The sequence below is a fragment of the Colias eurytheme genome, chromosome 15 (genome assembly GCF_061535395.1).
Source record: "Colias eurytheme isolate Ceu_HAF_F1 chromosome 15, ilColEury1 Martin Lab GWU primary, whole genome shotgun sequence".
NCBI classification, from domain to species: domain Eukaryota; kingdom Metazoa; phylum Arthropoda; class Insecta; order Lepidoptera; family Pieridae; genus Colias; species Colias eurytheme.
In genome coordinates, this window is record NC_142994.1 from 9,793,719 (window position 1) to 10,012,937 (window position 219,219).

Consider the following 219,219-nt stretch of genomic DNA (forward strand, 5'->3'; position numbering starts at 1 on the left):
AAATAGTACGTATACTGTTCGAGCAGGCCGTAGTGCGGGGGTCACGGAGGAATTCTACCAATATGCGTCTTGACGGAACACAGTAGGGTTTTGGTCGGTAGGAATCCGAGATAACCCACGGCCCCTCCCCTGGAGGCCGTCGTGGGTATCTATGAAAGATTTCCCCACTAAAACAAAAAAAAGGCCGTAGTGCGGGACGGGGTAAAGGTGATTTTCATGTGATTAAAAATTAAACCTATAGTCCGACCTATAGTAGACTTTTCACTGTAACGAATAACGATATCGCTATCTATGCGGGTGAAACCGCAGGGCATTGCTAGTAAATAAATAAATAAAATCTTTATTTTAATTTATACATTATTATATACTAGCTTTCCACCCGCGGCTTTGCCCGCGCAGTCAAAAAAAAACCCGCATAATTCCCGTTCCCGTGGAATTTCCGGGATAAAACCCATCCTATGTCCCGGGGTAAAAAGTAGCCTATGTCTTTTCTCGGGTATCAGAATATCTCTATACAAAATTTCATGCAAATTGGTTCAGTAGTTTAGGCGTGATTGAGTAACAGACAGACAGACAGAGTTACTTTCACATTTATAATATTATAGTATGGATGTATATAGCACAATATTTTTTATTATAACTATCAGATATGCTATATACTATTCAGAGCATATCCATAAGCTGCGAAACCAGCTGTTAAGGTTGTATGAATGCAGGATATTTACGAATACCCTAAGATGTAAACAAGTACCTATCAATGACATGAAACGTTTCAGGAAGCAATACCAACATATGTATTGGCGCGGACGGTTAACGTTAAAAATTCAACGATTACGATGAAAAAAGTTGAATTGTCCTAAAGGGTCAAGGTGCTACAATTAATAAGATCTTGAACCAAAGTGGAGCCATTTAAAGTTTACTAATAGGACTGGATTTTTGTTTAATACCAAGGAAATTTGCAGTATAGCTGTAGGTGAGTGGAAAATATTTCTTACTTGTTTATGATACAGGCTACATATTAATAAAAAAAATTAATAAAAAGCAAACAAAACCAAAACTTAAAAAAAAGGTAAAATTTTTCGATCAACACGTTTAAGAATATTCAATAAAGCTCCTAACTACACAACATTGACAAATTTAGAAATAATAGGTAAGTAGTATACTTTTAAAATAAACCTCGCCTTAAAATGTGCTGGGAATAGATAGATTTTGAAAAAGGTTGTTGTTTTTGTTACAGTCTCAATCACAATGTTTGTTGTTTTAGAAGATAAACAATCATTAAAATTTATGGCATCCTATTGATAACAATCAAACACGAGGTAATCTGAAGGTACCATACCATATAATTATGTTTAATTTTTTTTTTATTCCGAAAGATATAGCTTGTAATTTAAAAAAAATGTGTGCGTGTACTAGTGTACACGCGTAAGAAGTGAAACTTCTTTATGACTTTATTTTTCAAAAAATAATTTACTATACCTATGCAACTTTACAGAAATACGTCGAAATCACGCGTGGTAGGGATAAGAAAAAGATGGCGCGTAACGGAAAAATGTCACGCGTAACGAAAAAATGTTACACAAATTTTTTTTCCAACCCCGATAAAGAAGTTTCACTTCAAAAAAGTATTTAATAACTTAAAATTTTCAGTGTGTCCGTATAGTCATCGTTATTGTTAAGGCCATAAACTATTCTACTACAAAAGGATTAATAGACACTTTTTAACATATCTGAGCTTATTCAAAGTCCAATGTTAATAAAAAATATCCAAGTCACCATTATACAAAAAAAGTTTGGAAAATCCAAAAGTGCACGCCTAATAATTTTTTTTTAATAATTATTTATTAATTATTATTTTTGTTCATTTAATAACAATTAAACCACATCGAATCAGATCCTGAAAAATGAAAGGGTTCTTTTCCTGAGCATACTCAAGCGTAAGAGAAAAAAAAAGACTCGATTAGTAAAGTATTTCGGTCGCTATCGTGTTAACAAGAAAATGCTCCGCACATACAGACACACGGACGTCCAAGACAGAACTTTTTTAAACTGTTTTTTAACTAGTTTAAATAACAAAAATGACATCAAAAATATCATGAACGTTAAAAATAGTGTTTTTTCTTAATATGTGTGTGTATGTATTATCTTACAAGTGCAATGTATGATACATAAAGACATTTTAAGTTTGAAAAATCAGATGTTTTGCGCGAAGTGACTGAGGCGTGCAATACGAAACACTTTTATGTATTGCGAGATATAGTAACAAATATACAAACATAATAAATTTTATTATTAGTACACCGTACGGAATTACGTTATGATTCTAATTGATTCGATGTAGTTGTAAACGTTTACATTTTAAAGTGAAACTTTTATTACATCGTCTCAAACTTTTTGGTCTGTGTAGCGCATGTCGCGTGACGGTCGAACCGTACGATAATTATCGTACAAATACGATAATTTTGTGCCTAAGTTTCACTTTTACCGTGGTTTCATAAAACCACACAACATTTTTTTTAGATCTCAATTACAAGATTGCACTATTAATTATTGTGCAACGAATTTAGAATGCATTTAATAAGCGCTTGAACTATTAGCCTGTGACTCATTGTAAGCAATTTGAGGCTTATTAAAAACTAGCTTTCCGCCCGCGGCTTCGCCCGCTTCGTCTAAAACATAATAAATTATATAAGTACTAAAACCTTCCTCTTGAATCACTCTATCTATTAAAAAATCGCATCAAAATCCGTTGCGTAGTTTTAAAGATTTAAGCATAGGTACATAGGGACATAGGGACAGAGAAAGCGACTTTGTTTTATACTATGTAGTGATGATAATGCTTAAAGTATTATTCAGTGCATTTATAGACCCTTTCGATATTTCAAGTGAGAAATTGTATTCAATTTTATCTAATGAAATTTGATCAACAAACTTACCATGATAATAAATGTTGGCTAGAGAACAAAAAATAAAATTATTTTCATGAACACAGATTATTTACACCACAACAGACGTATGAAGCAATTATTAAAAAATATTTTGATACTCAAACTTGAATGACGTAGTTATGAAATGTTCATCGCGCGCCAAATTTGAAAATGGAACATTTTTCATCTTTATTCTTAAATTATGTTGCCAGTTAATATAAAATAGAAATTGTTATAATACATCTGAACATGACATTTATATAAAAAATAAGTGTATTTTTAATGATCTTTATCTTTAATCAAACTTAATAATAAAACAATTGATGTAATAAACAAAACAAAGAAGCAATACCAAATACGTTTTATGTTATTATCCCGGTAGTAAGTAACTCCTCAACTCCAGCCTACGTACATATTACTCATTTGGGATTACCTAAAGTTTTATTAAATCATTATTTTTTATATATTGACGTGATGATCAACATTAATAATTCATAAAGAGCACTATGGAGCTATCAGACGAACGTGATGAGTTATCATTAGTGGACAATATTGCAATTTAATGATGTAATGGCCAAGTAGGTACTTATTGGAATATATAACAAATTATGCACTTCGATCACAATGCTTTTATTTATTGAAATGACAATAGTATCAAGTATTGACTATTTGATGGCAATTCATTATCTGTATGTACGTATTTAAAAATAATAATATCATGACAGCTTAAACACATAAATTAAAAAAAAACAATTACCCATTTTTAATTTATATTACAGTTTATTATTATATTTGAACAACTGATTATTTAATATGATATGATTATTTAATACTTGACACTTTATATGAGCCCGGTCAAGGTTTCTTGTTAAAGAGATCCAGTTTGTGCAAAATATACACATGTGTGACATTTAGTACTGTGGCATTCATTACAAGTTCGGTATTTTGAGTTGTTGCTTTTTTTATTTTTATAATATAAAAAAAGTAAAAAAGGAACCTCTATATACATAATTTACCTATTGTCAATTTTTTTTTATTTAATAGACATTATATTATCTTCGTGCTATGAAAAAAGAAAAAAAAAAACACTTTTTCTTTTCAAAAACACATCTTCACTAATAATGGCGCCAAAATTAAGAATATGATTATTTTATTATATACTTTGTGTTTGCGGAATTATAAGTATTATAACAACTAAAAGTGATCCCATATTATTCGGTATGTAACCATAACATAATATATATTATACGATACGAGGTTTTAGGCTATGATGATTAATCATTTAAAATAAAATATAACAAGTTTAAGTTTATTTGAGTAAGATTCTCATAACAGCTATATATTATAATATGTAATTGAATCAAAATAATACAAATAATAAACTGATTAATTTTCACTCGTATAAAAGTTTCGTCACTGCGAGGTCGAGATTGCGACCCGTAGTCCTTTTACTAATTACAAGGTGTTAAAATTTGATTCATATTCACTAACGGTGCGGTATCAAGGCTTGCCCGTGCCAGCGTTGGGCAATTTGAGGACTAGGTATATTAATTATTACTTAGTATCCAAGGATGTGGATTGGTAGCCCTAGATTCTACCTACAACGTAGGTAGGAGGTTATAATGCCGTCTTAAAGCAGTATTATTCCCAGTATGGGAAAGTGATGCGGCGATCAATATAGCTGTTTGCTTTCATTTTTCCACGCGGGATATAATACTGCTTTAAGATATCATAGTAACCCGCGGTAAGTAAACGGTGTGTACAGTGGCAATTCATAATAATTAATTATTCAAGAGGTAAAAAACAATATTTATTTGAATTTCCTATGTGATTATATGAAACAAGTGCGGATAGCAACATTGTCACAACTCACAATGAATTAACCTGTTGTACATAAATACTCAATACAAAAAGTAAGAAAAAAACAGCACAATAAAATATTACATAAAAATTTAAATTTTTCTATATAGTCGTTCGTCTTCGTTCTAAATTATGTGGTTTTCTTAGTCCATTGAATATAATATTATAAATATAGCGTTCTATGCGTAAACCATGAATAATTTTAAAAGCAAAATTTGACGTTTAAATTTTTTAAAAACAGGAACTATATTGCGCTGTTTTTTAATCTTTTTATCGATAACTAGGTTTCCGCCCGCGGCTTCGCCCGCGCAGTCAAAGAAAAACCCGTATAGTTCCCGTTCCCGTGGGATTCCCGGGATTGCGTCATTTTCCCAGGATAAAAAAGTAGCCTATGTCCTTTCTCGGGTATCAAAATATCTCCATACCAAATTTCATGAAAATTGGTTCAGTAGTTTAGAAGTGATTGAGTAACAGACAGACAGACAGAGTTACTTTCGCATTTATAATATTAGTATGGATATACATATAATGCCATGAATGTAATTGTATTAATATATGTACAATAATTAAGTATTAATGTCATCGAAATTAATAATAGTTAAACACAATTAAATTAAATTTATATGTGAAAAAGTTTTAAAATATTTACATTTTAATTAATCTATTTTAATGTATAAGTAAAAAAAAATACTTTCATTAAAAATATATAATAACTTAGAGGTCACGATCATATTATTTACGTAAGAAACAGGGCATTAACCGTCTTCTATGAGAACTCATTACATAATATTTTATTTGAATTGTATGTCTTAGGAAAATATCAGCTCGTTTTTCGGTATTTACTTAACAATCTACACTAAATTATGAATAACTCAATATTGTATTCTTATCCTTTCTACCACCTCCCAATAAGTATTACTAAAAATAGTACTAATAGTTGAAAGAAGTATCGAAGAATTTCAGAAATTTAAAATTTCTACGAAGAAAACCCAAGTGAATAAACTGTATATTGATTTTAATATGAAAATAATCCGATTCTGAGTAGAAGAACATTTGGCACCTCATAAGTCTTGCTTACTTAACAATACAGTATTTAAGTTACATATTTTATGGCACACTAACATAGCTTGGTAAGCATAACTTAAAATGCCTTTGTAATTTCGACGATGACTTCATTTTTATAATCTGATTACATCATTTTTGTCTTTGTCTTATGCAAATGCAATCAAAACCTATGAATAACCTTATGAATTTGTAGGTAAGTTTTTCGAAGTTTTGATGATACGTATTGTAAGCGAAGTCTAGAAAAATCTATTTGTTTTAGGATATTATGTACTAGCTGATAGCCTATCAACTAGTTAACAACTACTTATAACTAGTTAAATTTATCTCCTAACATATTAATAAATAGTATAAACATAATCAAAAATAGTGGTAGAATATTATGACCCAAAATAGAGTAACAAGATTCTTTAGAGTAACAAGATTGTAATGAAATCCTCGCAGCTGTCACCAGCGCCTTCACCTTAATTTAAAATTCGATATAAACAAAGAAATATTTCAAGGGAATGTGTTTCAAGTGAGTGATACTTATATCTTTTGAAATTATGGACGTAATTATAAAGCCGAAAAGTTGGTTTGATTGAACGAGCTTATCTAAAGGAATAACGCATTTGAATTTAATCTTTATCTTTTGACTAGCGGTCCGCCCCGGTACATATTATTTCGCAATAAAAGGTAGCCTGTGTCCTTTCTCGGGTATCAAAATATCTCCATACCAAATTTCATGCAAATTGGTTCAGTAGTTTAGGCGTGATTGAGTAACAGACAGACAGATAGAGTTACTTTCGCATTTATAATATTAGTATGGATTTATACCTATAGGCCAGGAGATACTGACACAAAATTTCCGGTCATTTGTAACAGGATGGCGGTTCTAGAGGGGTCTTAGTACCCAACGACAAAAAGAAAAATGATGGTCAGAACGCTAGTACCGGCGGACTAGTGGCATGACACTACCGCCTACATCTTTTTATGGGCTATCGGTAAATTCTAAAATTTTTGTGTTACAAATCGTTTGACTTTCGCTTTTTATCCAACGAGTTCGACTAACGCCCACACGACTAGTCCTCCGGTACCAGCGTTCTGATCATCATTTTTCTTTTTGTTATTGCGTACTAAGACCCCTCTAGAACCGCCATCCTGTTACAAATGACCCGAAATTTTGTGTCAGTATCTCCCGGCCTACTAGTAAAGAGGCAGGAAGGCTTTTACCACACTTTATTCAACACACTTTTTATAATATGAATATGAATATTTATTACATGCATTGAACGAATTTCTGTATTTTAGTGGATCATTCTAAACAGTTTATAAGTTACATATTTCAAATCAACAAGTCAGCATGAATAGACAAACTAAACATTTTGGAAAAAATACAAACTAAAAAAACTGCTCAATGTTTGTGTGGTTTTTAAGATGATGTTAAATAATGGTTAAGCCTATAATAGGAGCTTTATTAAGAACTTGAATACTTTAAACTGCGTTACAAAAAGATATGAGTTTTGTTCTATAAATAGTACTCATATTCAGTACAAGTTCTTTTTTTTAATCTTACTGATAATGATCATAGGATAATACGGAAACCCTTGACTTTAATCAACATTCAAATTTCAATTATAATCAATAATTATAATTTGGAAACGTAATAATAATGATATTAAATAAACTTAGCAAGTCACGCTGATATCTTGAATTTTTGTAAAATAACGACAGATTTATTAACAAAAAATTATTATGAATTGTTAAAAAATAAAACTAAGACTCATCATTACTATTTCTGGGCGATTTAATATTTTGAAAATAATTAATTTTTCAAGACACACAATATGCTTATCCACAAATCACTTTCGCAATCTAATGCTACTTACCACACTTACTAATACATATTATCTACTAGCTTACGCCCGCTTTGTCTAAAACCTAATTACTAAAACTTCCTCCTGAATCACTCTATCTATTTAAAAACCCGCATCAAAATCCGTTGTGTAGTTTTAAAGATTTAAGCATACAAAGGGACATAGAGACAGAGAAAGCGACTTTGTTTTATACTATGCTGTGATATTTGTAATAAGGAAATGCCGTTTATTGCTAATATACCATAATTTTCGTGTGATTTTATTTAATTTTCACTCGAAATGTTAATTAATCGTATATGGGCTTGTACTATTTACAATCATAACATAGTTAGTTTGTATAATATCTACTAAATAGGCTGTCTGAGATGGTGGATGTTTGTATGAGTAGGGTTGTCACAAAGGACTTAAGTTGTTTCGTGTTTAAGTATTGTCACAGTATTGTTTTCTAATTGTTATTATTTACTAATTTAGTTTTTTCTTAAACATATATTCAATAAATAGCTGAGTCGATTTTGTACTATTGTGAATCTTTTCTCTCTTCTTAATTTTCTTTCTGCTATGAAAAAAGAACGTTTTCATCCATTTTTTTTTTTAATTTTAACTACGAAATGCATAATTTGGTGAACGGTAACAGATGTATCTAAAAATAAATTTTACTCAGTGGGGCAAAAATATTGAGTAAAAAAAAAGCGTATAATATAATAGATAGGGATGTAACGATACCGATACCGATACCGATATATCGGCCGATATATCGGCAAGCCGATATATCGGTATCGCCGATAATAAATCAACCGATACCGATATTTTTTTATTAAATTCTTTCTTTTCTTTTATGTTTTTGCATTGTATTCATTCATATTGTTTTATTTCTGTTTCTGTAATAGTGTTAAGGAAGAGCGGAACCTCCTGACACAAGCATTTTATTTGCTTACTAGGAGTGTTCCAATCACAAATTTCTTTATGTAAAGGAAAGAAATAAATAATTTTGAATTTTTTTAATTTTTAACGTGATAACGTTTTTAAAATCGTTTAAGTCGGGTGACATGTTCATAAACTTGTGTCACACCAAAACCTCACGAGCGCGATCGCAGGTATAACGAGAGAGAGATGAACCGATCACCCGTTTCATCTCGAGCGCTGCCACTGCATTATGTTATCACGTAAACATCTCGATCGTAAACCTACTTTACAAACAACCAATTTTTTTGATATCAAATAATTCAAAAATCCGCGCCCAATGAACGATGCGGGAGGCCGCCCGCGCGTGCGCACTTTGTTTTCTGAAAAAACTCTACCAATACTGCCGTCCTTTAACTAAAAGCCGTTAACCCTCAAATGGTCAATTTTCAGTTTTAAATATAGGGTGATAGAGTTCAGAATTCTCTATCTTTCTGTCTAAGAATCATTTCTCTAGCATTAATAGTTATAAATATATGAAAATATTGTAAGCCGTTAAGTAACACAATTTTCAGCGATTCCATAACTTGAAAGCGTCTAACCAACACTACTTCGGTAAATTTCCTTTAAAGTACCTTAACCGCCAGATTTAATAATTATTTTTTAGCTTTTTACTTGACTAAAAGTACGTTATCAGATTATACTTGACTATAGGGACGCAAAAGGACTATAACTGCTTTATGATATGCTTTCATATCACGATTCCAATGGAAATCCTTACCTTATTTGCAGTTACTCGCCCTTAACGCTTTTTTAGTTAAGTAATTTTATTTAGGAAAAATTCTAATAACACTTTTTTGCTTAGCTACAAAGCAGCTAACTCTCATTTTTTAGCTAAAAGGCAGTTATCCGATTCTGGTGATGCATCAGTTTTGGGGATGAGAGTGATGATGAAATAATGTCGCTCCCAAGCAGAGTACCGATTGTTTTTGATTTTCTTTTACAAGACGTATTGTTTCTGATCAGGTTTACTAAGTTTTAAACAATCTAGCAGCTAAACTACGGAAAATATAACAAGTCAAAGTTACGAAAATTTGGTAGGTAATGGTTACGACAATGCGAACTTTCAATCGTACTTCTCTGTTTAGACTCTGATTTGTCTCTGTAACCGAGAAAGAGAAGAAAGACAGTCTGTACTATTTAATTTTTAAAACTATTTATTAATTATGTAATTTACCGCTTGGGTGGAATTAGTAATCGACTGTCAAGCAATGTACTAGAGATGGTGATACAAAAATTGTTAGGAGTACACTACCTTTGACCCGCTGACGGGGAGTCCATTTTGCAACTATTGCTATTTTTTCTTATCTTTATATGTATTAGATTATTAAGATTTGTATTTTTTACATTGTAGCAAATAAAAAGTTTTCTACCTCCTGCTATTTTCCACATATTCTGGTATATTATATTTTCTGAATGTGGATGAAAGAGTCTTCTAATCATTTGATAAGCGGTTCTACATTATTTATTAAGAGCATCCCACATGTAAGAGCTTGAAGCCCTATTGAAACCAGGGTGTATTTTTTCAAAAACCTTGTGCACAAGTCTTAATTTTTTTTTCAGGAAACGATTTATGTTTACATTGTTTGTGGTTCTATATGTACTCACATATCCGTGACTCGTATGATGGCTTCGCAGAAGAATATTTATAAAATAACGTTAAAATTGCAATTCTAAATGAATATACGGTTCCAAAAAAGAAAAGCGAGAAGATTTATCTCAATCTTAACCCCTTAATGAGCCACTGTAATGAAATAAACGTGAACATGACGAGAAATAAAGGTTAATTTTATCGAAAACTTAAAAGAGTAATTTAGTAAAAGAGTTTAAAATACTTGTTACTCACAATAAGACGCTAAAACCATTAATTTAGATAGTGTTTAAATCCTTAATACTAAAACCTAAAAGCTTTTGATCCTTTTCCTTTCCATTGGTTGACCTAGAGGATGTAATTCCCGAGAGCAAAGCCTCAGACAGCAGCAAATTTTTAACATTAGTAAGATTAAAATTTAGTACAACTATATAGAATCATAGTACAAAAGCATCCAAAAGCCCTTAAACGCTGATTATAAAGTTTTTGAAATTTAAATTAAAACGAAAGTCATAGCTTAAAAGTAGTTATAGTAGCTTAACGACGTTTTAGGTAAGCATTTTATTACTAAATAAAAAAAAATCACAAAATTAAAATAAAAATACTAAATTACTTAGCTAAAAAGTCGCTATGGTATGTGAACGGCCGTCTTGTCCAGTAAATAGTTAAAATTTTCAGATTATATGCTGAACTAAACGAGAAAAAGTGAATTTAAAAATAAATTATAACAGTTTCTGGGTAAAAACTAATATTTATATATTATAATTAAATGTCGATCGATGTATCTCACAATAATTATTGTAAGTGTCATAATTTTTAAGAAATAACGATTTCCGTGTTTTTTGCCATTTACTCGAAACTCACTTCGTACGCTTAACGGCTTTCTAGTTAAAGGACGGCAGAATAGTAAACTTTTATTAGGTACTGATTGTATGTGTATTACTTAAAGTTTAACTGACTTCGTAAAATAATAATACTAAAATAAATGGTTTTGTTGTTTTTTGATTTGGCATTTTTATTTAAAAGAATACGATTAACAGTTGTCTCTGTTAAATGTTGGTAACTTTTTATGCATAATTCACTATTTATTTTTGTACCAAGCCATCGATATCGGTATCGGTATCGGTATCGCCGATACATTACTACAAATATCGGTATCGGTATCGTATCGGCAAAATCATGTATCGTTACATCCCTAATAATAGACATCTATTTTTGTAAGTTATTAATCCAACTCAGTCACGATGCTATGCTATTATTCAGTTTTGTATAAAAAAAACAACAACAACAATCAAAACATAAAACAACCATAGAAAAAATACAATAGAGTAATTATAAGTAGGAAATAGCGCTACCGTCATCATATAGCCGGAAATATATGTCAATAATCAAGAGGCATAAAACATCTATTGGTGTTAATACTATAATTACTGTTTTTTTTTTTTTAATAAATTATTCATGGGCCTCTGCTAGCAAATTTATGAATACTAAATTGTCTTCTGGAAATACAAATCCTTCCATATTTTTATGTTAAGAATTTTAAAGAAAGCAATATGACAAATCTTTTGAAAACTTTATTAGATACAATACTAATATTGTATTCAGATCTTTCTATATATTTATTTTAACCATCGGCAACAACAGCTTAATTCCCTTTTCCCACAAAATTTTCCTGGACACACAATCGCCGCCGACCAAAATGTTTAATATGATAATAGCTTTTATCGACGCTTGCTTGTCATATTTATTCATATCAATATTTACATATGACTAAAACGTTCGCCGGTGATTAGAAGGTAAATAGTCGTAAAATTGAGACAAATCTCTATATTACTAAAACTTCATTTTTTTCATTTCAAAAATTCTGGTAATTGTTTGTCACGGTGAAAAATGTGATGATTCAAAACTAATACTTGGAAAAACAAAGCGATTACGTGACCTTAATGATTACCTCATTGAGTTTATAGGAAGCAATTTTGAAAAAAATCACAATTGTTACAATTACTTTCATTCAAAAGCACATGAAATATTAACCGCTTCGATCTTGACCTTTCTAAACCTCTTTTACTTTCCACCTTGACTGCCAATAACATTAATACTCATTACATGTATACCTCTTGTGACCATTGTATCTCTCGAAAACAATGGTCACAACAAATAGTATACAGAGAAGAATATCAGTGGACAACGAAAATCTGAAATATACAGAAAATTACATCTACCTTGGAAAACAAATAGGCTTCAACAGAAAACAAAATGAACTAGAAATAGATCGAAGGGTAAAAAGCACTTGGAATAAGTACTGGTCATTGAAAGAGATTTTTAAAAGTAACATGCCAACAAGTATCAAAACGAAAGTCATGACGTCATGCCTCCTACCTTGTCTAACCTATGCATGTCAAACGTGGAAATATTCAACAAAAACAAAAAACAAAATCACTACCTGTCAACGTGGTATAGAAAGAAGTATGCTCAATATTAAAAAGATATACAAAATACGTCATACAAAAATTAGAGAAACCACCAAAGCGAAGGATGCTCTAACCCACGCTAAGAGACTAAAATGGAAATGGGCTGGGCACGTAGCGAGGCTAAAGGACGAGAGATGGACCAGCAGGGTAACAACGTGGAAAGGCCCTATCGGCAAACGTCTCAAAGGCAGACCCTACACAAGGTGGGCAGACGATTTGATAAAAACAGCTGGCACCTGCTGGCCACAAATAGCTCAAGACAGAGATACATGGAATTCTTTAGAGGAGACCTTCACCCTCACTTGAGGAGGGGTTCATGTAAACAACCTTTGCACAAATTTATATACTTACATTATTTAATATTTTTTTTTCCATTACTTTACATGAAATAAAAGGTTTTTTATTTTATTTTTATTTTATTTATTTTATACATGTATACCATGTGCATACAATGCTAATCTTATCAACGTATGTAGTTGCATACGTAAAAATATCTGTTAAATACTCGATTGTTTAATCTTTTTCCAAAAAGTTACATACATACCTACATGTTAAGACTTAAGCATACCATGTTAGAAGCCAATAGAGTCTAGACTCTAGACTTTTTGAAATATATTCTATTATAATAAATCTATACTTTCTTAATACTTATTATAAAGCTGAATTGTTTGTTTGTTTGTTTACACTTTCACTTCACTTTCGGTGTTAGCCTATTTATCCAGGAAGGCGATAGGCGATAGCCCATTTATCTAGGAGCGAAGCACTGCGGGTAAAACCGCGGAGTACAGATAGTAGTTTAATAAAACTATTAAGCTAGAAATAAGAACTACTGATAACTTTGTACTTTGAATATGGTTTATAGTCCCAAATGAAGCTTAACATATACCAATATTTAATGTTTATTCTTGTTACATATTGTACAAGAATAATAAGCTACGAATATGTACCGGACATATTTTGCATATATGACAGTCTAAAGCGCGTCACACACGGTGAAGATACTATGATATTTTATCTTAAGATACTGTTATATTTTATATTACAGTATCTTAACGCATCCGGTATCAGCGTTCGGACCATCATTTTTCTTTTTGTCATTGCGTACTAAGACTCCTGTAGAACCGCCATCCTGTTACAAATGACCCACAAAATTTCGCGTCATTTGTAACAGTATGGCGGTTCTACAGGGGTCTTAGTATGCAATGATAAAAAGAAAAATGATGGTCCGAACGCTGATACCGGATGCGTTAAGATACTGTAATATAAAATATAACAGTATCTTAAGATAAAATATTATAGTATCTTCACCGTGTGTGACGCGCTTAATTCGTTTATTTATTTATCATACATATTTCTATCTCTATTTATATTTCATTAATTATTATAACACATTGACATACAATGAGACATTGAATTAAAATCTTGCTTCAGACTATTAGAAATCAGTATTATAAAAGTATTGTTGGGTCGTCCATTTAACTTTATTGAGATTATTTCTTTAGTTTGGGTGTGAGTTAAAATATTGTGTTAAACAATTATTATTTTTATATCGTTCGAAATCAATTATACCGAATTACAATGTATCTTTTGAGTCTTATTACAGAAGGCGTGGATCAAGCTGGTGTGAACGCACTAATCTAGTACCTAGTTCAATTTGACAAAAATAACTTTAGGGTTGTGGTCAGATAATAAACAAACCATTATGAAACGGATACGTTGTTTACGTTGTGATTATACTTTATTTTGTTTACATTATTTTAAAATAAATTAATGACAATAATCATCATTATAAATTAATTATTAAACAATTGACCAAATCTACAGTAAAATTACGTGACTCAATGCCCGCTTTTCATTGGCTTTATTGGATCTTAATGATGAATTAAAATGCAGTTACTATTGTATCGGGATTACCTACGCATTAATTAATTACAAAATGGTTTCTTCATATATGCTATTAATAAAAGTGGGTCATAATTTTATATCAAATTGTATAGGTATGATAAGGATTCAAATACTGTGGCGCTTGTCACGTATATAATATAATAATATGTGTTTTGCTTTTCACTAAATCGAAGGTAAAATAGTAGATCAAGCTACTAGTTATTATTCTGTGGTACGACAAGAGTATTTTAATGGTTTCTAAATTATTAACTGCTTTTTGCTTTTGATTAAATAAAAAGCTTTACATAAAGCTCCATAATGAAAGGAAAAACTGAATATTGTATGCATACATTTTTAGTTGAAATTAAGAAAGCAGAGCGGATATCTGAAATATGCATTTAAGTTTTTTCCTTTTCTAATAAATATAGACGTGCAAAACACTAGAGTCCGTAATTCGCAGCGAATCCTTTGATTATTATCACTACATAGTATAAAACAAAGTCGCTTTCCCTGTCCCTATGTCCCTATGTCCCTATGTCCCTTTGTACGCTTAAATCTTTGAAACTACGCAACGGATTTTGATGCGGTTTTTTTTAATAGAATGAGTGATTCAAGAGGAAGGTTTATATGTATAATAACATCCATTAAATAGTGGAAAAGTACTGTTATTTTTGAGGTTTCTAATGTGATGTCGTAAAAAATTACATTTTTTCCGCCTAAATTGCAAACGCAGGCTGAACCCTACGAGTTTTATCAAAATAATGTACTAAGTATTATACACATTGAAAAGGTCTACAGAAAAGTCCGCGATGGTATATGTCTATCTCTTATGGATAACCCACAATAATTTTTTTTTGTCATTTACTTTTTACGACAAATAATGGCTAATTTTCGATGCGATTTTAACCAATACAGCATTAATCCTTAACCAATTAAATACCTTGAATACATTGTTCATTTAATATAGATCTATATGGCCCTTTACACCGTATGATTTAAGTGAATATTTTCGAAGATATTACAGATTTAAAAATTGCGGGACGTAGCGTTTGCAGCGCTACAGGCCGGCCGCCCGGCTATCTATTTTATACCCGTGCGAAGCCGGAGCGGGACGCTATGTTTTTATATACAACGTTCACAGTTTTTCTGTAGTGTATTTAGTATCAGCATTGCACCCGTGCGAAGCCGGGGCGGGTCGCTAGTCTTCATAATATTATCTGGCTTGTATTTCATGTAATTTGATATTTCATTCATCAACTTACTGTAAGTTGTGTATTTATTATTATAATGTCTTTCGATATCCATTTTAAGTTTCACTTATAAGACGTATAATAATTAAACTATTGTGGGTATCGAAATAAAACGTAGATAAAATTCGACAAATATGTATTGGCACTATAAAAGGTTGCGTGCATCATAACATGTTATGTAGGAAACACTAAAATATGTAAAAGACGGCCTACTGCGTAGTAATACTTATCACTACATAGTATAAAACAAAGTCGCTTTCCCTGTCCCTATGTCCCTATGTCCCTATGTCCCTTTGTACGCTTAAATCTTTGAAACTACGCAACGGATTTTGATGCGGTTTTTTTTAATAGAATGAGTGATTCAAGAGGAAGGTTTATATGTATAATAACATCCATTAAATAGTGGAAAAGTACTGTTATTTTTGAGGTTTCTAATGTGATGTCGTAAAAAATTACATTTTTTCCGCCTAAATTGCAAACGCAGGCTGAACCCTACGAGTTTTATCAAAATAATGTACTAAGTATTATACACATTGAAAAGGTCTACAGAAAAGTCCGCGATGGTATATGTCTATCTCTTATGGATAACCCACAATAATTTTTTTTTGTCATTTACTTTTTACGACAAATAATGGCTAATTTTCGATGCGATTTTAACCAATACAGCATTAATCCTTAACCAATTAAATACCTTGAATACATTGTTCGTTTAATATAGATCTATATGGCCCTTTACACCGTATGATTTAAGTGAATATTTTCGAAGATATTACAGATTTAAAAATTGCGGGACGTAGCGTTTGCAGCGCTACAGGCCGGCCGCCCGGCTATCTATTTTATACCCGTGCGAAGCCGGAGCGGGACGCTATGTTTTTATATACAACGTTCACAGTTTTTCTGTAGTGTATTTAGTATCAGCATTGCACCCGTGCGAAGCCGGGGCGGGTCGCTAGTATAAATATATCACAAAATATTGAATGCTAATATTCGTAATAAATTACAATACAGATAAATGATACAGCGTTTAAAAATACGTTTTATATTTTTTTCTCGTTTTGTAGTAGTTTCCAGAAATTATTTACATCAGAGAGTCGTTTTAGCGGTAAATTTCGATTGTTTATACGCTACAGGCGTTTGACTAAGATTATCTCATAATCATTCCTTTATTTCTAGAAATCTTTCAACATTTTTAAGTCCATGCAGAACATACCATGTGATAACTATTCTCTGCGATCGGTGGACAGGTTGATGCTATCTATGCCTCCGCACCGCACACAGTTCTACGGTGGCTCTTTTTCCGTAAGGGCTACCAGATTATGGAACTCCCTGCTAGTTAACATCCAACAAGCTCAAACGCTATCCACCTTTGCCAAACAAGTCCGAAACCACTACTTGAACTTAGCATTTAACTCGGATTAGTAAGATTAATTAATTAATTTATTTGTGTTTTACTTTATTTTTCTATCTAAACTACGGTAAGAGTTTATGTATGTATATATAATATAATTATTATTTGAATGTGTATTATATTGTATTATATTATATGTAATATACATATATAATATTTTATATGTATGTATTTATTATAGAACATATATGGCTATGTATATATTATATATATATTTTGTACTTCCTACCTACCTCCCTATCATAATATTACTCCACACAGTAGGTTGCCTGGAAGAGATCACTCTTAAGTGATAAGGCCGCCTTCTGTGCTGGACTAGTTATAGGTTTTAATTTTAAGGATTTGTTTGTATGCCAGCACAATAAAGTGTTAATAAATAATAGATAAATAAATACCATAATATTATGTAGAACCTAAAAACCTGTAGCAAATCAAGGACTTCTACTTTGGTCTTATTTAATTTAGGCTATTGTAACCCCCAGAGGTGTGGTTGTAGGCGGCGTGGGCTCTATCCTATGGCGTAAAAACAAGGACACAGAAGTCTGATCACCAACTTGTTCTTAAAGAATTGAATCGAGCAATGAAAAGGATGCATAATGCCCCATACCACTATAAAAATCGGTAAACAATTTCTTTATCAAATTCCTAGGTAATATGTATTAAGTATTATAAATGCGAAATTTTGCGAGGATGGATGTATGCTACTCCTTCACGAAAAAAATATCTACTGAACCGATTTGGACGATATTTACAGTAATATAGGTTATATATCAGAATAAACATGAGTTAGAAATACTTGATTTGCCCGCGGGTTCTTCCGTACAGCTATTTGATTATAATATTTTGAAAAGGTTAACTTATATAGATTGATTTATTAAATATCTAGTCTAGACAGTGGCCTTGACTGTACAGTTCACATATCTTAAACGTGAACACAAACATTATTAAAATTCGAAAGTAATTTTGTTTGTTCTTGATTTCATGTTTTTTTTTTATGGAAATGTTCCAATGATTTTAAAGTGAGTCATGACAAAATGCATAAATATCTGCATTCGTGTAATATATTATTTATTTCTTATTATGTTAACACTTTATGCAGTTTATAGTAAAAAGCTCTAGAAACCCTCAAAAATATGCACCTGAATTAAATGTGTTTAAATTCACATTTACACTTAAAAACCATTCAAGGCTAATCAATTGAAATCAAATCCGAATATCGTAAATAAAACAAACAATTAAATCTCATATTCAAATAAGGGTCGAGTTGATCTGAACAATGATCGCGGCGATTACTCAAACGTTACCCAAGCTATTGTCCATCCGATAGGTGTCATTGTCAAAGGGTAAGATACATACAGCAGTAATGCTTAAGCCGAGAGCGTTTTGCCAGGCACCATTGTATCTAGCAACATGACCGCGCGCGCCTGCGTGCTGCTGTTATTATGCGCGAACGCATTCGCCCGCGAGTGTATAGAGCTCACTTTATCCGACCGAAATTTACTATCCGATAGCATATTCAATGGGACGATACAAAAGTTGGGGGCGAGGAATGAAAGTAATGACGATAGTGCAAGGGTGGACCTCTTGGGGTTGTGGGAGAGGTTCCCCAAAGTGGTGGTGCCTTTGAACGGGACGAGCGAGCAGTGTCGACGGGATGGACAGATGTTTTTGGACGCTCTGGACCGCTTGGAGCTGTGGGCTTTGAAAAGTAAATATTTCGATCTATTTATCTTGTTTAGAAGCTATTTAAATATTCCGCTATCACGTTGGTATGATGAGATTGGGTAAAGTTATAAGAAATGCACTAATTAAAAATTAAAATTCAGGTATAAAAAAATACATAGTAATAAATACATAATAATATTTTCTAGAAAATGTAATCAATAAATTACGACGATATTTATACATTTAAATTTTACACACACACACTCACATACAAGGCTTAAACACCAAAACATACACAGGCATGTCGAAGAAACAATTTCTACTTTTATTTTTGTTTGTTATATATTTCTTTTTTCTTATTGGCATTTCTTGGAAGAGGTCGCTGAATCCTGACATACAGGTTTTTACCAGGGAGTCAGAGACTTCAATAATTCAAAATGTAAAATCTTTTGTCAATAAAGTCTCAAATAAGCAAAGCGATTACTATCTACTTAATAAAATAATATACATAAAATAATTTTCTATTATTGTTCCATTATCGATCTCCAATTCGACCTCATACGCTTTCGGTCACATTTACTCTTATAAACGTAAAATATAACTCAAATCAAAATAAAATAATTAGTTAAGTATATATACCTATATAATATAAACAGTAACTGCAGAAAATGGTCTCAAAATATGATTTACATAAATAGAAGATTACTATGTCTAAAGAAAAAGTTTTTGTGAAACTTTGAAGTAACTATTTTCATAATTTTTTATTTTAAATGAAATTAACGTCAATTTGACGATAGTATTAATATTTAATGTACAATTAAATTCACGACGAAGTTATTTGAAGAAAAGTTAAATAAAAATTTGTTCTTATAAAGTTAAAAAAAACCTTCTAGATTAATTTTAATATTTAAATTATGTCTTAGAATAAGTAAGCATTTTAATATTGTATTGGCTTAGGTAATATAATTTATAAAAATTGTTGATATAAGAAATTAATAATTAAATCGTAAACAATTTCATAATAGCATGTTGTTTGTTATTTGACTTTATACAAACATTGCTGATTATAGAATTTTGCAATAAATTACATATTCAGGCTTTATTTTTGAACACAATTTAAACTCATAATATAACTTTTGACATATTTTAATAACTTTAATATTCATAGATAGTATATAATAAAAATGTATTTATTTACTTCTATAAAGAACTTAGGACTTGTACACTATAATTAACACAATACATAATATATAAAATCGCATAAAACTAAAAATCAGTCCAAATCTAAAATAATATTATAAAGCTGAAGAGTTTGTTTATTTCTTTGAACGCGCTAATCTCAGGAACTACTGATCCGATTTGAAAAATTCTTTCGGAGTTGGATATTTATTGAGGAAGGCTATAGGCTATATATCATCGCGCTAAGACGAACAGGAGCCGAGCAACGCGGGTGAATCCGCGGGGCGCAGCTAGTCAGAGAATAAGTATGATAAAAAACACTTTTATCGATATATTACATACATACGTTGTACTTGTTGTTTTACATTGAACAAAGTCAACTTCGCGAATCTATTTCGACAATTTACCGGTTTTAATGTAGTTAAGGAACTTAAATACGGAAGGAGAAGAAATTTCGATGACATATTTGTTTTTAAGATATTTTTAAGTTCCAATACTGCATTCTGCGATACAACACGAAGAATGTATAAAAATTTAACAATTTCAATATTTAAAAAGTTATAATGTATTCAAAACCGGATGATTATATTAGTATATTTCTTGTAAAAAATGCTTATTGAAAAAATGCCTACATACAGATTCGTCATATTTCAAAGTTAGGCAATAGGCAATCTACACAAAATATTTGTATGGACAAGCATAAATCGTGAAACTAGGCTAAGAAATAGTAAAATTCTAGAAAAAGCACTATTTGAACAAATAATACAGATAAATTGTAATTAATTTATATGTATTTGAATGAATGAATAAATAAAAATGCTTTATTGCTTCTAAAATAGAAACAAGACTTAACAGAAACAGCAAAGGGCAGACTTATCGCTAGGTAGCGATCTCTACTAGGCAACCCTAACAATGACTCTGATTATCTTATCTTCTATTATAATATTTAATATAGAAAAAATATCAAATAAGTGTTTGTTAGCGGTCGAGGTATTTTTACAATATGGGTCCTAAATTGCTTAAAATAAATAATAATTTTTTTTTTTATATCAAAAGAAAAACATCTCGATCACCGTACATTATATGAAAAGTAAAGTAAATTAATCATAACACACATTATGTAGTCGCGAAAATTAAATTATATAATACAATGTGTGAACTATCGCAATACTATAATACCGGGAAATGGTTTTTACTGCAACTGAAACATGTGACATAACGTATTCCATTGATCTTGATTACAAGAGTTAATCATGACTGTATAAATCACTACATAGTGTAAAAAAAAGTCGCTTTCTCTGTCCCTATATTGTCCCTATGTATGCTTAAATATTTAAAACTACGCAACGGATTTTGATGCGGTTTTTTTAATAGATAGAGCGATTCAAGAGGAAGGTTTTAGTATATAATTTATTGGGTTTTAGACAAAGCGGGCGAAGCCGCCGGCGGTAAGCTAATAAGTTATAAGTACTTATAGACTGGGGTAGAAGCCTTTAAAAATAATGAAAAGATAAAAAAAATCGCAGTCGGATGAAACCCATTAGAAAAGGAGGGGAATATGATAAAAATGTAAGGAAAAATAAATTACGGTCAATCCGAGTTCGGGAAGCGGGAGGGGGGAGCTATTAAGAGAAAAAAATGGTTTCTCTCGATTTCCGACAAAACTACAAGTCCTATAGAAAAAAGTTCAATGGCAAAGTTGTAGGTATTTAAAAGTTCTACAACTTTTGTATTCACAATTTTTTCATATAACCTCAAAATTACGGTGAAAAATTGAAAAAACCAAGTTTTTGGTCTTTTATTTTTATCTACTTCAAAATTTATTTTTTTTCTACGAAATTTGGTGGAAACTTACTTTCCTCCTTTAGTCGAAATCCTCACTGCTGAGGGTCGTGATCATTTTGGAGTTGTGATTTCCTAGCTATTTTACGCCATTTGTCTCGATCTTCTGCGATGTGGATAGCTTCAGGTACGCTAGTTTCTACGGTCGTTTTAATTTGGTCTGACCAGCGCATTGGGCTGCGGCCTCGGGGCCTTTTTCCTTCTACCCTGCCAGTTAGAAGGACTTTCTCCAGGTTGTCTCCCCTCTTTCTTGCAATATGACCGAAGAATTCCAAAATTCTTCGCAAGCATGTGGAGGACAGTCTTTTGGTAATGCCAAGCTCCTTGAGAATTGATTTATTCGTTCTACGTGCCGTCCATGGGATGCGAAGCATGCGTCGCCAACACCACATTTCAAAAGCATTTATCCGAGAGTAGTCTGCCTTACGCAATGTCCAGGTTTCGGAGCCATATAGAAAGATGGAGAAGATTAAAGAATTGACAAGTTTCCGTTTGGTTACAAGAGAAATATTTCTATCTGCCCACACTCTGTGCAGTTGAGACATTGCGTTTTTGGCGATTCCTATTCTTCTTCGGATATCGGGTTCACATGAGCCATTGTTAGTAATAATGGAGCCTAAGTAGACAAAACTATCGACGGTATCCAAGTTGGTCGTGTTTGTCGCATCCATCTTATTTGTACGATCGACAACCATTAGTTTGGTCTTTGCTTTATTAATCGTTAGCCCCAATTCATTGCTGATGCTTTCCAATCTGTCTAGGAATGAAGCCATTTCGACTTTATCATTTGCTATAAGCGTGGTGTCATCAGCATAACGCAGATTGGTGATTTTGGTGCCGCCGATATTAACTCCACCATCCCAATCTTCACAAACTCTTCTCATGATGTATTCACCATAAATGTTAAATAAAATGGGTGAAAGAATGCATCCCTGCCTCACTCCCTTTTCAAATTTAAATGGCTTGGACAAAGTATGGTCAACTCTTACAACTCCCTGGCTATTGTAATATAGTGATTGAAGTAGGAAGATTAAGTGCTGGGGTACACCGAGTTCAGCAAGCACCTTCCAGAGACAGCTCCAGTCAACACAATCGAAAGCTTTGCTATAGTCGATAAAGCACAAAACTAGTGGGATATCGAATTCATAAGCTTTTTCGACTAACTGTCTTACGTTTAGGATTTGTTCGCGTGTGCCTTTGCCCTTCACGAAACCTGCCTGTTCTTGAGGAATTTGCCAATCGAGATAATATCGAATTCGATTATTTATAATATGTAGTAATATTTTGCTACTATGTGAAACGAGGGACAAGGTACGGTAGTTTTCGCAGTTTCTGGTGGAGCCTTTTTTGTGGAGAGGTAAAATAATCGATTTACACCAATCAGTTGGCCAATCACCATGTTGCCATATGTGATTACAGATGGAATGAATATAGTCTATACCTTTGTCCCCGAGGGATTTAAGAACTTCAGCGGTGATATGGTCAGAACCAGGTGCTTTTTTAATCTTAAGTGCCGCGATAGCTGCAGTAACTTCCGATCGTAATATTGTGGGTTCCAGGTCAATGTCATTCCATGGGGTGGATGCTTTATTTGAGTTGTTCGTGCAGCAGTATAAAGCCGAGCAGTATTCACGCCAACGATCAGCAACATCATCTAAATCATTAATAGGATTTCCGTCTTTATCGTTGATAATCCATGACTTAGGTTTAAAGTTCTTAGAGAGTAGGTGTACTTTTTTGAAAAGGTCGGATGTCTGATACTTCAAAGCATGGGATTCAATGTCGGTGCATATACTTTCTATAAAGATGTTTTTGTCCTTCCGGCATTCTTTCTTTATAAGCTTACCTAGTCTGGAGTATTCAAAGCGTGTGTTATCATCCAGCAGGCCTTCCGCCTTAAGCTCTTTTCGTTTCAGTATCAATTCCCAAGTAGAATCTGTCACCCATGTCTTTATCTTCTTTGGAGGATTTACGCAATTTCTGTTCTGGATAATAGTATCGAGGCCGTCTAAAATTACAGTTTTAAAATATTCCCAACATTCATTAGCTCTTAACTCAACAGGCAGACCTGCGGTTGCATTTTCTACAGCTCGACTGAATTGCAGTTTCTCACTAGGATCAAGGTCTCGAGGTTTGGATGGTTGAAATTTTCTGGCTGCCTTCAGGCGAAGATTAAATCTGGCAACAAGTAGATTGTGATCAGTGCCACAGTCAGCACCAGGAAATGTCTTTACATTTCTCACAGATGATCGCCAGCGTGAGTTCACAATAATGTAGTCGATCTGGTTTCGATACCGAGCACCTGGAGATGTCCATGTATAAAGACGGCGTGGGTGATGTTGAAAACAAGTATTGGTGATACATAGGTTTCTTTCTACGCAAAATTCTATGAGCCGTTGACCACGTTCGTTTCTTGTTCCTAAGCCATACAATCCGACAGCAGATCTGATATGATCGTCATTTTTAGTGTCTCCCACCTTGGCATTCCAGTCACCTAAGATGATTGTTATTTCACGATTCGGAATTGCAGAGAGGGAAGAGTTGAGTAGGTTATAAAAATCGTCAATGTCCTCTTCCTTGGCTTTTTCTGTGGGGGCATATATTTGTAAGATATTAAGAATGTGAGGTTTAGCATTGATCTTCAGGGAGATGATTCTATCCGAAATAGGATTATAGCCCATTACGTATTTTGTCATATGTGAGGGAAGAAGAAAGCCCACGCCATTTGCGCTTTTGTTTTCGGAGCCAGAGAAGTACAAGGTGTTACCAGAAACGGTTTTAAAATGTCCTTGGCCCCGCATATGTGTTTCGCTAAGACCGAGTATGGAGATGTGATGGTCGGATGCTTCTCTATCCACGATTGTCAGTTTTCCAGCCTGAAGTAAACCACGAACGTTCCAAGTTGCGAAGCGGTGTTCTTTACGTAGAGGTATCCTTTCTCCGGAGTTACTCTTACAATTAGCTTTAGTTCTTCTATCGGATTCTTCACAAAACTCAATAGAAGCTTCGGTAGCATATTTCACATCACTCAGCCCGGTTACTGAGTGACGCCGATGGTCAGTCGGATCGCATGACATTGGCACATCTGTAGTTACACTTATTTCCATAATGATTCTCATAGGATTTACTCATGGTGGGTTCCCACGTCCTTCCATGGCAGGATTTTAGAGGGGTATTTAGTCCCTCAGGGTTACTGCAGCCCAGCTTTTAGTCAGGTTAATTAACCGCCGCCTGACACTCGGCGTTGTTGATTTTACAGCTGGGTGGGTGGAATCCAGCCAACCCTCCTCTTTTCTCATCCGGGCTTGGGACCGGCAACGGCAGAGTTAACTTACTTTATTATGTCCCAAATACACTGTAATTTATTTGATTGAAAATATTTATTTTTTCGCCTTATTTTGAATTAATACCAAAAAAACAACCTAATTTTCAATCGAAAAGTCACCCGTCAAAATATCAGCTTTTTTCAAAAACTTGGGGTGGCTTTTATTCATTGAAATCTCTACTTTCATATGGTGTAAAAAAAATAAACACCACCATAGTAAATGTTCTCAGGAAATACATAAAAACAGTGTAATAATGAACTTTTACTAAATCAGGCACACTTCTTGAACTCTATATCTTCTCTTGTATCGGCTTTTCGGTAATATTTCAAAAGAAAAATAATTATCTGTTCTAAGTTTAATATTTTACAGCATATTCAAAAGCAAAATGATGTCGATGAAAACATTTCAGGTAGTTCGAGAAGTGTGCCTGATTTAGTAAAAGTTCATTATTACACTGTTTGTATGCATTTCCTGAGAACATTTACTATGGTGGTGTTTATTTTTTTTACACCATATGAAAGTAGAGATTTCAATGAATAAAAGCCATCCCAAGTTTTTGAAAAAAGCTGATATTTTGACGGGTGACTTTTCGATTGAAAATTAGGTTGTTTTTTTGGTATTAATTCAAAATAAGGCGAAAAAATAAATATTTTCAATCAAATAAATTACAGTGTATTTGGGACATAATAAAGTAAGTTTCCACCAAATTTCGTAGAAAAAAAATAAATTTTGAAGTAGATAAAAATAAAAGACCAAAAACTTGGTTTTTTGAATTTTTCACCTAAATTTTTAGGTTATGTGAAAAAATTGTGAATACAAAAGTTGTAGAACTTTTAATTACCTACAACTTTGCCATTGAACTTTTTTCTATAGGACTTGTAGTTTTGTCGGAAATCGAGAGAAACCATTTTTTTCTCTTAAAAGCTCCCCCCTCCCGCTTCCCGAACTCGGATTGACCGTAATTTATTTTTCCTTACATTTTTATCATATTCCCCTCCTTTTCTAATGGGTTTCATCCGACTGCGATTTTTTTTTGTTTCAAAAATTATCTACTCTAGTCTATTAATGTACATACCGAATAATTATTACTTTCGATAGTAATAATCATGTAATAATATATGTACCGACGCTATTATAATTTTAACAACGCGAAATCTATACTAAATATTATAAAACTGAAGAGTTTGTTTGTTTGTTTGAATGCGCTAATCTCAGAAACTACTGGTCTGATTTGAAAAATTCTTTCGGTGTTAGATAGACCATTTATCGAGGAAGATTATAGGCTATATTATATTTATATCATCACACCAATAGCAGCGGAGAAATGCGAGTATAACCGCGGGGCACAGGTAGTTAGAAATATTATCAATCGTGATTTATCTCGCGATTTTGCAAAGTAAAGTTATTTTAAATAATATTATGCTGCTTACATTTTAACGCATCATTTTTCCATAGTTCTACAATATTATGTGAAAATCTATTGAAATTGTCAAATTGTATTATATCATGCAAACACAGCCTTCGGGGTTCAATATTTTACACACAACATTACTATTATTTGGTATAACGGAATTTAAAATTTAACAGTAAAATAAATGAATATCATCTATTCTGTTTATGTAGAGCCTACGTTCATTTTTATATTCGGCATTTTCTTTGTGTTTATCAGTTTATCTCCTGTATGGAGCCTAGAGTCACGTTGTATCATCTTATTACCTGACTACTATGCTTTCAGCATAACTTTAAATCTACTTATCCTTATTTGAAAATAGTCTTTTTCATCTTGACCCGACACATAAATCAATTAATGTATTTGACCGTTAAGGACTTGTTTTCATTCTGTTATAAATTTTTCGTTGTTGTTTTCGAATATTTGGATCTTTTTTACACGCTTTATATTAGCTTCACCTGTTTGTTTGTAACCGACTGTATGTTTGTAACCGACTTCTTTGGGCGCGATTTTGACCCACTTTAAACGGCCAGATTTCGTTCAAACTTTGTAGATTTATTGAGGACCGATGACAATACAATAATATGATAAAATTTTCTATTTTTTAGTTCGGTTTTCTATGAAAAGCGTGTTTTTTAGTTTTTTTAAACTACATATAGATATACTACTTTCACATAAACTACATACTACTTTTTTGCGGATATTTATCATCCAAAACATGCATTATTCACAAATGCAGCTTTATTAAACAGGAAAATTGTATTTTAGAATTGTCTTTTTTTAATCCTTCATAATTTTAAAGTTTTATAGTATTTGAATGCCTGTATATTTGCAATAACATTTCGATCAAATACCACATTATTTATTTATCTAGTAAAGCTCGTCAACTGCGTTTTGCGAACTATGTCGTCGTAAATACGGAACCAATTAATTCCGTTGTACCTATTCAATATAATATAACATATAATATCCAAATGAAACCGTAAAAATGACATCGCATTTGTAAGAAATATAAAAAAAACTTGTTTTCAAACAACAATCACCGAAATAGTCTGGATATTTACATATTTTATATCAAAATAGAACATTATACAAACATGATCGTATTATATTTTTATATGTTACTTGTTTTGCATTTTCAACGTCACGTGAAATTGTAGAGCACCTTATAAAAGCAACTTTTTTTTTTTCTTTCTTTAGTATAGGTACCTAATGTTAAACGCGAGAATGTAAAAAAAGTCCTGAGTTTGACAGATGGTAAATGTACTTCAGACTAACAGGAGAGCTGTAGATTAACAAAAAAAACACTGTTTTGTGAGCAAAGCAGGCTGATCTTATTTAAGACGCTAATTTACCAGTACCTACCTATACAAAAAAAAATATTTCGCAATATTTTCCTTTTAAAAATCTGTGTTACTCGGTCATGGAATCATATTAATTTGAATGAAAATTTCCTTAACAATCTCTTTATTGATGAATTTTATTCATACTTAATTGTAAACAGTGACCTAATTAGTACAACCTTAGTCCTAAACGCAAACAGATCGAATGCATAGAAAATTGAGTATTGAGATTAAATAGGATACTAGCTTCCACCCACGACTTTGTACGTGCATCCCCGTTTTTCCCCGTTCCCGTAAGAATTTCGGGAAATCCTTTCTTAGCGGATGCCTTCGTCCTAACATCTACCTGCATGCCAAATTTCAGCCCGATACGTCCAGTGGTTTGGGCTGTGCGTTGATAGATCACTATATCAGTCACCTTTGAGTTTTATATATAAGTATAGATATAGATATAGATAGATTTTTTACCTTGGTACGTAAGTAAAGCGCCGAAATCCAGTCATCATAGAACTGATATTTTATTTAATTATTTCCTTCACGGCAACATTTTCAAGTAATATACACAAGAAAGCTTATTAACGAACATAAGGCTACTCGCTTACCACCGCCCGCTAAGAGTAAGAGAGTGAGGTAAAGAATATGCAGATACACTGATATCTATTTAAATAATAAAATCAATAAATCAATCGAATCTTTAATGTCAGCGTCGTAACTCATCCAGTTAAACCCCATCGATTTTCAATTATCTCTATCCCATCTACAGGTCCATTTTGTAACGAGATAAAAAGGGACGGCTACAATAAAAAACAACACATTTAAAATTCTACGCTTGTCTGTATGTGAGTGTACGTGTCTAGCTTTAGGAATGTTCGAGGCTAAATCGTCAAAAAACCTATATAAATGACGATTTTCCTTAAACCATGTGGATTAAACGGCGTAATTTACTTTTCCCTTTATCAAAAATCAATTGTCTTTTTTGCGGATAAAACACTGTCTAATTTATTTACAAAGCAACGATAAAGATAAAAATAATCCGCATGGCTAAATTTAACAATCTGTATTCTGTCTGTCTGATTTTCTTAGATTATGCTGCTACTATACTGCTACATCTATTTTGATACGAAAATTAATAGAAGTAAAATTACTAATTCTATAAAAAGTTGTTTTTTATCATTTAGTTTTGACAGTAACGTTATTATTTAAGTAATGGTGCTATAAAGCTACAGAAAATTATATGTAGTGAAATTATTAACATTATTTTATCTTATTACATGATGCTACAGGCCTTAAACATTCCCAAGAACTAGAAATATTTTCCAGTTTATATCAAAACAGGTTATCTATTTTTAAAACTCATCCCCAGGGGCTGGTTACATACTAAGCCTTCAGCTAGGGTTGCCACCCAAACATATTTATTTATTACTTACTTACATACATTTATTATCCACGAACAAAGCTCTCAAAGAAGGTACAATTTGTATAATAATTTTACCTTATAATAATCAATTATTATCTCATAATGTCTTCAATTCCTCTATATGTAATTGTTAAAATATTCTCTTTATATTCAAAGTTCACTGAACTCATTGTACAGGTACCATGAGAGCGATGTTGCGGGCCGAAGCTAGTTGTAATATTTCTAGTACAAAATATTAAATAAAAAGCTAGTTTCAATCCGATAGATATGTTTGTTGCAAAAACGAATCTAAAATGCATAAGTACCAAATATATAACTGTAAGTCTGTTATTTATTTATTTATTTATTGTACAAATAATACTTAAATAACTTAAAAACAAAAGATTGCTTTAATTTTCTTTTCTAAAAATAAATAGCTAAATAAAAAGCTTTGGCAGCCCTAGACACCGTAAAAAATCATATAATTTTATCATCATCTGTGACCTTATTTGTAGGTGTGGCTCTTTCATTCGCTATAAGAAGAAATATTTTAAACGGTATAAATTTTATTTGTATGCATTTTTTATCGATGTTAGCATAACATTCTAATTCTTCAATATTCAAAATTACATAGATTGCAAACCATTCAACATCCACAAACCTTTATTATTCTTTAATATTTCAAATAATTATATGAATGTGTTTTTAATACATGCATTAAGCGCGTCACACACGGTGAAGATACTATAATATTTTATCTTAAGATACTGTTATATTCTAGATACTCCTGTAAAACCGCCATCCTGTTACAAATGACCCACAAAATTTCGCGTCATTTGTAACAGGATGGCGGTTCTACAGGGGTCTTAGTACGCAATGACAAAAAGAAATAATTTGGAAAATCCAAAAGTGCACGCCTCATAATTTTTTTTTAATAAATATTTATTAATTATTATTTTTGTTTATTTAATAACAATTAAACCACATCGAATCAGACCCTGAAAAATGAAAGGGTTCTATTCCTGAGCATACTCAAGCGTAAGAGAAAAAAAAAGACTCGATTAGTAAAGTATTTCGGTCGCTATCGTGTTAACAAGAAAAAGGATCCGCACATACAGACACACGGACGTCCAAGACAGAACTTTTTTAAACTGTTTTTTAACTAGTTTAAATAACAAAAATGACATCAAAAATATCATGAACGTTAAAAATAGTGTTTTTTCTTAATATGTGTGTGTATGTATTATCTTACAAGTGCAATGTATGATACATAAAGACATTTTAAGTTTGAAAAATCAGATGTTTTGCGCGAAGTGACAGTAGTACCCACCTCAACGCTTCGCTTATGAGGCGTGCAAAATGATGGTCCGAACGCTGATACCGGATGCGTTAAGATACTGTAATATAAAATATAACAGTATCTTAAGATAAAATATTATAGCATCTTCACCGTGTGTGACGCGCTTTATATAAATACGTCATATTACAATTAGTCCGAATTAGCATGCCTTTAAATTACAGTACAAAATAACAAAAGATTACCTAATATTTTTTTAACACAAGTAAGCCATTCACATATACATTTTCTTTAAAATAATATAATAACAAATGCATAAATTCATGTATCATGCATAAGTCATGCATCTCTATCCCATTTAATTTGTATAAGCGAAATTTGCTGTTAAAAACATTAAATTTAAATCCAACATTTATAATAATTAAATAAAATATTGGCATAAACCAAATCAAATACTGTTATTTGCCTAATTCTATCCTATTACAATCAAATTGTCCATAATTGTAGGTATCCTATGTCCAGTCTATTAACTGCTAGCTGTTCTCTAATGGAACAAGGCTTTGTGGCCAATTTGACCTCCAAACTCCCATTCTAAACGTCTAGTATCTAGATGATTCTCCAAATTATTTTAATCACTTTAAAATGTTAAATAGTTTATTATTGTCTTCAATCGTTCACGATAAAAGTTGGTCAAAATAAAGTTTACAAAATTTACGAAGTACATACTTATATTGAAATGTTATCTTCATCTTTATATAGAGTGTAATATTAGCAATTCAATTTTAATAAGTCGGTAGTTAATAACTTTTAACATGTAAGTATTACTTGCACTCATCGTTTATATTGATTTGAAAACCAATATAATATAACATCCATACTAATATTATAAATGCGAAAGTAACTCTGTCTGTCTGTCTGTTACTCAATCACGCCTTACTACTGAACCAATTTGCATGAAATTTGGTATAGAGATATTTTGATACCCGAGAAAGGACATAGGATAGGTTTTATCCCGGAAATCCTACGGGAACAGGTTTTTCTTTGAAAACGCGAGCGAAGCCGCGGGCGGAAAGCTAGTAATAAATAAAATGAAGACTTTATTGTAGAGATTAAAAATAGTAATTACCTATTAACACTTAAAATTAAATTTAACTATCGCTTTAAAACCATAATAAAGTTGTAAAATATCATGTTAAATATGTGGGTTAGCTGGGTTTACTAGCGATTACATATCCATTTTCAAAATACAAATTAAATTCTTATCGTGTCTAATTTGATCTGTAATTATAAAATCCCTTATGTCAACGTACCCAAATAGCGCACGTTTTTCTATCAAAGGAAGTATTAATTAAGGTTTCAGTGCTACACGTAATTAATTAAAAACAAAATGATTTCGGAAAATGTATTAATAACATGAATTTTATCTAACACTTATTAATTAACTCGTGGCCTCTTCGACCTGGTAAGCCCCCACAGTTTACCTATTGAGAGGGTGGATTCCCGAAAAATCTTCGTAATCAGTTGCTAAGTTACAATTAACTCTTTAAAAATTTAATCGCCTTTATTATTGGCAATTATTAATTCAGAAGAATGCTAGAATAAATATATCCTATAAAATAATTCTTATTTATGTAATCTACCATTTCGTATCTGTTGAAGGTAAAATATCAAAAATTGAAATCATTTTATCAATTAGTCTGAAGAAAAAGCTTATGTTTAGATATTTACGATGATTTGCCTGGTGATCATTGAACGAAACCTTCATGCTTTACTAATTAAATATGTAAGTAATTATTATTCTTACATCAAGTAGGAATGATGTGATTTTTGATGTGACAACGATGTTGCAACAATACAAATCACAACTTATGTAATGGATTCTGTACACATTTATTCTGAATTTTGCTTTAGCCCATCTACTTACCTCTTTTTAAAATAAATAAATTCTGTAACAGCTTAATCACAGTTCTAATCAAATTCCAAGTAGGTATCCTCTTAATTCCGATCACGCCAATGTCACCGCATTTTGCATTCACCGCCTGCAATCATTTCACCAGCTGTGACGTCACGAGGTTCAATGGTACTCGATGACATTCGGCTTTTCGGATGCACATCCTTTAAACTGGGACGTGGAAGATGTGGAATATTCCTAGATAATCGGTAGTTTTTATTATTTGTATTTGTTTATATAAGTAGTTTATTTATTCGTACTTGACTAGAATTTAATATTAATGTTATACAGGACTATGTTAAAGTAGCTGTGTCACGCGGTTTCACGCAGGGACGCACCCGCGTGCAAAATCAAGTACTATATCTGTAGCATATACATTATTCTGGTACATAATCTACATCACTGCCAAGTATCATCAAAATCTATTCAGCGGTTTTTGCGTGTAAGTGTATCAAACATACATTTATCCTCAGAAACTTTCGCATTCATAATATTAGTAGGATAGGCATTTAAAAGATAAAAATTTCGTATGCAGTTCAAAAGAAGCTGTTTGTACATCATATCATGAGCAATTGATGAACATAACAGCAAGCGACCCTGACCGTCTGAAGTTTAATGTTTTTGCGCGAAATCTTAATTCACTTTCTAAAATTAAACATTGTTAACCCCGTTGAGTTCATGAAACCGTTTTGGTTAACAGCTAAAACATGCAATTATGAAAAAAAATCTTTGCAAATAGGTAGGTACTTGAAATTCATTCATTTATACCGTACAGAATCGAGACTTCATCGACGTGATACTCGAATGAAGAAATTAACCTAGAATTTAGGTTAGTTTTATTAATTTCATACAATAACCTATATCTGAATCAAATTTCATCCAGACCAGATCAAACCTGAAAAAATCCATCTTTATATACCTCCAAAATTAGATCATTATCAAATCCCTCTTATTCCCGTGCCAATAATGCCATTTACTTATCTGCGAAAGAATTATCTCTGAGTATATCAGTTTATTTACGATACTGGTACCAACTTTTCCTGTTACAATAAAAACATTGTATACATAAATCAAAGTAAAGCCTTAAATTCACTAGGGGCAAATGTCCCCAGATACGTTATTTCTGTCAAAGTTCCCGATATTTTGCCGCCTAATCTGACACAGATGGATCATGCAAAGTGCAGTTGTTTTGTTGGAGATTGTTTAATTCATACATTGCATTTTTTATCTGTCAAATTATGTATGACACTAACAATATTTTCATGTATCGTTCACTGCTGTGCACAGCTTTATACCCTGATATATTCCTTGATCTATTTAAACATTGTTTGTGTAAAGAAGATATGTAAATAATATAAATAACAACCTACTGCATTAGGATAATCTTGCTTTTTATTACTACTTAAATATTTTTGGTTTCCGCGTTCGATAACACCAATAAAGCTTTTAAACATTCCTTAATGCAAAATGGTATTTAATTAATTCACAAAAATACCATCTGCGCTGTGCTAATAACTAAGATTGACAGACAGACTGAAAGCGAAAAGAAAAGTCGGTCATATTACAAATCCTTCAGACAAATATTATGTACTTATCGGCGCCCCAAAAGGGCCCTGCACACATAACTTCCACTAGCGTTATAACGAAACCCATTTTCCAGAACGTTTAACTCCTAATGAATACGAGACTTAACTCAGTGTCGCAAAACAAAGTTGACCTGTAATCAGCTAAAAGCGTTTTGTTGAAGCGGAACACCAGAACAACTACACACAATAAAGTGGACCCGAAGTTTGTGCAAACGGTCGGTTGGCGCGCGCGGCGGGCGGAATTCCAAATAGTTTTGCGAATCAAGCATATTCATGGAGACTGATTAAAGATTATCTAGACCCCTTTGCATGTTGTACAAACTATGCAAATTAACCTAGATTCATTTTGTTACTAATGTTAAGATTTAATACGTCATATCTGGAGTTTTCTTATCGGTTTTGTTTTCAAATAATTTGAGTATCCGAGCTCATTGTACATTTCATGTTTATTTTTCAGTTTCCCTACCAAACCAAAGGGTTTCAATCGCGGTTACAAATCTCCCCATAATTTTCATCTAATCCTATAACACTAAAGATTTATTATTTCTTCCAGTGTTAGACGCCACCGCGAAGCTGCCCTCCGGTATTCTAAGCGGTAACGCGAACCAGTACGGTGACTTCGACGAATGCCTCAGCATCGACAGCGCGGTGCGAGGAAAGTACTGCCTCGCCTCGCTGCAAGTGAACCTTGCTGCTATGGGCCATGACCGTCTGGACTACATGGTACACAGCGGCCATTATATACGGAGCAATGTTACTGATGTATGTATTTTTTGTTATTTTAAATATGTTTTTATAATAATACTCTCATAATATGAATAAATAAGAGTAAAATTTCGTTGAATATGAAATTGAAAAAATGTCACATTTTCACAAATTAGAAAAAGCGAATTTCACACAAAAACTACCTACAACTTCTAATTAGTGAAAACCTGGGTATGTTAAGACAAAAATGTAGAAAAATTGTCGATTATTTTTATTCATTTAAAATTTTCGAACCATGTGTGTATGTTTATCTATTAGATACTTATGATTTTTTTTAAATTAAGTACTACACTTTAAAGTTATATTAGATTGCGATGTTTTTGCGGAATAACTTCTAAATAAAATCATTTCATACCCAGTTGTAAACGACTTCTTCTATTGACGCAATCACAACATACAAACCTTGATACAAACAGATGGGCAAGTCCGATGACGAACCACTAAACTACTCATAAATTCAAAAATATTTTTTATCATAAAAAAAATTGAAAATTACAGTTTCTTATGTGCGGAAACAGATTATTTACAATTTTTCCATTCACTGTTTTGCTGTCATATGACGTCAAATTCTTGTTTACAAACAAACGAACGATCAATAAATCTGACACACCCATTCCAAAATTAGATTTTAAAGTTGTTAATTTTCCATAAAAATATTAATAACACCTCATCTATTTTTTTTTTTGTTTAAAAAATATATGTTAATATGGTAAACAAATTATGTCGTTTTCCGCGTTAATATTTTTATTACTTTTTTTTACGTATTTGTTTTCAATTTTTACTTTCGCAAATAGGTACTACAGCACCTTCAGATAAGAACAGCATCGTAATGTAAAAAAATGATCCAGTATTTACTCCTTAATTCAAATATAGTGTTCCAGCTTTTACACTTAAACTCTCGAAATTATTGTATTTTCAACGATCTAACGGTATAAATGAACAAAGTTTGAATTAAATTTATCCGTTTAACCCATTGAGCCCCGATCGGCCAGATCCGACCGCGACACAATAGATTTTCTATTGTGTCTGTGATTCCGGGGCCTGATGGATTAAGGGGGATCAAAGTCATCTAAGGAATCGATTGATATATATATTTACATACAAGTATTAAGTGCTTAAAGTTAAAGCTATTAAAAAAGCGTGTTAAAACCCATTTAAATTGGTCGCATTATACTTATAAAATATAGCACCTTAAGGTGAGCGAGAGATAAGGGATGACCCCAATCCCGTAAGTCTTCTAATCGAGGCCGGCTATTCATGCGAGTGTAACCTAGATTCGATGCCTTTACTTCGCAAACTTCCCATTATAGGATAGAACATTTTAGTACCTATGTAACTTTCAATTTTGTGTAGATAACACGTGGTTTCGGTGTCGTTCTTGTATCATATAACAAGTTATATTTTTTTAATAACTTCTGAAACAATAAATTTCTTGAACAGGATAATTGAAATAAATGTAAAACAAACCCACTCTATAGTGCTATAAAATCTTAAAACATTACTTACGTACGTACGGTCTTTACGTTGCTCTTACAGAGCGTTTCCAACTATTCAATTATTACTTAAAAAAATGTAGGTACACCATCGCCTACACTCCAAGTCCATCGCCTTCAATCCCCTCAGTTATCAGCACTATCTCAAAACTTACTCAAAGAACATACAATCACTATAGTTATTCAACAATCCCTACAAGTACGTATGTATGATTATGTATGATTCATCTCAAATGAAGCTCAGGGTGCTGTTTCAACACACGTTTTGCAATGTAAATGCAGTTTGTAAATCAACTCGCTCACCCTTGAACCCACTCCCTTGGGCCTTGTGTCCCGAATTTTATTGTTATTGTCACCGATTGTCTTTATGACTTTGTAATGAATACGATTTCGTAACAAAATGCTCACATTATGCCGCGGTTTGATGTTTATCGAGTAATTTTCAATGTAACGCATAATTAGGCGTATAAATGTTTTAGCAGATTTAAACTCGGTAGATTAATATCTGGAACTCTAAGGACCATATCTTAAATAATCGATCTTACTTACAGGCTAATTATTATTGATTGCAGCGTAAGTTTGTACCCAAGTCTTAACCATTTTACATATACCATTTTACATTGTACATAACTCATGCATTTACGATGATCATTGTAACTATCGAACTAATTATGTAAATAAGATATTTCTGTACATAATTGGTTAAGACTGCAGCTCATAATAAAATTCGTAGAACCAGGATGAAATTAAAACATGACAACTATTTATGAAGCGCTAAAAACGTGTTTACCTCCTAAGCGAATTTCAACGACCATAATAGTAGAACAAAGGACGTCAATTTCTTTATTAATTTTTAATTTACTGGTAATTATTAATGTTCTTAAAAAAGCAAAAGTAATTTCTGCAAAGACAGGAATCGGCATCCATTGTTTAAAATAGTCCTCCCCAGACCAGTTTATCGTCAAGGAGTCAATCGATGTAATTTATATTGTTATACACAATGACCATAAGAATAATTAGGATTTGCAGAATTAAACTCAAAAAGTGCGCTTCGTTATAAATATAAACATAATTTCTATTCTAAGAAAAATAGAAAATAAGATCCATTGCCATTACATTGGTAGTATGAAGGTTAAATATGAGACTAATTTCTTTTAACTTTATTAACGTTTGATAATAATTAAAAACAAACACCAACTTGATTTAAAGAAACACAAAGATTCATTATTACACAAATATTTATTATTCAATATGTAAGTAGTCATTCTCATCTTCATATTATGATTACATAACTTAACACTACGTATGTGCAGTTATCTCATAATATGCCGATATTTGATTTTTAATTTTAAAACGTTTCACGATTACTTAGACACAGATTTAATGCAATAATTTAATTTCTAATTCATAATTGATTTTGAAAAATATTGCACTGAAAGAATTATGCACGTTTTTTAGAGATGACAGTTTCAACAACTAATTACTTAAATGAGATAGGGATAAAAACAAAATTAACATTCTATAATCCTTCATATTCTGCTATCAGATAAATACCAAGAAAAAACTTTACTTTTCCTCATAAATTCATTTATTACATAATCATAATATCTTACGAATATTTCCCAATTGTAGAAAATTGCATTCGATGCAAGTATGAGCAAAAAGTGTCACGAACCGCGCATAATTCATTATATTCGCATTCATCATTCACTAAAAACTTGCCAACAGAGAAATTCTATAAATCAAAAATGGCATATATTATTTGCATTTCCATGTTTTTGAATGCTGAATGTAACCATAAACGAAAGTTATTTCGCAATTTGAAGACTCCATTATTCATTGCTTCCTAATTTTTTATTGTTCTCATTGATTCAGTACGAATTGGTGAAATAAATTTTAAATATAAACAATATTTCACATGATGAAAATACAAAGGATGTTTTAAACAAGATAATTACCTATTATTATGTATATTTAAGATCACAAAAATTTATGCAAGAGATTTTTGCACGCTCTACTTATCTGAAAATAATGTGCAAAAAATTTAAATGGAATTCGTTGTGCCATTTTATTACAAAAAAACACATAAAGTTTCAAAAATTAAGATGTAAATCTAAAAATAATCTGTTTTAAAAATATGTAGAGCCTAAAAACCAGGAGTCCAGTAAGATACAGCTACATGAATTTTAGGAAATACTGCTGCTGTAAAGGTCACGGACCTCCTACAACCTGATTTAATTATGCATAATAATATGCTGTATATAATTTGTATAATGTTATATCTGGATTCTATCATAAAAAAGTCTAATCTAAGCCCCTCCATTTTATATCTATTTTAGTAAAGTATAATCAACTTTATTTTTAATCCTAAAACTTTATGTATATGTTGCGTACTATAATAATATGTAAAGTAAATACTATTAGTAAACTCGCATCTATAAAAACATAGGTGGCTATATTGTTTCTCACAAAAAGAGCGCTTCTTTTACAAGAAAAAAATTGCAACAAAATGTCGAAACTTGCAATTTAATAACATAAATTAACCACAACGTCTTAATAAGACGTTTAATAATTATGGACACAAAATGCATCTCCGAATGACCTTGGCACGGTGTATAGGCAATTGTTATATCATACTTATTCACTGCAGTGTGAGAACTATCTGTCAGGAAGCCTAATTGTATGGTTGATTCGTTAGATAATAACCGCAAAGGCGCAAATGATGCACAATTTTAAATGGTTATAGGGTACACTTACCTATCGCTAGTTAGCACATTCTTAAGAATATGCTCGATTTTTGACTTGCAAGAATTGTGATATAATATAAATAATGTCTCTCTATTAGGTCCATTGTATTAAATGAAAATGAATATTACTTATGGGGAAGATAGGAACATGAAGATCTCATACCTCTAATTTATGTAATTACATTTCCACTGCGCAATGCGCATATTGCATAAACTTTTAAAATGACAGAATGTAGAGAAAAAAATAATCTAGAATTATTAATGCTAGATATGTGTAACCAATAATAATCTAATATTTCCTAAATATTTGAATGTATGGCCCCATATTCCACAAAATATGTATATTGACGTTTACGAGCCATACGCAAGTCTATTGAAATAAAATAATTTTAAGGATTATGTTCTGGTACCGTGGCATACTAGCTTTGTATACAATCACGTCAATCATTATTAATTATACAGTGTGTCCGGACATGACATACCGATATTTGAAGGGGCTATTCTCCAGGTATTTTTATCGACAATTCAACCCCTCTACAGTCCCCTACCTCACCCCCCTCAAAATGGTTTTCGAATTTTTTAAAGTATGTTTCATCACTCTTATCAATTAAATTTGTTTAGTGGTCCCTAGAATAACTTGTTATTGTTCAAATAAAACCAAATTTAGTATTTTGTGACACTCACTTTCGAAGTTATTACAATTTTTATAAATTCACTATCCGAATTGATAGGTTTGCCATTTTGAGGGGGGTGAGGTAGGGGACTGTAGAGGGGTTGAATTGTCGATAAAAATACCTGGAGAATAGCCCCTTCAAATATCGGTATGTCATGTCCGGACACACTGTATAATGGACACAGAGCCCGGAATTGCATCCAATTTGGTATAAACACACATTAATCATGCAAACAGCTGTCCATACACTAATGTTATGTCCTACGAACGAATGGCCCGCGCGTTTACATTATATCGCTACATCGCTACATAGCCACGATAAATCGATATAATCTCATGCACTTAGACAGCAATCTACATCAAATTAAACACTGCGAGTGGGCTTCCACACAAAGCATTGGTTTAAGCTGGAAACATACTATCGGACGAGGTTTTTAAGGACATGACTTACAGCCGCGACTTATAGGTATGCACAGTATAAAAACATCCAGTGCGTCAGATTCGCGTCGGACGTCCAAACACTCGGTCAAGGACTCGTCCACGATTTACTTCTTATAGTTTGCACACTTAAAAAAATAAAATAAATAAACAACTTCAATGTACATTTTTTTTGTGTGTTGTTTCTCAATATTAGCCAGAAGGGCTTCTACATTTTAACGCGGACGCGTGGGTGAACTGAAGGATCACCCTGGTAGCGACATGCGCAAGGGCGTCCCCCCTTGACGGGGATCTCGAACCTCGGCTTGGGCTGTCGCTTGAGTGGAGGAGTCCGGAAGGGACCTAGTCGGACGGGACAATGTACAATTATTACCTACCTATAAGTTGCGGCTATAAGTCGCGTCCGTAAGCCGCATCCGATAGTTCGTTTCCAGCTTTATCGTCGGTCGATGACATAACATAATGTTTCTAATGTCATAAGATTATACGTATTTAATGAATTTTATATCGCTCACCAAGGTTATGCAGGCGATAAATTCGGTGTATTTTGTTTCCGTAACAATGTGTCACACCCAAAAGTTAAATTTATAGTCTAGTTTGGAGAGACGTGTCTCGATGCGGGAGTGCCAAATCCGCTAAACAGGTTTTGATATTATATAAATGCATATTTGCTCGTATTTGATTAAACGCAATATGTTAATCATCAAAAAAAGTCCTATCTAATATTATTTAGATATTGAAAAATTTAAATCGGAGCAATATTATATTTATTATCTACATTCTCTACATTTTATAGAGAGCTTTATCGAGATCAATATTGTTCTTTATCCACACATATCGAAACATTTTAGACCATGTTCTAAATACCTGTAATATACCTGATACCTGTAACAAAAACAATTTATAAATGTTAAATATTGTAAATTATTAATAATTTATTATGACCATACCAACGAAAAGGAAAATGATATTACGCCCATTACAAAGAGACCAATATAAAATTCCGAATATTAAAACATTTGTGCACTTTGTGTTTGTATTGAAACCATTTGTATGCAAATTTATAATAATAATAAACGTTATTTATGATAGATGGATAAAATATGAAATAACAAAAGAAAATCAATTTGGATGTTGTTAAAGGTTATAACATTATGTCACGCTATGTCTTCCTTATTATATTAGTGAATCATTCAATATAATAATATTAACCTTGTCTTAGAAAATAAAAAGGGAAATTAATTGTAAAAATAATAAATAATAACTATTTATTAAAAATTTATCTAACTTTTGATAGTTTTGCTCGGAAAAACTTTAATTGTTGAAAATCGATTTGATTTATGACCAACTAAGTCGAGGAAAATTGTACTTAGACCAAGGATTAAAAACAATAAGTAATTAAAATGGAGTTTGAAACAGACATATAGGTAGTTAAAATCTAACTCATGACAGATAATTTTGTGATTGTACAATAATTTGCAATTGTTTTACTTGAACGTGCTTAAAGCCATACTGAAAATACATAATTTTAATATGGACAGTGGATTTATAGTTTTTATTTTATTTTTTGTACTTATTAATATATTTCATACATATAAAGAACTAGCTTTCCGCCCGCGGCTTCGCCCGCGTTTTCAAAGAAAACCCCGCATAGTTCCCGCTCCCGTGGGATTTCCGGGACAAAACTATCCTATCCTATATGTTAATCCAAGTTACCCTCTATATGTGTGCTAAATTTCCTTGTAATCGGATCAGTAGTATTTGCGTGAAAGAGTAACAAACACACACACATCCTCACAAACTTTCGCATTTATAATATTATCTAGTAGGATGTCTATCAAAATCATCTTACAATTACGTTTCAACCAATTATCAACACACGAACGAACCTTATGTTTTCAACCAATTACATGTCCCTACGCACAGCCAAAACCTTTGGGTACATCCAGAGATGTAATCAGCTACGTGAGTCGAGTAGGAATGGGTGCAAATTGGCGGGCCACTGACATCTGACATGGCCGGGTAATCGGATGTATGCAGCTACAGTTTAGCGCAGAGTATACGCTCGTACATTGGGGCTTCGATTCAGTAATGTGTTAGGATTTTGTTTGGAATCTGTAAGGTATACCGTGGGTAAATCTTCTTAAAGTGTGTCTTGGAACTGTGTTTGAAAAAAATAGTCAAACGAGGTTCAAGTTCCATGTTTCTTCGTGGTCAAAATAAATACAGAAACGTGATGAAAATTAGAATTCTATGTATGGGCGCTATTTAAAATTCGGAATGCCTTGTGATTTTTTATTGAATTAAAATATTAAAAAATTGTTGTGAGATGATACTATGCGTAAAGTTTTTACATCGTTAATATATTGTGTGGAAACATCTAGAACAAAATAAATAAATATTTCATTTAACTTTTTAAATATGATAAACATGTATTAACTTTTTTTACAGAAACGTAAATGATATGATACTCGTGCTAGATATCATTTTATATTGAACGTGACGGTAAGGGCGCTTGTGCACTACAAGGAATTTTACTGTCCGGCATTCCGATTTTTTACGGTCCGGTTTGGCATGAAAAAACCGATGAATTGCTTGTGCACCTGTCCGTCTTTACTCGGATCAGCGCGGTACAGTTCAAGGAAGTATGGCGGTATAATGCTATCATAAATGATTGTTTTCGCATTTTACAAGAAACGATTAAAAATATAGAAGGTGAAATATTATATTACTTCGTTATAATAAAAAGTAAAGTTCCGTAAGAGATTTAAAATGCGTGTTTCACTTATTTATTTTAATCGGTGACGAGGAGCTAAATCTATTCCCACTGGAACTTTAACTTACCAACACTTACTTAGATAATAATTATAGGTCAATGCTTGGTCAATGTATATAAAATAACAATACCGACTTCTCAAATCTCATTGCCAGCTAAAAGAAAGTAAAACAAGAGCTTGCTTTCAATTGGCATATGCAATAAAAAGAGTAAAATCCAAGCAAGTGGGCAATCGAAAACAATTATACCTACAGCGACCCGTAAACTCAAAAAACCATCCGGAATAGGGAAAAGTAAAATGTCGGACAGTAAAATTACGTATAGTGCACAAGCTAGTATTTAGATTAATTGCGTGCCATACCGGACCGTAAAAAATCGGAATGCCGGACCGTAAAATTCCTTGTAGTGGACAAACGCCCTAAAGCTTTGTTTTTTCAAACTTCATAATCTAAGCAAACTTTAAGAATTTATTTAAATCATGAGTCATAACTTAAAATAAAAATTAATTTTTAAATGAAAAATAACGAATATAAATCAACCAAAATAAAATTTAATTATGGAAATAAACATATGGATATAAATATAAATAAAAATCCGTGTATTATTTTGTATATTCAAATTACATGTAGGTATATTGTATTAGAGTAAGTATAATAATTATTATGTTATGTAATTCAGTAGTATTATTATAAAATTGAAAGATTGAGTCGTAGCAAAGTCTGTAGACCCGATAATATCATTTCGTCGTTTATTTTCAATATACGAGTTATGGTTCATATTTAATTATTATTGCATTCAATTATACTTATTACATTTAATAAATATTTGTTACTAAATCCCTAACCTAGGCACCAAGATGTATAATCTTATTCACGTATCTGGTGCCTTCCGCGTCATAGCTTGGGGTTTTTCAACGGAAGCTCTCTCAATGAATAACAACCTTGACAATAGATCAGCCCCCCTAGTCAAGTGACTTTCTGTTAGCGTAGCGTTCAATAGATTAGACTACGAATGTATGAGATTGACGTAGGCTGTAGATAAACGTCTATTCTATTGAACGCTACGCTAACAGAAAGCCACTTGACTAGGGGGGCTGATTCGCAAACTAATGAACGTTAAAACGATGCAAAAATAAGAGAAGAGAAACATAAACCACCATCTTTACAGTAACTTCATTATTTACCACTGAATAAAATGCAAAATTTATATTTATGAAACGTGTTATGATTACATCTAATCAAAACCATATTTCAAGTTAATGGACTTTAAAAAACAATATAAACTTCCGTTGAAAACTACGACGCGATAATCAGATTGCGATAGCAATTCCAAGATGTGCTTTTATTATTCATAAGTCCACTGCTTATTATTCTATTATTTTTGAAGCAAACTACATATTATGTTATACCTATTTAACTATTATTTCGGATGTTAAATAGTATATTATTAAATAGTAAATACATTACACTTATAATTTCAAATTCCGTCCTATTTTTAACTGTTAATTGTTAAGCCATTTGCAACTAAATTATAATTTTGCAACTTAGCATCATAATTGGAAAACTGTCAAAATATGTTGGGTTGTCAGACATATTTTAAACGATATTAAACAGCGACATACCCGTATCACGCACGATCAGGCAAATAGCAAGGTCAATCTTTTTAATATTCCACAAGAATATCACCGTCCACTTTGTCAGCATATTTGGCGTCGAGCTGATTGAATTACAATTGTTATTGTGCAATACAATGGCCCTTGGACATATTGGACAAATATTCTCGAAACAAAGTCACCCTTAAACAATACTATTTAAATACAATTTAGTCGCGCAACTGTTGGGCAACACAATGTGTATCAATAGTAGGTAAAGCAGAAATCAGAAACAGTTGACTTCTTTGATATACTAATATGGCTGTCACATATTGTTGTTTTAAAAACAATTGTCAACGAAAGAATTAGCATTGAAGGCTCCGGAAGCATAACCATATTCAATGCCTGTGTCAATAATGTTAAAGGTGGTAGAAGCATTCCTAATCTCATATATCTGAGCTGCACTGCTGCTGTAAAAGAACCGGAATAATTTCCGGGTACTAAATAAGATAAAAGTATTAAAGGTATTCCCGGGAATACCCGGGATCAAAAAAATAAGCTTTATTGTATTCATCTAAAATTACAATCCAGACAGACGAAATTACAATAAAAGCAAGTATCGTAATATCTAAGAACCATCTCCGCAAACGAAAAAACTCTTCAATGAATCGATCACACTAAACTTCTACACATAAAAATCTTCGAGAACCGTCTAGAACACCAACACAATAAACCTGCATCAATCACTAAATAGTTATTTTCCTCCTAGATGGGTCACCGAGTGCCAAGATACTCCAGTCTCCTATGGGGCGTGTGTATACCGAGTTCCTGCAGCAGCTTCGACTTGGAAGAAGAGCTCTCTCAGAAGCTAGCTGACCTCGGGATATCTGTGAAGGTCCAAAACACCATGTGCACTGTGAAAGACTTCAAACGACCGTATTCCTTTGGAAAATCTTTGGCTATGTAAGTATTTTAGGATGGAATATTTGTTAAAGAAAATCATGGAATCATAATATGATATATTATGTTTGTTTAGTCGTGTTAAAGTTTGTTCTACATTTCAGTATCTTGATTATTCTAGTTTTATTAATTTAAATAGAAAACAGTAATTAACAATTATCAAGTAATACGCAGATTGTCAGCTACAATTCATTACACAATAATAATGTTGCGGAAACGATTATAAAATTTCTTAAGCAACAGTCCCTTACAATTTACACTAATTATGATATTTCCCCATTTTGCATATATTTCCGGAATGATGTTTCATTGATAAAATAAACTCCATATAAAGGCTCAAAGAGATATTGTTAACGCTCGCCCAGGGAATATCTGAGCATATTAACAATTTATCTTTGAGAGAACATAATTATGTCATTTAACGATTGAAATGATCTTTTTGTTTCGTTTCCGATATTAGAATTCTTACTTGCAATTTACACCTATCAACAATATAGAATATTTAATGCATAAAATTAAATTACTAATTACCATACATAATATATTATAATTAATTGTTTTGTTTTTCATGAAATAAATTGTCCTTGCGCCTTGAAGTAAATAATTGGTATTTTATTCGTACATTCTTTTTTCCACACACATTAAAAATAACCTTAAAATTTTCCAGAGCATTCTTCCTAGCCATATTGATCCTGCTCGGTCTGGGCACGATCCTGGACGACGGGAAGGAAGGTGCCACGAATTTCGAGAAGTTACTGAACGCATTCTCCCTTAAACGGAATCTGAAGAAAGTTTTCGACTTAAGCGACTCACCTACAAGGGTGAAGGGGGTGGATGCGTTTCGGGGGATGAATGCTTTCGCTCTGCTGCTCGCGCACAAGTCCATGGCTATGGCACACAGCCCTTATGTTAATAAGACTAGCTACTCTGAGGTATGTAAGACATATTAAATTAAATAAAAATAGCCTGTATTGTAACACAAAATCTACCATTACTTATTTTTACGTTTACATGAAACTTTCAATATTGTAAAAGTTAAATTGTAGTTTTATTATCTTTATTTATTCCATTATATAAAAACAAATTAAATAAACATCGAATGTTCTTCATGCTCGTAATACGTAAAAGCTAAAAGCACGCATAAAAAATAATAAGTAAATGGTGACAAAATACTTGTAATAACACAACCTCCTTGCACGCTAAACGCTTCAATTTAATAGATCTGCAATTCTTGAAACAATCACGAATCATCGAGGACTTTCGAATCAATCCTTTCATTTCTATTTCAGAAATTATGTCACGCTATTGATTTCATTCTGACTGTTTCGCTGGAAAATATTGCGTGTACAAAGGTCCCGTAAACAATGAAAATTACTTAAGTTTTGTGTAATATCCTTTACGAGTACACGACGTTATTTTCAAGGTGACAACAAAATAAGGAAATAAAGAATCGTAATTGTAGTTAAGAAGATCTTTGCCAATATTTGCTATACTTTTACACCGCGTAATGTGATATCTTGTAATGCTTATTTCAGGTTCACTGCACTCATTAAATAATTATTACGCAGTAATTTGAGAAGCGTAATTTTTAATTAAACATTGAACCACATCTTTCTTGAAGCCAACGATGTTTTTTAAGCAAATATAAATAGAACGTTCTATTTGTATATTTATTCAAGGAATTATTATTACATTACTATTTATTTATCTATTAGAGAATATTTTACACGTGTTATAATTATATTACTTTTCGCACGTGTAACAATTTATCAAATAACGCCTGCTGACAAGGCTTAATAGCTCTTATTGTGCGATTCCTGATAATTGATTTGATCGACGAAATGAAATCTATTTTACTACACTTTCTAGGAACAAAAATAATGATTTAAACAACAATCAACCGATCATACTTGAATTTGATATTTTTGGTTTTATTGCATTCAAATGCTTTATAAATATAAATTTATAAGGGACTAGCTGCTCCCCGCGGTTTCACCCCCGTGGCTCCGCTCCTGTTGGTCGTAGCGTGATGATTATAGCCTATAAACCTTCCTCGATAAATGAGCTTTCTAACACCGAAAGAATTTTTTAAATCGGACCAGTAGTTCCCGAGATTAGCGCTTTCAAACAAACAAACAAACAAACTCTTCAGCTTTATTAGTATAGATAGAAAAAATTCGATCACGAGGCGGGACTCGAACCCGCATCCTTTCACGCCAATCCGGGTCGGATTCTTGAACAATTCAGCCACTCATGACCCGCCAGAGCGATCATATTTCTCAATACACAAATTCGAACCCTGTCTAAAAGCTATGTTTCACCCTGACTATCGTAATACACTGACAATAATTATCTACATAAGTTATGACTTACGTAACCTTCATGAGTACTATTCGGATAATAAAAAATCTTTAAGTAACAGAAAACCACTATTCAGAATTTAAAATAAGGTAATTTCTTTATCCCAAACCATCTAGGGCCAAGCCGGGTCAAGCAGCTAGTTTTAGTATAAAAGTTTAATCTATACTTAATATTATAAATCTGAAGTGTTTGTTTGTTTGTTTGTTTGAACGCGCTAATCTCAGGAATTACTGGTCCGATTTGAAAAATTTCCCCTGTGTTAGATAGCCCATTTATCGATGAAAGCTATTGGCTATAATCATAACGCTAAGACCAACAGGAGCGGAGCAATGCGGGTAAAACCGCGTGGCACAGCTAGTACTTACTATTTTGTTTGTAGGTATTCGGTATGCCCTGGGCGGTGATTGGTCGATCAGCGATTGTATACACTGACAGTTTCTTGTATCTCAGCGGTTTCCTCAACGCACACAACCTTCTTCAGGACTTGGAGAAGAAAGGAACTATTGACTTGAAGAATAGGCTTCTAGCGAGATGGTTCAGGTAAGGATGGTATAGAGCCGAGCTTTTAAAAAATATTGTTGTCTTCGTTAAGTTACACAATTCGTATTTAGAAAAATTGTTTATAATTCAGTAAATATGTAAAACATAAATGTATTAACTCCAAAAAGACAATCCAAAAATCGTTTATGGATTGCTTGATTGGATAAGCATTTTAAAAATGAGCTCTAAGTATATAGAGCCTTTACACAGAACTTGATGGAGGACCTAAAAAAATATGTTTTAGGCACGTATATAAAATTACTTATTTCATCGACCAATTTCAACTACTTTATTAACAATACCAATTAAGTTGAAACCATTCTTTGTAATATACAAGATATAAAAATGTAATCATATAATAGAGACGTATAATAAATCGTATATAAATTGATCTATCTTCATAATTATCTCCCAGTATAATAATAACTACGTGACCGTATTTTACGTGCTCATCTAAAAATAATTATTTCTTAATTATGCTATTCAAATTGGTTATTCCAACGATATTGGAACTATATCCTCTGCATTATAAATCATAATAACCAACGTTGCATTCTGAAACCTTATTATTACGGTACTAATACGCTTACACATTGAAATACGATTAAATCTAAATAATCTGTTGAATCATTAATAGACATTACATACGCGTGTTCAAAAACATTTCTACATGCATAATTAATCTAGTTATTTAGATGTATCAGCGTATTAGTTGTGTTCGATTATTATTGTAAACTAGCGGTCCGCCTCGGCTTCCCCCGTGGTACATGTTTACGTTTTCTCTCCATAAGGACCATCCTCGTACTTCAAGGAATGTTATAAGAAAATAATTAACGAAATTGGTTCAGACGTTCTCGAGTTATGCGCAACACATTTTGCAGTTCATTTTTATATTGTAGTTGAGTAAAAATAACCATTTGATTATAAGAATTTTTAAATTTTAGTAGGATTACTAGGTACATTGACTTTGTTCAAAGCAGTTTTTAGAATGTTTAATTCTACGTAAACACGTTTTATAAGCTGTTTATTGCGAAAACAGAATGGCCATTTCCAAAAAAAAATCATGTTGAAAATGTTATTTTCGACTAAACATTTGAATGAATCCGAATTCATTCTGAAGTTGATATGTAGAAAATATATCAGACAGACATAGTTACTCTTGCATTTATTTGGATGCACAATAGCAGGTTTTATTTTATTTTTAAACAAGAAAAGTATTTAATTAAGATTTCAATAATGTATTTTTAAAAACTTGTCATATTATGTACTTTACTACATAACGCATGTCGCTAAATAGGGGACAATTCATTATTTCAATATAAATTGGTTGATTAGATAAGAATCAACGGATAGTGTAGCCTATAAAACTATGACAGCGATTACGCATCTGTAGTAAATGCTTATTTTAAATTGTATAATAATTTTCTAATATCCTTATTTCAGGCTTTTCCCGCTCTTCCTGAGTCTAATGTTATTCTGTACATACGTCCTCCCGGACCTCAACAACGGTCCTCAATGGAACCTAGTGGTGGAGGAACATAGCCGAGTCTGTGAAAAGAATATGTGGAAGAGCTTCCTGTTTATTCACAATTACTTTGGCTTTGAAGAAATGGTAAGATTTTTGTGATTTAGTAACTTAAAAAATATAGTCTAAATGTAGAGAATATTTAGGCAATAATTTTCGATATAGATATAGCAGTTAGTGAAAAATGTTGGGTTAAGAATAATAAAATGTGCGTGAGTAACATTAGAAAACTACGCATAACTAACCAAAAACTATAAGTAGTAGTATAAATATATTGACTCAATTTTTAATAATGTTTAAAACAACTGTATATTCGATCATTACGAAGAGCCTACCATTAAATTTAAGCACAATTCAGTTTCCGCAATATAAATTGCCTAATTGCAAGTGCTAATATGCATTACTTGCTCAGTAATTATCCCCTTTTGTTTACAAACAAGATGGCTATTATTATACTACAGCTCAATTATCTGCTATTCATGTAGAAAGCCGATTAAAACAAAATTATTCAATGCAAATCATATTTTTTAATATCGAAGAAAATTCGGGATATTGTGAACCTTGTTCTTGTCTCGATCATTTACTTTTTCATTTTGATTTTCAATACGGAAAGAGATGAGCAAACAGTAAACGATAAGGAAAACAAATCCCGTTAATATCAAGATTGTTCTGACGGAAAAAGGACGCTAAATAAACTTCCATCGGGAATTATTGTTACGAATAGAAATATCAATTAATATTTGCTGTTTTGCTAACAATACTTTACAATCTGCACCAGTTCCCAGGTTCTTATATAACCTATTGGTGTCACTTTTAATATCTATTGCAAAGTGCAATCCTCGCTTTGAACCTTACTTTTTCTACATTGTCTAAGACTTGAGGTATAATTATCAATCTTTCTTTATTTTGTTTTCAAAATAATTATTTGCCCGTAATAGGTCAGGTTTCTTCACAAGTTTTAACAGATTGAACTGTAGCTTGACTACTGTTAAAAACAAAAACTTTGCACAAAAGCTATGCTTAATTTATTCCCTGTGAACGCTACACGAATTTTGAATACTATGGAAAGATCTATAAAAGATTAGTCTCAACGTTATCTATCTTTTTATACATTTAATGACAAAAAATACCGAGCATCAATTACATACAAGCGTTTAAATGCCATTAGCTCGTTTTGTGTACGGTGCACGATCTCTAAATTTTCCTGTAAATAACTGCCCTACTTTAGTGAAACTGTTTCAATTTAAAACCGGGAAAGAAATTACCATTTCAACTAGAGCTGCGGCATTTAACATTAATCCCTCGATTGTTTCTCGTAAACCTAGAACCTAGAACCTAGTATTTGGAGCTAGTCTAGAACTCCTAAGTATAAACGAATTACCTGGGTATTATTCGGTACAATTTGGCTAAACTTTAGCTAAGTGACAAATTATATTTTCCTTGTTTCGATTTAATTTGTTAAATTTCTGATTATAAACAAATTGTGTGTATCGCATTTTCAATGAAACATTACACTTCAATATAATTTATTTATAGACTTGGTTTCATATTTCTTATTAAACCGTGTAACTCAATATTTGGAATCTCTCTATTGCAGATTAAATTAAAACTAAACTCTATATTACCCTGGGTTGATCGGGATAAAAATAGCCTATGTTATTGGATAATGAAGGCTATCTTGCGGTAAAAGCGTTTTCAAAATCAGTTCAAAAGATAGATATTAAATAGAAGAGAATACTCCCTTTAACCTCACAAACGTTGTCTCCTTATAAGTTAGAATCTCTATGTCTCATTTTTCTAAAATGTTAGTTACCGCGGTAGCCGTAGCTGTTTCAGAGGATTATCCTTTAAAACGACTGCACCGATTCTCACGAAATTTTGCGTTCCTATTGGGTAGATCTAAGAATCGGCCAACATCTTATTTTCATAACCCTGAATGTTAAGAATAAGCCAGAACAACGTTTGTCGAGAGAGCTAGTATTAGTATAGAAATATATTGTACTTACCACCCTTATTATTATTAACCCTTATATTATTATAAACAAGTACTTAAGAAAGTCTTATTTATATTATTATGTATTTCCAGTGTTTAACCCACACTCACCAACTGGGTATCGACATGCAACTGTACGTGGGCACATTCCCCTTGATGCTAATACTCTGGAAGTTCAAAAGATTGGGTCTAGCTCTTATACTGGGTATAGCTGTATCTTCCACTATACTGCGGTACTTGGCTACACATTGGTATGACATCAGTATGTTCGTGTACTATGGGATCTCGTAAGTATTTCATTTATTTTTTTAGAATAAATTTCTATAATATTCTATCTTAGTTTTTTGTATATTGACCACTTTTTATGATGTACGCTTTTATTAGCTTTAAATTATGTTGTGTCATTGGTACTTTAAAGTACCTATTTGATGTCATGAATTTGGACTGAATATTGAACATATCAGTCGAGTTTTCTTAGGCGTACGTTGTTCTTACCTACATAATTACATATATTGTAAATTGAAGTACTTGCAAAATTTAAATATTCCATAAATCCTAAGAAAAGTCGAAGACTGATATCTATTTCTCTTACTCATATCACAGCAAATTTCGCATACATAGTAATTACTAACATATTATGGTATATTAATTATCTTTTCAGGGTATCGAAGCTTTTAGACGCAGCAAGATATTCCTACATCCTACCAACACATCGCGCTACTATATACCTCATTGGAGTGTTGATGGCGTACTTCATTAAAAACAACAAATCAAACGTTAAACTCAGTGATGTAAGTCCTTATTTTTGTATTAATAATTAATAGATTAATTGCCAAAAAATATTTAAAAGTTTGATCCTGGAAAACAATTTTGTACGAAAATAGCTAAAAAATATTTTGATTAATTTTCTCCAAATTGGTTTCTGTATAGTTTAGTACGCTGATTACGTAAAAAATACTCTTAAAATTACTGCCAAGTATCATCAAAATTTGTTCAGTGGCTTTCGCGTGATATATGTAGTAACAAACATACAACTATACTACAAGAAATTCATACTTACAAATTTTTAGATTTATTGGTACTATAAGCACTATAGATAAGATTTAAATACTTTTTAAGCTATTGCATAGCTTCTATCGCGGGCCTTGAGCGCGGGGTCCCAGAAATTGCGTAACGAAAAACCTCACGCTCCCCACGGGGACGGGCGCGGAGGTGTGGCTTGAAGGCATAGCATGCAATAGCTTTACCGCGGCAGTCCCCGAGTGACACACGTCTTTTTTTTAACGTAAATTTTCCTTTCCAGAACCAAGCCAGACTAGTCTGGTGCGTAAGTTTCGGTATAGCCGCGTTCACGATAGCCAGCCCGTACAGGATGGGTCTCGAAGGCTACAAGTACGAGCACTTCCCGGCGGCCATGTTTGCGGCGTTCGCGCCTATTCTGTGGGGACTGTTCATGAGCATTGCGCATTGGGCTATTTGTAATGATTATGCAGGTGAGGAATATTTGTAAGAAAATAATATAAATGTGATAAACATAAATTAATTATTATGGAAAATATTTTAGTTTAAAATATTGAATTTCATAACATTGGCACATTGGTGAAGCGAATGTTAAGATTTTCCAAAATGTGTTGAACTTGGCTAAGGATAAATTTCCACCTCAATAAAAATACAAATAATGGTTTGTGTGAATAGATGCTACTGGTGTACCTACTGGTATCAAGACTGGTATATAACAATTTATTATTTAAGTCAATATATCCTTCTGGTATACTGATAAATAACAATTTAATAATTCTACTTCTAAAATTTATCTTCCATTCCAAAAAAATGTATTTTAAATTTTATTAACTTATTTTCGCAGGAATCGGAACAGCATTTGTAGAGTCGCGAGTGTTCAAGTTCTTCAACAAGATCGCATACGGCGTGTATCTCACGCAGTTCCCGATATTCTTCTATAACGTTGGTGTGCAGAGACATGCCGAGTATTATACGCCTTTCTTACTTGTGAGTTCATTTTTTAGAAGGACTCTTTTATGTATGAGTTATTTTTTGTCATAGGCAAAGTGAAAAACATCATGCTATAAGTTCTTTTATTTTAAGAAAGCTCCGTCACATAACAATTTTTTTATCCCGGTATCAACGAGAACGCGAAGAATGGATGAATTATTATTTCTATATTTAAAAAAAACTATCAATCAAATACATTAAATGGCGGGATAATTTACTCATATTGCGTCATTCTTTATTAAATTATCGAATTCGTTCTCTCTCTGTACTTTAAATTAATTACGCCATTTATCAAAATAAAAATATTGCTCAACCTTACTTTACCTTATTTATTTGTTACTAATTATTATCATGTCCTCATTCTTATATTTTAAAAAACGACAGTCAATAATATAAAAGATAGACCATAGAAATAGATAATAACATTGCTATAATACTTTCAGATCCACGTCCCAGAGATGGCGGTAGTGCTGATTATTTCCATTCTCGCCACAGTCGCTATTGAGATGCCTTTCAACCAAGTCTATAGGATATATTTCGGTTAATATCTGTTTTATTAGTACATATTTATAACCATTGGCCTCACATAGACCTATCCTATGATAAGAAACTAATTTAACATCAGTGATTTGATTACTAATTTAACATTGATATTAAGAAACGAATTTAACATCTATATATGTATCTCATCTTACTCGTGGATTTAAGCAAGAAGTATAATTTAATGAATTAAAATTATTGAGAGCTTATATTTAAATGCCAACATCGCCGTTTGGTAACATAATACTTATAACAAATTCTATTTTAATAAAATATTGAATTTACTTCTTTTACAGGCAAATCACAGACGAAATTAAAAGAAAAGTGAAGTATTAAAAGTGGCAAGAGAGTGAACTGACTGTATTATATTTAGCTTAAGCCAAAACATCACGTACTTAGATTGTATTTTTGTCTATTTTTATACTGTTAATGTAAGTTATTGTAAGTTAATAAATGAGTGAGTTTTATTTAAGGATTTTCATTTTAAACCTTTATAAATAATTCTAAAATTAAAATAAACATTGTATACCAGCTACATACCATTTACAACTTGTTACAGCTTTTTTCAAAATTTAAAATGGACAGTGCTAGTCGTCCACTAAACGGATGAATAAAATAAATTAGTCGTCCGATTACCGGATGAATAAAATAATTTAATCGTCCGATAACATCTATTTATCTATATAGTTAGGTTATCGGGGTTTCTTTAGAGAACTGCCGCACGTATTATAGGTTTTTTGTGGGGGGAGGAGGGCACACGTAGGTATTTGATTTTTTTTTTGCGCGTCGACGGAGCCCCGCTTGGTGGGGCTCCTATTTCTGTGTAGTTTTTTTTTTTAAGAAACCTAACCTAACCTAACCTAACGGCTAACCTAACCTAAACTTGATTTTTTTTTTGCGCGTCGACGGAGCCCCGCTTCGCGGGGCTCCTATTTCTGTGTAGTTTTTTTTTTAAGAAACCTAAGCTAACCTAACCTAACCTAAACTTGATTTTTTTTTGCGCGTCGACGGAGCCCCGCTTCGCAGGGTTCCTATTTCTGTGTAGTTTTTTTTTAAGAAACCTAACCTAACCTAACCTAACGGCTAACCTAACCTAAACTTGATTTTTTTTTTGCGCGTCGACGGAGCCCCGCTTGGCGGGGCTACTATTTCTGTGTAGTTTTTTTTTTTAAGAAACCTAACCTAACCTAACCTAACGGCTAACCTAACCTAAACTTGATTTTTTTTTGCGCGTCGACGGAGCCCCGCTTTGCGGGGCTCCTATTTCTGTGTAGTTTTTTTTTAAGAAACCTAACCTAACCTAACCTAATGGCTAACCTAACCTAAACTTGATTTTTTTTGCGCGTCGACGGAGCCCCGCTTCGCGGGGCTCCTATTTCTGTGTAGTTTTTTTTTAAGAAACCTAACCTAACCTAACCTAAAGGCTAACCTAACCTAAACCTAACCTAACGAATTGAGGGCGAATATCTCGGCCATTTTTGATTTTAGAGAAAAGTTGTTCCTATAAAACATGCTTATATTAGCGTAATCTTTACGATAAAACAATAATAAATAGGTGTTATAATGACACCAACTCCATCAAAAATTTTCTAAGTCCTGCGCCCCCTTTGCTTTAGTCCAACCCAACTAGCTTTAGTGTTAAAAGGTTATCTAGTAATCCGAATAATCGGACGATTAAATTATTTTATTCATCCGGTAATCGGACGATTAAATTATTTTATTCATCCGGTAATCGGACGACTAATTTATTTTATTCATCCGTTTAGCGGACGACTAGACACTTCGATTTAAAATTATTACATACAACATGATACAACTTAAATAGTTTAATAAGTAAATGAAACACATTAAAATTTTTAAAAATATTTATTTCAAAATTTCTTACTTAAATACAATTAAAATACTGTAAATGTCTCAAAAATAATATGCACAACACTATATTATAAATACATTCATCATTCAAACTAACATTAAAAGTTTATTAAAACAAATAATTAATTAATGATATGTTCACACTTTCATCTCTAAACATAACACCCTATAATATTATCTACTGAGATTCTCATGGCACTGTCTTTAATTAAATTCATATTTTTCACAATTTCACTCAATTACATCATATTAGTATACATTTATTTATTATTATTGTTTAACATTCGTTGCCTTCTGTATAATCCATATACGAGCTTTTATTGAATAAGAAAATGACATCTTTTCTTTGAATGGCAGGTTTTTTGCAATTCAGCCCATTATCATCATTTTTTTCGATTGGGCAATATCTTCCAAGCTAGAGTCTGTCAAACTTTTAGCAAGAATAGTAAAATCAATACAATTCTTAAACACTGGCAATACTTTGAACAGAATTGTTTTATTTTCTTAAAATGGCAATATTTTTTAATCTATCAAGGCCATTATTAATCATTCATAAAAGTTCACAATTTAAAAAATGTCCAAGTGTCAGAGTCAACTGTTACACTTAAAGTCAGTTTGGCATTGGAACTTCTTATTTTTCTTTTTCTTGAATCTTCTTCTTCAGCTTTGCCAAGCGTGTGTCTAATTTATAAAGTGTCAACTGTCACACTTAGTGTCAGGTCGACACTGACACTTGGACTTGCCAAGTGCATCTCTAACGAGCCAAGATCCGGTGGGACAAGGGCCTTGTGTGTGGAGAATGTGACAAGTGTTCGCGAATATAACGGCCCCGGGACGTGAGAGACATGTTATCACCTGGAATTGAGAAAATAAAGTATTAATAAAAATTTATTAGAAAGTAAAGAGGATTGTTTTCAGGAAATATGGTACTTGGTAATAATTTTAATCAGCAAAGTCCGATTTGAATTTCTTTTTGTCGGTTACGCTTACGAATTACGATGGATATATCGAAGGATATAATACTTTTGGATATTTTCGAGCAGCAACATCAACATGAAGTGATAGCGCAAATATTTTAAAAGGCTTTTGACCAATTAAAACACAATTTATGTTGATTACGAGACTAGTCAACAGCCTATATGAGATTTCATCCACAATCGCACCTGGTGCTGCGGTAGTTACGTATAGTATATTACTCCGCAGAAAGGTGCGTCCTTAGTAGAGCCGCAGCCCTGGTAGGAATAAAAGGCAAATGACTGCGTCTATACTAACCTTCTTCCTAACATGTTCCTAACACATAAGCACAGACCCCATTATGGCTGATCCCATCCACAGCGGGTCTAGCTTGAAAGTCAAAATTAATATAGCCACAGTCTTAGTAGAGCCACAACGTTAATAGAACCGCAATTTTAGTAGAGCTCTATTGTAGAGCCGTAGCTTTTAGTAGAGCCGCAATTTTGGTAGAGCTGCATTTTTAGTAGACCTCTATGGTAGTGCCGTAGCTTTTAGTAGAGTCGCAGTTTAAGTAGAGCCTCATCTTTAGTAGAGCCACAACCTCAGTAGATCTGCTGCCTTGGTAGAGCCATATCTTTAGTAGAGCCGCATTTAACTTTCTCGCCAAATACTAACCTTCTTCCTCACACACAGTCCTCCCGGACCACAAGCACAGACTCCATTATGGCTGATCCCATCCACAGCGGATCTAGCTTGATAGTTAATATTAATATAGCCACAGTCTTAGCCACAACATTAATAGAACCGCAATTTTAGTAGAGCTCTGTTGTAGAGCTGTAGCTTTTAAAAAGCCGCAGCTTTCGTAGAGCTCTGTGGTAGAGCCGTAGCTTTAGTAGAGCTTCCACTTTTGACGTGACAACGTCTTATAATTCGACAGAGCCGGCTGCACGCACGAAAAAACATGACTCATGCGGCGTTACCTCGCTCTGAGGCGTTCCATGTAGGCTTGAAGTGCGAGCGAGAGCGCGGAACGAGCGACAAAGAAGCACATTCGGACATTGTCACGTTCTATCGTCAGTAAACCGACTTTACAGACAACCATTTTTTTTTTTATATTTGGAAACCTTTCATAAAATTTAATGTCTTCTCACTATACTGACCTTCTTCCTCACACACAGCCCTCCCGGTCCACAAGCACAGACTCCATTATGGCTAATCCCATCCACAGCAGGTCGAGCTTCGAAGTCAAAAGACAACACTTCTCCCACGGGACAGGGTTCAGCTGCTCCGGGGCGGTAGCAGCGACGCCGGGTGGGGTAGTATAGTCTACCACGACCACACGGCACCTGGAAAGTTGGTCAAATTATTAGGACATTACATTTTAAGGAAAGAAAGGATAAACCATATTCTTATAGGCTCTGCTAGGCTTACTGACTGAATATACGCGTTATAAAAAATTTGCGTTCAACCCGTTATGATCACAGGAACGATCCACAACGCGAAATTCATGTTATAGCTGTTATGAAAAAAGCTCACGAAAGCTCTTATCTTTGATTTCGGTCTTCAATCGTAAATATTATATTTAAGTCGTTGTGGAAAAAGATTACTTGCCATACTACTAGACTATGCAATTCTAAATATTTGTGTACAGCATGCCTGAGTAGGTCTCTATTTTTATCGACTCTATACTACTTCCCTAAACTATCTAGCTTCACACCAACCTTAGTACACCTCCCATCTCTCGCTAGCATCTCATCATGCGCACATGGACCACGCGTGTACAGTCTATAGCACGCGCCGTCCGCGGCTCGTGCATGGAACGCGCGGCACGTGCACTGCGCGCGGCGGCTCGCGCCCGACTGAGCTAGCGAGAACGTGTGGCCCTTGGGACACGGCCCGCTGGTATCTGGAATGTTCCGTGTTTAAATTTGTATGTAGGTAGTTTCTAGTAGGTAGCACAATATACAGATGCAACCAGTAGGGAAACTTCATACAACGTAGTAGTTTAGATAGTCTCTTTCCACAGACTTGTTGCTAGCAATGATACTATTGTAGAAAGGTATAGATAGGCTAAAAGTGAATTAAAAGGACTTAATAGTCAGATTTGACTTCAGTTGTCTCTTTTTCACAATTTCTTCGCTGCTTTGACGTCTAATCCCTTTTACTTATTGGTCGCTAGCATACGATATAGCATAATTTGCAACGATCCTTAAGTCAACACATACTCTCCCCTCACTTTTGCTTTTGCAGTCCTTGCAGTTCCATCTGCCCTTTTGAGTGTCAAATTTATATTGTGAATTATTATTACGCTCAAGCGTTACCATTCTTCCAAAGAAGTGGTCTGAGAAGAAGTAAGAACAGTAACAAAACTATTATTGAGAACATTTTTTTTTAACTTAAAAATCCTTACCTAATTCATAACATCCTTCAGTCTCATTATGATAATGCGGTAGATGCGGTTCACAGCCACACTTGGCTCCAGGCAGGAACAACTGACCCCTTTCACACGGCCCTCTCGTATAGTGGGAGTAGCAGTTACCGTCTACTGGCCAGTAGTTTGGACCATTCTTTTCACACTGAAAGTTTTAGATTTACTTTTTAATTGGGATAGTTAAAAGGCTATAAAAATCGATAATAAAAAATGTTATTTTCACAATTGCACTTGGCCAGCGTGGTGGATTATGGCCTGTACCCTCATAGGAGGCCCGTGTCCCAGCAGTGGGAACGTATGCTTATGATGATAATCACGTAAATTGACACTTAACTACAGTGGTATAATAACTCAATCGAGACGTTAACCATAAAAAATTTAATGTAGCATAATGGTTATAATAACTTAATTGAGACCATATTGATTAGTTTGACTAATTTTTTTTTTATATTTTGCTGCAATATGCCACTAAGACAACCAGAATTTGAGAAATTATTATCACTTATTATCAATATTGAAACTTCTGCTCTCCTGCTGAACAGGGAAAGGCTGTTTTTTGTGGCTAAACTCAATTTTATGACCTACTATAATAAAATAAAGTTAACCTACCGTACAATTAGCCAGCCCATCTTTCCCAACATCCAATATGGCGCCCGGGAAGCACGGGCCCTGTGACATCCGGTAGTAACAGCGGTCATCTGAAGGCCAGTAGAGCAAGGTCTCATCAGCACATTGCTTCGGCCTCACGCATATACCTTGGCGTTCACTGGAATACGAATAAACGGATTAGTCATTGGAAAACCATCGGTTGCGCAAATTTAGCGAAGGTTATACATGTTTTAGCGTGTTCTAGTAAAAGGGGTTTCACAATAGTGCTATAGGTGAGGACGTCAATCAATCACGAAAAAATTGGACAGTAATTGATGTTTTACCAACTTTATATTTAATTACGTTTTAAGTATTCTTATCCTTCGTATTAGTAACTATTACACCACTACTAGCAACTTACTTTTTTCATTACAACTTAAAAGAAAATCATTGCTCACTAATATTCCTTTAATATTGCGGTAGCCGATCAACCTGATTATAATACACTTCAAGTAATGATGCTTACCTACCCTCTCTTTTTGAATGACTCCTCGACTGGTGCGAAGTACTCGCCTTTCCTACAAGGGCCTCTCTCGAAGAGCTTGTGGCACGTCGTCGTGTGCGGCAGCTGGGCGGTGCCGGGAGGGCACTTGCATTCTGCCACCGTCATCGAACCTCGACGACCTGGACTCAGCTCTTGAGTGTCTGGGCATGGATGACCTTTCTGGAATTGATAAAGTAGAATGTATAGTGACTTGCAATTTTTGTAGAACATGGATGGCTAAGCGATCGTGAGCTTCAGGTGCATCATAATAAGTACCTTGAGAGTCTGGACCCTGACTATTTTAGAAGTGGATAAAAGTTTTAGTGTGGTTCCATGTGCAGATTGTGCAACATGTATATCGCCCCTACTCAAATTGTTGACGGAAAGCATTGTGATGACAACATTTGCTCATATCGAAATATTTCTTATAATGTAGAAACAGACTTTGCATCACTAAAAACTAAAAAGTTAAAAATGAAGTTTTGGTGATTTGAATATACTCATAGAAGGTGTTAATTGACTATAAGATTTGATAATTTCTTAAAAAATAAAATTGCTTGTTACCACCGACACAAAAAATGTCCAATAAAGATGTTACTAAGACAGATATCAAAAAAATAGCACAATTGCGAGTAGCTCTCACCAAAAAATATTGTTGTGCAAAACGTCCTTTCAATTTAATTTGCCGATAAGGCGTTAGATAACTTAAACTATTTTTTATTTGCAATAAATCTGCTCGAGTCAACTTTTATATAATTCGAACGCATTTCGACACCATTTTGATTAAAATTCATTAAAATAATGGTTTTAAGATGTTTTATGTAATTGATTTGAAATTAATATTTTAGCTAGTATATACCTATATGAAAACAGCACAAGTTTCTGATTGCTCTCCGGAAATCACATCCGAAGCATAATTAAATAAGAATCCAAAAGAAATTGAGCCATTTTGACCCTTAACTTCTTATACTTAAAAACCATGCTATTTTTGGCAGCAGATCTTATCTACGTGAGTGTAACCGCGTGTGATGCATAAAAATAATTGTACTGTTAACCTGCTTTTACGTGTGATGAATACTGTCCTAATGCTATATAATATGGGGAAATGAAAGTCTACCTGCGTCCACGGTCCAACACAATGTTATTAAGCGTTTCGTTAATTCATAAACCCTCTTATATCCTGCATGCTCCAATGTTCCGAAGAATACACAAGTATGTACCTATCTACACATTTTTTTAAATTTAAATATGTATTATGTAGTATTTTTTGTGATATCTATCAAATCCATACTAATATTATAAATGCGAAAGTAACTCTGTCTGTCTGTCTGTTACTCAATCACGCCTAAACTACTGAACCAATTTTCATGAAATTTGGTATGGAGATATTTTGATACCCGAAAAAGGACATAGGCTACTTTTTATCCCGGGAAAATGATGTAATCCCGGAAACCTAGTTTCTTATAAGTTTTGACGCTAGAATTGAATTATACTTACCTACTACTAATTATTAGTACCTATATCATCTTAAGATTATAGCTTTAAAAGTGCTCTTTTGTTACATTACATTATTTATAGGATGTTTTTATTTCATTAAACGCTTTCCTTGTGTAATATATTAACTATGTATTCATAAGTCATGAACTGTCTGTACCCCCGACCTTTGAAATTATCTGAAGGTTCTGGTATTTGGAAAGCATAACTATTTCAATATTAGTAGACGTATTATATTACAGTTGGTAGTAATGCAGATTTGTAGATTTTCACTCTGCTCATATTATAAGACGTTTTAATGTGTTTATAATAATTATTTATGATAAATACGAATACATTACTTTTCAGAGCATTTTAATACGCTTACATACATATCTACATGTCTATCTACGTCTGTCATTACGATTTTGGTTAGCCTTTTCTATGAAATAACAAAATATGAATAAAAGTTGCGCCACTTGTATGTAAACTGTTCTTTATTTAATGAAATTTAAAGATTCTATAAAAAAATATTATTTGGCCATATTTTCCAATTATAAGATGACTTACTAAAAGTTATTGTCATGCACATTATTTATCCACGTAAACCCGCGGGCTAGTAGTTGTCAATTTTGCCATCTATCCGTTACATCACACGGAAACCGCTGAATGTATTTCAATGGGACTTTCACTTGAGCTTAGATATCTAGCAACACAAAACCTATACCTGCGTTTATGCCTGTGTCATCTATATCTTAGGACATTAATCATTATAGTTCATATTAAAATAATAGACAGTTTATGGAAACTGCAAGGCAAACGTAGATTATGTTAATGTAGATTATGGTTACCTCTAATTATTATATTAAACACGCATTTACCTATTATACTCATATGTGAATATTTTCTCTGTCTCACACAACTTTTCGACAGAAATGGTCTCCACTAAATTTTGGCTACCAGAATCGGACGCTTGAATTTTTGTATAGATACATACTACATAGATGCATAGGATATAAAAATAAGACAATTGAGCATAATTTATTTCATCGCAATTAAAATTTTACAAGTACAAACATTTTTCATGAATTTTTCGTCACAAATCCCGGTATCGTCTCTAATCAACGATGTGAATCTAATAATTAAAAAAAATTGCTATTACTCATGTTAGTTGACCAGCACGGAAACTTTAATTGAGGAAATTGTAGACCTACTGTAGTTAAAACAATATTAAATAAATCATAGTAAAACACGGTAAGATAAGCTGCATTGCATTAGCTTAATTGTTTTATATTATTATAAATTCTAGCAGGCTTACATGCGATGATGTTATCATGAATGGAATGAAACGCCAGTAAGTATCCTCTCTCAAAAAAAATACAATTAGGTTCCAATTTGATATACTCTTAGTAGTCTATGGCATCTTTAAAAAATGGTAGAGCCGAAAGTCGAAACTTATAGGCGAAATTTCAAATTAGTTCTGAAATAGGTATATGAATGATGCACGTACATATTTTTTTAGATTTATTGCACTATAAACAATGCACATTAAATAAAATAACGTAAAAATAATAATAAGATTATTAAACTATATTCGTATTATGCTCTTCAAAATGAAAAAAGAATCACACACCAAACGTCTAAAAGCTATCAATTATCACAAACCCACGAAAGTGAGTGCAGTGGGTCACAGTGTGTCATAACAGATTCAATCGGTCACGGTCTTTCATAAACGAAAGGAACCGGTTTTGTGTTGATGTGTGATGTATTTGCGAAAATAATATGAATAAGTGCAAATTGCGTGCTATTGTGATATGAACAGTTACTGCAATATATTTTGTTCGTATGTTACTTAAATCTATAATAGATAGTCGAACGTTATATTGAGTTAATTTATGCATGTGAACTAGAAACGATAAAATACAGAAGTGTTTTAAACGTATTTCTGACGGCAAAATTGCTCCGATATTTCAAAACAAGTTTTTACAGATTGTAAGAGCTTTAATAGAAAAGAGCTTAATTATAATTTAATCGTAAGGGAATAAAAATTATAAACTAAACTGACCTTGTAAATAGTGTAACATTTCCCATCATTCGGCCAATAGAGCATCAACCAACCGCGAGGATGCGTTGCACAAGGATTCCTCTGCACATCTGCCCATGGAGGTGGCAGCACTGCAGCTTTGCTCCCGTAAAACATAACCACCATCCATACCCATATCTCCATATTGAATGTCCAATTAGATTTAAAAAACTACATCACTTTTTAAACACACGTCACTGTTCTTTTTTCAAATCTGTCCATAGAGTTCAAATTCACTTTTACGCGCGCTTTATCTTTTTTTTATTAATGTGTTGCACTAATTGTTACAAGACATTAATGCTTTTAAAAATACATACATTAAATATTAATCGTCTCTGTTACACATTTATTTCATTCTTAAATTTATGCAGTAGTTCCGCTTCTTACGTTTCCTTGTTAATTTTTTTTTTAATAATCGATGATAAGTATCTATGTTTGTAGAACAAATTTTAAATAATAATGTTACATCGGTGTTTTAGACTTTCAGTTTCAATATGTAATCTAAAGACATTTCAAAATATCTGCATAATAAGTAGGTAAAGTGGATCACATTTTTAAATCCTAAATTGAATATTAATTCATACGAACTCATTTTATATTTTGTTTATTTTCGTGAATAATCCGGAAGAAAATTTTTAGTTTTTTCAAAATTTATTTAGGTAGTTGACTTGTTTGTAAGCCTATACCTAATTATAAGAAGACATCAATCTGGATTACAGAACAATTGAAAAGATCGTAACGAGCTTGATTGTTTTGAATAAATAACAGTAATTAAATCAAATTACATAAAAACCGGCCAAGTGCGAGTCGGACTCGCATACGAAGGGTTCCGTACTATCATCTATTAGATATACACGAATTATTTCCGCTAATTTTCGGCTTTATGTTTTCGAGGTAATAATGCATAATTTTAAATACGCATACTATTTGGTAATGCACGCATTCATTGTTACAAGATTGTACAACATAAGACAATACACATAATGGTGATTTAAATGGTAGCAATAAGCCCACGCCAAAATGTCGAAACTGAATTTAATTATTAACCTACTTACTTTTTACTGAGATTACGTGTTGCCTTAGATACGGTTAGAATATAGATATAGCAATAAATCTTTGGTCTATAGTTACCCACCTAACACTCATTTTAACATCAAAAATTATATTTTAAACTGTTTATTAAAATATGTTGGAGAACGCTTTTAAAGCTACCTATCCATTTATTATATTTTAAGAAATCCATTCCTTAAAATATTTGTCAAAATGGAAGAAAACACGATTGTTCAATTTAATGACAACTTTAAAAGCTGAAACGTATCTAAATCAATTCTAAAAAAAAAGAATAATTTATAATACCTATTATAAACCTAGATTTCCACCCGCGGCATTGCCCGCGTTTTCAAAGAAAAACCCGCATAGATGCCAGTCTTGTGGGATTTCCGTGATAAAAAGTAGCCTGTCTTATTCTGGGTCTTCAGCTACCTTATTTTTTATTATCTACTATCCAAATTTTATTGTATTCAATTCCGTAGTTTATTATGTGTGAAAATGTTACAAACATCCATTTTCACAAACTATCGTATTTAAATACCTAATAATATGATGTGCAATTGAACTCTTCAATTACTAAAAATCTAATACTGTTTAAGAATATACTACGACTATTATTTAAGTTCATGCAATCCAAGTCACATTTAACTTTTTACGCGAAAACATTCCGAAAGAACGCAGCCGTCGTCGATGTTAATATTGCGAATAAATCTCAACTCACCCGCATCAATCTTTAATTTTTTCTCAATGTGCTAAGTAACCTCAATGTATATAATTATAATTAATTTATCATATAATTTATGTAAAATTCTTCGAATTATTTATCTTAATTTAATATCAACCAATAATTCTAAAATTTTAAACGTATTTACAAAATACGCGTGAAATTTACACGAGGACTAAAAATATTTTTAATAAGCAAGAAAAAAATCACAACACAATTTATTTTTAAAATTCAACCTAATAATTGCTCGTGTATTTTTATTGGTAGATTTATATAACTAATTAAGATCTTTATCATCTATAAAAAAAATATTCTTTATTAATTTACACAGCCATGCAACGTCAAAATTTAACATCGAATTAAGTATTAAAAAAAATCATCAAGGACTACGAAAATAATATTTCATTACAAAACGACTGCACATAGGAACTTACACGAAATCAGTCTTTAGTATACACGTGCTACACGCAACCACGTGCATATAGCACCGCGTCTGATCGTCTACTGAAGAGAGGTTTTGGTGTGGGTTTGGAGCTTTTGGTCGCAAGCTTCTTACAGCATTATGTGTTGTCATGGCAACATGGGAAAGCGGATGCAAAAGTCTGCTTACTGTCTGTATGTCAAGGATTAATGATAGTTATTAAAAATGGAGCAATTTTTAAGTTTTAAATATCGTTCATCACCAGGAAATAAAAATAATATGGGTAACAATAGGTAACAATTCAATCTTGGTTTGCTGAATTGTTTGATGGTAATAAATAAATATTAGCTTTGCATTTTTTTCAATTTTGACCCAAAATTAATGATCTTCATCATCCGTAGAGACGTAGACTATTATCATCCGTAAACTCATACGAATTTTGTTTATTAATTAATTTTGTTGATTAAGTATCTATTATTTTCATTTAATAAAAATATTACGTAAAACGTATCATTAAAATTTAAAACCCAAGTCATATTTCACCATACAATGGCATGCATGTGAAATGTGACATACTTCTTCACCATTAAAATAGAACAGATTTCATAAGAGTTAAAACCATGAAATAAATCAAGTTCCCACTTTTTGTAGTTGTAACTATCAAGTCTATAACATTTATGTCCACGATACCATAAAATTGTGATAGCTACACAGCTACACTTAAAAGCAAAACAAATAAGGGATGCGTCTGCTCGGGACATGTTTATTTTGCTCATTAACTGGTTTTAATTTTTTCCCAAGCGACTTCACGTCAGATGCTTACCTGCTTGTTGACATTGCGATGCTGCCTTGCTGGTAACGACCTTTAATAGTTTGAAGAGGGTTAACGCCTTACGCTTAACTTGTAAATGATATTTAGTTGCTCTTGTATGTTAACGGTGTAAATATTTTAACGGGTACATAATAAAGATTTTTAAACTTCCTATATTTATATTATTGATCCAAATATCTCAATCAAAAAGCTACTGTAAGCTCGTAAAAATTGACGATACTTTTCCCGCCAAAAATCATGACACTTATTTTTTTCGTACAAATCACAGATTAAAAATAATGATTAGATTCGGCTTGGCTTGTGCACTTATAAGATTTTGTCATAGTTTATTAACGTTATTAAAGCCGGAATTACTCTGTATACATTGCGGTGAACATGTTTAATTAGGCAATAAGTGGTCCAGACCGCCATAAAGTTATCAGCTTGACGCGGACGGAGACAAGCATAATCGAATTAACGCAATGTCGGAAGATGCTATAAATTATTATTGATGTTTATTAAAATATATTATGAATATATCATCGAAACGGAGATCTTTATAGAATAACTGTGAGGTTACAATGAAACGTGTAGGTAGAAAGCATGATTTGAAATGTGAGCTTTTTTGAAAAAAGGTTTTTGGAAGGTAGGTTTAGAAGTAGCACGAAAATAACATTTTAAATTGACCTGATTTCACGTGTATTTACTTCAAACTTCTTATTTTGTAACTATATGCATTCTATGTATGAAATTAAATCCGAATGATCAATAATATGTTCCAGATGTATATAATGTTAGTGGATTGTTTTCTTCCAAACTGTTTTCGCCTTGTATAAATGGCAAATTCTACTAAAGAGAATATAAATTATTTTATTACAATTTGTTGGTTACCTATGTTTGGGTTTGGTTATTGTTTGAATAGAGAACAGAGACGGTATCCATCCCTTCTGAAAAAATATAAAAAAGATAATATCTCGGGCTGTCAGGTAGCAAAAATCATCTTGTTACCTACAAATAACCCAAATCGAAATCGATCTATGAAACAGGTATTAAAATTATCACACCTGTATCCCACAATGTTACAACTTTACACATTTATTTCAATATCATGCTAAAACAAACAGTTAGTAACACAATAGCCGCCGCAAATAATGTACCGTCGGCAATAAATCCAACAAGTACCGTTAGACAAAATCATTATAGATTGTTCCCAATATCAAACACTTCGGACTCTAATGGGTTGACCGTTGTAAAGGCTTGTCTACACTGTTCTCACTTATTACATTACACGGTGATGTAACCACGCTTTACCGTTAAACCAGGTTGATCGACCCTGATCGCGATAAAAACACCATAGACTAGATATTCGAACACTATTATCGTTCCCCTTCATGCGTTCAAGTACGCTAGAATGGGATTATTAAAAGCGTCAATTAGCCACGGTACAAATTGATAAAAACGAGAAACACCGTTGTCGTACAAGTTCTCTTTTTGTTACAAATTAACTTACAATATCAAGTTGGATAAAGCCTGTGTTACAGGCATGTAAGATTAAGACCTTACGAGTTTTTTCAGTCATTTCGCCTTATATAAATGATAATTATTGAAAGATATAATTATACAAAAAACATAATATTTAATTGCATTTTCTAAATTTTAATAAAGAACAACTAACATTTTTTATCTGTATACTCTGAAATAATACAATATGGCGACACTTACAGCGATAATGAACTTGATAATTAGCGCGATTGCGTGAATGAAATAAATTAAAGTGAATTGCTTTGAATTATCATGTGTTTGTGAATTTTATCAGAGAGAACAAATATTTAATGACGTAATTATTATCCAATTATGCTTAAGTAGAGAGAATTTTCTTAATATTTAAGTCGAGAAAATGCGTTTAAAGATCACTAATTGTATTCAACGGACATATTACTCTTTTTTAAACGATGTGATGGATCTTTACAATATCTACCTAATTTAATCTATGTATTAAGATCATAAGAAAAAGTATTTCTAAACAGTAAATAAAAAGTATATATATATGTGACGAAATAAGACTTTATAAAAAAAGCTCCACAGAAAGATACATTTATCTACATAATTTTTATATGTATACTAACACAACCAGTTCTTAACTTAAAAACCCATCAAAAGAGAAGGACTAGTCCTTTCTAAGCGGACCTACGTCTATCCTTAATAAGAATCTATTACTTGAAAATGCTATGAGAGTATCTTAGAACCATCCCCTTTGAATCTGATTAGAAATAACGAGCTTTCTGCCAAGATAAGCTGTATGGTATTATCATATTTATGAGAATCACACAATATTGCTTATAAATAAGGAACTGTTGAATTTTGATGCAACGGTTGTATGCAGTATATTTTTTAACAATAGATATAAAATTAAAATTAGTTAACATGGCTGCTGTATATTTATAAAAGCATGTAAAGCTTTGGTCCAGTCTGATGTCTCCAACCTTATATCTTCTAAAGAATATCAGAATGATAAAAGGCAGTGCAGTTGGTAATTGTAATTTCTTCCGTATAATATCTTCGTCACCTACTCAAGTTAGAAGCCTCCAAAAATCTTTTTTTTTATATCCTCTGGCGAAGTATACACACATAACACAAAAAATGTTATGATGGTTAATCTTATACTGGCCTTCTACAAAAAGCCGAATGTTACATAAAACTAACTTTTATGAGCACTTAGTTTTGACCTTTGTCTTATAAAATACCATATCACACGAAATCTTTACGCGCAACAGTTGCTTCCCTGTTTATTACAATTTACAACCCAATTAAAAAGATCGTCATAAAATTACGTAATACGAAAGCTCATCGGAATTACAAATTCAGTGAATAAAAATGTACCCACAATGTAAATCTCAAACAAAATGAACACAAATTTGGAGTAGATATAAAAAATATAAAATTTGCATGATTGGGATTATGAAAGCGAATTTTTTGTAATTCAGAGTTAAGCCTTCGTGACTCAAAAATTTTTGAACAAAAGATGATAAACGATATAAAAATAGCAGAAAGGTTACCCGTGGGCCGTCTATTATTATTAGGTACTAAAATATAATTGTTCCTTTATTTAGTAGATACTTTAATATAATTTGAAATTCAATTAGGAAATCGATAACAAAATATGTTTAAAATTTTTCAATATTCATATAACTTTTGCTTAACTTCAAGCAAAGAAGAACGAACTCAATAAGAATTTTCCCTTCTTTAAGTTTATAATTTTAAGATATTGATATCCCATACTAAGTCCCATACATATAAAAAAAATTAATATTCAGTGTCACTATGTCAGTGGCTGCGCAATAATTTCTCCACATTCTATGAATATTGAGTAACACATTATTTATCTTTTACATAATTTTATATATATCTTGTTGTCTATTGACTTTACTTAATGTGTACCGCTACCAAGAGTATGTTCCTGATAACCCAAATTTGAAAAATACCTTTTAAATATTACATATTAATATTCGTAGGTAGGTAGAGTTTTTTGTAAGTTTTTCCACATTTTGTATAGGATCAGGATTATCTAAACCTGATAGTCTGAAAAATGTGGTCTAAACCAAGTTACGACTTACGAGGATCTAAATATAGGTTAGTGAGCTTTTCGGCATTTTAATATTTGTCCCTAATATTCTTTTCTCTCATATTTTTATGAATGAATAAATGCTTGTATGAATTTTGTAAGTATAACATTCTTTTCGGTATAACCATTTGTATTCCAACGCATAAGCTCGAGTATGTATTTAAAGCTGCAATTTATACTACGGTATTTAAACACCTAACTGTGATAGCGTTTATCATTCTTAGCGTAACTCAAGGATATCGTTATGAATCAACGTTGACACAATTCGCCGGCATGGCTTGAATCGTTGAAATTTTAAAACACCTTTTATGTAACTTACAATCTACATTAATTTATTTATTTATTTATTTTATTTTATTTATAAAAAGGTACCTTACAGCTTATAATACAATAAAGAATAATTAATAATTAAGTACGCCAATAACAAGGTACACCATTATCCGATCAACGTAAGTGACAAACATAAAGAATTATAGAAACGGTGTTTAAAGAACTTAAAACAATACAAAATGAGAATTGATTATTATAATTAAATAGCAAATTTTAACCCGAAACAAGTATGTGTAAATGTGTATGTATGTGAGTTTTTGAAAATGAAAGTGTGTGTGTATGTGTGCGTGTGTGTGTGTGTGCGTGTGAGAGAGAGTGTGTTATATGTAGGAATTAGTGTAAATAAGTGTGCAAATTATTTTTTATATTCTAAATTAATCAAATCAAGGATCGCAGTTTTAAATTTAGCACGAGATAAGTGGAAAATGTCAACAGATGAAAATTTTTTATTGAAAACGTTGGGAAGTCTTAGAAATGGTGTGTTTTTAAGATAATTTGTTGATACAGCCGGTACATGGAAAAGGGGTGTGTGGCGAGTTCTCTGAGTAGGTGTACAAAAGTTGATATTTGAGAGCGCTGATAAAAAATCAAACTTGTTACTTACAATATCATGCAATAGCATCATATCAATAAGATTTCTTCTATCTTCTAAGGTATTAATATTGAAGTGTAAACAAGCCTCTGGGTAATTCGATGGGTTATATTTAGTTTTAAAACTTAATTTTTTAATAAAAATTTTTTGAAGCCTTTCTATTTTCTCGATGTGGCATTTATATATTGGACGCCAAATGACACTAGCAAATTCAAGGATGCTGCGAACATAAGCAAAATAAATTACTTTAAGACAGAGAATATCATCAAACGGATCTGCCTGGCGAAGAATAAAACCTAGATTTTTATATGCCTTTTGGGTTATTGTATCAATGTGTATGTTAAAAGAAAGTTTTTCATCAAGGATCACACCCAGGTCCCTTACAGTTGTAGCAGCCGGAATAATTTCATCGCAGATTTTGTAGTTGAAAGATATAATAGATTTATTACGAGAGAATGATATTTTTTGACATTTTTGGATATTAACGGATATTTTATTAATTTCATAATAATTCGAGAGTCTATTTAGGTCTTCCTGAAGTAAAAAGCAGTCTTCCAATGTGTTTATTTTCCTAAAAATTTTTTTATCATCAGCGTACAACAAGAATTTTGAATTTAAAAAGCAGTTAACGATATCGAACAGATATAAATTGTATAATAAGGGACCGAGATGTGAGCCCTGAGGAACTCCTGAGGTTACATCGACGAAGTCGGATTTAAACCCTCCCAGTACGACTGATTGACACCTGTTTCGGATATATGATTCTGTCCACCTAAGAAGATTTCCCCGTATTCCGGCTGCAAAAAGTTTACGCATTAAGACATTGTAACTAACCCTGTCGAAAGCTTTCTCAAAATCTGTGTATATTACGTCAATCTGAACACGGTTATTCATATTATTATTTATGTAATGTGTTAATTCAAGTAAATTAGTTACGACATTGCGCGATTTAATAAATCCATGTTGCTCGGAAGGAATACAGCTTATAGTGTGGTTATAAATCTGTCGGTATACTAATTTTTCTAGCATTTTTGCGAATATATTCAGTAGTGATATCCCTCTATAGTTCGTTATACATTTTTTGGAATTTTTTTTATGAATAGGTATTATTAATGCTTCTTTCCAGCAATTTGGAAAGATGCCTTCGTCTATAGATCGTTTGAAAAGAATACGTAAAGGAGCGATAAGACTACTATGACAGCGTTTTATAAAAATTGCTGGTATACCGTCAGAACCAGCTCCTTTCCGACCATCTAATTGTTTGAAAAGCATATTAAGATCCTTATCTTCTATGGCGATTGTAAATAAATTGCTAGTAAAAGGAGACTCACATACCGAGGGCAAAGAATCCGAAGGATTATCAGATTGAAAAACAGACTGAAAGTATTCGCTAAACGCTGAACAGATGTCATGTCCATTCGTTAAGTTACGATCCCGGTAAACCATACTACAAGGATAGGTACAGTTACTTCGTTTGTTGTTTATGTATTTCCAAAATTCCTTAGGCGTGGATTTAATTGAATTTTGACAACGCTGAATGTATCTCGTATATGATTCTTTTTGTATATTTTTAACTCTAGTTCTAAGTAACGAAAAAGCCGCATAGTCGTTAGGATTTTTATGAGATTTCCATCGCGAATGAAATTTATATTTTTCTTTAATCATGTTAATTAAGGCTGGAGTGTACCATTTAGGATATCTATGGCGTGATGAAATTTTTATTGTTGGTACAAACCTCTCAATCACACTATTTAAAACGCTATAAAAACAAGCAGTAGCTTCATCGACCGAACCCGAATTTAGAAGTGAGCCCCAATCCACTTTGCTTATTTCAATATTTATTGCATCATAATTCGCACTAAAGAATTTTTTTAATTTAATAAATTGAGGTCTAAATGGTTTAATATAAATATCATTTATGGTTATAACTAGGGGCCAGTGATAGCGGTCTATATTAACAAGTGAATCGGAGCACACAATGTTATTACATTCTATTAATAAATTCGAAAATATAAGATCTAGAATATTTCCACAACAGTTTGTCGAGAAATTATACTGTCGCGCCCCCATTAAATTTATAATATTTAGAAGTTCCAATGCAGCTTCCGAACATTGGGAGTTATTGTTACCAGTTAAATTGTAGGTGAAATTATCACTCCATGAAATAAAAGGTAGGTTAAAATCTCCAGCGACGAAGTACGTATTATTAGGGTAATTTTCATAAAGTGTTAATAGGGAGTGGTTAAACTTTTTTAACGTATTCGGTAAATCAGAGTTGGGAGGAATATATACGGCTATTATTTGAAAATCACCTTCGTTTTTAGAAAAATGATTATTAAAAACCTCCGCAGGAATTGTGATCCAAACACTTTCTACGTCGTCGCACCGTATATTTTTATTATAATATGCCATTAACGATTTTTTAACGCACAATAAGACACCACCACCTTTATTTTTGTTTTTTCTATCGAACCGAAAAACATCGTAGCGAGCGTCACAAACTTCAGAGTCCAAAACACTGTCACATAACCAACTTTCCGTTATAATTATAATGTCATAATTACTTGATGCTATGTTTTTATGCAATTCTGGTAACTTAGTTCGTAAACCGCGAGTATTCTGATAATAAATATTTAAACAACTACTTTTCGAGGCCATTGAAAGATATAGGTAAAAACTTTAATCAATATATTAATGTACCTATTATTATTTAGTATGTAAGTTAACTTTGCAGGCGTAAGTAAATATACAAAACAACGATAGAATACATTAATAACACAATTCACCGTAAGTAATATTATTTTATACAACAGAATTGCATAATAATCTTTAAAATATAAAAATAAACTAATGCGACGAAAAATATTGCGAGAAATGCGGGTAGTTGAGAAACAATTATTCAAAGTTGTGGAATGTTGCGATCGTATGATGAATATTAGGGGTGCGAAACCTTTTATTTTAACGCGGATTAGAAAAAATTTAATGCAGAGAATAAAATGTACGTTTATTTTTAGGGAGGTGAATAAAGTTGTGTTCTGTTTTCGATAAGAGTATAATATGTGAAGAGTGTGAGTATGCGTGTTAAAAAGTGTTAAAATTTGCTTTACAATCGGGATAATGTATGTATAACATATTATTAAGGATGAGTAATAATAAAAAAGGCACACTAAAAAGATGATTCTAAAAAAGTTTTTAAGTCTTCTTCTGACGAAATAGCTTTGGCCGGGGATTTTTCACTCACACGTAAATATATTGTACAGTTCTTCACCCAGACAAATTTAATATTCCTCTCCTTGGCGCGTTGCTTACAGGAGTTTAGTAAAATTTTATTAGCTATGGTCAGATGCTCATTTAAAAATATTTTCATTGAGTTACCTTCAAAGCCAAGGTCATTCGATGTAAGTCCCTTTGCTTTATTATACTTTCTGAAGTTATTAATTAGGCTATCTTTAATGATCTTGTTCCTCAGTTTCACTACAATTTTTCGTGGAAAACCGCTTTTATCTTTGAATGATTGCACCCTGGTGATGAACTCAATATCGTCCTTATTAATGCAACAATTAATGGCAGTGCCTAGACGAATAAATTCATTTAATAAGTTTTCATTCGGTTTTTCGGGTAATCCAACAACCTCAACATTTAAAAACCTATTTTTTTGCTCAACTCGTTTTTGTTCGAGCTCAAGATTTGCAACGGTGGTTTGAAGATTGGTTATAATATTGCGACTTTTTTCTGCCTCTGAATCGAATACGTGGAGTCTGTCTTGAAACAGTTTCATTTGGGATTTAATTTTTTTTACCTCATTATTTATTGTGTCGACTAACGACAATTTAATATCAATATCTTGAAGTCTTGAATATATGTCTTCGATAACGGTCATGTTTATTTTAGAAGTTAGATCGTTCAAATCGCTCCTAAGACTTTCCACCTGAGTAGGCAATGCAGAAAGAGATAAAAGCATATCTTCTATTCTATTTAAAGAAGACTGATGAGAAGAACATTCATCAGGGACTTTTGCCGTATCACTGGTCGTCGCCGAATTTTTGCAATCTTGACAGCACCACGAATTTTGCCTTTCGTTTCCGCGTCTGCGCCAACCAATTTCGGATAAACTAGCACAGTGGAAGTGGAACGTGTGACGACAAATAGAGCAAAGTGCTCCATCCGATACCTTTTCATTACAGCGTTTACACGACGAACTCATGCCGAAGGTTGAAGACTCAGGGAGGGCTTGTATGCGCGTACTCAGTTAACTGATCGCGTAATTCGCACGGTGACTCTTAGCTTAGATAGCTCCGTGCGCAGCGAGCGAGGACGATCGATCGCAGAGAACCAAGTTCAAATCCACACGGGAACAAAAATTAAACTTTTTCAAATTTTGATACAATTCCAAACAATGAGAGAACGTCTTGTCACTTACAAATAAAGATTCTAACTGTGATTAAGTTTGTTATTCAATTCAGTTTTAGATCTTTCGTCTTCCCAAACAAAGTAACGACCGATGTGTCTTGTTAAATAAGTTAAAAATTTATTCGTTCACAGAACTTACTCTGTATACACACAACAACAAAATCTAGGGATATTTTGTGTGGAAGATTGGGATTCATGTTATGTTAAGACGATACACAAAAAAAAATCTACTGCTTGGCGGGCGGAGTCTAATAGCTCGCTATCGCGAACGCGGGTGTGCGCGAAGTCATTCTTGCAAACTCGCCGCGCTGCCGCTGGCCGACTCGGGACAAACATGTATGGAGTCGTCATACAGTTATAATATTCTTATACATATATTTAATTGTTGATTTATTGGTTTTATTTTCTTGCTTATAAACAAATAATCTTCTTTTTAACAACTACTTAGACATTATTAATAATTATTATTATTTCGTAATGTTTAATTTATTACAAAATAATACAGGTTATAAATAATCTTTAAAATAACAAAAAATATTGTTACTCTGAAAAAATGAAATGGTACTCAATAACGCGGACTACTGAATGGATTTAGATAGAATTTGATGCTGACGTAGATATTACGTCATGCCCAGAAAAGAAAGGTAATATTTCTGAAAGAAGTTATAAACCCTAATTCTTCTCAGTCAAAGTCAAGAGTGGAAGATATCACTAATACCGTAAAACTGATGTGAAACTTTGGATGTTAATTTGTATATTTTTTTGTTAGTTGTTACTTAATCACGTCAAGACTACATTACCAATTTTGATAAAATATAGCTAATTGCCTGGATTTACACATAGGATACTTTTTATCCGAACTGAACACTTCTGTGGGATAAGACAGGATTCACGATATAATCTAATTCCACGCGGGCAAAGCCGCGGTCGGAATGATATTTTTTTAAATAAAAAAAATGTTTAAAAAAAACACAAAATATATTGACGCATGTATTTATTTTTTGCACTGTATTATAATTGTAATTATTCATTACAAATAATCAAAATAAAATAGCCAGAACAAAGTTAGGCCCTGGTAGGGTAGGTAGGCAGGTACAGCAATGTGAGACGAACACTGGCTTATTTATACCAATAATAATGTATTATAAACATTAAATTAAGTTTACAACAAAAATACATAATATTAGCTAATGTGAAAACGAATCAACCAATCATCCCACAACAATGAAATGTGCACACAAATATTCACCCAAATCGGTTCATGTGATTAGGAGGAGTGACTGCAGCGCCATCTTCCGGGCCCAATTGTGTTTCCAGATCACCCAGGAACTCAATTTAATATACTTACACAAAATTATTCGAAATGAAAACTCACATTACTATGTAAATATGAATATAAACCTGTTTTAGTACTAAGCAATTTCCCGCACAGGTGTAGTAAGTATAAATGAAATAAATATCAACATCAAATTCTTTATACAACATACTTATCTACCACCTACTAAGAAATGTAATTCTTGAAATTTTTTCGTATTTTTTTTAAATATAATACTACTCCAATGAGCTCCTGTTCCATATTACGTCCACCATTCTTGCACTAAGTTCACCATGATTTTTTATTTCTTTGCACTTTGTTGCTTTTTGCTAAAAATGGAATCATGCGATAAAACCAGTAGAACGTTGATAACATACATTTTTGACTGAATAAAGGTACTTACGAAGGAGTGGGTTCACATTGTGAACAATCAGTGGGTTTATTTTCCTTCTGGATTCCGGATTTCTGAAAAGATTATCTATGCTATAAATGAAAAAATCTTACACATTCGTTATGTACTTAAAACAGGGGTACATATCAAACATCGTCTATAATACAATTATCATCAAATTTAAAATAAAACCAACTTACTTCATTAATTTGTTCCAATTGTAAGCATTCTTTTTCCTCCAACCTTTATGTTTCTTCTTCTTATTTTCTTTATTGTCCCCATTTGTCTCATTTTGTCTTATCGTGTTGTCACCCTTTTTTACGATTGCGCGAGCGACACAAGTTCCCCGTGTGACGGCCGTAGCGGGAATGACTCGTGCAGCGATCGGGGTAGGAAGGTACAGGGCGGCTCTCGCTATATTGGCTGGTCGCGCGCTAATTTCAAGTATTTCTTGTTTATTTCAAAACCATCGCATATTTCAAAATTCTAAATCGGTAGACGTATAGGTTGTATATTTTATAGTTAATATCCAAAAAGTCGTAACTTTACGTTTGTTATTTTGAAGATGCCAGAGATTATAAAAAAATAACAATGAGAACTTTGTATTTTTTTTCTATCGAGAAAATATCATGGAATCATGTTTCTAAAACGGTAGACGTATTGTGTTACTATTGAACTTTCTTGTCAAGAATTTTCATCACGACAACTTTAATAATATAAAAATTACGAAGGTTTAAAAAGGGCCGTAAATGTTAGAAAAATTAATTCATCACCAGCTAATTTTTTTTCTAAAATTGCTCTGATGTAAATGAAGCAAATATAGAGTTAGGTACTTTTTAGCTCTACTCTTTACATAATACTTATCGAACCGACAGTGAATATTAAAAAAATATACATCAGCATCTAATATTCATCATCGCCAACATAATGTTGCCACTGCAGGGACACGGGTCTCTTAGGAGCAGGCCATGAATCATAATTCACAAATTGGCCGATGCAGCTGAAGTGCGGGTTGGAAGACAAAACCTTGACAAAACACTCACGATGTTTTCCATTTCATCGTTTTTAGCAACGGTGATATTATCCAGATAAATTGAAAAATTATTTATTTTTCAATGCACGCCTGATCTCGAACCTCAGACTTATTGATATGAAGTCCGAGGTCCTCACCACTGGCCCTCCAAATCCCTACTAATATTTGTATTATAAATGCGAAAGTAACTCTGTCTGTCTGTCTGTTACGCTTTCCCGCTTAAACCTCTCAACCGATTTTGATGAAATTTGGCACAGACAATCTTTAGACCCTGAGAAAGAACATAGGCTACCTTTTATTGCGAAATATGTACCACGTTCGAAGCCGGGGCGGACCGCTAGTAAAGAATAATTTAATAATTAATTAATCTGTAGTTATTGATATGTCAATGTCACTCTTTGTCACGTTTTATGACAGCTGACGCCTGACGAAGCCTTGACAGTTGACAGCTCACTACTTGTTTTTGGGTGTTGGACAATATATTTTATACTTTTTTATTTATATTGCTTAATAAAGTAATGAAATGGACCATAATAAAACAAAGAATGCATCAGAAGGCATAGCGGTAAGTGCACAATTCACATTTAGTTTCAACTCTTCCACTAACTTTAAAACATTTTTTTACCACAAGAGACCTTTACCTGAATCATTTGTATGCAAATCAGCCTACTTCCTTCGTTCCGTTAAATTTTCATTGTATTTGACAGATTTTCCGTTGTATAAATATTTTGAAAATTTTCTTATATAATATTTTACAATGTATTCAATCAATCATTATAATGTATTCATTAATTTTAATGTTCAACAACATATTTAAACTTGAAATACGCTCGCATAGCTTGTATTAATACATACATTTTCAATTCCAGCCTATGGGTATAACAGCCTTAAATGAAACAGTGCTGAGTGATCAGCCAGAGTCAAGATATGAATGCCCAGTGTGTCTCAACTGGCTGCGAGACCCTGTTATCACAACATGTGGCCATAAGTTTTGTAAGGGCTGCATTACTTCGTGGTTACAGTAAGATATATTACTTGGTCCTAAAACAATTTTATCCTCATTACTCTGTTCTTATTATAGTATGATTTATTTATTTATTTATAAATAAATATGATGATATAATATAGCCTTCTCAAGAGCCTTGAGAAGTCTATATTATATCATCCACAATTACGATGGACTGTGTAATTGTGAAATAATTTCCCAAATTGGACCCATGGTTCCCAAGATTAGCGTGTGCAAACAAACAAACTTTTCTACTTAATAATATTAATATAGATAAATTATTCTTAGCTATTTATACGTAGCTTAGTAAATCTTATATAAATTCACATACATATTGCAGATGATACATCTGTTTTGATAGTCTATAACATGTTCATTGAATGATCATTTAGAGCGAGCGCCCACGAGCAACTTAGTTGCCCGGCAACTATTTTGTCTCTGTCGCTGTCTCCTCGCAAAGTTTTGAACGATGCGCTCACGAAAGCGACAGCAACGCAACTTTTTCTTTAAAATTTTCTTCATTTATCAACATGGTTTTCGAAGAGACGGTTGTGGTCTGTGCTCTTGTCCCGCATAGTTCCCATTCCCGTGAGATTTCCGGGATAAAACTTATCCTATGTGTTAATCCAAGTTACTCTCTATATGTGTGCTAAATAGGGATGTAACGATACCGATACCGATACCGATATATCGGTATCGCCGATAATAAATCAACCGATACCGATATTTTTTTTATTAAATTCTTTCTTTTCTTTTATGTTTTTGCATTGTATTCATTCCACAGATTCATTCATATTGTTTTATTTCTGTTTCTGTAATAGTGTTAAGGAAGAGCGGAACCTCCTGACACAAGCATTTTATTTGCTTACTAGGAGTGTTCCAATCACAAATTTGTTTATGTAAAGGAAAGAAATAAATAATTTTGAATTTTTTAAATTTTTAACGTGATAACGTTTTTAAAATCGTTTTAGTCGGGTGACATGTTCATAAACTTGTGTCACACCAAAACCTCACGAGCGCGATCGCAGGTATGTATAACGAGAGAGAGACGGACCGATCTCCCGTTTCATCTCGAGCGCTGCCACTGGTTATTTATCTTAATCTCGAATTTTAATATTCCGAATATCATAATCCAGAAAACGTTTGGACATTTTTTCATAACCCCGAATTTTAAAATTTCGAAGTTTTGTTTGCCATATAATCGCAACTCCGAATTTCATTTGCCCATTTCTTTATTTGTACGACGTTTTACAATCCAGACGAATGAGTTCCAGACATACGAAATCTAAATGCACAAAATCCAGATGACCGTAATCCATATGCACGAAAGCCAGATTTTTAAAACACAAATTTTTGAAATACAGTTAATTGATATCCAGACAAACAATGTCCAGATTTTTGAAATTCAAATAAACGATATCCAGCAAAACGAAATCCTTCTAGGGGGTCGCAGCACGAACCTAACCTAAACTACTGAATAGATTTTAACACTTTAACCTTTTTGTAATGGGCAAGTAAAACAATAGCGAGTCGGTTCTGGCACTCGCCGGTCGCTGCCGCGGCACGCTCGCTTCGCTCGCTCGGCTCGTGCATGGGGGGTCACACTTCGAACCTAAACTAACCTACTGAGTCGAATTTGACACTTAAACCTTTCTGAAATGGGCAAGTAAAACAATAGCGAGTCGGTTCTGGCACTCGCCGGCCGCTGCCGCGGCACGCTCGCTTCGCTCGCTCGGCTCGTGCATGGGGGGTCACACTTCAAACCTAACCTAACCTATTGAGTTGAATTTGACACTTTAACCTTTCTGTAATGGGCAAGTAAAACAATAAATTTACTTACTGGCAATGTTTATTTTCAGTCGATAGTAAAGGTGTAATCACGATTGTATGGAAATCAAATAAAAAGATTATGAAAATCTGGCAATAGTTTATCTGTTATACGATTATATGGGAACCAAATAAAAAGATTATGAAAATTTGGCAATAGTTTATTTGGAAAATGGTACGATGGGAAACAAAAAAAGTATTCTGAGAATCTGGTATAATGAGATCTGTATTATGAGAATACGGGAAACAAAAAAATACTTTTTAAAAATCTGGTTTTGGTGCATCTGGAAATTGATTCATCTGGGAAATTAAAAAAGGAATTTTAAAAATTTGTCATTCATTACATCTGTCTTTTAAAAGTTCTAACAATCGTTTTCGGGGTTTTAAGATTCGGGTAATAGAAATTCGAGTTTTTAATAGGTTACCCTGCCACTGCATTATGTTATCACGTAAACATCTCGATCGTAAACCTACTTTACAAACAACCAATTTTTTTGATATCAAATAATTCAAAAATCCGCGCCCAATGAACGATGCGGGAGGCCGCCCGCGCGTGCGCACTTTTTTTTTCTGAAAAAACTACCAATATTATAGTAAACTTTTATTAGGTACTGATTGTATGTGTATTACTTAAAGTTTAACTGACTTCGTAAAATAATAATACTAAAATAAATGGTTTTGTTGTTTTTTGATTTGGCATTTTTATTTAAAAGAATAGGTACGATTAACAGTTGTCTCTGTTAAATGTTGGTAACTTTTTATGCATAATTCACTATTTATTTTTCTACCAAGCCATCGATATCGGTATCGGTATCGGTATCGCCGATACATTACTACAAATATCGGTATCGGTATCGTATCGGCAAAATCATGTATCGTTACATCCCTAGTGCTAAATTTCATTGTAATCGGTTCAGTAGTTTATGCGTGAAAACTGAAAACCATACATATGTACCTACAAACCTTTCCTCTTTATAATATTAGTATAGATATGTAATCGTAATTGTAAAAAGTAAAGTAGTTTTTATTTAATAGATACTTTTTAGTGTATTTTTCAACACGAATCAAACGAGCCCAAACTCGATAAAGTTGAGTCAATATATTACTAAGTTCCTATGACCACCTTCCGACTCCATCATCAAATCAGCTCTATGTCATAATAATGTTTCATCGTTATCCAATTTACATGCGTATACAAAATTTCAGCTCAATCGGTTACCTGGAAATGAATCAAAGTTACTTGCTACATTTCAATTAAGTCATCGAGACCAGACAAAAATGCTCATAAAATAAAAACTACTGGGCTTATCCGAATAAAATTTATGGGACCAATTCCACACCATTCCGCATCAAAAAAAAAAAAAGAATCACGTAAACCGGTTCAGAAACCTTGGAGTAATTGGTATACATACATACAAAAAATATACCGGCCGAATTGATAACCTCCTCCTTTTTTTTGAAGTCGGTTAAAACTACTGTGTACGAGAATAAATACGTTGACATAAATACGTATTATCGCTACGCCGGTTACGCGGCAACTGGCCGGCGGCCGCCGACAGGCAACATTTTTGTCGCCGTGCGCGCACTTGCATTGAAACCAATAGATAGGGCGACAGTTGCGTCGCGGGTTTGTCTCCGAACCTGCGGACAAAAAAGTCTCCCGGGAGTTGCGTCGCTACGTACGCGCACTTTCATACTAGCCCATGGCTGGAGAGACAAAATAGTTGCGGAGACAAAGTTGCTCGTGGGCGCTCGCTCTTATATTTGATTCTACCTACATACATGAGATGATTCATTTCGAACTAAGTGCAATGTCATAATTATTAGCAATATCTTTTGAAGTTTGTTTTTCGAAAGCAATCTAGCATATACATTCATTTATATTTCAGAAATAGTGGTCATTGCCCCATAGATAATATAAACCTTAGTATGAAGGTTGATATATTTCCCGACAATTATACAAAGAGGGAGATTCTAGAACAAAGGATGTCTTGTCCATTTGCTTCAAAAGGTGAGTTTCAGTTATATACTAATTTATAAGAAAATACATCTGAAAATATAAATAATTTCATTATTTTTTCAACTCTTCTTGTCTCATTAGAAATCAATTAAAAACAATGTAAAGAAAGGGGATTATTTACTATATTAAAAATTACCTTATTATTATGTACTATATTATATTGATTATTTACTATATTAAAAATTACATTCATTGTTTTACCTATCGTACAATAAAAAATAAAAAAAAATTACAATACTGGACTTTACAACTGTAACAAATCAACTTCTCTTAAAAATTGTTCACAAAATATATTTCGGTATCTATATTAGAAATTGGGATATACTGTATAATAAAATATTATGTATTTATAATTCCAGGATGTACAGTAAAAGTGACACCCTTAGACCTAGACACACATATATCCACATGTGAATTCAACCAGCCTGAGGCATCAACGCAACACAATGTTAAAATACCCTGCTCATTCAAAGCTGTTGGTTGCAGTGAAATCTTTGATAGTCAGGAAGATGCCAACACACACTTACATAATGATGTCTTGAGCCATATGAGTGTGAGTAATAATAACTATTTAAATAATACGGAAGTTACTGTATGTATAACATTGTTTTGCAAATTGCTGATCTATATAGAACAATTTTTATACGAGGAAACATTGCCATGACATATTGCTATAGATTTATAGACAATTCAATCGCAAAATTTGTGAAAAAATGTCGGAGCGGTATTGTTCATTGAAATTAACACGTTATTTTGGGCAGTAATGTTCATAGTCAATTGTTCTAAAACTCTGCCTAATACACGCGTAGGCATAGTTTTGCTTCGGACAATTTTTGAGCGTGTTTGTATTGACAACATGACAATATGTCATGACACTGTAAACAAATATTAAATTTAACAAATCTTAATATATTTTTCAAACAAATATAATTTTTTACAGTTACTAATGAATGCTTATTCGAAAATCAAAATCGACAACGACATGTCTAACGCTAGCATGGACGGAAAAGCGCAAGAGGCTCTCTTGTGGGACCCGCCGGAAAAGGGAAGCGAGGGGACACCGTCCACACCTATTAATGATACAAGTGCGCTTATAAGGTAATTCTCACTAAAATTGTGAGCCAGAAAAAGGTGTAATGGACATGGACATTGATCATCAAAAAATGTTCTTACTTTGTGGTAGCAATGATCTATTAATGTAATCTTTTACATTGCCCATTGCAATGTGTACGAAGATAATTTTTTTAATAGACTTTTTACAGACCCCTGTTTTATCAGAAAATTGTAAATATGACTAATAATATTAAACATAGATTTTCCAACTTCTTCTTTCTTATTCCAGAGCCCTCTACGAAAGAGTAGTAGTTTTGGAACAAAGGAACCGTGAACAAGATATAGTAATTGCTAATATTTCCAAGCAATTATCAGCATTTGCTGTAGCAAAAATGAAACAGAACAATGATATGCTCTTGCGCTACTGTATGGGGCATTATATATGGAAGGTTGATAACTTTAAAGCAAGATTGGATGCTATGCTCAAGGATCATAACAAAATGTTATATAGCCCTGGGTTTTATACTTCTCCAAATGGATATAGGTAAATATTTTTATTTTTTATCAGTTTATTGGTTTTCACTTTTACACATTATTGGCAGCCTATATTAATACTAACTGTAAATGTTAAAAATACTCATGTAATGACGATTCGAAAGTGCTACTAAATAGTAGTCTAATTGAATAAATGAATGTTTGAGTTTGAGTTTGAACTCAAGTTAGGTTTTTAGGGTTCCGTAGCCAAAATGGCAAAAACGGAACCCTTATAGTTTCGTCATGTCCGTCTGTCCGTCTGTCCGTCTGTCACAGCCGATTTACTCGGAAACTATAAGTACTACAGTGATGAAATTTGATGGGAATATGTGTTGTATGAACCGCTACAAAAATATGACACTAAATAGTAAAAAAAAGAATTGGGGGTGGGGCCCCCCATACATGTAACTGAGGGATGAAATTTTTTTTTTCGATGTACATACCCGTGTGGGGTATCAATGGAAAGGTCTTTTAAAATGATATAAAGTTTTCTAAAAAACATTTTTCTTAAAGTGAACGGTTTTTGAGATATCAGCTCTCAAAGTCGTAAAAAGTATGTCCCCCCCCCTCTATTTTTATAACTACGGGGTATAAAATTCTAAAAAAAATAGAGGTGATGCATGCTAATTAACTCTTTCAACGATTTTTGGTTTGATCAAAGTATCTCTTATAGTTTTTGAGATAGGTTGATTTAACTGTAATTTATTATATTTGCTGCTACGGAACCCTTTGTGCGCGAGCCCGACTCGCACTTGGCCGGTTTTTTGTTGTAGCAACACATCATTTTTAAAGTTAACTTCTCTATAATAACTTTGATTGCATAATGTGTTGACCAGAATTTCGCTATTTCTCAAAGCACATCTTAAGAATCATAAAAATTTTTAAAAAGAAATAACTAATATAAAAGAAATTCTGCTATGCAGTTGAATAAACTAAACTCAAACGGTAATCATATCTATATATATTATTTGTACATTATTATTTGTACATTATGTATTAATTGTACACATTTTGTTGGGTTGCGATCTGCTCCCGAAATTGATATGTCGTCTATGGGCCCGGCAAGATTGTAACCTGTTATGTGTATTTAATTTAAATAAATAAATAAAAAATGTTTGCGTGTACTAGAGTACACACGTAAGAAGTGAAACTTCTTTATGACCTTAAAAATGTCACGAGTATGGCGTAACGCAAAAATGTCACGCGTACGGCGTAACGCAAAAATGTCACGCGTACGGCGTAACGCAAAAATGTTATACAAAATTTTTGTCCAACCCCGATAAAGAAGTTTCACTTCAATAAATATATAATTTCAGATTCTGCGTCCGCCTCAACATATCCCCCCTCAACCCGCTGTGCTTCGCCCTCCACGTGCACTTAATGAAGACAGAAAACGACGACTATCTAGACTGGCCTTTCAACGGTCGGATTTCCTTTGCTATGATCAACCAATATGACCACGAATACACTCAACGAGACACAATGATGTCTAATTCTTCATTAGTGGCCTTTAGGAAACCAAATACTGAGATTTGTGTCCGAGGCTTTGGATACACGGAATATGCTGTGGTCAGTGATGTAGTGAGAAACGGCTTTGTGAAGGACGATGTGCTGATCATAAAAGTGCATATTAAGTGTGTATGACATGAGGAGTGATGTTTTTGTTCTATTTATTCGTTTTGTGATGGGGTTTTATACATTTTATAGATGTAATTGTAATGTAGATTATTAAGTAAAAAAGTAATAATGATTCAAATTTCTTATCAAAATGCAATTTTACTAGCCTGTTTTTACAAACACTTACTTATTTCTTAGTGCCCTGAATAATTGGTGCAGTGATACAAATTTGGTGCATACAAAAACGCATATATGAGCAGTATATTAAAGTGAAACTTTTATTACATCGTCTCAAACTTTTTGGTCTGTGTAGCGCATGTCGCGTGTATCGCGGCTGCCGAGTAGGTATACCTACTCGGCAGCCGACCGTCACGCGACATGCGCTACACAAAGCAGTGTTCGGAACCGTTCGAACAGTTTCACTTTTACCGTGGTTTCATAAAACCACACAACATTTTTTAATAATACAAATATTAGAGTCTAGAGACCTCAGTTGCATTTGTCATGTAGTATATTTTTACGTGAGTACTTAATTTCCAAATAAGTACAATTCACAATTAGCTTATTGGAGGTATAGCTATCCGTTATGCAAACCAATTTAAAAATGTGTGTAAATGAATATATCTTTTATATATTTTGAGTTACCTTAAACATTCCAATATTTTATAGCATATAATAAAACGAAAGATGTGATGAAGAATGTGTCATTTTAGAATATTGTGAGACCAATTTATCTTTATATGAAGTAATTTACATTTTACTATTACTTACTTAATTATTTAATTGAAACTAAGTTAAAAAATAATTTTATATATTTCCAAGTCTATAGACTTCTATAAAATGTTATGAAATTCAATTGTTTAATTAGAGCTTAATATTATTACCGTCCATTGTGTAACATGATCAGTATTTAAATAATCTCATTGTATTTAAGATTATTATTGTTAGTTATTTTAAATGAGTTAAACAACAGCTGTATATTATTAAATGCAATTACTATGAATCTGTTATTTTGTTGTTTATGTATCAATAAATCTTTTTAAAGAAACAAGGATTTTATTTAAAGAAAACACCAACATTCCATGTATATTGTATTAAACACTTAAAAATTATATATCAATTACAAATGATTAAAATATAGGAATTATACATAATTATATTGAACCTTATTCTAATGACATAAGTTCCTATCACATCCATCCATCACAATCATTTTCGTACGATAATAATTTACCCCGTCAATTTTTTTAAATATTTTATTTTTCTCTTATGTAGTTAAACTACGCGTCAATTTGTACGCTAATATGGCAACCCCTTTGCAAATGGCAATACCATAGACAATATTCCGAATACTTTAAAAAAATACGTTTTTTTTTATATATAAAATACAATTTCAACACCGCACGCCAATTTAAGGAAGACAACTAAAAGCAAACTATCCAAAGAGAGACACAATTAATATCGGACATTAATTTCATATTGTTTCCATTCAACATTAAACTTATAATTATTGGGTCCATGTTTTGCATCTGGAATGTTCGAATCAATCGGATTGGACTCAAATTATTATTTTCTACTTCATACTAATTATCACAGTCACAGTAAACAAAATGCGTGGGTTTAGTTGATAATATAAATAAATAAACAATTCACACAATGCCACCCATACAATTATAACTTAACTTACACAGATCTTTAAAGTAGGCCGCATACAAAAGCAACCGCTTAACATTTAAAGAGTTTTTATCAAATATATCATGATGATATTATACCATACTTTTCTATGAAAACTACATTCATTTCGTATAAAAATACAACACTACATCTTATACGTATACGTATATAATATACTTGGTTAATTAATTATATTCACATGATACGATTAAGTAGACTAATAACTGTACTTAGAATGGTGAAATTTTATAATTAGGTAAAAATACCTAACACTGGTAGAGCACATGAATTCGCTATGAAATTAGCATTATACTCCCGCTAGAAACACGTTGTTTTTGAGAGATATAAAGTCATTGCTTGCAATGTTTTACAGATTTAGGAACTTAAAAGTTATGTATAAAGTCAGTACATATAATTATTGAACGATATGAATGCTATCTTAAAGTATTGAATACTAAATCATATTACGACCGTTACAATTAAGCTTAGACAGTACCTATAAGTCGGCGTTACATGTAATTTGTGAATAAATCTTTAATAAGAAAATTTGTAGACCCTTAAAATATACTAAATACATTAACCATGAAATCGACAAGCCAAAAATGCACATAATTTGTAAGTTTGCTTTAAAAATTAAGCCTTATATTACACATTACCACTATTGTCACCAAATGTACAGTTCTTTTGTATAACATTGTAAATACAAGTTACAACCTGATACAAATGTCTAAACATATTAGTATTGTACGAGAACTTGTATCATTAACCATACCCACTGAATATAAGAAACCAGACAGAATAAACACGGTATACCGTTGAATTCAAAGAAACCCGACAGTGTAGCTCAAGAGTCAAGACAGTAGACTTTGTTATTCCGCTTTTGTCTATACTTTTGCACAAATTAAACTAGTTCCACAAACGTATCTATTCTTCTAAATTAACTTTTATCACCAACCCTTTCTTGTATAGCTAATCTTACTTCTTCTTGTCTAAGATATTTCTTATGACCAAGTGCAGATGTTACCGTCTAAAATTTTTCGGACATGCAGGTTTACCATTTCCTTCATAAATTAGAGCCAGAAGTGTACAATGTCACGTAAGACTACTCCAATACTTTAGCTGGAGACCATAAAAACCACCTATCCCTACAACTTTGCAATTCTTTTAGCCGCACCTACTCTCCTACCATTTTTGAAGTGAAACTTCTTTAAGCGCGTTGAGAGTTAAATTTCAAGGACGCATCATGTCAATATCGTCACGTCATGGAGTCAGGTGACGATGTTTGTATCTTTGAATCTTTCAGAAGTTTCACTTCTGACACGTGTGCTCACACGCTCTTTTTTAGTCTTAGACCACACAATCCTACCCCCTCCTAACCGCGAACCGTCTAACCCGTGCAAAATGATGTACTGGTCGCCTATATCCAGCGCGTACAGCACAACCCTCAGAGGGAGCTACTGGAGTCCCCCGGGAAGTGCAGCAGGTTGTCTCCGCTGCAGCTGGGCGTGGGGGACGAGGGGGGGTCCAGTGACGCGCGGGACGTCGAGCTGAAACTACTAGAACTGAGCTCCTCTTGTTCAGCTTCGAAGCGATTAATCGCTGGAATTGAGAAATGGTACGTGAAATATAGGATGTAAAACTGATATTTGTGTGGATGGGATTTCATGATGCATGTTTTGGTGTGTAAGTTTATGATTATGGTCTTTTGGTATGTTTTCTGATGTAGTGGTAAATGTTACTTTAATTTCTTAATTTTACACTGTTCATATGAAGTTAAAATATCTTCACAATATCAAATTAAATAAAATTATTGATTTAAGAACCATATTTGTTGAATGAAATAATAAATGACTTTCAAGTTACCCATAGAGATTTTTTGATCCTTATAATTTCGTTTATCATCGAAATCATCAGAATATGAAAACAATTTAATTAAACTGGTCTAATAAATCTTCTGAATTACTTACAATTAACAATAATTAACAATTATGAAGGATGTTCTTTATATCAAATATAAAACTATTATAAGTGAACATGTGCAACAACTTAAATTTAAATTGTGTTAAAAAAGGGATATAAAATAAAATGCAGTAATGGTTTTTGAATTGTCATTTTATTTCTATATAATTTTAACACTCCACGTCAATAACAAAGTCACACGGTTAAAATTTTGCCAAATTTAAAAAATCGCGCCAAATCGATCAAAATTATAACAGTAAAGAAGCTTATTTCATTAATTTTAGTCTATTTTTTAAGTCCAAAGTGCAACAATACGTGGGTTACTGTACTTTAAAAAAAGCTGTACTTGATCATAGAGTTAATTTTTACTGAGCTTAAAACAGGTGTTATGCTTATCACTGCAATTGTTAAGTTTCAAAAACATGTTATAATTAAATATCTCATTAATTTTTTTTTTTAACAGGAATTCTGAATTATTTTTATTGAAATTCCAAACGTGAACTACAAGGCAAAAATTGTATAATTCGTTTTAACAAGTCCAAATTTGCACGTCTCAATTATAAATACTAACGGTCTTACTAATAAAATGTTGCCCATTCGCTTTGCAATGGATTAGCTATTGCAATAACCTGTCTTGTTTTTATGATTGACGTTTCATGTGAGCAAGAGCAGGACACAGCTATGGTAGAAAATGGTAGCAATTTATCCATTGTTTAACTTCTTATTAGTAAGACCGTTAAACTTTCCACTATAAGCAGCGCTGACTCATCAGGCACTAAATTTAGATTCTTAAGTGTAAAACTAATATTCAAAGTGTAAAATGGATACATTTCAGTAATAATTTCATTCATCAGTTGAGAATGAGGCGACAATATATTTTCTCATTAAACTAACCGACTGAATAAAATCTCATAAATTGTTATTTAAAAATAAATATAAAACAGTATACCTAATACAGGTACGCAGAAAATTACTTCTACTTAAAATTAGCCAAATTATCCGATATTATTTTTTGGTCTTTTACATTCCATAAAATGAGTTCTCGCATATTGTTATCTTAAAATTATTTTCTAGTATTAGTTCTATAGCTTGTCATGAGGGAACACTTAGATAAATCATTAAGGTACATAACGTTACCGCGGCCTTCATACAATGAGTTATATAGACGATTATTATAGGGAGACAACCCAACGTTATGGGGTTTTTAACTACTACCTACTATTAAATAAAATTATCAAATAAAAAATTGTTACAAGTACATAAAAAATATGGTGTCAATACTTTATAAACTGATACTTCTACTTATAAAATAATAAAAATAGGCATAGAAAATTGACTTGAGATTTGATAATGCAAATAATAACTTAAAAATATCTTGTATAAAATTCTGTATATAGAAAATATAATGTAAGATCCATAACATCAGGCTATCTCATATGAGGAAGATATATCAATGTGCACACAACGGTATTTGATACCTCCGACTATGTCATATTAAGCAACGCAAGTAATTTTCACTAATACTGAGGTATTATTGCGTAATTATACAAATAATTATATTATGCAATAAATAACATACTTTTGTAAACATTATACAAAATAACATTGAGAAAAATAAATAAACATATAAAAATAATATTAATTATTATGCACTAAAACAGCACGTGATTAAAAATAAATATAATTTCATCACAATTTTATTCGAATCAATTTACCAACTAAAGCCGTTACGAATTAATAATGGAATCTTTTTTTTTTTATGATTTACTAAAATTTTTGGATCATTGCATCGCAACTTATACTGGCCCTGGCGGCAACCACTTAATTGCAAAATAAAATGAAATATTACAACTAAAATAATAATCTAATAAAATAAAATACAAAAATAATTGAAGAGGATCTCGTCAAAAAAGAAATAATATCTACAACTTTGTACAACACAAGCGCGTTTTAAGTTTTGATTATTTCTTGAATCAGAAATCACTGTTTTTAGTTTTTTTTAATTTTTACTACTTTTTCGCATTTTTATTCTATTTTTAAAACGATATGATTCTATGAGTACTACTAGATTTTATACGATAGTGAAGTAAATTTAACTACTTAAAACGAGAAACTGACGTACCAGCACTGTTATCCGCTTCTGCTTACAATAAAACGAATCTGTTTCACTAACAACTATTATTATTTGCAACTAAAGAAGCTCAAATTTTATTGAAAGATCATGTTTATGTTACTTTTTCTTCTTGCGCGATTTCTTCGCCTTGGATTGTTTCGGCGACGGTATCGTAACATTAGTAGCACCTGCTTTCTTATCTTCCTTATCGCTATCAGTCGATACAACCGGCGAAGTACCGTCTTCATCTGATGACTTCTCCATATCATTATATTTTTCCGGTTTCACTTCGTCGTCTGCTTGCACCTCTTGCGTTGTTATTTTATCGGTTTCCAGAACACTAAAGCCTTTTTCCTTTCTAGCTGGCATTTGTTGCACATCAATGAGGTTAAATGATGTCGATTCATCCGGCTTTGAAATGTCTTTTATAGACGACAGTATATCGTCTATGTTGATTTTGCATATAGGACTTGTTATTTTAGTGTCGCCAGCATCGAGAAGACTATCTTTCATTACTTCGAGCTTGAAATCATCCAAAGCGAAATCTAATCCGTCCAATGGCGGGAAGTCATGTGAGACTGAGTGATGTTCATCTACAAAATTGAGCTCGGAAGGCGTGTCACATTGTGCGACCATGATGTCGGTTCTTTTGCAAAGTTCCGCCAATTTTTCTTGTAATGAAGCACCTGACGACTTTGTATCCTCCTCTTGACGTTCACATGATTTAACGATCTCTGTCTTAACAATTTTTTCTTCCTTCTCATCAATTTGTTTGGCGGTTTTCGTGACAATTGAACTCCAAGATTTAATAGAACTCACGTTAGCTTCTTCATACCGATTGGACACGGCCAATTCTTTTGGTTTCTCAAAATTTTCAACGGGCTGCGGGGATTTCTTGCGTGTTTTATTCGCCGTGGTGATTTGGATTTCCGGAAATTCCTCCTCCGCTGTATTGATAACGTAAACCTCCTTTTCAGTATCTTCATGTTTTTCAGAAACAGATGATTTTCTTCTTTCAAAGTTAGGTGATGGCGATTTGCTTTTTGGGGATTTTGATTTTTCTTTTACTTTTAGAGACGCAGTAGCGATCGTTTCCTTATAGGTGTCGAAATATGTATCTTTGTTATTTTGTTTCGTAGAACTAAAGACATTTGTAGATGGCTTTGTCTGTTCCAAATCCAACAAAGTATCAGTTCTTTCATCTTTGAACGACTTCTTAGATTTCCCCATATTATTTATCGGTTCGATGGTCTTGGGTGACTCTTCAATTTTTCTCTCTGGAGTGAAACTCTTTGATGCACGTTGCTTTCTAGATTTTGTTGAACTCGATGTTGATGTTTCGAAATCTTCAAAATTTGTCGAAATCGATACCAATTCACCACTAGAAGGCTGTTGCTTCTCTTCGATAGCGTGTATTTCAACAAAGCTGTCGTCGTCCTCCTTCGACTGCTGATCCTCTGGCATCTTTTTTGCCTTGCGAGCTTTCTTAGTTTTCGATTTTGTTTCATCAACTTTTTCAACAACATTAGTAGGAATTACGGCGTCTACGGTTTGCTTGTTGGGCTCGTTCAAGAGTAAGTCCCACGCTTGTTCCTCAGTTTTAATTTCATTGTCAAAAGCTTTTTCTACAGCTTTTTCCGGCTCCTTAGGAGGAATATCATCAGATGAATTCTTATCAGCGTTAACGTTAACATCTTTCGGGAAAACGGGCGGAGGGGTCGCCTCCTTAGAAATTTTTTCAATAGTTTTCTGGACACTCTTAGAGGGCTTCGACGGTTTACGCGCGAGATCATCTTTGGGTGCTCTCTCGACGTTCAATCCGAAGACATCAGATTTGTCCGATTTGGCCGGCTTCGAATCCGGCATTCGTCTATCTCTATCCTTACAACTAGCACTAGCCGCTACTCTATCACTAGTAAACTTGGTGGGGGGAGATCTCTTAACTCTAGGCCGGGCCGCCGGCTGAATATCATCCGGCGCCCGGTTCGATATTGGCAGTGATACGTTGGCGTCGTCGACCGGCGGGGCGGGGCAGGGGGCGGGCGCGGGGGAGGGGCTGCGGGCGGGCGCGTGCAGCTGCGCCGGGATGACGACGTCGGTGGGCAGCGCTCGGGGCGGCGCGGCGGCGGGCTCGGCGGCGGGCTCGCCCAGCGCCTGCGCCGGGATGGTGGTGCCGAGCGGCAGCGCGCGCGCCGGCAGGTCGGGCGGCGGCGCGGCGGGCGCGCGCACCACGGGCCGGAAGGCCGCCTCGTCGGCGTTGGGCCGCGAGTGCGCGTCCGCGTCCGCGTCGGCGTCGGCATTGGGCGCGGCGGGCGGCGGCGCCGACACGCAGCCCAGCGGGTCCACGGCGCGCACCACGGCGGCGCCCGCCGACCGCGCCGCCCCACGCGCCACCGCCAGCCCTACGCGAAACCGAAGGCAACCAGTTAGAGCCGGCCGCTCGCCGCGACCGCTACGGGCGCGCCGAGCGGCCGGCTCGATTTAGACAAGCGTGGGATCGGTTAATAGAAAGCCAAGAGAGGGTGTTACGGGTGCCTTTGGCTTCGGTGTAGGTCCCAGAGAGGCCGCGTGCGACGCCGTCGATCCGACGTGGACGCGCCCTCTCCGTTAACGGTGTTACGATCTTCAGTAACCCCTCCACTTGATTCGCTTCACTCTTGTGCACTTTCACCATTTAGTATCGAATGGTTGAATGATGGGTGTTAAATACGGTGTTTAGATGCGAAATGTTCGAATATTAAAACGTTGTCCCGTCGAAACGTGAGTAGAAAAACAAGCACGTAACGAGTGTTACGAATTAGATGTGATGTAAAATCGAGACCGCAAAATACTGATTTCGCGAATAAAATGTTAAATGTTTCTTTCCGCAAATGAAACGAGAAATCTACGAATTGTTGATAAGCAAAAAAATAAGAAACTGAACTACTTCACTATAACAACTCCTAACAAAACAGCTAAATACGCAAAACGCACCCCACTTCCACCGGGTAAAATAGCGAAACAACTTCATCGTCGTCATCGTGTATATTACGCAAATCATGCAAATAAATCAATATTCTGATATAGTATTTATTTGTCTTTAGATTTTAACCGTTTAGTTATTAAAACAACACCAAGAGGTATATAAAAGCCTTTAGCTGTGAAAATTTGAGAAAAGTTGTAAAGCTAAAAAATATCACCAGGACTACTTCTATGTTATTAAAAAAATATTTGTTTATTAATTTCATAAATTAAATTTAAGCTTAACAAAATTTCCCAAATTTTCCGTCAATTCCTGGAATAGTATTCCAGTTGCCAATACAAACTACACATAAATACTATGTACTCAAAAGAAAATAAGGAACACTGAATTAAAATACAATTTTCAAAAATTATTTCTTCCAATCAGAACACGTAATTATTAAAAACACGGTGTCCCATATGTCCTTTTGACCAGTTTAAAAAATATCTCTATTGAGATACAACAAACAAATAGACACACAATAAGGCTCTAAAATTGTCCGAAGCAATACCCAGCCTGTGCGTCTATTAGGCAGAGTTTTTTTGCGCATATACAATAGACTGAACACCAAGAAATAATTTGAATGTTTTACTGTTATCTACACAATGCCGCTCGGACATTTTTACAACCTTTTAACCGTGTAGCTGTTCGAATACTTTTTTATTCTTTTAATAGGCGATTGTTCATTGGAATGGATGTTTTAAGTTTTAACACAAGCCGCTCGAACATTTTTAGGCATTTTAAAGTCTACTTGTTTATCGTAGATCAATTTTTTACAGGATGGAAATTTTCATTGGGCCCTGAAGGGAAAGTACTCCAAGTACTGGAGATAGCAAATTTTACTGAAAAGACACATTCCTGAAATTTTACTAAGAAGTAGAACTGCGAAAATTAAACTAGTTAAAAATTTCCATCCTGTATATATAATAATATTATTTAGTACAGTATCATGCGACATACCATGGTCCTCCTTCATGGCCTCCGCAAGGTCCTCCTTGAGCTGCACATCACACACGGACGCACGCCCACCGTCCGCTAACAGCGACTTACGGCGGAAGCTGTCCGATGGGGAGTGTTCCAGGGAACCTGGGGAATGACGTCATTGAGTTTAGTTTAAATTTGGAATAGGGGAATGTTCTAGAGATATCCTGAGGTCATTGATTTTAGTTTTAAATATGGAATATAGGGGCATGTTCGAGAACTTACGGAATGGATATGACGTCAAATACGTGGATCAAATGGTTGTAGTTATTTGACATTGGTAGAAAATCGCACACGAATGATTCGATTTAGAATGTTCTAGAGAATCTGTAATTAATTTTAATGTAAATACAGGTTTTTTAAAATTGGTAGCGCATTACGCCAGGCCTGCCTGATGGAAAATGTTCTAGAAAATGTGTGTGACGTCACTGATTTTTTTCCATTTTTTTTTTTCACTTAAAATATTTTTCTGAACTGTCTAAACTCGACTCACTGGCCGAGCCGGAGGATATGAGCACGGGCACTACGGGCCGCACGCCGGGCATGTTGACGGGGTTGGAGCGCGCCGCGCCGCCGCCCGCGCAAGTGTCCACCTCCACCGCCTCCGCCTCCGAGAGCGACGAGTTAGAACTAACGACAAAAACATTATAAAATAAAAATTCACAATTTTTGTCCTCAATGGACTCCTAAATCACTTAACCGATTATAATAAAATTCGCACACCATGTGCAGTTCGATCCAACTTGAGAGATAGGATAGTTTAAACATGTAGGTACCACGGGCGAAGCCGGAGCGGACCGCTAGTTAAATTATAAATAGCGTGTGCCACTTTTTTGGCAAGATCCAAAGATGCCAAAACCGTCGCTTTACTCCATGACGTGACGGTATTGCCATGACGCGACCTTAAAATTATACTCTCAAAGCGCCTAAAGACGTTTTACTTCAAAAATAAAAAAAGACGTGTGGCACTCGGGGACTGCCGCGGTAAAGCTATTGCATAGCATGCCTTCAAGCCACACCTCCGCGCCCGTCGGAGTGGGGAGCGTGAGGTTTTTTCGTTACGGAATTTCTGGATTCGGTCCCCGCGCTCAAGGCCCGCGATAGAAGCTATGCAATAGCTTAATAAAAATAAAAAAAAAGATGCCAAGCACACGTGTCAGAAGTGAAACTTCTTTGGCAAGATTCAAAGATACTAAAATCGTCGCCCTACTCCATGACGTGACGGTATTGCCATGACGCGACCTTAAAATTATACTCTCAAAGCGCCTAAAGAAGTTTCACTTCCAAAATTAAAATAATTGCTGTAAGTTTTTATAAATTTATTTTATAATAGCTGTTCACCCCTATGCCCGGGTTAGTATTAGCAAATATTATGTTGTAACCTTTTCAAATTCTTGATACAACCCAGGCGGATACAAATCCAACAAAGCAATAGGTGGTCATTTAAATTCGTTCATGTTTTAGTCATTCTTATAATATATGTTTTAAGAAGATTTTATTCATAAAAAGTTGGCAAAAAAATTCACAAAAATTAACTTATTTAAAACGTTCAAAAATCATTATCACATTAACTCTTTTTTAAAATGACACCCCAGTACCACACACCAACTCACCCGCAATTATAAGTCTTGAACACGAACTGCGGCCCCATCCACAAGCGGCGGTGCGGGCCCGCGTGCGTCACTATCTCCACTTGAGACAACCAACGTTCCTCTTCACTCACGCACATGTCGGCGCATCTCTGTAACATAAGTTCATGATAATCAAAAACATCACATTTTTTTGACGTGACGTCTTATAATTCGATAGCCTGCTGCACGCACGAAAAAACATGACTCATACGGTGTTACCTCGCTTTGAGGCGTTACGTAAGGCTTGAAGTGCAAGCGAGAGCGCGGAACGAGCGACAAAGAAGCTTAATCGGACGTTGTCACGTTCAACTATCGTCAGTAAACCGACTTTACAGACAACCAGTTTTTTTTTTGGACTGTACGTTGCGCAGCACACGTGTCAGAAGTGAAACTTCTTTGGCAAGATTCAAAGATGCCAAAAAGAAGTTTCACTTCTGACACGTGTGCTCGGCACATACTTTTTTTTTTACTGCAAACGAAAAAGATAATCGAAAATTCCAAGAAATTCATGATTGGCTGAAAAAGTATACGAATAAGAATGCAAATATCCAAGAACTCACATCCAGAAGGCTCTCAAATTTATAGCAATACCTAGAATTTTTAAGTTTTTATTATTAGTGAAACCTAGAATTATTTATTTTTTATTATCCAAGCAATTATTTTATTCTCATCCTATTTCTCCTTTGTTATAACATACCCGACAGCTCAGCGGTTGCAGCAGCGGGTTGGACGGTGGGAGGGGCGCCAGTAAATCCGCAGCCGCTGCAGGTCGCTGCAGCATCCATTGAGCCACTGCTTCTACTTCCACTTCTATAGGCGACTCGTCGCATAACTTCTCTTTTGCTACGCCTTTTGACAAATTTCTCAATAAATATTTTGAACTATACTCTATTTACTAAAAAGAGTTGGTAGAGCACTATCCCTCTTGCACAAAACTTAACTGTGATTGGTAGGCGATAAACTCTATAAGGCAGTGTACACTGTACACTGTGCGAACATTTTTTAGTCTGTGCTGTGCAGACGGAGTATAGCTGTGCCCCGCGGTTGTACCCACATTGCTCCGCGTCTTAATGTGACAATATATAGCGTATAGCCTTCTTCGATAAAGAAATTAGCGTGTTCAAGCAAATAAACAAATAAACAAATTCTTATCTAGATACGTTTTTATTCTACTTCGTGTAGGTTATAGTTAACCATTTTAACGTGATAACGTTTTTAAAATCGTTTTAGTCGGGTGACATGAAACTTGTGTCACACCAAAACCTCACGAGCGCGATCGCAGGTATAACGAGAGAGAGACGGACCGATCTCCCGTCTCATCTCGAGCGCTGCCACCAATAAGACGTTATCACGTAAACATCTCGATCGTAAACCTACTTTACAAACAACCAATTTTTGTTTCTACTTTTCGTAGATACCAGTTTGCCATTAATGGATGACTTCCACTCCCTACTTATTATTTTTGTAAGAAGTGACATCTATGCAAATATGCTTATAGAAGCTATTTCTATATGTGTGTGTTGACACTATTTCCCCATCATTTATTTTATATTATTAGCCACTAGTTACCTAGTACTTGTAATTCAGCACTATACATATAAAAAAATTGACAATACACTTTCGCCAATCAACCATACCCTACTTTACAGGAACGGTTCAGCAATGTTCTATAAATTTCAATTATTGACGTGACAACGTCTTATAATTCGATAGCCGGCTGCACGCACGAAAAAACATGACTCAGGCGGCGTTACCTCGCTCTGAGGCGTTCCATGTAAGGCTTGAAGTGCGAGCGAGAACGCGGAACGAGCGACAAAGAAGTATAATCGGACGTTGTCACGTTCAACTATCGTCAGTAAATCGACTTTACAGACAACCAATTTTTATATTCCTACTCACATCTCGCCGGTCTCGGGTGTAGCAGCAGATGCAGCAGCGAGCCGTTGGCCGCCATCAAGTACAGGGGTACGGCACACCCGCGCCCGCTGGCGGAGGGTAGCGCGCACCCGAACCACGAGCGTGCTAGTAGTGGTGCTGCACCGTTATCTTCTGATAGCGACGATAGGCGCTGACGACCTGGGAAATACGTTATAGTTGTAGGAAATAAGATTATACTAAAAAAAAAACATTATTGTAACTCAAACATTTATTTATTCAAGTAGACTTCGTTTAGAAGCGCTTTTGAATCGTCAAATTGCATAAAACCTAACATAGATACAGGAATACGATCAAAATAAAAGAATTAAAAAAGTGTAATCTATAAAGCATTTGACTGAGTAGAACCTAGTCTATTAGACATATTTATGTGTAATTTTGCTACACTCTTTTCAATATACATATCATAATCTGGCAAAAACATACTTCCATCGATATTAAATTAAAAATGAAATTAAGAAACATACAAATTTAAGCACAGTATGAAATTAGGGAGGTTGGTGTTCCACAGGGACCTGTATTAGATCCAGTTATATTTTTATTCTTTCTAAATGACTTTTTCTATTAATAACGTAACTCACCCGAACTTGTGCGTGTGATAGTATGCGTGGGCAGATTATGCGTCGGTCTCAATTGTGCTAGCGGCGTGGAGGTGGTGGGCAGGGGGTAGGGAGGCAACCGGGGGTTGGGGTACCACGCACCAGCCACTGATCCTTCTAAACCCTGTGAAACAATTGTTTAAAATTAACTTTAAATAACATTAAAAACTGATACAGTCTTGACATTGCAATTTGAACTGAAATATTATCTAAACAAAATGTTTTAAAACATCAAAAAGTACAAATAACTTCGATCGTTACTTTTATACCACAAATAATACAATTTATATATATTTGAAAATTTTCAAATTCTTTCAAACAACTAACTATACCTTATTTTTTTTTTTAAGTGGGGAAATCTTGCATAGATACCCACGGCCTCCGGGGAGGGGCCGTGGGTTATGTCGGATTCCTACCGTCCAAAACCCCACTGTGTTCCGTCAAGCCGCATCAACGAGAGGGCCACGGGTATTGGTAGAATTCCTCCGTGATCCCATCACTTCAGCCCCTAGGTATCTTAATATACTATTATAAAGGCGAAAGTTTGTATGGATGTATGGATGTTTGTTACTCTTTCACGTAAAAACTACTGAACCGATTACAATGAAATTTAGCACACATATAGAGGGTAACTTGGATTAACATATAGGATAGGTTTTATCCCGGAAATCCCACGGGAACAGGAACTATGCGGGTCTTTGCAAACGCGGGAGAAGCCGCGGGCGGAAATCTAGTTGACTATATTTTTATCAAGTTACCGGCGTGTGCGTGTGAGCATGTGCAGCTGCGTGTATCGGCAGGCCAGCGGATCTATGGAACCGCGAGAGCCGGTTGACGACGCGCGGCTGCGTGTGCGTGCGCACACCGCACGCGCCGCCGTACGGGCTCAGCGCGAACACGTGCGTGGTGCCGCGGAGCGTGGATATGGCCGCCCAGCGACTGTCACCCGATATTGCTATGTCCTGTGTGGAAAATTTAATTCGAATTTATATGACGTGAAAAATTGTATAAATTTTTGACGTGACAACGTCTTATAATTCGATAGAGCCGGCTGTACGCACGAAAAAACATGACTCATGCGGCGTTAGCTCGCTCTGAGGTGTTCCATGTAAGGCTTGAAGTGCAAGCGAGAGCGCGGAACGAGCGACAAAGAAGCACAATCGGACGTTGTCACGTACAACTATCGTCAGTAAACCGACTTTACAGACAACCAATTTTTTTTTTGTTTTACATTAATGTGAAAAAACCGCTGGTATTTAAAATAATTTCTGTCACTGTTTTCAAAATGGATGAGTAAATTTTGTTAATTGACTTTTGCAAGCGATTGATATAATTATCAAAATATTTGAATGATTATAATATCATTTATTTATTAAAAAATAGCACCTGCGAATTTTAATACCCTGGCCTTTACTATTTACCAGAAAATAGTTACAAAAAAAATAATATTATTCAATAATTATAATAATATCATCAACGATCTGTCATCGTTGATGTTAACGTATTTGATCACTCCGTAAATAAAATTTCTTATTATTCAGAAGCACTTGTCAATAGAATTGGAAACTGCACCAAGTGATTAGTTGAAGCTTACGTTTGCAAACAAAAACAATATTTCCACAAATATCAAGTAAGTTCACTTAAAATAATAACCACTTGGACGAAAAAACATACATTTGGATGTCAACATTATTTTTCGACCTACCCTAGAAAATTTTAAGAATATTTTTCTTGCAAGTTGTCACTACTGCCAAGAGAGCATTTATTGATGTGCAAATTTTTGATGTACTGACAAACCATAGATTAAAGAGGAGCATTTACTGCTGTGCTGTTTACAAATATATTTATTTTGATAATTTATTATAAACCGCTCAAGATTAAGATAGTTCATACTTCTTGTTTAAAATGAGTTCCTGTAATGCTTGTCACCGTGTTATTAGTATTACCGAGAGATTATCATGTTCACTTTGCTCACAATGTTACCATTTCGCTTGTGTGAATTTCACGAAAGAAAACTTTACGAAAATGTCTAGCAAAAATAAAGCGACTTGGAAATGTCCGGAGTGCAAGGTGACTAAGAGGAAAGGAGATATCAGTGACACCCCGGTCAAAGATTCGGGTGATACGATTACAAATTTCGGGAATAAAGATGATGTAATTTCTATGGATACCTTTAATGAGCGTATTTTATTGTTCGAGTCTACAATTTTGACTAGAATGGAGTCATTGCTTACAGAATCTTTTGAAACAAGGTTAAAGACTGAATTTGAATCAATTCGCAATGATGTCAAGTTAATTCCAGAACTAGCAAAATCGGTCGAGTTCTTTTCATCAAAATATGACGAAGTTTATAAAGAACTACAAGAAGCCAAATCTGAATTAACGGAACTTCGTCATGAGAATGTTCAGCTTCGTGAAAACATGAAGCATTTAACTTATAAAGTTGATCAAGTGGAACTCCGAGCACGGGAGAACAATATCGAAATTCAGTGCTTACCAGAACACGCCAATGAAAACTTGGTTAATACTGTAATGCAGCTGGCGAAGATTACTTCGTGTCCTTTAATAGAAAAGGACATAATCTCCTGTACACGCGTGCAAAAAGTAAACCCCAAATCGAACAGGCCGAAGTCTGTTATTGTTAAGCTCTCCTCGACACGTCTACGTGATTCTATTCTGGCTTCATATTTTACATTCAACAAGACAAATTCAAGCGACAAACTGAATAGCGCACATCTTGGAATTGGAGGAGAAAAGCAGTCAGTTTATGTGATGGAGCACCTGTCTTCTTGCGTCCGAGAACTTCACGCTCAAGCTCGTATCCTCAAGAAAGAAGGAGTGTGTAAATACGTCTGGGTTCGCAATGGCCGTGTTATGGTTAGAAGGAACGATTCTTCGCCTGCTGTGTGGGTTAAAAATGCGGACGTTTTAAGTAAGTTCAAAGTGCTTGGTTAAAATATTATGTATATTGTATATCCCTTTTTTAAATGTCTCTTATAATAATCACAATGAATTCGTTGAATATTTATTACCAGAACTCTAGAAGTATTCGTGGTAAACTGCTCGAGTTAAAACTGTCGAGTTCCGCCTGTACATATGATTTGATAATACTTACGGAAACATGGCTCAACAATAGTGTTTCGATGCTGAAATTCTTAATGATAGGTACCAAATCTTCAGACGGGACCGATCCACTACTAGTAGTCGCAAAAATGACGGTGGTGGAGTGCTTATTGCTGTTTCTAAACAAATTAAAGCTTCACGCATCTGTTCCTTTGAAAGTGAGAGCGAAGATTTGTGGATAAAGATATCTACTAATCACAATAATTCCAGTAAAACTCTTTTTATATGCGCCGTTTATTTACCACCACCATTGACACTCCCTCAACTGGAATCCGAATTGATTTCAATGAGTAAAGCTTTCACGAACATAGGGGACAGTAATGTCTTAATCGTCGGTGATTTTAATACGAGTAAACTTCTATGGGACATACCCTCCACCCAACCTGAACGTCACTCAACGACCTCACTTATGGTGGATTCTAATTTGATGTCTAGTTGCTTGAACGATTTTTTGGCATTACATAATTTGCGGCAGTACAATACAGTTTTAAACTCTGATGATAAAATTTTGGATTTAGTCCTCAGTAATATTGATTATGTTAAGACAGAACTAGCTTTATCAGCACTGACTAGGGTCGATTGCTATCATCCGGCTATTAATATTTTAGTAGACTTTCCCGTGCACAAATTTTTAAAAAGGAATAGAGTGGTGAAACTTAATTTCATGAAAGCTGATTATGAAGTTATCAAAAGCAAACTTTATGAAATTGACTGGAATGCGGAATTAGCCACCATAAATAAGGTAGACGATATGGTAGAAAAGTTTTACTCCATTATTAATCATATTATTGAGGACAATGTTCCCAAAAAACATATGCACAAAAATTATTTGTATCCTGTTTGGTATGGTAAAAATTTAATAAAACTTTTAAAAGAAAAAGAAAAAATAAGAAAAAAATTTATGAAATATAAAAATCCTTTAGATAAACTGGAGTTTAACTTAGCGAGAACTCGATGTCATAACGAGATTAAGCTAAGCTACCAAAAATATCTTAAAAACGTCGAAGTTTCTTTAAGTAATAATAATATAAAAGCTTTTTGGTCGTATATTTCCGCCAAAAGAAATTCTAAAGGTATAATTCTAAAGGTATAATACCGGAGGAAATGCTTCTTAATAATGTTGTTTATTCCTCTCCTGCAGATATATGTAGTGCCTTTGTTGAACACTTTTCTTCCGTGTATACCAAAAGTAATTGGATTAATTTAGTACAGCTTATAGATGAAACTTCTCCTCGAAATAATATTTTGGATAGAATTGTATTGGATAACGCCTCAGTGATAAAATCCTTTAGAAAATTGAATATCAATAAGAGCGCTGGACCCGATGGTATCCCTCCTGTTTTCGTTTCTCGTTGTGCTGATTGCCTTTCAGTGCCATTAAACATAATATATAATAAATCTTTAAATAGCGGTTATTTTCCCTCACAGTGGAGGACATCTAATATAGTTCCTATTCCTAAAAGCGGCGAAGCTAGAGATATTCAAAACTACAGACCCATTTCACTGTTATCTGTGTTTGCAAAATGCTTTGAATCGCTGATATACCCATACTTAACATACCACTTAAAGGCCGAATTAATACCTGAACAACATGGTTTTCGTAGTGGGATGTCTACCTTAACTAATCTGGTCACTTACACTGATGATTTGTGTGATGTTATTGATAGAGGTCAAGAAATAGATGCAATATATATGGATTTTAGTAAGGCATTCGATAAGGTGGATCATTCGCTGCTGCTTAAAAAGTTGTCAAGGGTTGGTATTCATGGTCTAATGTTAAAGTGGTTTGCAACTTACTTAGGCAATAGAACGTCAAAAGTTACGGTTAATGGTTATGAATCGCAGCCATTTGTAGCTACTTCGGGTGTTCCCCAGGGCTCGCACTTGGGGCCTATTCTGTTTTTAATTTTTATTAATGATTTGTCCTATGAAATTAATCACTCAAAATTTATACTATTCGCGGATGACCTTAAAATATTCAAAAATATACATAATACAGAGGATGCTAAATTTCTTCAAGACGATCTAAATCGAATCTCAGAATGGACAGTATCTAATAAGCTACCGTTAAATATAAATAAATGCAAATTTATAAAATTTTCCAAAAAGTTACGACCTCAATCATCTTCGTATTCCATTAATAATATAATCCTTGAGGAGATAACCCAAGTGCGAGACTTAGGAGTAACATTTGATAAAAAATTAGGTTTTATTCATCATATTAATAATATAGTAACGAAATCTCTAAAACTTCTTGGGTTTGTGTGGAGAAATTGCAAAATGTTCAAAAGTGTGCTACCTATAAAAATTGTATATTGTTCATTAGTAAGATCTCTCTTGGAATATTGCTCACCAGTCTGGAATCCATCTTATCGATGTCACATAAAAAGACTTGAGTCTGTACAGAAAAAGTTTCTTTATCTACTTACTTTTCATCAGCAAAAACTTAAATCTTTAAAATCATACGACCTCAGATTAAACTTTTTTAAAATGGAAAGTCTTAAACATAGGAGATGGATGGCAGATCAAATGTTGTTATATAAAATTGTTACAAATTCGTATATTTGTCCTAATCTTCTATCAAAAATTAATATAGCTGTTCCAAGGAGATACTCTAGGAAAACCAATGTATTTTTTGTCAAAAGATATAGAACCAATTTAGGCTTCAACAGCGTCATTGCTAGAGTTTGTCGGGAACATAATAGATTATTTAATAGCACAAAAGTTGACATCAACTTTCTTAGTTTGTTTGCATATAAAAGCGTTTTACATAAAAATTATACTGATGAGAATAATGTTTTCTGATTAGAATTTATACTACGATTAGAAGCTATAATTTGATACAACTCAAAAATGCATGTTGTATTTGCCTGTAATTGGATCTACATCTTGCTATGCATGCTAATTTATGTCACATACTCAAAATATATTATAAATATAAGATGTACATCTGTTGGCAAATCAAATAAATAAATAAATAAATAAATAAATAAATATCATGTAATTAAAAAAAAACACTCACTTGCACTCTAGCCGTCGTGTCGCCACGGTGCAAAACATACAGGTGGTGAACAGACGCAAGACTGGGTCCGCAGGGATGGGGGTTAATTCTAAACACGTGGAAGTCGTGTCCTCTACGGTCAGCTGTTATCAGCAACATGCCGCTCGGATCGAACTTAAGGGCTATTATCGCCTCTGAGTGTGCTATGAAGTGAGCTACTATGGGGTCGCATGGCTCTTCGCAATCTTGGCTGTCTTCATCCTCATTACCCTAAGAATATAAATAAAGTTAACTTAGTTACATACATAATTTAAAGCGATACATAATGTGCATTGAATCTTTAGTGTTAGAATAGATTTAATTTGGAAAGGTGCATTGAATAACAACATCTTTTGCATGTTTATGGCTGGCGTCCACTAGGCGGATCGGGCCGGGCCGCATCGCAACGCAAAAATACGCCGGCCTATGTTTTGTATGAAACATCGTCCATTAGCGACGGATCGGGCCGGGGCGGGCCGCAACGCATTGGCGGATATCGCTTCGCAGGCGAATTTCTGCCGGCGGTGCGCTGCGGCCCGGCCCGCCCCGACCCGTCTAGTGGACGCAGGCAGGCGGATGTGAGCGGCGAGCGTCTGTTAGATAAAATCCGCCTAGGCGGTCCGCCGCGCCCCGTACAGGTGGACGCAGGAGCAAACAGCGCGTCCATTAGAGACGGCCCGTTGCGATGCGGCCCGGCCCGATCCGCCTCTAATGGACGCCTAGCATTAGAATGTTGGGCAGCTGCCATTTACTAAAAGAATTTAAATCAATTGACGAATAATCCGCCTTATAGCCATTCAGATATGCATTTAAATAAGCTTCAACAACAACAATAGTTAAAATTAGAAACTTTATTAAAATTATCTAAAAGTAGTCTCATTAAGTAATACCAAAATAAATGTAGTGTTCTACTTTAGATACAAATCATATACTGATAATTCTACACAAAAACATGATACTTGAATTTAAAAGTGAAACTTCTCTGAGAAAAATTTTGGTGTCTATGAATCTTGCATAAGAAGTTTCACTTCTGACACGTGCGCGGCACATACATTTTTATTTTATTAAGTCATAAAAATACCTCAATGTCCAATATAGTGACAATCCCCGGTTGCTGTATATCAGTGTGCGGTGGGGATGGTGATTGAGAAGTGCTCCTACCCCCAGCAAGGCTATGAGCCACACTTTCACCGAGTCCACGCAACCCCTTACTGAGAGACTTTGCAGCGTGTAACACTGTTGCTGTGTAGCTGGTCACGCCTTCACCTGAAAGTTGGTTTTATTTACTTTATATTGAACTAACTTTCCGGACTGCGGCTTCGCCCATGTTGTCATAGAAAATCCCGTGTAAAGGATAAAACCTATCCTAACCTATATCCTTTCTCAGGTCTCAAGCTAATACTGTACCAAATTTCATCCAAATCGATTCAATGGTTTAGATTAAGTAAAATAATATTGTTTTTTTACATAGACTAGGTAAACTCAATTTTGTGTAATCATTTAATTGGTTATACATATATGTTTATCATTTAATTGGTTATATATTATGTAAAACCTAAAAACCTTGTTATTACACCTGTTATTATTACTGAACATGCCTTTATTTGATAACAAATTCTAATTCCTGCATTAAAACATCTGCATGAATAATTTTATTTCAAGGTCTCAATATTATTTTGTTAACTGATTCAATCATCGTAAAACATAATATTATTTTTGATTACATATTTATTTCTTCATACAAATATAAATAGAAACAAGATTATTCATTTTACTCCAAAAATAAATTTGTTAAAAATATTCTTAGAGAAAAAAAATAGATTAAAGAGTTAATTTCTACAAAATATAAAATATAAAAAAATACATACATTTTGTATTCACATAAAAATGTTTATCGTATTAAACTCATTATCAAGGCTATAAGAAAAACTTATTACTGGAAGTAATATTTCCCCTACTTAATAAACAAAGCTTTAAATAGTTTTATTATCTTTGTACATATTACATTTCTATAAGATGTTATAAAACAATATTTTACTTCACATTGATAGCATTAATTCTTACAATGATTTATGTAATGTATGTAACAACATTTTGTTTAAAAACAATTTTTTTTTTTAATAAATTAAATTTGAATTAAGTTTGAAAACACTTACTTTCACAACCTCCACTGCTGCGTTTCGAGGGATTCAACTTCTTATCAGCGTAAGCTAACCAGCGATCACCAAGAGCCAAAGGGTTGATCGGTGATGTACCACCCAGAGGACAAGGGCAGGGGTAGCAAGTGGTGATAGCGAGTCTATCTTCCAATGTGGCCGCGTCGAATACCGCGAAACGCTCAGAAAACGATACAACCACAGATCTTTTATTGGCCAATACATCAAGAATGGGATTCTTGAATTTTATGCTTTTCACCTGTGAATGTAAATTATTTCTTATAATTATACAATAAAATACTTTAAAGTATGAAATAAAGCATTCCTTCAATTAATAAATTCATATCTCAAACAATATTCAAAGCAATATTCAATTCACTCTGGCGGGTCACGAGTGGCTGAGTTGGTCAAGCGTCTGCCCCGGATTGGCGTGATAGGATGCGGGTTCGCGGTCCGCCTCGTGATCGAATTTTTTCTATTCTTTATAAATTTTTATTTATTAAGCATTTGAATGCTATAATACCAAAAATATCAAATTCAATATTCAAAGACTATAATAAATGAAGAATATATTTTTGAAGTGAAAACTTCTTTAGCGGCGTTGGGTATAAAATCTTAAACTCGCGTCAGGACACGTGGCCTGATCGAAAAAGCGTAAGACGGATGTTTTTTTTTTAGCCCTTATATTCCATGCGTAAGAGGGATACCATTCCAAAATATCAAACATGCTGAACGTTAATAATCAAGTTTTCACTTCTGCCGGCACTCCCGGAGTGCAACCCGTCTTTTTTTTTTATCTGCTACATATTTTGAATACATATTTTTTTAATAACCCAACTAAATATAAAATACTTTACCTGTTCACCACCCCTAATGGAAATAAAGCTCAGAGAACAAAATGCTGGTCCAGGGCTTGCAGAGTCGCATAATGCTATGAGAGGCCTTTTCGATGCAAAGCAATCGCCGTGCTGCGGAGTTGGCAGTATACGGAGCACTCTCACTGTCCCCTGGCGCCATGATAGCACCTCTTGGGCCTCACCGTTTGGTGAAATCAGCCACACTTGAACCCCAGCTCCATAACCCAGGATTAAGAGTAATGGAGAGACATCATTGTCACTATCTCCTTCTGGCGCGGGTTCGTTGATGTCAGCTGTTTCAAATCTATAAACGAATTGCTATTATTTTCATTTATTAATTGTATATTATTTTATTGTTAGAATTTTTTGACGCAATGCATTTCATAATTAATCTTATATTAAATTTTTCGTTGTACATTTTATTGATATTAAGCCAGCTTTTCTACTGTTTGCACTGTACTTGTCACAGTACTAAAATGATGTTAATACTCATACTATTAATTTAAAACATTTGGTAAGGACAATGTAACCTTGCACAAGTAAGAGGTATTGTGTAATATAATTAAAATTCAACATACCTAGCCCACTGTATCACATCTTTGGGATCAACAGCGGAAGATGATGATAATGTGACATCATTTATAAAGCCGGAGACAGCATCAATGATGCTTCGGTCACTAGGTGGCTGTGATGGCACGGTGAGTGGCCCTCCCGAGCGGACATGTCGCGGGGACTCCGCCGACATGGTGAATGGTTGCCTTTATGGTGATTTAAGACATATTACATATATCACTCACACAAACCCACCAAACATTTAAAGAAATATTGCAAGATCCTAGTATTAAGTACCTACAATATTGTGAATATAAAAATAAACAAGTAAAACAAGTAGCACTGACTGCACAAGGCTTTTTATATAAATTATATGCTAAATAAACAACCCATTATATATCTTATTTCTTAATGATTAAATACTATTTTACATTATGCTAAAATTAGTACACAAATTTAATAATTTTAAAAATAAAAAAAGAATTTTTGGGTAAAAAATGATCCCGAGTGATAAAGAATAATTTTACATTTTTCATAATATAAATAGTCATGTTTCTCAGATTACATAATTATTTATCTATACAATCAATATTACATATTTATCGTAAATGGATTCGATATGATGGATTGGCGTGAAGAAAACTTCAAAATATATAGAATAGAAATATAACTTTACTACTTACTAGTAGATATTCATTTGTATACAAAGCAGAGAACAAGGACAAAGAAATCGATGCAACCTGATTCCATTGCATTGAACAGAACCGAATGCAAACTTAAAGAAAATAGATAACCAAATTATATCCGAATCATTAAGGGGTTAAGCAATATATTTACCTTTTTCAGAATAATATATTTTTAATTTCAATCCATATTCGAAGAGCGTAATTGCGTCGTTTAACTGGCAGTCAATAAAAGTGACGTCACAACAAAACAAAAAAACAACTACAAACACTCCAACACACTTTTTCACTTTTAAATCATTGATACACACACAATAAATAAATAAATTATATTAATATAAATTTATACTAAAAATAACAATGGGATACAACAGATGTTTTGAACAATGAATGTCAGTGATGGTCGAGTTTTGACGCCCGTCGTATTATCGTATAGTGTTCACACTGTTGCAAGGTATATATGTGTGTGTGAGTTTACTTAAGTAGTTGTGTACACAGCATATAGGCATAATAATATTTGTTTGTAGTTGTGATAACACTACGTTCGTAAAAACCACAGAGCAAAGTAAAAACCACGCACAGGTAAAAACATTTGTTCAGATAAGAGCGCAAAAAAAACTATTGAATTAACAAGTGTTATGTACTAGTTTCTATATTTTTAATGATATTTACATAATATTTATTAATAGAAAATTAAATTATAATGTATGAATAGTAAGTAAAACTACTTAAAAAATGAAATGTCTAATTAAAAAGTGCGCACTGACAAATTAACATAAAATTATTCTATATTTTTAAGTGTTGGTAGGTATATCGCCGATGTACATTGTGTAGGTATTTTACTTTGCAAAGTAGCATGTTGTTTTATTTTAACTGAGCATTTTGCTGAGCATTGACTTGGAATTTGGATACCTTGGTGCGCTCATAAATCCAAGTATCTACTTGTGGTATCTGCGACACAATAAAAAATACTTCGCTTGACTTCACAAAAAGAGTGAGTAGGTAAGAAGTAGAAAATATGATGATTTTGGAATGTGACAGATTTAAAGGTGTATTAACTATATTTTTTATTTATCTCGTTCAAATTTCGAACTTTTGCAAGGGCAATCATATTTCTAAGAATATTTTATTTATCATAATTGATGACCTGCGGCTCATTACCATTTCGGAAGTTTATTTACCGAACATTCATAAATTGGCGGGAAACGGAGTAATTTTTCAAAATGCATTTGCTCAAGTAAGTGACAAATTAATATTTTTCATTTATGTACTTGCATAAAACTTGCGAATGAAAGATGTATATTGTGCTGTGATATTGTGGATTTATCTTGAAAAGCTGTCTTATTCTTAAAATATAAAACCTAAATAATCTATTCATTCAATGCGATATTTTTTGTTCATTTTTCAGCAGGCGCTATGCGCTCCAAGCAGAAATTCAATATTGACCGGACGGAGACCCGATTCATTACGCTTGTATGATTTTTACAGTTACTGGCGTGATAACGTTGCGAATTTCTCAACGCTTCCACAAGTATTTAAGGAATCTGGATATGATACTTATTCCTTTGGTAAAATCTTTCACCCAGGAAAGAGTTCTAATTTTACTGATGATTACCCTTATAGCTGGTCTGTTCCTCCATATCATGCCCCTAGTGAGATTTACAAAGATTCAAAAGTTTGCAACGATTATAAGACTGGAAAATTGCAAAGGAATCTTATATGCCCTATAAATGTAACAACGCAACCAGGAAAAACATTACCGGATCTAGAAATTTTAAATAATGCTATTAATATCTTTAAAGAAAGGAATGCAACAAAGCCCATTTTTGTAGCCGTTGGATTTCACAAACCACATATACCATTGAGGTTTCCTTCACAGTATTTAGGTATGTTCCGGTTTAACTACGAAAAAATTCTCGTATTTGTTGAAAAGTATGAAAATAAATTTCAACTGCTTTTAATTTGTTACTAAAATATTATTTAAAGACTTTCTTATAGCTTGTTAAATTTTAAAAATATAGTTGATAGGTAAATCTTAATATTTTAACCTTACAGAAGATGTTCCAATAGAAAATGTAAGACCACCGTCTTACCCATGGAAACCACAAGCTCTTCCAACAGTGTCTTGGCATCCTTGGCTAGACGTCCGTCGTAGGGACGACATAAAACGGCTTAATATATCCTTTCCTTTTGGAACCATGCCCTCTGAGTGGACCTTGAGGATCAAACAGAGCTACTATGCCGCATCTTCTTATGTAGATGATTTGATTGGAAACTTATTGGCTAATGTCGATATGAGGAAAACTATCGTTGTATTGACGAGCGATCACGGTCAGTATAGCGCACAGAACATAATACGTATATATACTCAGGGGAGGTATAGCGCCCGCCCGGAAAACTTCTTGGCCAAAAAGTAGCGTGGTGGGGGAAGTTTGCGCATCAAGTTTTAGTACATTTTTAATTTTTATATGCGCAAGCTGGGGGGGACCACCACGCTACTTTTTGGCCAAGAAGTTTGCCGGGCGCTATAGTTGAATTTTCGTATGTTTTATACATTAGATGAACGTATTGGAAACATAAACAATGTGAATAAAACTTATTTTCAGGTTGGTCCTTGGGAGAAAATGGACTATGGGCAAAATACAGTAATTTCGATGTCGCGTTAAAAGTACCCCTTATATTCCATGTACCCGGCTTAAATCCAAAACAAGTAGACAGCCCTGTGGAATTATTAGACATATTTCCAACTTTGATAGAATTGGCTGGTTTAAAAACTAGCATACCAAAGTGTGAAAATAGTAAAGAAACACAATGTTTCGAAGGCAAAAGTTTAATGCCGCATATGCGTGCTAAAGTAGAAGGAGATATGAAAAGAACAGCCTTTGCTTTAAGTCAATATCCTCGCCCATCAGTACAACCTCAAACAAATTCTGACAAACCGCGCCTAAGAGATATAAAAATAATGGGGTATAGTATACGAACAAAAAGATACAGATACACAGAATGGATAGCGTTTAATAGTATTTTATTTACAAAAGATTGGAATACAACACTGGGTATAGAACTGTATGATCATGTCCTGGATCCTGAGGAATCTAATAACATTCACATGAAACATAAATATAAAGATATAAAATCTAAGCTATCGAAATTGCTTAGGGCACAAAATAATAGGTAAACATAACTTACATAAATATATAGGAATAAATTCAAGTAAAACTTTTAAATGCTTGACTTATGCTAAAAAATACTCATTATTGTATGTAGGTATGTATATCTTAAATATTTACAATAAAATTTAAATATCGTAATATATTATAGTCATAATTTACATAGCTAATGGCAGGAAGTAAAGAACTTTTTAGTATATTGCACTAGTTTAACTATATTAAAGTCTTCACCCAAAAAATAATATTATTTCAAAACTCGGAATGTCGCATCCGTTATGCCCAATTATATACGGAAAAAAGAAGCTGATGCTGCGTCTACACACTAATCTCTGCAACTGATTATTTAAGATATTTTCGGAGTCTACTGTATCGCTAATTTGAAAACTCTGCCCAATGGGAGGCAGAGTTCAGAGTTTGCTTCGGACACTTTTTGAGTGTAATTTTGAGTCTAGTTGATTATTGTACGTCAATTACGATAGCAGAAGTTTTATTAGAAATTATCACATTTATTATTCTGGATGTGTTTAAAGAACATTCAGGAAGCTCTCTCTCTCTTAATTTTATCACTTCAATCTAGAAAATTTTGTATACTTCTGACGTAGAAGCTTTAGATTGTGTTTCAAATTAGGATACTATAGCTAGGCCGGTTTTTCAATTGAGAATTGATTTGATTAAGGTTTGTGAAAGCTTATGTCACATACAAATACAAGAAAATGTTTAAGCAGCATTTAAGTATGGTTACAAACATTCTTTACATTCAGAAACTGGCTTTATATGTATAAGCTCATGAGAATAACTTCCTTGAATTCTACATTGTATACTCTTTGGTGTAAAAATACATACAGATTACAGTAATTGTAATAAAATGTGGACAATAAGAAAGCATGTCGAGTGGAAATATAGGTAATATTTTTCACTCTATGTACTAGACATGTTTGAAGCATTCCAAAATCATAAAATAAGCATTTCATAAAAATTCCTTATAACTTTCTGTTGTCAATTAATAATGCAATGTTGCAATCACATTAATACTATCTCCTGATATGATTCTAACTACATTTACATCTAAATCTAATCATCAATAATAAATTTTGTGCTACATATATCCGAAATACTCAACATTCTAAACAGTCTTGTTTACACTAAACTTCTCTTTTCTTCGGGAATAATTTTTCTGGAGTTTTCTTCCATTTCAACTTGTTTAAACCTTGCATATAATGCAGTACTGGCTAATACAATTATATTTGACGCCCACCAGAGAGAATTCTTTGTCTCATTGTACCATTGTGTTGCCATAACTGTTTGAGCACAAGCCTTTGCTGTGCCTGAGATGTTATGTGTTAATGGTGATGTTACCTGTAAATATAATTAATAATTTTAAAGTAAGTCTGGTTAAATTCAATCAATACTTAACCCATTTTATTACGTATTCAAAAAATTTACTTTTTGTAAAAAATAATGTCAATATTTGTACAAAATTAATTTACCTTAATTTGAAGAGATGTGAAATATCCTATTGCGAATCCACAAAAGCCACCAATGACCATTTGCATCCAAAAGTAGGAGCTGTGGTAATTTGGATAATTCCAAAGCACACTTAACTCCCCATTCAATACCATTAAGGGGCAGAACAATATAATGGAGTAGGCATTATTGTAATATGACAGCAGCCAAATTTCTTGATTTACACTTGGCAACACTGACTTTGTAAATATGGAATAGAGGGAAAGCATTAAGGAGCCTACAACTCCATAAATTGTCCCAATTAATGAGAATGATCCTGTAACAAATATTATAATTTTAAATACACACAACATTATTCATTTTGTGTTTAGTAAAGAAACAACAATAAACAAGGATAAGAGCATGAATGCACAGTTTTTTAAATACTAGCTTACCGCCTGCGGCTTCGCCCACTTTGTAAACTAAAACCTTCCTCTTGAATCACTCTATCTATTAAAAAATAAAAAAACCACATCAAAATCCATTGCGTAGTTTTAAAGATTTAAGCATACAAAGGGACATAGGGACAGAGAAAGCGACTTTGCTTTATACTATGTAGTGATAATCTATACCTAATAGCTCCTCCTGATCAACTCCAATATAAAATCCAAAGACAATAAATGCACAACACATTATACACCTTAAAGATGTTTTTTGTCTTAACAGCACCCAGCTGAATATAACATTAAATACTGTAGTCAAAGATCTTCCAATATAGTAGAAAGAAACACCAACATATTTTAAACATAAATTGTTGGTTGCTATCATCAGTGTGAACATTATTGATAGTGGTATTACCTGGAAAAATATAAAAACACATCAAATTGTAAACATAAGGATTTGTGGCATAAAGATTTGTGGCAATAAGATTTGTGGCATAAAGATTTGTGGCAAAAGCATTTTATTAAATCCTTACTTTCCAAACATTTTAATTATTGCGTTTTGTATCAATATACAATGATACAAAACGCAATAATTAAAATGTTTGCGCAAAGATACAAATAACCTTTAAAACTTTTTTGTACCAATGTACAAATAACTTTTAAAATATAAATACTTCCATAACAGTATTATTTATATCATACTATTATGTATTTTAAAACATTTTTTGTTCATTCAAAATACAATAAACAAAGGTAAAACCAATTGATTACAATTACAAATTGGTCATCAAGATAAGATTTCCAACAATTTAGAGATAACATGTGTAACAAATTGCTCAAATACCTTCCACATTATTTCAACGTTCCATGGTGTTCCTTTAGGGAATTTAAAAACACCTGGTATGCCACCAGTTTTACTGAGAGTAAAACATATTGTAAATGAAACTATGCATTGAAACCATGTTATAAATAAGGGTGCTTCTAGTGCCACGTCCTGACCACTGAGTAAACTTTTATTCACAAATACTGTGGCTATTGAAACAATCCTACAACCGAAAAAAAGGTATAACTTTTAGTAATGTAAAGTAAAACTGATGATCACTAATAAATTATCTAATAATCAATGAAACATAAAAAATATAATAATTATCTTACCAATAGCATGCAACAACTATAAATATTTTTATATATCTTGAACATAGATCTGTTTGGTCTTCCATATTTCTATGCTTATACATCTATGTTTTTTATTATAATTTCTATGTATTATCCCTTCGCTTCACTTGAATCTAATTTTAATTTAATACGGTACACCTATATCAACCATACACACATTACGAATTTTCAATTTCTTTTTTGACATGTCTTTATCTACTAAATTTGCAATGACATTTTTCAAAATCATTTTGATTGACGTATTATTGACGTATTGTAAGGTTTGACAGTGCTTGACTGTGACATTAATAACGTTTTCCCAAAGCAATGCGTCTAACGGAATGTACACCGACAAAAACAAAAAAATATTATTTAGTGCAGAAAAACATGTCACTTATTTATACAATTTAGATTTCGTTGTATATATTATTATTTTTTTTTTCACTTTTTACACCACGTATAAGATGGCATTCCCAAATTTATCCTTATAAGCGCAAAGATTCGTTTATTAGGGTTCCGTACTGAAACGGTAAAACGGGACCATATCACTGAGACTTCGTTGTCTGTCTGTCCAGGCTGTATCTCGTAAACCGTGATAGCTAGAAAGTTGAAATTTTCACAAATTATGTATTTCCGTTGCCGCTTTAACAACAAATCCTAAAAATTAAAATATATTTATATTAAGGGGGTTCCCCATAGTACGGAACCCTTCGTGTTCGAATCCGACGCGCACTTGGCCGGTTTTTTTATTGTGTACGAATGTTTGCAAAAAAACAATATTTTTTTTATTTTTTAAAAAGTAACATCCTAACTTTCAGTAATGTTAAAAGTATAACTAGCGGCAAATTTCTTTAGAGCGTGCCCGAATCTGCGCAAAAGAAAAAAATATGATAAATATATTAGAATTAAATTCTCTACAACTTTTCTATTTCATATTTTTTTTATAACTTGAACTGTTTTCGAGATTATCAATATTGAAGAGAAGTAAATTCACAATGTTAGTTATACAACTCCTCCGAAAAGGCTGAACCAAGTCTCATAATATTTTTGTATGTCTATTGGGTTGGGTAGATCTGAAAATCGGCCAACATCTATTTTTCATTTAGGTGACAAGAGTACGGCATAACAACGTTTGCCCAACGTTTTGTTGGTTTGTTTGTCTTTCTTGCACATCGCGTCGTCTCGTAACACGGTCTAGCTCACAGACATGTATCAAGATAGACTAAGCGAGTGTATGTACTCCCGGGTCCAAACTAAGTTTATGAAACTTACTTGACGCTGGCCTACACTCGGTCCGCGCTTGCAGTTCGCCAAGGAAAGACGTGAAGCTGAATAAAGTAAAATGCCGAATTGCGCCGTTATAAACTGTAGAAACTCCACAGCTGTGAGTGGTCGAGTTAGCAGAGATGTTTCCTTCCACCGGTAAGTAATTTTCTAATCAGAATATGCACTATTTATTTTAAAATGAAATAAAGAATATCTGTGGAAAACGATCGTGACAAACACGGATACCAAATCATACGAAATGATTCGGAATACATTGCGGCTTTTACTTGGCACGGTAAAGATCGCGTCGTATGATAACAAGCAATGAATAGCGTCTTCTCATTTTTCTGTTCTCATTTTTCTGTCCAATTTTGTGGTTAGTGATGTTCATTTGATGCAACAGTTCTCGATTCTAATCGATTTTATAATCGAACAGAAAAATGATAATTTGAAGGAGCAATTTTTCAGAAAAAAAGGCATAGATTTTTTTTGTCATTTAATACGACTTGACCTAAAACTTTTAAGTATTTTAATACAAAGGTACTAAAAGTAAATATTATGACATGGACGCCATTAGTTAAAGTGTCATCTTGGGAGTTTTTTAAGAAAACTCCTTATTGCTTAGACTATGTTTGTTTTTTTCAGTTTTCCAAGTAACCCGAACATAAAAGAAAAATGGATCGATGCAACGGGACATAAAGATTGATTGATTGACAGTTTCATTACTTTCTTTCGATGGCCTCTCTAGTACGTAGTACATGGTAACTCAATGGGCATATGTAAGAAAAAGCTAAAACACATTAGTTTACTTGTTAGAATATTAAAAGGTTTATAACTTTATTTTATCATTCCTCTGTCTGTGGTAATTATCATTTTTCTGTCTTGAATCGATTTAGTAATCGATTACGATTCATTTATTTAACTACCTCTTAGACATAGATCTAGTTTGATCTGATTTCTTTCGATTTACTTCGATGGGATAGGACGATACTAGAATCGCCGCGCGAGTGGCGTCCTAATCGATTTAGCGTAAAATGAAATTACCATCACTAAAAAGCGCTCGTGACGTCATAACGCGTCAAGGTCAGTACAAAAAATATGACACGCTTGGTTTTCATACAGATCGCGGTACTTGCGTTGTCTACTTAATATACATGTCTGTGGTCTAGCTCTATGTTATGATTTTTATGTCTGTATTCATACGTCTACGTAAAATCTCTATAATCCCATGGAAATTTCCTTGGACGGAACGAACAAGGCTGGCGACGTTAAATTTCAATAGCTATAGGTCTTCTACCACATGTCTACCAGAATCTGATGGCATATTTATATTTAAGAAATAAAAGATTTTCATGTGGCAACTTATTTGACAACAGCTATCAAATTAGTTGTCAAATTATTTGTCTTTTTTGCAGTTGATGAATAATTTTTAGGATTTTGTCTAAAAAATCTTCGAAAATGTCGAAAAAGCCGCTGCGATCACAAGCAAGAGGTGTTGTTTATAATGTGTATAGAAAAACATTCGATGAATAAGGGTCAAACACATCACAATTTTCAATTTTGAAGATTTTATTGGTAAATTGGACTTACCCGTTTTGATACTTAAAATTAAAAAAAAGATTATATGTAGGTAACTATAATATTGTTTGTTGATTAGAATATAATTTTATGAAAACTTATTACAGGAGTTTCCAATTCGTCAAGTCCAAGCTGTCCAAGTCAATTTTATAATGTGTGTACTGTTAATACTTACGAAAATAAACATAGTTTTAATTTATTTTTATTTTATTTTATAAAAAATTATAAGCAGTTTTGATCTACATTATCATTATATCGATATTTTCACATGGCATACTGGTAATGAATATACAAATATAGGTATGTGTAAATAAAAGACCGTGTGTGGCACTCGGGGACTGCCGCGATAAAGCTATAGGCTATTGCATGCTATGCCTTCAAGCCACACCTCCGTGTCCGTCGGAGTGGGGAGCGTGAGGTTTTTTCGTTACGGAATTTCTGGATTCGGTCCCCGCGCTCAAGGCCCGCGATAGAAGCTATGCAATAGCTTAATAATATGTATTACCTGTATAAAAGTAATATGTATAATTGTATATTATACATGTAAGTATGTACCTACCTACATAATATTAAGTGGATATCCATTATTAAGTACAGTATTGTCCACTTATGTAATGTGACTTTATTATCGCGTAAAAACCACAGGACAGTTCTCTGGCATATTATAATATACAGTTACATATTTTGTAAAATTAAATTGTAATACTGATATGATTTAAAAGAGCAACTATGGAGTTTCTTGCCGGTTCTTCTCCATAGATACTGCTTTCCGAATCGGTGGTAAATGTAAAAAATATGTATTGACGTTTCAAAAGTGCTTCTCCAAGAAGTCTAATTGAATAAATAAATGTTTGAGTTTGAGTTTGAGTTTGACTAATGATATTGAGGACAAAATAAAAAATAAGCAGTATCAAGATCGTTCAGTCCATTTTCCTCAGGGTTGCACACTCAAAATTTTGATTTCCCTAATTGCCATCAGATTCTGGTTTAGAAGATAAACTACGATAACATGGCGCGCCCCTCCAAAATTCAAAACGTTTGAAAGTATTTGTGAAAGTATTTACAATGCACCACCAAGATTCACAACGCATGTGTGCGTAATGAGACGGCCGTCAAACAAAAACAAATCCACGGATTTGTTGCTCGACTAGTCACGCTCTAATCGCTCATTATTATTAGTAATGGCGCTGCACTGACGTATTCTATGAAAACGACACGTGCGTTGTCTTGGGCGCTCGGCAACTTATGATTAGTTGACCAACAAATCTGGACGTAAAGTACTAAAGACGAATACGTACAACTACATACAAACTCCTTCGTAAGGATGTCACTACACACATTGAAACAGTAATTTGGAGGGGCGCGCCATGTTATCGTAGTTTATCTCTACCTATAAATTAATGAATTTCTTGAAATTTTTTTTAATAAAAAATGAATAGAATTAAATGTGCTTTTTTACAGATGGAAACATTATTTAAATTTGTCTCCGCGACGGAACGAAGGCTGACGTCAGTAACTTGATTATTTTTTGTATGATTGAACAGTGATATCGTAATTTTTAAAATTTGTACACAAACAAAGTTGTGCTAGAGGCTGTGTGATAGACACGCGTAAATTAAAAATGTCGTCGTCTCCCGAAATTAAAAATGCGGAAAGCGAAAATACCGAAGTTTCTTCCAGTTTTTTAAGTGAATTACTAAGTCCGGTGAACTTGCTCTTGACTGTTATCATTATTGTATTAGTGTATAAAATATTTAGGAGCAAGTTTGGTAAATTATCTGCAGAGGAGCCGATGCCCGAGTTGCCTAAAATTCGAAAAGACATGACTGTTGCCGAATTACGTCAATATGATGGGACTCAACCCGATGGTAGAGTTTTAGTAGCAGTAAATGGATGGATTTTTGATGCCACGCGGGGACGCCGCTTCTATGGACCCGGTGAGTGCATCAGTTTTATTAATAGCTTGTCTTTTATGAGTCAGTGATTATGCATTCATGCGCGACCTGCATTAAATATCATCGTGTTATAGATGTACCTGATTATAGAGTGCCGGAGTGTGATCGGGAGTTGAAAATAAATATGCAAATAATTATACAATTATGTATGTCATTCCATAATTCATTAAAAAAGTCGCATTTAAATTATTTTTATTTTTTTGTTCCAGGTGGTCCTTATGCAGCATTTGGTGGTAAAGATGCATCTCGAGGCCTGGCCACATTTTCCGTCACATCATCAGATAAGGAATATGACGACTTAAGTGATCTCAACTCAATGGAAATGGAATCTGTCAAAGAATGGGAGGCGCAGTTCAGAGGTAGGTTTGATAGTGAATAAAAGCTTGTTATAATGAAGGGTAGAAAATGTAATCTATTTATTCTTTTATATTCATAAATTATTCACTAATGATAATAATAATCAAATTAAAACTTGTATCAATCAATTACCACAAATATAATTGAAAAATTAAAATAAAAAAAAACTGAAGAAAAAATTTATTGATAATCCATACTCTATAATAAAATAAGTCAAAGAAATTATGTAATTATTGTTAATCTTATTCAGGCCAAATAAGTAATGCATAGAATTTTGTTATCACTGCAAACAGTTTATCATGAATACCAACAATTTTTATTTATATTTTTATCACAATCAGAGTATATAAGATAAATATATTTATTATCATAACCTATACTTATCCTTAACCATCACTAAATATTTGAATGTGTATATTATAATGTGAGTTTTGTTTACGTTTTGTTATTTTTAGTGTATATGACAAAGATGTTGTTGTTAAGGATATTTATAAGCGTGTTTAAAAGTTAATAATAGTTACATATTAATTCATAGAATGGTATAATTGTTTGAATCGTAAAAAAAAATGTATTTCTAAAGTTTAAATAGCTCCAACAATCACATTCTATACATTTCTTAACATTTAATTAACTATCACTTTTTTAAATAAACAAAACAATTTATTTTTAACAAAGCGGTTAAAAACAATCCATTAAAAGTTAAAAACACTATAAAAACATTGAACCCTTATTGATTAAAATACTAAGTTTCGAAATAAATTTCAAATGACAGTAAAAGCCAGTGATACTTAGTATGTATTTAGTGCAGCTATCAGCACTGGTTTATTTACATTGCACTATTAACCCAACCTATTAAAGCATATAAATTATATTTCTGTAACACTTGTGTGATTGTATTGAGTTCCTGAAAGATTTCCATAATATGTGGCTACTTTAGTGTTTAACATTAGTAGTTTAACATTAATTGTAACAGCATTCATGTTATATATTTTATATCAAACATATCTATATTTCATTTTCTTTGATGTAATTAGTGTTACTAATATGTTATGCAAACATATTCAGGTTTAATTTATATTTTATAGGCAATATAAATTCCCAATCCCTTGTGAATACATAAGAAAAGTTTATGTAGGTACTCAAAATTAGGCTCTGACACAATAAGGAGTAGACTATTTTTATTTTTAATATTATATCTAGCTGCAGCAATAATTTTTTTTAATATCTTCATGCTATTACATCATAACAAAAAGAGCAATTTTACACAAGAAGAAGGAAGTAATAACACCACTTTATGCAACAATAAACGCGTTTTTACAATTTAATTTTATTAGGTATCATATTTATTATGCAACTGCAAAAAATATTCGACACCTCACCTTGAAAATATTCATGTTATCAGGATATTGTAAGAGTTAATATTTATGTATGCATGTTTGTTACAATATCTTGACACTGCATTATTGTTGCACATAATATATGATGGTACGGGAGCCAGGAAAAGATTTTATGACCAAGTTCCTCTCAAGCGGTAATTAGTAAAATGCATCAAAGTATAATTCATAATTCTTTATTTACGTTAAACATGGTATTTTTAGATGTTACATTAGTGCTACAACCGCTCACCCCCCCAACCGAGTGCCAGCTGACGTTCACGAGGCTTTATAATACTATACTCTGAGGCGTCTGACGAATTATCTCTTGAGAGGAAATAATTAACCAAATTTGCACCTGGCTCCCTTACCAGAATGATTATTTTATTTGGTTTGATAATGACTATGGATCATGATTCGTCCCACTTATAGCTTACAGTGTCAAATTGTAAGTTTAACAGGTGTATTAAAAGGATAGACAGGCTACACTACACTGATAATATTCTATTTCAAAACGGCAACGGCCCTTTAAAGACCACGCTCTTGCACTCTCATGCAAATAATACTCTCATGCAGTAGTAGTTCTCGCTTAGTCTTGAGTCAGGCAATTACCTGACATTTGCATTGCGTCTTTGAAGAACCTATAACTTGAAAACATCTCAGCATCATATTATTTAAATTTTTTATTTAAAAAATATACGCATTTGCGTTTATATCAAAACGATATTTTTTGCAGTTGAATGTGTTCATTATTATCCATTCCCTTAAGATCACAGACCTAAATTATGTTAATTGACATCTAGAATTGTTGACGCCCGCTATTTTTTCTTACTTATTGGATATATATTCAAATTATGTAGAGAGACTGTGTTTTCGCCAAAGTGACCATTTTATAATTTTTCTAAATGGGAAATTAAAGATACTTAACAATAAAATAAAACCACGAGAACTATACTTAATAACCTTTATTTTTACGAAGCACATATTATTGTCGTTGAATATAATTATAATGTTGACACCTAAGACCCAATTTCACCAATATTTTCTAAATCAGACATTTATTAATCGAGCTTCAAATTAAACATGTATTTTAACATCGTTGTCAACTCTACAGGTCCCAAGAAGGAAATCTAACAGCCGATTATCAAATCGACCATTAACTGAGCGACTCACGAATCATTCATTCGTATTTTAAACCGCCCGAAACAAAATGTCATAGTTGATAATGCCATAGTTTCGCGCGTTGGGGATATTTGTTCTAGTTGTATAATAACTGTCATGTTTGGTAATTCGACTAAATTGAAATGTTCTAACACAGTATACAATTTAATAATCATGTAGAAACTTTTACGTTTGCTGGTTTATATGTCAAACGATTTGGTCGTTACCATGGTTACAAATGTTTGATGTTATTTGGAGATTGTTTTGTTGTGATTTTTCTTGTGTTATTTTAATTTTATTTTGAGTTGAATAAATACAATAATGTTGAAGAAAAATCGCGGTTCAATTTCACTTGGTCGAAGGTAAACTGGATCTGGTTGAAATTACGAAAAAAAATTCGGAGTCCGAAGGAAAGTGCGAGAGATCTCATACTAGAAGAGCAATTAAAACAAGAAAAATAAAGACAAAGCAGCAAGATACATTTAAAGTAAATTAATAGTAAATTCTTGTTTGTAATAACCTAGTATCTAGTTGTTATAACCTATTTATTGAATGATGTTGATAGGTACAATCTAAGGGTACAATAAAAATGTTTTATAAAAACACAAGTTTTATTTATTTAGGTAACATGAAAAATTACATATTTCTATAACAATGTCACATTTAAATTAAATTACGATCATCATCATCGTCAGCCCATATACTTTATCACTGCTGGGACATGGGATTGGTAGTGCTAACTTCAGGTCATTATCCACCACGCTATCTTATGATATGTCGGTTTCCTCACAATGTTTTTCACCACTGAGCCATCACTGCACTGCACTACAATAAGCAGTTGGTCTGTAGGTGAAACTGATAGATTCCTAAAACAGAATTTAAAATTAAGATAAGTACATTTCATAATCATGAGGAGGCCTGAGCCTTACCTGAGTAGTGGTGAAGTTTACATTTTTAAGTACCTATATTGGTATTCAATACTAGATTTGACATGACTCACAGGATTATTATGGTTTAATTGAAAATAATACAGTATGTAGGAAGGAACCTTTTATGCACATAAATATAAATATTACCTCACGAGATAGTTTTACTTACAGATCCGACGGTTATTCGAGTTTATCTTCAATTAATTGCAATACTTCCAAAACCGATTGTTTTGATAAACGAAATCTTGTACTAAAATCAACATCATCATATTCTTCGAAACAATGACGACGTCTTTATAAATTCTGGGCCGTCGCGGTCGCACTATATAATCCAAATTATACAAATCATCCAACACATCTTCATTTACAAAAATAAAATAGTATGCAGAGTCCATCTTGACAGCAAGAAAACTTCAAATCATTTTTTCTAATCGCTTGTTAAAAATTTAAAGAGCCTCTATGCCACGGGTTAAATATAATGCCGTGTTAAGGAAACTAATCCTCGATTAGGTCATGGTGGGACACTCCCTTACATTGATGTCCCGTTAAAAGAGTTAACAGCGTGTTAAACTAACTAACAGAGCTTGATGAAACTGGGCTAAGACCCAATTTCACCAATATTTTCTAAATCAGACATTTATTAATCGAGCTTCAAATTAAACATGTATTTTAACATCGTTGTCAACTCTACAGGTCCCAAGAAGGAAATCTAACAGCCGATTATCAAATGGACCATTAACTGAGCGACTCACGAATCATTCATTCGTATTTTAAACCGCCCGAAACAAAATGTCATAGTTGACAATGCCATAGTTTCGCACGTTGGGGCTATTTGTTCTAGTTGTATAATAACTGTCATGTTTGGTAATTCGACTAAATTGAAATGTTCTAACACAGTATACAATTTAATAATCATGTAGAAACTTTTACGTTTGCTGGTTTATATGTCAAACGATTTGGTCGTTACCATGGTTACAAATGTTTGATGTTATTTGGAGATTGTTTTGTTGTAATTTTTCTTGTGTTATTTTAATTTTATTTTGAGTTGAATAAATACAATAATGTTGAAGAAAAATCGCGGTTCAATTTCACTTGGTCGAAGGTAAACTGGATCTGGTTGAAATTACGAAAACAAATTCGGAGTCCGAAGGAAAGTGCGAGAGATCTCATACTAGAAGAGCAATTAAAACAAGAAAAATAAAGACGAAGCAGCAAGATACATTTAAAGTAAATTAATAGTAAATTCTTGTTTGTAACCTAGTATCCTAGCCTAGTATCTAGTTGTTATAACCTATTTATTGAATGATGTTGATAGGTACAATCTAAGGGTACAATAAAAATGTTTTATAAAAACACAAGTTTTATTTATTTAGGTAACATGAAAAATTACATATTTCTATAACAATGTCACATTTAAATTAAATAAGGATCATCATCATCGTCAGCCCATATACTTTCTCACTGCTGGAACATGGGATTGGTAGTGCTAACTTAAACTTAAACACGGTAAGGGATCAGGTCATTATCCACCACGCTATCTTATGATATGTCGGTTTCCTCACAATGTTTTTCACCACTGAGCCATCACTGCACTGCACTACAATAAGCAGTTGGTCTGTAGGTGAAACTGATAGATTCCTAAAACAGAATTTAAAATTAAGATAAGTACATTAATTCATAATCATGAGGAGGCCTGAGCCTTACCTGAGTAGTGGTGAAGTTTACATTTTAAGTACCTATATTGGTATTCAATACTAGATTTGACATGACTCACAGGATTATTATGGTTTAATTGAAAATAATACAGTATGTAGGAAGGAACCTTTATGCACATCAATATAAATATTACCTCACGAGATAGTTTTACTTACAGATCCGACGGTTATTCGAGTTTATCTTCAATTAATTGCAATACTTCCAAAACCGTTTGTTTTGATAAACGAAATCTTGTACTAAAATCAACATCATCATATTCTTCGAAACAATGACGACGTCTTTATAAATTCTGGGCCGTCGCGGTCGCACTATATAATCCAAATTATACAAATCATCCGATACATCTTCATTTTCAAAAATAAAATAGTATGCAGAGTCCATCTTGACAGCAAGAAAACTTCAAATCATTTTTTCTAATCGCTTGTTAAAAATTTAAAGAGCCTCTATGCCACGGGTTAAATATAATGCCGTGTTAAGGAAACTAATCCTCGATTAGGTCATGGTGGGACACTCCCTTACATTGATGTCCCGTTAAAAGAGTTAACAGCGTGTTAAACTAACTAACAGAGCTTGATGAAACTGGGCCTAAGACCCAATTTCACCAATATTTTCTAAATCAGACATTTATTAATCGAGCTTCAAATTAAACATGTATTTTAACATCGTTGTCAACTCTACAGGTCCCAAGAAGGAAATCTAACAGCCGATTATCAAATGGACCATTAACTGAGCGACTCACGAATCATTCATTCGTATTTTAAACCGCCCGAAACAAAATGTCATAGTTGACAATGCCATAGTTTCGCACGTTGGGGCTATTTGTTCTAGTTGTATAATAACTGTCATGTTTGGTAATTCGACTAAATTGAAATGTTCTAACACAGTATACAATTTAATAATCATGTAGAAACTTTTACGTTTGCTGGTTTATATGTCAAACGATTTGGTCGTTACCATGGTTACAAATGTTTGATGTTATTTGGAGATTGTTTTGTTGTAATTTTTCTTGTGTTATTTTAATTTTATTTTGAGTTGAATAAATACAATAATGTTGAAGAAAAATCGCGGTTCAATTTCACTTGGTCGAAGGTAAACTGGATCTGGTTGAAATTACGAAAACAAATTCGGAGTCCGAAGGAAAGTGCGAGAGATCTCATACTAGAAGAGCAATTAAAACAAGAAAAATAAAGACGAAGCAGCAAGATACATTTAAAGTAAATTAATAGTAAATTCTTGTTTGTAACCTAGTATCCTAGCCTAGTATCTAGTTGTTATAACCTATTTATTGAATGATGTTGATAGGTACAATCTAAGGGTACAATAAAAATGTTTTATAAAAACACAAGTTTTATTTATTTAGGTAACATGAAAAATTACATATTTCTATAACAATGTCACATTTAAATTAAATAAGGATCATCATCATCGTCAGCCCATATACTTTCTCACTGCTGGAACATGGGATTGGTAGTGCTAACTTAAACTTAAACACGGTAAGGGATCAGGTCATTATCCACCACGCTATCTTATGATATGTCGGTTTCCTCACAATGTTTTTCACCACTGAGCCATCACTGCACTGCACTACAATAAGCAGTTGGTCTGTAGGTGAAACTGATAGATTCCTAAAACAGAATTTAAAATTAAGATAAGTACATTAATTCATAATCATGAGGAGGCCTGAGCCTTACCTGAGTAGTGGTGAAGTTTACATTTTAAGTACCTATATTGGTATTCAATACTAGATTTGACATGACTCACAGGATTATTATGGTTTAATTGAAAATAATACAGTATGTAGGAAGGAACCTTTATGCACATCAATATAAATATTACCTCACGAGATAGTTTTACTTACAGATCCGACGGTTATTCGAGTTTATCTTCAATTAATTGCAATACTTCCAAAACCGTTTGTTTTGATAAACGAAATCTTGTACTAAAATCAACATCATCATATTCTTCGAAACAATGACGACGTCTTTATAAATTCTGGGCCGTCGCGGTCGCACTATATAATCCAAATTATACAAATCATCCGATACATCTTCATTTTCAAAAATAAAATAGTATGCAGAGTCCATCTTGACAGCAAGAAAACTTCAAATCATTTTTTCTAATCGCTTGTTAAAAATTTAAAGAGCCTCTATGCCACGGGTTAAATATAATGCCGTGTTAAGGAAACTAATCCTCTAAACTAATTAGTTTCTATCTAAACTAATTAGTTTCCTTAACACGGCATTATATTTAACCCGTGGCATAGAGGCTCTTTAAATTTTTAACAAGCGATTAGAAAAAATGATTTGAAGTTTTCTTGCTGTCAAGATGGACTCTGCATACTATTTTATTTTTGTAAATGAAGATGTGTTGGATGATTTGTATAATTTGGATTATATAGTGCGACCGCGACGGCCCAGAATTTATAAAGACGTCGTCATTGTTTCGAAGAATATGATGATGTTGATTTTAGTACAAGATTTCGTTTATCAAAACAATCGGTTTTGGAAGTATTGCAATTAATTGAAGATAAACTCGAATAACCGTCGGATCTGTAAGTAAAACTATCTCGTGAGGTAATATTTATATTTATGTGCATAAAAGGTTCCTTCCTACATACTGTATTATTTTCAATTAAACCATAATAATCCTGTGAGTCATGTCAAATCTAGTATTGAATACCAATATAGGTACTTAAAATGTAAACTTCACCACTACTCAGGTAAGGCTCAGGCCTCCTCATGATTATGAAATGTACTTATCTTAATTTTAAATTCTGTTTTAGGAATCTATCAGTTTCACCTACAGACCAACTGCTTCTTGTAGTGCAGTGCAGTGATGGCTCAGTGGTGAAAAACATTGTGAGGAAACCGACATATCATAAGATAGCGTTGTGGATAATGACCTGATCCCTTACCGTGTTTAAGTTTAAGTTAGCACTACCAATCCCATGTCCCAGCAGTGAGAAAGTATATGGGCTGACGATGATGATGATCCTAATTTAATTTAAATGTGACATTGTTATAGAAATATGTAATTTTTCATGTTACCTAAATAAATAAAACTTGTGTTTTTATAAAACATTTTTATTGTACCCTTAGATTGTACCTATCAACATCATTCAATAAATAGGTTATACCAACTAGATACTAGGTTATTACAAACAAGAATTTACTATTAATTTACTTTGTATTTATTTTTCTTGTTTTAATTGCTCTTCTAGTATGAGATCTCTCGCACTTTCCTTCGGACTCCGAATTTTTTTTCGTAATTTCAACCAGATCCAGTTTACCTTCGACCAAGTGAAATTGAACCGCGATTTTTCTTCAACATTATTGTATTTATTCAACTCAAAATAAAATTAAAATAACACAAGAAAAATCACAACAAAACAATCTCCAAATAACATCAAACATTTGTAACCATGGTAACGACCAAATCGTTTGACATATAAACCAGCAAACGTAAAAGTTTCTACATGATTATTAAATTGTATACTGTGTTAGAACATTTCAATTTAGTCGAATTACCAAACATGACAGTTATTATACAACTAGAACAAATAGCCCCAACGTGCGAAACTACGGCATTGTCAACTATGACATTTTGTTTCGGGCGGTTTAAAATACGAATGAATGATTCGTGAGTCGCTCAGTTAATGGTCGATTTGATAATCGGCTGTTAGATTTCCTTCTTGGGACCTGTAGAGTTGACAACGATGTTAAAATACATGTTTAATTTGAAGCTTGATTAATAAATGTCTGATTTAGAAAATATTGGTGAAATTGGGTCTAAAGGTCGTACCAATTTATATAAATTAAACAGCCACTGTTCTATATATGACACAATGGCACGTATTGAACAATTAATGTTCTTTTCCTTTTTAAATAAGTTTTTATTTTATTTTTCCTTTTTTTACTTTACTAGAAAGTACACATTTTAAAAGTAAAATGTGAGAGAATTAATTTTACACACAAAATTACAATTATTTTTTATAATAGGAATACCGTATGTTTATTCTGGCTATTATCTGTTTATTTATACTGGGACCACGTAATGCACATAAAAATGATACAGAATATGATATTTAATATTTTATCTTTGGGCTAGTATAATATTTAGTGAGCATTGAGTGAAGAATGTCTCTCAAACGTTCGATAAATTATTTTCTTATAGCATGTTGGTAAATCCTTATTAGATTAAACCACCACCTCCTACGGCTTCGCTTTCGTGGATTATAAATAAGTTTGGAATATCAAAAAGAATATTGAATGTACAGAAATGATCTGGTAAGGGCGCGTTCCCACCGTGTCGTGACGACAGATAATCGTGTAGTTTTAAGTGTCGTGGCTTATATGTTTAAATGGAGGTGTTCACATTTAGAACGACACAATTTACTGTCGTCTACGACAGTTTTTGCAGTGACGACACTTTGTCGTGACAGTGGGAACGGCAAGCACGACAGTTGTAAAACGATAAAAAATCGTGGACGGCAACTCTATGACGTCCATTTAACTCAGGAGAGTAAACGCACTAGTAATCACCAAGCGAACGCAGAGGCGACTAGATTTGTAGCTTGCTGATGATGTGTAAACGACAAAGCGACTGCCAGGAAACGATAAAATGTCGTCGCGATCCAATGGGAACAGCTAGATATGACAGTCGCTAAACGATAAAAAATGTTGACGACAAACAATCGTTATAATGGGAACAGGTAGAGACGACAGTCGTCGAACGATAAATTAGTCGTTACGACATAGTGGGAACGCGCCCTATCTGTTTTATTAAATGCGTAGATGATCATTAAAATTTTTGTCATTTCAGAAAAGTACGACCTCGTCGGGCGGTTGCTGAAGCCGGGCGAGGAACCCGCGAACTATTCAGACGAAGAAACGGAAGAAACCGAAGTATCGACAAACAACCCCGAACAGAAAAAGGAACAATAAACTGCATACTTGACGAAAATCATTCATCACATTGACCGATGTGTCAAAAAGTTAGGTCGATCGATATGTAAATCGCTTTTTTTATCATTTTTGAGCACAATAATCCTTTTGTCCCGCTTTATCATTGTTTAACAAACTATATTTATTAAATCTTACTTCAATATCCGTGCTCATAGATTCTAAAATATCCTAACTTTTTGATTTATCGTTCAAATAACAGAACGCTTAATAATTCTACTAATGGTTACTGAGGACTCAAGTTGCGCACAAATTTTTTGTTCATCATAAACTGAAATTTTAGCAAAACAATTTACTTGGCTACCAAGTAAAAAAATCGCAAACTGTCGACATTTCTCACCGAGACTTCATTCAGTTCAAAACAACTATAATTAGTAATCATTAAGTCGGTTACGAATATCGTGTGATTGCTAACTGCCACTAATTATAAGTGTGGGAGATTTTTTCACAATGATTTTTTCTCTAGGTTTATATATTAAAAAATATATGTATTCATGACGCATAAGTAACATATTATGATAAATGCGAAACAATATAAATCTGTAGTGTTATGTAACCTCAGGCCTCAGTGACCAACGCAGGCTCGTCGGCTTCGCGCTACATAACTCGAGACCTACTTATCTTATTCTGAAACTGTTGCTTTTTACATATTTTTGAAGGTTATATGTAGTTTATATTGTTGTATATTTACAGTTTTGTGAATCGAAAGACTGAGTGATGGCGAAATAAAGTTGATAACGTTAAGGGACATTAGCCTAACACATTCCCCTGATCCCTTGTTATGAAATTGCGTTTCAACTTTTATTGTTCTGGATCGAGAAGTGGGATTTGGATTGTTTTGATGAAGTGAATAGAAACTAAAATCGCTAGCTTATAATTTCTAGCTTCTAATATTAAAAATATATAGAATATCAAATGTGTATTTCTATGTTTTCAATGTCCAAAGCAAACCGATTTCTCGATCTAGAACATAGCCACAATGTTTTGTTATATTATTATGTGCATTTATTGCGAATTTTAGGTTTATTTATTGGATCAAAATTGTCTTTATTTCGAAATTCATACATTTGACTTTACCTTATTCGTTTCTCCTTGACCTTTGGTACTTAAACATGGTAACATTGAAATCAAGTGTTGCAAACTTAAAAATGAAATGTGCATAATAAAGTTTAATGTCTAATGTTTGTAATTATAATAAATTTTGAATAAAGCGTGTTGCCAGTTGTGTGTTATGTTGTTTTGATATTGTTTTAACAGTCAATATGTTTATGGCTATTAATTTTATATGTGAACATTATATGAACGGAAAAAATATATTTAGACACATGAAAAAACAGATATATTATCCTATCTATTTTTGGCTAGTGTGTCTGTGTGTATTTTTTTTACTAATCAACATTATTTATCCAACAATAGGACGCCGCTCTTTTCACTTTTTTAACTATGGAGACAATGAAATTAGGCTAAATCATTTAAGTTCACTGTAGCACTCTATTAATTGTTATATTTATTAATTTGCCTTTTTTGTGACTAAATTAGTTTAAAGTGCGTTAAGTTATTAATTGGTTGAGGTTTGTAATCGTAAGTGTGGAATAAGCTTTGGAAGATTAGGCGCTATTCATCATAATGCTTTAATTTATTTGTGACTTTCCATTTCGCCTATTTTATTGTAAAATTATATAAAAAAATCACTATCAAATTACATAAACGTTGCCTAAACATCGCTTATTGTTGAGATGTTAAATGGTGTGAATGATATGCTATTGAAATGTTAACAGATGAATTAAATATATTATGTAATGTTTATTTTAACATTGTCACAAAAATATGGTGTCTTTTTCACATAATGTGTTTTATTTTTGTGTCATCATTAATAGTTAATACCTTTACCACACGATCCATTTTCCTATTATGGTAATCTTCTATACCAATTCAATTGCTTCCTGTAAAAGAAAATTCTTGAAAATGAGTAGGTACCTATTTACAATTTTGGGGTTTTGGTTATCCACCAAAGTTGATAAGACTACAATATCAGTGTATTATAATATTATTTAGCTCATTTCCATCTTTTGGTCATCTTACTATTTATATAACTGCCACACTCGGATCAATAAAAACTTTATAGGTTTGTGGCACCAATTATTTTTTCTTCTTTCCGAGTGGCACATCACGAATAGGCATTAATATAAATAGAAATGTGTTCGGTTTGTCCTTGCTTCGCTATGCAATCTGTATATGAGCAACAGATTCACTCGATTTTATTGCGCATGAGAAAATTTTCTATCAATGTTAATGAAATCTAAATAATATTTACTATTATTACACAGGAAAGCTTCTATTATTACTATCATGTGCAAGGGAACACTTTATATTTATGAAAGAGTAAAATCAGATACTACTGGATTTTTAGATATTATTTCTCTTAACTCTTTGAATCTTTTGAATTTACCCGAATTGCTCCGCTCATTAGCGTGATGATGTAGCCCTCCTTGATAAATGTTCTATCTAAACAGTAAAATAATCGGATCAATTGGATCCGTAGTTCCTAAGATTAGCGCATTCAACTAAACAAACTCTTCAGCTATTATTATTGGTATACATATAGTTTTTATTAGTATACATGTAGTGATGATGTCTTTACGCTGCACTGCGACATCGCGCCTTTGTAATAAGTAATAACATCACGCACGTGCGCGTGCAAGCTCGGTCGGTTGTTTTATTGTATTTTAACTTATAGCAGCATTAGTGTCTAAAAATTTTTAGACGTTACCTAGTATAAGATATAACTAACTGTTCTACTTTGTAGGTAATATGGTAAAGATCCATACATTTTTTTTGTCAGACAGATTTGATGGTAGCTGCTTGTATTCAAAACATGTTATATTTTCCATAATTGAAAGTGATGAGAGTAGTCAGTAAAAATAATGCCGAATTCACGCTTTGTCTTTTAATCTTTATTATTTAATATCGCAACATTAACTAACACATGGTAAGGAATAAAACTACTCACAAGTTTTCATACAACTTATTTAAACTATTGGTGTCTGAATTTATTTATTTTATTTTGGTTTGTTATTAAAACCTTGAGTATATTTGTCTATGTTAAAACTCAACATGATAAAGTAGGTATATAATATATTTCAACATCACAGTTTAGACATTAGCTTGCAGTAATACGGTATTTTTTCGGCGTTTGTTCCGAACTTCGCCACCTGTGCTGTTGTCGCACCTTGTGATATTTTTCGAATCGTGTATTTTTACTAGATTTCCACCCGCGTTTTCAAAGAATAACCGCATAGTTCCGGTTGCTGTGGGATTTCTGGGATAATAATAATAGTTTAAAAAAACTAAAAAACACGCTTTTAGGTCGGTTTTCTATAAAAAGCGTGTTTTTTATTTTTTTTTAACTATTATTTATTTTATCAAATTAGTGTTGTAGCGACGACAAGCCAATTTATGAGTTATCGAATTTCAAGTGTAACGCTAAGAAAGTTCACACGGTAACTCATATATAAACAGTTCGTGCGCTATGCACAGATAGTCACGGGCTTGTCGGGACGCGGGTGGGACGCATAGGTCGAATATTAATTACATACGAATAAATATATGTAGTTAACGAAATATAACCTTTGCGTAGTTATTACATCTTTTATTACACCCGCACATAACAAGCCCCCTACATTGGTGACCCCCGACGAAAAGTGAACATTATTATAGTGAATTGCATAGATTTCGTTTGTGTGATTATTTAATTTATTGATTAAATAAAAATTTAATTCAAAATGAATCCGGCAGTTCCAGTTAGAGCAATTTCGTCAGTGCAGTTTAACCTTCTCGAGCAGTTAGCACAATTAAAGCAGCGGGTAAACCAGCTGGAATGTGCAGGCTCGAGAGGCAGATCGTTTAGCGGTCGAAAGTACGGAAATCGCACGCATCGCTCCGCATCCCGAAGTCGCGATCGTGCAGGGATATCAAAACAGAAAAATCCCAATTGGCTATGTTTTTTCATTACTGCTTTAAGCATATCGCCAGATTGTACTATCGTCAACCTTGTGCGTGGCAGAAGCAGCAGGAGAGCCGACTTTTAATAATTTTACCAGTGTCGAAAAATAACCAATCCGCGAGTGAGTGTACTGTGTAGTGATTATAAAGTGTAGTTTAGTGTAATTAAGACATTTGGTACTAAGTTAATGACTTTAGATCTTAGTTTACGGCGACCGTATAAATGGTTATTTATTATCGCCAATGTTTTTGTTTATAAAGTGCAGATTTTTTTAGCACCCTAGGGCCGATGCATCGCTCGCACTTATGACGGACGCATCGGATACTCATGTAGGTTATTTTTCTAAGAATCTATCTAAGATTGAACGCAAGTATAGTACGTATATAGGGAGTTATTAGCAATTTACTTAGCTATTCGTCATTTTCGGAATATGGTCGAAGGACGACAGTTAACGGTGTATACGGATCACAAACCGTTAATTTATGCATTTTCTAAAGTAAATAGCGAGAAAGAGTTACCCAGACGTACACGACACTTGATATTCATTAGTGAGTTCACTACGGATTTGAAACACGTTAGTGGGCAAGATAATGTCGTTGCAGATTTGTTATCACGAGTCGCAACAATAAGTTGTCCCACTGTAATAGATTACGCAGAACTTGCTTAGAATCAACAACAAGATTCTTATATGTTACAATTATCTAATTCGAAAGACGCTAATAATAGGTCAAAGAAAATAATGTTACTTGAAAGCGGTACATTTATTTATTGTAATTTAGATAATGTTAAAATTAGACCCTATTTGACTGATAAATCTCGACGTATTGCTTTTGATAGTGTACATAATTTATGTCATCCCGGAATAAGGACTACACGCAAATTGATTCAAAATCGTTTTTATTGGCCAAATATGATTCGTCACGTTGGCCAATGGGTTAAAAGTTAAAACATGCATTGAATGTCAACGATCGAAGTTTAATCGACATACAATGTCAGGTTTAGGATCGTTTCTGCAGTGCGATAGGTTTGAACATATTCATGTTGATTTAATTGGACCTTTACCCACTTCACCCGAAGGTTTTAGGACGTATTGCCTAACCATAGTGACAGGGGGACGCGATGGCCAGAATGTTTTCCTACGAGATATATAACTGCTGAAACGATTTCGCGTGTAATATATGAAGGATGGATCTCTCGTTTCGGTTGTCCGAAAAAGCTAACAAGCGATCAAGGACGCCAATTCGAAAGTCAATTATTTGCTACACTAATGAAGTTATTAGGTATTAATAAGTTGCGTACGACACCTTACCACCCACAGAGTAACGGGGCGGTAGAGCGTTGGCATAGGTCGCTTAAAGCGGCATTAACGGCTCGCTTATGCAATATATCATCATCTTGGGTTACGGAATTACCAACTGTGTTGCTAGGACTTAGAACAGCAGTAAGAAGTGATACCGGCATAAGCGCAGCAGAAATAACGTACGGAACAACTTTACGATTACCAGGTGATTATTACGATAAAAAATCGAGTTTAGAAATAGATAGCAGTCTTGAGTATGTAAGTAAATTACGAGACTCTATTAGAAAATATCAGTCAGTAGCTATTAGGCAGAATGAAAGACGGAACATATTTATTCACCCCGATTTAGAAAAGTGCGATTATGTTTTTGTAAGAAACGACGCAGTACGTAAGCCTTTACAACCAACATACGACGGTCCTTATCGTGTGTTGAGTCGAGAGGAAAAGGTATTTTATATTCAAATGACTGGCAGGAAAGTTAGAATATCTGTAGACCGTCTAAAACCTGCATATTATTTGAATGATGATAGTGATACGACATCTGGGGCAGATACTGAGGTTCCGTTACTAATTCCAAGTAGCGAATTGCCTAATACACACACCACGCGTAGTGGAAGAGCTATACGATTACCAGTACGATTTAGGTAATAGTATTGTATTTGTAATTTTTTCCACTATTTTATATTTATTAGAATTACGATGATTATAAGTATTCTTAAGTCTTCTTAGAAATGTATAATAAATACTTACTAATCAACACATCGTATTTAATAAATAATAAACTTAAGAAATTTTGAAACGAGTTCATTATAAATTGTTTACATTTTAAGTATGGTATTTCAAATTTATGTTTGTGTTAAGTATTGATTGAAATGTTTACTACTTAGAAATTTAAGTACTTTTGATTTATGGCTTTTGAGTGTTTAGTAGTAGCCTTTGTAATATTAAACGATACAAGTGTAAAGAACGTATTGGGATTTGAAATGTTAATGTTACTAAGTGTTAGATGACGTGTAACAATTATCGCACGCCACTTAGAAGAACCAACGCAAGTTTTTGTAATAACATTAATAGTTTAACGAAATTAGGTGTTAACTGTTAACCACTTGTATACGATACGTATTGATTGATTTATATTGTGAAAATTTTTTATACTTTATATTGTAAACATTTTGTAACCTTATATAGCGACACTTTTATATACACCCATCTGTTTATTGTTTAGTTTAATTGTAAGTTTTATTACTTGTATACCCTTTTTATTTTTTAAGGGGGGAATGATGTAGCGACGACAAGCCAATTTATGAGTTATCGAATTTCAAGTGTAACGCTAAGAAAGTTCACACGGTAACTCATATATAAACAGTTCGTGCGCTATGCACAGATAGTCACGGGCTTGTCGGGACGCGGGTGGGACGCATAGGTCGAATATTAATTACATACGAATAAATATATGTAGTTAACGAAATATAACCTTTGCGTAGTTATTACATCTTTTATTACACCCGCACATAACAAGCCCCCTACAGTGTATTGTCATCGGTCCTCAATAAATCTACAAAGTTTGAACGAAATCTGGCCGTTTAAAGTGGGTCAAAATCGCGCCCAAAGAAGTCGGTTACAAACATACAGGTGAAGCTAATATAAAGCGTGTAAAAAGTAGCCTGTCTTATTCTGTGTCTTCAGCTACAGACCAAATTTCATTGTATTCGGTTCAGTAGTTTTTACGTGAAAGAATAATAAACATCCATCCATCCATCCTCACAAACTTTCGCCAGTAGGATGTAATTTTTAAAATTTATTGCTTTAAACTATAGGTATATAAAGTATAACACATGCGTCCAGTGTTTTTTGCAAATTCTATTTTATATTCAATTTTCTCAGATAATTTGTTCAGTTGAACAATTTACAGTAAATACGGAGATTTTTTAGCCCCTCTGACAGTATAATCCAACGACCAAAAAATCGCCGCATTTCTGTTCTTTTTATGCCATTGGTGAAATGATAATTTAAGTACTAAGTACAAGTTAAAGTGATGTTAAGTATTTAAGAACCAAGTTTTATTACTTTTTTGAGACTCAGCAATTAGTGCAATAATTTTGTTTAGTGTGATTTTTGTAATTGAAAAATATGCAGTAATTATCGTAAAGAATTCAAACAGTTTCAATGAATTAAGGCTTTATGGAAAGTAACTTGATGTTGGTGTCAAATCAAATCAGATATGTTTATTTGCTTGTATATGGTTAAGGTTTTACAAAATATTTTTTCTCATATATACTGCCATTTTAAATGGCGTACAATTTTTTTTACAAATTTGGATGCAGTAGATGTCTATAATATTATTTTGGATACAGCTACTCTCATTGTCGTTAATTATTTAAAAAATGATAGAATATAATAATTTCCATAATTTGATAGCTGTTATTATCACTTTTCATCGGAGTAGACAGGGGTAAAAACTAAAACAACCGTGTATAATATCACATAATTATATTATAAAATGATTTAATTACAATAAACAGAATAAGTATCATAATGTACTTACAGTACGAACAACTTACAATTACGTAAAAGCGGACAGGATGTACTCGTTTCATATTTACATTTTGTACATTGAGCGCTCGATTCGTTCATCGTAATACTAACACGTCCTTCGCGACGATATCAATAAATAAGGGGGATGGGGGGTAGGGGGGGTAGGGGGTGGGCGGGTCGGCGGGGCGCTAGGCTATATGGTACAGCCCGCCGGCCGCGGCGCTATGTACACTACAACTGCTCCACGAACTTGGTGAGCTGGTCCTGCGGCGTCATGGGCGGCAGCTGGTCGTCGGGCGGGTGCGGGGCGGGCGGCGCGGGCGACTGGCGCAGCAGCAGCAGCTCGGAGGGCGTGGGCGGGCGCGGCGCCGGCGTGGCGGGCGGCGAGCGCTGCACCGCGCCCGGGAAGTAGCGCGCCGCCAGCCGCGGCGCCGCGCCCGCGTACGCGCCGCGCATGCCCATGGCGCCGCCCGCCGCGCCCACGCCCACGCCGCCCACCGCGCCCTGCGGCTTGAACCACGCGTTGCCGCCGCCCGCCATGCCGCCCAGCCCCACGGACGACACGCCGCCCACGCCTCCCACGCCGCCGACGTTCGACACTCCGCCGACCTGACGATACAATTTTTTATTACTCATCATTTGAACAAAATACATGTAAAATAAAATGTCATACAAAATTTTGACACTTGAAATATGACAGACAGCACTTATGTGACAACATTTACTATGGACATTAAAGTTATACTGTTTAGTCCTCTCTGAAGTTGCTTAAAACACTGCGATATAGAAAAAAAATTGTTATGTCAACATTCAATTTTGCCTGTGATAGCCATACTAAACATGATTTCGTACATTGTTAATGTATAACTACATTTAAAATAATGAAGTCTTTGTCTATATTTTGATCTTTAGTGACATATCACACTAGCGGATTGCGAGCGGTTTCAAAGCGGAGCGGGTGCGCAACGAATACGTTGCGGGCGCGCAGCGAATTCGTTTCGGACGCGTGGCAGATGCGCAACGTTTACGTCGCAGTCATGTACACTCATTAACAAAATGGAATCCGTGCTGGTTGTTACTTAAAACTTGTGATAGTATAATGATTATGAGATCATTATTTTTTACGAGTTTCATAACATGTTAATGTTTAGGGTATTTTTTTATCCATTAAATCTTGGTCGAAATGCAATCAGATAACTTAATTGCTCATAAAGAAAGTTCATTAGTGAAATAAATGTTAAAGCTCCTTAACTAAAACAGGTCTATCTTATTATTAGGTAAATAGGTAGCAGTGAGTAGAAAATTTTATCAAGCAACCAGCAACTCACTAGTCCTAGTAATTCAATTTTATAGCACCTTTTTTAACAACTCCAGTTGTTACTATTACATCTTTAGTTAAGTAAGTGCATTTCCACAGTACGGTTAAAAAATTGAGTGCTACAGAAACGATGGAAATATTGAATGGAAGTTAGGCAAGGCGGAAGAGCTGGCTTTTGTGCGAGAGTATACAAAATGGCGTCGACGCTTCTATTCCGCGACGTGTTCGCTGCGCATCCGCGGCGTGTTCGTTGCGCGCCCGCAACGTATTCGTTGCGCACCCGCTCCGCTTTGAAACCGCTCGCAATCCGCTAGTGTGATATGTCACTTAATCCCACTCGCATCTCACTTCAGAACGGACTAGCAGTTTGAAAAATACTGTAACATTATTCAAAGCACGAATATAAATTATTGCGACTAATACTCACTTGTCCCTGTTGTGGGATCATCTGGTGCATCTGCTGCAGCCGCTGCTGCTGCGGCTGCATCATGTGCTGCAGCTGCTGCGGCTGCTGCACGCCGCCCAGCGCCACGTGCCCGCCCACGCCGCCCACGCCGCTCACGGAGCTCACACCTCCGCTTGCTTGTTGTTGGTTCTGGGCGTTCTACAAGACAAACGCATAACATTTTATAACACATCAGATAAATCGACAGTAAAAAGTTATTTTATGAATTTGCTAGACATCAATATACAAAAAATACATGTGGATGATCTTGTTTTACAATTTCTTTGTATTTGATCATTAAAAACTACAAGATACACAATCCTATACACATCATCCAAACAGTCATATATATAGTCTGAACGTGTTAAAGTAAAATCAATATTTTTAGCATTACTTTCGAATGCAGAGTTAATACCGAAGTCAATAAATTGTATCAGTGTAAGCTAAATTTAACCTTATTCGAATGAATTAAGATTAGATTTATTTGATGTGGATGGTTTATCTAGCTTTTTTATAAATATTGACCTTTTCAACGTTATATTTAATTAACAATAAACATATAAAGAAAATTCTAATAGAATTAGAAAAACGCTATATTTCCTATAGAAATATGTAACCACTAGCTTTTCGCCCGCGGCTTCGCCCGCGTTTTCAAAGAAAAACCCGCACAGTTCCCGTTCCCGTGGGATTTCCGGGATAAAAACTATCCTATGTGTTAATCCAAGTTACCCTCTATATGTGTGCTAAATTTCATTGTAATCGGTTCAGTAGTATTCGCTCGAAAGAGTAACAAACACACACATCCTCATAAACTTTCGCATTTATAATATTAGTAGGATTTACGTACCTGCGCGCGCTGCTTGATGAAGGCGGCCATGAGCGGCGGGTTGGACTTCAGTACGAGAGCGCCTTCTGCACATTGTGCGGCAGCGCGTGCGCGGCGGGCTTGGCGGGCGGCGGCGAGCTGGGCCCCGCGGCGCCGCCCCGCGTGTTCATGGCCGCCATGCGCCGCCGCAGCAGTTGTTGCTGCTGCACGCGCTGCTGCACCTGCTGCTGCTTCAACTTCTGCTTGATGCTGCTGCAGAACGGCACCGAGCACTTGCTCTTCTGGCACTGCTTCGCGTGGTAGCAGCACAGCGCGATGAGCTGCTTGCAGATCAGGCAGTCGCCCTTCGTCTTCCGCTTGCAGATCTTGGTGTGCGTGACGACGCGATTCATCTTCTGGCAGGACGGCAGGCGGCAGTTCGCGTCGCGGCACTGGCACGCGTGCACCAGCGACTGGATGCACCGCTGGATGCATCCAGTCGCTGGATGGATGGACAGCTTGCGCGCCTCCTGCGGGTTGGCCTGCTTCATGTCGCCCGGCGACGAGCCCACGTCGAGGTCTAAGCCGAGCTTCTCCATCTTGTGCGGGTGGCCCTCCTTGTCGTAGCAGGGCACGCACAGGTCGAAGTCGTCGCACACGGTGCAGTGGTAGCGGGTCTCCACGTGCGACTTGCAGCTGTTGCACGTGTACACGAACCTGTCCTGGCTTTGGTGTAGTTCGTACAACATGCATAACGTTGAGAAGAAAGCTCGTCTCGTCGAGGAGAATTCGTAGTGTCGGTCGCGCGCCATAGTGAGGAAGGCGTCGCGACCGTCCATCAGATCACAGTTTATTAATGGGTCGGGGTCTTGAATAGGCTGTAAAGAAAAACATTTGTTCAGTAAACTCTTACTACACTTAATTTATATTGAAATTACATATTAATTCAAGATAATATAGTACTGTCGTGTTTGTTTTTAGTTTTTTTTTTTTTTGAAGTGAAACTTCTTTATCGGGGGTGGACAAAAATTTTGTGTAACATTTTTGCGTTACGTTACGCCGCGCGCGTGACATTTTTGCGTTACGCCGTACTCGTGACTATATACATGTTATATTAAAGTGATCAGCAAAATCAAAGGGTTTGTTTTAATTCTAATTCCAGTGAATTTATAAAAAAGTAAATAAGTAATTTGACTATATACATGTTATATTAAAGTGATCAGCAAAATCAAAGGGTTTGTTTTAATTCTAATTCCAGTGAATTTATAAAAATTAAATAAGTAATTACATCTATTTTTCTAATACTTAGGTGTAATAATGGTATTTATTTTTCTAAGTTATTTATGATTAACCTCACTTTTTGATTGTATTTTTCAATACACTAACACGTGGGTGGAATTATGGTATCTATTTAATTTAATAATTTATATAATATAATATATATAATTATATTATTTATATATTATATATATATTTATAAATTATTTATATAATTATAATATAATATATAATTTATAATTTAATTGTGGTATTTATTTTTCTAAAATTGTATTTAAAGTTAACCTCAGTTTTTGATTGAATTTTTTAAAACATTAATAAATCTATGACTCACGTTAACACGTGTTTGCTTGATTGGTGTTCATATATGATTTTGTGAATTCAATATTTATAAGAATAAACCTCAAACTCTTTATGTCCAATCAAAATATGCATGTGCTTTGTTTCTAAGAATTACAAAAGACCCTAAACTTTGATTACTTTTACGATAATAGCCATTGACTATTATACTGTGCCAGATGTGGATACAGTTACCTATTCAAATTGTTTACAATACAGCTGAGCCGGTCGTTCTACAGATATAATTCTCCAAAAATATTAACCAAATGTGGTCGCTTAGTGCGGTACCTATGTCGTAGTAAACAATGCCGTAAAAACCAATGTTTTCGATAAGGCGGTCATATAACATTCAGCAAGGACCTTTCATTTTGGTCAATTTAACCGGTATGTTGTTATAAACGATGTCGCCATAAACGGTTTTGACTGTATTTAAATAGGTAGCGAGGAGCGAAGCGACGAGCGTGTTAGACTAACGTATTTCTGTAATATTGTATACAAGCTGTGCCGCGCGGTTTCACCCGCGTGGCTATGCTCCTGTTGGTCTTAGTTACGAAGTAACTATTCTCTAATCTGTGGTCTTAGCGTGATAATATATAGCCTATAATACTCGTGGATAATGTAGCTTTCGAATGGTGAAAGAATTTTTAAAATCGGTCCAGTAGTTTATGAGCCTATTCATTACAATCAATCAAACAAACAAACAAACAAAGTTTTCCTCTTTATAATATTAGTGTAGATAGTAAATTATTTTTTGAAAAATAAGGTCATAAAGAAGTTTCACTTCTTACGTGTGTACTCTAGTACACGCACACATTTTTTTTTTTTTACACGCTTTATATTAGCTTCACCTGTATGTTTGTATGTTTGTAACCGACTTCTTTGGGCGCGATTTTGACCCACTTTAAACGGCCAGATTTCGTTCAAACTTTGTAGATTTATTGAGGACCGATGACAATACACTAATTTGATAAAATTTTCTATTTTTGAAGTGAAACTTCTTTATCGGGGGTGGACAAAAATTTTGTGTAACATTTTTGCGTTACGCCGCGCGCGTGACATTTTTGCGTTACGCCGTACTCGTGACATTTTTGCGTTACGCCGTACTCGTGACTATATACATTATACATGTTATATTAAAGTGATCAGCAAAATCAAAGGGTTTGTTTTAATTCTAATTCCAGTGAATTTCTAAAAAAAGTAAATAAGTAATTACATCTATTTTTCTAATACTTAGGTGTAATAATGGTATTTATTTTTCTAAGTTATTTATGATTAACCTCACTTTTTGATTGTATTTTTCAATACACTAACACGTGGGTGGAATTATGGTATCAATTTTTTCTAATACTTGAATGTTGATTGTGGTATTTATTTTTCTAAAATTGTATTTAAAGTTAACCTCAGTTTTTGATTGAATTTTTTAAAACACCAACACGTGGGCGAGATCATGTTATTTATTTTTCAAGTTATTTAAGCTTAACCTCTGTCATAATATGTATATACTATGTGCGTCATTAATTTCTGACTGTTTCGAGATTTCGACATTAGGAATTTATATTTATTACCTCTATTGTTCGAACAAAAATAAGTTACCGCCTTTAAGAACTTGCCGACAATGTAAGTACAGTATTGTTTCTTAGAAAACATTTTAGGAGTATACGATAATAAATCTATGACTCACGTTAACACGTGTTTGCTTGATTGGTGTTCAATTATGATTTTGTGAATTCAATATAATTTATAAGAATAAACCTCAAACTCTTTATGTCCAATCAAAATCCGCCTAAGTCGAAATCCTTTATAAGTTGAAAACTCTATATAACTCGAATTTTTTGGCGTCTCCCTTGGTCTTTTGAACTACCGCACGAGCTGAGCGAGCGAAGCGAGCGAGTCGCGGCAGTGGCCGGCGTAAATATTCAAATAGGTAGCGAGGAGCGAAGCGACGAGCATCTTAGGTTAACTTTTGAACTACCGCACGAGCCGAGCGAGCGAAGCGAGCGTGTTGCAGTAGCGGCCGGTGTAAATATTTAAATAGGTAGCGAGGAGCAAAGCGACGAGCATCTTAGGTTAACTTTTGATTTTTGAACTACCGCACGAGCCGAGCGAGCGAAGCGAGCGAGTTGCAGCAGCGGCTGGTGTAAATATTTAAATAGGTAGCAAGGAGCGAAACGACGAGCGTGTTAGACTAACGTATTTCTGTAATATTGTATACAAGCTGTGCCGCGCGGTTTCACCCGCGTGGCTATGCTCCTGTTGGTCTTAGCGTGATAATATATAGCCTATATTACTCGTGGATAATGTAGCTTTCGAATGGTGAAAGAATTTTTAAAATCGGTCCAGTAGTTTATGAGCCTATTCATTACAATCAATCAAACAAACAAACAAACAAAGTTTTCCTCTTTATAATATTACTGTAGATAGTAAATTATTTTTTGAAAAATAAGGTCATAAAGAAGTTTCACTTCTTACGTGTGTACTCTAGTACACGCACACATTTTTTTTTAGTTCGGTTTACTATAAAAAGCGTGTTTTTTTAGTTTTATTAAACTATTATTATTTTTCTTTTACTGCTTCATGGCAATCTGTTGATCACAACAATAAGCCACTAATTTGTGTGATATTTATATCTGTTAGTTTTTTTTTTTGAAGTGAAACTTCTTTATCGGGGGTGGACAAAAATTTTGTGTAACATTTTTGCGTTACGCCGCGCGCGTGACATTTTTGCGTTACGCCGCGCGCGTGACATTTTTGCGTTACGCCGTACTCGTGACATTTTTGCGTTACGCCGTACTCGTGACATTTTTGCGTTACACCGTACTCGTGACTATATACATGTTATATTAAAGTGATCAGCAAAATCAAAGGGTTTGTTTTAATTCTAATTCCAGTGAATTTCTAAAAAAAGTAAATAAGTAATTACATCTATTTTTCTAATACTTAGGTGTAATAATGGTATTTATTTTTCTAAGTTATTTATGATTAACCTCACTTTTTGATTGTATTTTGCAATACACTAACACGTGGGTGGAATTATGGTATCAATTTTTTCTGATACTTGAATGTTGATTGTGGTATTTATTTTTCTAAAATTGTATTTAAAGTTAACCTCAGTTTTTGATTGAATTTTTTAAAACACCAACACGTGGGCGAGATCATGTTATTTATTGAAGTGAAACTTCTTTATCGGGGGTGGACAAAAATTTTGTGTAACATTTTTGCGTTACGTTACGCCGCGCGCGTGACATTTTTGCGTTACGCCGTACTCGTGACTATATACATGTTATATTAAAGTGATCAGCAAAATCAAAGGGTTTGTTTTAATTCTAATTCCAGTGAATTTATAAAAAAGTAAATAAGTAATTTGACTATATACATGTTATACAAAATCAAAGGGTTTGTTTTAATTCTAATTCCAGTGAATTTATAAAAATTAAATAAGTAATTACATCTATTTTTTTAATACTTAGGTGTAATAATGGTATTTATTTTTCTAAGTTATTTATGATTAACCTCACTTTTTGATTGTATTTTTCAATACACTAACACGTGGGTGGAATTATGGTATCTATTTAATTTAATAATTTATATAATATAATATATATAATTATATTATTTATATATTATATATATATTTATAAATTATTTATATAATTATAATATAATATATAATTTATAATTTAATTGTGGTATTTATTTTTCTAAAATTGTATTTAAAGTTAACCTCAGTTTTTGATTGAATTTTTTAAAACATTAATAAATCTATGACTCACGTTAACACGTGTTTGCTTGATTGGTGTTCATATATGATTTTGTGAATTCAATATTTATAAGAATAAACCTCAAACTCTTTATGTCCAATCAAAATATGCATGTGCTTTGTTTCTAAGAATTACAAAAGACCCTAAACTTTGATTACTTTTACGATAATAGCCATTGACTATTATACTGTGCCAGATGTGGATACAGAAAATATTAAATATTTAAATAGGTAGCGAGGAGCAAAGCGACGAGCATCTTAGGTTAACTTTTGATTTTTGAACTACCGCACGAGCCGAGCGAGCGAAGCGAGCGAGTTGCAGCAGCGGCTGGTGTAAATATTTAAATAGGTAGCAAGGAGCGAAACGACGAGCGTGTTAGACTAACGTATTTCTGTAATATTGTATACAAGCTGTGCCGCGCGGTTTCACCCGCGTGGCTATGCTCCTGTTGGTCTTAGCGTGATAATATATAGCCTATATTACTCGTGGATAATGTAGCTTTCGAATGGTGAAAGAATTTTTAAAATCGGTCCAGTAGTTTATGAGCCTATTCATTACAATCAATCAAACAAACAAACAAACAAAGTTTTCCTCTTTATAATATTAGTGTAGATAGTAAATTATTTTTTGAAAAATAAGGTCATAAAGAAGTTTCACTTCTTACGTGTGTACTCTAGTACACGCACACATTTTTTTTATTTTTGCTTAGAAGGACACATCTCAAATGGATGTATCATTCCGTCCTTACAAATCTGCCCTGTAGTGTTGGCACACTATGTCTTTTTAGTCTTCTGTATTGAAGGCCTTGATCTCCGCTTAATTTAAAGGCTAGCTCATTTTTATGATTTAAAAGTCTTTTCTGGTAGGCGTCACTAAATTTACTTATCTCCTGTTTGACAGTTGGTAGCTTTAAGTCTAAGTATATGATCCTATTACTGATGTATGATGGGATGTTAAATATAGTCCTTAAAGTTTTTGTTTGGAAGCGCTCCAGTATCTCTATATTACTATTACTAGCTGTACCCCATAGTTGGATGCCATAGGTCCATATGGGTTTCAAGATGGCTTAATATACTGCTAATTTGCTTTCTGTCCTCATTTGTGAATGGCGTCCAATTAACCAGTAAAGACTACGAAGTTTCAAGTCCAGCTGCTTCCGTTTTGTCCAAATATGTTTTCGCCATGTTAGCCTTCTATCCAAGTGCATGCCTAAGTATTTAGCATTATCCTCTTGAGGAATGTAATCATTGTTCAATTTAACTGGTGGACATGTGTCTCTCCTGAGAGTGAATGTAACATGTTTTGATTTACTCTGATTTGCATTTATTCTCCAGTTTTTAAGCCATTCCTCTATTTTATAAATGTGATTTTGCAGGTGATCTGACGCTATTATTGGATTTGAGTGAGTGGATAACAAGGCTGTGTCGTCCGCGTATGTTGCGACTATGGTGTTGTCTGAAGTTGGAAGGTCGGCTGTGTAAATAATGTAGAGAATCGGTCCCAGCATGCTTCCCTGTGGAACTCCTGATTTGATCTCATACAGTTCTGATGTCACTTCATGAAACTTTACTTCAAAACAACGTTTGTAGAGATAAGATTTGATAATGTGTAAGAATGAGTGAGGGAGCATCTTTTTAACTTTGAATAATAAACCGTCATGCCACACTTTATCAAAGGCCTGGCTAATATCTAGAAATACTGCTGAACAGTATTTCTTTTCCTCCAAAGATCTGCTTATAACGTCTACAATACGATGAATTTGCTCAATTGTTCCATGATTTTCCCTGAATCCAAATTGGTGATCCGGGGTGATGTCGTTTAGATGTACTTTCAACCTGTTTAGTATGATCTTTTCGAAAAGTTTACCCATTAACGGTAGAAGACTTATGGGCCGATATGATGCAACTTCATTTGGTGTCTTATCAGGTTTGAGTAACATTATTATTTGTGCTATCTTCCAGTGACCTGGAAAGTAATTCAATCTTAAGCAGGCATTAAAGATGTTGACGATTGCTACTATACCCTTTTTGGGTAAGTTTTTCAAGAGGACGCTATCTATGCTATCGTATCCTAGTGATTTTCCATCCTTAAGGTTTCGTATTTCATCCGCTACTTCGGAAGGGCTAGTGTATTTTAATGGAGGACACATTTGATCTGCGCTTTCTAAATAACTACGTATCTCAGAGCTATGCTCCGGTCTCAATTCTGGAAATGGTTGAAAAACGTTGCACAAGTGTTCACCAAATATTGTAGCCTTTTCCTGGTCTGATCCCCACATCCCATTGGCTTTTCTGATGGGAGGGATCTGTTTTCTAGGACGATTTAGTTTTTGTGTTGCTTTCCACAACGAATAGTCTTGTGTCCGGACTCGGGGTTAGGTTAGATAAAAATTCTTGTAAATTATCGTTGGTATAACTTTTTATTAGTTCCTTGAGTTCGTTTGATGATTTATTGAACACAGTTTTGTCTGAGGGATATCTGGTTCTATGCCATATTTTACGTAAATTACGGCGTTCGAGTATTTTGTCTCTAATGGCTTTTGGGTATTCATTGTTCATTAGAGGTAACCTTTTTCGTTGTTTCGTGGATATCGCTGCTGCCTCATGAATTGTTTTATTGAGGTTTTCAATGGCTTCTTCTATGCTTTCAATAGTTTTGAACGGGTGTATGAGCTGAATTCTGCTAGTAATTGCGTCCTGGTACATCTTCCAGTTAGTTTTTTTGTTGTACAATCGTTCTGCTGGCTTCACCATCACTATTGTTGTATTAAAATTCAATATGACTGGCGTATGGTCTGAAGATAGATCCGTGCAAGTTTCAACAGTCATGTAATTGCGGCTTACACTTTTGGCTATATAAAAGTCGAGGAGATCAGGAATTCGATTGTAATCTGTTGGCCAATACGTCGGCTCCTGAGGGGCGATGCACGCTAGTTTTAAATCCTGTATAGTACTGTATAGTTGCCTTCCACGGTGTGTGATTAATCGAGAACCCCAGTGGGTATGTTTTGCGTTCCAATCCCCACCGCAAATAAATCTGGAGCCGAGAATGGCGAAATACTCTATGTAGTCATTCTTGGTTATCGTGTGTCTTGGTGGGCAATACACTGCAGAAAAAGTTGTTTCAGCTTTTTCACTGATCATAACATTTATTATTTTTATAGTTTTTACTAACCATAAAAAGTTGTATGCATTGCATATTATTCTTGGATACTGCAATAATAGCGATTTGTCTATTAAAATTAAAATATCTTATATTCCTTAAAAAATGGGTTTATATTGAAACATTGCGAAGCACTTTTCCAAGGGCCTTGTTTTATACACTATAAAATAATTATCTCACGAAGCTTACCACGCCAATAAACAAAATTGACAAAATTGAAAATCTCTAAGATATTGTGGTGGAAAAAAAGGGACCTTTTCAATGGATCAGACTGACAGATTTATTAAAAGCTATTTGGTGTAGAATGCTACCTATCAAAATGCTAAATGATAAGACAAAAACTTGGCATTTGTAAAATACATAAAACTGCATGACATTGGAAAATGTATGTGTATCTTGTTATCTATGAATGGTAAAGAATACTCACAGCTAAACTAGCGGCAGACTGCGCAGAGTGCAACCGTATCACAAAGAACACCTCCTTATGCTTCTCCATGGTCGCAAATATCTTCGCGCTGAGATCGCTGCCCTGCTGCTGGTCGCTCTGCTTCTTGCTGTTCTTCCGCTGCGCCGCTTTCGATTTGTTCGACTTCTTCGCTTTCTTCTGCCCCTTCTTCTTGCCGTCCGGCCCTTGTTCGCTCTCTTCTGACGACTGAAATACCTAAAATAATGTTAGATTTCGGTACAATGTTGGTGTCCCTTCGTCCAGCATACTCACCACAACTCACCATGGAATCCTGATATTTCATGAATGTCAAAAAACTGTTCTGAAATAGTGCTAAATAGTGCCCAAAGGAAAAAAATAGTGCTCTTGTACTTGCGAAGTTATAGCCATAGTTCGATGAGTATGCTGGACGAAGGTTTCGCCCAGCATACTCACCTCCGTCCGGAGAATCTGTATACGCTTCAAACATAATTCATACTTCAAAAAATAGTTCCCAAATAGTGCCAAACGGTGCCCAAAAAGAAAAAACAGTGCTCGAATAACTTCGGAGTTACAGGCTTCGTTCAGTGAGTATGCTGGGCGTAGGTTCTACGCCCAGCATACTCACCTCAGTGCGCGAATATCGAACGAGCTATAGGAACAATTTACGTCTCAAAAAATTGTGCTTGAAATAGTGCCCAATATCAGTCCAATTTTTGCTTGACTTTTGACCTAGAAAACCATTAAATTTGATTGTAAACTTCTACATACATTACATTGAGTACAGTCGAATACAATATTATTAACTTTCTTTCTAACAATTTTTGTCTTGTGTAAATTATTTGTTTTGTTATATTGTCTATGTAAGGGAGTATTTACTTTAGAATCGCAATATTATTAATTACACATTATTTTAATAATACTTTATAATAATATGATTAAGCCTTCGCGCGTCGCATGGGACCCCGGTAGCTAGGAACAATGATTTTATATATTTGTCTAGATCACGGCGCTTGAAGGATTAAGATATCAAATGAAGTAAATCATGCATGAAAAATAAAGTTGCTGTTATTAATGCTTACATTACAACTGACAAAATTATTCAAAATAATCATTTTCCGGATCAAGGACGGTACCACAACGTTTACGGAATTGACCTGTATTCCTCATGTGATAAAGTTCAATATAGTGTGGCAGTAATGGATGCACGTACGGTCAATAGGTATGGGGCTTACGACGCGCGGCGCCCGCGACGCTAAACATTTTTTTATATGTATATTATATACAATATTAAAACTACAATTTTTTCTATTTACATTGATTATATTATGAATGTTAACAAAAGCTGTGAACTAGTTAACTAGAATTCTGATTACTTTGGCCCTTTAAATAGTAATAAATAACGTAAGTAATTAAAAATGTTTTTTATTGCTAAACCTTTCATTGATGAAACTATTGGAAAGAGTTTTAAAAATTTGTATAACTATGTCACAGTACTAGTTTTGACTGGTTATAAGTTTTGCCTGCAACATATATACAAAAAGAAACTGTATAATTTCCTTTTTACAATTTTTCAAGATATTAATTTTATTGGCTGCAAATGACTGTTTTTATTCAGACAAACACACAATGCAATGAAGTAATAGACTTCATTTACGCTTAAAGTTTCATTCATTTATTATTATTTATAAAATATATAATAATGCATTTAATCGAAAGTTTTTGACATGTGAGAAAATACCATAATTATTTCCAATAACATGAAGTCTACAATTAGAAAGTTTAATATTTTTGTCCAAAAACATGTGTCGACGACTGTACCCCATTTTACGTTAGTATGTAGAAGTTTACATTAAAATTTAATGGTTTTCTAAGTCAAAAGTCAAGCAAAAATTGGACTGATATTGGGCACTATTTCAAGTACAATTTTTTGAGACGTAAATTATACCTATAGCTCGTTCGATATTCGCGCACTGAGGTGAGTATGCTGGGCGTAGAACCTACGCCCAGCATACTCACTGAACGAAGCCTATAACTCCGAAGTTATTCGAGCACTGTTTTTTCTTTTTGGGCACCGTTTGGCACTATTTGGGAACTATTTTTTGAAGTATGAATTATGTTTGAAGCGTATACAGATTCTCCGGACGGAGGTGAGTATGCTGGGCGAAACCTTCGTCCAGCATACTCATCGAACTATGGCTATAACTTCGCAAGTACAAGAGCACTATTTTTTTCCTTTGGGCACTATTTAGCACTATTTCAGAACAGTTTTTTGACATTCATGAAATATCAGGATTCCATGGTGAGTTGTGGTGAGTATGCTGGACGAAGGGACACCAATGTTGCAGTACCCAGTTACACATTGGTAACCTAATGATCTCTAAACGCAAGATAATATGTGAAAAACAAAATGAAACAGTAATATATAATGTTTTTTTTTAGTATGGTTGCGTAAGTAACTAACTAAAATGATGGATACTGACCACTGCCTCAGCGGCTTCAGCCTGCTTCCTCTTCTCCTCCTCCTCCTGGTCCAACTCCTTGATAGACTCTTCTAAAACATTCGGCCAAAAGTCCCCCTCAAAGTACGGCAACTCCGCCGCCGACGAGATATTGTCCTCCATGGCTTGCTTTAGAATATCTTTATAATCTAATATTATCCTTTCTATAACTCCTTTATCTAACATTTTCTTATACCACTCCTGCAATCGCTTCGGTTTCGGTATTTTTTGGTCGGGCGGATGGCAGTGAAAGATATAATCGTCGCCTTCTGAAGGCGGATAGGCCCAGATGTGGGCCATAGTGTAGCCTAATTGTTTGGCGTAGTCCAAATAACCTAATAGTATTTCGTGATACACGGCAGTACGGTACTGCTTCGGTTGGAAGAAATGTACAGAATCTAGATATGCTATATATACACGCCTCGTATTTGGCGACGGACTTTCGCTCCCGTATTCCTGTAACAGAATGAGATTCATATCATATTTGTAAAAATGTTAGTTAAATAGATAAAAAAGTATTTTGCTGTAGTTGAGAGTTATTAAGTTCTCATGATTAAAGAATGTAATATTTACCTGTACGTGCATTCCGAAAAAACATACATCATTACCGTCTACTTCTTCAAATGCAAATAACGCTTTCGCTCTATAGGGGAATTCTGACGCTAATTCCCCGGATTCTACAAATCGCGATCTCATTCCTGGCTTCACTTCTACAAGCTAAAATGGAAGAAAAAACATAAAAAAATTTCGTATATTTTAAATGATTATCGAAATAGGAATATTATGGAATAGAATTGTTACAGAGTTACAATTTGAATATTGAGCTTTAAAAATCCAAATAGACTAAAGCCATAAACACATGGTTTACAAATTGTTTCTTTTTCGATCCCAAACTAATACCACATTATAACAATAACTATCAGTTGTGCATACGCATTCCTTCTGATTGGTTGTGTTTGTACTAGTTTTGTCTTATCTTCGTACCTACTTCTTTGCACGGCTCGACCTGCGGCCGGGTCGAGTCAGCGCACTATGGAAAACGAGCCGTATGACTTAGACAATACGGGCGAAGTTGGTGGAGTTGATATTGCGGAGAATAATGTAAGCGGATCGGAGGAACGTATTATTGAAAGCGGTGATGTATTAGATATGGGAACGGAGGATGTGAATAGGAAGAGGTCGAGGATACGGGAGGAAAATTCGTCGGAGGAGGATTGGAATATTGTTTCTAGAAAGCGTAAAGTTGTGCGTGCAGGCAGTATAAACGAGTTGGAGGAAAAAATTGAAATAATTGTAACAAGCAGTTCTGTGTTACCTAAACAGTTCACATTAGCTCGTTTATTCAGCGAAAATAAGATTGGCGGTATATGTCGTATTAAATATTTATTACAATATAAAATGAGCATTACATTCGAGGAGGAGAGGTTTGCAAAGCGTTTTGTCGAGTGCAAGACTTTTGAAGATTTGGGATGGAAATGTCAAAGGTCATCCGAGGTGGGGATGTCGTATGGAGTAATTAAAAATATTGAATTGGATGTTTCTGAGGAGGAATTATTGCGTAATATATCAAGCAACATCGAATTAATTTCTGTAAAGAGATTAAATCAGAGAAATTTTAATGACAAAGGTGTGAGTTCTTGGGAGAAGTGCGAAGCTATCCGACTGTGTTTTAAAGGGTCAGCTCTTCCCAGTCATGTATCCATTTATGGCTTACGTATCAATGTGGATCCTTATGTTTTTCCTGTCACGCAGTGCTCTCGATGTTGGAAGTTTGGCCATAGGCGCTTGGTGTGCCCTTCTAAGAAAATTGTTTGCCCCAAGTGTGCTAAAAACCACGAAAACTGTACAGTTACATCATTCTGTTGTGTTAACTGGGTGACCACATGGCACTACAAAAAATTTGCCCGGTGTTTAAAAAAGAAAGGAGATTACGAGAGATAATGTCAGAGTTTAACTGCACCTATAAAAAAGCGCTTACTATTTACGTACCCCCTAGCCCAATACCTGTAGAATTACCGGAACCTACCCCCCTTATTTTACCTGACACTATGGAGAATCAAGATGTTGTGGGAGAAAAAAATGAACATCTAATGTCTCATCTGTTTGTTACCCCCCAGCCAGCTGCATCGAGTAATATTGGTATCCGCCGGAAGCAAAGGAGACAGAAAAATGCCATGTCTGGACGGGATACGCCATTTCCCTCGATGGAGGATATATCTTCGGCACAAATGGATATCCAAGACCACACACCTCAAAGACAACAACAGCCACAGCCTTCAAGACTAAGTGAGGAAGGTAGAAAGGAACTGGTGGAAGGATTAAGTTTCTTTCGCCTCTTGGCCAAGTTGTGTAATGTCGCATTTAGTAAACAATCACTTGACGAGAAAATTCATCATATATACACACCGGCACAATTAGCGGAACAGAAAAAAAGTGAGACTATGAGATAATAACGCATATATTTGACGAAAATGTAATTAGATACAAAATAACAAGTTGATTAACATCTTTTAACAACGACTTTGAAAAGTCTTCGTTATTTTTTATTGAAAAATAAAGAAATTTGAAATAAGTGAAATTTTTAGATGATTATGAACCATCACAAAAAAATAAAAAAAGTAAGCATTAAATGATTTGACAATAAAATTAAAGCAAAATTAATAACGAGTGTTTCCCCCTCTTGCTCTGATTACGGTTTCCATTCGTCTGGGCTTGCTACAGATTATGTTATCGATGATTTCTTGAGGCAACCACTCCCACTTCTCAAGTAATGCGTTTCCAAGTTCATTCAGATTGTTGGGGGGTGGCATTCTGGATTTAACCCTTCTTTTTAGCAAGTCCCAGACATGCTTTATCGGATTCATATCGGGGGAATTTGCTGGCCACTGCATCACCGGTATACCTACGTGGCTCAGATATGCCTGTAACGATTGTGCACTATGAGCACGAGCATTATCTTCCATTAGAATAAAGTCGTCACCAATAAATGGGGCAAATGGTACAAAATGTTCTTCTTAAATGTCTCTGATGTATCTATCTGCTGTCATGGTCCCTCCTGTGACTATCGCTAACTCCGTGCGAGCTCTCAAACATATCCCTCCCCAAACCATAATCGAGCCGCCACCATAAGCCACTGTGTGTTCAAAATAAGACTATATTTGGCGTTCTCCTCTGTGTCTCCATATTCGCTGTCTCCCATTGATCTGTTTTAAAAGAACTCTGCACTCATCAGTAAAGAGAACCTGCTGCCATTCGTTCAAATCCCAGACGATGTTCTCGCGTATCGGTTTCTGTTCCGCTAATTGTGCTGGTGTGTGTAGTTACAATGTGCACGCAGTGGATTATATCTAAGGTAGTGAGTAGTTTTTCAATTGAAGATCTATTTGAGTCATTAAAAAATAATGGATGATGACGATCGAGTTAGCATTAATAATATTATACAATGGAATTGCCAAAGTTTACGCCCTAAGCTCATTAGTTTGGAATCTTTACTTAATCATGAAAAAATACATGTTGCTGTGTTAAACGAGACATGGCTTATGCGTGAGTCTGATTTGAGAATAAGCGATTATAACATTTTTCGTTCCGATAGAATAGATGGTTATGGTGGAGTAGCTATTCTCACGCATAAGTCTGTTAAGTGTATCTATAGTAGTCATCAAAGTTCGAATGTTGGTTTTGAATTGTTGCATATAAAAATTCTTAATTGTCGGCATATTGAGCATATTTTGAGTGTTTATTGCCCATCTACTGTCCCGACTTCTCAAAATGATTGGGATTATGTGTTTTCTGGTTTCGGTGGTAAAACTTTAATTTTGGGTGATTTTAATGCACACCATGTTGGTTGGTCTTATAAATCTGATCAAAGAGGGGCACAGGTTCTGAACGCATCGATAGATAATAATTTTATTTACTTAAACAATGGAAATTTCACAAGATTGCGGCTCGTTGATGGTGTTCTACAACAATCCACTCCTGATACATCTTTTGTCTCTACAGATTTGGCAACTTTGTTTTCTTGGAAAGTCACTAACGAGTCATTGGGAAGTGACCATTTAATTATAAAGCTGTCATCGTCCACATATGATAGGAGATCATTTATTAAACGTAGAAATTTCAATAATTGTGGTTGGGATGCCTATACTTTATTTTTAGAACAATCATTTAATAACTTTAATATTCCCTCAAATTTACAAGACTTTTATGATTTATTTGAACACACTTTGGTATCTGCTGCTGATAGACTAATTCCGTATAAGAAAATACCCCAATTCTTTTGTGATAAGTTTAAACCCAAACCCTACTGGAATGCAGAAGTTTCAAAGGCGGTTGCTGAACGTCGTTTAGCCCTGTCAATTTTTAGAAGCTGTCCTTCTCCTGCAAATCTAGACGTACTCAAAGAAAAGATTTCTAATGCTCAAAGAATTATTCGGGTCGCAAAGAATAAATCTTGGCAGCGCTTTTGTACTTCTATTCATCACTCCACCTCATCTTCGGACATGTGGCGTAAAATGAAGTGGCTTAAAGGGCATCATGTTATATCGACTGGATGCATGGTAAGCAAAGATAGGGCGGAGGCTTTACTTTCAAATCTAGCGCCTATGTACGTGTGCCCTGCACAACCTACCTTTTCGTCCAGGAATACTAAATTAGAATCAGCAATAACTGTTCAAGAACTAGATAATTCTATTAAAAAATCGGATACTGCTCCGGGGTGTGATGACATTTCATTTTCAATGATGCGACACTTACCGCTGGTGGGGAAGCTCTTATTACTTCAATTATACAATGCATTTTTATTAAATGGTTTTGTGCCCTCCCAATGGCGTACAGCTAAGAAAGAAAGAAAGAAAAAACGTTTATTTAATGGCACATAGCCTCACACGTACATAATGAAAAACAATTTATACAATACTTATATGCTACAATACTACTACAATAGGTACTTAAAAATACACATTGAAGTGTGTAGTCTGTGAAGCATGATGCCATTAAAAGGGGAAATCACTCGGTGAACATCTGTGACGTAAAAGAAACGTCACAGCACCGATTTTCAGTGAGCCCCGAGAGCAATAATTCGTCATAATATATTTTTAATTGAAGAAAAGAAAATAAATACAATATTAATAGTATAATGTAAAATATAGACATAATAATATACTATAATATATATACACACATACACGTATTATAATATATTACATATAAATGAATTTAATGCAAGTAATACATTAAGTAGAACCACTAAACAGGATTAGGTAAATTGTTAAATAAATATATAAATAAAAATAAAACAAAGCAATGAAAGTTATAAAGGATTCTGCTACAATAGTCTACTTGATAAGTTGAAAATGGCGTAAACTAGAGATAAGGCTCTTAAAAATACGTGCGATAGCTCATTTGATTCGGAATGACGTCTAGAAAAATGTATCGGAAATGTTTATTAGCACACAAAAAATTGCAAAAGTTATAGGCAAATTAAGTTTAAAAAAAATAGGTATTTCGTTTATTGTTAATAACTCCGAAATTATTAACATTTCTGAAATTTTGAAAAAAGATTCTTAAAGAGGAGTAAATTTCCAACGAAAATCTCCCGACTCCCGGAATTCTATCTCCATTATTTATAATTTTAATTTAACGCTGAAAATAGGCTTCCGCGCGGAATTTTTAGTTAGCGCGCGCGGCTTCAAAACCGAGCACGTCACACTAATTATTTTTTTAAGGTATTATTAAATATTAATTTAAAAATTTAAAAAAATTATGGTGTATTCCGAACACTTCAAAGAATTTGCTCCCGTTGGAAATTTTACTTAAAGTTAATTTTTCAACAAATGAGACAAATGTTAACTAACGAAATTTTTTCGAACTTCCGTCCTTATTGCTTAACTTGAACAAAAAACTAGAAATTTCTAGTTTTTTGTTAACTTGAAAAAATTATTATAAACAAAGTATTAACATTTTTTAAACTTTTATGGCGCGATCTTGTTAAGTATATTTATATGAAGGGCTCCACGAAGTGAAAAATTTTACCGACAATTATTTAAACATTTTTTTTAATGTGCAATAAGGACGGAAGTTCGAAAAAAATTCGTTAGTTAACATTTGTCTCATTTGTTGAAAAATTAACTTTAAGTAAAATTTCCAACGGAAGCAAATTCTTTGAAGTGTTCGGAATACACCATAATTTTTTAAAATTTTTAAATTAATATTTAATACCTTAAAAAAAATAATTAGTGTGACGTGCTCGGTTTTGAAGCCGCGCGCGCTAACTAAAAATGCCGCGCGGAGGCCTATTTTAAGCGTTAAATTAAAATTATAAATAATGGAGATAGAATTCCGGGAGTCGGGAGATTTTCGTTGGAAATTTACTCCTCTTTAAGAATCTTTTTTCAAAATTTCTGAAATGTTAATAATTTCGGAGTTATTAACAATAAACGAAATACCTATTTTTTTAAACTTAATTTGCCTATAACTTTTGCAATTTTTGTGTGCTAATAAACATTTCCGATACATTTTTCTAGACGTCATTCCGAATCAAATGAGCTATCGCACGTATTTTTAAGAGCCTTATCTCTAGTTTACGCCATTTTCAACTTATCAAGTAGACTACAATCACTACATAGTATAAAACAAAGTCGCTTTCTCTGTCCCTTTGTATGTTTAAATCTTTAAAACTACGCAACGGATTTTGATGCAGTTTTTTTAATAGATAGAGTGATTCAAGAGGAAGGTTTTAGTATATAATTTATTAGGTTTTAGACAAAGCGGGCGAAGCCGCGGGCGGTAAGCTAGTAGGTATATAAACTTACAACCATGGACGTGAACCCAAGGAAAGCATGTTTCGACGAGTGAAGGCCATCCTAGCTTAAAATTGATTAGTTGGTAGAAGAGGTTACAGTGCAACTAATGCTGATCTAACTGCGTCTGAATAAGATAGTTTTTGTACTTTAATCTAAACGTTGACAACGATTGAATAGGTATTGTGAAACGGAGGCGGCAAGTTATTCCAGCATTTAGTTGCATTGTACTTAAAGCTCCCCCTGAACGCCTCAGTTCGAAACTTATGTAGATACAAGATATACGAAGATGCCCTTGTTTTATATCTTTTTTGTTTTATATCTTTTGTTTGTATCACGTCCCCACGATAATTTATCATGGAGATACTGCGGTGTAGCTGTTTTCACTATTCCAAACAGTAAGGAGGCAAAATGCATGCGACGTCGATTTTCCATATTCAAAGTCTTTGCTTTGTTTAAATAAGGTGAAATATGACTTCTAGGTGGTATTTGCCAGCAAAATCGAGCACATGCATTCTGCACCCGCTGCACTGAATAGCTTGCTTCGTTCTAGCAAATAGACGGTGACCATACACAGTATCTCCATAATTAAACTTGGAGAGAATCAAAGTATCACACAGACGCATCTTAATGTCCGAACTTAAATACCTTTTCAGGCGATAGTACCTTCAGACGATAGAAACAGTTTGAAACTATTTTACTGATATGCCTTTCAAATCTTAAACCCTCGTCAAAGATGATTCCAAGGTTTCGAACCTCCTTAACGCGCTGTAAGACCGTCCCATTTATAGATACCTCAATACGCTGTTGTTTGTCAAGCTTTTCGATCTGTTGCGGTGTTCCCATGATTATATATTTTGTTTTGGCTGGATTAAGAACTAAAGAATTGTTTTCTGACCATTTATTTATTCGATCCAGGTCAGCACTCAAGTTTTCTAATGCCGATTGTGTTTCACTTGGTGAGAAAGAAATATAAAGTTGAAAGCTAAGATAATTCCTATTCCTAAACCTAACTACGAAGTCAATACTCCGCCTGCATTTCGTCCTATCGCTTTGTTATCGTGCATTTGTAAAATTTTCCATTCAATTTTAAATAAAAGGCTAGTGGCATTTTGAATCGAATGATCTTTTCTCCCATAGTGTTGTTGGTTTCCGTCGTTCTCGCGGTTGTTTTGACAGTCTTACATTTCTTGTGTCTCATATTCAATCAAGTTTTTCAACAGGCGCTGCAACTGTAGCCTGTTTCTTTGATATCAAAAGTGCCTATGATAACTTGGATATAAGTGCTGTGTTAAAAACTTTAGATGAGGTAGAAGCCGGGTCAAAAATTTGTAATTATCTTTGGTCGTATTTAAGTGAAAGGCGTCTCAGGATTGAAGCTGAGGGTGGAGTTGTGACGAGATCTACTGGACGGGGCTTAGCTCAAGGTGACCCAATTTCACCATTGCTTTTTAATGTTGCCACGTATAAAATTTGTAAAAATATTCAGAGTGTTAAAATGTCTCAATATGCCGATGATTTTGTTCTGTTTGCGTCAAATAAAAATTTGTTTAGTGCTGTAGAGGATGTGCAATCTGCGGGAAACATTTTTATTAATTTTCTAAATGGTTTGGGTCTTACAATTTCAACTTCAACAAGTAAAGTGTGTGTTTTCAAAAGGGGAACTAATAGAACGTTAGTAGATTTAAGTTTTGATAACGATTTGTTACCTGTAGTGAATGACGTCAAATATTTGGGCATGTGGTTGGATTGTTCTTTAAGATGGAAGAAACACATAGAGGAGATGGTCATTAAAGTGTCTAGGCATATTAATATTCTGAAAGTATTGGCTGGCCCCGGTTGGGGGATTCATCAAAAACATATAAGACGGCTTTATATTTCTCTCATTCGTAGCCGAATAGATTTCGCTTGTTTTTTATATGATAATTCAGCTAAAAGTTCATTACTCAAATTGGATAAAATTCAAAACCAGGCTTTGCGTGTAATAGGTGGCTATATACGTAGTACCCCTATTCATGTTATGGAGAATGACCTTTGTCTTCCTCCTCTGTTTATTCGAAGAAGGTATCTAGCGGGGAAGTTTTGGTTAAAGTGTAGGTCGTGTAAAAACAGTTTAGCAACTACGGCTCTAAATGAACTGTTTTCACTGAGTTGATCAAGGTATTGGAATAATAAAAAGCTTCCCCTTCTTGTTCGATCGCAAGCCGGATTATCTTCATTGAGATTACAGAGTTGTGTTCGACTTGAGATGTTCTCGATGGACACTTGGGTTAGTAATGTTAATGTCCAGGATTTTATTTCAGATACCATCCCGTCAGTAGATCGTGCCAAACGCACTTACCATCATCGTACTCTTGAGTCTATTTGTTCCCAATTCATCCTTACTAAATATGGAGCACACCACAAAATTTACACTGATGGCTCTAAATGCGCAAGTAGTGGTGGTGCGGCCGTGTTGGATTCATTTCTTGGATGCAGCCTTAAGTTCAAAGTTGATTCAGAGATATCCATTATGCATATGGAATTGATTGCTATCGCGGAAGCGTTGGCTTATATTCAATCTTTAAACTTCGGACGTTTTGTCATTTTAACTGACTCTAAAAGCTCATTGCAACATTTGGCTCGCGGTGCCTCTCAAGTGAGAGGAGTACCGATTGCCTATAAAATTTTAGAGTTAATTTTGAACTTAAAAGCTATTAATAAGGAAATAATCTTACAATGGATCCCTTCTCATATTCAGCTCAAAGAGAACGATGAGGTTGATTTATTAGCCAAACAAGCAGCAATAGATGGGGTACCCTTGGAGGTCACTCCATTGTACTCGGATCATTTTAAATATGTGAGTGATAAATGTTTATCCGATTGGCAGGAATATTTTGATGAAAGATCGCGGGAGAAAGGAATTTGGCACAGAACAATTCAACCACATGTACCTCGGTACCCATGGCTTGATGAGATTGTATGCGATAGGAGGACGTTGACAACTATTTTAAGATTACGTTCGGGACATATTCCATCGAATAAGTTTGCACATTTAATGCAGAAAGCCGATTCTCCGTTGTGCAATGATTGTGGTATTGTAGAAGATGTGCAGCATATTCTCATGGAGTGTGTTCGGAACGCGCAATTTAGACAACAAAATGATATCTTCCGCTGTATTAACAATGTCGGTTGTGTGAACAGCATTCTCACTTGTCCCTCGTCGGCAGAGGTGCGGGTGCTGGTCAGACTGACCGATGTTGGATTACAAAAATGATTGTATTGTTTTTTGTAGTTTGTATTTATATCTAATATAGTTTTATCCCGGAAATCCCACGGGAACGGGAACTATGCGGGTTTTCCTTTGAAACGCGGGCGAAGCCGCGGGCGGAAATCTAGTTTTTTATATTTAAGTGTTAATTGTTATTGGAATTGACGACGTGGTCGCTAAGCGACAAAGTCCCTTGGAAAATAAAGAATTAAAAAAAAATAAAAAAAAAAAAAACAATAACTATAAATCCATACCTTATCCGACGACGCGACCACCCTGATATGCACTTCGCCAGCACCAGCCTCTTTTTTTTTAAGATAATTATTCACTCTAGTCTCAATAAATATGCCGAGTTTCGACGTCGGCAGTTTCTTAGCGCTGAACTTGTTATCTTTCCGTTTGGCCCCCTTCTTCTTCAAACAATTATCACAGCAGAAGCCTTGAGGCCAAATCGAGTCGTGGTGCAGCACGCATATCTGATGCTGCTTCCTCCCGCAATCTGTACACACTACGAAGGGCTCTTGTTCCAGATGGTCATTCTTCATTTCTTTGAACTGATCTTTTTTGATTGCGCTGAAAAGTAATTTTGTTTTATTATTCTGTCAAGAGTCATACAAGGTAAGAAGTATATTTCTAGTTTTTTAAATGTACTAAAGAAAATTTATTCAATATTTACATAGCGAAAATGATGACTATTTTCATTCGGTAACAACAACATAAATAGTGCTGAACGCAACATTATTAAGAATATTATTTAATATTGAATCTTACGAAAGTAAAATTTAATGAATCAATTTCTCAATAAAATATATAACAATTTACACCTTGTAATAATAACATTAAAAGATGTCGGTATATACTCACGTCTGCGGCTGCAGCAGGTCGTCGCCGAGCGTGACGGTGTCGCCCTGGATGTCGTTGAAGCATTTCTGGCAGAAGGTGTATCTATCGGACACAACCCCATATGCTTTAAGACTGTTTGTGCAATCCCAGTGAGCCGTGACGTGAGATGTGAAGCGTGACACTTGACAGGAGCGTGCGGGGGGCGTGGACGGGCCAAAACAAATTAGTAAGCGATAAGCACAGAGCAAGTAATATACAAAGAGAATACAAATACTATAATATAGGCGATGAGAACATAAAGGGGATTAGTTCCGTGGCGCTTTGGCTCGGGACCTGCAGTAATACATACACCCCGAACCAACACACACAGTTAAAATGTACACACGTCAACTTTGAACCCCATACAAAGCTTCGAATGTAGACTTCTGACTTAGTAAATAGTACACAGTTATTGCTACAGGTCCATTGTTATATACAAGCCAAAGTAAGAGGACATAGTGACAATTAGAAATGGTAGATTGTATGAGCTGTTGATGTCCAGTATAAGTGTATTTTTATAGTAAGACAATTATACTGTATTTGTTGATATTGCCATGAAAGCAACAGAAAGCCTTGTAACATAGATATACAGGACAAGAGTTCAGACAACACTCATTATGCATTCTTCATTACAATATATTATGCAGGGTAAGAAACACAGATTTAATAAAGTTTTAAATATTGTTAAGAATTAAATGGCAATTATTTTATGAAGAATACACTTTTCCCCTAAGTATAGACAATATTTTAGTTTAGTACACATACACATTTCAAACAGGATATCATACAAGCTTCATGAATGCACAAAAATGCCCACTTAAATAAGATTTTCTGATAAATTTTTACTAGCCACATTTTAAAATTTACAAAAGAAGTCTTAAAATACAGTGTTAGTTCATGTTCTGGGGCTATTATTAATTAAACTTTACAAAAAATATAAACAATCAATAAATTCACATAGTTTTCAACATAATGTAGAAAACGAATAATTTCCCTATCTATATTAAAAATTATAGACATAGGTCGTCACAGGTATGGGGTACGCCACTGCCAGCAGGCAGAAATGATAACTCAGGGGTGGATGTCAGTTCTTTACTAATAAAATACTTATACAAAGGTTGTGGATCAGTGGTCGCCTTTCCACACAAGGTCACAATACACTATATTATGAGAATGCACACAAGATCAAGTTAGGGTTTGCGCGGGAAACGTTAAAGTTAGGCGTAGTATCGCGTTCGCGGTTTATCCTCGACTGCCATAACGGCTGCACGCAGCACGTGCGGGAGACGCGCCGGCCGTTATAGAGGGGCGCGGGAGGTGAGGTGAACCTTATTGGCAAGCGTCCCGGCTGCACGTGCGGGAGACGCGCCGGCCGTTACAGAGGGGCGCGGGAGGTGAGGCGAACCTTATTGGCAAGCGTCCGCGAGAGGCCCTTGTGGGTAAGACACGGGTACCTACAAGACTACGGTTTACTATATACTCCCCCTCTAGTTCAGGTGTACGCCCTCGTTCCTAGACTAGCTGCTCTTTTACCTTCTTCGGTCGTCCGCGTTTCTTGACGGGGTTAACAGGTTCCGGCGGAGTATCATCGTTACTAATGAACGGGGTCAAATCTTGAACATGGTATTTCCCTATAATCCCGTGAGGCAGCTCCATACGCGCAATGTTGTACGTCGTAGGGCTTATCTTCTTGGTGATGACGTAAGGACCATCGCGTCTCGGCATAAATTTTGCAGTGAGTGCCTTTGAACCTTTGCTCAAGAGGTGCGATTTTAGTAGCACCTTATCACCCACCTTGTATTCTACCCGCCGACGCGACTGGTCGGCGTATTCTTTCGCCTTGTCCTGTTGCTTCTCGACTCGTTCTCTGATCGCCGACAACGAGCTGAGGAATCGTCGTAAGTAGGGTGTTATTTGTGGAACAAAGTTATCTTTGTCCAGTATGGCACGTTGGTCATGTGTTGCTTCCGAAGGTGACCGCAGCTCTCTTCCGAATGTCAGGTACGCCGGTGTTGTTCCTGTTGTACGGCAAACGGCACTATTCAGAGCAAATCTGATCACTGGCAAGTTCTTGGGCCAGGTACTATGGTCTCCTTCAACCAATCGTGCTAACTGTGCCTTAAGATCGCGGTTTTTCCTTTCTGCTGGGTTGGCTTCTGGGTGGTACAGTGGCACCAAGTTCTGTGTCACACCCAAGACTGACATACATTGACGCATGACTGCCGAAATGAACTGAACTCCGTTGTCGGATATGATCCGACGAGGCAACCCAAACCGCATGAAGAATTCTTCGATGAGGACACGTGCGCAGGCTTCAGTTGTAGCATCCTTAAGCGCGTATAGTTCTACCCATCTTGTGGCCGTGTCTTCAACGAGCAATATCCACCGTTCCCCTTCCTCTCCTTCCGGTAATGGGCCGAATAGATCTATGGCCAACACCTCGTTACGTTGATTCATGACGGGCGTCTGGAGGAGGCCTGGAGGCTTGTTATTGGTGGCCTTGTATCGTTGGCATTGAACGCAGGCTTTCACGTAGTCGGCTATTAACCTGCGCATTCCTGTGAAGAAGTATAGCTGTGATACTTTCTTGTAAGTATTGTCAATACCAGGATGCCCTGCTACTGCAGAGTCATGACATTGCTTCAAGATGTCTTGCTGTTGACCAGCTGGAACTACGAGTTGTGGTGATTCACTGTCCGAGTCGGGGTTATACCGGTACAAGACTCCTTGATCCATCATATATCCCCGCTCTGTCCATCGCTGGGCTGCGACTTCATCGGTGGCTTCGAGCTCCTTGACAATCTTCTCCAGTTCTGGATCTGCCAGCTGTTCCTGTCTCAACAGATCCGGTTTCTTCACAGGTACGTCTATTATTACAGAGCAAATGCCGCATTGATCGCGGGTTTCTCCTGAGCAGATCGGCCTACTTAGTGTGTCGGCCACAACATTTGCTTTACCTGGAGTATACTGGAATTGTATATCAAACGACTGGAGTTTGAGAGCCCACCGCACTAGCCGACCGGTTGGTGATTTTAAGGTCAGCAGCCAGCGGAGTGGTTGGTGATCACTTCCTATAATAACGGGTTGCCCATCGAGGTATGATCTGAAACGTTCGACTGCCCATACCACCGCCAGAGCTTCACGCTCGGTGGTAGAGTAGTTTCGTTCCGCTGAGGTAAGGAGTCGACTCGCGTACTCAATTGGTCTTTCCTTTTTTAACTCCCCCTGAAGTAACACAGCTCCTAAAGCGTAATTATTGGCATCCGTTCGTAATATAAAAGGCCGACTAAAATCAGCTTGGATCAAAATTGGGGCTGAAGTCAGCAACCGCTTGAGCTCATTGAAAGCTTGTAATTGAGCTGCACCCCAAGTCCATGGTTGGTTCTTTCGTGTCAAACGCGTTAATGGTTCAGCCACTTGGGAAAAGTTAGGAATGAATTTCCTAAACCACGAGCACGTTTGAAGGAAAGTTCTCATATGCTTGAGATTTGCCGGTTCCTTCATTTCGAGTACAGCGCTAACCTTATCATTGTCGATGGAGACGCCTTCCTGTGTGATTATGTGTCCAAGGTACTTTACTCTCTCCCTTGCAAAAACACATTTCTCTCTATTTACATGGAGGTTATATTCAGTCAAGCGCTCGAAAACTGCCTCGAGGTCTTTGAGATGCTGTTGGAACCCACCTGAGATTATCAGAAGGTCATCTAAGTAGGCTAACAGGACTACGTCCTTTAAAGATGCGCAGGAGCGGAGGCGGTCGATCAGCCGCTGGAATGTGGCCGGCGCGTTCTTGAGGCCGAAAGGCATGCGCTTAAAGCGATATATGCCGAGCGGAGATATGAAGGCTGTCTTATCCCTGTCTTCTACCTGGACGCTCACTTGCCAGTACCCAGATCTGAGGTCCAGCGTGCTCATGAAGCAGTTCCTTTTTGTTGATTGCAGGAGCTCATCAATTAGTGGCATAGGGTACGTGTCCGATTTGGTAACAGCGTTCAGGCGCCTGTAATCTACACAGAACCTGACGCCACCACGAGCCTTAGGTATCATCAACGCTGGAGCGCACCATGCGGACTCGCACTCTTCAATTATATCTTCCTGCAGCATTTTCTCAATTTCTTTTTTCATCACCTCTTTCTTCGCGGGATTCAAACGGTATGGGGGCACTGCTATCGGTGGGTGTTCACCTGTATCTATACGGTGCTCCGCGAAAGGAGTAGGAGCTCCCCCTAGACGGAAAATGTGCGCGTGCCTAACAAGAATCTGAGCGAGTTCGTCTCGTTCTGCTGACTCCAGCTGAGTGCCCTCGTCCTCCCGGAGAACATTTGTGGAGGCACACGTAGTGCCGCGCGAAGTTGGTTCAAAAAATAGCGTATGTTTAACGCGATGATTGTTGTCAAAATACCATATTTTCTTGGAGAAATTAATAACGACGCCCATAGCCCTAAGGAAATCTATGCCGAGTAATGTCTCGTTGTCGCCGGACTCAGGGAAAATAAGAAATGGTATTGTGATGATAACGTGTTCCAACCGCACCTGCAACGTGGTAGTGAGAACGTTCATTTCACGTGCGTGGCCATCGGCGAGTTTAATTTGCCTCGTCGAGGGCGTGAGCGGGTGGCCTTTGCGTAGAAGGAGAGCATATAGTGTGTAACCGGCAATACAGTGTTTCGCGGCAGTATCAATTAAAGCTGTACCATTTACTCCCAAAATCTCGATTTTGAAAATGGGACGTAAGTCGCGACGTTTGACGGTCCTATCGCCGACGCTACATGCCAACAAGTCGTCATCGTCCTTAACACGCACATAATTATCATCATAACAATATATTAAATTCACATCATCAGTAACGTTATTGTTTCTTTCATCCGTTGATTTTTGCGAACAATCTGACTTATTACAGGTTTTATATTTTGAAAATTTATTACATATAAAATCCGACTTAATACACTTTTGGTTAATATGCGAACCAATCGGATGAGCATCGTGATCATGATTGTTGTATGTATCGTTCGCGAATAAAATGTCCGATTGCCAGAACTCATTTTCATAAGGAATACCGGTCAGCATTTCACTATTAAAATAGTCATTGTTCACTGTATTTAACGAACGATTTTGAAAGTCACGATCGCGCACAGGTAATTCGAGACTATAGAACTTTTCCGATTTATTTACGTAATTTACGGCACTTTCACTCGCGTTATTATTATGACTGTAAGACTCACCTCTGTCCTCTAACTTACGACACTGTTCACGTCGGTGACCGTAGCGCTTGCAGTAGGTACAGTAGGGACGTGCATGACCCGAGCCGGAGGCCGAGGTCGTCGGAGGAGCCCGAGGTGTCGCGTTCACGCCAGGCGCTCCGCGCGCTTGCGGCTGCGGCGGCGCGGGCGCGTGCAGGGCTGCGGCGGCGCGGTGCGGCGGCGGCGAAACAGAGGCCGCAGGCCGCGCGCGCATCGCGGGCGCGCCTCGTGCCTGCGCTTCGCCGCCAGCGGAGGGAGCCGGAGCGGCGCGGAAAGTACTCGCGCCGGCGGACGGCGATGGCCTCGCTGTTGATGCTCGTCGTACCTCTTCTCCCATGGAGTCTTCAATATTTCTCGCGTGTTTTAGTAATTCGGCGAATGTCGTAAACTCCTCTCTGCGGAGTCGTTTTCTTATACGAATGTTTAACAGGCCGTATATCATATCTAGTTTCACTTTTTCCGTTAAGTCACTCGGTGGCAACCTTGCCAACAAGGCGCGAGCTTTCGCCACGAACACATCTGTATTTTCTTTCCCTTGTTCGTTTTCGAACAAGTCGCGGTATATTCTGTGGGGCGGCCGTCGGTCGCCGTAAGCGCTTCTTAAGTTAAATACGACCTCGTCCCACGTAGATATTTGATTCTTAATGCCTTGCCACCAGGTGGCCGCATCATACGTCAACAACATTGACATCCCTTTAATTGCGTTGGTATCAGCCACGTTGGCGCACTCTTTGTAGCTTTCCACTGCGTCTATGAATCCTTCTATCGATTCGTTCGGTGCGCCGCTAAATACCGCCTTATGCTAGGCGTCCACTAGGCGGATCGGGCCGGGCCGCATCGCAACGCAAAAATACGCCGGCCTATGTTTTGTATGAAACATCGTCCATTAGCGACGGATCGGGTCGGGGCGGGCCGCAACGCATTGGCGGATATCGCTTCGCAGGCGGATTTCTGCCGGCGGTGCGCTGCGGCCCGGCCCGCCCCGACCCGTCTAGTGGACGCAGGCAGGCGGATGTGAGCGGCGAGCGTCTGTTAGATAAAATCCGCCTAGGCGGTCCGCCGCGCCCCGTACAGGTGGACGCAGGAGCAAACAGCGCGTCCATTAGAGACGGCCCGTTGCGATGCGACCCGCCCCGATCCGTCTCTAATGGACGCCTAGCATTACACCGCGCAAAATTACCGTTCTCGGCCGTCGGCGCGGGAGTCGAGGTCATTGCACGGTTTCCCATAACACTATCCAGGATTTCTTTTATCGCATTTGTTTGTGTTCTCTGAAGACCTTCCAGGAGCATGGAAACACTCTCTTGCGAGTATGTTGCGTCAGCGAAGTGAGGGGCGGGGGGGGGGGTTGGGGAATGCGTGTTGCCAATGCCAAAATGTCTGGAAAACACTTGTCTTTGAACAAATACTGACCGACCATTCACCTATTCTGCTATGTATTTCTGGAGTAAATATTAAAAGATGCTTTGCAGAAAACAAAACGTACCATAAAACAACAATGGATTTTATGGTTATGGAAAAATCATTATCGAAGGAAACATGGCAGGAGTTATATGAAATTAGTGATGCAAATGTTGCTGCTGATTTGATGATACAAAAACTCTCGTCCTTTATAATTCAACATACCCAAACAAAAATAGTAAACAGGAAGCTAAAACCTTTGAAACCTTGGATTACTGTAGGCGTAGTTAGGTCGATAAGGAAGAGAAACAAATTACACATGAAGGTTAAAAAGGCACCAGATAATATAAATCTAAGAGATAGGTATATTAAATATAGAAATGTCTGCAATAATATCATAAAATCACTTAAAAGGAAATATTATAAGGATCAACTTCTCAAAAGTAAAGGAAATATTAAAAAAACATGGCAAATAATTAAAGATGTCTGCAATTTGTCAAAACGAAAAGATCCTTCTAGAGAACTTCTACGAACAGATAACAACCCGATCGGGTCATTGAACAATGTTAACGCATATTTTACCTCCGTTGGTAGCTCGCTGGCAAATCTTACTCTGCAAAAATTAAACACGACACAATATGAACTCTCTGCCCACTGTAAAAAATCAAATTCACCACTCAATTCCATGTCGCTTCTCCCCACTGACCCAGTTGAAGTGAGAAATGTTATTCTCAGCCTAAAACCCCATAGCGCTCCTGGCTGGGATAATATTCCCGCTAATATACTTATAAAATTTGTAAATTTTCTAGCCGAACCCTTTTGTTTTTTGTGCAATTTAAGTCTGGAAACTGGAGTGTTTCCATCAGCCTTTAAAAGAGCCATTGTTAGCCCAATTCATAAAAGTGGAGATAAAACCAATCCAACAAATTATAGACCCATTTCTTTAATTTCAACACTATCTAAAGTCCTAGAGAAACTTGTGAAAAGAAGATTAATGAGGTTTCTGGAGAGCAACAATATTCTCAGTGTCAACCAGTTTGGCTTTAGAGAACGAACTTCAACTGAAGATGCAGTCCTGTCACTGAGTTCAAAAATTGTTCATTACCTAGACAATGGGTACAAGTGTTTAGGAGTTTTTCTCGATCTGCAAAAGGCATTCGACACAGTATCCATTCCCATCCTTCTGAAAAAGCTGGAGAATGTAGGCATAAGGGGAATCACGCTTGATTGGTTCTCTGACTACTTATTGGGTAGAAGGCAGTCTGTAAAGGTAGAGGGCCATGAAAGTGACTGTCTAGAATGCACATATGGCGTCCCGCAAGGTAGTACTTTGGGACCTATCCTTTTTCTTGTTTATATCAACGAACTATGTGATATCACCTTACCTGGACTGGATCTTCTTATGTTTGCTGATGACACTGTTTTACTAGTTCATGAAAAGTCTTGGAGTACTGTGGCAGAGCTTGCTGAAAAATGTCTTTCTGTAGTGACCTGTTGGCTCGAAAATAGTCTGCTGTCAATAAATACTAGTAAAACTAAATACATGTGCTACAGTATGACATCTAAAGGTGCCGCAAGTCAAGACATGATTATTAAAATACATACCTTTCCATGTAACCGTAGTAATTATGTGGCCCCCTGCAATTGTTCCACACTCTTGCGGGTTAATACAATTAAATACCTAGGTGTTGAGATTGATGATAAATTGAATTGGACTTCACATATTTCAAAACTTACTTCAAGAATACGTCAGCTAATTTATATCTTTAATAATTTAAAATCTGTGGCAGAACAAAATCTAGTGATATCTACTTATAAAGCTTTGTGCGAATGTATTATAAGATATTGTATATGTGCTTGGGGTAATGCATCCAAATCCCTCCTTATATTAGTAGAGCGAGCGTGCTCAGAGAGCATTACTCAAAGTTTGTCTTAAACTTCCATGTAGTCACCCAACAACCGATGTATATAAAAATCCAATGTACTAAGTATAAGAAAGCTGTTCATTTTTGAAATCTTACGTCGCTACCTTAAAAAAGATGTTCCACACTTACCGGAAAGTAACAAACGTGTCGATCGGTGTCCGTTTCCTATAACAAAATCAAAATTCGCACAGAAACAGTACAAAGTAGTTGCACCTCGACTATACAATAAAATTAATAAGGAAATTAAAATTAAAAAATTAAATAATCATAAAATAAAAAAATGTATACTTACGTGGCTAGAGAAGTTTGACTACGACGAAATTGAAACCTTGCTAGGATCTATAATTTAAGCGTGCTTAAAGAAAGGAAATAAAAATTATAATAATAAATAAATATTATAATATTGATATACTTCACACATAAAAGCACATCTTACACGCACACACACACACACACACACACAAACACTCACACACACACACATACTCACACTCACACTCACTAACACATACACACACAAACATTAAAGCGCTTTCCACCTTTACTTGTAATTTTTGAAATTTTCTTTTGTATAACGTAGGTATACTGTTAAGAATTTAATGGGAGAAGCCACTGGCTCCTGAGACACAGTATTTAACTAATTCAGGAGCCTATGGATTCATATATAAGCTGTACCTATTTATTTATGTCAATAAAGTTATTATTATTATTATTAGCACACGGAGATAAATACCAACAAAAAATATTAAAAGATGTTGCATCATCCCCCTCGCCGCCATGCTGGTACTCCTGTTGTTGCTGATGCGCGTCGTCTCTGTTGCCATGTCTGGTACGCGTCATTACGGATAGTTCGTACGAATTCAACTACACAACACGAATCGTTTAATCACTAATCCACCCACTGTTGGGACGCCAGATATAGACATAGGTCGTCACAGGTATGGGGTACGCCACTGCCAGCAGGCAGAAATGATAACTCAGGGGTGGATGTCAGTTCTTCACTACATAGTATAAAACAAAGTCGCTTTCCCTGTCCCTATGTCCCTTTGTACGCTTAAATCTTTGAAACTACGCAACGGATTTTGATGCGGTTTTTTTTAATAGATAGAGTGATTCAAGAGGAAGGTTTATATGTATAATAACATCCATTAAATAGTGGAGAAGTACTGTTATTTTTGAGGTTTCTAATGTGATGTCGTAAAAAATTACATTTTTTCCGCTTACATTGCAAACGCAGGCTGAACCCTACGAGTTTTATCAAAATAATGTACTAAGTATTATACACATTGAAAAGGTCTACAGAAAAGTCCGCGATGGTATATGTCTATCTCTTATGGATAACCCACAATAACTTTTTTTTGTCATTTACTTTTTACGACAAATAATGGCTAATTTTCGATGCGATTTTAACCAATACAGCATTAATCCTTAGCCAATTAAATACCTTGAATACATTGTTCATTTAATATAGATCTATATGGCCATTACACCGTATGATTTAAGTGAATATTTTCGGAGATATTACAGATTTAAAAATTACGGGACGTACCGTTTGCGACGGTACCGGCCGGCCGCCCGGCTATCTATTTTATACCCGTGCGAAGCCGGAGCGGGCCGCTATGTTTTTATATACAACGTTCACAGTTTTTCTGTAGTGTATTTAGTATCAGCATTGCACCCGTGCGAAGCCGGGGCGGGTCGCTAGTTACTAATAAAATACTTATACAAAGGTTGTGGATCAGTGGTCGCCTTTCCACACAAGGTCACAATACACTATATTATGAGAATGCACACAAGATCAAGTTAGGGTTTGCGCGGGAAACGTTAAAGTTAGGCGTAGTATCGCGTTCGCGGTTTATCCTCGACTGCCATAACGGCTGCACGTGCGGGAGACGCGCCGGCCGTTATAGAGGGGCGCGGGAGGTGAGGTGAACCTTATTGGCAAGCGTCCGCGAGAGGCCCTTGTGGGTAAGACACGGGTACCTACAAGACTACGGTTTACTATAAAATATATATATCCGACAACGCGGTCTTTCACTTTTACATTATCAAGAACAAAATATGTAACTATTGAATCACGGATCGTGTTCATCATTATAGTGCATGTTAAAGTTTCCCATTAAATTAGGCTTCATTGCACTTGACTAGATGGTGCGCTCGATTTACCCCGTCTCGGGTTACGGCGTAATGTCGCATTGTCTTTAGACAGCGTTGGATATCGGCGCCTATGTCTTAGAGCTAGCGCGCACCACGACTTTATGCAGCGTGATTATTTTATCGCAGAAATACAACGTATGAGTTACTATGACAATGCGCGCACATGCGATTAAATAATCGCAGCGATTTTAAAATTGTGATTTGTCACATTTTGTTGCGACTGCTCGCGACGCGATTGTCGCGAAAATGAAATGCAGAATATGAAATTGTATGGTACCGCGCGCACTGCGATAATAAAATCGCACACTCGGGCCCGGCCGGCACTTCACTTGTGTTTCGTCTGTCCAACAGTAAACATCGTAGTGGTATAGGTACTGTTTGGTAAACATAAACTCAGTAATCTGTCAAAAGTTTGAATTTATTTATTTAACACTTTATTGTGCAAGAAACAAAATATACATAAAGGTTACAATAATAAAAAAAATAAAAAAAGCACAAATGGCGGCCTTTTGGCGGAATTTTCATTCTATAATAGCCAAAGAATTTTTTGGGATACATCCATATCAGAAATACAATGAACTTCCATGTATGGATATCCATACATGGAAGTTCATTGTATTTCTGATAAAAGAAACCTTTGACAATTCTATCTGCTGTAAAAGGATGAGTCCAATATTGACGAACTTTCTTTTTTTTCCTTCTTATCCTCCGAAGTAGTAAATAAAGACAAGCAACTTGTACGAAATCCTTGATGAAAGTGAGTAATGATCACTATTAAATTATCGCTGTGCGCGCACCGTACTCTCTGCGATTTTCTACAGCGCGATTTTGAAATCGTGTCGCAAAAATTAAAATCGTGGTGCGCGCTTGGCTTTAATCATTATGTGGAAAGCTAAGTATGATAGTTGTAGCGCTAGTAGTTTATTAGTTACTAGCGACCCGCCCCGGCTTCGCACGGGTGCAATGGCGGCCGGCCGGTACCGCCGCAAACGCTACGTCCCGCAATTTTTAAATCTGTAATATCTTCGAAAATATTCACTTAAATCATACGGTGTAAAGGGCCATTTAGATCTATATTAAATGAACAATGTATTCAAGGTATTTAATTGGTTAAGGATTAATGCTGTATTGGTTAAAATCGCTTCGAAAATTAACCATTATTTGTCGTAAAAAGTAAATGACAAAAAAAAGTTATTGTGGGTTATCCATAAGAGATAGACATATACCATCGCGGACTTTTCTGTAGACCTTTTCAATGTGTACAATACTTAGTGTAATTTTGATAAAACTCGTAGGTTTCAGCCTGCGTTTGCAATGTAAGCGGAAAAAATGTAATTATTTACGACATCACATTAGAAACCTGAAAAATAACAGTACTTCTCCACTATTTAATGGATGTTATTATACATATAAACCTTCCTCTTGAACACTCTATCTATTAAAAAAAACCGCATCAAAATCCGTTGCGTAGTTTCAAAGATTTAAGCGTACAAAGGGACATAGGGACATAGGGACAGGGAAAGCGACTTTGTTTTATATTATATGTAGTGATGATTAAGTTACAAATATGTATTTCTCCGATCCGGTTCCGGTAGTCTATCTGTCAATACGTACGTTAGTAAGCTCCGTGATTAAAAATCGAAAACAAGTGCACAAGATCAAAAAACTCGTGAAATTTCGGTGTTTCGTAATTAGTAAACCATCAAAACCTAGAAGAAAGTGGAGAATTTGCAGAAGGGGCTAAGATTAATGCGAAAAAGTGCAGTGAATACTCATTGTGACATATCATAACAATTCATGCTAAGTGAAGTTAGTCGCTAATCAATCTGTCATCCATCAAGCATACCAACCTAACAGAAAGACAGTTTACAAGTGTTGCAAGCAAAAAATTATTAAATATACGAAAAGGGTTACCACTACAAATTAGAAAAATTCCCACAAATTCTTAGTGTTGCAAGTTAAGAATTAACAAAGAAAAATAGGGAAAAACAATTGCAAAAATAAAAATAAAAATGAACGAACAGATGGAATTACTATTTTCAAAATTGGACGCGAAGCTAGATGAAAAACTCAAACAACAAACTCTTACGCTTACAACAGCAGTTACGAAAAATGTCATGGAAGTAATTGATGAAAAGATGAAAACTTTAATGGAAGAAAACGTTCATTTAAAATCTAAAATAACGAAACTGGAACACAGAATAACTAACTTGGAAAATGACAAGCGGAAAAGCAACCTGATATTTTTTGGCGTCGATGAAAATGGAAAAAGAGAAGCAGAACTTGTTGACTACATTAAAGATATCATCGAAGAAGCAGAAGTACATCTAGACAGCCACGAAATAAAGAACATATACAGAATTGGAGCGAAAACCAGCAAAAATCGCCCTGTGGTAGTTACATTCTCTACTATGTGGAAGAAACATCTAATATTAAAATCAAAATCAAAACTACCACCAGGCATCTATGTCAAAGAGGACTTTCCCAAAGATGTCCTTGAGGCTCGGAAAAAACTACAGTCCAAAGTTGAGGAAGAATGGAAAAAGGGAAACATAGCTTTTATGAGAGGAGACCAGCTTGTAATTAAAAAGCAAAAAGACAATCAGCGTGAAAAAAGGAAGAGAGACAAAACTGTATCCCCCAACTTACCAACGTTGAAAAAACCGAACACGCATAACGAGCTCGAGAACAAAGCAAATAAAGCAAAGAGTACGGGGCAAAAAGACATATTGAAACCAAACATATTACAGTACATGGGTAGAGACAGAACTACATCAACCTCAAACTCAGAAAGTTCAAAAAACTAACAAGCTCACACAATAAACTTAAACAAAAACCAACAACTAGAACCGGAAATTCAAAACAAAAACAGGAAAAACAACCATTTAATAATTTTAAAAAATACTTAAAAAAATCCTTCCCACCACGGTTGGTCGCCGAGGGAAGTGTAGACCATAACCCTCCAGATTATTATAATTATAATAGAAAAATAAATAGAATCAATATTGCAACATTAAACACAAGAACTCTAAGAACACAAGATACACTTGCAGAACTGAATATTGCCATCCAAGAGATAAAGTGGGACATACTAGGAATCAGTGAAATGAGAAGAGAAGGCGAAACGATATGTGAATACCAAGATTACATATTGTTTAACAAAGGCGAAAAGGGAGGCAAAAGAGGAGTTGGATTCCTCATAAAGACGACTCTGAAAAAACAAATACAAAACATCTATGGTATCTCTGAAAGGATAGCAGTGCTTAACATTAAATTACCAAACTATACAAAGACTTGGACTATCATTCAAGCATATGCACCAACTGAGCAAGCTGCAGAATCAGAAACAGAGTCCTTCTATGCCGACCTGGCAAAAGTTATCAGGAATTATACAAACAACCATATCATACTGATGGGAGATTTTAATGCCCAAGTTGGGGAAAAACAAAATGAGGAGGAGTATGTTTTGGGCAGATACGGATATGGCAAAAGAAGCTCTAATGGCCAAAAGCTTGTGGAATTCTTGTTAGAACACAACCTAACTCTCCTCAGCAGTATATTCAGAAAACATCCAAAAAATAAATGGACATGGATCTCACCAGATGGCAGATATAAGAACGAAATAGATTATATGATGAGCAATTCCCCTAAGGCGTTTTCAAATACAAGCGTGATATCAAAACTAAATTTTAACACAGATCATCGGATGGTCAGAAGTACAATTCTGGCATTACCACCAAAAAAAGGAAGGAAGAACATTACCACTTATAACTCAATCCTAACCACCACGGAAAATTACAAAAGAATTGGCATGTCTATAAAAGATAGTTTTAAAGAACTAACATTTGAAAATGAAACCGACATCACAGTAAATTATGGAAAATTGGAAAAAAAACTTGCTACAACTATTAATACCAACAAAACCAAAAACAAGTACCCGCTTAGCGATGAAACCATCCAACTAATCAACCGCAGAAAATCCTTACTGGCCCAAGGAAAAAACAAAGAGAACATAAAAATAATTACTGAAATAAGCAAACAAATCAACAAAAATATGAGGAAAGACCGTAAAAATAAGAGATTAGAAGTGTTAGAGAGACAAGTAATGAGAACAGGTGGTGTAAGAAAAGCTCTAAAAGAACTGAGAGAATCAGGAAAAGAGTGGGTGCCCAAACTAAGGAAAAAAGAAGATACTATCACAAACAGGAAATGTATACAGGAACTAGCCACGACGTTCTATAAAGAACTTTACTCTAACAAAGACGCACACAACCATCCTAATTTACCACCATCTCAAAGTATAACAGCAGAAAGCATGCCAGATAGGGAACCCGATATTTTGAAGAGTGAAGTAGAAAAGGCAATAAAAAGTTTAAAAATGGAGAAAGCTCCGGGACCAGACAAAATAAGGAACGAGATGTTAAGAGGCACTATTGAAGAACTAGTACCAATACTTACCAAGATGTTCAACCAAATTTCGATATCTGGATATGTACCAACACAATGGGAAACTTCACATATAATCCTACTACATAAGAAAGGCGCAAAGGATGACATCAGTAACTACCGACCTATAAGCTTAATGTCGAATGTGTACAAAATTTTCGCAAAGGTCATTTTGGACAGGATAAGCGCAAAATTAGACGAAAGCCAACCAATAGAGCAAGCTGGATTCAGACGTAACTTTTCTACAATAGACCACATCCACACACTAAAACAGATTATTGAAAAGTATAATGAGTTCAACAAAACATTATACATAGCCTTTATAGACTATGCTAAAGCATTTGATTGTATTAGTCACAAAGCAATATGGGAAAGCTTACGAAGGCAAGGTATACCTGCTTCATATATCAACATTATTAAGAATATATATTCAAACAGCAAAGCAAAAATCCAATTGGAAGCCTTGGGTAAAGAATTCAGAATCAAGAGAGGAGTTAGACAGGGTGACCCAATGTCGCCGAAGTTGTTCTCAGCAGTTCTGGAGAACGTCTTTCGTAATCTGGACTGGGAGCACCTAGGCCTCAACGTAGCTGGAAGAAAACTAAACCACTTAAGATTTGCGGATGATCTTGTTCTTCTGGAAGAAAATCCAAAGACACTCGGGAAGATGATCAAATCTCTAAATAAAGAGAGCTCGAAAGTGGGTTTAAAAATGAACATAACAAAAACAAAACTGATGACCAACTCGGTAATGGATCCCATTGTAATCGAAGATCAACAAATAGAATATGTCGACGAATATTGCTACTTGGGTCAGATAATCTCCCCAAGAGACCAAACAACTAAGGAACTAAATAAAAGGATTGCTAATGGATGGAAGAGATTTTGGTCTCTGAAGGAAATTGTAAAATCAAAAGATCACAGCATGGCAATAAAAAGAAAAGTATTCAACACCTGTATCCTTCCTTGCATAACCTACGGCTGCGAAACATGGTCCCTTACCAAATACCATCGAGAAAAATTAGCAAAGTGCCAGAGAAGCATGGAACGGAGCATCACAAGATCAAAAAGGCAAGATCGAATCAGTAACCTGCAATTAAGAGAGAAAACAAAACTGACTGATATCCTGGAAAGAATAGACCTCCAAAAATGGAGATGGACCGGCCATATGTTGAGATCTAGACAAGAAAAATGGAGCCAAATTGTGACTAACTGGTATCCAAGAGATGGCAAGAGAAGTCGAGGACGTCAACATATGCGCTGGGAAGATGAGCTTAAACTTACCGCGGGACCCAATTGGAGGAGAGTAGCCAAAGACCGGAAACAATGGAAACTACTGGAGGAGGCCTTTGCCAGAAGGCACACTGAGCTGAGAGATATTCTATAGAAAATAATTCATACATAAAAATCACTAAGAAAATTATACAGTCAAAAAAAAACTATCCTCACCCAGTTTAAAAGGCTAAATAAATAAATAAATAAATGTATTTCTATAGAGAAAACTATAATTCAATAATAATCAAGTGTAGGTTAATTTTTTTTTTATTTCTATCCTTAAAAATTCACACTATAAAGGTATTGCAAGTAGTAGTGAATTGAAAATTCTGATGATAATTAACACGATACAATTTTTTTTAACCACAGAACATGAACAACACATGAAAAAATTGATAGACATGTTAATATGTTCCATATGAAATAGCATTTCTTTAAATATTTTTTGTTTTAGATTGATTGATTTCTCAAGTACGAATGAATGAATGAGTCTTATATTCTAGACATATAAATTTTTTAAATTTTATGTGTACACTTAATAATTGATTGAAATAGATAAAAATAGATTCTGAATAACGCCTGCAATGCTGATAATGTACACACACAATTGAATAAAATAAAATATTAGGTCCATGATCCATTATTAAGTGTATCTTTCACAGTGTCATGTCCAGTTTCTATAATTTAAGACTTAATTACCTTTATAGATATTCTGAGCACAAGTAGAACATTTAAGAATATTATTTTTTAGAATCTTAAAGATTTTGGACATACTATTTGTAAAACCTCAAATAGCAACTTTCCGACACATTTTCAATACATAACACCTAAAACATTACAGAAACTGTGCACAAAATTACCCAATACTACACGCATACACACCTGTTCTGATAGCTGAAGTACTTCGCGTCCCGCGGTATGGTGCAGAGCTGCTTCCCGTAGCAGCAGAGCACCTGCGGGTTGAACGTGTACTTGCGGCCGCAGCAGTAGCCCAGCGATTTCATTACTAGGTCTATCTCCACCTCAAACACTTCGGATAACTGTGGGGGAATGGGGATTTAGAAAAATGATTAATTGACTCCTCTGATAGAAGAAAGGGAATATTATTTAGAATTCGCAAGAATATTTAAGAATACTTTTAACTTATAAGCAATGCAAGTTAATTTGATGCTTGAATTATTTAACACTATTAGGATATTTTTTTTACTTTTCACTTCATCTTAATTATTGGACACATAGTTCTTTTATCCATTAAGACATATTATTTTATGCAATGTTAGAACTTTAAAGTTACAAAATTGAAAATATAAAATAACTAGACACTTTAACAATACTTTTTCATATTATAGTACCAGAGTGCTATACTCGGGGCGCACGCCCTTGCCGCCGCCCATCACACCCCCGCCGGGCAGAACCCCAGTCTGCTGCTGCTGCAATTGGTTCTGTTGCTGTTGCGCCTGCTGCGCTTGCAACTGCTGCTCTTTTCTCTTCTGTATCTTGTATATCTTTTCGGCTAGTAAATGATAGTATTCCGAGTGCGTACTAGCCATTTCATACATGTCGCCTTCTACTTTTCTCGCGTATGCGACTAAATTGTGCATACGTTTGTCTTGCATTGCCGTGGGATCGGGTGTAGGGAAAATGGCTTGAACCCTGTTTAGAATAACACATTTTTAGTTTTATGGCATAAGAAAAGTTATAATGTACAATCAGACTATATATTGCAACAATATTACTGTACAGTGCTGTGTGCTACTACTTACAGTTTATGCACGAGGTGGTTTCTGCGATCAGGTGTTATAGACTGGTGCCACTCCTTGGTGCCCGATACGGGGTTGGCCGTCACCGGCCCGTCGCCTAGCTGCAACCCCCCAGCACCGAGCTATACAAATAACATACGATAAATTAATATTTTGTTTCATACCATTCAAATGAGATATTTTTAAAGAATAAAAAAGATTATATCACGAGGCGGGGTTCCAACTGATCGATTATTTTCTATTATTTAAAAATTTCTCAACATTCCATAATGTACAAGAAAATACAAATCCTTCTTGTACTTAAATAATCAAGAAATAAATAAAAAACCGGCCAAGTGCGAGTCGGGCTCGCGCACAAAGGGTTCCGTAGCAGCAAATATAATAAATTACAGTTAAATCAACCTATCTCAAAAACTATAAGAGATACTTTGATCAAACCAAAAATCGTTGAAAGAGTTAATTAGCATGCATCACCTCTATTTTTTTTAGAATTTTATACCCCGTAGTTATAAAAATAGAGGGGGGGGGACATACTTTTTACGACTTTGAGAGCTGATATCTCAAAAACCGTTCACTTTAAGAAAAATGTTTTTTAGAAAACTTTATATCATTTTAAAAGACCTTTCCATTGATACCCCACACGGGTATGTACATCGAAAAAAAAAATTTCATCCCTCAGTTACATGTATGGGGGGCCCCACCCCCAATTCTTTTTTTTACTATTTAGTGTCATATTTTTGTAGCGGTTCATACAACACATATTCCCATCAAATTTCATCACTGTAGTACTTATAGTTTCCGAGTAAATCGGCTGTGACAGACGGACAGACGGACAGACGGACAGACGGACATGACGAAACTATAAGGGTTCCGTTTTTGCCATTTTGGCTACGGAACCCTAATAAAAAATTGTTTATTTATGAAACACACATTCTGCTACAAGTAAACTAAGTGTAAATTTTTGAGTAAAGTATTGAAAAAATTTAATTTTCAAGACAATGTGCAGAGCAACACAATCCAAGTGTCGTCACTCACCTGCTGCTGCTGCACGTCCTGCTGCTGGTGGAACAGCTGCTGCACGGGCTGGTGCGGCGCGGCGACGCTGGCGCCCACGCCGCCCACGCCGCTGACGCCCACGCCGACGCCAATTGTAGCGTGGGACACGGCAGCCGCTGTGACCACACATAGTTATAGTTAAACTGCATTTTTAAAGTGTTGTGTTCAAGTTAACTTTTTAGGCCAAAGATGTATACTTTTTAAAGTTTTGTGTATAGTGCATACATATGTTAAATGTGACATTATTTAACGATGTTTTTATGTGTAATGCAGCAGCAGTGAATATCGATAATTACAGCAGAGAGGCAGACACAAAACGTTCCGAACCCTCCCACTCAGATAGAAAATGATAACAAAAACTTTTTGGTTGCAAAATTTGTTTAAGCATGGTGTATAAATAGGTAATTTAGAAGATACACTTACCATTCATAGTATTAGATCTAGTCCTATCTGGCTGTTTGAGTGGTAGACAGACAGGACAGTCATTCTTTTTGCAATGTTTCCAGTGATTGATGATTTGTCTTGATGATGAACAGTGAGGTACTGCACAGTTTTTTCCCGCCTAAAAATAATAATATTGTTATTCTCAAATAAAAAAATCAGGTTCAATTAAATTATTGAAATTCATCATGTAAAAGTAGAATAAAAAAGTAGAACAAAAACTGAAGTGTTAATTTTTACACCAATATTAATGATTTTATGTAGCAAAAAAAACTGTGGTAATGAACAACATTCTGAATGAGATATTGATGAGTGTTCAGATTGCATAAATTAACATAAAATAATGTTAGCATTTTTTATGTTCTAGTAAATAAGCTATGTTTCTTTTAATAAAAATAATTCATCTAATTTGGATTAACACATTTGACTTTTTATAAACCTATGTTATTTTATTTTTGTTAGTATAAATTAAAAAAATAATTCATCTAATTTGGATTAACACATTTGACTTTTTATAAACCTATGTTATTTTATTTTTGTTAGTATAAATTAATCAGTTTTATAATTTTGCATGAATTTTCATATCTGTCATAAGTACATGAGTTAAAAATTATTCAGTAATGATATTTAGATTATTTTATTTTATTTACATACAAAGTGCAGGCAAGTATGATCAATCACCAATGTTAATGTGTGATGACAAGAGGCTATTGATATGATCAAGTCAAGGATATGATTTAAAAAAATTACAGATTAAAAATACACTGCAATTATTTGTGAAATTGTCCATGAAAATAATATTTTCCTTGATAATATCATGATCACAACAAATTTTAAGCAAGATGACAATAAGCTTTCAGATTCGCTTCTAGACGTTATCTTGAATACATAAAAATGATTTAACTAATATGCATCAATGCATTTTAAGTCAGATATTCAAATAATTTTTTAAGATTCAAGCAATATAGCACATGTACATACATTGCACTATTAGATAAGCAACAAACATATAGCAGTATCCACAAACCTGACACGACATCATATGGTTGAGCACGCCCTTCATCGTCTTGCAGGGCGGTAGCGTGCACGTCCACGTCTCGCCGTTGGCCTGCGACTCGCGGCGCTGGCACTTGTGCGCGTGCAGCAGCATTACGAGATGCTGCTGGATCAGCTTGCGCTTCTCCGCGATCGAGCCCGTGCTCGGCGCGGCCGGCGCCGCCGCCGCCTGCGGCTGTGACTGACACGAGTGCATGCTCATTATGGTGAACAAATGGGGGTTGTTTGACCAAGAAATGCTTCTACAAGCGTTTGTAGGAGTAATTATGACACTTTTTAAACAATTTAAATATTTTATGGGCACATACTTCACCTACATTCATTTAAATACAATATTTTCAGTATATGTTCACGGATTGCTGATTGCTACTTGCTGTATGCTGGTCGCTGAATGATGATTGCTGATTCTGCTAATTCTGCTGTTCTGTTAATTTCTATCCCGCTCGAATGCTGCTGCTAGATATTCTGGTAGGGGGTTTTGCTGCTGGCTGGCTGTACTTTGCTCGGGGCGATGTGCGTGGCGACACGTGGGAGCTGACGCAAGCTCACTGACCTCTATAACTTTATAGAGGTCAGTGCGCAAGCTCTTTTGTGGCTTCAAAATGCTGGATTTTGTCTCGTTAAAATGCTAATTTTGGCTGCTGTTGAATTATATGCTGCTTGCTTGTTGCTAGTATGCTAGTTATAAGATCATATACTGAATAAATATCACGGGGGAAGAAGGGACACGTGGATTTCCGGTTCCACGTCACACGCTAATAAATATATATGATTTACGCGGATTCGAGCGGATAGATAGAGCACTCGGGCGCTGCTACGAATGAACTGCGCTAAGCGCTTTCCGGCCGGCTCGGCCGTCGCCAATGGCCGTCGCACGATAATACTGCGGATGCAGCTTGACCTCATTTACGTTATTGCTCAATAATTAAGTATTGTAATATGTAATGTTTTTTTTTTTTTTTTTTTCTCATTTCATCTGCAATCAGCGGTTTTCGCTATAAGCCAGTCTTTCCCAACGTGGGCGATAACGCCCCCTTGTGGGCGCTGCAGGCCTAAAGGGGGGCGGTAAGAGAGCCAGAAAAAAAAGGGGGCGTTGTGTAGGGCTTTGGGGTCGATTTATAATTTCATCTACCTAGCTATGAAGACTCTTAGACACCGACTGAGCTCTCGACTTCGAGAGTCGACATCTTGTGAACATCAACTAATATTAATGAAGATATAGCTCAAACTCGGTTCGATATAATAGACCGCGGGCAATCATGTTTTAACAAGTTTTTGTTAAATAATCCGATTTGTACATTCCTGTATCAATCGGCTGGTTCTATAATACCTACATACTTGTTCTTGCTTGTCGAGTAGATACGATTGGGCGTCGAATGAGATAAACGAGTTTATGCACGTTTGTCTTATTCCTGTTGGTGCGTGCTGCTTATGCAATCCTGTATAAACGACGTAAATTTATTTTATTTTCATTTGCGGTTTCGCGCATAATAGATAAGCAGTAGAGATAAACTACGATAACATGGCGCGCCCCTCCAAATTAAGGCCGCTGCATACGTGACGGGATTTTACCCGGACGGGACGTGACGGGAAGTTTTGGAAACATCGTTGCATACAAAATGTATCCAAATACGCATATGTCACGGGAACATCGACGGGACGGGAACGTGGACGGGAAAAATATCGTCGCCGACGATGTTTAGCACGTCCCGTCCCGCACGTGCCCCGTCCCGTCCGTGATTTCGCTACGTATGCACAGTCGCTCCGTTCGTGCCGGAGAGATTAGTAGTGACGCCTTCCAAGTATCGAAAATGGACGACGAAAAACTAATCGAATGTGTTCGCTCATATCCAGCGTTGTATAGTATAGCGAACCCACAATATTTAGATATTTAGATATTGTGGTATTCCTAACTATACTTAGTCCTTTTCACCTATGATGATTCCTGTGACACTTCATCGTGTTCTGAATTACGTAGGTATTTTATGTTTAAAATGCCAAAATAATTTTAGTGCATAATATTTTTGTTTTATGGCGGCATTATTACCAAAAATATAAAAATGAAACATCTTAAGCTTATAAATCAAAAACAGTATTGTTTAGTTTAAATTCAAATTCAAATTTCTTTATTTGCAGAATGTAGATTACAAAGATGTTAATGTTTTCTTGACGGTCGTAGCTTCTTCGTCATCTAGAGCAATAGCAATTAAAGCCAATTCTTGAATTGAAAAATCCATCTTTCGTTGTTCACAACACTAGCACGTTAGATCAGAATCACGTCACGGTGCGTATGCGTTTGCTCCACGTTCCCGTTGTGAACGAGGCAATCACGTGCCCGTCCCGCTCACGTCCCGTCCGAGGTATTTTCCCGTCACGTATGCAGCGGCCTTTACTGTTTCAATGTGTGTAGTGACATCCTTACGAAGGAGTTTGTATGTAGTAAATTTGTACCGTGTATTCGTCTTTAGTACTTTACGTCCAGATTTGTTGGTCAACTAATCATAAGTTGCCGAGCGCCCAAGACAACGCACGTATCGTTTTCATAGAATACGTCAGTGCCACAGAGCAATTAGTGTCAGTGCAGCGCCATTACTAATAATAATGAGCGATTAGAGCGTGCAGCGTGACTAGTCGAGCAACAAATCCGTGGATTTGTTTTTGTTTGACGGCCGTCTCATTATAGTAGGGGAGCCCAGGATGCTAAATGTGGATTTATTCGAGCGTCACGGGAACCTATTAGAATTGGTAGATTAGACCATAGCGAGAAAAAAAGGTCCTATAATGTTTTCACTTTTAGCGGTGGGGAAGGGTTTTTTGATTTTTTTTTTAATTTAAAAAAGAAAAAAATTGGCTTGGAAAACTCAAGCGCGTTAGATATTGATATTTTGCATGCTCCAGGACGTCACTGAAAAAAAGTATACGTTAATCTGACGATTTAAGTGGCGATTTAAAAGAAAAAAATTGGCTTGGAAAACTCAAGCGCGTTAGATATTGATATTTTGCATGCTCCAGGACGTCACTGAAAAAAAGTATACGTTAATCTGACGATTTAAGTGGCGAAAGGGTAAAAAATTAAAGTAATATTATTCGAGCGCGTCAGATTAATATATGGGGGGGTTAATTACAATATAAGAAGTCCCCATTTCGCTAATCTGACGATTCGAGCTCAACCTTAGGGAATTATGGATTATTCAAATTTTCCAGCGGGGCCCTGAGCGCACCCACCAACCATAACTGCTCATATTGACTAGAGGTACTAATGAATAGCTAAGGTACCGTCCCTTATAGTAATCTGACGCGCTCGAGTAAATCCCAAAATCCCCTCTTGGGCTCCCCTACTATTACGCACACATGCGTTGTGAATCTTGGTGGTGCATTGTAAATACTTTCACAAATACTTTCAAACGTTTTGAATTTTGGAGGGGCGCGCCATGTTATCGTAGTTTATCTCTACTTGATTTCAACACTTACGTATTTCTCAAAACAAAACAATGTCGGAAGTAAAAAAGAAGAGACGGCAATATTTATAATAATTAAATTCGGATTTATTGAAAATCCCACAAACCATTCGTCGCCTTTGTGTCTTCTATGTCTAAAAACATTTTCGAACGAAGCAATGAAGCCTTCAAGACTGCAAGATCATTTGAATAAAATGCATCCAGATAAGAAAGACAAGAATGTAGCATATTTTCAAGACCTAGAGAAGAAGCATAATACTCAGCCAAGTGTATCAGAACTATTTTCGGCGGCTGCTAAGCAAGATGACGACGGACTTCGAGCTTCGTACAATATCTCTTTGTTAATTGCTCAAAAAGGCAAACCACACAACACCGGAGAAGAGTTAATTTTGCCAGCAATAAAGGAAGTAATAACTACTGTGCTTCATAAACCGGCCGCAGATATTATCCGAAAAATTCCTTTGAGTAATAATTCTGTGCAAAGACGAATTGATGAAATGGCTGAAAACATTGAAGAATCATTGTGCAATCATCTGAGGACTAGTCAATTCTCAATTCAGCTCGATGAGTCCACTTTACCAACTAATGAAGCGTTGTTGCTATATTACGGGAGGTTTATTAAAGATGAGAAAATACGTGAAGAACTATTGTTTGCCAGAAATTTGGAGACAGATACAAAAGGCGAAACCATATTCAATACAATGGAAAAGTTTTGTGAAGATAAAGAGATTCCTTTGAAAAATATTATATCAGTTGCTACGGATGGCGCTCCGGCTATGACAGGGCGCCATAAAGGCTTCATAGCGTACTTATAGAATAAAATTCCAGATGTCCTTGCTATACATTGCGTTATTCATAGACAACATTTGGTTGCTAGAAACTTAAGTGAACGACTATTTCAATCACTGCAATATGTCATTAAAGCAGTCAATAAAATCCGTAGCAGCTCTTTGAATGATAGATTATTTCATCAGCTTTGTGCTACTAATGACGAAGATTTCAACCGTTTGTTGCTTCATACTGAAGTTCGTTGGCTGTCAAGAGGCAATTGTCTGATTCGATTTTACAACCTGTTTGACTCTGTGATAGAGTTCTTGGAAACTAAAGATACAGAACTGCGCAACAAGCTCATAACATCAAATAATGATATAGCTTACATGACAGACCTGTATAAATTGTTCAACGACATGAACCTCCAACTGCAAGGCGATGAACTAAATTTAATTAAAACAAAAATTTCGTTGCTGCTTTCGCAGCCAAACTGCTTCTGCACAAAAAGAATATGGGCAGACGTGAGTTTCACAATTTTCCGAATTTATCAGTATTCTGCAGTAACGACGACTTGTTTGCCTACTGCCAACATTTGGAAAACCTCCACATTGACTTCACCGAACGATACCAGGACATTTTAAACTTGGAATTATACCAGATTGGGTGTTGGATCCGTTTTCAAATGTCAACACAGCAATGTCACCTCAGCTGGAAGAAGAACTTATAGAATTGACAACAAACGAAGAAACAAAAATCAAGTTCAAAAATGGATATGGTCAATTGTTCAACGATTCTTGATAGCATTCCCATCGTCATATTTGTGTGAACGTGGATTTAGTGCTGTGGCAACGCTGCTTACTAAAAAGAGAAATCGTTTGCGTGTTACCGAACGTGGCGACTTGCGGCTGTTTTTGAGTAAATTGGAACCTGATATCAACAAACTTATTGAACAGCATTAGATTCAACCTTCACATATTAATTTAAGTTTTTTAGCATAGATTAAGTAGGTAAGTAGGTACAAGGAAAGTTTTCCAAAACATAAAAATGTGCCTTTATCATTTTCACTTAATTTTTAACCCGTTTAAGGTGATGAATTAATTTTTCTAACATTTACGGCCCTTTTCAAACCTTCGTAATTTTTATATTATTAAAGTTGTCGTGATGAAAATTCTTGACAAGAAAGTTCAATAGTAACACAATACGTCTACCGTTTTAGAAACATGATTCCATGATATTTTCTCGATAGAAAAAAAATACAAAGTTCTCATTGTTATTTTTTTTTTAATCTCTGGCATCTTCAAAATAACAAACGTAAAGTTACGACTTTTTGGATATTAACTATAAAATATACAACCTATACGTCTACCGTGTTAGAATTTTGAAATATGCGATGGTTTTGAAATAAACAAGAAATACTTGAAATTAGCGCGCGACCAGCCAATATAGCGAGAGCCGCCCTGTACCTTCCTACCCCGATCGCTGCACGAGTCATTCCCGCTACGGCCGTCACACGGGGAACTTGTGTCGCTCGCGCAATCGTAAAAAAGGGTGACAACACGATAAGACAAAATGAGACAAATGGGGACAATAAAGAAAATAAGAAGAAGAAACATAAAGGTTGGAGGAAAAAGAATGCTTACAATTGGAACAAATTAATGAAGTAAGTTGGTTTTATTTTAAATTTGATGATAATTGTATTATAGACGATGTTTGATATGTACCCCTGTTTTAAGTACATAACGAATGTGTAAGATTTTTTCATTTATAGCATAAATAATCTTTTCAGAAATCCGGAATCCAGAAGGAAAATAAACCCACTGATTGTTCACAATGTGAACCCACTCCTTCGTAAGTACCTTTATTCAGTCAAAAATGTATGTTATCAACGCTCTACTGGTTTTATCGCATGATTCCATTTTTAGCAAAAAGCAACAAAGTGCAAAGAAATAAAAAATCATGGTGAACTTAGTGGAAGTATGGTGGACGTAATATGGAACAGGAGCTCATTGGAGTAGTATTATATTTTAAAAAAATACGAAAAAATTTCAAGAATTACATTTCTTAGTAGGTGGTAGATAAGTATGTTGTATAAAGAATTTGATGTTGATATTTATTTCATTTATACTTACTACACCTGTGCGGGAAATTGCTTAGTAATAAAACAGGTTTATATTCATATTTACATAGTAATGTGAGTTTTCATTTCGAAAAATTTTGTGTAAGTATATTAAATTGAGTTCCTGGGTGATCTGGAAACACAATTGGGCCCGGAAGATGGCGCTGCAGTCACTCCTCCTAATGACATGAACCGATTTGGATGAATATTTGTGTGCACATTTCATTGTTGTGGGATGATTGGTTGATTCGCTTTCACATTAGCTAATATTATGTATTTTTGTTTTTAGAAAGTAAACTTAATTTAATGTTTATAATACATTATTATTGGTATAAATAAGCCAGTGTTCGTCTCACATTGCTGTACCTGCCTACCTACCCTACCAGGGCCTAACTTTGTTCTGGCTATTTTATTTTGATTATTTGTAATGAATAATTACAATTATAATAGAGTGCAAAAAATAAATACATGCGTCAATATATTTTGTGTTTTTTTTTAAACAATTTTTTTATTTAAAAAAATATCATTCCGACCGCGGCTTTGCCCGCGTGGAATTAGATTATATCGTGAATCCTGTCTTATCCCACAGAAGTGTTCAGTTCGGATAAAAAGTATCCTATGTGTAAATCCAGGCAATTAGCTATATTTTATCAAAATTGGTAATGTAGTCTTGACGTGATTAAGTAACAACTAACAAAAAAATATACAAATTAACATCCAAAGTTTCGCATCAGTTTTACTGTATTAGTGATATCTTCCACTCTTGACTTTGACTGAGAAGAATTAGGGTTTATAACTTCTTTCAGAAATATTACCTTTCATTTCTGGGCATGATGTAATATCTACGTCAGCATCAAATTCTATCTAAATCCATTCAGTAGTCCGCGTTATTGAGTACCATTTCATTTTTTCAGAGTAACAATATTTTTTGTTATTTTAAAGATTATTTATAACCTGTATTATTTTGTAATAAAGTAAACATTACGAAATAATAATAATTATTAATAATGTCTAAGTAGTAGTTAAAAAGAAGATTATTTGTTTATAAGCAAGAAAATAAAACCAATAAATCAACAATTAAATATAATTATGTATAACAATATTATAACTGTATGACGACTCCATACATGTTTGTCCCGAGTCGGCCAGCGGCAGCGCGGCGAGTTTGCAAGAAAGACATCGCGCACACCCGCGATCGCGATAGCGAACTATTAGACTCCGCCCACCAAGCAGTGGATTTTTTTTTGTGTATCGTCTTAACACAGTGTATATTATTTTATCATGAAAATGGAATCCCCCATTTAATTTTTCTAAAAAACTTATATTACCATAGGTAAGTAAATTAACGCGAACGGTAATTAATTAATTAGGTATGCTGCGATCTTCTGTTCCATTCAATAGTGAATGAACTAAAGCTTAAGCATGGAAAAAATGTGAACTCGTTTCCATTATCGAAATTTGTTTATCGATACTTCCGCACTAGTCGATAAATGCCAACGATGTAAGTTTTGTAGGACGTAAACGTAAAGTCAGATTGATATAATTTCTCGTAAATGTTAAGAATTGTTATAATTCCAACGGAATATCATTGTTATGCCATAAAGCTACGTAAAAATTAATATTTAGGTGTGTTGGGTGTACTAATGAAAGACTCGCTATGAAGCCATTGAGATAATATTACTTCGTATGGAGCAGACACCACGAACAAAATCTGTGCGCCAAGCGCGGCGGCGCGGGGCGCGCGAATGACGGCTAGACAGTCATAGATTATGCGATGTCACTGACTCACCGCTATAGAGGCGACACTTTGTTTCATTCTGTCTATTTTATTGGGTCCACTCCTTACATGCACGTTGACTTGAAATTTTCTTTGTACTTACTTAATATTTATTTTAGGTATAAACTGACTTTACTACGCGGGGCTAACAATATCTGGCATATAATATAGGATGATGTAAATAGTGACGTCATATGGAATGGGAATTCAGTTCAGGGCTATGGGAAGTTTCATTCCTTACAAATTGAGCCTTTTTTAGAAAAAAAAATAAAAGCCGTGTAATTTTGTACAAAATGTTTATTTAGTTCATCATCCTCAGAACATGTTCCCGGCTCAGAAATTGCTTGCATTGTTCCAGTACTATTGTAGCACACCTTCGGCTAAAATAAATATAACATAATGTTAGTGATGGCTAAAATAATATTTTATTTGTTATACAAATCCGTAAAATTTTATTATTATTACTAACATCAATACAAGGAACAGCAGACTTCTTTAGAAAACGCCTTCCCGCTTTTGTGGTATATTTATCCTCATCGCGAAAATGCAATGAATAGACGCAAGTTCTATCGGATGGTAACCAGATTTCTTCACTGCGGTTGTTTTGGACAAATTTTACCCATTTTCCCTTTCTTCACGGCCCAGACATGGAAACCTTGAATAGAAAAAATATTAATTACTTATCTCTGAACTAGCGGTCCACCCCGGCTTCGCCCGTGGTACATATTTCGCAATAAAAAGTAGCCTATGTTCTTTCTCAGGGTCTAAAGATTGTCTGTGCCAAATTTCATCAAAATCGGTCCAGTAGTTTATGAGCCGATTCATTACAATCAAACAAACAAACAAAGTTTTCCTCTTTATAATAGTAGTGCAGATAAATAAATAATAATTCAATTATACGTTCAAGTCAGTAGCTTATACAATATCAATTAAAAACTTGATTAAAATCAATTAACAAAAAAAAATTGGTGATTAAGTTATTGATTTTTATATTTCATGATTTCACCTTTTTTCAATTAACAACCAGTCTATGCTTTTCTAAATATGTAAAATTATTATTTTATACTATAAAAATATACGCCAGCAAATATTACTAACAACACTTATTTCATGCCCAATGTCATATCTTAAATTTTTAATCTATGACAAATGACGCAAAATGTCGCCCGCCAAAAATTTTGCTCTAACTAAGTTTTAAAAATTATTATCTAGTTACTTACTGATGAAAAGTTATTCCTTTGCACTTTTCCGTATTATTTGTGCAATATCGTAACACACACGTAGGCATATTTGATGCGTTTCACTTTAAAACAAATAAAAAATGAGCGTGACGTTCACGCCAATGAGCGAGCAAGCGACTGAGTGCAGTTACGCCAGATGGCGTATGTTGAGCGGAACATAATGTAGGCGGTGTCGTCTCCATTATGTGTATCTCAATGTATGAAGCATACATATTTAATGTGCGCGGCGTAATTACGTCCGGCAACGACAATTGGGAGTTTCACACTGTGTTATACATTTAATTCAATATTACATATATTTTGTACGTAAGCAAAACCCTTACAAATTACAATATGGGGAACCCTTTTACAAAAAAAAAAAAAAAATATGGAAAAATTTAAACAATTAATAGAAAACAGGCAAATACAAGTTACATGGTTATCACACAAATTGGTCGTAAACAAGCGTGTCACATTACAATACGTTATCTGAGTTACAATTACGAAACATAAAAACAAAATAAAATACAATATAGAATTAAAGATATTGTAAACAATAGGTAAGGTAAAATCTAATTAACGTAATATGTTTATACACTATAATAATTATGTTTACGATACTGTTCGGTTTTTTAAAACTAACTACTATGTTATATGAAAGCAATGGTATAATTTAAAATTCTCTAGAATATTCGATTATAGTATTTAGATCTGCCGTAACAACGTTTGCGCTCCCGTATATAATCTAAAATTCTAGAGAACTTTAAATTATTCCATTTCTTTCATAAAACATATAATATGTATTTTTTTTATTGCAAATTTTTAAGCATTAACCTATCATTTAGTGTGTATTTTTTATTTTTTTTTAACTCTGTTGTAAGAACTAGAAATTCGACGCCATATACGCATAAAATTTCATCAAAGTAAGGCTATTTTAACTTAGATGTTCTTTGAATTTTTCAATAAAAGTACATAAATTGCCTCGAACATATTTTAGGATGTCTCAATGTCTTTACTGTAGTATATTTTATAAGAAAACTTCTTCTATTAAATTCCGTGTAAAATACAAAGACACGAACGTCCCGCATGGAAAAAATTGAAAAACGCCTTAGGTTATTGGCTATTAAACAAACTGGACAATGAATATCAATAAATTGTCTCGAACGTATTTTAGATATTGAATGAATCTTTAATTTAAGATATCATCACACATTGTTACTAATTTAGGCATGACGAAAGATTTTGAAATCCTCTTCCATAATGTGTGTATACGTTTACTATACAAGAAAAACCCTATATTTCGGTAATATACTTAAATTTAACGAAGATAAAAGCCATTTTTCAAAAAATATTTATTAACTGTGCCAAAACAGCTCGCAGGTGTCATGGCGTAGGCGTGACGTCATTCTTTAGTAAATACGTAATTATTTGTACGCATTGCGAAGAAAATTAAAAAAATATTTATTTAATATGTGTTATAAAAACGAATTTCAAAGTTTATAAGTGGTGTGCAGTATTGCAGTGTGAATCCACATAAAAATAATGCTCAAAAATGTGTTAGTAATTATTTCAAGCGAGAAAATAATAAGAAATGATTGTATAAAGTTGGCGCGGAGAACCCCGAACCATGTATTCGTGAATTCGCAATTATATTTCTGTTCTGAGTCGATAAAGCATACGTGAAACAATAAAAAATAAATAAAAATGCGTATTCTCAACATATTCATAACAACAAAACACATCTGACGTGAGTTGTTTACTTAAGCGTGACGTCACGCGTGTTTTAGTCAAAATGGCCAACTGCAGAATTTCAATGTTTTATTTTATTGATAATCTCATTAATCTTAATGTTTTTAAGATTTCTAAGTCACTATATTTAATATATTTATTATACATTTTCCCTTAAAAATACTAATACGATCATTTATGGATACTGTCGTCATGCCTATTACAGAAACAAGTAATAGTACGAGATCCGGCTGCAGGATTAGTGCGTTCATCGGTTTTTTGCTGAAAACCGAATTTTTATGTATATTTATAATTAGGAGAATATATATCGACTAGGTTGCCAGTCAAAATTTGGCCGCAACCATGTTTAATTAAAATTTTTCTAATCGATTTTTGGGAAAAAAATTCGTTCACTTGTTTTTTGAATAAAATGTAGTCTACATCACGGCAAATGATATAAAGATTCTAAAAAATCACGGTTGCCGCTTTTCACCTGGCCGCAACATCTTGGCAGCCTGGTGCAAACAGGTATGATTTCGATTCATTTTTACGTTCATAACGTACATTTATGAATCATATATCAAATTAAAGCTAATTTTTTTCTATTTATTATCATATATGGTTGCCTAATTAAATCCGGCCGCAAATAAGGGTTGCCGGCTGTTAAAAATTATAAATATTTACGCCTATTAGTACACCGACGCATTCTTTTTATGTATATTTATAATTAGGAGAATATATATCGACTAGGTTGCCAGTCAAAATTTGGCCGCAAGCATGTTTAATTAAAATTTTTCTAATCGATTTTTGGGAAAAAAAATCGTTCACTTGTTTTTTGAATAAAATGTAGTCTACATCACGGCAAATGATATAAAGATTCTAAAAAATCACGGTTGCCGCTTTTCACCTGGCCGCAACATCTTGGCAGCCTGGTGCAAACAGGTATGATTTCGATTCATTTTTACGTTCATAACGTACATTTATGAATCATATATCAAATTAAAGCTAATTTTTTTCTATTTATTAACATATATGGTTGCCTTATTAAATCCGGCCGCAAATAAGGGTTGGGATTAAGGATGAACGCAATTAAGGATGAACGCACTAATCCTGCAGCCGGATCTTAGACTATAAAAATCACTCTAAAATCGATAAGGACTCTTAATTACCTACGTTGACGACTAAGACGTCACTTATTACATTGTGATTTGTGAATTGTGTGCTTCAATCAGTAATAAAACAGATTCAATAGAGGAAAGACGTTTCATTTCAACACAAAAACACAGTTTATGCAAAAACGAGCCTTATTGCCGCAACATATGGTCGCATTCGTACCGGATTAGCTGAGCTACAATCGAAGAACAAAAGAAGCACGCGTGCAATTATTGATCGCGATAAGACGCTCATTATACAACGTTATTTGTTACGAAGTTATTATTGAAAGACAATATATTTATTTATATATATGTTACCGGAAATGTATGACATCAAGGAATTGTATACAAATCCTAGGAAATGTGTACAATTCCGATACCATTTAGGAAATGTATAAAATATTGTTTAATAAACTATTTAATGCATAGATATCCTAGGAAATGTATAATCTTCCTAGGAATTGTATACAATTCCAATATCGTATTAGGAAATGTATAAAATAAATGATTTCTGTAATAAAACACTGTATCGGGTAAAGTACAGTACAGTCTGTACAGTCTTACCGTAAAATAATAATAATATGTTCATATTATCTTACTAATTAACATTTCTTAAATCAACTTATATTCAATCAAATCAAATTTTCATTTGGTTAGTAATCAGTCCCCTCGTCCCGCTGTCCCCTTGTACACGTCCCAGTCGGATTGTATAATCCGCCGTATTACAAACGGCCGACATTTTGTAATATGCCGAAATTCGTCTTTTTCCAAAATTCTACAAAAAGACGGTCGTGAGCCGACGGAGCCCCACTTCGTGGGGCTCCTATTTCTATCTAGTTTTAACAAAACACGAACCTAACCTAACCCACCCCCTTATCCAAACCAAAAATTCTGATTACGAATTTTCGGCCCTCCCCCCATCGACCCGCGTACCTTCCAATATCTTAGATGTTTTACATTTCCGATTGCTATTTAGGAAATGTATAGATTTCCTAGGCAATGTGTATAAAATAATTTATTTCACACATTTCCGTACGATTTTAGGAATTACATACATTTCCTAGGAATTGTATACAATGACGGATTACATACATTTTCGTTAACATATATATTTATTTATTTGTTTATGGGTTGCGAAAGTTTGACCATATTTTCGAGTATCGTAGGAAACTTAAATGGCTGCCAATCCGTTCACGCCGGAATATTCATGTCCTCAATCTTCTCTACTCTATTCTTTTCTGTCCTAATTCCCCTTCCTACTTAAAATCTTATTTTAACTTCCTTGCAACTGATTCCTACTCTCTTAGATCTTCCAACAATCTTTTGCTTAGTTTCCCTATACACTCGACTAAATATTACACCTCCTCCTTCACTGTCACTGCCACAGACATATATTAAATATTAATATATGTCTGTGGTCACTGCAATCCGTTTATGGAACAACGGGAACAACCTACCTGAGAGAATTCGTCGTGCTCAAACAATAAACTCTTTTAAGAAAATGCTGAAAGATTATCCTTTCCCTCTAATTGTAGTATTTATGTAATTATCGTATTGCTGTTTGTATCTGTAAGTATGTGTATGATATTTGTATATGTATGTATGTATGTGATTATTATATTCTATACGTATATAATATTTATGTATATATGTGTTACTATATATTTTATTATTTAAATATTTATAACTCATGTTAATTATTGGCTCACACTACCGAAGTTATTATATTTTTATCCTCTACCCGACGCGACGGTTGCCTGGAAGAAATGGCTTATAGCCATAAGGCCGCCCACTGTATGCCGATTGTAGATATCTTTTATTTTGTGTCGTCTTCATTTTGTATTTCCTATACAGTGAAGAATAAATAAATAAATAAATATTTATGATGGCGAATAACAATACGGAACAAATCATACGTGTTTTGGAAAGTACGGCAGAACTCATCAAAAAAACGCAAATTAACATATATCTAAGTGTCCTAAACAAAGACAATCCAAAGGATATAATATATACAATCGCGAATTAAGCATTTGGAGGACTATTGGCAAACCTTTCAAAGCGCACACTTAGATTTAGTTAAAATAACGCCGCGGGAACAAAATGCGCTTTTACCATACTTCGTCAACGAAGAATTTTACATTCACGAGGAACTTTATTTATGCATACTAGCGGATTTGAAGGATAAATTATTGAACATGGAATCCACTGCATCAGCCCTGGAGTCCAGCCATGACAGCACCGTGGTACACATCAACGAACGAGTGAGGTTGCCGCGGATTGAGTTACCTACAGCTACGTTCGCCGGGAGCTATGAGGAATGGCCGACATTCAATGATTTATACCTAAGTTTAGTGCACAACAACAGCACGCTTTCCGAGGTACAAAAACTACACTACCTTAAGTCCAGTGTTTCAGGCGAGGCAGAAAGTTTATTACGTAATATTAGAATTACCGATGCTAATTATACACAGGCTTGGGAAACATTAAAATTAAGGTACGGAAATAAACGTTTAATTGTTAACTCTTTATTAAAACGATGTATTTCGCAAACTGCTTCTTAGTTAAAATCATTATTAGATACTACTAATGAAGTTTTAAATTTAAATGTATCCATCGACTCTTGGGATCCGATTATAATATTTCTCGTAGTGCAGAAGTTAGACCCAGAGTCTCATAAAGCGTGGCAGGAATTTGCGTACACAAAAAGTGAAGAGTTACCGAAGTGGTTAGATTTAAAACAGTATTTAGAGTGTAAATTTCGTCCATTAGAATTAATTACACCGCCTGTAAGGTCTACTAAAGAACGCGTTTTTCATGTAAGTACGTCCGTAAATTCTGTGAAATGTTGTATAATGTGTAATGAGAACCATAATCTGTGTAAATGTAAATCTTTTGCAAAAATGAATTGTAATGAACGTGTTGAATATGTAAAAAGTAAGAAATTGTGTTTTAACTGTTTGGCCCCTGGTCATTCGGCATTTAAATGTCGTATACCTTTGTCGTGTCACATATGTAAAAAGCGTCATCATTCTCTTCTACACCGATCAAATATAGGTAGGTACAGATTCGTCGGTATCCGAGGTTTCTACACAACCGTCGACATCAATGCGGACCGATGTAGATGAGAAGAAGGTGCATACTACAATGACGTCTTTACATAGTCTAGGAGATGGTGAAAATAAGGTAAGTCTCTTGGCAACTGCGGTAGTAGTCATTAAAGGTGAAAATGGACACACTACTACTCTTAAGGCACTAATAGATTCAGGGTCACATGCATGTTTTATTACCAAACGAGCTGAACAAGTCTTAAAGTTACAGCTCAAGCCGGTTAATATGATAGTTACTGGCATGGAGTCTTTGAAGGTAGGTACATGTAAAGAATGAAGTCAAGGTAAATATTTTGTCTCGGTGGGAACCTAAGTTTGAGTTACCAGTACACGCCTACGTGATGTCAAAGTATTTAAAAATAAACTTACCTTCGAAAAATAGTATTAAACATGAGCTTGTAAACTTTAACAATTTAAATTTAGCAGATCCAAACTTTTATGAATCGGGTTGTATGGATCTTTTATTAGGTGTAAATGAATACACGAAAATTCTACAAGAAGGTTTAATCAAGGGTCCCTCAGGTACTATATGTGCTCAAAATACCAACCTGGGCTGGATCATTATGGGTGGAATTAATATGAAAGTTAACGCTATACATAAGTCTTTAATGGTTACAAATTTAACTAGTGATTCAAATATTAATGACTTACTTAAAACTATATGGGAGATAGTCGATAGATATTGGTACTAAATAGAAAGTTAACTAAAGAAGAACAACTATGTGAAGATATATATGAAAGGACACATGAGAGAGATAGTAATGGAAAATATATAGTTACATTACCTTTTAAAACTGAAAAGCTGCTTTCACCTGAAGGAAACGAGAGAAGTAGCTGTAAGAAGATTATTGCAATTAGAGAGAAGATTTAAAAGAGATCCAGATCTGAAAAAAGAATACCTGAAAGTTAAGTATAGAAGAATATAAAGAATTAAAACACATTGAAGAAGTACCTGAAAAAGAAATAAATAAAAAAGCAGTTTACTTACCCCACCACGCCGTTGTACGCCAAGATAAGGAGACCACGAAGACTTGAGTTGTGTTCGATGCTTTCTGTAAAGGTTCTAACAACATATCATTAAATGATGAACTCTTACCTGGTCCAGTATTGCAAGAAGATCTCAGAAACATTATTATGAGGTGGAGAACTCATAAAATCTGTTTCGTATCAGATATTCAGAAAATGTACAGAATGATATGGATGAATAGGAATGATGTGGACTACCAAAGAATAGTCTGGCGAGATGATCCAGCTGAAAATATACAAGATATGAGATTACTTACCGTCACTTTTGGCACAGCATCCGCTCCATACCTAGCTCTAAGAACACTTAAACAACTTGCTGCTGATGAAGGTCATCATTTTCCTGAAGCTGCTAGAATATTAAACGAAGATTTTTACGTAGACGATTGCATGTCTGGTGGTGATCATTTAGAAAAATGTATTCAACTAAGAAAAGATTTGACGGAACTATTGCGAAGAGGAGGTTTTGATCTTAAAAAGTAGTCGTCTAATAGTGCAGAATTCTTACAATCTTTAGAAGCAAATGATAGATCTACAAAGGCGCATTTAGATATTAAATTAGATGGTATTGTCAAGGCATTAGATGTTCAATGGAATTTGGGAACGGATAGATTCGAATATAATTTTCATTTAGAATCAATAGAAACTGATAACGTTATTATAACTAAACGCAATATTCTTTCTGATATACAAAAATTATTTGACCCATTAGGATGGATTGCACCTTGCATTGTTTTAGCTAAAATTTTAATTCAGAAGTTATGGCTTGAAAAAGCAAACTGGGATGAGGATCTTAATATTTTTATAAAAGAAGAGCATCGAAAATGAAGAAATCCATAAAATTATTTGCAATCTTAAAGACAAATGTGCTGTTGGCTGGGATGGGATACCCACATCTGTCCTTAAATCTGCGAGGCATGTACTCGTCCCTATTCTCTGTCACGTTTTTAACCTTTCTATCTCAAAAGGCATATTTCCAACTGTTTTTAAGAGAGCTGTTGTCCACCCGATCTTCAAGAGTGGAGATAGAGATGGTGTCTCTAATTACCGCCCAATATCTGTGCTTTCAGCTATTTCTAAATCTTCGAAAAAATTCTAAATAATAGGCTCCTTACTTTTCTGAACTCTAATAATGTACTTTCAAAAAACCAATTCGGTTTTAGACGTGGCCATCCACAGAAGATGCATTGTTATCTTTGACTAATAGCATTATTAATAATTTTGAACAAAAAATGAAATCTGTTACTCTTTTTTTGGACCTTTCTAAAGCATTCGACACTGTCTCTATCTCTATTCTTCTATCTAAATTGGAACGCTGTGGTATTCGAGGCTCTGTTCTGGATATTTTTACAAGTTATCTTTCTGAACGTACGCAGTGTGTAGTTATTAATGATATTCTTAGTGAACTTGCACCAGTTACTTTTGGCGTACCACAGGGTAGCGTTTTAGGACCTACCCTGTTTTTCATCTACATAAATGATCTATGTAACATGTCTCTCAACAACTGTCAAATAATTTCGTATGCCGATGATACTGCTTTGATTATCCATGCCCGAACTTGGGAGGAGGTTCGTAGTGTCGCTGAAAATGCCCTAAATATTATTCAAGAGTGGCTCCGACTTAACCTTCTTACCCTAAATATTGTTAAAAGTAAATACATAACTTTTGCCCCCAAACTTTCTTCTTTGCCCCCCTCAAGTTTCAACATATCCGCCCACGATTGTCTCAAGACCGACCCTTGTGTTCAATGCAATTGTATGAGTCTTGAAAGGGCCACTAGCTTGAGATATCTGGGTGTCACAATTGACCAAACGTTCTCGTGGAAGCAACAGATTGATACTGTATGCTCTAAAATCAGAAAACTAGCATATGTGTTCAAACGCCTCAGAGGAGTCCTAGATTTGTGTTACTTAAAAAATGTTTACTATGCATTGATTCAGTCGGTTACCTCTTATTGCATAACATCCTGGGGAGGTTGTGTCAAATCGTTGATGATACGACTGGAACGAGCCCAACGGGCTATCCTCAAAGCTCTCGTGAACAAACCTCTCCGCTATCCAACCACCGAATTATATGCCCTTTGCCAAGTTCCTTTTTTTTTTTTGGAGGGTAGTTGTGAACCTAGCAACATCAAATTTTAACTGCTCTACTAAAAATTATATTTTTAAATATTTTTACTTGATTTCTCAGTGTAAAGTTATGATTGTGTAAAAACCTACCAGCATCATTCTCCTTTATTTTTCATTCTTATCTTCAACTAACAAGTTTTATTTCAAATTACTATTACCATGGAGTCACTTAAGCACACTTTGTCAGAGATGACTGTTAATTTCAACACTAAAATGGCAGAATTTGAAAGGAAGCTACTCAACAATGAAACAACTTCGGGTGAGAACACAACTGATTTTAATTTGTTTCGCACATTTGTAACTTCCTCACTGAAGACGCTACATGCACAAGTGGAGTTATTGGTTAAAATCTCGGACCAGCAGGAAACCCGCTCTCGTCGCAAGATGCTCCTTTTTCACGGTATTGCCGAAGAGAAGAAAGAGAACACCGCTGATCTTGTGGCTAAAGTTATTGTTGAGCACCTTGAACTGCCAGATGTTAATGCCGAGTCATTTAGTCATTGCCACCGCTTGGGCCATTACTCAGCTGATAGAAACAGGCCAATCGTTGTCAAATTTGACCGTGTGCCAGTCCGAGATCGGGTATGGTTCTCCAAAACTTGCCTTAAAAATACGGGAATTACTATTTCCGAATTTCTCACAAAATTTCGGCATGATACCTTTATGTTGGCTCGTAAAAAATTTGGAGTTTCTAACTGTTGGACTCAAGAGGGAAATATTATTGTGAGATCTGCCGATGGTGTAAGACACCGGGTCACAAGTTCTGATGAACTCGACGTTATCGTCAGCGATCCAGCAGCTGTGCCTGCAAACACTGTATCCGGTGCTGCCCCAGCGACTAAGAGTTCAGGTAACACCCGGCCCAAAAGAATCGGACGAAAGTGAGCCCCTATAACCCTTTCTTTATAATATGAGTATCCATAATATTTATCTTTGTTGTAATTTTCTTCTTGTTGTAATTGTAATTTGTATCTATTTTCTGTGTCACTTTTTTATCTGTGCGCTCGGCAAGTTAAATTACCCCCGTATTCAATTAATTATATAATTTCTACACTTCACACGTTTTTAGAGCTATTACGCACTGTCGACTAGTCGCTGGCGACTCAGTCGCCGGCGACTGTGACTTACTATAGTTTAAATAGGGGCTTGCGCACTTAGTCGTCAGTCGTCCAGGAGTAAGTCCAGTCGCCGGCGACTGAGTCGCCGGCGACTGGTCGACAGTGCGTAATAGCTCTTAGATGTCACTCTTGTTTTGACTTATTATTGTGTTGACTTGTCGCAATAGGTACTTGTCGTAATATGTCTAATGTCAAATGTCAGTGAATCAATGTCAACCTCGGAGATGTCAACGTTTGTAATGTTTCAGTACGTTCCGTTTTATGTTTTTGTTTTTGTTTATGTGTTTACTTGTTTGTTGAATTTTTATTTTCTATGTAGCTGGCGGGTATAGGAAAAGTATATATATATTTTTATATTTGATATTATTTATTTATATATACATATATATACAAATTTCTTTCTTATATTAATATATATTACATTTAGTCCACCATTTCGTTTTCGAATGACAGTGACTGTGATTCCTTCGTAAGCGCTCATAGTTGTGATGATAGTTTTCAGAGTTTTGACAGCCCACCTCTTGATACCTATATGTTTGACTTCTACCTTTTCCGATGTTTTAAAAAATTTTAACGTTATCCACATCAACGCACAGAGTATTCCGGCACATTTTACCGATATGCATGCATCATTTAATTCTAACTCCATTCACGCTATCCTTATTTCCGAAACCTGGCTCAAGCCTTGTCTTTCCTCTACCTCTTACTCCTTACCTGGCTTCAATTTGGTACGTAACGACAGTACCGGTCGGGTGGGTGGTGGAGTTGCTATATACTTACGCTCCGACTTACCTTTCACCGTTATCAGCACATCTCCACAACCGCCACCTGCTGCAGACGAGGCCGAACACTTGCTAATTGAAGTCATGATTTCCTGCACTAAACTTCTTTTAGGTGTTTTCTATGTCCCTTCCCTTCTTATTAACTATTTTCCGGCGTTTGAAAAAACGTTAGAGAATTTACGTCCTCTCTATGACCATGTCATTTTTATGGGAGACTTTAACACCTGTCTTCTTAAAAATGACATCCGGAGTGACAAGCTTTCAACAATCGTATCCTCCTGTAACCTCAATATCCTTCCCCTCAATCCTACTCACTTCTCTCCTGGCTGTTGTCCTTCTCTCCTAGATTTGATTATTGTTTCCTCCCCTAATCTTGTCTCTAAGCACGGTCAGTGCACTGCCGATGCCTTTTCTTACCACGACCTTGTCTTCCTTTCTTACCGTGTTCGTCCTCCCAAAAGAAAGCACAAAGTATTGTTACAGCGCAGTTTCCGTGGAATGGAGCGTCTGTGAGATGATGCTCAAAAAATCGATTGGTCACCTGTCTCATCTGCCAATTGTATAGACTCCAAAGTTGCAGCCTTTAATTTACTACTTACTAAACTGTAAAATACTCATGCGCCAATTAAAGCAGTTAAAATGAAGCATGTTCCAGCTCCTTGGTTGACAGATGAACTTAGATCCATTGTTCACAAAAAAAATCTGGCGAAAGCCAAATTTAAACTGAATAACTCGGACTCCAATCGTGAAAAATATAAAGCAATTCGCAATCGCTGTAATACGATGTGTAGAGATGCACAACGACGCCACATTCACAAATCCGTTGAGAGCGGCAACACTGCAGACACTTGGAAATTTTTAAAAACACTTGGAGTTGGTAAATCTCAGAATATCTCTTTTCCTGTAAATATTAATTTAGATCTTATTAACAAACATTTCTCCTCGTCAAAGTCTACTCTGGACTGTAACACTAAAACTGATACCATTTCACTTCTTTCTACCATGCAAACTCCTGACTCTCCTCCGTTCATTCTTGTACCTTTCACTGCCAGTGACGTTAAAGAAGAATACATTGGCCATCGCTTCGAATGCTCTCGGCTGTGATGGTATAGGCCGTGCTATGATTCTGCCCATTCTTGATATTATCCTTCCCATCCTTACACACATCCTTAATTTCTCCCTATCTTCGAGTTCTTTTCCCCAGATCTGGAAAGATGCATTCATCATTCCACTCCCTAAAAAAAATAATCCATCCAATTTCTCCGATTATCGCCCTATTTCCATTCTACCATTCCTATCTAAAGTTCTTGAAAGGCTAGTGCAACAACAGCTGTGCTCCTTTCTTAACTATAATTCCCTTCTAGATCCTTTACAATCTGGTTTTCGTACGGGCCATAGCACGGTCACTGCTCTTGTCAAAGTTACAGAGGATATTCGTATGGCAATGGACAATAAGCAGCTAACTATCCTTGCTCTCCTCGATTTCTCCAATGCCTTCAACACCGTTGACTTTGATATCCTGTTAGCTCTGCTTAGTTCTCTTAACGTATCTCCTGCGGTGGTTGGTTGGTTTCGTAGTTACTTGCAGGGTCGTCGGCAGCGCGTCCGGGTGGATGAATCCTATTCCTCATGGTGTGATGTTTCTGCTGGCGTCCCTCAAGGCGGCGTGTTGTGACCCCTCCTTTTTAGTATTTTCATTAACTCTATTTCTTCTAAACTTTCCTCTCTCTACCATCTGTACGCAGACGATCTACAAATTTACACCCATTCGTCAATGGAAAATCTTGAAGAAGCGATTACTCGCATCAACACTGACCTTCAATCCATTGTCGACTGGACTCAAGCTTATGGTCTCAAATTAAATCCTGGAAAGACTCAAGTTATTATTTTAGGCAGTTCTTATTTCCTCTCTAAGATTTCTTTTCCGGATTTAGCTCGTATTTCGATCGATGGAGTCCCAGTTCCATATATTACATCGGTTAAAAACCTTGGTATTCATTTCGATCAAAACCTATCCTGGACCGAACACATAAAACAAGTAAGCCGTAAGGTTTTTGGTGTTACGTCATCTTTACGTCGATTGCGCAACTTTTTACCTGTACCTACGAAAACTGTTCTGGCGCAGTCTTTGTTGCTTTCTATCCTTGATTATGGTGATGCATGCTTTCCAGATCTTAATGAGGAGCTACTTAACAAATTAGAACGACTTCAAAATTTTGCTATCAGATTCATCTTTGGCTTGCGCAAATATGATCATATCTCAGAATATCGCTCGAAACTCAATTGGCTGCCCATCCGACTTCGCCGGAATACTCACATCCTTTCCCTCCTGTACAATATCCTTTTTGATCCTAGATCCCCATCCTACCTTAAAAATAGATTCGTGTTCTTGGGTTCCTCCCATGAACTCGATCTACGCTCCTTGGACAACCTTACGCTTCGCATGCCCGCTCACAAAACCCGTTTTTACGATGCTTCCTTCACCGTGCAAGCTGTAAGGTTGTGGAACTCGCTCCCATTAAACATCAGGAAAGCTCAATCTATCAGTTCTTTCAAGTATCTGGTCAAAACGCATTATCTTCACAACTAACGTTTAAATGTTTCATCCGTTCTTATTTATCTTAACTACTTACTTTCATCCTGTTATTCCTTATTTTTCCTTATTTGCTATGTATTTAATATGTATTAATATTTGTATTTATTTATCTATTTCCTACTTTTATTTGCACCTTCTATAATGCCTCGCTATGCTCCTTCTACTATCCAATTATTCATTTTTCTTCATACTTTTCCTATATCCTAAGGTTGCCTGGAAGATATCGCTTCTTAGCGATAAGGCCGCCTATTTGTACCGCTTCATTGTTTGTGTATTATTTTTTTTTGATTTTGTTTTGTTTTGTGTGTGCAATAAAGTGTTTTTTTATTTTTTTATTTTATTTATTTATTCCTACCGTAAGACAATTGTTTATTCTCAAAGTTGTTTTGAGGAAGCACTCAGATACCGTGTATGACTCAGACTTCATAAATTCTAGGCGCAGAAACGACAGGGTTTGTGTTATTAAATTTCGAAGAACAGCAGTAGCTAGTCGCCACTATCCTTTCATTAGTTCTTGTATCTACAATAAAATTAATCAGGTCCTAAGTATTTACCCACTTTGTCACCATAAGCTAAAGACAATACTCCTTAAATGGCTTTTATCCCTCTCCTATGAAAAAACTGAAGAAATTATTAAAACCACCATCTAATCTTCTACATTCCTCACACACCTTTACACAACTTACATAATCTCGCTCTCACATACACACACACACACATACAATCTCACACTCTCACATATACACACCTGCACATTTATGTCTTTTTAAATTTGTGTAATCGTCTTACTTGCTTTTATTGTTTTCTTGTGTTTTTCTTTTGGAATTATTAATGTAAAAATGTTAGTCACTGGAACTTCTAATGTATGGAGGCGGGCGTTGGCACCTGTGCCACAGCTTTTTTAAGCTTTTATAGGTGCCATCGTTCATAAAGTTTTTTGTATTGTGTGTTTTTATTGTTCCAAATAAAGAATTTTGAATTGAATTTTTGAATTGAATTGAATGATCTCCAAAATATAAAGGATATTACTATACACAGATGGCTTGGAACAGTTAATACAAATTTTGATACAATTGAAATTCATGGGTTTTCAGACGCTTCGACGTTAGCTTATGCTGCAGTTGTTTACTGTCGTGTTAGTAATGATGATGGAACTTATAGTACAAGTCTAATTGCTGTAAGAACAAGGGTTGCACCACTTAAGACGATATCATTACCTAGACTTGAACTCTGTGGAGCTTTATTACTTTCTAAACTTTTGAAGCAAGTATCACAATCACTGCGTATACCAACGTCCAAGGTTTTTGCTTGGACAGATTCATCAATTGTTATTGCTTGGTTATTTGGTGAACCTTCAAGGTGGAAAGCTTTCGTCGCAAATAGAGTGGTTGAGATAGTTTCTACAGTAAACAAGGAACAATGGCATCATGTTCAATCTCACGATAACCCAGCAGATATAGCTTCGCGAGGAATGCTTGCTATAAATCTTAAAAACTGTGACATTTGGTGGAAAGGTCCCACGTGGTTAAGAAACGATGAACTACAACTAGAGAGACCAGAATTTATACAAACTGATTTAGAAGAAAAGAAGATACTTACCTATTAATACAGTCCCACTAACAAATACTATACAAGATAAAATTTCATTGAAATTTGAAGAATTTCATACATTAATTATTGAGAAAGAATTATTGAGAACAATAACTTATTGTAAGAAATTTTTAAGGTTTAAAAAGAATAGAGAAGATATGAAAATAACAACTGAAGACATCGATGAGGCATTGAAAACTTGTATAAAAATAGTACAAAGGGAAGAATTCGAAGAAGAAATGGATTCATTAGAAAAAGGACAACAGGTGAAGACAAACAGCAAGATTAAGACGCTTAATCCCTATTTGGATGAAGATGGAATTATCAAGGTGGGCGGAAGGCCTTTACTTACTCCTGGACATTTTTTAATCGGGGAAGCACCTATCACTGTACCGCAACCAAATTTAGTATCTCTTAAATTAACACATTTATCTCGTTGGCAATATTCTCAAAAAATGTTAAATGACTTTTGGTGCCGTTGGCAAACTGAATATTTGACCAGTTTGCAACAGCGAACAAAATGGTTGATGAAGAATGATGAATTTAAAGTATTATTTTGATTTAACAACCTAATTTGCCACCTTGCAAATGGGCATTAGGGCGTATCACTGCCAAACACCCGGGGCCAGACGGTTTCACTAGGGTTTATAACTTTATAGTGTAAAAAGCGGTGATAGTATAATAAAAAGAAGTGTATCTAAATTATGTTATCTTCCTATCAATAGATATCAATTAATCATTAATTAAAACAAGCGAGTCAATTCATTTCGCATGTAATTGTTCTTTTGCTATTGTGTATGTAGGTATGTGTATTTGATTAATTATACAGGGTGTCCCAAAAAGTAGTGATGAACGGAAGCTGGGAGGTAGAGGACCTAGAGGGCTATCCGAATCACCCCCATGTATGTTATGCGATTTTTCGTATTTTCGGAGTTATGACATTTTTTTCAATTTTTCATCTATCGCCGAGTACGATGAGATTTTTATTTATGGTGACGTGAATTATTGCGCTAGATGCTTGATTTTTTTTGTGTGCTAAGCTGAAAGATAGGCCAATTCAGTATGGTAACATTTACTATCGTTAGATCTTTGAATGGAATAAAAAAAAGAATTAAATGCCAAGAAAGATAAAATTACCCAGTATGTTCACCACTTCAAGGGCCCGTAAAAAAATAAAATCACATAAAAAAAGTTTTCCGTTTGGCTTTTAAAAACTTGCTCTATCTATCAGGTAGCTACCCTGAAAATTTCATTTTATTATTCAGAAGGCTTCAATCTAAAAATTGAAATCTAAATGTGGTCAGTGCAAAAATTGAATTAACATGATGATTAATAAAAACAAATTAAAACCAATAAAAAGGTGTTTAATTACCAGACATTTTTAAAATGACCCCGCTGTTGCTCAGTGCAAGTGCGACATCACCGTAAAAAGTTGTATTTTAAATGTCTGAATGTCCTTTTATCATTTTTAATGGTTTCTTCTGCTACTATGAATTTCCGGGTTATTTCGTCCAAATTTCCACCTACATACATAAGCAAGCAAGAAACAGTTATTTTATATTTTTATGTACACATGAAATACTCAATTATCATTACTTTTGGATCAACCTAGTACACATGGACAGTTTATATTCAAAAGTTATTATTTTAAAAGAACTCCAAGGCGAATTGTTGAATAACACAGATTTTATGCAAAAGTCCACTGCAGAAAAATGGCAATTTATTTTAAAAAAATGTCCTAACGAATTTGTTTGTTTAAAAAAAATGATTAGCTATATACTCTCTGTTCCCGCCACTTCAGCATTTACTGAAAGAGTCTTTTCGGTCATGAATGTGAAGTGGCGGGAAGAGAGAAACCGAGCTTCATTAAAAATTAATTAAAAATGAGCTCTTGAAATATATAAATTTAGATTTGGAATGTTTGGAATTCATATAATTCATTTAAAAATAATGAAAAATTGTTAGGTACTGCAAAAAGTACAAAAAAATACATTTTTAAAAATATTTATTTACTCTTTATTTACCTCCTTTAAAATCAGATATACTCTATTTCTTCAAATAAAAGTTGGCAACCCTAGCCATGCTTGATGCGCGCACGATCGTCAGTAGGATACATCCAGCCTGTGCATCCAGCACCGCGGCCTTGAGCTGACGTACGTCGGGGATGGACCGTGAATAAGACGCTTGAGTGATGGCGAAATAAGGTTGATAACGTTAAGGGACATTATCCTAACACATTCCCCCGATCCCTTGATATGAAATTGCGTTTCAACTTTTATTGTTCTGGATCGAGAAGTGGGATTTGGATTGTTTTGATGAAGTGAATAGAAACTAAAATCGCTAGCTTATAATTTCTAGCTACTAATATTAAAAATATATAAATTAATATCAAATGTGTATTTCTATGTTTTCAATGGCCCAATCAAACCGATTTCTCGATCTAGAACATAGCCACAATGTTTTGTTATATTATTATGTGCATTTATTGCGAATTTTAGGTTTATTTATTGGATCAAAATTGTCTTTATTACCAAATTCATACATTTGACTTTATCTTATTCGTTTCTCTTTGACCTTTGGTACTTAAACATGGTAACATTGAAATCAAGTGTTGCAAACTTAAAAATGAAATGTGCATAATAAATTTTAATGTCTAATGTTTGTAATTATAATAAATTTTGAATAAAGCATGTTGCCAGTAGTGTGTTATGTTGTTTTGATATTGTTTTAACAGTCGATATGTTTTTGGCTATTAATTTTATATGTGAACATTATATGAACATGTTTAGATAAAAGAGTGAGTGCCATCTTCTGTTCACGGAAAAAAATATATTCAGACACATTAAAAACAGATATATTATCCTAACTATATTTTGTCTAGTGTGTCTGTGTGTATTTTTTTTACTATTCAACATTATGGCTGGTTCACACTTTGATTAGTGCGAGTGCAGGTGATGAGTAGTACTACGTGTGGACAGCGACTGTTTAGTGCGAGTGTTTAGTAGGCTGTGTAGTAAAGTGAATAGAAGCGTGTTCTATTTTTTTGCGAGTGGACTGCGAGTAGCCACGTCCCGCGCGCCCTCCCTTCCCCCTCACTCGCAGTGTGCCTGCCTAAACACGTCTGGACAGGAGTGTTTAGTGTTTAGTGTTTAGCGTAGTGTGTAGCGTTGCGAATTTCACCATTGTCCTGCGCTCGCACTAATCACCTGCACTCGCAGTTGAATTGGACACTACTCGCACTACACACCTGCACTCGCACTAATCACCTGCACTCGCACTAATCAAAGTGTGAACCAGCCATTATTTATCCAACAATAGGACGCCGCTCTTTTCACTTTTTTAACTATGGAGACAATGAAATTAAGTTAAATCATTTAAGTTCACTGTAGCATTCTATTAACTGTTATATTTATAAATTTGCCTTTTTTGTGACTAAATTAGTTTAAAGTGCGTTAAGTTATGAATTGGTTGAGGTTTGTAATCGTAAGTGTGGAATAAGCTTTGGAAGATTAAGCGCTATTCATCATAATGCTTTAATTTATTTGTGACTTTCATTTTCGCCTATTTTATTGTAAAATTATATAAAAAATCAAAACTATAAAATTACATAAACGTTGCCTAAACATCGCTTATTGTTGAGATGTTAAATGGTGTGAATGATATGCTATTGAAATGTTAACAGATGAATAAAATATAGGTATGTAATGTTTATTTTAACATTGTCACAAAAATATAGGTAGTGTCTTTTTCACATAATGTGTTTTATTTTTGTGTCATCATTAATAGTTAATACCTTTACCACACGATCCATTTTCCTATTATGGAAATCTTCTATACCAATTCAATTGCTTCCTGTAAAAGAAAATTCTTGAAAATGAGTACCTATTTACAAATTTGGGGTTTTGGTTATCCACCACAGTTGATAAGACTACAATATCAGTGTATCATTATATAATTTAGCTCATTTCCAGGCAGGCATCTTTTGGTCATCTTACTATTTATATAACTGTCACCGGATCAAACAAAACTTTATAGGTTTGTGGCATAGAGATAGTATGTACTACTAGAGGGGTTATTCCAAACAAAAACATTACACGCGGCCGATGTGGTGGGGTACGTGTGGAACGAGCGGGGCGTGGCTTCAAGTTCAAAGATTAAGCAATGCGTGCAGATGCGACACATTGTGCAATCTGTTTACTCGGTACTATCTGGTGGTACTGATACTAGGGAATTAATAAAACGAGGATTTTATATTAAACTATGTATTTTAATTTCCTTTAAATAATATCAATTTAGTAAGCTTTTGTCGTTTTGTGTAGTAATCAATAGTTTTATCAGTTTTTGCTTCATGATGTAATCGAATTTTGGAGTATTGGTTTATAATAGCCCTAATTAAATGGATACGATGATTCAATGTTGATGGCGTTTACGTATAAGAAACTCACATTTTGAAAAATCTCACGTGAGATTCGAGGATGGGGGAGGGGTTGAATAAATTCTCACGACATCTCACCAGGGGGGGAGGGAGGTGCAGAAAATTTTAAAAAACACCTCACGTAATTTATGGACGCCCCCTTACTCGATCACAATTTTTGTAACGAATGTGAAAGACGAAACAATAAATACGCAAAGCGGCTTTTACTATAAACGGAACTACATTTAAAAATATACTTTATTTATTGAGTTATAAGGTTGCTTCCATTCTGTTTATTTACATTCTCAAAAACATCAATCGCCGCAGAGGTGGCTTGCGACAAAGGCGGCTTGTGTCAAAGGCCTCGGCGATATCATTTAAGAACATAATATTATGTACTTTAGGCAAACTTGTAATAAGATCTATTTTACTTTCTTATTATTCCATTTGACAAGGATATTGGGTAAGATACCTATTGGAATAATTTTATTATTATGTATGTACTTATTAAATCCGCGAATAAAAAAAATTTTTAGTCGTGAATATAGAAATTGGGTCGCATTTTTTTAATCCGCGAATAGTGAAAACACGAATAAAGGAAGCGCGATTAAGGAACTTTTACTGTATTAGTTTCTGTGAATGTTGTGTTTATTTGTAATTGTTGTGCATAATAATTTATAAATCCTATTGGAACAACTGTTGATTAACCTTTTTTTAATAAATAAAAATAGGTAAATAAATAAATATTACTTAATATAACCTACCGTTTTACTTTGCGTAGTCGGGTAAAAGTATAAATATTTAGGTACTACACCACGGTAATCTTTCCTAGTATATATACATAGTTAAAAAAATCCAGTTACATTTTTTTAACAGACTCATCGATAGTGTCACGTCTGTGCTGTTAGTCTATGAAAAATGGCGCGAAACGCAGAACGCGTGGTGATTTTTCGCAAAATGATAACAATATTAGTAAAATGCATGACTTACTCATAATAAGGAAACTTACTGGTGAAAAGTCACTCCTCGGGCTTTGTTTGTATTATGGGAACTTGTAAAACAATATCTAAGCAAACACGAAGGCATTTTGAACAGAGCAATAACACGTGTTGACGCGGCAAGCGGGGGGCACAGTCCGACACAGACTAAAGAGACTTGTGATTCTTACCTCTAGCTCGTGTTAAAGAGAGTGTAGTAGCGATCGCCTCTCTAGTACGTAGTACATACTATCTCTATGGTTTGTGGCACCAATTATTTTTTCATCTTTCCGAGTGGCACATCACGAATAGGCATTAATATAATTTTATAAATAGAAATGTGTTCGGTTTGTCCTTGCTGCGCTATTCAATCTGTATATGAGCAACGGATTCACTTGATTTTATTGCACATGAGAAAATATTCAATCAATTTTAATGAAATCTAACTAATATTTACTATCATTATACAGGAAAGCTTCTATAATTATTACTATCATGTGCAAGAGAACACTTTATTATGTACTAATATATTTTATGAAAGAGTAAACTCGGATACTACTGGATTTTTAGATATTATTTCTCTTAACTCATTGAATCTTGAATGTTTTGAATTAAATATTACCTAGCTAAGTATATAGTATTGCTAGATGTGCTCCGCAGGTTTACCCGAATTGCTCCGCTCATTAGCGTGATGATGTAGCTTTCCTTGATAAATGGGAGTTTCTAAGATTAGCGCATTCAACTAAACAAACTCTTCAGCTATTACTATTAGTATATACTAGCGACCCGCCCCGGCTTCGCACGGGTGCAATGATGATACTAAATACACTACAGAAAAACTGTGAACGTTGTATATAAAAACATAGCGGCCCGCTCCGGCTTCGCATGGGTATAAAATAGATAGCCGGGCGGCCGGCCGGTACCACCGCAAACGCTACGTCCCGCAATTTTTAAATCTGTAATATCTTCGAAAATATTCACTTAAATCATACGGTGTAAAGGGCCATATAGATCTATATTATATGAATAATGTATTCAAGGTATTTAATTGGTTAAGGATTAATGCTGTATTGGTTAAAATCGCATTGAAAATTAGCCATTATTTGTCGTAAAAAGTAAATGACAAAAAAAAGTTATTGTGGGTTATCCATAAGAGATAGACATATACCATCGCGGACTTTTCTGTAGATCTTTTCAATGTGTATAATACTTAGTACATTATTTTGATAAAACTCGTAGGGTTCAGCCTGCGTTTGCAATGTAAGAGGAAAAAATGTAATTTTTTACGACATCACATTAGAAACCTCAAAAATAACAATACTTCTTCACTATTTAATGGATGTTATTATACATATAAACCTTCCTCTTGAATCACTCTATCTATTAAAAAAAACTGCATCAAAATCCGTTGCGTAGTTTCAAAGATTTAAGCGTACAAAGGGACATAGGGACAAGGAAAGCGACTTTGTTTTATACTATGTAGTGATAGTGAAGTAGCTTATTAGTATAAATGTAGTGATGATGTCTTTACGCTGCACTGCGACATCGCGCCTTTGCAATAACACCACGCACGTGCGCGTGCAAGTTCGTCGGTCTTTTTATTGTATTTTAACTTATAGCAGCATTAGTGTCTAAAAAAAATTAGACGTTACTTAGTATAAGATATAACTAACTGTTCTACTTTATAGGTAATATGGATCCGTACAATTTTTTAAGTTTTGTTTGCACTGTTTTTGCCAGACAGAATTATGGTAGCTACTTGTATTCAAAACATTGCATGTTCTATTTTAACCACATTTTAAATAATTGAAAGTGAGGAGTAGGTAGTAAATAAAAATAATGCCGAATTTACGCTTTGTCTTTTAATCTTTATTATTAAATATCACATCATGGTAAGGAATAAAACTACTCACAAATGTACTGAATCTAATGATTTTTTTTTGAACTCATCATGATAAAGCATATATATTTCAACTTAATCCATTTACATTACAGTTTAGACATTAGCTTGCAGTATACGGTATTTTATCGGCGCTTGTTCCGAACTTCGCCACCTGTGAAAAACCACCTATATACTATATCAAAATAGTTCTTTTACTAGATTTCCACCCACGTTTTCAAAGAATAACCGCATAGTTCCCGTTGCTGTGGGATTTCTGGGATAAAAAGTAGCCTGTCTTATTGTGTCTTCAGCTACAGATCAAATTTCATTGTATTCGGTTCAGTAGTTTTTACGTGAAAGAATAACGTGTTTTTTGCAAATTCTATTTTATATTCAATTTTCTCAGATAATTTGTTCAGTTGAACAATTTACAGTAAATACGGAGATTTTTTGCCCCCTCTGACAGTATAATCCAAAGACCAAAAAAATCGCCGCATTTCTGTTTTCTCTATGGCCTATGCCATTGCATTGGTGAAATGATAATTTAAGTACTACCTAAGTACAAGTTAAAGTGATGTATGTAAGTTATAGCACA

General features: G+C 34.7%; 10 protein-coding genes and 3 long non-coding RNA genes across 20 annotated transcripts; 7 read left to right on the top strand and 6 right to left on the bottom strand.

The window, feature by feature from the left end:
* The first annotated feature begins 18,640 nt into the window (after window positions 1-18,640).
* drd (drop dead) lies at window positions 18,641-55,183 on the top strand. The gene is made up of 12 exons (XM_090110133.1): window positions 18,641-18,977; window positions 34,858-35,066; window positions 45,557-45,750; window positions 46,415-46,679; window positions 48,488-48,648; window positions 50,092-50,260; window positions 52,260-52,453; window positions 52,828-52,957; window positions 53,470-53,659; window positions 54,031-54,173; window positions 54,620-54,716; window positions 55,013-55,183. Exons 1-12 carry the CDS (start codon window positions 18,680-18,682, stop codon window positions 55,042-55,044), a joined length of 2,082 nt encoding a protein of 693 aa, XP_089966259.1. The 5' UTR covers window positions 18,641-18,679; the 3' UTR covers window positions 55,045-55,183.
* A 2,038-nt stretch (window positions 55,184-57,221) lies between these two features.
* LOC149902536 (uncharacterized) lies at window positions 57,222-66,933 on the bottom strand. Of its 2 annotated transcripts, none has more exons than XM_090110390.1 (8): window positions 66,870-66,933; window positions 64,644-64,938; window positions 61,092-61,285; window positions 60,583-60,739; window positions 59,953-60,118; window positions 59,264-59,448; window positions 58,703-58,888; window positions 57,222-57,443 (listed from the first exon to the last, which is right to left on the bottom strand). In XM_090110390.1, the coding sequence occupies exons 2-8, from the start codon at window positions 64,803-64,805 to the stop codon at window positions 57,285-57,287; spliced, it is 1,209 nt and encodes a 402-aa protein (XP_089966516.1). In that variant the 5' UTR covers window positions 64,806-64,938; window positions 66,870-66,933; the 3' UTR covers window positions 57,222-57,284. The 2 variants fall into 2 exon arrangements, with proteins under 2 accessions (XP_089966516.1, XP_089966515.1); XM_090110389.1 differs by having other exon boundaries at window positions 64,644-65,090; window positions 66,870-66,927.
* A 12,869-nt stretch (window positions 66,934-79,802) lies between these two features.
* Traf6 (TNF-receptor-associated factor 6) lies at window positions 79,803-88,370 on the top strand. Its single transcript, XM_090110502.1, has 7 exons — window positions 79,803-79,925; window positions 80,230-80,381; window positions 84,083-84,204; window positions 84,573-84,766; window positions 85,154-85,311; window positions 85,556-85,810; window positions 87,117-88,370. Exons 1-7 carry the CDS (start codon window positions 79,884-79,886, stop codon window positions 87,442-87,444), a joined length of 1,251 nt encoding a protein of 416 aa, XP_089966628.1. The 5' UTR covers window positions 79,803-79,883; the 3' UTR covers window positions 87,445-88,370.
* Window positions 88,371-88,495: 125 nt separating this feature from the next.
* On the bottom strand, window positions 88,496-112,159 carry rudhira (breast carcinoma-amplified sequence 3 protein rudhira). Its single transcript, XM_090110495.1, has 14 exons — window positions 111,876-112,159; window positions 111,065-111,244; window positions 110,487-110,790; window positions 109,630-109,888; window positions 108,555-108,739; window positions 107,456-107,704; window positions 102,069-102,272; window positions 101,293-101,434; window positions 100,676-100,852; window positions 99,474-99,625; window positions 98,759-98,886; window positions 97,639-97,775; window positions 97,125-97,250; window positions 88,496-90,690 (listed from the first exon to the last, which is right to left on the bottom strand). The coding sequence occupies exons 2-14, from the start codon at window positions 111,229-111,231 to the stop codon at window positions 90,536-90,538; spliced, it is 2,385 nt and encodes a 794-aa protein (XP_089966621.1). The 5' UTR covers window positions 111,232-111,244; window positions 111,876-112,159; the 3' UTR covers window positions 88,496-90,535.
* LOC149902539 (uncharacterized) lies at window positions 92,360-95,837 on the bottom strand. Its single transcript, XM_090110205.1, has 2 exons — window positions 95,693-95,837; window positions 92,360-95,565 (listed from the first exon to the last, which is right to left on the bottom strand). The coding sequence occupies exons 1-2, from the start codon at window positions 95,835-95,837 to the stop codon at window positions 93,281-93,283; spliced, it is 2,430 nt and encodes an 809-aa protein (XP_089966331.1). The 3' UTR covers window positions 92,360-93,280.
* Window positions 112,160-112,560: 401 nt separating the features above from the next.
* On the top strand, window positions 112,561-114,899 carry Ids (iduronate 2-sulfatase). 2 transcript variants are annotated; one of them, XM_090110097.1, is made up of 5 exons: window positions 112,561-112,958; window positions 113,130-113,607; window positions 113,777-114,052; window positions 114,328-114,688; window positions 114,760-114,897. In XM_090110097.1, exons 1-5 carry the CDS (start codon window positions 112,740-112,742, stop codon window positions 114,791-114,793), a joined length of 1,368 nt encoding a protein of 455 aa, XP_089966223.1. In that variant the 5' UTR covers window positions 112,561-112,739; the 3' UTR covers window positions 114,794-114,897. The 2 variants fall into 2 exon arrangements, with proteins under 2 accessions (XP_089966223.1, XP_089966222.1); XM_090110096.1 differs by having other exon boundaries at window positions 114,328-114,899.
* nac (GDP-fucose transporter nac) lies at window positions 114,717-118,116 on the bottom strand. The gene is made up of 5 exons (XM_090110098.1): window positions 117,933-118,116; window positions 117,622-117,823; window positions 116,967-117,192; window positions 116,379-116,671; window positions 114,717-116,247 (listed from the first exon to the last, which is right to left on the bottom strand). The coding sequence occupies exons 1-5, from the start codon at window positions 118,013-118,015 to the stop codon at window positions 116,029-116,031; spliced, it is 1,023 nt and encodes a 340-aa protein (XP_089966224.1). The 5' UTR covers window positions 118,016-118,116; the 3' UTR covers window positions 114,717-116,028.
* Window positions 118,117-122,257: 4,141 nt separating this feature from the next.
* MSBP (membrane steroid binding protein) lies at window positions 122,258-134,526 on the top strand. Its single transcript, XM_090110055.1, has 3 exons — window positions 122,258-122,713; window positions 122,941-123,090; window positions 133,089-134,526. Exons 1-3 carry the CDS (start codon window positions 122,398-122,400, stop codon window positions 133,208-133,210), a joined length of 588 nt encoding a protein of 195 aa, XP_089966181.1. The 5' UTR covers window positions 122,258-122,397; the 3' UTR covers window positions 133,211-134,526.
* LOC149902543 (uncharacterized) lies at window positions 130,494-131,152 on the top strand. The gene is made up of 2 exons (XR_016457559.1): window positions 130,494-130,818; window positions 131,050-131,152. It is a non-coding gene; the product is annotated as an uncharacterized LOC149902543 (long non-coding RNA).
* An 8,324-nt stretch (window positions 134,527-142,850) lies between the features above and the next one.
* Window positions 142,851-187,672, bottom strand: LOC149902544 (CREB-binding protein-like). 6 transcript variants are annotated; one of them, XM_090110491.1, is made up of 15 exons: window positions 187,100-187,672; window positions 186,754-186,963; window positions 185,709-185,847; window positions 185,265-185,401; window positions 184,233-184,351; window positions 183,822-184,122; window positions 183,352-183,509; window positions 166,008-166,118; window positions 165,398-165,716; window positions 159,849-159,929; window positions 155,670-155,813; window positions 155,079-155,552; window positions 152,599-152,832; window positions 143,677-144,512; window positions 142,851-142,988 (listed from the first exon to the last, which is right to left on the bottom strand). In XM_090110491.1, the coding sequence occupies exons 1-14, from the start codon at window positions 187,103-187,105 to the stop codon at window positions 143,724-143,726; spliced, it is 3,222 nt and encodes a 1,073-aa protein (XP_089966617.1). In that variant the 5' UTR covers window positions 187,106-187,672; the 3' UTR covers window positions 142,851-142,988; window positions 143,677-143,723. The 6 variants fall into 6 exon arrangements, with proteins under 6 accessions (XP_089966617.1, XP_089966618.1, XP_089966616.1 ...); XM_090110492.1 differs by having other exon boundaries at window positions 166,008-166,088; window positions 186,754-187,672; XM_090110490.1 differs by having other exon boundaries at window positions 152,599-152,823; window positions 186,754-187,672.
* A 4,540-nt stretch (window positions 187,673-192,212) lies between these two features.
* On the top strand, window positions 192,213-194,202 carry LOC149902545 (uncharacterized). The gene is made up of 3 exons (XR_016457544.1): window positions 192,213-192,671; window positions 192,798-192,859; window positions 192,934-194,202. It is a non-coding gene; the product is annotated as an uncharacterized LOC149902545 (long non-coding RNA).
* A 993-nt stretch (window positions 194,203-195,195) lies between these two features.
* On the bottom strand, window positions 195,196-196,327 carry LOC149902546 (uncharacterized). Its single transcript, XR_016457572.1, has 3 exons — window positions 196,125-196,327; window positions 195,374-195,559; window positions 195,196-195,284 (listed from the first exon to the last, which is right to left on the bottom strand). It is a non-coding gene; the product is annotated as an uncharacterized LOC149902546 (long non-coding RNA).
* A 9,062-nt stretch (window positions 196,328-205,389) lies between these two features.
* LOC149902547 (uncharacterized) lies at window positions 205,390-206,328 on the top strand. Its single transcript, XM_090109827.1, has one exon. It carries the CDS (start codon window positions 205,425-205,427, stop codon window positions 206,148-206,150), a length of 726 nt encoding a protein of 241 aa, XP_089965953.1. The 5' UTR covers window positions 205,390-205,424; the 3' UTR covers window positions 206,151-206,328.
* Window positions 206,329-219,219: the final 12,891 nt, after the last annotated feature.

What these genes read in the sequence shown, in the direction of transcription:
- drd (XM_090110133.1), top strand. Translation starts at nt 18,680, where the DNA reads ATGACCGCGCGCGCCTGCGTGCTGCTGTTATTATGCGCGAACGCATTC. An exon ending in GGAGCTGTGGGCTTTGAAAA is followed by an intron (nt 18,978 to 34,857) that starts GTAAATATTTCG and finishes TATTTCTTCCAG; the next exon opens with TGTTAGACGCCACCGCGAAG. An exon ending in CTTCTAGCGAGATGGTTCAG is followed by an intron (nt 48,649 to 50,091) that starts GTAAGGATGGTA and finishes TCCTTATTTCAG; the next exon opens with GCTTTTCCCGCTCTTCCTGA.
- LOC149902536 (XM_090110390.1), bottom strand. Translation starts at nt 64,805, where the DNA reads ATGGAGATATGGGTATGGATGGTGGTTATGTTTTACGGGAGCAAAGCT. An exon ending in ATGGGCTGGCTAATTGTACG is followed by an intron (nt 60,119 to 60,582) that starts GTAGGTTAACTT and finishes TAAAACTTTCAG; the next exon opens with TGTGAAAAGAATGGTCCAAA. An exon ending in GGCTGTGTGTGAGGAAGAAG is followed by an intron (nt 57,444 to 58,702) that starts GTCAGTATAGTG and finishes TCTCAATTCCAG; the next exon opens with GTGATAACATGTCTCTCACG.
- Traf6 (XM_090110502.1), top strand. Translation starts at nt 79,884, where the DNA reads ATGGACCATAATAAAACAAAGAATGCATCAGAAGGCATAGCG. An exon ending in ATGCATCAGAAGGCATAGCG is followed by an intron (nt 79,926 to 80,229) that starts GTAAGTGCACAA and finishes TTTCAATTCCAG; the next exon opens with CCTATGGGTATAACAGCCTT. An exon ending in TTGTCCATTTGCTTCAAAAG is followed by an intron (nt 84,205 to 84,572) that starts GTGAGTTTCAGT and finishes TTATAATTCCAG; the next exon opens with GATGTACAGTAAAAGTGACA.
- LOC149902539 (XM_090110205.1), bottom strand. Translation starts at nt 95,837, where the DNA reads ATGGTGAAAGTGCACAAGAGTGAAGCGAATCAAGTGGAGGGGTTACTG. An exon ending in CACCGAAGCCAAAGGCACCC is followed by an intron (nt 95,566 to 95,692) that starts GTAACACCCTCT and finishes GGTTTCGCGTAG; the next exon opens with GGCTGGCGGTGGCGCGTGGG.
- rudhira (XM_090110495.1), bottom strand. Translation starts at nt 111,231, where the DNA reads ATGTCGGCGGAGTCCCCGCGACATGTCCGCTCGGGAGGGCCACTCACC. An exon ending in ATGCTCACACGCACACGCCG is followed by an intron (nt 101,435 to 102,068) that starts GTAACTTGATAA and finishes ATTGTTTCACAG; the next exon opens with GGTTTAGAAGGATCAGTGGC. An exon ending in ACACCCGAGACCGGCGAGAT is followed by an intron (nt 99,626 to 100,675) that starts GTGAGTAGGAAT and finishes ATTTGTCAAAAG; the next exon opens with GCGTAGCAAAAGAGAAGTTA.
- Ids (XM_090110096.1), top strand. Translation starts at nt 112,740, where the DNA reads ATGATGATTTTGGAATGTGACAGATTTAAAGGTGTATTAACTATATTT. An exon ending in GTTTCCTTCACAGTATTTAG is followed by an intron (nt 113,608 to 113,776) that starts GTATGTTCCGGT and finishes TTAACCTTACAG; the next exon opens with AAGATGTTCCAATAGAAAAT. An exon ending in TGTATTGACGAGCGATCACG is followed by an intron (nt 114,053 to 114,327) that starts GTCAGTATAGCG and finishes ACTTATTTTCAG; the next exon opens with GTTGGTCCTTGGGAGAAAAT.
- nac (XM_090110098.1), bottom strand. Translation starts at nt 118,015, where the DNA reads ATGTATAAGCATAGAAATATGGAAGACCAAACAGATCTATGTTCAAGA. An exon ending in ATAGTTGTTGCATGCTATTG is followed by an intron (nt 117,824 to 117,932) that starts GTAAGATAATTA and finishes TTTCGGTTGTAG; the next exon opens with GATTGTTTCAATAGCCACAG. An exon ending in TGATCAGGAGGAGCTATTAG is followed by an intron (nt 116,672 to 116,966) that starts GTATAGATTATC and finishes TATTTGTTACAG; the next exon opens with GATCATTCTCATTAATTGGG.
- MSBP (XM_090110055.1), top strand. Translation starts at nt 122,398, where the DNA reads ATGTCGTCGTCTCCCGAAATTAAAAATGCGGAAAGCGAAAATACCGAA. An exon ending in ACGCCGCTTCTATGGACCCG is followed by an intron (nt 122,714 to 122,940) that starts GTGAGTGCATCA and finishes TTTTTGTTCCAG; the next exon opens with GTGGTCCTTATGCAGCATTT. An exon ending in ATGGGAGGCGCAGTTCAGAG is followed by an intron (nt 123,091 to 133,088) that starts GTAGGTTTGATA and finishes TTGTCATTTCAG; the next exon opens with AAAAGTACGACCTCGTCGGG.
- LOC149902544 (XM_090110489.1), bottom strand. Translation starts at nt 186,984, where the DNA reads ATGAGCATGCACTCGTGTCAGTCACAGCCGCAGGCGGCGGCGGCGCCG. An exon ending in ACCATATGATGTCGTGTCAG is followed by an intron (nt 185,848 to 186,753) that starts GTTTGTGGATAC and finishes TATTATTTTTAG; the next exon opens with GCGGGAAAAAACTGTGCAGT. An exon ending in TTTTCGGAATGCACGTACAG is followed by an intron (nt 155,553 to 155,669) that starts GTAAATATTACA and finishes ATTCTGTTACAG; the next exon opens with GAATACGGGAGCGAAAGTCC.
- LOC149902547 (XM_090109827.1), top strand. Translation starts at nt 205,425, where the DNA reads ATGGAGTCACTTAAGCACACTTTGTCAGAGATGACTGTTAATTTCAAC.